The 256,972-nt window shown below is 45.2% G+C and overlaps 4 protein-coding genes and 2 non-coding genes across 11 annotated transcripts; 3 read left to right on the top strand and 3 right to left on the bottom strand.

Annotated features, from left to right (window-relative positions):
• Positions 1–6,742: 6,742 nt before the first annotated feature.
• Positions 6,743–28,086, bottom strand: mkxa (mohawk homeobox a). Its single transcript, XM_071896953.2, has 7 exons — positions 27,911–28,086; positions 24,646–24,805; positions 21,925–22,078; positions 19,141–19,536; positions 16,898–16,907; positions 12,110–12,132; positions 6,743–6,930 (listed from the first exon to the last, which is right to left on the bottom strand). Exons 1-7 carry the CDS (start codon positions 28,084–28,086, stop codon positions 6,743–6,745), a joined length of 1,107 nt encoding a protein of 368 aa, XP_071753054.2.
• A 10,294-nt stretch (positions 28,087–38,380) lies between these two features.
• odad2 (outer dynein arm docking complex subunit 2) lies at positions 38,381–74,499 on the bottom strand. 2 transcript variants are annotated; one of them, XM_071896952.2, is made up of 21 exons: positions 74,276–74,499; positions 73,750–73,907; positions 73,000–73,201; positions 72,679–72,785; positions 71,920–72,056; positions 70,840–70,956; positions 68,178–68,180; positions 66,985–67,166; positions 66,262–66,405; positions 65,071–65,224; positions 59,017–59,163; positions 58,416–58,625; positions 56,888–57,121; positions 56,320–56,430; positions 55,983–56,137; positions 51,436–51,616; positions 51,280–51,341; positions 48,663–48,777; positions 45,227–45,415; positions 44,740–44,961; positions 38,381–38,592 (listed from the first exon to the last, which is right to left on the bottom strand). In XM_071896952.2, the coding sequence occupies exons 1-21, from the start codon at positions 74,497–74,499 to the stop codon at positions 38,479–38,481; spliced, it is 3,168 nt and encodes a 1,055-aa protein (XP_071753053.1). In that variant the 3' UTR covers positions 38,381–38,478. The 2 variants fall into 2 exon arrangements, with proteins under 2 accessions (XP_071753053.1, XP_071753052.1); XM_071896951.2 differs by lacking the exon at positions 68,178–68,180 and having other exon boundaries at positions 66,985–67,205.
• Positions 74,500–79,598: 5,099 nt separating this feature from the next.
• On the top strand, positions 79,599–79,672 carry trnai-aau (transfer RNA isoleucine (anticodon AAU)). Its single transcript has one exon. It is a non-coding gene; the product is annotated as a tRNA-Ile (tRNA).
• A 5,977-nt stretch (positions 79,673–85,649) lies between these two features.
• Positions 85,650–85,721, top strand: trnaw-cca (transfer RNA tryptophan (anticodon CCA)). The gene has a single exon. It is a non-coding gene; the product is annotated as a tRNA-Trp (tRNA).
• Positions 85,722–92,509: 6,788 nt separating this feature from the next.
• On the bottom strand, positions 92,510–224,361 carry mpp7a (MAGUK p55 scaffold protein 7a). 3 transcript variants are annotated; one of them, XM_071896907.2, is made up of 18 exons: positions 224,197–224,361; positions 194,020–194,107; positions 186,761–186,929; positions 173,620–173,738; positions 162,507–162,584; positions 155,497–155,577; positions 149,458–149,589; positions 134,071–134,152; positions 133,329–133,414; positions 132,530–132,604; positions 130,641–130,837; positions 129,771–129,835; positions 114,597–114,767; positions 108,813–108,893; positions 105,132–105,225; positions 102,947–103,055; positions 101,252–101,395; positions 92,510–95,509 (listed from the first exon to the last, which is right to left on the bottom strand). In XM_071896907.2, the coding sequence occupies exons 3-18, from the start codon at positions 186,795–186,797 to the stop codon at positions 95,330–95,332; spliced, it is 1,731 nt and encodes a 576-aa protein (XP_071753008.2). In that variant the 5' UTR covers positions 186,798–186,929; positions 194,020–194,107; positions 224,197–224,361; the 3' UTR covers positions 92,510–95,329. The 3 variants fall into 3 exon arrangements, with proteins under 3 accessions (XP_071753008.2, XP_078147512.1, XP_078147513.1); XM_078291386.1 differs by lacking the exon at positions 194,020–194,107; XM_078291387.1 differs by lacking the exons at positions 194,020–194,107; positions 224,197–224,361 and adding an exon at positions 193,886–193,913.
• A 2,627-nt stretch (positions 224,362–226,988) lies between these two features.
• waca (WW domain containing adaptor with coiled-coil a) lies at positions 226,989–256,708 on the top strand. 3 transcript variants are annotated; one of them, XM_071896921.2, is made up of 13 exons: positions 226,989–227,201; positions 227,397–227,427; positions 228,302–228,494; positions 237,838–237,929; positions 239,595–239,710; positions 239,821–239,936; positions 243,274–243,519; positions 252,313–252,435; positions 252,766–252,914; positions 253,021–253,145; positions 254,592–254,781; positions 255,026–255,153; positions 255,258–256,708. In XM_071896921.2, exons 1-13 carry the CDS (start codon positions 227,161–227,163, stop codon positions 255,325–255,327), a joined length of 1,620 nt encoding a protein of 539 aa, XP_071753022.1. In that variant the 5' UTR covers positions 226,989–227,160; the 3' UTR covers positions 255,328–256,708. The 3 variants fall into 3 exon arrangements, with proteins under 3 accessions (XP_071753022.1, XP_071753023.1, XP_071753021.1); XM_071896922.2 differs by having other exon boundaries at positions 252,763–252,914; positions 254,595–254,781; XM_071896920.2 differs by having other exon boundaries at positions 252,763–252,914.
• Positions 256,709–256,972: the final 264 nt, after the last annotated feature.

Raw genomic sequence — 256,972 nt, 5'->3', positions numbered from 1 at the left:
GCTCGTCCACCACGTGTGTTTGTGTGTGTATGACTCTTGGATGGACCGAGACATGGGATCCAGGGAGGAAATTCACAGGCATTATCCTCCAATAAACAAGCAGGGAGATGTGGCCGTGCATACTGGGCCTGTTTAGACGTCGGAGGCGAATGGAAAAAGCGTTCGACTCGGCTAACCCCTGTATGACCGAGCCGTAGATGAGGCCTGTTGTATTGCAGGGCTTTGTGGTGAGATTGTAGCTGGGATTATGTCAGTTTATGGCAGAGAGGAAGAAATGTTATGCGTGGTTGGAGTCTGTGTACGCGTTGTCTCACCAAGAACACGAGTACGAGAAAACGCGGTCGTCGAACTCGCGTAAATGAAAGTGAAAACTTAAGACCGGGTATCAAAGCAGATATTTCCTACATTGTCTTTCCCCTTCCACCCATCCTTGTTCCACTACATGAAAAGCGGTTCTCCCTTTCTGCGAGAAGAGTTTACTCTGGCAGCTTGTCTGAATGGAGTGTTTCTGATCCTTCCACATTCATCCATCTCCCAATTCTCTCAAGTAAGAACAATGTGCATGCCTCCACAGTCTGTTCTTACAAGTGCAATTGACCCTTTTTGTTTAAAACTGGCATGTGTCACATGTTTCCCCCCCGTTTCAGACCCAGGCCTTTCACAAAACAAAATGGAGATGATGTCCACCTGGAATAACAGCCGACATGTCCTCATTTGGCCAAAACGCAGCATTTACTTGTGGTTTCTTGTAAGCACAGCTTTCCCCTGTCCGTTTCTGGTGGTTTCTAAAGAAGTTTATTATGAGAAATGAAGACAGGAAATATTTTTCAACTGCTTTAGGTTAGCTCAATAAGGAGTAGACTCAGAAACCGCCTCGCAACAGAACTGGATCCAGGAGAAGAGTTGAACAAATGTGGCTTTAATACAATAATGGAATCAAGAAGACAATGCCAGAATTCATCCCTCCCTTTAGAATGAATGATTTTGAGGAAATAATACATTAAGAAGTGGAATATAAGAAAACAAACCTGTCCTGTCTGACACTAACAATCGTGGTCTAGTCAAAGAAATTAGTTAAAATGTTCTTCTTTGGATGGAAATGGCTTGTATCAATAGGTTTTCTTATTTCTGGACATGTATAACCCATTCAAAGAAAATGAGATGTTTTAGTATTCCTTTCAGGAAGTTCAGAAATCAAGTCTAACGCTGAAATAACACTTTGTCCACAATGCCCAACTACTACTAAGTAATTAATTTGTTCAATAATCTCTATAAGCAAAGTGTAATTCCTCAGTGTTAGCCAAAGTTTCCTAGTCTCCTCCAATGAAAGTTCCCAGTGCAAACTCCAGTTGTACTCCTCTATGGACGTGCCTGCTGGGGGAATATGCTAATTCGGGGGTGTAATTTGTCTGCGCAATGTAATAACACTTCTTTGACCCTTCGTCTTCCATGTGATTAGCTTTGGTCCGCAACAATGTCCGTGATCTGAGAAGTGGCCTGCACACATCACCTCCTCAACTCAAACACCCATGAAGTTACAGCTGATCCAAAACAGCCCCGGTCCTGAAATGATTGCAAGGCCGGACCAAGTTTTTAATCAGTCAATTCTTTCAGGAATCTAACAATTAGGCCCAGCTATTTCTCTCATATTTGTGTCCAAGGGCAGGAATAAGCAGAAGACAAAGTCCTGGCTCTAATGAACGGGGCTCTTTGGAGCATCCTTCACGGCAAGGTAACTAATTACTTCAGCATGCCACAGGAGTCATATTTCCTCATCAAATGGGAAATGATTTTCAGAGCGTCTGTGTTCTTGGATTTCATTCCGTGTGGTTTCGCCCGCTGACGGTAAAGCTGAGTCTCTGGCGGACTAAATAGCCAAGGTGAAGTCTGGAGTCTGTCAAGCCACGGGCCGCGCCAAGCGAGAATCTCCACTTGTCCGTCTCCCGCGCCGAGATAACCGTGCAGTTCCACGACTCCTTTCAAATCTTTCAGCGTAACAGAGCGGAGGCATAGATGAAGAGGAGAAAAAAATGAAGCGAGAGGCTAGACAGCATGGAATATCACTTAGTTTTTCAATGGAAAATGTGGCTCAGCGAAGGTGGGGGCTTGGCCGGCTCAGCGCTGTGAGGGATGAGAGGAGAGAGTTCGGGTCAAACCACCTGATAGGATTATTTCAGGAAGTGTCGGGGTGAGCTATCTCGCAGGGCCGAGCTGAGGTCCAGTTGGCCGCAGAACCGGCGGATCCGCAGGAACCCCAGTGGGCATCCCATTGGGTGTTTGGCCACTCGGCAAGCTGCGTCCTGATTGGTTCTGACTGACACATGGAACCGCAGGGCCCGGGTCCTTCCAGCGCTGGGCAGCACCCGCAGTTTGCGGTGTTCGCTGCTTATTGGCCGGGGAACGGCTGCTGTCTCCTTCTCTGTCGCGCTCACTCTATCTTTCTTCCCGTTCTTAGTTTCTCTCTCTCTCTCTCTCTCTCTCTCTCTCTCTCTCTCTCTCTCTCTCTCTCACTCTCTCTCTCTCTCTCTCTCGTCCATGGCGTGAGAGGGGTCTTGGCCTGGGCTCTGTGGCAGAGCTCAGGTTCGGGACGAGCGGTGGCATGGTAGAGCCATTAATACCGGCGAAGAGAAGGGAGTGGGCCACGGACGCTGAGTCCGAGCCCCGAGGACAAGGACACACCTAGAAAGTGTGAACCATAAATTCAGTGTTCCCCCGGCCTCACCGACATTCAGACACACTCAGACACACTGCACAATGGCTCGGTTGTCTTTCGACCGTATCGCACAGGATCCGCAATACCACAAGTGTTCAACTTATATATATAGACTTCCTTGGTATCTGCGTGTCCACATCAGGCCAGCGGATATAGAAAACCCAAATCCAAATCTTTTTTTTCAAACCCATACCCTCTTCGACAAGGAGGCTCTTGAAAAGAGATGTCTATCTCATCCCAGATAAATACAGGTCAAACAAAGTGAAATACCCAACATCCTTATGAAGGTAGCAAAAATACACAAGATAGCAAACGCTGGGGCCCAAACCACTAATGTGTGGTACGCGGTTGAGGCAGCTCCACTACTGTATACATTCAGCTGTTCCAAGGGTTTGTCATGATTAGTTTGTTTGGCTCTCAGAAACCACCCCGCCTTGTGTACCGTAAACAAACATCTCCTATATTGCGATCAATGTCGACTGGTGGCCCATGGTTAGAATTAAGACCTTAGCCTGGTGACATAAACACTCAGAGGAAAGCTAAAATTCACTAAAATGGCCATTTACAGGCTAGAATTAGTGTTTGCTCCAGGATTTCTCCTCTCCACAAAGGGAACAAGACAATAGTGTTAACTGGACAATTAATGGCTTTTGAAGTCACTAAACACTATACAGACATTGATACCCATGAACTGAACCTGACCCCAATCAGAGAGAAGTTAGGAGATTATCTGAAGTGTTTCCTTTCAAAGTGAGATGTCCAACATTTCATAAAAAAGTTAAGTAAAGCACATTATGGATATGGATTACTATTAAAAGTTCTGAGTCATCTTAAGACCTTTGGACACTAGAAAGTTATGTTTTTGATGATAGAGTCATCTGTGTTTTTGAAATATGAATGAACATGAATTTCAGGCTGCAGTGATTTTATGTATATAGTGTTATTATATTATACTTAGATATATGTATATGTACTCTTTTGGAATTAACCCCTTCCACAATGGGAAAACTTTTAATGTACTTTTAGCAGATAAGGGAACACACAATGTTGCATTGTCATGCAAAAACATCTTTTAACTAAACTACTGTTGAAAGATTTTGAAATAAACCTAAAAAAAAAGCTAAATTCATAATAACAAATTGAAGATTGAAGCTTGTGAAATTAGAGAGTATAAAATAAGATTAATATTAACAAATGAACCAAAACAAGATGCCGTCTATTTCATTCAAAGGTTTATTCATTGTTTTGACGAAGTAACAATGGTTTTTAAAAAAAGGAAATTTTACATGAGAGCAAATCAGACAATACAAGGAGATATGCATTTGGTCATTGGATTAAAAATCCAGTCTCTATCAAAAAAGAAAAAGAAAAAAAAAATTCTGAATTCATATAACTTAACAATAAAAAAACAAACTACGGTCACCACTTTCTTTGTTTTTACAGTCCTTAATAATTTATAGGCCTTAATACATATCATGTCAAAAAAGTAAATTGCTTTTCCATTTGTCAGCATTGTTGCGAAAGCAGGGTTTGTGCTGGAGAAAAGTCGTGTACAGTACCAAAGTCTTGGCCATAGAAACACTGTTAGTACTTGTGTAGCTGTTGGTGACCGGCTGATGCTGCGAGGCTGCAGGTAGGAGCAACAATGGGCGCTCTGTTGTTTCCGAAGCCTCCTTCCCTCCTTCCCTCTCTCCTTCTCTCCTCGGCGAGCGGGTATCGTGTGAGGTGCGAGGGCTGCGAGCGGTCCAGAGGTTCAGAGGTGCTATTAGAAACACAAGGAGCGGGCCTGGCTCTACCCTGCAGCTACCCTGCCTGGATCAGGTGTATAAAAAACACATGTGGAAGCCCATCGTCCCCCCGCCCCTCCCCCCCCACTGCATAAGCAAATAGTGCCTGGGGATTGGCTAGTGCGATTCCTTTTATTATGCTTCCATAGGCACGCTAACAGGAATAATATAGGATTTTCCTTCATTTTTTTTTTCTCTTCTGTTCACCTTTATGTAAAATCAACACATTGTGTTTTAACATCCCCCCTTCATCCCATAAGTTCTCAATGGAGGCTGTGTGTATTTTCTGACCGAGAACCAAGAACTGTAAGTGCAGCTTTTTTTTTTAACAGTTTGCACATTCAAGACAATAAAAAAGGCCAAAAAGTCACTTTGTGCAGCTTGTCTTCGTAAGTCCTCGACCACAAGCACAGTCTGGGTTGTCAAACAAAAAAAAGGCTAAACTGCACATTTTATAAGGAAGTGTACATTTTGACACACACAAACAGTACCTTGAAGATATACATGAAATTAAAGAGTCGGCAGAGAGCACCAACTTCAGTTACTCCCAAAAGTCCAACTTGATTTCTCCTGTTTGTGTACTTGGCATTGGTCGCTGCAATGTAAATAACATGTGCACCGTACATAAGTACTTTCTGAAAAAGAGATTCTTTCCACTGGATGACAAAAGAAGCTCTTAATGCGGTACGGTGAAGTGAAACCAAGTACAAACTTTGATTAAAAACAAAACGACCGCACATATACAAACTGACAATAACAAACACTTTGAACACTTGCTTGGCCGACAAAGAGATAATACTGAAATGCAATTTTGAAAAAGAAAGGAGAAAAAAAAAGAAGGCGGCGGCGAGGGAGAGAAAGTCAAACTTTTAAGTCTGTCCTCTGGCTTCTTGTAAACAGCAATTTGAATGTAATGCTAAACAGCTGAGAGGACTGAGGATCAAAAGACCGGGGGAGCTGGTGGTGGTGGTGGTGGTGGTGGGGGGGTGGGGTGGCTTTTTTTTTTTACTCCGGACTACCTTGTTCTGAGCAGAAACATGTGAAAAGGCAACGCTGTCCGCATAAAACAACATTGATAACGCAAAACAAAAACATCCCTTTTAGGTCATGGCCCTCTTTGTTTAAAACACATACTGTACCGAGCCTTAAAGCGTGTGTGCGTGCGTGTGTGTGTCTGATATGTGTGTCTTTGAATGGGTGAGCGTGACTTCACCCGGGTCCCAGCTGAGCGTTTTGCGCACGTTCCGCCGACTAAAAGCCCCGATAAGAAAGGAATCCTTCGCTGGAAAATGAAATCCAAGGCCTTAGTAGTGGAAAAGTCTGCTGAAGGTGGAGAGCGTTGGCTGCTTATCGATCCGCTGCTCACGTTAGAGCGAGCGCTGGCCGGGCTCAACTTATCTACGTATCCAACGGTTACTGTCGCCCTGCCAGCAGCGAGCGTCTGACCGAGACAAAACAGCATTCAATTTACAGTCAAAATGAAGACTTCAGACAAAACAAGCACGACGCCATCGGGGGATTTGCTCCTGGGCATTTTCAGAGCGTGCCTGTGTGCGTGTGTGTGTGTGGGGGTGTACAGCACGCTATTGGAGTTTATCAGTGCCTCAGATGGTGAGCTCATTCAGTCCATAAGGCACGTAATATTGTGGGGAGTTGTCATTCACAAAACGCATCCTGAATAATGACCATGACCCTCTGTATCTAACCTTAGTAAAATAATCCTTCAGAGGCACCTTAGTATCTGTACTTTGACCGCAGTCGGTGTGTTGTTTGCTTGAAAAAACAAAAGGCACTTTGGCAAAATACAAATTGCGTAGCGTTAAAAAAAAAAAAAAAAAAAGAAATCCAAAAATCAAGACTCATCAAAATAAGTTAACATTACAAAAAAGTGTCTCGTTTTAGGAAATACTGCAGTGAAACGATCATCAACACTTGTCTGTCGCGGGCGCAGGCAAACACGTCAACCCACCGAAGAAAAGGATGCTCAAGGCCTCTTTTGCACTTTTTTTTTAGACACGGATAACAACAACCCCAAAAAAGACAAAGAGTTCTCTTTTTGTTCCACTCTTCCTCGCTTCAAACCCCCCCCCCCCCCCAAATAGAACAGTTCATTCGACTCTTGAGGGAGAGTTATTTTTTGTTTTTTGGACTCTGGCGAGGTTGCTGCAACAGGAATGTTTGCTGTTTTTGCATAGACAGAAGGGGAGGATGACGTTAGCGCAGAGGGGGCGGGGGGGGGGGGCTAATATTTCTGCACCAATGGCACTTTGACAGTCTTAATCTCTGCTATATGGGAGGACTTCTGGATGATACAGCTGGTGGTCCCGGAGGGGCTGTCCTTTCCCTGCGCCAAGTTGGTCAAGGCCATGGCGGCGTTGATCTCCTTCCAGTACGTCTCGTCTTTGCCCTTCACCTTCTCCTTCTGCGCACCTCCGACGCCACCGCTGCCACTAGCAATCAGCGAAACACGCAAACACACGAAAGAACAAAAACAGAAGGAACAGAGTGTTAGAGGACGAGTTCAGTGCGTAATGAATGAGCTGAGTGGATCTGAGCTGCAGTGCGAGCAACGAGAAAGGCCATAGAAGACTCACTTGTCACATTTACTTGATCCATGGTCTGTGGTTTCTGAAAGTACAAGAGGAAAAAAAAGGTTAATTTTGCAATGTTCTCTAGGGTCAATGAGGATTAATTGAGATCCAGCTGAACCGAGGGGCTCGGGAGGCGTACGTGTGTGTGTGCGTGCATGTTTGTGCATGGATAAATACTTGTGTGAGGTCTGTATCTGTACACCCTCTGCTGCGCAAACATGTGCTGCTCTGCTTTCTCTCCTCATTCAGATGCCGGACAAATAGGACGTTTTGCAAGAAGCCGTCAAGAAACAAGGTGACTAATAGGATAGAGCTGAAAGATGTTTCTTATGACTCATAAACTCCATTCTCTAATATTTTGTTCGAAAACAAATGGGGCCCGGCCAACATAATTGAGTTGTCTGAGGAAATCAGATTGAAAATGACTGAGCGTAAAAGATTTGAGTGGGAAAGAAAGGGCAGCAAGTGAGTCAGTGAGAGAAAGATCGATGGCTGCTCTGTTTTTTCTGTTCAAATGGGAGCAATCTCTATCTCATATGTAAAACATTAGCGGGGAATAGCAAAGTCATTAAACAATGAAACCAAACTTCTCTTCGGGCCAAGCAGTGTGTTTACTTCAGCATACTGTTCGCTCTGAGAGAAAGACCATGTGCACGTGCGTGAGTATGTGTGTGTGCGTGCGGTGAACCTGTCTTCTGTCTTGGGTCCAGCTCTAGGTGAGTTTTACCCAACAGTGAATATGATGACACAGGCTTGGCGTTTCATGAGGCATTAAAAGAGACCAGAGCATCTGGATTTCCTAGCCATACGGCCTTCAGGCACACTCTTTAAGTTAACTAAACACACAGCTAAGGCCCTGTGAGCCTTTAAGAAGACAGTCTTATCCGGGTATAAAAGACCTGCTGACCTGAGGACATTCAAACGAGGGCAAGTTCTCTTGAAAGTTCCATAACTACCATCAGTACCAAGGTACCGAAGGGAATATGACTAGTTCATCTTACCCGATGTTCTTTGCTCAGGTAAAAGAATGAATTGCCCCTTTCCCCCATGTCTAGTGATTGGTCAGAACGTTAGTCCTGGTGTGGCATGAGTGCTGATTGTGTTCTTTTAGTCCGATCTCCCTCCCAGACGTCCCACCATCGCCCAGGGACACCCACTCTCTCGCCCGCCCCACACCGCATTCCCCCGTAAAGCAAATGTCTCGACGCGAACCGCTGTTTTAACGAGGCCCTTACTCGCACCACCGTCGCCGCAGGACAACGGCCGACAGGCGTTTCTCGAGGCTGCTAACGAAACTGAACTCTCACCCTTCAGTTTCGCTGGAATGTCATTCCCACGATTGTTCTAAGGGACTGGAAAGGTCGTGCGGGGACGTTTCCCCAGCTGCGGAAAAGCCAAAACGCCAAACTCCTCCGGCAACGGAGCAAGGACAGACGGATCTTACCGCCATACTCCGTCACCTCTAACCTCGCCTAACGCCTCCCTAGACTTTCCAAAGACCTGGATCCGGTGTTCAGACTTTCGCAAGGCGCCATAAGCACCTAATTATTTCCAACGCCTCCTTCCATTCCTGCCTTGTTGTCCAAAAACTTTCCCATGTAGCGTGACCCTGTACTGACAGTACCGAGTTTGCAAGGCCTCGGGCTAATGTGGGTCTGATTATGAAATTTCCTGTAGTTTCCCGTTCATTCTGTAATAGGTGTATCCCGCAGAGAGATGGACTTCACTCTCCCCAATTTTCTTCTGTTGATCATTCTTAGACAGAAGAAGAGAAAGAATGTGCGCATATGTGTGTGTGTGTGTGTGTGCACGTGCGAGAGGGAGATGAGGACATGATAACCAAGAAGTACAAACCACAGTTTGAGATTTCAGGTTTTAGTTTGCCAAAGCATTCCAAGAAAATCCTCACACACTCTTGTCTGGCCACAACTCCCTGCTCTCCTATCTTTCCGTCAGTCTTTATCTTGCTTCATCTATGGGTCCTTTCCTTTCTCCATTTTCCCCCGTCTCTTTATCGGGTCCCTCATCCTCCGTCCCCCACTCTTTCACCTCTCGCCTGAGCGATTTGCGGTAATACCCCGTGATCCAGGTACTCGAGACTGACCGTTATCATGCGGTCCAGCCAAAACAAATGCAATGTTTCCCGTCTATGTTTTAATAAAGGGAAACTCTGTTCAATGTCAGGAATAAGCATTTCTTCCACGACTTCAAAAGCCTTTTCTGAAAGCCCTTGACATTATCCGTCTTTTTCTTCTCCCTCCAACCTCCTTTTCTGTTTTAGCTTTTTTTTTTTCCAAATCTGACATTCTGGCCTGGACTATGAATATCAGGTGAAAAATGTTCATGCATTTCACAAAGACATTGGCGATACTTGACCAGGGTGCACAGCCAGTGGAGCCTGTGCAGGCAAGCTCCATGCATCTCCATCTAGTCTCTTGATTAATGCCAGCGCTGGGGAGCAGATTGGTCCTGATTAAAAATATGCTCCATTCTCGATAATCACGGCACTGTAATTACAGGCCAATTACATTGTTTTCATGTGTTGCGCTGTTGTTTATGTTCCCCCGAGATATATTAGCTCAGTGTTTACTGCTGTGGCGCTCGGCGTGTGGATGGGTTGGCGATGGCAACACAAGGACAACAGCAGCGACATCAAAGACAAACAACAAGGAGAAAAAGACGGGGTACACGATCATCCGAAACTGTCCTCTTTTGTGTTGTGAAGTCACTGTGGGCTGTGAAGTACGACAAGACAGCACAGTGTGTGTGAGTCTTTCCGTCCACAGCTTAAGTGTTTCCAGCGTGTGAGGCAGCCACTGTCCAGATGCTCCGTTCAAGCCTGTAAAACAGTGTTTTCTGAGGCCTCCAGCAGGTGGAGAAGGTGGGGCTGCATGCATGGCGGACCCAAGCCCCCAAACCCCCCCCCCAAAAAACCTCTGGACACCCCCGCGGCCAGAACAACCCCCCTCCCCCCTTGCCTTGGGGAACTATGGACCCCAGGACCTGGAAATGGACCACTGCACGCAAAAACTCTATTTCCAAAGCCCTGTGCCTAAAACATCTAAAACTCAGATTTTTTAAAACAAGGGCCATGCCAAAGACTCCATAAATCGTCAATAAATCACGGAGGGCCTTTTATTATTTTCTCATTCTTTTTCCCCCCTGTTTTTTTTTTTTACTTTACTACTTTGCTACTGAAAAGTCAGTCCACTTTGCTGTTGCCTTTGGGCTACACTGACAGTGGGGTTTCACGGACCGCCAAAGGGGAAAGCTAAGAAGTCTGATGGTTTCTGGCGTCGTGCTGAAAGTCCAAAAATACTAGCTCACTTAACATCACCGCGGGGTAATGAAGGGAGAGCAAAAAGAGGCAAAAAAAAAAAAAAAAAAAACCCTGACTGGCTTAAACAAAACTTGGTGAAAAACAGGGGAAAACAAGCGGGGGCTGACAAATGAGAGAGGGAATGGGGTTACACCTGTTCAGAGGAGTGGTGGGGAGGGAGGAGAAGAGCGGTTGACTATCATCATTACCATCTGGTGCTGTTGTTAGCAACACACAACAATAAACAAGGCAGGCCCTGTTGCACAAACCGAGGGCTGGGCTGAATTAGGGAGGCAAATAAACACACACACACATTTTATATGACATTTACATTGCAGGCTTTTAGCTGTCGGTCTTATCCAAAGCGACTTACAATGTGTGGAGCAGCAGAAGAGGCTTCAATTCCAAGATCACCAAAAATTACAAGCAACCAAAACTAAGAAGTGCAAAGGTCCTTAGTAAGCTTTTAATATTCCTGTGACCATAAATGATCATATTAGAGCAAAGTGCTGGGAAAAGGAACACAGTAAGAGCTAAGGAGAGCGGTAGAAGGGATTTTTTTTTTGAGGGCAATTAGAATGAGTAAAGCAGAGGGGATGTGATTCATTCTACGACAGAAAATGGGGATTGACTCTGCAATTCTGACTGGAATGGGACGGTCGTTCCAGCATTGGCGAGTCGAGAAACACACACACATACACACACACACACACACACAAATCCAAACCAAAAAGAGGTAAGGAGATGAGCTAAACTTATTTCCCCGTTCAGCACCTGAGGCGAAAGTGGTGTTGCAGACATGACGATCCGTTCGCCGCTGACCTGCGTGACGGCAGTGCAGGTCATCCGAACATCATCGTGTGATCATGTGGCCTTCGTTCCCCGTGAGCAGCCAATCAGGGTCTGAGGATGACTCAGGCGTTACTGTCGAGTCAGAATGCTGATTTGGACAGAAAATCTTGTCATTCTGCAGCAAAATCTAACCTCCAGCAAAACCTGTGTCATGAGGCATGGCTTTCCGGATATAAAGTCACGTTCAAGTAGCTGAACGGGCAGACATGGCCAGGTTACTTCATGCTAAATCTTTTCGTTTCCAACCAGAGGGGAAATGACTAATGCCTCCAGCGGTATACTACGACGCCTATTGATGTTATCTTTGATCTGAGACCGGTCCAAGCCGTGGTCTCGAGCGCGGGGTGAGAGCCGGGCTGACACACAACGATCACTCACGCTCCCGGGCTTGGCTCTGCTCTCCGATTCTATTTTTCATATATTTCGTTTAACGATCTGTGCTTTTTATAATGTCAAGGAGAGTCTGTAAATGAAGTTAGAGATGCCTTGGCACACTTCTAGCCTGCGCTCTGCCAACCCTGCTTTAGACGGCCCCTCCCAGCCATTTCTCTCTCTCTCTCTCTCTCTCGCTCTCCCTCTCCCTCTCTCTCTCTATGGGTGGTGAGTAAGTCTGAGTCTGAGGCTCCAAAGGACCAAACTGTCAATTCCACTCAGCCGGCCAAAGACACCATACGCGGCATGAATTTAACGCCTTCTCCATTTGCCCTGACAACACTTTCATCGCTTAAATATTGGAGGGCAAAAAGAATAATTAGCTACAACACTGTATTAAATAGCACACACAGTCACACATACACACAGCCAGGCACATACACAGCCGTTGCCCAACAGCGACCGAATGCTTCACCCTCTCCCCTATCCGCCGCGTTTCTTTTCCTGTGTTTCTTTTTCCACGTCTGCCCGGCAGATGACACAGTGGTGTGGCTGCGGCGAGGAAAGATAACCAAGGATCCAGTCGTGAGGATTACGCTCCGTGTCTTGGTAGATGAAGAAATAATAACAGCGTTTCAGATGTTTAAACATTGCCGGGTTGTCATTGTGTTTACGAGTGCCAGTAAACAGAGTGTAATCAGGGCCCCCGTAAATCAGCCAAAATGAGAGGAGCGTCTCGGCGAAGACGTAAATACGTTGTCAGGGCTCGGTGTCCCCTTGTCTGCGAGTGTTCTGCGTGCGTGTGGGTGTGTGCGCGTACTGCCAGGGTGTCATTGGGCAAAAAAAAGCAACTGTCCTCATCATGGGTGAAGACTGGGCTTTGAGAATGGCGTGACACGCCGAAGCCGCAGACGGTTTGCACGGAAATAATCATGAAAGAAAGAGATTGAAAAAGAGGCCGTGATGGTATCTGAGGATCAGCGGGCGCGTACTTCAAACGGTGACTTCATGACAACAGAAAGGCCCGGGACGTATTACTAGAGTAACGATACCCTTGATGAGGCGAGGCGGGCTTCGCACAGCGACTCACGGCCAAACTATTCCAACAGATGCCTTATCGTCCCGTTATCCCTGCTTTGATAGGACAGGTACGAAAGAGACAAAACAAGGGGGGAGAGTTTTCTCCGCTGGGGCCAATTCCGTCACGGGCTTCTCGGCAACGTCCTCCGGGATGAACGACTGTTGTTTGCGGCGTGCGAAACACACACATTCGGGGAAAAAAGAGTGGAAACCACAAGTAAACATTATTCGGATTTTTAAGTGTTTTCTTGTTCCCAAAAATATCCCTTTTCTGGAGTTGGAGGCCAAATGATATGTTTGCGCTGCACTCACTGCATCATTATGTTGCAATTCTTCACAGTGGTAGGTTGAATTGCCCTCTCACACACTTGGTGGGGTTCTCTTTCTCTCTCTGTGTGTGTGTGCATGTGTGTGTGTGTGTGTGTGTGAGGCCCTTGACTGCCCTTGCTCGGTCACACCTCTGGTCTCTCATTAAGCCTCTCTCTCTCTCCCTGCCCTCCCGCCCTGCTCCGTCCCGTGGGAACACAATGGCAGCCTATTGTTCTAGACGCGGCTCGGTTTTTTAAAATGGAAACAATTTGTGTTTTATACAGACCAGGGCAGAGCAGCTCGGTTTCCCTGACTAGGCAGGCAGCTGTGTTCTCTGAATCCGATGAGCTGATTGTGTGTGTGTGTGTGTGTGTCCCAAAAACCCTTGGCGTGCTGATGATTTAAAAACGATCAGGTTGAGAGAGCGGCCCCGCTCATTATTCCGCACTCTTCCAGTTCTATGTTAGGGAGTCGTGCGTAAACAGCGCCTGTGCTGATGTTTGTCTGTTAACACTTCTCCGCAGGATGACGGCTAGAATGAACGCTGTCTGGTTCTGCTGCTGTCTTCTCCGCTCGCCTCGCACCCAGCCTCTGTTTAGTGGTCGGAAGCCAATATCCCATCTTCGAATGAGAGAGGTTCACCATCGGGGTTTTTCTCTTCCCCTCTGTGTCTTTTTATCCACCTTTCCATTCGCATGAAGCTGCACCACAGCTTGATGCCAGGATTATACCTCACCTCTGCCAACTCCCGGTCGTTCCCACCATTGTACCAGCCACACCCAAAGGGACACATGCGGAGTTCTGCGTATACATCGCCGAAGACTCTGCTTTATGGAGACGGAGTGCAAAAAAAAAAAAGACCTTTACGTAAAGCCCTGTGTCAGAATGTGTTTGTTGACACCTGTAGACATGCATGCCTGCTGTGTGTGTGTGTGTGTGTGTGTGTGTTGTAGAAAGACACACTTTCACGCAGGGATTTATATTACAAAACATATTCCACAGTCATGTTTGCACTCTGTTTCAATAAAGCAGAGTCTACAGTGATGCCATCATCACATCCAAGCACACACACACACACACACACCCACACACTTGTATTACTATTGTATTACTATACTTCACTGACTACATTCATTCCCTAATGCCTAACCTTAACGTTAACCCTAACTCTAATATTAACCCTACACCCAAGTCTTAATCCTAAACTAATTTTAACCTTTACCCTAACCGTAATCAAATCCTACTTCCCTCATCTCTCTATCTTTGGAGGAGAAAGACAAGCACACACACACACAGACACACAAAAACACTCATTTCTTCCAACCACGCTCCCTCTGTCTCTTAGTCATTGCCACCACGCTCCCTTTCTTCTCCCAACAGGCCCCCCTCCACCGCTGGGGAAACTCAGCTCTTGATCTGGATGGAACGACTCCCTCCCTCCCTCCTTCCCTCCCCCTCTCATCCCTTCCACACTGATTCCTAAAGCCCAACCTGAACCCGATGAGTCTTGGCAAAAAAGCGTCGCCTTGGAACAGCCTCTCTCCCCCTCTCTCCCCTTTCTCCTTTCCTATGAAACTGTGGAAAGAGCGGATCGCGGCCAGTCTATCCGGAGCTCTGGATTCCTGAGACGAGGAGTCCTCATCCATCACTGTCTGGGAGTGGCTCATTGTCACCGAGCGGGGCCCCGAGTCGAGCATTGTCTTTCCCGCAGGTCTGTGGCCTGCCGTAAATTACACCGCCGCTCATCGCTCGCCGTGCGTCGCCGCGACACCGGCGTCTTAAATCAGACACCGGGGTTCCCGTCCCTCAACAGCGCTGCGGCATAAATCACCACAGTTGAGTTTCTCTTCGGAGAGGAAACGGGAGAGGCAATAATGGTACAGGAAATCCAGTTAAGTGTAGCTTGTTAGTCAAAAATATGAAAACAGCCATGATAGTAATTTGTATCATAAACAACATCGGATCTTTCCACCTGTCTCGGAGCCCGATCAAACCTACGGGGAGGAAGCCACCGAAGACAAGAAATCCAAACATTCTCATTTTCCGTATTAAGATGACTTTTCTGGTACGAAAACCTCCTCCGTTTGCCGGGACGACTCCAGCGCTCCTTTTAAGTGCCACAAAACTCTCCAGGACTCAATAACTGTCTGGCGCGCGCTGTGACCTAATTTGAAAGGCCCTTAGGAGCTCAGCGGCCGCCGTCTAACACTACTGTTTTCATTGAACATATTTCTGACAGAACTATGTGTTAAATGTCGCCCGCCTCGGTAACAAGTCACTCCGACGCTGTAAAATAAAGGTGAGCGCTGCTGCTTCGCGCGGCCAAGAACATCTTGTGTAATGGAACCGGCTCAGATACTGGTTGATGAGGAACACAATGTGTGCTGGAAGTCACAGACAAAAATACAAAATTAGGCCATTTTGGCCGTTTACAATATTACAAACACATAAACTGCATTTTAGTTTAACGGCGACTGGAAAATGTTTGAGGGGGTAATATGTAGCAAACAATGGAAAATAAACAGAAAACAATAAGAATGCTTTCTAAATTGGGGTTTTCATCAGAAAGTAATGCGTTCATTATCTTGATTTACTAGATGCACTTTAGAAAAAGGCATATAAAAATTGAATCTTTCGACACTGACTGCTATGGAAATGAGACTTTCAGTTATCAGTACTTTTGATATGAAAGCTGAGACCAGTCCAGATGGATGGAAACACTGGAAACATCTCTGTAACTCATGCACCAGCAGCCTGCTGCACTCAGCTGCTGCTACCACAGTCCGTAAAGGAGAGAACCTGAGAGAATGAACCACTGTCAACCCAGTGTAAAACGTCTGACCGAGATCTCTCAGTCCCCGTCCGCAGAAACGTTGGGAGTTATTTGGCGTATAATGATCTATATCATATCGGACGGGGCGAAATCTGGTACCGAGCAAGAAGAAAAACATTCGGCCAGATTCCTGCCATTTAATATCCCATTAAAGGGTAATTTGGCATGAAACCCCTGGCATGTGTGATGGAATTCTACTGTTCCTTGTGTTCAATGAAATTCCCCACGGAGTTTTGACTGTGCGTGTGTGGGTGTTTGCACTGTCTGCATGGGTGGACGTGTGTGCCTTTATGTGTGCGCGTGTGTGTCACAGCGGTTGCGAACACTTGTGTGACGCATGTGTAGTACATGAGTGTGTGTGTGTGTGTGTGTTTGAAGCCAGCAGAAGTTTAGTTTTCCACCGTGCGGACGGGGTAAATCTACACTCACCATCTCCTGCCACGTCTGACTGCCCTCTGTAGTCAGAGATAACACTGGGGTTCGGGCCGCTGCCAGAACAGCCATCGCCAACTGTCCCATTAATGGACGTTTAGCCAATGGGACGACGGTTGCCAGGCACGCCACTTCTACTTTGGCCAATCACAATTGAGGTAAAAAAAAACGTGCCAAGAACTCAAGAGATACCATTCGTCCTCTTGCCTCTCTTTCCCTCTCGCATTCTCCGTCCCTCTCTCTCTCGGCCAACGAAGGCCCAAAATTTCAGACACTGTAATTGTAAAAAAAAAAAAAAAAAAAAAAGAAAGAATCCTGAGGAATTTGTTCACTACAAAAATATCTGGAATGTGCTGCAGACAGGAGAGAGAAGCAGAGAGGAAATGATGCAAACCCGAGCTTAAAAATGTTCTCTGTTTCTCTCCCCTCTCTCTCTCGGTCCGCCTCGACGAGATCAGACGTGGAATTAAAATTTCATTTTCTCCACTTTTCTTCGTTCAATTTTTTTTTTTTTTTTTGGGTGATCGGATGATCGGGGGGCCCTAGCAGCTGTTCGCGTGAACGTTCCCATGAGTCAACACTGCCTCGGAGAACTTTCCGTTCGTCGACTCAAGTGCTTCTCTCGCATGTAAGAGAGTAACAGTCCTCCGAAGGTGCCAGAGCACAAGAAATCCAAGAGGGAGACGCCAGCGCCAAGAAATTATATTAACCATAGAGATAAAATAGTTACTCTCTATTATAAACGGCAGGCGAGCCAGGTAAATGAATCCTTTTTTGGAGGGGGTTTCTCTTATTAAAATCTGTTAGAGTCTCTCTTGGTCTATCCATCTCTTTCTCTCTCTCTCCCTCGGCGAGGCCCAGCAGGTGCTTCAGCGTGAAAAACCCTGACATTCGTTCGGGTCACAGGGTTTTAAGATTTTCGATCAGGCGGATTGTAACCGTCGCGATCGGTGATGCGTTTCACACCGCAGCCCCCCACCCCCCACCCCCCCAAACACACACACACCACCACCATCCGGCTGGGACGACTTCAGATAATATGAAACACATTTGTCCATAAGAGGAGGCTTGAATGAAATACAATAAAACCCCCTCTTCCACCCACAAAAAAAAAAAAACCTCATCCTCAATCACTCCGTCACCTACACCTTGAAATCTGCACCACCCCCCCCCCCCCCCCCCCCCCCCACCCCCGAGGGCGTCTCCATGCGGGTAGAAAGCGAAAACATTACTATCGGATATGAAGTCCGCCTGAACAAAGGCCCAGTGTTCTCAGCTGAGGAGGAACTTGGAGAGAGAGATCGGGCCTTGATTGTTCACAGCGGCGGCGAGTTGCGAGCTGAAACGCTGTGAAAGCCTTCATAGCATGCAGCGCTCTGCGGTCAGAGATGACCTGGCCAAATGGCTCCAACCAGCAAAGTTATAGGAGAACACTAGAGTTAGAGCCCATTCACTTCTGTCTACATCTAGTTAACATTTCCCCAAAATATTTGGCAATGCATGATGTATGTAATTAGTTTTTTTAACATTTACTTGTGTTTTGTTGTTTTTAAAATACAAACTTTATGGTGCCAAACTTAGCTTCAAATTAACTGCTGTGCTGGAAAGACGCCCTAAATAAAAAGACATGGATGTGACAATAAAGTTAAGGCGACATGTTTTTGAGGGATTAGTTCCAGGAGTGGGTGTCAGGTGATTGACAGTAAGCGGTAACGTAATGCAGCGCAGATATGAAAACACTCAACTCAGCGCAATGAAATAACAATAAAACAGACACTGACAAAACCAAATTAAAGCGTCATGTTTACGGTGAAGCTTGGGCAACATTTAAGTCTGTGGAAGTTGTTTTTCATACTGTGCGAGAATTAATAGCTTCTTCTGAAGGCAGGAAGACGAGAACTGAAATCTCCAACTATGCTGACTGTGTGCAGACAAACCAGGAATAATGTGAAGGAGAGGGGCAACCTGGATAATTGGCACAAACTTAAAGAAACAATAGTATTATCCTTTAAGGGATAGTACCATAACACCACAGGCGATTCACACATACACTCATATTATTGTATCTAATAGATTGAACATTATTTTGTATGACTTTGGGTCTGTCTTGTTTTAATTCAGAGGTGAAACTCACTCTTTCTGAAGGGAAATGCATGATTTTCCATATCTGAGAACACACACACACACATGTACACACACAGCCTGTTTGCCTTGCCCCTGCTCCCTCAGTAAGACCTCATGGCAGGATCAAAGGCATGCCAAACAGTAGTCTGAGAGAGAGCATGTTACACATGGCCTTGTTGTGTCTGGCCTCTTAAACCCTGGTCAGAGGAGCAGGCTGGGGGGAATTCCTCTGCGTGTGCTTGGTTGGAGAGGGTGAGAGACCGCTAGGCAGAGTGTGTGTGTGTGTGTGTGTGTGTGTGTAGTGATTGTACATGTGCTCATGGGGTGGGTGCGTATGAATGTGTGTCAGTGTGTTTGTGCAGAAACACAGGGGTCTGGCTTAAATCTAATATAATGCTCATTTTAAGGTTTGGGGCCCTCTTCGCTGCATCTCCATTTCAGCAGCCACAAGTATCACATTAAGCAGCACAGATACCGTATAAAATGAAAGGAGGGAGAGAGAGGAGAGCAGTGGGAGACGGCAGCAGAGGAAGTGGAATACACAGACAGGCAGATAGACAGGGAGAGAGGCAGACAGTGCCGAGGATAATGGGCCAGATGCAGGAATTAAAACAAAATGTGCAGATGGAGGGGACCAAAAAAAAAAAAAAAAAGAAGAAAGTGAAGGATGTCGTGTGTGCGAGGGGAGACTCTGGAAGGGAAAGAATGCGAGAAATGTGGCTCCTTACCAGCCCGATAAACAAAGTTCGCCTCGGCCTCGGAGGACGAGGGCGAGAGCAGCTCGTCGTCGTACTCGTTGGAGCTGAAGGAGCCGGAGTGGTTCCTCTTGCGGGCGTCCATGACGGCGTTGGCCACCATCACGTGGCGCAGCGAGTCGTTCAGGTAGCGGTGCAGCAGGCTGCTCTTGTACTTGGGCGGAGACACGTAGTCCTCGGCCAACGAGGCGACTTCGGCGGCCGACCGCAGCCCCGCGCCCATGCCCATGCCCATGCCCATACCCATACCCATGCCCATGCCCATGGCCATGCCCACCATGGAGGAGCCCTCCTTCTTGATGACGCTCTGGTACATGGGCTTGCTGAACTCGCCCGGGCTGCTCTGTGTCCTCTGGGGGTTGTCTCCGTCTGAGGCATCGAGGGGGGAGAAGAAGAGAGAATATTATTGTTAATACAATTTAAAAAATGCAGTCTGTTTTGAAAGAAAACTACATGTAGATCTAGATTTTTTTTTCTACGATGCAATGCAGAAATACATTTTCCAAAGCAAAAGGCAAATTTCCCAGCATTTTTTATATTGTTTTCAAACTGATATGTAGACAGCCTTGTGTGTTCGTCCCTAGTGACTCAATTAAAGTTCTAGTTCTCTACTTTGAGCTAATCTTGGACCTGAATGCCAGGGCAGGGAAACTTCAACCTGCAGCTCCGCTCCTCTGCCCTCCAGTTGGCACCGCCTCAAGAGCAGCAAGCCCCAGCAAAGACTTAAGACGCATTACCAAACCATAACGGATGGTAGTCTATTTCCTCTCCATGAAAAGCACATTGCCCCGCTATTCCTCCGCAGAAATAAATAATTTCCAGGGAGCTCTGCGGCCGAACAGATTGAATTAAAGCACGGGTCCCTACCTGATGAAAGAAACTGGAGGAAAGATAAAACACGGTGCTGAAAAACCAGATATCCTCTGGCGGGAGGGAAATCAGGGGGAACTTCACTCTAGATACTGTCCCTGCCAAGACTGTAATTGGGTAATTTGGGCAGGTCGGACTTTTGATTCAGTCTGGGCCAAATTATAATTATAGCTTCCACATATCAGAACCACATGGAGGGACAGTATTTGCTTTCCTTCCCCCTGCGCTGTCTGAGGTAGATATTCGAGGAGCGCTATGTCCATCTCCTCTCAAAACACAACCGATCCCCCTCCGGCGACGTGTAAGAGCAACAATAAATTCGACCCGTCGTTAAAATCCACCGACAGTGTTTTGCTTCGCGTCTTTCACGAGCGCCGTCGCATCCGGGCCTGCGACCTCTCTCTCCGAGCGCAGCCTCTCCCTCTGCAACGGCGCGGCTTCTCTCCCGGACCCCGTCCAGCGAACAGCGGGCGTTCTTGGATTCTCTAAAACAAGCTGGCCGCGGGACCATTTCAGGACAGTAAGAGGAATGCTCTCTGGGTCAGTGGGGTCAGGTTTGGCCCCCGTAAATAGCCTCTGGGACAAAAGCACAGGCTTACAAACATAATGGAGGGCCTTTAGCGCAAGGGTCAGGAGAGGGAGCAGGCTGCGGATAGCTTCATAACCATAATGTGACAGGGAGAAGAGTCGGGAAGATATACAGAGCCTCCGGTGGTACAGTTGGCCAGCGGCGGACACAATGCAAACACCATGCGCGCATTCCTGTCCCGGCCGCACTCTCTGTCTCTCCTCCTAAAAACTTAATTAGGGATCATCGAGTGACACCACAGCGCTCTTCTCCTCTGCTCATTCTTCCTCTATGACTTGAGTATATATGGTTTTTTTTTATTATTCCCGCCCGTGTTTTTTGTGCTGTCAGAGGGAAGAAAAAGGCAGTTCCTCCCCGGAAGATCGGCGTGTCTGTGTGTGTGCGCAATAAATACACGGCTGACAAGAGAGCCACTCATTTCCAATTGCAGGCTGGGAGACAGAGGTCGGCCCAGCGGGGTGTCTTAATGACAGCGTGTCACAGCCCGCGGGCCTCGGCGTCTCTCGGCTGGGTCACACACTCACCATTTATAAACCCAGAGCGTGGCGCTGCATAGCGGCCGCCTGCTTTGGGACGGGCAGAGAGGGAGATAGGGAGAAGGCCGGGCATTCCGCCTCGGTTCCACTGATAATGCTAGATGTGTGATGTAAGGAGTTTTTCCCGGTCATACTGTATAAATAGTCCGCTAGCCTCCAGTTCACGTCAGGGTGTGCGACCAATTCAACTTGGAAGCCGGAGCCATTTTGATGTTGTGAAATCTGCGGCGTGATCATCAATCAGACGTCGAGATTTACATGAGCTGTTAAGCAGATGGAAGGGTTTTCCACTGTGCTTTGACAACATAATACCTGTGTTAACGCCTGCCAATAAGACTCTTCAAACTTACATTAAAGGCTTTAAGCTGATGCTTTCAATCACAGCAACTTACACTGACTCCAACCTCAATGGAATAACCTCACATTCCTAGATCAATATTAGAAGCAACCGTTACTAAGGAGGTCAAGGGTCAGAGCCACAAGGCATTGACATTGGCTGTAACAAATATTCCTGTTGTTGAGTGATCGTGTTTGACAGAGAAGTGCTGGATACAGCAATAAGAGCTGGGCAGAAACTCTAGAATCCATTTTAATGAGACAAAAGCAGTGCGAGGAGAGGAGGATGATAAGAGAGAGGGGAAATGGGAATCAGAATCAGAGTTTTCCACTGTGCTTTCACAACAAGAAGTCGTGTTGAATCATGCCAGCAGAGCTCCTTGAACCGAGAGCGGACATTAAGCGGTTAAGATGTTGAAGCCGTACCTTCTGAGCAGCTGTCGTCGCTGCTGACGCTCAGCCTCTCGGCGTTGCCCTGGACGTATTTGTTGTACAGCTTGATCCGCAGCGCCCAGCTCAGGTCTGGCTGCCTCACTGTGTTCTTCAGTCGCCTCCTGGCATTGGCAAACCAGTTGGAGACCTGAGACAGAGACAGAGAGAGAGGGAAAGAGAGAGAGAGAGAGAGAGAGAGAGAGAGAGAAATAGAAGGAAGCACACAGCAAATAGAGACATCTGTTATTGTTTTGATTCCAAACACCTCCACATCCATGGCAAAACAAAGACTATCCTTTGTGAAAACGTCTGCTCTCTGTCTTCCATCAGTCTCGTTCAGAGAGAGAGAGAGAGAGAGAGAGAGGCAGAGAGAGAGAGAGACCAAAGCAAAGACGGAGACAGAGTCAAGTTGCAGAGCAGCGAGTTACCCAGCTCTCTGAACCTGAGCGTCGAGAAACATCCCAGACGCTCCGGGGAATAGCGGCCCCTACCCAAAGAGACACAGCAGCATTTCATCTAGTCTGTATCAAAGCCATTCAGAAACATTTAACACCCTCTGAGCGCCGGATGGCCAGCGAGCGCAACGTTTCATTAACTAATGTTCCGACCGAGATGTACGTCCCCCGTGCTTATTCTGGACTCGCCGAGCCTCCCTCCAATAATACATTTTTTCCAAACACTGTCTTCGAGATGCAATAAAAAGGACACTCGAGCCGGCGCTCTCCCTTTCACTGGGAAGGGAGACCATTAGATGTTATACTAGAATAACTTTTCATGCTCAATAGACTTCAAGCGGCTTATGAAGGGGCTGGGACAGGGGCCTTATGCTAGAGTACTTATTTTTCTGATCCCGCGCTCTCTCTTTCGGTATCGTGTTTCTCGTTAACTAAGACCGTGCCACATCCCTTTGTCTCGGGGCCCGGGGGCTGCGGCGCACCGGCGGGGAGAGAGGCGGCCGAGGCGTCTAGTACATGTGGCTTGGACGGAGGAGAGGCGAGGCGAGGCGAGGTGCACGGCGGCTCGCTAATGAGGACTGGCGGAAAGACGGCTGTCAATGGGGTGAGAGAAAGAGAGAGAGAGAGAGAGAGAGGGGAGAGGGAGAAGGATGGCACGCCTGCCCAGATGACACCCGGAGAGATGAAATGGGCGAGGCGGCGGCCAAACCGGCTCGCTCACCCGTGGCTTGTCTGCACTGTGTGTACCGTAGAGGAGACGGCAGACGGATGAGCATGACCAGGACATCATTTCAGAGGTGATGAAGGGAGATGGCTTCACCTTATTGGCTCAAACTCTGAAGTACCGACCCACGACATTTTCATGTAAATAGACGTCCGTTTTGCTATAACAACCTGTATCCAGTTCATGAAAGCTTTCACATTTGCTGCTCTGAACAGCCGGTGTCTGGTAGGTCTTTCCAGAGAAAAGTCCTCTGGCGCACAGGAAGTGATGCGTTTTATGTTTCCAGTTTGTTTGGGATAAATAGAAGAAGAACTGGGCAGTGAGCATGAGCAGTGATAGCCACCATGGCTGAACAGACAAAGAAAAGAGAAACTCAAACTGCATCAACAGAAAATCCAAGGAGAAAGACGTCACAGTGCTGGACACACTGTTTGATTGACAGCTGATCTCTGGGAAGAGCAGTGCGGAAACACCACAGCGATGAGCACCATAATAAAACAAAAAGGAGAAACTCATGGATTATCACTTTAAATCCCTCCATATTAGGGAAAATGTGTTGGAAAAGAGTTTACCTGCCTGTCATCGCCTTTGTTCAATTTGAAGAAATCTTCCACTCAGTGAGACCTTTGACACGGTTACTGGAATTAGGGTGTCAGCTTAAATGCATGTGTGTGAGTTTAGGTTTGTGTGTATGTGTGTGTGTGCGCGCGTGCAGCACAGCACCCCAGTGTCCAACACAAAGCATTCCTCTGCACTCTGCTCCCCCTCACCAAAACAAACAGCTTCATCAGGCCCAAAATGAGAACCAGATTAGGCATCGTGGCCGGCGTCCTGAAATAGCCGGCGCAGACTTCTAGGCCGTATCAGTGACCTTGTCAGCCAGATGATACTGTACATACGTCGCTGCACGTGCCAGACAGAACACACACACACACACACACACACACACACACACACAAGGTCCATCTCTGTGGCCATTTTGTCAGTTGCTGAAATCCGGCCAGTAATCTCCTCCTGTTAATATTGTGCTGTTGTACTTGCAATAGATGGTGCAATAAATCTGAAGGCGGTACAAGAAAAGTGCATTCATATTAACTACTGACTGACCGACTCCAGATTTTACTTATGAATTCAACTATGTTTCTGCATTACTGTGAAATAACAAAAAAGGATGAATGCAACTGTCAGGTAGCATTTGGAAAAACATAGAAATATCAATATTCACCAATACACAGGTACTTTAACATAAACCTACAACTCAAAAACAAGTGTTTTTAGGTATAAGATGTTAAAAAAAATCTACTAATTGCAACTGCAGTTACAATGTAACATTGCAGACTAGATTAGACAGACACTCAACACCTCAGAAATCAAATTTCAGTTTTCCCTGCTGGTTTACACTCATGTTTGCATCAATACAAGATGAATCCTCTCACTTTGATTTGCTCAGCTTCATTTTTCCTTCTTCACTGGACCAACACTTATTGACCACAGCCTGTAACAGATACAGAGGGGAGGGGTTATAGAGGACTTTACCTGCACCAGGGTCATCTGCGAGCCGAGGGCCAGCAGGATCTTCTCCGTCTTGGTGGGGTAGGGGTTGTCTCTGTGCTTGTAGAGCCACTGCTTCAGCGGCCGCGCCATGTCCTGCAGGGCCTGGCGCTTGTGTCGCACCTTACCCCCGTTGGGACGACCCCTGCACCAGAGGAACAGGCACTGTGTGTCAGCCAAAATACCAGGCTGCAACTGCAACACGCTCCATTAAGCTTATTAACAGGCTATCATGTAAAGCTGATGAATTTCACATGCATACCGCTATAAGAAATAACTTTCCCCTGACAAAAATGAGCTATAGTACTCTATAGTACACTAGAATAAACCTTCTATGCAAATATCGCTATAATATTCCTCAAATCCCTGGAGGAATATTATAGGAATATTATGCTGAAACCATACCAAATACCATAAGGGATGATAAGGTCATTATAAACTCACTATTGAATACCACAGACACACTATAAGCCCCAATAGGAATATAATAGGAATATTGTGATTATTCGTTAGGGTACAATAAGGGGTAGATCTAGGAAAACAGCCAAAACCTTTTTAGATTTTCCTAGCTCTGCTGCCATAAAATCAGACCTTACAGATGATATAATACACGCATAATATTCAATGTAGCTGTAATAAAGTGTGTTAATTCAGCTGTAGGCTAGGACACACACCTAGATAGTCCTGGCATACGTTGACATGCGATGAAGTATGGGATACATTTTTGGCTTTTGGTACTGTTTTCTTAATCTGAACCAGGGCCATTCATTTTTTAACTTAATTGTAATCTAGGTATAAATAGACAATTTTAAGGTTTGACACATTGCATCCTAAAATTCTCCGCATGACAGTAGCCCAAGATGTCAGAACACAGCCTTGATTTAAATGACTTTGCCCCCTTTTTTAAATTTGAAGGAAATTCTGGGCCCAAACTTGTAAAAGACAATTAAGACAACGCTGTTTACTGAAGCAGACCAAACAGTGTCATGCAGCAGCAAGTGAACTCCTAAGTGCACTGGGATGCTGTCTGAATTCTTTAGAGCCCGTGACACATAAAGTGAACATTCTATAGTGTGCAATTTTCTCACCCAAAGGCACTGCAATTAAGCTGAGGGAGGGCGAGAAAGAGAGAGAGAGACATAGACAGGACATGGAGGGAGAGGGAGAGAGACGGAGACAGACAGAGACAGAGAGGGAACGGCACACTCGCACTTTATTTTTCATTGCGTGTGCCGCAAACCACCAACACGTTGCAACGAAGCAAACAAAAACATTTCGCTCGGGCCAGCGCTTCTGCTAGATTAACATTTCACACCCAGGAGGAACGCCTCAAGAACAATGTAGCGGGATTGCAATCACATCCAAGGACAGCATGGAAATTAAAGCTGTATTTATGGTTTTCCCTTACAAAAGTGAATTATACATCCTCTCCTATAACACATTTCAGAGGGATGCTATAAAAATATCACAGCGAGGCCCTAAAGATATCTCATTTGAATATTCTAGTGAGGCCACAGAAAGTAAAAAAATACCATAAAGTACAATAATCTCTCTGTTGAATACCTCAGCCACTCTATAAGTCCTCATAGGAATATTATAGTGATATTATAGGAGATAAAAACACCACAAAGTATGATAAAGTCACTATAAACTCACTATTGAGAACCACAGACACACTTCAAGTCCCTATAGGGATATTATAATGATTCATCATTAGGGTTATTAGCCGATCTATAAGTCTATTGGTTCTGGTGAGCTGTAGGCTGTAAGGGATTCAGCCTCACCTGCAGCTTCAGGTTTTTTGAACCTGTAGATGTCAGTATGGCGCTGTGCTCCGTTCCTGCCTTTATCTCAGCGGAAAAAAAAGCTCCACTGCAGATGTAACATATTTTCTTCTAACCTCAAGTCTGCCTGAGCTTCATGTTCTACAAATATTTTCCTTGTAATCTAGACCAGTATGAACATCCTAAAGGACATTTTAGACCTGCTCCGTGTTCTGAATTTCGGTTTGGCACACACACACACACACACACACACACACCTCTACTGAATTATTTGATGTTCTTCATTAGTGCTGATACTTCCCTTGAGGTGGCACCTTACAGTCACACACACACACACACACACACACACACACACACACACACACGTAAGTTCACTGACTCCTAATACTCTTGATTAGTGCTGATACTTCCCCCTTGATGAGGCTCCTTAAGGTCACCCCCCCAAACACACACACACACACACACACACATAAAGACACTGCTACTGTCTCTAATAAGCAGGTTATAATAAATATTACAACAGCATGACATGATCTTCTCTTACTCTGGCTCCCTGTCACAGAAAAATAAAATAAAATGAAAATAAAAAAATATATCTGGGGCCCCTGTGTGATTGACTAGACCACACAGGGAGTTGAAGGGCACATTTATTTATTGGGAACAGATGTAGGCGTCTTTTAAAACACGCTACCTAACACGGATGACCTACTTATTAATTTTAAGATTAGCTGTGAACATCAGCACGTAAATGGAGACCAGGTTGGGGAACGGTAAATATTAATTTCCTGCCGTTTTGGAAGCATCAGATCATGTTGCATGAGATGGGAAAACTACATGCGCAATGATAAGTTGGTGAATATGTTATTTTCCTAATTTGATTGTGACCATTAAACTGCATTTCCTTGTGGATATTGATCCGAATTTAAATCATTTTGGATGACGTTATTAGCCTCTTTTGGATAGCTTTTGTGCGTAAATGTGTCATGACGCACAGGTTACCCGTTACAAAGGACAATTTTATCAAACAATTTCATAAATTAAGTTATATATTAATTCTTAGACCAAGGGTTCACAAACTTTTTCAAGTCAAGGATCCCCAAATAAATCAGCAATTGATCACCGACATTAATTGGATAGAATTTTGTCCCAAGAAGCCCCCTCTGATCTGAGAAGATTTTTGTCATTAGACATAACTTGGTGCAGAATCATATAACTGTCTATACTGTAGGTGCGATGACAGCAGTAGGGGGACTGAAACCTCTGATAACAAAACACACACTCTTACACACTCTCTCATTGCACAAACGTCTAATGAGTGAAATAATAGTGAAATGAAACTATTCCTCGAGGCCTCAATCAAGAACCCCTGGAGGTCCCCGGCCTCCAGTCAACACGAGCCACACACACACACACACACACACACACGGTCCACCCAGCGTTAAATAACAGCAGAGCGCTCCACATACCCCGTCCTCCTGTGCCTGATGGCCTGGTTGTCTCTGATGGCCTGGTTGCTGGAGAGGAGGTCTGGATGTTGCCCGTCGATGACTTCTAGATAGTTTCTGCTGCTCATTTCCACCTCCTTCGCCTTCTCCTCGAACAGGACCTGGCTGCTCAGCTTGTTAAACACTATTGTGTTCATCTTTGGCCAACGATATTCCAACGATTTCTCTGTGGCGAACTAAAAAAAAAAAAAAAAAAAGTCTCCTCGGATGTGTCACAGTATCCCCGCGTCTCTCCTGTGGAACAAGTGGGAGCGTGGATATTTTACAAAAGGGGTAGACTACAGGTAGACTTCATAAGCAGTGACACAGCGGTAAATAAAACTATCAGCTGATCATCACAAGGAAAACAACCACTAATATAAGCAAAAATCATTTTCACAAAAGCATGAAATTATTATTCCCTCCGAATTATCGTATAACAGTCTACAGTTTGATACCGCTTACTAAAATGTGTACTGTGATCACACTATCATAAAGATTTATGTCTGATTTATGGTAAACTGTATTCCGCAAATAAAAAGTGGGTGAACTGTATCTCTGTATCCCTCTATATCCCTGTTCATAAAACAGATCGCCTTGCGCAAAATCGGGCCATGTGTAATAGCGCTGTTGTGATGCATGCTCATTATAAGGTCGAGCTCTTCCCTAAAACATTTACAGCAGCAATTTGCAATTCAAATTCATGGAGGTGACAAATATTTGCTCAAACTAATGCACTCAAAAAAAAATCCAAAGAGTTGCCATCAATTCAAAACACGAAGGGTCTAAATATTTTTGGAAACGAGAAAAGAAAAAACCAAGGTTGCATAATATGAGAATAAAGCTAAACTTGCAGTCATAAGCAGTGGAGATGAGTAATATGGGTGCATAAAGTTGAATTTAGTCGTGCGTAATGGTGCCACACTGCAAAAAATGCCCATTTTAACAAATCATTCAGTCACGTATTCGATCTCAGATCTAATTTCATTAAACAAGTGGAACAAATCTGCCACCTGCGTCAGATAACTCCACTCTTTTCCAATGCGGTTTCACTTGTTTCAGGATTTTATTTTTTCCAGAAGCAAGTGTCAGTATCTTCAAACAGGGCAGAATAAGACAAATCACCACACTACAATCACATTGATTTGACTTGAAAACTTGTTTTGACAAAAAAAAACAAAAAAACAACTAACTTTAAGACTGAATACTGGATCAAACGACCTGTTAACACGAATATTTTTTGCAGTGCACGCTTTGCCTGAAGGTGAACCGACAACGCATTCCATACGGTCGCATGTTTGCTATGAAATCCACTTTGGTTTATTTTGGTTAGTAGGTTACTCATCCTGTTGTTTTAAAACGACCAGCCTGCGCTTCCAACATGTGCACCTTTTTTATTTCCTTCAGCTCATGTGATTTAGAATTCCTCTGTGTAGGGTGAGAGCTTACATCCAGTCACGGGATAAGGCGCACTGTGATACGGTGCCATCAGCATATGGGACAATGTTGCCAAATACAGTGAATACCACGCAGTGATGTAGTGGTAAATATAAAGGTGGAGAAACTGTGAATTCCAGTCGGTGATCATCATAAGACAAACAACCACCAATAGAAACACAAATCAATTATATTTTCAGAAAAGCATTATTTTATGTTTTTTCTCCTTTAAGATCACATTCTCTTAAAACACGTTAAATGCTACTTACTCTGCTATGAAGACTTGTATCTGCCTAACAGTGTGTGTTAACTCTATTCTGTAACTTTAACGCTGGGTAAACTGGGTTTAGGTGGGTTTACCCTCCACTACATCCCTGGTCCCATGCCCAGGATAACTTGGGTGCCCTATCAAAGTTGAACCGAGTCAGTCCATCAGTCAAAACAAAAGAGAAGTATATCAGTGGATGTTGCTCAGTTACCTGCCCGGGGCCCCTCCTGCGTCTCTCTGCTGCGTATAATAACAATAATCCCGTTTCCAGTCGCCCATTCCCCGCTCACATGTTCCCGTCCTGAGATCCTGAGCTGAAACCACACGGACCGCCGTCGCCTCCTCCGCTTTATCCAGCGGCCTGCGACGCCGCGCCCGGGACTCTGAATATCTCACCCTTCTCATGTTTCCTAGCACAGGCGCCGAGCCTGCGAACATACAGTCAATGGGTTATGCCGGTTCCCGGGCCGACGCCAGCGAAGGAGAGGGAGAGGGAGGGAGGCATCACGCTGCAAAAAGTAAGATCTCCAAAGTTGTTCAGCGTTTTGAAATCTTACTTTTCTTTAAAAAAAAAAAAGTGGAAAAAATCTGTCAAACTGAGGTGGAATCATTTCTCTTGTTTCCATTGCTAATCAACTGGTTTCTGGATTTATTTATTTTTATTTATTTATTTATTTTTTATCAAGTGTAATTTTCTCGATCTGCCTCATTCTGTCTTGTTTCAACATATTGGCATTTGTTTCTGGGAAATTCCTGAAAAAAGTTGAAACTGCATTGGAACCAAGCGGAATTATCTCACCCCAATGGCGGATTTTATTTGTTTGGAGAAAATAAAATTTTAATATTGAATCTTAATCTAAATGGCTTGTTAAGATGGACATTTTTTGCAGTGCAGACAGCCCCTGCGCTGTATATGGATACACCGAGTCTGGACTATTACCATCTGTCTAGCATTCAACCAGACATATTTTAGTGTAGTTTAAGTTTGTTTTGGATGCTGATGCACTTGGAAAAAGCTTTATTATGTGAATCCACATATTTCTTGACTACGAAATCACACCTTGTCCCAAACGGCATACATTTCCCTGCTGATACAGTCTGCAGTCTGCAGTCTTATGGTTGCTGCATTAGTTCTTACAACCCCCTTCAGTGCAATTTCTTTTCTATTCTCCATCTGAATGAAACGGCTCATCTTCTCTTCCTCAGTGTCAGGCCGTCCTGAGCAACAGCAACCTGCCTGGGCCTAAAGCTGCTATCAGATATAAGCCCACTGAGGAGAATCAATCCATTAGAAGCAAACCGAGCATAATCTGAGGTGGTTTGGTGACATTCAGAGAAAAAAGGGGGAGTCTTATATAGCCGCGCCACTGCTGATTACTCCTGATGAACCCTCTCATTGGCTGTAATTATAAAAGCTGTCACATTATGGGCCCGTGAGTCACAGATTCTGAGGCCCTCAGCTGCCTGCTCTTTTGGGGTTTATCCAAGGTAGTGATTCGAAGGACGTGACTAAGCAGCAAGACCCATATGAAGGGTTAGGGATCCGTGTAATTATTGTTTATTTGTGCTTATTTTCATTTAACGGGGGAAGTAACTTTTACTAACAGCTTGTGCAAACACGCCATGAATGGCCCAGTCATGTAATCACTTTAATTAAGGCTGGGGAGAGTTTATTTGCTCAAGTTATATGCAATATCTAAGTTTGCCTTCTCCCCTGAAGTGAACTTCTGTTACCTGCCTTGACCTTGTAGCTGTTATCTGAACCTGTGGGACGGCACAGTCATTCCTCAGAGTTTATAGAGGCCAATCAGTAGCATCTCTTTAATCTTAAATCTACCAATTATACCTCTCTAAAGCCTCTGCTCTGACCCACTTCTGTATCTCTGTTTCAGCCTCCTGCCTGCTGTCCAGTGTGGGCGTACCAGAGCGATTCAACAGGTAGAAGAACAACATTAATCATGAGCGTCCTGCTTTGTGAGGGTTTGGCTGTAGGGATGTGGGACTCTCTGCTGCACACCGCATGTAAAGGCAATAGCCTGAACACAGCGCTGTCTCATCTCAAGCTGGGGTTTGTGCATTGCACTGACACCGCAGTTCTTTGTTGTCCAATCCTTGTAGTTGTACTGGTCAGTAGCTTTAGACCGATATGGGCTTTTGAAGGCTACCGATACTGATGTTTTTAGTCTGAAGTTGCCGATATTTAGCCGATATTTTGTGTCGATATTCAAAATATCTTTAAATTTGACCATTTTCCAAAAAGTTATATATTCTTTACAAAAATTGTATTCTTGTCAAGGTGGAAAAGTCTCTGTAACAGGATTTAGACCATCATGTGACACTAAAACTCTCCACCACACCTATCTAATGGGGAAGGAAACTCTGGGATGCATTTGGCCTTTAAATGAAGAATGAATTTACAGAAAACAGAATTGATTGAACTATTAAATGAAAAAAAAACAGAACATCACTGAATGATTTTGACCATCTGACATTCAGTATCCCAACATTTGAAGCCTCACTTTCATCCCTCTCCGTCTCCACAATGCAGTAATGGAAACCTCAGTTTTATGTCCTGAAATGTCAGCTGCTTGACTTCCATCCCCGAGACTATTTGATTTTAACGTTGTACATCAGTGTAATTTAAGGAGCACATAACGCTCTCCTTGCACGTAATCTACACTCTTTGCATGTGAGCCTAACTGCGTTCCCTGTATTGGCCGGTTTATCCGTCACTCACTCTTCCCCTCCACATCTATCAGAGTTAATCTGCCTGTGGGTTTGGCCTGGTCTGCCAGAGGGGTGTTTGTCATTAAGGTTTTATTTCTTTGCATTCATTACATTTGATTTATCCTGGAAAATCTAAACCTTTGTAACTCTGATCCCTTTACAGAACAGACTTATGTAGACAATTACGCTTATTAAATAAAGCGTGCTTGTAGTACAGAGGCAGAGAAAGGTTTTGGAGGAGCAAAATGAAGATCCGCGTTGTACCTTTGCACAGCGTAAGACATAAATGTAGGACTCTAGGTCTCTTTTGAGGCAGTTAATATCAACGTGAAAAGCAGACATGCAGTTGACATCACAAAATCAGCGGGGAACACCCTACTTTTTCCCTAGGGACACAATCAAAACATTCATCATTCAGCGTGTATTAGAAAATTTGGCCAGAAAGGTGGCCATTAGTTGAAATCAGTATTACGTCAACACCTCATGCCATTACAATCCAAATTAATTCTTAAACCCCAGCCTCTGCAACCATAATCTGCCCCTCATTTAAACCGACATTTTCACACCAGAGTTGGATTTAATTTTTGCCATGTAAACCGAGTTGGAATTACATAGTGTAGCGGGGACTACTTGTAAAGCCACAGACATATTTGTTCAATAGTTTGCCAGCTTTGGTGGAAAATGTGACTGTTAGCAGAGGAGAAAATTCTCAGGTTGTTTAAAATGACCCAATTACTGTTTTCAGAAAGGTTTTAAACATTTGGGACACTAATCAGAAAGTTTAAACGCACACTGTCTGTCCACGCCTACTGAAAGCAATCAAGAGTCAAACCCAAATGCCATTAGAAGCCGTTAGGATTGCTCCTTGAAATTACAGTGGGGAATAATTGTAACTTGGAACACCCAATACTATTTTAACCCTCCCACCCTCTGTTGTCTCTCTAAATATGGCTTTCCAAGAATACACAAATGGCTACTAAATAGGCACATACTGCCTCACTGGGAGGAGATGCCAGTTCAGTATCCAGTCTGCATGGGCTTGATGGATACAGCTGTCAAAGAACATGCTTTCATTGTGAACTGGACGTTACATTCTCTTGCATTGTCGATCCAAGTCAGACAAAGTGTGCTTTTTGCGCACATAGGCACTGCCAAAAGTACTCACTCATGTAAGAATAACAAAGAGGCATATTTGAATTGGTCATTTATAATGCCAGTGTGAAAACTTCAGTGAAATGATTCAGTTACTCATGTGTCATCGCCTCTATAATTCTGCTCCTACTATCTTTGCTCGCTGAGTCTCCAGGTATTTTTCTTTGTGAGCAGACAGTTGCAAACCTCTGAAGTATTTGGGAGTGCTTGGGCAAACTGACAGACGGCAGTGAGCTGGACTGGAACTGGGGGTTATTTATGCATCGCACAGAGGGAAAGGACATTTATTCATGTCAGATTTACAGCTGGAGAAAAACGTCAGAGTTGAGGGGTCAAAGAGAGCAGAATGTGACAAAAAAAAAAAGGAGATGCGATGCCACGCAAGAGCCGAAAAATGCACCTTTGAACGATTGCCTAATTGACCGATTTTACATGTATTACTCTAATTCTGTGAAGTAACTCAACCCTGCAGCGTCTACCGCAGATTTGTACTTTGTGCTCATGTCTCAAAGCGCACAATCAGTTACAGATTTAAATAGGATGTTCTTTAATGCCTTGCTGATGATTTGTTGATTTGGTGCTATTCCCCTCAGTTGCATGTCTTCCCCTCAGGTCCAGAGTTGTGATAGCTTGATGAAAAGATCCTGATGAAAACTCTGGGATAATATAATTTTTGGTGGGGTGCCACGAGGAGCTCTCAGGTTGGTTCACAATCCAGCGAGGGAAACCTGGCCGGGCTTATGGTTCACAGCTGTGCTGCTAGGAGCGTGTGCCAATTCATCACTGTCTGCTGTGTGAGGAACTCTGCATTTTTGAGCATCTTTACTAGACATTTGCCTCTGTCTGCAAATGCATAATAGTGCTTATTGGCTATCAGCATCCCCTCCCAGTCTGGTGTAAAGAAGAGCAAGAAAGGTCCAGGAAGGTTTTAGGTCAATCAAAAAAAAAACAATCTGTGTACAAAATGCTTAAAAAGTACATTAAACATAACTACTTTACATTACAGATTAAGAAGGAGGCAAAACAAGGCAGCAGCAAACATGTTCCTCACAAATGATGCTGTCACCTTTTGGGCCAATCAGTGGTGAGATGCATCATTCCCCTCCAAGGTTCATCAAAATGAGACCGGTGGTCTCTGAGATTTAAGTGACCAATCCAAACAATCCCTACAGTCACTCCTCTGTACGTTTTAAAGCCTTGTGAAAACCTCTCCTAAGACTTTGGCTACTGTTTGCTCCGCAACATTGCAGGTACGTTTCCTCCCGAAGAAGCCCAGTAAGCTCTGTGAGTAATGCACATGACCAAAAGCCACAGCTGTCACGACCAATATAGGTATTATTAATATTGTTGAGACCTTTATGGAGACGTTACTCTTGCGGCCCCGAAACCCGACCCAGACGTTGTGGTATTTGCCCCACTCATTTCTCTGTTTATTTATTGTCATGCCAGCTTGTTATTTACACTTTATGGAAGGGTACGTCAGGATTCATTAGGGCCGCGAAAGCCTTTTAAAAACGTCTCCAAAAAACCGCCGAGCAACGCGAGGGGATTACAAGACGGCGCTTTAACCTTTTCGAGGCGCGGCGAATTGTGAGATCATGTGAGCCGCCGCGGGAAGGAAGCTGACGCAGAGAGGCCGGCCGCAGAGCAAACAGCGGGAGGGGACGACACGCGAGGCGCACGCCGACAGGCCCGGCGGTGCGAGCGGCCCGTAACGATATAAAACCTAATTTACAGACGGAGAACAGGAGCCGTGTTCACCCCCGGCCCTCGGCGAGCAGCCCCGGCCCCGCTCTCTGTTTGGATGGGACTCTGAGAGGCCCTTGTGTACACGCATGTTTTTAATGGCAGCGTCGCAGGCAAACCACGCTGCCGCTGCCGCCGCCGTGCAGCAGTTTGCGATTTTATATTAAAAAATGGCCCTTAGACACTGGAGGGGACAGAAAGCCACTTCTAATATTTGGAAGGAACTTTTACTGTTCATTAGTTCCTTTTTATGAAATATTGCTGCAGAGCGCCCGGGGAGATGTGGGATCTTTAAAAAACTTCAAAAGAGCAGTTCCATTTTGAAACAATTGAGCTAGTATCACAATATTTCAGCCCATTCTTTAAAGTGCTGCCTGCCCATAAAAATCAGTGATATAAATTTATTACTCTGTCCACCCAACTGTGGACAAACACATTTCATGACTGTAGAAGCAGTATTTCCACACATAACTCTGGAGTAATGAAGTCCTTCAGTGTGGTTGTGTCCATCAGCCTGACCGATGGAGAACCGTCCACTGGAGCCTGGACAGGGTGAAGGTCAGGCCAATGGTGAGAAACACCAGTTGAGATACAGGGGTGGGGCAGATGCCAGGGGCTACATGCTCCCTCCAAACAGGAGCCACAACATCAGGGATATCCCTCCACTATTTCCATCCCTTCCGTGAATCCATGAGAAGCACGGGATCTCGAACGGCGACCAGAAAGGCCAGAGCCGGACGTAATTGCTGCCTCTGCCGAGGCGTGGAGGCACAACCTCTAATTTCCCGTGAATAATGTCCCTGTGTCGGACGGCAAGCCAAAGAAAGTGGCAGTTTCCTTTCTCAGAGGGATTGTGGCTCAACTAATACACTCAACTGTGGCTTTATGACCAATGGGCCTGCGGGACAGGCTCCCGAAACCGACTTGCTACTTCCGCTCGGCCTCTCCCCTGCGCTCAAAGTGCTACACAGGGTTCAGAAAGTGAAGCGAAGGAGTATTTCTTTACGACAACAGCAAGAGGAAGGCTTTAAAATAGTACATCAAGGCTCATCCAGGTCTGAGGACACAGTGGGAAGCCGCTGTGGAGAGGAAGAATATATCTTTCTCTTTTTAAGCTCTGTGGATAATGCTAAGCATCTTGAACTCCCAGACAGAGCCTCTGGCCCGTCCCGCCGATGGCTAAAACATGAAGTGGGGTTGCACATCTCATAAATTCCTGCCCTTCAGTGGAACATGCAACATTTGTTTAATGATGTTAGTTATGCATATCCTTCCAGTCAGCGACCTCTGTATCAAAATACAAAAACAGGGTGAGAAAGAAAGTGAGGAAAAAAAGAGAAGGGAAGATTAAGCAGCCACACGAGAGAACAATAACAATAACGGCTTCCGTCTTTGCTTGTTTAGGTTACTAAATGCTTTTCCTTTAAACATTTCCTAAAAATCTGTTTTGACGTACGGCATGATTTGGAGGCCATAAAGCTTGTTGCATGGAATTAAAGAGCCATTAATCATCGTGAATTTATTCGCTTCGAATGGTTTGGAGACAGTGGCTCACTTCAAGTTCCAGCTCCTAGTTGTGTTTTTGGAGGGAGTTGCTTCTTTGGAGTAATCAAGTTAGAGTTCACTCATCCACCCTCCTCCACCCGCGCTCTCCCCGCGACCCCCGATAACAGCTGCTAGTGCTTAGACTTCAAAGAGTGATGAAGATTTTCGACCACATATTTTCGATGTTTTGCTAATTTTCTATATTAGCACGTGGCTGATATTAATGATGAAAGTCCCTTGAGCTTTTGTGGCAGTCTCTGCGGTGGTGTGCTGAGCATCAACGCTAATTGAGACCAGGACAATGGGATCAGAAAGACACAGAGGCAGACAGACATGCGAGAGGCTGGCGGTGGTCGAGGCCAACAGCCTGTACCGAGATCCGCTGTGCAACAGTTGATCCTGACATGGCCCGCTTAGACTAAACAAGAACACAGGACAAAAGACGAGGGCCAGACAAACTCAGCTCAGCTGCAAGGAGTAGCACTCGCACACCATCACTATGACAATGTGCAAATATGCAGAGAGACAGGACTCGACGGCATCTAAGGAAATGTCCATAATCTGTAAACAAGCTATTAAACAACAGCTATAAAAACTGGCGTCTCAGTGTATGGAAACCTCTGATTTTATTAAAAAAGAAAAGCAAAACCTAGAACAATGTTATTACTTTTGAAAAAACAAAACAAATAGCAGTTTATGTTCCCCAAAAATCCTCCAATGGATTGTTTTATAGTTAGTGTTGAGCAAATGCCATGTTAGTGTTTTGGTGCAGACGTGGTCCCAGTTGGCCACAAATACCTACAATGTTTTTCTTTTTACTGACAAAAATAATGAGGACATTTAGAAAACATATTCTATTATTTATAATGAATACCTCTACCCATAGTGCAACAGAGACGTAAAATGAAGTCAATTGTATCTAATATGGAAAATGCCTCTATCAATCATGGTTTAAATTCATACTTATAGGTAATATTTGCAGTGGATAAAGGACATGCTATCATATTGTGTTTACAAGAACATTTGTGCAGACTCCCTGTTTTGCACAGCGCTGTAACAACTGATAATGAGTTATTCGGTTTATCCAAATGTCTCTCTGCAGGTTGTGTGTTTTCTGCATTTGGATATGGTACATATATTAACCATCGCACAGCTATGGAGTATATGTATAAGAGGAGGTTGAACAACGCAACCAGATGTGGCTCTTGTTTAGATATCGTGGTCTCGTGTGAATTACGCAAGGAATGCGACTGCAGAGAACACGCTCCGAACCGCTTTCCTCGCAGGAACGCGCAGGGGCATTTGGCGTCGGAACAAACATGAAGAACGAAGCATTTACTTTTATCATCAAAATTTCCAAGCCGAGACAGGGAGAGAAGGAGAAGAGGGCTTCCTAAAATGTTTGCATGAACTCCTGATGAGATAATTGATGTAAATGCGGAGCTCGGGATGAAAGCCTCCTGCTAGAACGGAAGCGGGACGGCAAATAAATATACACTCATCACTCGAGATGCAATATTTTATTTGAAACACTCTTATTGTGGCGTTGGAGTAGGATGGGGAAAAGAAGAGGGTGGTACACTAGGATGGATGGGAGTGTAAATATTTGCCGTGGCTGTCCAAACCTGCCCCTCAGCACCGGTAAGAGCAGGGGCGCTGCGAACGGTGGTAACCGCTAACCGTATCGGGCCTTGTCATTGGCCAGGGCCAGTCGTCGGATGTTGGCCACGCAGCCGGCGGCAGCTTCCTGCAGGATCTCATCAGTGGAACCCATCATTCCTATCAGGAGCTGTAGGAGTAGAGGAGGCAGCAGTTAGAGTTGGCAGGGCGAGATGTACAGCAGGAACAGATTCTTGAGGAATAACAGTTATCCAAGGGAGGGCTAATACAGTCTGCAGTAGGTATGTTTGAAAGCATCCAGTAGCCATGTCAGGCAGTCACTGCACGCTGCCACCGACGATGGCTGCAAAGATATACAGTGGCTGTGCTGTGACAGTCCCAAGCTGCAGTGGCACGTGTCCCTCTGTGCGTGTGTGTGTGTGTGTACTCTGTGTGTGTCCCATTTTAACCTTCCAAACCATGCCTCAGCAAAGGGGTTACAGCTGCGAGCACACATGCTTCTGTAAGTTTGTTCAGATGAAAGTCGAGCGGGGCAGGCTCGACATTAAAAACCTGAGCACGAACCACACCACTCGACAGCCTTTCCACCGCTCCAAAGGTCACATTATATCCGACTATTACTGGCTTGTATAAAGGATCCGTTTGATCTCGTTGCAGAACAGGGTTTTTCGCTCTCCAGAAATCTCTAGCTTTGGAGGTGCATTTTTCGGTTACATAAAATTATACATTAAAAAGTTTTTATTGCGTTCAAAGAGTTGGTAGCCTATACAAAGAAGCGAAAAGAAACAAACTGGCTATGGTATACCGCTGCATGACTTTTTTTTTGTTTGTTTTTTTTATTGCTTTTTTATCTTGAGCAAAATGACTACATTATGTCTGTGGGCGGCTGCAGGGCTGAATCAAAATAAAAGTAAATGTAGGCACAAACACTCTGGCGCAAAGTATGAATCTAAATTTGTTCAATGTGTGCTCCTTCGTGAAATCACAATGGTGTGCCATTGAGCCTTCCTAAGCCACACTGGCAATTATTTTGGCTACTCTTGTTTACATCAATAATGAACCAAAGGCAACATCAAATCCCCAAACTAAGCACTTAAGAACTCCCTAGTCTTAAACATAATGAAGTCTTGATAAATGCATTAATTGTTGAGCCATTTGAGCCACTTTTGAGCCTCATATATCAAGGCCTCTTTCTCCACTGAATGAAAAAATCTTTTCAGAAAGACTTGTTTAACAAGAGTGTGTTGTAGCAGGCTTAGAAGTGGTGTTTGAACGCCCTCCGGATTGTTTCCCCTGGTTTCACTGCTGCCATGTCACATCCTTGGTGATCCTATGAGCAGCACAGCAGACAATATCTAGACTGTCACTGTGGAAGGAAATGAACCGAGGACTGAGCCTCTTTAAAACTTAAATCCGTCCACTGAATTATAGTTTAAGCAAGCAGAATGATTCTCAAAAGTCCTGCCTGCCTCAGTCTCTCTCCCCACTTGTCTCCCTCTCACACTAAACCTCCGCTGACACCAGATGTCGAGATAGGAAGTGCTGCAATTCCTTTGTCTGTGTCACGCTAACAAAATGTCACTGTCATCCTTTCTAGGAATAATCATCTCTGCTAACAGCCTGCGCGTAGACATCCGCTAATCCCCATCATGTGTTGCCTTGTCTTATCTCCTTCCATATGAAACTGCTCGGCCCGCGTCTTGAACTCATCCGATCGCTGCTCGGGCAAACCGGAGTCTGTTTTCGTCCCGTGTTATCATTGCGTTCATAATGCATGTCAGAGTCGGGCTGCGGCTGAACCCTGACCCCGCTCCATGTTACATGCAAACTTAAAAGGCTGCGCCGCACATTTGTGCGGTTAGCGCTGAGCCAAGGAAGTGGAGAGGAGACATTCCCAGAATTTTCTGCACAAAGATAAATAGTGAAAAGAAAACAGATGAAAGATGAGGCGAACCGTCCTCTGTGTATGAGCACGGACGGGCTGTGGACCTAAAATACAGTACAACCCGCTAAAAGCTGAGAAAATAATACCATTCCTCTTGATTATAATCATATCATTTGGTGGAAAAGGGCGCACTGCGGGCCGAGGTGTCAGCTCCTCTCAATGCGCTAGTGTCAGGGAGTGTATGTGAAGCGTTTGCCCTCGGTTTTTATATGATTTTTAAATAGCATCCAAAACACCTCCGAAAGCAAACTTACATCCACAGGCTCCAGAAAACATGCAGCTCGCTCAAACAAGCCTCTTTTGTGAAAAGAGAGGATGCCTGAGAAGTGCCAGAGGCAGCGTTTATGCCAACCTCATAGCATGTTATTCAGACGTCGCCAAATAAGGTCTCCCGAAGCGCACAGCTAGGCTAAGATAAGCGTGTCTCTCTATGCTGCCCTCTTTTTTCCTGCCTTGCTCTTTCCCTCCCAGCTGGGATCTCAAAGAATATAATACGCCACTTGTTGGATATTCCCTGACCGTGGTAACATGAACACTTGCCCCACGTTTGAAAAATGAATCGTGAGTCTGAGGTTTTTGCACTTCAGAGAGCTCCAGTGAGTCCTGACCTCCAAGAAGGGAGCCGGGGAACACGCTTCTCTGGCTGCTGTGGAAGGAGCGGGGTGGGGGGGGTTGGGGAGCGGGGGGGGGGGGGGGGGGGGGGGGGAGCGGGAGAGGAGCAAGGCGTGCGGTGTGGGAGGGCTGCACACATTGTTGCATGTGCACGCACACATCCCATCACACATGGAGGTGTCACGGTGTTAAGTGCACGTTGTTGGACCGCCAACTCCCTGCCAACTCCCTGCAGGAGTTCAGGTTGAAATTCCCCTGTGCCCCGGGTCTGACAGCCATTATGGCTCCAGCAGCCTCCCGCCCCCCCCCCCCCCCCCCCCCCCCCCCCCCCCCCGCCCCCCCACCAGCCCCGCCGTTCCCATGTTTCAGGCTCCCCTGTGTAGGCAAACAGCACAAACAGACAGCAGTGTTTAGCCGGGCCGAGGGGAAGTTAGTGAGGAAAGTCAAGGTAAACAACATTCCCTACAGCCTCCAGTGAGCCAAAGACTGTTAAGCTGGCTTCTCCCTGTCTCTCAAGGAGAAGAGGAAAAGGAGGGAAGGCAGCATTAAAATCAATGACTTTGAGCGGAAAGTTTGATTGCGAGACATTCAGTCTGAACCCAAAGCCTCTTCAACCTGAAGGACACCACTTGGCATTCCGGATCGGGCGTGCGGGGGAGAGGCTTATGTCGGCGGGACTGAAGCATTACACTCCATGGATCTCAAAAACACGGTAGTCAAAACAGAGCAGGTAGCATGCGGCGCCTGTGTCATCTGCTCACCACACCCCACGACCTGAAATCCTGTTAGACACAAAGCATGACCGAGAGGAAACCTCAAAAATAAATCTGCGACGCTTTGTTTAAATTCTGACGCTGCTTGTTTTCCTCTCCTTCCCTCTCATTTGGTGTAGTCTTTGCCCCCCACAGCCTCACACTTTCACTCCTGAAGCCTGAGTTTGTCAGAGAGAAGAAAAAAATTAAAACAAACACTAACCGCGCCGGGGCAGAAGTGTGCTCATGGCAACAAAAGTGCAAACGTTTTTCTCATTTAGATTAGTAAAAGCCTAAAATACATACCAGGACCTGGCAAAAGCTATGCTCTGGAATACCTTCAGTTGAAAATTACCAATAATTACCATCGGCATTTTGTAATTTTCATCAATTTACTTCACAAAGCTTTTCTTATGAAAGAGACTCTTTAATACAAAAAGCTGGCTAAAGCTGTCTACTAGGATTTATGGTTTCGGCAAACAATCCCCAGTCCTCTGGAAGCAATGTAAAGCGCAGGGGAGGGCGTGTTGATTTTGTACATGGGACAAAATAAAGCACATCCTTATAAAACTGTGAGATACCAAGTGTAGATGTCAAATCAAACGGGGAGGGCAATTCATCTCTCAGGCTAAAATTCTCTTTTCCCTGGTAGACATTTCCTCTGGGAAAGCGTGCTCCTGGATCCTGAACAAGACTTGTTTCTGAGGGGGCAACAGATTTCCTTGACAAGACCAAGGAAAACCGGAGCAACATCACACAATGAAACAAAGGGCAAGATGATGCTGAGTCCAAAATGGAACAGACAAAACAAGAGTTTCAAAGAGTTTCAAAACATGAAATTAAACACTTATGTAAAGATGTTATATATTATTCTAATTGTATTATATTTATATATACCACAAAGGCCCATGTGTGATTTATGAAAGTGAAGAACTGGAATTGAATGGATTCGGGATTTTTAACACTGTGGAAGGGACAGAGAAAAAAGAAAAGTGAGACGGGTCACTAATGTGTTTTCCAGTGTGAAATACTTTCTTTTCAATGCTTAATTTCCTCCGTGATTCTTGGGGGACCGGGCTATACACCATTAAGTGTGCTGGGGAGGAAAGTTACTTACTGAACCGAATTTGCAGGGAGAGAGGCCTTCGCTGCGAGAAATCATTGGAAATCGTATACTACACGTGGGTGAACATGTTTTGAGAGCTTCTCAGTGGCACAGAAACGCTCTTTTGAAATACGGTTGCAATAATACAAGAGGCAGTCGAGAGTTTTACGCCGGGCCGTAAATTAGACGCGCCGCGCGGACCGGACCCGGCATCGCTCCTCGCTAAAACCCTCTCCGACCCATTCAGAACTATTGAGAGATATTGTTTTAGCACATTCTCTGCGGTAGTGGCCTGTATATCACCAAGCAGAGCGTTACAGTGCAGGCTGAGCGGCTCCCTCACTGGAGATTGACAAGCTCTCATGCCATAATGTTTCCTCGGGGGTCAGGCAGGTAAACATCAGCCTCCCTCCCCAGACTGGCCGAGACTGGAGGCCAGACTGAACAATGAGCCTGCCTGTGTTGTGTTTCCACGTCTGAGATTAAGAACAAATGAAACAGTTACGTGGCCTTTGGTAATTAAGCTCTTTAAAAGTCCAAAAATACATTATGGAGTAGTGTTGCAACTCTGAACTGGTACATTAATAAGGGCAAACAGAGAGACAGATTAAAAAGGGTGGTATGCAGTGTATTTGCACACATACACACACAGACGCGCGCCCGTGCATACACACAAACACATACACAGAGCTTTCAAATATACAGACACGTGCAACTACACACACACACACAGTGAGAGCAAGAAAGAGGGCTTGTCCAGTTTTTGTCGTGGCTCGAACTACAAAAAACATTCAGCTTAACGACTTTTGCAAATTGGACATAACTCTTTCGGAACACCCAATGTTCAGTCCAGCTACCAATTATGGCTAGTGTTGAACCACATACACTGTAACAGCAGATCAAGCTAAAGTACACCATTAAATGAACATGGGAAAAAATATTTGGCTGCAATTGGATAACCACTTCATAATTTATATCGCAGTTGTTATTGAGAAAAAAAAAGGAACAATTTTAACTCTCTGTGGCCACAAAAAGATTTCTCATGTGAAAGTGTTTCTCCGCCAAACATGATGGAATTAGAGAATAAGCTAGAAATGTTTTCCCAAACATTGAATTACGGCTACATGATCATCTGTGACAAGACATCAATTACAGGGCAATCTTAACATAAAATCTCTACATCACTGTCAGAGACAAACATAAACACTTTCTGGAGTGGAGCATGGAAATAGCCCGATAGGCTAAAATGCACTGACAAAACAATGCTTGTTCCCTTTTGGAATTACACTGCATAACTCATCATGATGAAGAAAACGATGAAAAAAAACAGCGGATGTAGCTTTACAGAGAAGAAAACCCTTGACCGTACCAAAACATTGTTCTCTTTTAGCCTTGAGCAGCTCTGACCCTATTCCTTGGCCTGAACCATATCATTGCTGCATTCTGCCCTGATGTCCAGGAACAGCCCTTAGCAACTGTTACCCCCAGCTACAGCCCTTTGACTTGTGCTGTAATGGCATCTAGGGTCTACCGGGGAAATGGCACTTCGCACACACTGAGCTGTTTGCTTTTCTGAATTCCCATGACGGCTAGAAAGTGGAGTCATGTTTCCGCCGCCGAATAAAACCCACTTTGTTTCTGCTCCATCGGTCAAAGGCTCTGAAAATAGTCACAGCTTTTCAAAGTTTATTACTCAGTGTTTTTCACACATCGCTAAAACAAGGGTGGTGGGAGACCAAGGCACATTTTCCTCAATGCAATTATGCCGGATTTAGTCTCAGAATACCAAACTAAATCAAAAGAAATAACTACTTTGTAAATGATCAAAGAAAGCAAAAAATAGGGAGTCTGTATGATATCTGCTGGGGGAAGAAAACCAACTGCAACAGTAGTGCGACTGACCTTGACCACTCCGTTCTCGTGCATGGTGATGCAATTGTTGGGGTCCTTGGACAGCTGGAGCAGGGCCTGGGCCGTGGCCTGGTGGACCGAGCTGTCTTTGGACTTGAGGTAGCGCACCAGGGGGGCCACGGCCCCGGCCTCCCCGAAAGACACCCTGTTGCTTCCCCACATGCAGCAGCGGGCGACGGCCTCGGCCAGGTGGCGACGGAGCCTGTCGTCGGTCTGTGTGGAGGAGAACGGGATGCTATTGGGCCCCAGAGACCAGTCTGCACACTGTACAGTACAACAAGCACCAGTTCTACTATATCTCTGCAAGAAACTCTGGGCAACATCTATCAACGTTCTCATTAGCTGGATTTATGCTGCAATGACTAAGAAAATGGCGTCGTAAATCCATTGTAAAGACAGTTAAGTCGTATATCGGCAGTAAATACAGTGTTGTTGAATAGGAAAATCTTGTTTGTCTCCAGTGCGGAGGTATACTTACTGTGTTAGTCAGCTTGGCCAGCATCGGGACAACCCCGTGATCGGTGATGACTGCCAGATTCTCCTTGTCTTTGGCTATTTTGGCGATGGCGGCGCAAACGCTCGCCAGTACCTCTTTGTTTGTTGACTTCAGCAAATTAACAATCAGTTCCAATCCACCGACGAAGGAGCGCACCATTTCCCCTGCATCCTAAAGTCAAAGGGCCTGTTATTAGCTGGTGCTCTCGCTCTGTGCAAATGAAGGGGGAGGCTGATGAAGGGGGGGAGGCTGCAGTGGGTGAGCAAAGAGGGGAGGCAGGCAGGGGCATTTGAGCAAGGCAGAGAAAACAAAAGACACACAAAAATAAGGAAAAACAAAGTCTTTTCATCAGCCTAGGCAACAATCAAAGTCCCATCAGTGTAACCCAATCAGAGGTGGAATACATAGCCCTGGCTCTACGCTGCATTACACTGAGTGGAAAAAGGATGTCGTCAATGTGCGACCTGACTGCACCAATCTATATACTTTATCATCATCGTCATGTCTATCTTCATCTGCGTAGAACAGGATAATGTTATCAAAAATGAAAACGCCTCAACAGCATCTGCTATATTGTCTATGGCAGAACTGTCATTTGGATCTGTCTGAATAGGCAATAAGACATTTGACATCTTTGTCAGCCTCTCCTCCTCTCGCCCGAACTTGTCAGTGAGGAAGAAACATAGCATTTAGAGCTTAGAAGTGACATTTAAAGCCTTTGCCCCGGGCTGACACAGTGTAGACTAGAGGCTTCATGGTTTGAGTTCATGGCACCAGCGGGTACCACAGGACTCTCAGCCACTTATGGGGCGATGCCTACCAAGCCAAGAGGCTGGTGGCGAGTGCCGAGGGAACCACAGCGGAAGAGCTGGCATGGGCACTGACTTCAGTATGGCTTGGCACACCAGGCCGCTGTTTAAAATCACAACTCACCATATCGCCAGCCACCAAAGGGACGAATACATCAAGGTGGCTGAGTCTGTAATGTTCAATGCTATGAAAATAGAACAGAAATTTCCCCAAAAGCATACAATTATGGATGGACTGGATGCAAATCACAAAGCACGCTTAATTTGAGTCCATTTCAACATCAATCTAAATGTCCACTACTGATGTATGGCACAGACCTGCGGAGTACAATAAACACAGAATTCAATATGTAGGCTATACTGTACGTTTGCTCCTCACTCTTTAAACTAGGCAGCAGACGTCTACAGGGATTTCATCAAATTCGGCACTGACAAAAAGCAGGTCCTGATGTGCGGTTTTAGTGTACAGCTACTTTGGGAGAGCTGGATGTACTGTTGTGATTATTCATCAGTTGCCCTCTCTAACAGAGAGCTCATAGCTGAGATCTGACCAGGGCGTGGTCGCTGTCTATGGGTCCTGTGATGCCGTGCCAGAGGATGAGCCGTGTGCGCTGCGCAGGGCGGGGGGGCCGGGGCCAGGAGCTGACCCCCCGACGCACACAGGAAGCCCTTCCTCAGGAATACTGATGACGGCCGGCCGGGAGTCCCTGTGACACAGGAAGCTCTCTCAAGCCACCAGCTGCGACAGACTAGCCAGGATCTCTTTCAAGGCCTGGACGGGCCCCCAGATCTGAAAACCGCAGCATTATGAGGCTGCACACGGAAAGGCCTCTCTCGCTATCCCCTCTCTCCCCTCCTCTTACCCAGGATGAAATGAAATAGAAAACACATTATCTGCTGTGCGTGATTTCGAGCCGAGGGGAGGAAGCCAAGCTCAGAATGGCAGAAGCTGCCCTGACCCGTTCTCTGAAGCAATCAGGCTTCTATAACATACATGGCTACTATGTAAAGGAAAAATAAATCAAGCGTCCAAAGTTGCCTCCATGTCCAGGCAAATTAATGATACACCTCATTAGGTGCGACCGGGCAGGTTCTACTTCCTTGATTGAGGAACAAAGCTAACTGACTGATTCACTACTAAGCCTTTACAGCACTTGTATGATAATAAGTGTGCTGAAGTCGTGGACCTGGCAGGCAAGTGCTAGTGGGGTGTGCTGTATGTGTCTGTCTGTGTCTGAGGAGGGGCAGCAGCATGGAGCATCCAGCAGATGCATTTATACCATGGCTCTCTCATAAATCCTCTATGGAACTGCTAACTCAAACCACATGGGGGTTTTTATCTAAATAACTACTGCACTGAAGCAGCTGTATCAGGTTCCCCGGCTCGACGGGCAAAAAGCACTATTTAGCTCTTGTCGTTGCCCCCGTCTCCGAAAAATCACCCAAAGAGCATGTACATGCATTTCCCTCAAAATTGGCACGGTGACGTCCAGACAAACATTGTCAAACTTTGTTAGCGCTCAATAGCGGGTCCGCGGAACCTCCTCTCCCTCCATATGGTTGCCATGCATCATTTTCGCCACACTTCTGGGCCAGAGAAATTCCAGCCAGCAAAAAAGGCTTCACCCCCAAGACACCTGTCTGGGCCCAATATATCTGTTTAAACTTAACCAGATTGTCCCACTGACAAGCTGTTTACCTTAATCACGGCGATAATCTAATAGAACAACGTTACGTTTGTATTTGGAAATTATACAAGCACTCAGGGGATCAAAGACCTGCTGACGTCTAACTGAAATAAGAGTTGATTGACACCAGTGCTGTGTAATACTAGGCTGCAGGCTTGGAAGGAGGGCATAAAGGAGCTCATAATATTTTAAGGAAAACATGATAATATTACACACATGTTTATGGAACTCCAAAATATCTATTTTCATTCCTCGAATAGTTTTATCTCAAAAACAAAACAGATTTAAAGTTTTAAAGCAGACCAATCTGCCTGTTGCACGTTCCTGATGAAAGCAGCATTTAAGCCATGTGCTGGCTGCTTTTGCAAGCCTTTGTTTTCTTCATGTTGAGTAATGTTTGTATTATAGAAGTGGGTTCACCGGAGACACCGTCTAGCACTTTGTGCCGCATGCAAGTCTGCTGCCTGGATTGTGTGCCTCTGTAACTAGTAGCATGTTGAGGGAAGATTTTCAGCTGGGGAATCAGAAGCCATGCCACAGGATATTACTCAGTCTTTCTCCCTGCCTGCTTCCCAGTTCGCCAATCCCAGTGTGCCAAGGAGGCTTCTCTGCTTCATATTAGCCCAGGGTTCATGTAAGCCTCGGCTGACACTGCTCTGCCCCTGCAAACCTCCCAACAGCAGGTTGGAAGGAGAGCTTTGGAGACAAGCATGGGTGATATAAGCAGGCTTCTGTGCGGTGAGAGGGATCTAACCCTGATAACCCTTTATTCTGGAACAACACGCACCCTGCAGACCTCTTTGATTTATAGTCTATCTATGTGCCTTTGGTCTTTTTCACCCGCACAGACACGGAGCAGAGGCAATTACGGGAGACAAATGTACTTTAGGTCGTGGAGGAGTGAAAAATGCTCTCTTGTACCTTCGCATTCTCAATGCATGGACAAATGGCCCATGCGGCGCTGGCTTGAACATCTGCATTGGGGTTTTTCAACAAGGACCAGAGCAGGCGCACTCCATCAAGGCGGTCAATGATTCTGTAGAGAGAGGAAGAGAGGGAGAATACGAGTGGGGGTAAGGAGTGGGGAAAAAGGGGAAGAAGGAGAAAAAGAATACAAGAATGAGCATGACAGATAAAAGTAGGCACATTGTGATTTCATATACTCTGAGTTAAGAGTGCAACTTTTTTTTTCTGATCATGTTTGCTTCTCAAAGCTCTGACCATGTCACCCCAGCCAGGAGCAGGCAACGCATAACTATTGCCAAGCAGGATCAAAGGAGGGATCAATTTAAGCATGGGCTTCCCATCACAGCCCGCCTTCAGTCCTGCACAGTTCCTCAACCAGACCTGAAACCCACCCACTGTCTGCTCACTCAAATCGCTCTCCATGGGAAAGCTCAGCGATGCTAGGGCCAGAGGTTAACTCGTATACATCTGTGTGTAGCGCTTCATACATGGATTTATAAATAGCAACTGAGACAAAGTTACGCTGTATGTTGGTGGCTTGTTTTTCAACCCTGGCCAAAAGGAGGACCTCTTTCCAAATCAAACAGAGCCACAGACAGGTCTCTCTATATTTCATAGGGTCTGAGTGAAGTTTACTTAAGCATGAGCCGTATTTCATGCCGCATACATGACTGTAGTCAAAACTGCAGTCAGGGTCTGGGAACCCAAAGAATTACGCCACAGTGCACCCGTTGTCTGGTATAAATAACATGTAACGTGTTCCCCATGTGTGCTTCCACCAACAAGGCCGACATTGAATGCTGTCATAATTACTTAAACACTCCCTAATCACAGTATCTCCGTGACTGGCAACGAGCGAACACTCATCAGGGACGTCCCCTGCGCCATCTGTCTTCCGTTTGCACATAAATCAGTCTGGGGGGATCATAACACAAGATTCCAGTCCGCGGGGCCTCTTAAATCCGGACCGAAAACAAAAACGAAGCGTCATATCGTCCGCCAAAACAGCTCCGTCCTCCCAAGAAGCAGGTATGAAACAGATTAGCAATGAAGATGCAGCTGACAGTGATGGATTAGAGGAGGAGACCGCAAACCCTGGAGGCATTAAACAACGTGTGTTCCTCCTTGTAGCTACACAGGATTCATCGGAGGAAGTGCTATGTCATTAACCGCACACTGCCTACTGGTTGAGAATGAAAACAAACATAAGAGTATTTCATGGAAAATTTCAAAGTGATCAGCGTTTGTTTTTGGTTTTCGGTAGTTATGGATGACCTGCACCAGAATGATGATGAGAGAATGATCGTGCCGAACAGCATAAGGTGCTACTTGAGCAATAGCTTTTGTTGGCAAAGTGAAGTGATGCATAACAGACAGGGATTTTGTAGCTGACTGTGTGGCAACACCGGAGATATGCACACATCACATCATCATGTTTGTTAGTTAGCCAAACAGCGAGAGTCTAATCACTGGGAATCTGAAAAACAGCGCTGGCCTTGTCAGTTTGGAGCAGGAAACAATCAAATGTGAGTTATGTTAATTGCTCAGCAAACTACTGTACACATACGTCTCAAAATAAGCCACCACCACAGGACATACAAAAAGCGCCTGTGGAAATAACGACTTTCTGTTTACAGCTAAGTGTGAACGCTAAAAGATTACAAGGTCTGGCCTAAATATACATACCGTGAGAAAACATGGAGAACATGTCTGCTGGATGACCGGCCTAGATGTAAAACACTCCTCTTCTTGTGTTGAATCTAGCACAGTTAGTGGCTTTATTTTGTCAAAACATGCTGCACTTTTTATTGCACCCGTGGGTTTTTGCTCAACCAACAAATGTAATACTCTCAAACAATAGCATTAACAGCTAACTAACAATGTGAACTCAAATATCAAGTTGCATTTGCGTCCAGTGTTAATTAAGAGGGATCTTGCAGTCCATAACAGCCTTGTAAAAGCAATGAGATTCAGATGGAGGCCACACAATGTTCTGCAGAGGTTAAATGAACACAGAATAAGAAGAACACAGACTGTTCTGGACTGTAGGTTCATTGTGTTTTCCCAGCCATGAAGTCTTGGACAGGGCCAGCCTTAGGTATGTATCTCTGACCAGCTCGAGTTCTGACAGTGACCACAGCGCTACAGTAAAACACTGGGAATTAAACCACAACCATATTTAACGCAGCAGGTACAATAAACAAAGCTTTTAACATCTGTCATTAAGCTGGGGATGAAAGAGAGAGCTACCTGTATAATTATACATTAAAAGAACATAGATTTCTTTAAACATTGGCCCATGACAGTGTAATGATACTGTCTTTGGATCCCGGAGTTTGTGTCAGTCCTTTGCCATAACATATGACATCATTCCACAGCCAAGAATATGTGTTTGGACCTAATTCAGTATGACAATGGGTAAGCCGCTGAGCCACTAACTTTTAAGAGACACCTCACATGGAACTGGTCTACCTTGTGAAAACACTGTGCTGTAAATGTGTTCTGCGGCAGGAGGCGAAACCTCAAAGGCCGTGTGACCTTGTCGGATGCATATGAAGTGAGAGAGACTTACGTCATGTTATCTATCTCTGTTGCACAGGCGCCCACCGCCTTGGTCACATTCACAAGCAGCGCCTAGATGAATGAGAGAAAGCACGTGCATGAATGTTTACATGAACAAATGAAAAATAAGCAGGTTTTCTGTGCAGACAGAGATGACTCAACATGCCTGGTTGGTTCCAGTGAGCAGGTTGACCAGCGGCTGGATGCCTCCACACTTGCGGATGGTGGCCCTGTTGGCGGGTATCTGGGCGCATTCCCCCAAGGCTCCCACCACATTGACCAGCACTTCCTCAGGCTGCTCAGTCAGCAGGCCAACCAGGGTCTCCAGGGCTTTGTACTCCTGAAACCTTCGGAGGAGAGAAGGAGAGGCTCGGCTTCATACAGCGGCTCAGTAATCATGTCACGGCATCATATTAGCTAAGTAATAAATTGTCATTGACATCAGTTGGCAAGGTGACATCTAGCAGCTACTGTGCAGGAATTGGGTGGCTTTGCCTTCGGGTGGCCTGGGTGCAGAACACAGTAGCAGAGGCAGTTTTCCCACGGCTCCTCACAGCTGCCCCACGCATGTACTTTGTATGACCGAAGGTTTGCTGTGGCTTGGAAGCGCTCACTCCCTGTTTTGCTGTGATTTAGCGTTGCTTGCCAGTGCTATAGAGTGGTAAACTATAGTAAACACTTAAAAAGGATATAATGCGGTCGCAGAAAGCCTCAACAATCCTCTGATGTACAGTTAAGTTCTACGACTGTTTTTATTCACAGTTACGGTTGCTGGCAACACAGTCCGTAGGCTATTGTAGATGGCCAAGGTCATTTGGTTTTGGTCAGGGTCCACCAAAACACAGCCTATTCTTGCAAGTGAAAACACTGCTAATGAACAGAGAAGCTGCCAAAAGTTAACTTCAGTCAAATTCACCAAAAAGAAAAACAAGGGTTTTCCTTTGCCATCACAGAAGTGTCATCGGCAGTGGACTACAGTAGAATTATCTTGTAATCACAGACATAACTTTTGATAAATGAACGGCAAGTCATGTCTATTTTTGTTAAACCAATCCCAACTCAACGTAATTACGTGATGGCAAGAGTAACATTACACAAAGCTGCCTGAAGCGGCTTCTACTGAAAACACTGGGCTCCACACAACTGGAAGCTTTATTAAAGCCTGTCAGAAGACACAAGAACCACAGTGGGGCTTCTGTGCAGCAGATTTCTATGATTGATTGTCTTCCTTTTCCTTCCCTCATTCATCTGCTGCAGCAACACATGCAACTGGTGGTGCAGAAAGCTTTAATGCTGCCTTTTATACCAACTAGGGTTTTTAGGAGGGCCCGAGTGAAAGAAAGACATCATTTCAGGGACTGTGAGAAGAGACCCTCCAAGAAGCTCAGCAGTGCCCATGAAGGGACACATTAGCAACCTGAAGTTTTACAGACAGATTGACTTATTTCATTTGAAAGGGAACAGCAGGGTACAACTGAATAACTCTCGGGTGAGCAAAGAGCTGTAGACAGGACGTGAGGTAAGGAGAAGTATCATTTGGATAGGCAATTATGGTCTGCTCATCATAGGGCTGGAACAGAGGGGATGGAGGGGTAGTCAGTAATTGGAAGCGAACCCCACAATCTTGACCCCAAACATTATTGTGCTGGCAAATACGGTCCACGACTTGGCAGTCATGACTTTCCATTGCAAAGTTATTCCCTCACTCTTTTGTTAAGGCTTTTTTTTTTATAACAGCATTTGTGTGTGTCCGTAACACCTCAGAATACAGGTTCAAGGGGCCATATATCAGTGCATCCATAAATCTGCTTTAAAATCTGCACAAAATAAGTTTCAGTGTTTCCTAGCAGGACTTTTCCCTAGTACATAACCATGGCCCAGGCACAGCCCTCTCTGTAATATTGTAAGTCTCATGAAAAACATAAGTTCTGGACGTTAAGATGATGCTTTAAACAAACACACTTAAGTTATGAATGTAATTATATTTCTGGGCATCAATCATCTCTCATTTTGATGCATCATTAATCAGGCAAATGGCTAACACATGCTGCTGCTGGTCTTGAGTGGAGGTCTCCCTCCCCACCTCTATACTGTCCAGACCATGCTAAACATCACTCACACAAAGAAGCATGCTGTTTGCAACGGGCCACAAGGTCTGTTTCAGTTGTCCATGCACTTAATGAAAAAAAGAAAAAAAAGTCCTGTCTCTCCCTCTCATTACTGTTGTAGTAAAATATATTCCAAAATGATTTTCATTTCGGCACAGCGCTCGGCCTATGATTGATTCTGAAATGAGCGCACGCCCCTGAAACTCTGTTACCATTAGCAGCCTTTCCCTTTTGACAGTAATGGCTCGGTCATTTCATTCCAAGCTTTCGCCTGACCTAGACATTTTTATAAGTGATTCAAATAACCCTAGGAGAGTACGAAAAAAACAGATCCACTTGCAAATTTAAGTGTGCATAAAAAACACTCGCTCCGCATCATGCTGGTTTCCTCCTGAAGAGGCGGCCAAATTTCACCTTCGTTCACACCCAAGTGCCCACGCCGTCCAAAAAGCAAAACAAAACACAACACACACAGGAAAAGAAACCGCTAAATGGGAACTCTGTATCCATGTTATGGCCCTTTGGTTCTCTCACTTAGATACCTTTGCTAAATATTACGTTAACCGTAATGAGAGTCAGGGCAACCTTGAAAGTCTTTTGATGTTTGTAAATGAAGTGTCACTAATTGTGGTTTACATGTGGTTAATGGTATCATTATCAGCATTCCTATTATTGTTATTATCATGATTATTATTACTGTTTTGCGTAGCAACAGTGTTATGAGTAATTACCCTAGGGCACAGAGCCCGTACTGGGAGCAAGTGTACTAAGGTGCCATATTACTCATGGCCAGTGCAGTTAACTTGTTTTATCACCACGCCAAGCTGCAGTCAGAAGGGTTCCCAGTCTGTGCCATTTTTGTTGTTTTTTTTAGAGGCTTTTTTTGTTCAAAACCGAGTTGGATATGCAAGCTTGTTTAGAAGCCAGCGGATGAGGAGTTTAAAAGGTTCATTTTGTACCCTTAAAATATAAGGAGATGAGTCTCTTTCAAGCTTAAATGTAATAAAGTGTTCATCTACTGATCCTATCCTTTCTGAACTTGGTCAAACAGAGAGCGATCTGTCCACCTTGTTTTAAAGAGAGGTTATTGGCATGCATCTGTAATGAAATCCTTACTTAATTGAATGTGGCAACAGACACTCAGTTCCAGTTGGGAGGACTTAACTTAGACTCTAAATGTAGGATATCATTCTGTCAGTTATGATATATGAAGTGCAGAAAGACCCGTGTGAGTGCTACTGCGCCTTTTTCTTGTTATTTTTAGAATTCCACTGCAATTTGAATTATATAGCGTTTCTGAGTGAGAAGCGAAACATTTCCATATAATCTTACCTCAACAGAAAACTTTAAAACTCCAAAAGCGCTCTTATCGTAAAAAATTATTAACAGACAATGTCTTATCAGTTTCTTGGCTCCATTGTGGAAAACAGGCCTTGAATTTATTATGAAGTTACCGTGGTATTAAATCAATGCATGTGGGTTATATCTTACGTCCCAAGCCTCACACTGAATAAGAAAATAAATACAGCTAAATCATTCTTTCATGGGAGCACCACTGGAAAGGTATGGGGCTGCCAGGGCACGGTCTCCGGGCATTATTTATTTTAGAGGGAAAATTACTGACTTAAAAAATCATCTGACACTAAAGTAAAAGCCAAGAACCATTCCAGAAATGTCACTGCTGAAGGAACTAGGCTAAATGACACTTAAATAAACGTCTGCCGTACATGACAAATGATTAAAGGCAATGTCAGCTCGCCTTTTCTGACATTACAAAATTGCCATCCCAAGGCTGATTCTTTCAGTATGCCTACTTGGTTCAATACGAGCGGGGCACTGCCTCGACTAACACATCACTGAAGTCTATAAAATCGACACTTATACTTCATCTTTTGTTAACAGTGGAAAAGCGCGCATTCGGCCGGCAAACACTCACATAAAAGATCACAGCTAATAGAATCCGTACAAAAACTTTACATTTTGCCCAAATAATCACTTCAACCAGACACAACGTAAAAGGAGAAGGAGATATGACAACAGCACGAGAGTGGAAAAAGTGACACAGCCGGCATGCGAATGAATGAGAGCCCCCATAAAAGCAGCACATGTGATGATTGCACGACGACCCTAATGCACTCGAGAGTCGGCTGAACCCCCGAAATGCTGTTGCAGGGCTTTACAGGCTGCGCCGTATCCACCTCTGCCATTATTGTATTCACATAAGACTGCTGGTAACCACATCAACTTAGCAAACATATTTTCCAAACGTTATGGGCACATGTGGGTGAAATGCTTAATTGCTATTAACCCCCCTCTAAATGGAGGCTCATTAGATGGCTGTTTCTATGTAAGTGATTTGTCAAAGTCAGACAAATCCGTTACCACTAATTACAAACACATAGTCATACATCTTAAAACATGGGGCTATTCCAATACCCCTGGTATGTTAAAAACAGCACCCCTCACTAGTAGTAGTCGACATGCTTTTGCTGCCTATTTCGCATGCGTTTGCGTGTGTGTGTGTGTTTGTGTGTTTACGCATGTGTGTATGTGTCCGTGTGCGTTAATGAGAGGTAATAAGGTGAGACCCTGAACCCAGGCGTACTTAGCCACATTCTCCATGCTGATGGAGCACTTCCAGATGGCCCCAGTGGTGGCGGCCAGGAGCTGCTTGTTGTCCGCCTTGCTCAGCAGCGAGACCAGGGGCTGCAGGCCCTCGTACTGACGCACCAGGTCACGGGTTCGCTTGTCCTCTGCACACTGCAGAGCACCGGAGAGAGTCAAGGTGTACATTAACTCCCTCTGCAGTCTGGATCTAATTATGAGACTGAGAAAGACTGTTTAATATCGTTTCTTCAATTTCCGCTAGTTTTTTTTCATATATAGAATACGTGCGGAGCCAGTGGAGATACTGTATGCAGAGGGGGGAAAAAAACAGCTACCTTGAAGATTGCACTAGCGCAGTGCATTTGAAGCTCATCGTTGTCACTGCTGAGGTTTTTGACCAAGTCCTCGATCATGCCCTCCGTCTGAATGGCAATCCTGTAGCTTCTCTGAGGCGGACAAAAAACAGCCCACATAAGAATTAATATAGGCAATAAATAGGCTATGCTGTATACATGCCACAAACTCGCATTTTGGTTATTTTTCATATTCTCATATTTGTCTCATCTGTTATATACTGCAAATATATGCTATTTTTATGATCTTGAATTTCACACAAGTTTTATATGTTTTTTGTGCATTTCTTTGCTCTACTGCTATTTTGCACTCATATATTTCATATATTTCATTCTACTTAAATGTCAGTTGTGTTATGTTTAATACCCCTCATTTGCTTCATTCTTATTCATACTCTTTTTTTCTTAGCTGTATCCTATTACTGTTACTGTTACTATTACATATAATCAGAGTTACAGGTACAATCCATGCGCCCCCACCCCCACTCCTCATCCCGCTTCAGCCCATCCGCTAGTGCCATGTCAAGTACTCATGAGCGGACCCCCTCACCTCGGAGGCACACTCCTGCAGGGTGCCCACCACGGGGATAAGCATGTTCTCGTGGGGGGATTTGAGCAGGCGTCCCAGCAGAGGGATGCCCCCGGCCTTGCGGATGGCCTCCTTGTTTCTGGTGCTCTTGCTGCAGCTCCACAGGGCCAGAGCGCCGCAGCGGGCCACCTCCACATCCCTCTCCTGCTCTGCAGTCAGCGTGGCCGAATCCGGAACGCAGTCCAGCAGCTCTACCTGATCGCAGAGATAGACGCACACGTGGATAAACACACCGATAAATACAAACACATACGCAAACACGCGTGCTGACAAACAGGCGGACCACACGCATGTGCACACAAGCGGTAACCCGGACGCCGGCACGGACGCCGGCACGCACGCATGTACGCAAACTCGATGAACTTGACTCAAATTCAAGGACTCTGAAAATTTCACTGGCTGAACTGGGGTGATAATGGACGATTCCAGATGAGAATAGCAAGTTGTTGGCTGTGATTGGGGGCGTAATTAAAATTCTATTACCGCTGGGTCTGAAAGAATTAAAAAGCCAGAGATGCTGGGAGTGGAAAAGCGTCAGGGCAGATGTTGATGTTAGGCCTGAAAAGCCCAGTGTGACGGTTTATGGCCATCATTCAGTGTTCTAATCCATAGTTCCTGGCCAGTGAGACAGAGCAGGCAAAGCTATTACACACTGCACAGTTCAAAGGTGGTCTCGTAGCATAGCGTGAAATTAATCTGCCTCCGCGAGTGACTTGCACATGAGAACATCCGATTTGGGGCTGAGGAAAATATACAAGGCATGGAGGCTTTAATCACAGGTCCCTCTGTCAATAAACATGAATGCAGGTCGGGGGATGTCAGGGACATTCTATCTGTTTTACCCCTGGACCCACTCTGGTGTTTTCAAACTAGGTGAAAAAGGGACAGATGGGCCACTATCTGGCAACTGCTATGCAGTGTGAAAAGGGCATGTATAGGTCAATGCTTTACCGTGCATTGAAATGCTTGGTTTAGCATAGTCTGGCTATGTCATCTACTATGTAGACAGAAAGCAAACAGTAATGGTGAAGAGTTCAGCCATGCCGTGCTAAGCTGCACTACACGCTATATCTTTCAGAAGACTAATCAATCAATAGTAAGAAAACGACCCGCTTTCTGGTCTGCAAAAGTGGGCGTCCTGCCCTACGCATAACGTCGTTACCGATCTGGTTCACACCTGAAAAAATGTTGTTTTTCTCAAAAGCTACTCATCACAAAAACATTCATTTCTCTGGAGGTTAACAGTACTTTCAGCTTGTGTGTAATTCAGTCCAAATAAGCTTTCAATGTTTTTAATGGAAAATATCTGCAACCGTATACCAAAATTTTCTCATTAATGCCAATACACTGAGAGCAGGGTCTGGTCTATAATTTTCTCTCCTGCTGCACTTCACAATGACGGTACACAGAAACACAGCCAGAGAGGGAAATCTCTGCTCTCTCCTTTATCGTCCTTTCATGTACCAACCTGGACTGTGCTTTGACTCACCAGTCTCTTGATACCTCCGTACTGCCTGACGGTCCTCCTTGCCCTGCGGAACTTGGCCACGTTGGCGATGGTCTCGGCAGCCAGGGCCTTGAGGTCCTTGACCGGCGAGTCCAGAATCTTCACCATGGTCTGCAGGCCACCCAGGTCAGCGATGGCCCGACGGATCTGAGAGTTGTGACTGATCTTCCTCAGGATCTTCAGAGACCCAATCTAATCACACAGACACACCAAACATCCTCACTCACTAATAAAACAATCAAAAAACGACAGGCATGTTTTGAGATGGAAGAGAAACTGTTGCGCCTAATGCCAACATGAGGTCTCCATCTGTATTGGGGTAGTACAGCAATAACTGGTAGCCAAACATTCGCCCACATTCTCACTAAAAATAGACAGAACAAAAAGCCTCAATAAAAGCAGGTTAAAAAGCACCCACACATGTCATTAGGTATATTGGAGAGTAATTGCTACCCTGTGTCTTTAAAGGCATGCTCTCTTCCCCGCACTAGTGCTTCTCTAGCTAAAACACAGGCTGGCACACAGGGCTGGCTCTGTTCGGGCCTGCGGGCCATCCAGGTCCAGCTCTGGCATGGCTACTCACTTTGCATTTGATTTCTTCTGTATCCAGCAAGTTAATGAGGACTTCAAGGCCACCTACATCCCGGATGGCCAGTTGGCACGTCTCCTGCACTAAATTAAAGTCCCTCATGGCGCACAGAGCAATCACAGTGGCCGTCTGGTTGCCTCCCTGAAATAATAATGCCAAGCACGAATGAATGAAAACGGCAGACAGAGAGAGAGAGAGAGAGAGAGAGAAAGGGAGAGAGGGAGAGAGAGAAAGAGAGAATTAAACATTAAACAGACATTTGGAAAAGGGAATGAGGAGGATACAGACCTCCCTCCATTCCTCTGCCGCCCCCTCCCTCCCTCCGTTGTTTCCCTCCATAATACCACTCCTGCTGGGGTTGTTTTGTTTATACCACAGCCTGGTAAGTGTTTAGCTTTGTGGTGGTAAACACTGATGGAAAGAAACTATTTGCTAACGGAGCACTGTGCTCCGACTGCGGAGCCAAGGCCAGAAACCATTAGACAATGACCTAAGATGAAAAAGAACACCATCAGCATCGAAACCCTGAAACTAATAATGAGTTAGCATTTCAAAAAAGAGAATCTGTTTTGACAGTTGCTATATACACACATGACATTTTAGATTCACGTCCGGACAATTAGCAACTTAGTAACTACAACATTACTAAGTCAACAAGTGGTTTTGGGGGGAAAACTCTGTTCTTTGATTTAAATTCAAGCCTCTCCGTACACATGGGGCAGGAAATTGAACCGATTAGGTTTTATTACCTCTTAACTACAATGTGTTTGCTAAAAAAAATAAAGAAACAATACATTAAAAATAGGGCATGTGTGGTCAAACCCTGACATGTGCTGCGGTGGCACTGATCCTGACTCTACTTTGTTCTTTTGTGCTAAATTTAGTGCGCAAATGCATGCTGTCCTTTTTTCGGATTCCCCTCACACTGCATAGATCCACATAATGTCCTGGTTGTGGGGGATGTTGACAGCGTTATGGCACAGAACATAACAATCTACGGGTTAGGTCATGGAGGTATTCAAAGTACTGCTGGGTCAGCAATAGCTTTTTTTATATCACTATATTTAGTTTGTATCATATCTAGTGTAGATGCATAACAAAGTTTGTTGACATGCGACGGTTTTGATCACGAAAGGGGGAAAAAAATCAGTAGTCGGATGGAAACAGAAGTTCATGGCAGTAGGTAGAAAATACAACAGTAAGCTGCTGTAATACTAGACGTGCTACATGGCTTTGATATGTGACACTGAAAGTCCAGTCCAAAATCTCCTGGCAAGTGAACAATCAAATATTATTCCTTTTTTTTTTTGCAGCGGTTTAAATGTGCCACAGATAGACTTTTCATTGGGTGGATTCAAGGCCGCCTCAACCGTTCTGAGCTTTATAAGCCTTTATTAGTTGCACACTTCATAAACATTTCAGACTGCAGGACTGTGCTAAACAGGCGATTTCAACCAAACATAAGAATGTAACATGTCCTGCTATCAGCTATCATTATATAAGTAGAAAATAGCCCATCAATATATAGGAGGCTGGTGGGATAAACTGTTTCATGCAGCTGTTGGAGGGGCCAGCTCATCAGCGTAGGCCTATACCACAATCTCAAGTGGTGTTTGATCATATCTCCCCCAAAAAGAAGTGCTCTGACACACTGGGATACCGGGCACATGTGTTCCCCATATCACGACGCTAGCCTAAATGTGAACCATTTGCCCATTAACAGCACTGGATCTACTGCTTCCTTTGTCTCCTTGCGCTCTGACTCTTCAAAGGATTCGGCAGGCTCGGTTCGTACCTTGTAAAAACAAGCCCCGAAAAACGCTATGTTTAGGAGTGATAGCTGAGAGAACAGAAAACAGATCATATGCTTTCATTTTTGTTAGCTTTGGTCTTGAAGTATTGTAGACATTCTTTAAAACATTGACAACATCTGACAATCTTTTATGGCGGAGGATCTTTGACTCTCCCTGAGCGTGATAGGGGCAGATGCTCAAAGTGGAACGAATTCAACCACCATTCGACCTCAGTACGAGAGTTTCGAGAAGCAGTCTAATATATCTGCACGGTCTGTGTGGGGACGTATTAACTTGGATTAGATACTGCATACCGTGACCGCTTGGCTTGGTGTTTCAATAATCAACATGCAATAACAATACTCAGTTGATTTTTTATGTGTCAAATATGGGGATAGGGGGAGCTTGCAAAGCCTTTTAAAATCCAGGTGAAATCTTACTTATGATGGGGTCTGCTTCCTAAACCTGAGCGAGGTTCCACCGTTAAAGACATTTGCTACCAGCAGGGTTTAGCAATAACAATAGCAGTGATGAATGTCCACGTAAATTACACCCAATGGAAGAAAATACATTTAAATGACAGCACAAATTACTGAGGTAGGAAGGAAAGAGAGATTTGTAAAATGTATATGACAACAATTATTCCTAAACTGTTTTAGTACAAAAATGTAATGGCAACTGCCTCTACATTAACACATCCCATAAAGAGAATTTATATTATTATCATTGTGGCATTTACACCATACGATATAAGTAGATAATAATCATTAATCAGCAATTTAATGGTAATCCCTCTGCTGATGTTGTTTAAATGATTTATCTCCTCATCTGATGCAATTATGGAATTAAAAATGGATTTACAAGAGGTAAAGCACTATGAAGAATCAGATTTCATTCATGGTGTGAACTTGATATCCGCCACTTAAAGATGCTTTACGCATGTTGTCTCTTCCTTTACTGCAGGTGTCTCCGTCTTCACTACTAAATAGCTGAAGCCTTCGCACTACTGAATGGAGTTCTTATTCTAGTCTGGTTCCTCTGGAGCAGCAGACTGTATTCTGCAGACAGAGACTGCACTGCCTGAGCCACTCCAAGCCAATAAATCACAGCACTAACCATGTGGGAGCAGGGATGAGGTTAATAGGGCTGTCAATGATACCCTGTTGACCCCAGGCCCCTTCTTTAACGACGTAACTGTGTATGTGTGTGTGTGTTTGGGCTTGTGTCGTGCCAGCGGGGGTGAGCGCGCACGGCGAGTGTACGTGCCCACATGCATATGAGTGCATGTCTGTAACGCTGGACCGGTGACAGGTGGACTCGGGCCACTGCCTGTGCTTCACAGACCTCGGTGTAAGAGAGAAGTGCCGGGGCTTGGCAGAGGTCGAGTCCTGGAGGATGCATGAGGTTTCATACTTCTCTGCCGACTAGAGCAGACTCAGAGGGAAGGCTTCTAATGAAAAGAGCAAACCTGACCCCCTGCTCTATTATGGGCAAGGAAAAAGGAAAGAATGAATGATTAGCGGTTGTTTCTTACTTCATATTTGACATAAGAGCTCCAATAAAATAAAACTTGATCACTTAACTGGCCCCGCTGTCTTACAATTAGAGCAGTGCACGCTGAGCAAACGTCTAGTGATTTCTCTCCCTATGAAAAGTTGCTTAACTCATGCAAATGAAATTGTGCAATTATTCTTGATAGAAAATTCCAGATTAGACATGTTGTAAATGCATTACAAGGGTTTAAAATTTAAAGGTTTTAATTGAGTGTTATGTTTCTTGAAACAGCATCACTGATGCTTAACTACTTACAGTATAATTAGCTACAAATTCACCTCTGGTGAGAAAATTAGCTGATACTGGCTCCTTTGCACTGGAGGCAGGATTACTTTTAGTGGCGCAATTAGGAGAATGGTTCTCAGGAGAGAAGACCGAGGCAGTAGTACTGTGACTGCCCAGCAGAGGGGGAGCAACCTTAATAAGGGTTCAACACAACATCCATGTGAGTAAAGCTTGCTAATATACTTTTACACTTTGGTCTCACCAAGCTGTGCTTATACTCATACAAACACCATATTAAAGCTTTGGGGAAAGGTTTCTATCAACACTATTTAGTTAAAAAAGCTGTCTGATGAATCATTATTTTGTTGTGACTGTAAAAAATGAGATGGGAAAAGGCCATCTGCACAATAAAAAAGCAGAAAATTATAAATTCTGCGAATTTGTAAAGTACACAATATTTAAATTTTTATCTGATAACCAGTAAAATATATTAGACAAACCTCTTTCTCACCTGCCATTGATCTAAAACAGCTCAGCACAGCAGCCTAAATGGTAACAGCTTTGGTGAAATAATAAAATATGTGACATTGTTTAGCCTAGTTGCATGTTCTCACTAATGAGGCTTACTGTGCCTTGTTTCCACAAACACATACTGAATACTTTACTATATGGTATGTTAAAATGTTGTGGCAATTGTGGCATCGATGGCTTATATATTGGACTCAGGAGGGTGATTTATGTTAACACTTGTTTTGGATGTCACTATGCCTCTTTTATATAGACATGCACACACATGCTACACACACACACAGACTGACATCCACATGCCGGATTTTGGGGAAGCCCATATAATAATGTCACGGGCATAGACCTCCAGTCATACAGGTATATAAGCAAACACATTAGAACCTTAGGCAAATATCCACGTGTCGCTTTATGAAAGTCTTAAACTTCCTACAGTACAAACGTCTGTCTATAGTGTTGGAGGAAGAAAAAAAAAATCTCCTTCTAAAATAAGGCAGATATTTAACTTGGCCCATGGTAAGTTTCAGCTTCTGATGGTAATGATATTATAAAATGACTACTGGACAAACCCTATAAATAACTGCACTGTGTGGTTTTCAGACAGATAGAAGGCTGGGACATGTCGGTTACTGCAGTGCTGCATCTTGTTGAAGCAGCCACACACGCAACCCTAAAGCTCACACCACAATCCCGCTGAAAAGTATAACATATACAAGCCCAGTGAGGTTTCTTTATCTGAAATTGCCTCTTTCATATCATTTACATCTTCTCCTTCCTTTCTGGAAAGGAGTAGCAGCCTGCTTTTAGAATGGGAATTTCCTTCCATTATATTCTATTTTGTTAAGCTAAAAATATCTACCTTGAGTTCAACTTTGCAGCACTGTTTGCTATACAAGATTTACTTGGTTGCCCTGTGAATGATCTTATTAAGCACTAAGCCACAAAACTCAGCACACAAATCTTTTGGTAATGTCTAATAATCCTATTCATAAATTCATAAAAAATACGGTAATGTAGACTATTTTTCCACACTGAACTGATATTAACTCATTGAATTTTCTTCCTTTAAATTGAAAGCACTTGTGCTAGGGCTGCAGCATTTAAGCTCTTTATTATTGCTGAATGGGTAGGGACAGGTTTGCAATGTGTAGCTAAACAGAATCCTGTTAAAATAAAGTGAAGGCAGTCAGTTCTAACATGTTCTATCTAAATGATACTGCCCAGATGAATGGGTATCCGCTGAGGGAGGCGGGCCGATCTCCCAAGTCAAGTGGTCGGAGGCATTCCCAGTCAGTCTGGGTCATTGGCGTTTCTGTCCTCTTTTCTTTTCCTCCCATGTTTTGACACATTAATATTCACCATATGCCCTGTCAGACCTATCACAGGCGCGCTTCATTTTTATGCTTCTGCGGTGTGGGCAAACAGAGCGTACAGCTGCTGCCGTCAGACAGCTCTTTCCCCCTGTGCCTTGGCTCACATGTGCAACCAAACAGGCCTGTGTCAGAAACCAGGAATCCACGAGCCGGGCCAACCACTTCAATAAGCATCCTCCTATAAAGCACTGCTTTAAACGGGAGCACCCTATACTTTATTTCATCTGACGTCCCCTTTCTTAATGATTGGCAACTTTATATAATGTCACTAAGGCAAAACAGACAGGTGGAATTATTTTCAGCGAGATTGTGTGCTGTTATGCAGCCATCCTACGTTCTACAATCATGACTAAATCTTATCGAGAGGCACTTCAAGAAGTTTTTGAAGTCTGAATGTTGACCCAGGTCAGCATCAAAATTCCTGTACGGATCACAGGAAAAGAGCACGGATTTTACCGTTTCCTGACAGTTGCCGACCGCCTTTGCCTGCAGTAGTACAAGTCTCTCTACAAAGCACTATTTTGGGTCGAATTCCAGCCGAGGCAGCGTGCGGCGTGTGCAGGGTGGCTTTACTGTACCTTGAGGTACTTGACCAGTTTCTGGATCTGCCAGTACTCGGAGGGCAGGTCCGTGTTGCTCTCTGGACGGCGCTCTGGCTGCTCCTCGTCCTCCTCACTCTCCGATGAACTCTCGCTGAAATCCTCCACCGGCACGACTCCTGCTGGGGTCTTACTGAACACAAAGAGCAGATAACAGTGCACTTAAGGCAGCAGATAACAATCTGCAAAAGCGAGGGATAGAGTAACAACTAGACAGGGCACATTCAGACAAAGGGATGGAAAGTATAATATCGTGAAATCGTGAATATCAAAAACACAATTTGTTAATACCCCGGTTCCAAGTTCTCTTTTCCTGTGTTTTAAACGGAAAAACAGCTTGGTCATCCTACACAAGGAGAGCCATTAAAGCTTCTCACTGAAATTCAAGTGTCAAGTTTGAACTTCCTCACAATCTAAGCAGCAGGGAAATAAAGATTGGAATAAAGTAACGGGAGGACTGGAGTCGTCATCATACGCAGCGCAGGGACTCTCGCTGCAACCATACATGCAAACAGAAATGCAGATGGCTTTTGAAAGTCGCTCGGGCCACTTGGATAACTGCATCACGCAAACTGGGCACTGCGGAGCAATGAAATTTGGTATACGTTCAAATGGGGCCGCGGGGAGACGGTTCCCATGTACGTGCAGATAGCATTTCCAGGGGAGCCCATTATCAGAAGAAGCCAGCCGATGGGAGTGAGCGTTTTCCCGGCAGCGGCGCGATAAACACTGAACAAGGCCTTCATTAAGCAGCCAGGCCTACACACACCGTCCCGGGTGCTGGGCGCCGGGTGAACGCGCCCTCGGGTCCCTGTGACATGTGTGCCGACTGATGAGCAGCAAAAAACGCTATCGCAGAACGGTGGCTAGAATCAACCCGGTGAATTTATTATGCTAGTGGCCTGTATACATTGGCAGACGCAATTATGGAGACAGCTGGGGAGCTTTGGCTGCCAGGAGCCGGAGGCAGGAAAAGTGTACATCAGTCTATACATTGGCGCTTGTTCTATACAATGGTTTCCACTTTCCACTGCAAATATCACTAGTGGTGAAAGAGCATTTGGCTAATCTTTCTTTCTGTGATTAAATCTCATGTATGTTACTCCATCTGCAGAGGAAGAGACAGCCATTATAAGGTCTGACCAAAGTGAAGTCATTCAGGATTCTTACGTTTTCTGGGAGGACTGGCGCCCAGGTAAGGAGGACACCGAGAATTCGGCTTTTTTCTTGCTGTCCGACCTCAGCATCTTCTTCTGCACCTCACCAGACTTCTCCTTCCCGGAGCCCTTGCTGGCTTTCTTTTCCTCTGCTTTACTGTAATGACATGAAATAAGAGTCATTATGCCTGTTTCTATTTTGAAAATTGTTATTTTTCGAACATAATCATTATTTAATAATTCGAGACGAGGGTTCAGCAGGCTTTTTTAGCAATTTGGCTACTTTTATCCCGAGCCAGTTTCTCCTCAAATGGGTACAGTTATCACAAGGTACAGCTGCAACAGCTCAGCCCTTGCTAGATCTATTTATCAATCAAAGACCATATGTGATAGATCTTTTTGGGGATTTTTCTAAGGCTTCTCCCAAGTTTTCTGTCTGTAATTGGGCAGAAAGGGTTTCCACACTGTGAACGCATCTATTAACTTAGATCACTGTATAATCAAGAATATTTGCGCTTGCCCTAAAATTTATAAACCATATAACCATCTCTTTATAATGTGTGACTGCTGGCATGCAGCAGACACACTGCGCACATGTGGCTCAGGCTTGACTCCGGCATCACAACCCCCCCCATCTAAAGCTCATGTCTTGAAGCGGAGAGAGCCCCACCACGCACAGTACGTGGTAGCCTGACAATATTTCAAAACACATCTTACGAGCGGAATTATCACATACTCATAGGGAGACATGAGACCGAGATTCTTCCACCTCGGAGATGGTTCTAATTTCTTCTTGCCGCCTGGCTTGTTCGGTGTATGCTGTTGTCTCGCCCTCTCATGCACATTCTTTTCCTGATGCTCGTAAGACCTCTGGGGTTGGCCTTGTTCCTCCGCATCAACCGATTCCACATGTTGGATCTTTTGTGTTGATGGAAGTTCTTCTTGAACTGCGAAATCCTGTTGGTGAGGGGAAAAAAGACGGGGGTTGGAGAGTGAGGAAAAAGACCGCTCTCAATCTGCACCAAAATGCTAGCAGCGAGATATATACAATAAATTTGGGTCGTAAAATTATATGAACTTGGGCTGTTCTAAAAAGTTCTTCCTCTGAATGATTGTTCTTTAAACAAAGTAGCCATTCTGATTGTGATTCTTCTCAAGCTGTGAGCCGCATTTTCCACCCAACATCTGACATGATGCCTCTTTCTTCATTATTTGAGACACATAACATATTGATGTGTGAGAGGGTGCTGGCCACCGCAGTCCAAGAAGAGCCATATAAAAACTAATCAGGGTTCTGAAACAGTATCAGTGACACATAAAAACATAAAATTCACATAAAAACAGTCTCTCTCAACAATCCCCAGGCCTGGGTAACAATTCATCCTTTATTGAGCCATTGGAATAAAATAACACATTCCCAATGCTTCACACAGAAGAGGTCCCCCTCTGTTAATTGGCTGAACAATATCAAAAAGTTTATTGTTTCTGTACATTCCTTGACCTAAAACCTTGCAGCTTGGCACACACAAAGTAGAGCCTTTGTGTCACTGTTATTCAGCAATGATTTTTTGAAGTTTTGAAGGTCTTTTTGCCTAACTTTACAACCTACATAAGAATGCCAACAAGACACATATGAATGGTTTGCAGGCAGGAGAGTTTTTAATCACAGACACCTGCTATGCAGAAATAGCTCGGACTGTCATTGGTCGCTAGGAGCTCAACTGTTTCTGATTTTTTTACGGGCAGGGAAAAAAAGAATTGAGATGTATTTGTATGGGTTGTGTTCGCACACTAGCTGGAGCCAAGCATGCCCAGTCACTTTTCCAAAGAGTTGTTTTTCATAAAACACAAAGTGACCTGCTATTGGAAACATACAAGCCAATTCACTCCACAGCAGTGCCACAGTCTGATTTTATTAAGGTATCCGACCTTCTTTAATTCTATTATACGTGAAATGGACAAAGTCCATGTGCTACAGCAGGAGGAAACACTCCAAATTCTATGGCATGCCACAGTAAAGGGCCCTATTACAGGTGCCTTTCTGTATCAGAACACAGTAAAGGCCAGCAGACAAATGCCATGTTAAGCAGGACTGACGCCTGCAGCCCCAAATGTTTCTCAGCAAACATTTTTATAGCAGGCGACATTCAATCATTAGCACTTGACTTCTTTCTTCATTCGTCTTGTTTCTTCCAAGCCTGCATTTGGGTACTAAAACCTAAAACCCCAACTATTTACATATGTTTGGGGGTAGACTTGTATCTAATTACTTGATCCACAATGATGGAAAATCAGCAGGGCAGCAAATCTGCAGCCATTGGCCATAAAATATCTGTCAGTGGCGAGACTCAAGCAGCGTCTACTGAGCGATTATGACAGTGAAGCAGTCTATATTAATTTCAGGATCTGAATAACAAAAAAAATAAATAAATCTACAACCCAGAGAGTAGAGTTTGCTTTTCAGTGAGTGTGTCGTGCATGCAAATACGCAGCATGTCCAATTTCCAATCACGCTGTGATGTCAAAACGAATCCACAACACTGAACAGAGAAGTGGAGTCTGCTTCCTCCCTGTGTTGCAGCCCTCCTCTCCTTTGGCTGCCTCTGCGTATTTGATTGAAGCTGTCTAATCTAATACAACTGTTAAAAAAGATCTGCTTCCTCACATTGGAAGCGAGCAGATATGTTTGGAGATTAGGTGTTGTTATCTTTGGCTATCGCCTTCCAAGTTTGGGCTCTCCGCATTGCAATCAGAGAACTGGGCCGGAGCTGCGTGGGATCGTGTTTCTGACAGACGCCGCCGCTATAATTCCTCTCTCAAATTAAAACTGGAATGGATCTTGTCCTCAAGAGTGACTGCAATCACTTAATATCTTAGCATTTCATAATCGAAGATGTAGGATGCCTATTGCGCCGCCGTCTACTCATTTGAAATACCGTTGTCAGCAATCAATCAAATTAATTTCAAAAACTTTGTTAAGCTGAACCAATCGCACAAAGGCGATTAGCTCAAGTTAGGGCAGGGAGAAAAATATTCAATAATGGCAGCGAGTGAAACAAATGTTGCTGGACCGCGCGAGGCACACTTCAAAGGAGTTGAAGACACAAAGAGAAAAAGACCTTGACAATGATTTGTGCCTGCGCAAACTCATTCACAGCCCTTTTTTACTGCCGCTGTCTATCATTTTTAGATCGTTCAGGCTGAAGGCATCACTCTTCACACAGGAGTCATAAAACATAAAAGCCTGGATGTCTTTTTTTTTTTTACACAGCTCAGCCTGGCACTACTCATTGGTTTATTAAAGCCTTCACTTGCCCCAGCCCAGCTCTCTGTGGCACCCTGAGTTCTATCACCTACTGTAAAAAAGTCACACTGACCGACCACATTTTGACAGATATCAGGGAAGCTCTATTCTACTATGAACGCTATATGGGCCTAGTATAATGTTATTTCAAAATGGATGAACATTGATGGCTGTTAAAGGCCACTTACAGCAGTAAATGTCCCAGTAACATCCTGGCATTTACTATAAAGCGTATAGAAAATCCCTTAGGGCAATTAGAATTCGAAAAGCATTTTAGTTTTGGTAAAAGATTTCTTTTGTCTTGAGCTTTTGTCCCAAAGGCACTTCGCATGCAGAATAGTTCAGTGAAATCATTTGGCCCTTAACATGCAGAATAGTTCAGTGAAATCATTTGGCCCCTCACATGCAGAATAGTTTTGAGAAATCATTGGGAAAAATACATATCCATGTCAACCCTAGTTTACATCTGCAAATACTATTACTCTGATAGATGTACTTTTGATTCTTTCTTTGAGAGCGAGATTTGCACAGTGGGTAAATCATATGGTCCTTAATCATATTTACATTTTGTTTGGCTGAGAATAACATTAGCCACAAGTAACCACATAACTATACCAGAAGAGTAAAAAAAAAAAGATCATAGCGATCGCCTATTCTTCTCTTGCGAAACAGAGGAGACTTCCATATACGGCAGGCACCGTCTGTGCAGTCTGGATGTCTCTGATGAGCTTGTGATGATGCCACATTTTCCAACACACATCAGAGTGAGTGAGAAAAAAACATGTTCATATTTTTAAATGATTAACAGATTTCTGAGAGCAGCTGGTATCTATCATTGAGGCGATTTGTTATGTCATCAAATCACTTAAGCAGGAAACGGCACTACTGAATGAATCACGCGGATTTTGGTGTCTGCAAATGACTTTGTGCATGTGTTTGTGTGTGTGTGTGTGTGTGTGTGTGTGTGTGTGTGTGACTAACTGGGCTGTTTTGACGTTGGAACACGAAGGAGGTCGCATCAGAAATTTTTCAACACAGTGACAACCAGACACTAGCTCACTAGTGAGGAACAGCACAGACACTGATTACACAATCCTAACTCGCTCTATACACATGAGTCATATAGCATCCATGATCAAATCAGCGCTTTAGAGAGAAGGGCCTTGTTCACGGGACAAAGAGGCATTTCAACACCCCCACTTCTATGCTTTAGGAGCTAAAACCCAAGGCCATGAAGGAGGGCTTGATATGTTGATGTTAATCGCATCTGCCTAAATTCCACTGTACCTGCTTGTTTATGTTCTCAGCAAAATGGGGAGACCTGTTCCTCAGAAGTGTTACCAAGTCTTTGTGCATATCACTCGTTCGCTCGTAGGCATTCTCTTCCCCCTCCTGTTTTATGCCCTGTGAAAACAACGTTGAAAACAGCTTCATTAATACTAAAACCACAATTATAATGTGACCCACATGTCTGCTGGAATAGCTGAGGTTAGGGAGCTCAGAGTATCACCAGGCAGCCTAAAAAAGGGAAGTGTAAAACCGTGTAAACCACTAAATTATGTTTAAGACACTCCTGCTCTTTGAGGTTTTCGTTCGCATCAATGTCACCCATTTGGACACACTGGGTTTTTAGGGTGTAGTGTTTTTGACCTTAGCTGAACCATTTCCAGGTGAAGAAATAGAGACAGGAAACGTAGGGCTTGTCAGCAAAGTCGCTGAAAGAGTGAAAGATGCTGCGGCATGCAAAACCTTCTCTCAGGACTGATTGCACACACATTCACAGTGATTCCTAGCATTTGGAAAGCATTTGGAATCTTTCTATACAAGCTTGGAAAACAAGCTCTCTTCTTTTTAGGGACACTTACCTAATGTTTTGGAAATTCTCATCATCATTAGTATGAGATTAAAGAAGGAGCATTGTACTGTAATGAATATGATATTACGTTGCCTGTCGAATTTTGCAGTTGAGCGTAGCTACTTCAGTATCTTGTTAAACTTTAATTGAATGGGATGATTTAATCGAATAAGGTCTTCATTCAACCTTCCATTGTGTAACATGACGATTGGTAGAAGATTGGTAGCAGTTGTTTGGTGTCAGGATACATAAGTCAATTATAGTAAGTTGTAGTGCTTAAGCTAAATGTACGAATATGATTAAAGGGCAGTATGAGCTAGCACTGAAAATTACTGAACATACAAAAATTGCTGCCAATTAACTGATTGTACGATGGAAATTGGTCTGTCAACAAGCATATCTGTCCAAAAAAAGTTGGTCCTGACCATATTCTCACACAGAAAGAAGAATCTAAATTCTAGTCATTGTTATTGCCGATGTAGTCCACACTGGCTTTATCTTCTCAGTCTTACCCCATTTAGGAAGACTCCCGCTGTGCTGCAGGTGATGTAGAGGGTCTCAGTGTCACAAGGCTCAATCACAAGGTAACAAATCTCTCCATGCACCTGCCTCCACGGAGGGGTGTGACAGCCATTGCCAAATTCATAATCTAAAAAAAAGATAAGGAACAACGCTGCAGTAAAATTTATATTATGTAGTGCTGCCTGAAATCAGGTCACAGCATTATTGTCCCCAGTGGACGCAGGAAAATGTCACTGGTTCATAAGACTGGAGCGAAAGGAGAAATCATCGCGAGTGCCTGTGCTGCCAAGGAGGATGACATATCACTCTGCACAGCACAGGTCTGAGACATGAGCCCTGCCTGGTTAGAGCCATAGTTTCACTCCCTTTATAAATCATTCACCAAACAACAGCCACGTCGTGACACCGTCATTATTTTAAGGCTGCTTGGCATCACAATATTTGCATAGAAGGTTTCAATTTAACCTCAGCAAAAAAGGGACACATTTTTCAAAGGCTGCATTTATCACTTGGTGAGCATGGTGCATTTCCATGAACGGTTAGCTGTTATGCCACGGCGGATCTGCTGCACCGAGGCGAGTAAATAAATTGATTAATGTCTTGGTAAACTGAAATCTGACAGATATAATGACTTCCATGTTTTTTGTGGCGGACAGAACACAGACTTTTTATACTTTGGAATATCTAGTATTAGCCCTAATAGCAATCGCCTTTCTTGCAACCCAGTGAAATGTGGAGATAATTCAAACCTGATGTGTATCGAACCGACTTCAACACCCTCTTTTCCCCTTCACTGCAGAAGCGTTTCAACAGCTCCACTTCAGTCTTCACCACAGCGGGGTTGAGCCTGACTTCTCTGTAATGAAAACGCAGCAAAACAAAACAAAACAAACAGCCAATTTATCTGGTCCATTCGTGGTTCTGTCTCTTAACCGGCTGCCTATTCTAATCAGAAACAACCACATGTTGCAGCAAGTCTGCTTGGATCAGAGTGAAAGAGGATTGCCGTGGAAGATGGATAGATAGCTTGATTGAATGCAGAAAGAGTAGGAGATAAGAAAGGCACCCACTGGGAGATCTGTTTGAGGGAGTTGCTGAGGAGCTGGTTGTCCAGATGTTGGAGCAAGAGGAACAGCTTGACCTGGACCTCCGAGTCCGTAGCCTGGTCCCCCTGTTTCACTTTGTCCACCAGACGCAGCACAGAGGTGTCTTCCCCGTCCAGCACAGTGGCAAAGCTGGGGCCCAGAATCTTTACCACAGGGTCTCTATTTTCTGAATAAGGATAAAAAAAAGGTTAGCCTTACCAACTCTTCAAATGAAGCCCTTGTTTCATTGCTGTACAATGCTGTATACTTTACATCAGTGTTTCTGAAAATGTGGGTTGAGACTCAAAATGTGTCTAGTGGGTCCCTGCATAACAGCACTTGTGTGTTTTAAGTCTAGGTTAAAGAAAATCTAGGTCCATGACTAAATGTACCTGATTTGGAACCCAAACTGAAAATACAGCAAACTAAGTTAACACACCCTTTTCACAAAACATCCACTGGCAATGGAAATGGGCTATTTTATACCATCTTCATCATGTATTCCTCCTCCAGACAAATATATATCACCATAGCTGCTTTTGGCATTGGCCCAACAGTAAATATATATCTGTAAAGAATTACAAACATAATCTGATGGCAGTATAATTGGATGGAAGTAGAGGATAACAAGGAGGACAAACAAATTAAGTCTGTGGGTTATGGAAGTATGCTGGCGGCTGGACTGCTTAGGATGCAAATGGGATTCAAATCTCATCCTGTGGTCACCATGCTTACCTTCGAGACATGCTCGAACCTCCTTCAGCTTCTTATCGTCTGCCAGCTGAACTAGTTTAGAAAGCTGACTGAAGCTGTGCACAGAAATAGTAGGAGGGGAGAGCTGCAACAAGGGATGCCCTTCACTGTCTTTTTCCTGGGACTGTACAGTTGGACCACTGAAGGGAAAATAAAACAAAAACAAACATCACTCACAGCCTCATTTCTATTATCATTTTGCTGTGCAATACTTGTGTCGGGCTTAAACATGCTTATGCACTTTAGAGAAATCAGAGTCTGTATTAGCATTTTGCACTTCTCTGCCTCCAAGCTATCAAGTATAAAGCTAACCACAAATAGAAAGCAGAACAGAACATTCTGATGAGATGGGCTGGAATGGTGAAAAACAAATTAATTATAGCCTACTGCCATGAGTATTACTAAGATAAAATACATTTGGACACTTTTGGTGACAACATATCCTGCACAGACACATAATACTGAAAGCACTTGGCCAGTCGGCTGCCTGCCTCATGATTAGACCTACTTGATGTCATAGTCTGTTTTGAAATCAGAAGCCACTAAGGTGGTACTCCACTGCAGCGGCTCCTTGAACACATGCTTGGCCTCCTGTGGGTGTCTGGAGCTGAACTGCTCCACAAAGCGCAGGATCTCTTTCAACAGGGACTCATTGAGCGGCGTGATCTCCAGTTTGCCAGTAGCAGAGCTGGCCGTGGTCCACTGGGCTGCCCTGGTCAGTGATGCCCCCATAGCAGCAGCTGGGACCTTCTGAATCTTCAACATCAATAACAACACTATATTCCAGTATATGGCTTACTATGGGCGGGCCAGAGGCTCAGCATAAAGCCTTACTCTAATCATTAGCTCCACTTGTATAGTGTTTCTTCCAATAAAATGTGCAGAATCATCAGGGCCAGTGCAACACAGGGAGGTAGAAGACTCACCTCAGTTTTTAACTTTACTTTAATGTTAAAGCTTTAAGCAGCATTTCATCAAATAAACAAGACTAGGACTACTGAAACTACTGAAAACAATATCAATGTAGAGAGCTAAATCCGAGACAGATTTTACCATGCATTTAGTTACGTAATATGAATGTAAAATTGTTATAATGTTCCAATAGGGACTTAAAGTGTGTCTGTGGTACTCAATAGTGAGTTTATAGTGACCTTATGGTACTTTATGGTGTTTTTAACTCCTATGGTATTCTGTAATATTCCTATAGGGTCTTGTAATTTTGCTGCGATATTTGTAAAGTATCCCTCCAACATATATTATAGTATTCCCAGAGTTCTTTTCGTTAGCTAACTAACTAAGCTAGGTAGTGTGGCTAACTAGCTAGCTGAACTAATTTAAAACTTTCTAGCCAACGTTAACTTACGCCGTCAGGCTTATCAGCAAAGCTGATAACTTACAGCCCTTATAACCAGCTCACTTTCACGACTCTCAGCAGCTTTCCCTCATCAATGGAACATAGCTGCAGCATACATTTTTCTATAACGGACTATTTTCTTTCTATATATGAGCTTAATTGCAAACTTACCGTGTATTTCAAGCTTTTTTCCGAAGAAAAGGTTAGCTACAAAGCCTATGTCAGTTAGCCATCGAGGGTTTCTATGGAAACCATACGCTGTCTCCTCTGGTTGCTATGATACAGCCAAACACAACGGAAGGGGAGTTGGGTCAAAAGTCACTAAAACGCAAACGGTCAGTTACGAGTTAAACATTCAATGAGAGACTAGAGTACCCCGCTTTAGTTAGGGCTCTGTGACATACCGGCGCATTGCAATTTTTTACCTGTGTCAAATGTGTGTCTAACTTTGGATATGGTGGTGTGGAGACAACTTGCCTGGTCAGAGAAGCTCAAATATGTCAAGTCAAATGTTGTTATAATAACAGAATCACTCTATGCTTTCCTTTTAGAGTGTCCACACAACCGCATATTTGAGAGCCTATTTCCTCTCTGACTACTGGTTTGGCAGTGTTCTGGAGACAAACATTGGGTAGTGAAAACAGTCTATTTGGGTTTGGATTTTCTCTGTTTAGACACAGCAAATAAGTTCACTCAGTTCAAAGTTAATAACTCTGACGCCAATCAACATTTAATTTAAGTGACAAAGTTATGTTGAGCCTTATTCTTGACACAGAGAAGCAAATGTTAAAGTAAATCATAGTGGCATTCTACTTTTGAATGTGTAAATTGTCTATAGCCTACTGCTGTCTTTTCTGCAAACCTTTGTCAGAGAAAACTCTCCACAGGTAGTCATCAAGTCAAAGTGGAGGATGGGAAATACTTTGCATGCTATTTCATATGGTATGGTGAATTAGATGTACTGTAATGACACTGCCGTCATGTCAATTATCCTATTCAGGTTGCCTCCACTGAAGAAAACCATATGATTCCTGAGCCTTTTGATTGTCAACACTTACAGCCTCGCTCAGGAGTGATATGAGACAGCTGATGGGACGAACCTCCAACAGAAACCAAGTCAGACCCCACAGTATGAGGTCAGGTATGGTCCCAGACACATGATTTATAACTGAGGTGCAGACATGATTTCATTGAATAACCTCCCTCTTCCCTCTTCATCCTGAATTAAAGGACGGCAGTGCAATTTGTGCAAATCAACTCTGCTCCTTCCCTTATTGTTTGGCAGCGGCCCGGCCGCGGTGTCCTGTGACCGACTGGAATGACAACATGCGCAAGAGCAGGAGTATCCCGTGGGCCAATAAAACCACCGATTTCCTCCGGTGCTCGCCTTCGCTCAACTCGCCGCCCCTGCCAGGAGAGCCGGTGGCGCGGACTCCGATCCCTTCTCTGCCTGGCCCGTGCAGCAGCACAGCAGGTGGAACTATTTTGTCTCCTAAACCGTTGGGGCGGGTTGGACTGAGCCTGCAGTGTAAATCAATCACAAGGGATCCCTCAGGGTCGGGGGATAGGGGGGGTGGGGGGTGGGAGGGGGGAGGTAGTAGCTCATCTGCAGTATCAAGAGAGATCATTCTGGATGCTGTTGTTAGAGGGACTGGATTTATGAGTTTGCCTCCCCCTCCAGGTATTTTATTTGGAGCAAGGGAGGGCTGTCTAAATTAAGACGCATTGAGGATCCACGTCGCTGCAGCGGAGAGCGGGCAATGGAGCTCAGAGTCAGGAACATCAGTGAATGGGTGAACTCAGAGGGTTACAGTAGATATAGAATTTATATGTGTGTGTGTGTGTGTGAGAGAGAGAGAGGGGGAAAGAGAGACAGAGAGTCTGACTATATGTGGATGCGTGCAGTAAGGAGGAAAAAAAGAGAAATCAGGAAGGCAGAGTGGACCCAAAGAAAAAGAGAAGAAAGAACAGGATAAATGAGGGTCTTAATACGTCTAACCCAGGGTCTCATTAGCGAGCCTAATTGCTGTTCGTTAAAGGGGATTAAATGAAACAGCCTGCCCCGGCCTGGGTCTTTTACAAAGTAAAAACAAATAACGCTCTGTGGTCAGAAGCACCTGCTTAGGTCTTGGATGTTCCTTGGCTAAAACTTAATACGGCATAATAAACACAGGCCACGCCGTCTCTCCGATGCCTGAGTTGAGCCGCTGATTGAGCCGCACGGAAACACGCTGACGACACACACACACACACACACGGAGAGAGAGAGAGAAAGACCCTCTTAAAACATGGCCGTCGTGATTGCATCCGTTCGCGACGCGTCCAACCTCCACAGCGCTCCATTAACGCCCCAAACTAAACATTACACGAAGACGCTGCGTGAGGAACAAGAGCGATGAGGAGGAGGAGGAAGAGGAAGAGGACTACCGTTCCTGTAGCTTTTTTTCCTCTCAAGGGCGTAGATTCATGTCTATTGTTTTTGCAGGCCTCGTGTCAAACACAGTTCAGCGCGGCTCATGGTGGAGTGTGTGGTTAAAGCGGGGCGGGACGGGGCAAGGGGGGGGGGGGGGGACAGAGGTGACACCGGTCGTCGTAATGAGCACCTGCGAGATCTGTCGTGCACATTGGCGGACGGACTTCTAAAATAGAAAACAGTAAAAGGGATTCTAACAAGAGACTGTGACCACATCCCCTTGGTTGTAAAACGCTGTACTGCTGCCCCATAATCCTCTCTGGCCTTCCCCCCCCATAATCCTCTGTGTTCTTTTTAGGGACAGAGGGGCAAACGCTATTAAACGGTATCCAGCATGAGTGACTTATGGCGAACAAGAGGCAGCGGTGACCCGTCGTTTCACTTTCTTCCAGCGGAACGCTTTACGGCGCACATGTGCCGCTTTGTAGCCTGGCCCCGCCGCTAATAAGGTTATCTTGTTTTTACCCAAGTCTATTTCATCATCCGACAGACAACGGTGAGATCACTGGGTCGTTAGAAGTAATTGCCTGGTTTATTGACTGTTTGAATAGGCACTAGTACAAGTAGCTCATGGAAAATGCGTTAGGTCCTGCTCACTCCGCAACGAGCGATAACTGAGGCAGAGGCCGGCGGTGCCAAAGAAAACTGAACATAATTATCCCTCGCACAAGGCCAGCCTGAAGAGCATCTCCGCATTAACGGATCGTGGCGTGATGAGATCCACAGCTGATTGTCAATGAAATGAGCGCAAACTGACATCGGGCAATAAACAAACCTAATGCGGCTGCACTGTTCTGCCAATTCAAAGACGTTTCTTCCCGTAAAAATGAGCCAAATTCTCAGGATAAATCAATTTTGATGCACTGCGTTCATTACAGGCCCGATGGAAATCAATTATAGCGACCAATATATCGCTTCTAAACAAGTCTCAGCAAACAAAACCTGATACTGTTGAAAATATTTTTTTCCGTAACAATGAACATCATTGCTCGAGCTTCTTATGGATATAAACCTGCAATTGTGGTTTTCAAATACTGTGCATGTATTTCAAGTTGCGATCGCTTAGTGCCAATGCTTTCTTTGGAGCGGATGGGTGCTTGTCAAATATAGAAGTAAAACAAGATTTACGGTCATAAGGATTTATGGGAAAACCGATGACAAAGTCTGCATCTACATGACTTGAAACACATTTTGTTTATTTTGGTTGCCGCTCCGCATGGTGACACTTGGCTGCTATTGCTAAATCATCTAGAAACTTTACAACAGCTTTTATGCATTTCCAGAAAAGCTGAACAAGCACATGTAACCACAAAACATATCTTTTAGAAAATCATATCATCATAAACTTGAATATTCCCAACCCCTCTATATTGGTTGATATACACAGTCTTCGAAAAAGTGTTTTCTTTAAATCCACAGGTTGTCATTTAATGTAAAAATAGTAAAACAAATATGAAGCTATGTTAAAAACATGGATGTTATAAGTAGGTTTTGACATGGGTAAAAATGGCAGTGTACTGCAGAGCAGAACAGAACACATGCATGCATTTTGCTTTATGCAAACAACCTGAAAGGAACTGGGACTTTTCTTCTTCAATATAATATGAATATATTGTAGCAAAAGTGCAGAATTACCAAATATTTACTAATTTATGATTTTGTCAGTTATCTACAGCAGTCCATAGAGGACTTAGGCTACATACATTTTTTTTTCTTTTGTTATGTCGAGATAACGACTTAATTCTTTTCAAAAAAAGTTTGTGTATGTCCTCTATGGAGTCGCTGTAGTTACTATGCCTGAAAATGTCGTGATAATAAGAAAAAATAAGTGTTTATGATGAGAAAATGACTTGTTTTGTCGTGATAACGAGATAATTAAGTCGTTCTCTCAACATAACAAAATATATATTTTTTTTATGTATGTCCTCTATGGACTGCCGTAGTTACCTGACCTGTATTGTACTTCACCTAGAGTCAGTACCATATATTATTGAATACCAAGCAGGCCGGTTAGCTCAGTTGGTTAGAGCGTGGTGCTAATAACGCCAAGGTCGCAGGATCGACCCCTGCACTGGCCAGAGTCTCTCCACTCACTAGATCAACTTGCCACCAATGGCGGGCTAATCTAGTGAATGGAGAGACTTTCCTTCAGCCAAGCAAATATGAATATATATATATAAATATCTGTTGCCAAGCAGCTGGATAAGACTCCATGTCAGCAAGCCTGGTTACTGTTATGTTGTCCTACACTTTGAGCTCCCTGGAGGTGGGCAAAAGAAAAGAGTACCACATTATTAAAGTGGCAATCTGCGAGATCCTCATCCTTTTTTATTTTGTCTCCATCTTGCTCAGCGTTCATCACTGTGGTGTTTCTGCACTGCTCTTCCCAGAGATCACCTGTCAATCAAACTGTGTCCAGTCCTGTGACGTCTTTCTCCTTGGATTTTCTGTTGATGCAGTTTGAGTTTCTCTTTTCTCTGTCTGTTCAGCCATGGTGGATATCGCTGCTCATGCTAACTACCCAGTTCTTCTTCTGTTTATCCCAAACAAACTGGAAACATAAAACTATCCGCCACCGAGTGTTTAGAACAGAAAATGTAAAAGCTTTCATGAACTGGGAATAGTCTGAATCAGTATTTGTGTTAAATCAATCGGCGATAGAGAGTAGCAAAACGGATATTTATTTACATGAAAATGTCACAGATTATTAGGTTAATGTAACTCAACAGCGTTATATATGACATTAAATGGTATACCATGTGTCTCTGTCTAACGTCTGGTTCATGTGAGGTTACACCTTGACCTATTTACCAGATAAAGGCCTCTAACTGCCCTTGAGCTGGCAAGATCCGTTCTGCCAGACTGGTCGCGTTGCCCCCCGCCCTCCTCTCACTTTCCCCCTCTCCCCCTTTCTCCTCGCCCGAAGACACAGCAGCTGGTTCTACTCTTTTGAGACGTTCGGCGTGCTTAAATAAAAACACAGATCTTCCCTCTCTTTCTCCCTCCCTCCCTCTCCTCCCCCCCCCCTTTGCTCCTCTGTCTCCCTCGCTCCATCTCTAACAGCGTAATTATTATTTTGAAACTGCGGTCTGAGAGGCCGTCCGCATTTGGCACTGCCTCACTCGCTAACGCTCGGCGAGCTCTAATACAATTTGACTTTTGCTTTATAACCTCTCCAGGAAGACATCAGGGGCCCTTTTGTTCCCTTCCCCTTCGCCCGTCTCGGGACGACCGAACGGAGAGAGAGAGCCGAGGTAGCGGCGGAGGAGAGGAGAGGAGAGGAGAGGAGAGGGGAAGGGCCAGAGGAGAGAAGAGAGAAGAGAGTAGGGGAGCGAAAAGCGAAAAGGAAGGGAGGGGGAGCGCGGGGTGGAAGTGAGAGAGTGGTATAGGCCTGTTTTTGGAGAGGGGAGAGACGAAAGCCGAACACGTCGACAGAGAGGTCGACTGAGTTGAAGATAGACGTCGAGCGGAAGATGGGGACGACAGAAGTGGGGAAGGGAAGAGAGAGGGCGAGGACAGACGGAGAGGGGGAGTTGTTGAGCGGAGTGAGAGGTGAATGAGAGAGGACGGCCCCTCTCCTCCCATCATTAGAGGAGGTGCGGGTTGAGAGCTTTGTGTTGGTGCGGCTCCAGGCGCTGGCACCCACACACCGATCAGAGAGAGAGAGAGAGAGAGGGAGAGAGGAATATTGCTCTTTGGAAATAATGACACGTCGAAGCGAAAGGCAGAGAAAGCAAGTCTTCCCTGCAAACAGAGAAATATCATTTGCGAGGGACTTGAGACGATTCTGTTGTTCATCACATCATTCACTCTGTTACAGTACAGTGTGTCATTTCTGTGTATCATTGTCTTGGTCGTCCTTTTGTTGTCGGGTTAAACAGCCAGATTTAAGGCAACTTTCTTCTTCTTCTTCTTCTTCTTCTTCTTCTTCTTCATAGTAGTAGTAGTAGTAGTAGTAGTAGTAGTAGTAATAATGATAGTAATAATAGTAGAGGTAGTAGTGGTAGTAGTAGTAGTATTTACTATTTGGTTTTACTGTTATTATTATTTATTTGTTTATTTTTTTACTTATTAAGTTCTAAGACATTGATCTCGGGCAAATAACTTTTTCTATTGAGGACAATAATAAACCCTCAAGTTTCATCTATAAGGTTCCTTAGAATTATTTCTGATGAAAATTTCAGTTGGAGAGAAAAGAAAAAGAAACATCTTTATTATCTTGTAGCATTTGGTGCTGATTTACATGATATACTGTATATATGAATATATGTATATGAAGTCTTTTAGGAGATGCTAAGAAACCTGCCTAACAAGTTGTAACATGCTGAATTATGTAACATGCTTCGCCATCACTTGACCTTTTCCTGACCTGCACTGACCAGCCCCACACTGTGCGTTAATTGGCTGGCACAGCAGGAGCACAGCTGTGCAGCAGTGACATCACCTTCACATGGCTGCTTGGTGGCCTGCCTGCATTCTAAATCCTCGATGTTACCATACATGACTGATGGCAGTCAATAGGCCTTGGCTGACCCATAAGGCATTTATGGAAAGATAACTATGGGGTTGACCATGTTACTATGTAGGAAGAGTGTTTTACAAGGGAACAAAAAGTTACTGGCAATAACAGCCAATGGTAAAAAGCATCCAACTCCAAAATAGCCAAGGCTCTATATTTGAATTGTGAAAAGAAACAAAAAGCCTAATTAGTCAGCCACATCCCAGAAGTTAAATATAGACTGATGCAAGTCCACTGTGTGAGACAGTTTGGTTTGAGCTCTTGCCAAGTAGTTGCTGATTTCTGGATAATAACAATGTTGTTTCCATTTACTCACTTGCATACTTTCCTCAATTAATTATTATTATTAATATTATTATTATGATTTGTAGTAGTAGTAGTAGTAGTATAAGGAGTAGTGACCAGTCCTCATCCTACCGACTGGGGTACCCCCAGAGGTATACTTTTTGTCATATCTCACAGGTGCTTTATTCTATCATTCCAATTTTTCATGACTTTTTGACAATTTGTTCCTAATGACTCCATATCATTGTTTTCTGTTTCTGTTTTAATTAGTGCTTTTTAAAAATGCCAATGTCAAAAAAAAATGTCAAATGTCAAAAGCACCCAATTCCGCCTATGCAGTTTTAATAGATGGAACTATTTATTGAGTTCACGCTTGCCATGGGTCCAAGTATCACACACTATCAGGGGGGTAGGGGCACTCTGTCAGTCATTTTGAAGGAGACAGACACAGATGCAGCAGACAGATTTCCTCATGTGCTCTGTCGACGACCCTAAATACTGCTCTTCCTAAGGTAAGATGATGTTCAAAGTCAGAAATACAATACATCATTTAATTAATTGTAACTTTCCTAAAATAATAATAATCTGTTTGTTTGTTTTTTCAGATGACATTAATTACATAACTTATAATGTTTTGGGAAGAAATAAGTTAACATTTTGCTATGATGGTTGTTTCTTACAGTAGTTTATTCTTGGGGTCCCCAGGGACCCCAGTCGGTAGTCCTTGTATGTTAAATATGTTGGTAGGATGAGGGTTAAAAACATACACTATAAGTCACATAGTGTAATATCTCAGCACTATTTGTACATGCACACAATATTTTCAGGACCATTAAAAGCCTCATTTAATTGGACAAGTTGGCTAACACATTGCTTTTCAGGCCTACTAGGGGAGTCGCTGCAGCAGGAGGAGGGACTGTGTGTGACAGGCAGCTCGAGCATCAGGTAATCGTTATCACTTGTGAGCCAGTGACGAAAAAAAATGGGCCTATTGTTCCCAAACAGTAGTCTGCCCAGCGCTCAAACAAAAGGACAGCTGCACTCAGGGAGTATCCCACTGGCCACTTTGAAGTGAAAAAAGCTGGAAATACAATATGTTTCTCTACAAGTTCTCGACAAGCCAAGGAAAGGCAGTCGAAGTCCGCGCCGTTCCAACGCTAACAATGTAGTCTAATCACAAAGCACAGAGGACTAATCAGTCTGTCTGCAGACTGCGTGTGAGCTCCGCCGCCGCTCCCCGCTGCAGAGCCGGAGAGGCCGGGCCCGGCCTCGCGGCGGGGGCCTCCCCGGAGGCCCGCGGAGCGGTCAGAGTGCCAGCCGGCCAGACCTTGGACCGTGGGCATTTCCCTCCTTCCAGACGGCTCCGGTTAAAGCGGCCGCTCCGTCCTCTGAACCTCTGTCTGGCTGCGAACCAGCCCCTGTGGAGCATCACTCATTAGGGCCTGTTGTCCGCAGCCAAAACCTCAACTGCTCCCCAGACCGCTGCAGCACCACTCCCCGCCATCAACACCTGCTCACACATGACACACAGGCTCCGGCCGACTGCTGGGAAGAACTCCCTGCTGCCGCTCCCCCCGCCTCTGTTTTCTGACTAACAAGGCCCTAAGCATCTCTTTCTTTTCCTGACGCCTCGCTTGTCAGTTGCACGGCCCCGCTCTTTTTAGAACTCGTTGCCATTTCTTTTCGCTGCGTCTCCTCAAAAACACCTCAGAGTTCCGAAAGCCATCACACTCGAGTGTAAAACTAACTGTTATTAGCTGGCGAAGGTGAGCCGCTTTATGGTTTGTTTGTGTTAGGGCCCCGCCACATGGTTTCTTTCATGTGAGTCACGGCCAGTTTGACAGTTTAACGTGTTGCGCGGAGCAGACCTTTTCACAACCCTGTCCTCCTTGCACCAGGTAGCCTCGTCCCCGCGCATGCGCCGGCGTCCTCACCGGGCCCGTGGCTCTTTATTGGAAATTACATCACCTTGTAAAGGGACATGACCCATTACAAAATCACGCTGCTTCTTGTTATTCTTCCCTAGCGAAGGAGACAGGCTCTCTCTCTCTCTCATTTGGTCCCCCTGTTTCTTTTTACTCTTTCACTCTTGATTTTGTTGCCTCTCTTTGACACATCCCGTGGATCATGCGAGTTCCCATCATACCTCCCAGGCGGGCAGGCGGGCCATCAAGGCCGGAGGGAGCAGCTGATTAGAAATAATAACAACAGCGCACAGCGAGTGTGTATGTGGCCACCCGCTGCTCCTCCTCATACCTAGCCGTCCAAGAGAGGAACGACAGCGTGTCAAAACAAGGTCGGGGTGTGTAGGTTCAGGGGCCCGGCCTTGGCTTTTTGGGCTCTGGAAACAAACTGAGAGATACATGTGTGATTGTCATGACCAGGCGTGGCCCCTGTCAGCCGCGCACTGTGTTGATACAGAGATGCCAAGAGCTCCTAACATGTCACCATGTTTCCCAGAACATGGCAATAACAACGCGAGCCTACATGTCTGTTACAAGGCCTTTGCGTGCAGGAAAAAAACCCACATCATAGAAAAGATATGGGTTCTATCAATCTCCAAGGTTTTAGCGGGAAAGCTTGTTAGATTCATGAACAGTGAACAGCGGTAAGTGTGGCGATGTTTTCTTAAATGCAAAGTAAAGAGGATTCAGACTGTGATGATGTGCAGCCTTGTGGAGCTATATGAAATCCTGCGTATCTATTGTCTAAGTGTAGCCAAGCACTATAGTCGATTTTTTTTTCTACTGCAGTGCCTGACTATAATTTAATTTGGTCTGCTTCAGCCCAAAGCCTGATGTCATCAGGCTGCAGTATCTGTGATTCTGTTGAATATCAAAAGTATGTCTTCACATGACTATGGGGAATCTGACACGTTCCCCCTTTCAGATCACCCACATATGACCTCTAACTTCCAAGAAGACATACATTATGTTTTATTTGGTCAATGAGCCCACAGTGCAAAAAAAAACACATAAAGGCTGCATTCCAGCTTATAGGAGATTCAAAAACTCTGCAACTCTGCAATATGACCAGAGATTAGATATAGAATCTTAAAAGTAATCAGTAACTTAAAATGAATTAAAAAAAAAAAAAAAAAAAAGACTGACAGCCTCAGATCAATGATGCTACAACAATCTGACCAATAGTGTTCTTTACTCAAAGCTTTAGTAGCACTCCTTTTACGATTTTTATATTGTCTTTGGAATATTATAGTCTCAATTATCACAGATAATAACTATTAGACTCATGACCTCGTGGCGCAATGGTAGCGCGTCTGACTCCAGATCAGAAGGTTGCGTGTTCAAATCACGTCGGGGTCAAAGCTTTTCAGATATTGTACATCCAAAGCTAACTTCAGTATATGGGAATGGGAATACAATGGGAAACAGCTGTATACTTGGAGATAGAACTTAGTGAAATATCCTTGTCAATTGCAGAGAAAGAAACCAATTTGCTTCCATACAAACATGCAGAGTACTGTTACCCAGGCAGCAGCACAGTGACAGCTTAAGAGGTCCAAAGAAAGCATGAACGATGAACCAGATAAAAACCAAAGACTGATGATGACGCATTTAGCAGCAGGGAGGCCAACTGTCTCATAAGTCTGTCTCACAGAGTTGATCCTTGAGACAGCAGTGTGTCTAGTCAAAGGCTGTGTTCACACTGCCGCTGAAAGTGTCACACTTCTGGGAGGCCAAACCCTTTTTCCCTCACATATGACAATCTGATCGGATGTTTTCAAAACAGTGTGAACAGCAAGAAGCAGAAGCTGCATGGAGACACATTTTTTCAATTTCAATCTGGGCCACATGGATATGTGGTACAAAGTCAGATCCCGAGGCATGTGACCTACATGCAACTTGTACTGGAACGCTCAAATTGGAATTTGTCAGTGTTACCATGACAAGTACATCTTAAGCCATTCACTTGAGACACTTTAATTAAATGCAAGTCATCCATGGCACCTTGGCTGAGCCACAGTTAGCATGGATGACAACAAGACACAACAATGGAAAGAAAGCCAAATAGTTAATTTGACTGGGGAGACACCTCAATTCAGTCAAAACTCAAATGCACATGACAAACTGAAACTTTCGAAGAGTAGGTAAAAAAAATGGATGTGATGTCTTTTGTTATTGTTAGTCTGCACACACTTGTCTTTTCAACATCACTGTCAGTTCATATCAGTATGGTATAGGGGCTACATCCTAGAAGAGATATAAACAGTCACCCAGGCCTGCAGTGTAAATGCCTGCAGTGTAAATGCAGCCAAAGTGTCCTTGAGCCAGACACTTAGTCCCAGTAATTAACTGTAAATTGCTACATATAAACAGTGGCAGCTAAATGCCTAAAATGTAATAGCATATTCCTTCTTTATTTTTTTATGCAGTAATGACCTTCAATTATTACTCGATCATTGCCATAAAAATGAAAAATGAAACTTGGGTTTTAATTTAAATCCCATGTTTTGCAGTCTCATACTGCCAATTATAGCAAAAGCTTGGTTCATCAAGCTGAGTGTAAAAAATGCCACAAATCTAATGAAATAAACATAAAGTTGACAGTAGTGAGGTAACCTTGGCATCTCAGGTGATGCTGTGCTCCAATGCTGGATTGGGCCATAATCCAAAACCATTTTTTATTTATTTTTTATCTTTTTGAAGTCCTTTTCACCGGTCCCAGTCGCAGAGCTGTCAGCTCATCTGAGGCGCTGCATAGAGAAATGAGGTTCTCAGGTGTCTCGGAGGTCCTAGGCCCAGTCCCTGTGGTGTAGCTGCTGCCACATGGAGGTAACTCTAGCGGACTCAATATTAATGACCAGTGACCAGGGCCTCCTTGTAATCCACTTACCATCATTACACAGGGTCAGCATGGCTACTGCTGCTGGGCTCTCATACCCCAGCTGGACGCACCGCTACATTCCATTGGAGTGGTGTATGGCTGGAGGATGGAGAAACACTGTTTTGTTACTTACATTTGCATGTATTGGATTTTACAAAGTTGCACAAAGTTGTTCAAATGACAGCCCTACTGGAAGTAAATCAGGATAGTACTGGGTATTCAAAGAATGTTATATTGCAGTGAAAACAGACAGGAGAAATACATTTAAAGCTGCATTAAACAAAATGTTCTGACCACTAGGGGTGAAAGAGACTGCAACAACTTTGGAACTAAAGCCACTGCACTACGGAGGCCTATCAAGGACAAACATTGCAAAGCACCGTGCATAAATGCTACTAGCTAAGCTAACCGTACCTACGGAGAAGTCCCGCTTTGCCAGACCTTTCCCCCACTGAAGGTTACAAGAGGTAGGTAGCATGTTTACTATTTTACGAAGTTTACTCCCTCGCTTCATCGATTCCACCATTATGTGAAAATTTTCAGGAACGGGAGGGGGTGAGCGCCGCTTTTAAAAAGTGAGGGAGGAGCTTCATTCCTGAGCAAAATTTGACAACAAGCTTTAGAAAAGAGGTGAAAACAGCAACACAGATGGCCCGCGGGTGTGGTTTATATCATTTTGTCTCAATACAATGTCCACATAGCACACATTAGTTTCAGGATTGGTAATAAGGTCTGATATCGCTTATTGCAGGTTTAAAAACTGATTTTGGAAAGACGGTGACCGCTTTTAAGGCTTTCTCTCGGACTCCCTCGTGATAACTAGGGGAAGTCACAGCAATGTTGAGACTTGTGACTAATTTGTAGCGCACACAAGGAAGGTCCTGACCTCCTCAGCTCTCTAACTTTAAACATGACAGTTCAGAGACTGCGTAATTAAAACGGCTTCGATAGAGGCCAATGAGGCTCGGGGGAAGGCCGCAGCGAAAGTTTAAGAAAATACAGGTGGACAGCTCCGTATTCCCCTAACATAGTCAATGCCTTCGCGCAACCTCGGCCCCTGTACCCTGCTTTAGCTCCACACATGTCAGAGGAATTTCCAGCGCCGAGGACCCTCCGGCTGAACTTTTACCCCTCGGTCTCACTTTCAAACACGCACGCACACACTCGCGGAGCCAAGTTAACCTGCGCAGCCCCAGCAGGCGGTGTATTCATACGCCACCCTGCATTAATGACCAAGCGCGCTACGGCTATTAGAGCGAGCCTGTTGTTATGATTTCTACACATTCTCATCAGGGCGAAAACTCGCTCTCGGGCCGGGGAGGGATGAAGGGCATCCCCTGTTCGCTTCTCGCTCCCCACCCGGCGGTTCCCAAAGCCCTGTAATTGAGAAATACAGCTCAAGGTAACGTGCCCCGAAGACCTTTTGCCTACAGACATGAGGTAATGGTGAGGCTAATTAGGCCGAGGAGACAGGGTGGGCGGAAGCTGCCGGCCCGGAGCACCGTTAGTCTGCAGTACAGTCCCTTCTCCCTACGGTCAAGGGCATTTACCGAGGGATGAGGAAAACAGAGCGGCATCGCTGGCTGGCTCCTACGGCAAAAGCCTCGGTGACGGACTGGATCACCACATGAAAGGCTGGGCAAAGGCAGGACAGCAGAACGAGAGAGAGAGAGAGAGAGAGAGAGAGAAGTGAGGAGTCTTGAGAGACTTCAAGAAAGAAAGGCTCTTTCAAGAGGTGAAAGAAGATCAGATCGCAGCAGGAGCCTGGATGCCTCCCTCCTTCCCTCCCTCCCTCCGTCCCGCTCACCCTTCCTCCTCTCTTCTGATGCACATGATGTACAATTTGTCATGTTGCGAAGGCTGGACTTATCACGTCGAGCCCGGCGCAGGATATTGGCCCCGACGTCATAATTTTAGCGCAGTAAATCAAAATGATTGCGGCGTATATCATAACGCAAGACAGAGACATTTCGCTTTAATGGTTTCCGAAATGCATCAGGGGGACGTTGTAAGGAACCCCTATGACATGACGCTGGGCCCGGGACAGGATGGGCTGTCTGACTTTTCCACAACTTAATCCCCCTGTTCGTCTGCTCAGCACCCCACCCCACCCCCCCGCCCCTCCATCTCCCACTGCCCCTGCCCTGCTTGTCTGGCCCTGGCCCTCATCCCCAAAACAAAGGGCTCAGTTAATACATGGATTTATGGACATGAAAATAAATACATCAAAAGGGCAAGAAAGGGAGCGATTCATGAGAACTCGCTGCGGTCCAACAGGGGCAACATTAATCTCTGGGATCCCGAGATAAAAGCTGAACTTTTCTTACTATAAATCCTCGGATTCCGAATGCGCTCTGTTAAACTGTTATAGTTGTCGGAACGAAAGGGGAATATATGGAAAGCTGCTCTTTGATTTGGTGAGCTCTAATGTTCATGTCAGAGCTGGGGAAGCCATCGCCGGGCCTTTACTCACACGGCAGCTCACTCTTCAAGGGATGACGAAGAGAGAGGAAGAGGGAGATTTGTTATCTTAAATCAGTCAGGGGCTTGAGGCACTCGAGACTTTTATTGAACCATATGGAGATTTATGAGAACGGCTCTTTTTGTCCGCTACTTAGGGCAATGCCATTTACTGCAAGACATATTCCTGTTTCGTCTTCACATGCACAGATACATATAGACACAGACCTGAACGTACGCATGCACGCACCCCATTTGTCAGTGTTACATCATTCATCTGAACAACCTTGGTACGTTTGACTGATTCCTGGCTTCGGCGAAAGCGCCGCTCTCGCTCTTCCTCCGTCTTAGCCCTTCATTTTCCGTGGCACCGCCGGGGGAAAGCTAATCTGAGAACATGTGTTTCTATCCTCCTCAGTCGAGAGTGTGTGAAACACAGCATCCAGGCTGATGCAACACTCTCGCATCGGCCTGACACCGGCGCGGGCTCCTAAAGGGCGGGCCGGCGACGCGTCAAAGCATCGGGAAGCAAAACAGTATGTCCTTCACGGCCTCTGATGGCACCGTGTCAGGCGCTGGCCGTTTGTTACAGAAAGGTCTTTGGGGAGTCTCTCGGGGAGCGTCACTCCGTTGTAGCGCGTTTGGAGTGCTATCAAAACACAGCTGAACACTCGTGACGCTCCGTGGCAGACACAGTCAAATAAACACAGACGGAGAAGCTAGAGAGGCCCGCAGCGGATGAGATAGTGGGTGAACGGAGACACGGACTTCAATGTAATGGGGTGCGGGGAGGTGGAGGCGCGGAGTGAAAAGCGAGCTGTGCCTTCACCGCTCGGCGGGAGGACTTGAGGAGAGGTGGCACCAGCCATCTTGGCTCCTCCGAGTTCATTTTGGCTTGTCCACGTCTGAAGCAGGGACACCTTTACCCATGAGAGCCGGGGTGATAAGATCCTGAACGCTTGGCAGACTTGAACATTACGACGTGAGAGGAAATGGGGGCAAATTCGCACTCACTTAGAACCTTTTACCTGTCACTGCCCTAGCATTCCCACAACCACCAAACCTTCCCCATCCACCGCCCCCTTACTCTACGGGACAATGCTGGCGGGTGTTTTTCTTGTGTTAAACATGGATCATTGAGCTTGATGGCTTTTGGAAGGGGGAAAACCAAGTGGGGCTCTCGTCCTCGCTCACTCACCTACTCACTCACTCGAAAGTCCCGTCGGAGCTCAGAGGGCATGATGGGCCAGCGGCGCGTCCCTGTAGCTATTTACCGCGGAGCCGGGCCGCCTTGGAGTCTCCCCCCCCGTGTCACTCCGTAAGCCTAATTAGGAAGAAAGACGGAGTGAGAGAAAGACATAAAGAGAGAGGGAGCCATGGAAAACGACGGTTCCTCCCCTTCGGCCTGACTGAGTGCCATTACCTTTGCTTGACCTTCCCCCTGCCACCTCCACCTCCTCCTCCTCCTCCTCCTCCACGCCTGTAAACCCCCTTCCCCCTCCCCCTCCACACAGCCATCAAAGTGAGCACTGTGGAAGAGAGGAAATCTGAAGGTTAGGCGACCCGATCTGGACGGGTGGGGGATTTGTTTTGGAACGTCATCTGAGCGGGGGCCTGCTGAATCCCCCAGAGGGTCGCTGGTTGGAGGCAGGACTTCTTCTCCTGAGTCCCCCTCCCCTCCCCCCTTTCTACCACCACCCCCACACCCACTGCACCCCTCCACAGAGCCATTGTTTTTGAAGGCCCAGTGACATCTGACTTAGTAATTTGGCCCGCTGCTGTAGCAGGACGCTGGGGTTTAATTGGGCCGCGCCGCTCGAGATGTTTCAACATCCACTGGATTCAGGCCCTTTCCTTCCCTCGTCTCGGCCCAAGCACTCTTCAGTGTCTCTTTTAGGAACTCAGACTCCACCCAGTTGTCCAGACGGCAATTAAAACAAGGACACATTCGGTACAGTCCCACGGTGCATTCGTGGTGATGTCGTACAGTTTCTGAATATGATTACAGGATTGCACGAGTTGTGTGAAAATTTGCAGCTACGATGTGAAGTTAATTTTCAATATTTTTTTAAGGTTGTTTTTCTGGCATTTAAGCTTTTTTGGCCAGTTTTCAGTGAAGAGAGACAGGAAAGGTGGGAGAGGATGAAGGGGATGACATGCGACGAAGGTCCAAGGCCAGATTCAATCCCAGAATGTTGTGATTACATGCGTTGCGTCTTGGCCAACTGAGCTACATATGCCCAATAACACAGCTTTTTACTTCATTTTATTAATTACATACTGCTTAATAAAGAACAGATATGATTTGTAGAAAATGACTTTCTCAAGTGGAGTGAAGAGTCTGACGTCCCACTGACCTGAATTTTGCTCCTGATGCCCGCAGCACCGCGGCGATTGCGTCGTGGGAAAAACGTTCTCCGATTTTGTCAAAATCAAACTCAGCTGTAACGGCCCATAGGTGAGAAAAACAATCAGTGATTGACGTTTACTGCTCTCTAGCGCTGCCATATACAAGATGAAAGGTGTCAGCTCTATTTACACAACTGTGCACTCCGGAGCGAACCTCTGTGGGGTGGATGAAAGATGCTGTTTCTCCATCGGACTGAGCGAAAGTAGATGTGAACGGCACTCAAGGGCACAGATCCTAGACACATTAGTATATTTCTGACATACCGGAGAGTCTTATTTCACATGAACAGCCCCATTTCAACCATCATTGCTCTCGAGGCCTGCCGATCGCTGCCCTTTGGAATAAATGAATTATTTAAATTACTTTTCAAACTCAACACCTTGGAAATACAAGTTTAGTTTTTAATATAAAATGTAGCGTTATCAAGAATATGGGAACACATACAGCTTTGCCTCATATACAATATTTAATGTACAGTAAGAAGAGAAAAATATTTCTGCACAGACTGTAAACCTCTGATTTTGATCAATACTACAAATGGCAGAGGGGTAAGACATGAAGAAATTAACAATTAAGATGATGAACCAATAGGGAACCTAATGTAGAACTAAAATGAATACAAATATACTCTAGTGGCATAGTCATGAAAAAGACAAAACATATAGCCAGTGATTGAAATAGGCTTAAACTGTGTGGTATCATTAGCACATCTGGAGCATAAACAATCGTGTTACCCTTTTGATAATGAACACAAATTAAAAAAGTATTGTAGTGGGTGAGATGGATAAAATAGACAAAATAGATAGGGGAATATTTAGGGGCATTGCGACCTGAGCTGGAGATACACAGCTAGAGTGTATGAGAGAGCGAATATAAGAAGAGGGGAGTCTACATTGTCGACAATTTTAAAAAGGGGGATGGTGAGAGACTAAAATACTGCTTTTTATCAAGTTTTCCCTAAATTAAATGAGACGAGTGTGCTAACCAGCACTTATAATTACTCATCTATAAGCAGTGGTGTAGTCTAGTTTATTGTAGTGGGTATACTCCGGTGTTTCCGGAGGGGGTGGGGGGTGGGGGTTCGTTGGTAGGTGATGTCAGGTCTAGGTCACGGGCCACGGCCAAACTCAAAGCCCCTCCTATATGGGAAGTCACCACGTTCCGCGCTTCCTAACACAGACAGAGCGCACAGGGTGAATCTAACGATAAAGCAAGGAATCTCTGTCTCTCTGTGAGTCTGAGTGAGTGTGTGTGTGTGTGTGTGTGTGTCCTTCGCATATCTCGAGAACCGTTCGTCCGATCTACTTCACACTTGGCGGGTGTATTGCTGGGGACCCAAGGACGTGCAGTGTCAGATTTGGTGCAATTTGGACAGGCGACACGTTCAATATTAATAAACTTTGAATAAACAAGCGAACAGCGCTCTGTGCAGCAGCGGGGTGGGGCAAACAGCGCTCTGTGCAGCAGCGGGGCGGGGCGAGCGCTCTGTGCAGCAGCGGGGCGAACGGGCACTGCACTAGTTTTATGAATGGTAGTGTGAGTGGAGGAGATGCCTTCCCCTGCAAAACTTAGTTTATTGCAGTTATACTCTACCCGGTATTTGCGAAACAAAATCACTGAAGTGAAAGTTCTGTCAAAAAACTATATTGTTACGTATCCTTGCGCATTTTTAAGTGGGTATACGGAAATCCTGGAGCTTTCTTAGTGGGTATACGGCGTATACCTGCGTATCACGTAGACTACACCACTACACCACTGTAAGGGCTTTACAAAGGATACTGATATGGTAGAGGCAGGATTAACTTCTTAGCTAGTAGCTGCGTTGAAAATCAATGCTCCACAGTTCAATATTAAGTATCTCTATGATAGAAACTGAGAAACAGAGTAAAAGAACTGGGTAGAAAAATTTGTATAAGAGAGGGAGGGCGAGTCCGAATAGGAACGGGAGAGTCATCCAAATAACAATCAACTCCTAACGTCCATACAACATGACGCTCGTAAAGAAGTGGCTACTTCGCATTTCTCTTAGATATAAACCTGGACCCTCTATTAGGAGCCTCGCTGAAGCCATTTTTGTGTGAATAAAAATAAAGACTCCACCCTAATGAAACACGATTGAGAACATTTTCTTCCAGCAGACGGCCAAAAGTGTCTGGGACTGCAGGGAGTTTAAATGGCAGAGCTGTTATGCTGGGCACCTTCATATGAAGGGTGGCGGCTTTTCGAAAAGCTCCTAAATGGAATATAAAACACCTAAACAAAATGGCTCTCTATGTGCTTTGTAGGGGGAAAACTGGACTAGGTGATGAAATCAAAACACTGACACCATGAAGAGACGCCTCCAATGTCAAAGTTACTACTAGGTTGTATTGCGCTGCTCTAAACACTACGGTCATGATATGCTTATAAAAAGGTACGCAAAACAACAGCAGAAAAATATTAAAATATATTAATTTCTCTTAAATAAAGTTACACCTATTGCCCTTTATTGAGAGTGTACCTGACAATGTTTTGTTTGGAGTAACAGTCATGGAAGCATTTTAGAAGCATAAAAATATTTTAAGACAGAAGGCAAATCTTTTTCTCTTTTCTCTCCTCCACCCGTTCTCCTCAGAGGCCGTGTTCTTTTACAGACATATGCATGTAAACTGTCCACCAAGAAGAAAAATAATGTCAATCCCTTTGGTTTCTAATGAGCTAATGTTATAAACACACTAAGGAAGGAGTCCTGGTTGGCGGGATGGCTGATGTGCTGGCAGGACTGCTGGTGCTGTGTATTGGACGGTCCGGGCTGGCTCCACATACAGACTCTGGTTTGGACCAAAGAGCTCGCATCCAGGCCAAGGTTGTGACCCAAGCTAAGACCCAGATCAATGTCCTAGACTCGGGCCGCAGCCAAGGCCCATATCCTGGACAGAAGCCCTTAGCCTCGACCCGGAGTGACGGACGCTTGGCCAAGTCACATCTGGTCAGACCTGGAGATCCAGATCCAGACCGCAGCTCAAGTCTAAATCCAACCTGATCCCAGGCAAAGGAACCAGGTTCAGCGCCGTGCAGCTCAGATATGGTGACGCAGCAGTCCGGCGCCGTCTTGTCAGATCCCCCGTTATCCCCACCAACGCCAGCCGCAGCGGACATAAAAAGATAAAAACCTGCATATTTTTGTCAAAGCCCTTCCCTTTTTTCTCCGTGTACAGTCCGCCGCTTGTCTGGGTCTCAGGAGTGAGTCCAGCTGATGGGAACCCAGTGAGTCTCCGTCTCCACCTTCTTCAGCGCCAGCCGCAGCTCGCCGAAGGCCGCCGCCAGGTCGTCGTTGACAATGACCTTCTCGAACAGATGGCCGTGCTGACCCTCTATCACCTGGCCGGCTTTCACCATCTCCTGAAAGTCCTCCTCCTACAGCGTGGGAGGCGAAGGAGACAGAACAATGAGCATGGAGAAATGGACAAACCAATGACAGTAAATTTCACTGACCGCTTAAAAAAAAAAGAGCAGGCTCGCTATCTGCTGCAAAGAGAGAGTACTGGCCACAGTAAACAAGAGAGGAGATAAATTCCCATACTGTAAACACAAATTACATGGCCATAAACACACGAATAAACATAAAGTGGCCCATACAGAGCCCTTTATAACCTCCCAAAGACATGGTATCCACACATGAACCCTGGCACAGACCGCGAACTAAAACCTCCCCATACAAGAACCCGACCTCAAGGAATTTTCATAATTTCCTGCACTGAATACACACGGCTATCCGATTCACAAGGAAAATAAAATACGCTCAAAATAAGCATACGACAAAACATAACCATAACTGACAAAACACAGACAAGACATGTAAAACATACATAATTGATACATGCCAGTCTGGCTTTCATGTGCGTGTGACGAGGCAGTGACCGCTCGCGGACCATGCGAGGCCGTTTCAGTGTCGGAAATGGAAGCGTGGGTCATGCGGATCTGTTGTGCAAACCCCCTCTGGAGACCTGCAAATCTACTGTTGTTGCTGCTGCAGACAGAGGCCATAACGGACATCCAAATACATGTTGTCAGATTGGACTTTTAGAGACACATTTCTGTGGGCAGAGCTGCTCTGGAGGTAGAAATAGTCTTGCTGGTTGAGTTAAACCTCAATGGGCGGAGTCAAAGAAACACAGTTTTTCAGAGTTTTTCCATATTATTATTATTATTAAGATGACCTTCTAATAATAATGTGACATGGGTCCTTGGCCAGATATGAATCCAGGATGTCATGGCATGCACCGCAGCCAACTGAGCCATCAGGACGCTCAAAGGGCCTGTTTATGAAGGAGTTCCACATATAATAATAATCCGATCGCAGTTGGGAATTTCTCTCGGATGCTTGCCGACACGGAGGCTTGGAGGACGGTCTCGCTTCTCACTATGCGAACCAGCTGTCCAGTGGCAGCTACTAAGAATAGCCTACAAACATATTTTCATCAGGTCGAGGCTAAATGTTGCCTATCTGGGGCTGCCTGTATTCTTAGCTACTGTATCCTGAGGCGGCTTCGTGCCCAGGTACCCCTCTCTGGTGGTCTGTTCGGGGCATTCTGGTTGAGGCCGGTTCAGCTCTGTGGGCCCTGGTTGCTTCTGCCCTCAGCGACACATGGCAGGGCGAGAGCGGCTGTACTGATTTAGCCTTATGTTTTTACTGGGAACACTCAACTTTAGATCTCCGGATAGATATGGTTTTATATTGACTCCCGCTGCCAAACACACAATTATAAATACACACAAATGCACATTCATACACAGAAACTCAAACACACACACACACACGTGCACCCACACCCACACACATGCCCGGCCGAGCTGCGTGTGTGTGTGCATACAGTGTGTGCGCACATAAACATAGCCTCATTAAAATTTAAAACTCTTAAACGGCTTCGCTTTTTAGAGACGTTCCTCCCGGCCAGGAGTTACTTCAGAATGTTTCTGGTGGTTTTCCGCTTCATATTGGATTAGCTGCGCAGCTAAATATAAACACTCACTCGCTATGACACTTTCTAAAAGCCCCGTCTCCTTTTTTTTTCCGCCTGGCCGTCTAGCGCGTATCTACCTTACAGGCGGTAACAAAAACCCACCCACACCCATCTCACGCTCTATTGTCTTTTGTGAGGGAGATATGATGGTTTTATCAGCCTGCGTCTCGGAGGATGGGAGGAAGAGGATGGGATGAGATGAAAAGAGGGCTCAGGGAGGGCAGGGGGGGTTTGTTGGGCCGGGGAGGAAGCCGTTCCGCTGCAGGCCTATATTCTCCGTCATCTGGACCGAGCCCTCGCAGGGCTTTCCCCCTCCTTCCCTCCCTCCGCCCCCTCCGCCCCGCTTCAGATCAGCTGGACCAGGACTAACAGATGACCCACTGTGTCCAACGCCAAGAAGACAACCCCTCTGACCTGTCCTGGCGAGTAAGTGAACCCGGGAGACTACGCGCCGTTTTGTGTATGTGATGTTTCCATGTCCACCAGCGAGTGGCTGCGTCTCTGTCTCTGTCTCTAGTTAGGCCATGCCAGGTGAAAGAGCATTAATCACAGCGGGACGCCGGTTAGGGGACAGCAAGCTGGGGAGAGAGATGGAAAGAGAATCAGGCAAGGGAGCGAAAAAAAAGAGAAAAGAATAAGATAGAGGCAGATGTAGGATGAAGTAAAAGGGGCAGAGAGATGGATACAATGAAGGTGAAAGAGACAAATGGAAAGCAGGGCTAGTCAAGAGTGAGAGGAAATTCTTTGACATCCAAAAATCCATACTGGATCATCTCCTCAGAGGGCAGTTTGAGCCGATGCCGCTTGCCTAAACTCAAGACTAAAAGCACCCGGGACTCATCTATCCCGACTGCCATTACATTGCTTAATTTCCACATGAAATGAAATGATGTAGTGTCTTGTGCCTGTATAAGCACTTTGTTCTTTCACTGATGAGTGACTTTTCACTGAACTATATTAAGCTATTGACTTCCTGTCTGGTCTTATCATTGATGCTTGTCTGCATGGCATATGATGCAGCAGAGATTTAAATGCATTTTATGTGTTTTTGTTATATTGATTATGTGTTATGCGTTTTTATTTTTTATTGTTTTAATAGGTGTTTTTACTGTGCGTCTTTACTGTAACCCCTGTTTGCAAAGAAAATTCCCACAGTAGAGTTTTTTTTTATTATTATCTAAATTGAAATACCAACAGAAGCAGTAATACAGTGACAGCAAGACCAGCTGAAAGGCTTTGCATACTTTAGAGGCAGAAAACAGAGCAGAGAGTGTGTCGGCCTCAGCCCCATCCTCCCCCACCTCCACCCCACATACACACATATGTCAGGTCTTCAACGGAAAATCAGCTTTTATTGATCCCAATAAAATACACCTGCCCTCTGTAGTGAAATGATATACGTGTCAAAAAACCGAACAAATCTGGTTTGGCAAGAGGTCCGCAGCTTTTATTATTCTTGAGAAAAGAAATCGGGTCCCTGCTTGAGTTACGGGTGAGTCAGATTAATTTCAGTTCATCCTCTTGCATTGCCCAATATTCTATAATAAAGTGCCATTTTCTGTGGTTACCACATGCCAAATTCATAATGTATTACATCAGCCTGTTTTTGGTTGATTCTACAGAATGCCTCGACTCCTTTTGAAAACTTATTCTGAACGCTCTCCAGTTAAAACAATGGGCCTGAAGTCAGACTGCTCTGCTAAAACAATGAGAGAACTGTTCCTCTGCCTTTATCATTAAAGCAGACCTCTCTCTTTGAGAGAAATACAGCTGGCGCTGGATAAAATATGTCTGAGACATCCCACCAAACAAGGGCTTCTCTTTCAGCTCCTTTAATAGCAAATTGGTGGCTAAAGCCCTGTCAATGTACATGGAGTTTTACACAGAACCCGGTCAGTTACCTGTCAGAGAGCTGTACAGAGGTGCATCTGTACCTGAGGGAATACCAGGAGCCAATAAAGGGCCAATAACAGCAACAGCAACAGCAACCTCCCTGTTTGTGACAACTAAGCCAGAAATGAGGAGCAGAATGAGGGCAAAATATATTTCACTGTGGTTTCAGACATATTCAGCATTTAAATGTTTAAATGTCATAAGTGATTTAAGTGTGCTTCACTTATTTTGCCACACACTTAAATGGCTTAAAGTGGAGAAATTAAAATTACAAGGTGCTACGTGTACCATATAAAAACATCAATATATCACTGTCAAATTGTGTATAATCAAATGAGATGGTTGAGATGATTGGTAGCCTCTATCTCACGCCAGTAGTATCGTTATTGTTTCTCAAATTTAACACCACATTTCCCATAAACCCTGCTTCCTGTCACAAAGAGGATGCTGCTACTTGTTTGTTTATTGTAATTACACTACTGTCTCAAAAGGCACCTTTAATATTCCAATACTTAAAAAGTTTACATATTCAACCTTCCCAAGTTGCATTACGAGGACTTGAGCTTCTGTTCTACTAACCTACTGACCTTTGCCCTTTGACCCATCCCACTTTCAGCCTGAGAGACTTGTTGGCTTGCTGTCACTGTTTGAATATGCGAGTTGACTTTGTGACTGTCACGGTCTTAAAGGCTTGACAGTAAAGTAAAATATCTGAGGTATGTTCTGAGTTAGAGCTGACCTCCCAATACCGACCATGTCTGTTTCCTGGATGGTAACACCTCAGTGTGTGTGATTGAGCGGAGCAGACACATGGGGAGGAGGGGGGGGGGGTCTAAATACCGTTTCCACCCAGATTTACACCTGCAGACAACAGCCCCCCCTCCCGTCTCCCGTCAGTCTCCATCTCTTTGACAGCCCAGGCTCTTTCTCGTCTTCCCTCTCTCCTCACGTTTCTCACTTCATGGCGTCCCATCATGCCATGCCAAGGCATGTCGGTGACCCGGGATGTGGCCTGAACGCGGCCCCACGGCGAGAGAGACACACGAGCGAGCGAACGCTGGGCCCGGTGGGGCTGGGAAAACCATCATCCATACACCCCCCTCCCACACACACACACACACACACACCCAACACCCAACGGCATCTCAGCAGCCCCGAACACAGGCTAATTGGTTTCATCTGTGTCCCCGCTGGGCCGGCATAAAGGTGTGCAAGGGATGACCTCATCACACACACACACACACACACACACACACACACACACACACACACACACACAGGATAGGGTTTCTGTTATTTCTTGCTCTGTTAACCTGTTAGGAGTAAAGCCATGTGTTTCTATAACACCATCTCAGCATCTGACTCCAACTGTATTCACCATCCATGTCCTTCATGTCAAGTCAGTGACCTTCCTTCACGTTATAAAGGTCAACATATATACAGCCATGGAGTGTTGGTAAAAATGTCGATTGTACAAAAGAAAAAGAAAAAAAGCCCAAGGGAGCATTTCCAAGATCCAGATAATGGCTAATCCCATTTGAAATGAGAAATGAGATCCATTCCAACAGCAGCCTAATATTGAGTTCATGTCTAAACTTAATTTACAATACTAACGGCTAATCTGGTGGATTATTAAAGTACTTGGTGAATAGGGGCGAGTCTGATCAGATCTTGCTTAAACTTTGTTATATATTCCACTTATCTTTATATTTCCAATTCCATTTATTTTCATATCATGCATAACTTTCCTATCTTTCATTCATTCCTCTCTGTTTCTGTACGTTCTACTGCTGTTATTTTGCACACCCTGCATATGCTGTAAATTCATTTATTTTCAGATTTCAAGAATTCAAGTTCCTACTTTTTCTTTGCTGTATCCTATTATTTGCTGCTGCAATGCCCCAATTTCCCCACAGGGATCATTAAAGTTTCATCTAATCTAATCTAAATAGTATTTGCAAATAATTCTTAGTGTTTGTTTTAACCAGTTTGGGTACCAGGTAGGGTGTACTGCATCAGGACAATACAAATCATGTCAGTTAAACTGTCAGTCACTGAAAAGCATAATAAATAGATTTCCTGTGATTGTCTAAATCTTCTGGCAATCACAGTGTTCTCCTGTGTGCCAAACCCCACCCATCTGGTATTCCAGGCAGTTTAAAACACTAAAAAACATACTATGTTGATCTGATTGTTATTCCAAGTAAGAAATAAACTTTCTCCCCTCTGGGTGTAGTCTTACCGTGAATGGCTTGGCGGATCCCTTGTCGTCCTTGCCTGAGATGACTTTGGCGTTCTTCCTGGTCTCCCTCAACCTCTCAATCGTCGGAGGCTTCACGAACACTATGTAGGGTTTAAACTCTGCCGTCCGCAGGTGCTTTATCGTCTGAACGGAGACAAAAGGGAAGAAATATATATCTAAAAGTGCTGGAAGAGAAGTGGAAGTAGAAATTTGTTGAGGGCTTCAATAACAGAAACAAACAACGATACTCCCTGCCTGTCTAGAGCATGAGTAGGAGGGGAGTCAAGAGACATTTCTCTCCATATCTGCCTGGTCTTTCTGTCTCTGCTTTCTGGTGATGACAGCTTGACACTGTTGGCATGGTTCCCACAGTGGCACTAATGTAAAAGTCCATGACTTTCCATAACTAAGCTGAAGCGCCTCCAGGACCTAAAAAACGTCATTCCTTCCTGGTTTGTTAATGTTGTTTTTCTAGAGGAGTACACAGTCTGCTTTCCACTACAGTTGGGCTGAAAATCACCATGTAATGCAATGAATGTTTGAAACAAGTTGTAAAATACATTCCTGGAAAGTGACCCATTTGTAAACTTCCCTGATATTCCCTGACTTCCCCTGACAGCAATACAGCTCTCTAAACTCTAATGATATTCCAGAAATTCCATGGCCAGTGGGAAACCTGACTGATCCTCAACATGTGCCTGTGTACTGAAACATGGTATGGGAGAACCACAGATCCTGGTACCACGATCGGCACTCCTCGCTGTGCTAACTGGCAGCGGGTCCAAACCCACAACTGATAGAAGAGAGGATGAGAAGAGGGAGGAGAAGAACCATGGGAGGACCATCTGTCTCCATCAGGGAGGCTGCTTTCATCAGCTGCTCACCCAGTCAGCATGGGAGCAGACAACATCATTCAGCAACAACATGCTACTGACACTGCTGCTGAGCTGATCCATAAGTCATGCTGCAGAATAAGCCTGGACGGGGCTCACATTAGAGGTAGGGGAAGGGGGGGGGGGGGGGGGGGGGTTTGGCTCCCACAACAACACGAATGTACGCTAAACATAAATATGCACACGTAAGCATGCTCACGTCTCCCTCACATGTGCTCACACAGGCACATTTTCAAACACTGTAGCCGAGGGCTGTGGGGCTGACTCTCATTGCCGCTCGGGCCGGGGCGGTTTGAGAACATGCCAGGGTAATCTATATAATGGCGTATTTGTGCCTGTGTGTCATTATCCACTGAGCGAAAACAAACAGAGTAGAGCCTGTGGGGCTGAGGCTGGATGATACGGGCCTGGCCCTGGATAATGGGAATCGTGCTCCGGGGGTTTGTTGGGGCTCAGCGACATGCCGGCCACTTGCGTAGGGGCTGATCGCCACCACCCAAGACACATAAGCCAAAGAGGAAATCTTCAAATAGAGGAAATTAGTGGTAATTGCTCCCTCAAAATGCCCCCTTTAAAACCCGCTTTGGTAACCCAGTAAGCAGCCAAGGCCTCGGGAAAGCCAACGGCCTCTCCGACGAGGGAGATCTGCTTCCGAGATAGGTGGGGACGGAGGTGCCAAAGGACTAAAAATACAGGGGAAGCGGAGGATGGTGGGATGGCAAGGAAGGGATGGAGAGGAAGGGACGGAGGGAGAGAGAGAGGGAGGGAGGAAGGACGCGCTTTGCGGGCTGGTGTCACTCACATGAGGCTGGACGTCCAATAGGCACACTTTGTTCTTGGAGAGGACGGAGCGCACCGAGTCCAAACTCGTCCCATAGTAATTCCCTTTGTACTCGCCATGCTCGATGAACCTGAGCGAGAGGTGAGAGGGAAGGGAAAGAGTGAGAGAGAGAGAGAGAGAGAGAGAGAGAGAGAGAGAGAGACAGAGGGGAGATGGGAAGATGGAGACAGAGAGGGCAAATTAAAGCAACATAGCAACAAAAAAAGTTGCGTGAGGAAACACTTCTTTGATTAGTATTTAATGCGAGACTAACGACCCCAGGGAGTAACATTAGAATCCCGTCCTAATCTGGTATACTGTGTGCACACACTCCTGAGATTCAGCTTAGAAATAATGACATATAAAAGCCATACAGATCCACAGGGACAGGGGGATTACTCTTTCAACCGCTGACAGATCTGAAGATAGCGTTCTTCAGCAGAACGCAAAAACCAGACATTCTGGCAAAGCCGGTTTTTATATAATCTCCTATGTTACCCTTTCAATCAGTAACACCTGTTTGTTCCAGAGCGACCACAAAGCCCCCCGAACGCCAAAAACCTTCCCTCCCTAAGCCAGGGGGGTTTTAGCCCGGCGAGCGACGGGGCGCAAGCAAACAAACACTTTTCCACCAGATAATCTCCCCTCCTTCACACCAATCAGCTGTCATGACAAAAAAAAAAAAAAAAAAAAAAAGCCACCAGTGTATTTTTAGCGGAAAACAAGGAGGGGAAAAAAAAAAAGCCAGCGAGCAGAGTAACGACGTGGAAAGAATTTCAACCTAACAGGACGGCGTGGTATGCTCGCAGTCTGCTCATGACGAGTGACGGACAAAATGACTGCCTCACTGTGCCTGATGCCATGTAAAAAAAAATTTATAGTAATTGCCCATGTAAGAAAGTTTTACTCGGCTTTAGAAAAAAGGGAGGCTTTAAGTCTCCAACAAGCCTCATATTCGGTTATGGGAAATTCATTTAAGAGCGTACGACAGCCTGTGTTTAAAAAACTCACACCTTGCCGCATACTGTACTGTTTGTTGTGAGAGGAGATGGAATAAAGATTTGGGAGTTACAGTACTATAGGAAGGCATGCCAGTGGAGGTTTGGCTATATTGAGCATCAACTGTATGGATGCTTGCCATTTTTCCCATAGAACAGGGCTTCCCTTGGGAAAGCTGTTCACGCTGCGCACACGTTGCGACGGCCCCATTCCTGAGCGCCTTTTTATTTAGCCTTCCTGCAGGGAGCGCATTGTTTCTGCTGCATGCAACGAGGCATAACGCAAACAAGGCCATCTCACTCCTCGGCTCCTCGGCTGCCTTGTAATTTCGGCGTGGAGTGTCCCACGCATCGCCGCCACATCACAGCTCTGTCACTCACCCCTCCGACTCCCTGAAAAACATTGCATGCCTCGACCCGCACCGCAACACGGCCTAAATATACAAACCCCCTCTTCCCCCTTCCCTCTGCATGCTCTGACACTCTATACGCACTCGCCACCACAGGCTTCCTTTTGTGTTGTATGTATATGTGTGTTTGCGTGTATGCGCGCAAATTTGTTTGCTTTTTTTTTCTTCTCCCCCTCTGGCTCGTGTGAGACCGGCTGAAAGGCATCAATCACTCTTATGACGATTACAATTTGCGTTTCAATTTGTCGGCCGCAAATGTCAAGGCGGGCTACGGCGCGGCTGGATTCAGAGAGAGCGGCGGAGGGGAAGAGGGAAGCGGAGACGGGAGACCTCGGGGCCAGTGTCTGGAGATCTGTTACCGACACAGGGCCGGGCCCTGTCAACACCAGCTCACAGTCAGTTACACAGACACACGGTGGAGAGGAGAGAGGCCGTGTTAGTGCAGTGGCAGTGAATGTCAGTCAGCCGGCCGCTTTCACTGTTACACTGCCACACTGCCTCTAGTGGCTCAGAGCGGGGAGAGGAGCTCTGCTGTTGCCACCAGGGTGATGGGACTCAAATCTCAAATATGATTAATAGAGGTTTATTCACTTAGCAAGACAGATGCAATGAAGTTTCAGGGCCTTTTGTGTTTTAACCGCTGCAAATATTGTTCTTATTATGAACATCTGTACTGAATATCCACTGTAGAAAGTTAGAATCTGAATGTTTTGGATACCGTGACTTTTCTGTATTTGCAGTAGACACCGTTCTACCTACTTGTTGTTCTGGATGTCGGTCTCAAAGAGATGTTTGGAGATGAAGTGGTACTCCACGCCGTCGCTCTCCTGGCTCCTCTTGGCCCGACTGGTGTCTGAGAGAGAGAAGAGGGGAAGACGGAGAGAGGAGGAGCAATTACCTCAAACCCAGACTGTCTGACTCACTGTTGGGGCAGAACCCATCTGAACTGAGCCCCTTATTAACATCGCTGTAAGTCTGAAACAGCGCGCTGCGCCATGCCAACCCTTGTATATATGATTGTGTAACAGCGCTATAAAATACACAACCTGTAGCGCTCCAGCACTAAACTCAGACACTTAACTGACATTCAGTAGTGGTTTACTGGGCCTTATTAAATTTGTCTCCTGTAATGCAGCTGCAGTGGCTTCAGAAACAGAAGCCGTGGCATTAGCCACCAGAGTTAGCTGCTGTAAGGTAATTGAGTTTGGGAGCTCTCATTAACATCAAGTCCCTACATTTACTTGGCCATAAACCATAAACCCTTGCCGTTAAATAGGAGGGTGTGGGGGAGCGGGGGAGGGGTTGGTGGCACGTGGAGGGAATGCGAGCGGGCGACTCCAGCGGATTTGCAAGGGTCGCGGGGTCGACGAGCGCCGCGGCTCGTTTCAAGAGCACTGCGAAAGGTCGGAGGTGAGCGCCGTATGCCCCTCAGACAAATTGTCTGCACGCTCCGGCCAGCTCCAAAACAAACCATTAAACTTTTATCACCGCTCTTGCAACCAAAACTGCCAGGGTTTTTTTTTCCCCCTCTGACTTTTTCTATTTGTCAGCATGTGTTGCGGCAGTAGCCTCATAGGGACGCAAATGTCCTTTTTCAATACATAGCCTTCCTTTTTCTTGGGCAAAGGCTGATCGGCAGGGTTCATGGAAAACCAATGGTGTGATTTATACAATGTGTCACTCAGTCTGAGAAGGAAAGATGGTCATAAATCCAGCCGTAGTGCAGAAGACACTGAAGAAGATCAATTACTTTCTGTCAACAACCACCCGACAACAGTAGGAAAAACACTGAGAGAGGGCCAGAACAGCCTTGTCATAAGATAACATATATTTATGCCTCCCATTCAGAAATGTGTAACACACATTGCCAAACACAGCCTCCCAGTACTTAGACCAACAGCATCCACCATGCATTATTTTGGCATCTGTTTTGTGGCACAGAAAATAATTACAGTGCAACAAAAGAATGTGCATCCATTCATTCCCAAATCATGGAAAATATCAGTAAGGTTGGATTGGAATCAAAATGTTTAACCCCCTACTCTAATGGCTTATTGCAACGCTGCTTGTGTTACTTAGACGGCTGGTTTACATTTTACACCGACAAGCAGGGGGAGAAAAAAAAAGCCAAACCTTAACCGGGGCCACAAGCCGGTGGTCTCCCAAGCTCCGGTTTTCAAATTAACAAAAGGGGGTAACGCTTTCGGGCTTAATCTGAAACAACAGCAAGTGTTAAACACATCCATGTGTCCATTGGCAGTAATCAAACATAAAAAAGGGAGGGAGACGAGATACTTTCCGAGTCTCTTTCCTCTCAATGAGAGCCAGGACTTGTGCCATACATCTTCTATATGGGTCAGAATCCGACTGTCTGGGCTCTATTAAGCTCAGCATCACGGGTCACATTTGTGAGCAATTAACAGGCCTTATGGAAAAAAACAAGGCCCGGCCAATGGGATTTTAATACCAGGGACATTTCAAGTGTCAGACTTCGACTGGGACACATCCATTATGCCACACGGCATGTAACAAACATGGCAATTAATATCAACAGTCCGCATATTTCCTCCCACTCCTCGTCGCAGTTTCCTCCCAAGCCCCAGATGGTAACTATGCAATTACGAGTGCCATTGCCCCGCTTAAACATATAAATCAAACAGATTCATTTGTCCCAACATGTTGGCTTTGGGACATCTCAGAACTGCTAAAAACTTAGAAAAAAAAAAAAAAAAAACGGTTGGCAGTGCTGAGAGAGCCAGTCATAAGCGGGAGCGTTGGACGGCGTTCAGAATTATGGCAAGCTGTCATTTGGTCCTTAAAAGGAGAGAGAGGGAGGAGGCAGCGAGGGAGGGAGACAGAAAAGGAGAGAGAGAAAAAGAGAGAAAGAAAGAGAACTAGAAAGAAGGAGAGCGAGCGAGTAGCCTGGTGCCAAATCATGAGGCAGTGGAATGGCATGTCTTCAGGAGGTAGAAAAACGCCGTTTCCTCCATCATTCGGGGCTTGTCAGGCGGACTGTGAAAAGCTGACAATTACACAGGAGGAGAACCAACCGCCTGGGCCTTGAGCGGACCAGCCGCCCTGCCTGAAAGCTGCCCCGGGTGTTACTCACTGCCAGACAGTTCCCTCTGTGTGTGTGTGTGTGTGTGTGTGTGTGTGTGTCTCTCAGACTGGACCTTCATCGCTCAAACAGCACACGCACTCTCACACAGTGTGAAAACTAAACTGGCATGAGAAAGCTAAACATCCTTCACCCAAAGTGATTATTTTGATTTGTTGCTAAAGACTCACAGGGTGCACCGGGCCGCTGTGTAGCCGGAATTCGATCTGGCATCTCGCGCGCTTGCGTTTCTCTGCCAATGTGCTTCCAATGTGTTTTGTCTCGGTGCACAGATGTACAAGTGGCTTCTTGGGTGCAAATGGATACAGCAGAGTGCAGGGGTGGGGGGGGGAAGTAGCTTATCTCCATGACTGAAAGGCCGTAGTGTCAGTTATTTAATCTTTAAGGAGCTTCTTTCCTCCAAAGAAGGGGCATTCATCGAGGCCTAAGCACTTGACAACAGCCAGTCTGGGCTCCTGACCCCTTCTGCTTCTGTTCATTGTTTTCAATAGCAGCACGATGGTAAACTCCACCTACCGCACATGCAGACAGAGCTTGGCCATTTAAGTTTTTCCCAGTAATTTTATCTTCTACTGTGCCGGTGAAGACAAACCAGATCTTGAAAAGTCATATGTTTGTCCACCTGCTCTTGTTTCCCCATCCAATTAAGACAAAGTAGTGGATAAGTAAGAGCTTTCCTCTTCTGACTGACCATTTTGGATTAAGAGAAAAGAATGTACAGCCAAATTTTGGTTTGGCTGGGCTATTCCAATTCCCTGCTTGGCTCCCTATTCATTTACAGCAGGAACCAGATTCCTTTATATGCAGTACAATTTATGCAAAATATAACCTATTATACATTTTGAAATGAAATGAAATATTGAACAAGGATACTTACACAAAGCTATTTAATAGATTGTTTTTTTTTTATTGTCAGATCAAACCTCTTGTTTATCAAAATCACCATGTTTGCTGTTGACTGACATCCCGCAATGCAAAGTGGTATGGCTTTTTGTAGGCTACAGTGTGAATGCAGCATGAGCAGGAAGCCAAATGGTGTCTTCATTCCCTTTAAAAGCCATTTGCCAATAAATAGTGGAACTGAAACCATGGTCTGGTAGAAGGCTTATAGTGGACACAATGTATAAAACACACACACACACACACACAGATACGAAAGAAGAAACACATGTAGAGAGAGGCAAGATCGGAAGACAAATGGAGTCTACTGAAAGATGCTCAGCTAATGTTGGATGTGCGCGCACACGCACACACACACACACGCACACATACGCACATACACACACACACACACACACACACAGTGAGTGGAGAGGACTTACGTGGGATGGTCACACTGAAGTGCTGGGGGTCTGAGATCAACAGCTTCCTCTTCAGTTCGTTCAAGCCAACCCCCGTGGGACCTACACACACACACACAAACACACACGCAATTGCATCATTAAAATGACATAAGTCACAGCATCCATCACCGCCTCTCCCCAATCAGCACATTGAGAGAGAGAGACGCAGCCAAGCAGAATGGGCTTCCGTCGCGACCCATGCTGATAGATGGGGCCGAGGTCAAATTTCAATATCCGTGATGGTGCTTACTGACCGCATGGGGCACATACACACACACACCATCCATTTTTTGGATTGATGGTGGCAGAACTCACTGGCTGAGACCTATGCCCTGCCTAGCTGCTGTAAATAGGATGAGGTGTAGCGAGAAGTGAAAAAAAAAGAAAATAAAAAATGAGAGTGCGAAAGCAGCGACTGGCCCTGTCAAGAGAGCACTTTGTTGTGTTTTCCCTCCCAACAGGCTGAAAAATCAACAAGGCGCTGATCCCACCAGGCAGCTGGATTTTCCATCGCATCCCCGCTGGGGAAACTGGAGGCAGCGTGTGAGAGAGAGAGAGAGAGAGAGAGAGAGGAGAAGGGAAGAGAGAAGGGAAGGGGGAGTATTGACTATGATATTGATTTGTCTGCGTCTCCAGAAGCTTGCGCCTTTTCCAAAAACATAAACTCCACTAGCGTCCCTGAACTCTCGCTGCCGTTCCTCCCAACCTCCCCAAGCGAGCGTTTGACAGACGGCGACATGTAGGAGGGGGCCAAGTTCAACGTCGACCCATATGAGCAGAGGATTTTCACAATAAGATATTAAGGCACGGTGAAAATTCATATTAAAGTAGCTTTGGAGACTGTTTTGAACTGATATCAGAAAGATGTTTAGGTTCCAATTTCAGTGGACGACTGCAGACGTCTTTCTTTTGGAACTATATTAACAGGTTTTCAGTGTTGGTGGAGGCTGTCACATCAACATATATCACATATTCAAAATGTTTGTTGGACTCTCATATTTCTCTGCCTCCCTCTCCTCTTTTACTCTTCTCCCTCTCTCTCTACTCTCTCCCTCTCTGAAAGCCATATTCAACAATATTTTGGTGGTAGTTACCAGGGTGCTACATGATCCTAATTTGAGCCGACTCGTATCGATGTCTTCAAATAGTGCGGACAAGAAATCAGTTACGGAGGCACAAGTGCACGCCATGGCCTTTTTAGTGTTTTACCACAGCTTCCCTGTGCGTGGACGGCCAGAGACAGCGCTTGATCTGGGCTCCGGATTCCTCGCATGCCTGGCGTTCTGGGCAGGCGCTACAATCGCATCAAACCCCATTGGAAATTCATTTCTGCAGGCAAATGTGTTTAGCAGGCGGCTCCTCTAAAACAAACGGACAATGAGTTCACTCAGCGATGCGGATTAGGTGGAAAGAGAGCGAGAGGGGGGGGGGGGGGAGTAATGGTGGACAAGCTGAGAAAGACAAGCCCTGTACTGTTAGGGAGAGAAAGAGGGGTCCTGTTTCCTCTGGTGCTATCTGTGCTGTTCCCTTACATTTCATCTGGCCCCGAAGCAGGAAGGTTTTGGAGCGATCCACAACCTGATAAATAGGTGTGGACAACGAGGCTCTTTTAAGAATAATCTCCGGCCTCTCCGCAGACAGGAGATCTTTCTCTGAACACTGGCAGCCTTCACACACAGACAAATTCACACCCCGAGCTCTCCCTTTGCTTTTGCGCCCGGCAACACATGGTTTTGAGTCCTATTGTGCGACTGCTGTAAGTGATAAAAGCTGTTTCCTCAGCACGATCACTCACTCTGCTGCGGATTCAAAAAGAAAAGAAGAAAAAAAAAAAGAGAGAAAAATACCCCGACCCTCTTTGGACCGACGGCGCGAGGCATTCTGTGGTTACCGTCTCACATAAACAAGCACATGGCCAAGCGAAGACAGCAATCAATCTTAGCCGGAGAGAGAAGGAGTTTTTTTGGGGGGAGGAAAAAAAAGTCATAGTCGCAGAGCCTGGGGGTTGAGAGCGCGGGTGATTTATTAAAATGAGGAAATGGAGTTCATTTTGAATTTGTTTCGGGAGAGCGCGAGGAATGCGGCGGCGCTGTTTGAACAAGGTCGCGGACCGATGTTGTTGTAGGTGTTGAGGGTGGCAGAGCGTGGTAATAGAGGTCCTTTTATGAGCCCTATCAGCGGTGCAGACAGTCCGCCCCGCAGGCCGCAAAACCCTCCGCACGTGCTCATTTGCTCGGATCAGAGCGTGGATATCGGCGTCCGCGCGCGGCGGATTGACGGAGTCATCGGCGCTGCCCTCGATATGACAAACGGCCCCGCTTCTGCGCCCTCGTAAAGCCATTTTAACCTTGTACTGCCACTTTCGATATCAATGATGCGTGGCAGCAGGCCTTCTTCAGAATACCTCAGACAGCGATTAAAGCCTATTCCAGCCGCACCGCCGCCTGCCAAGGAGGCCCGACAGGCCCACCACCAGGTCTTTTACAAGCAGAGGCGGTGCACTGTGGTCCCGCTCCACCGTCTGACCTCAAACACGCCACCTCTTTGTGCATTGTTTGTTTTTAACAATGCCCCAATACAACGGCGAGCTTATAAATTGAAACACCACAATAAAAAAACAAAAGGCATATTTCTCCCCAACTCTTTTGGAGCAGGCAGCCGTATTTGCGTTGTGTTTATGTGTTTTTCTCTCTCTCTCTCTCTCTCTCTCTCTCTCCCCCTCTCCTCTCCTCTCCTCTCCTCTCCGAGACGAGCGCGGTGCTTCTGGCCCTGCAGGTTGCCGTGCCAGTAAAAGTGTCAGACTTCATTACCGCACTCATTAGAGAAGCAGCCTTTAATATCGCGCGCTTAATAACTTCCAGGCCAAACGCGGAGCACATCACATGCAGTTAGCGCCGAGAGGCCGAGGTCCAAGCCCCAGAGCCTCGACCCGGCCTCCGCCCTGCCAGCCTGCCTCACTTCGAGGACTGGGAATATTACAATGCTGCGCAGACAGCTGGCACGGGCGCTGCCGCGTTATACGGGATAACAATGGTGCAATGTAGTAACACAAATTATTTTATTTACAGTGCATTTCTAGGAAGTTTTCAACAGAGGAAAGACTTCAGGTAGTTTCATTTTAATGTATTTGGATTCCATATCAACACTCACTAAAGCATCAGTGTCTTTAAAATATGCTAGTGCTAAACCCCAAACGAAAAAGTTTCAATTCATCAAAATCTTGCTGTTGCTGTAAGTTCAGTGGGTCAGGTTACAATGAAACAGCGCTGACCTCACACCGCAGTAAAACAAAAAATGTGGATATCAACACATCATTTTGTCAGGTCAAATAATCAGATGTCTTTCAAAAACATCAGCGGTTTAGTCAAACTATGCATATGTAAAGATATATTTTCATTGGCGACTCCGATTTAAAATGTACAAAAACAGATAAGCATCTTGATTTGTCTTTGAAACCGATCCCCCCGTTCAAGTGCAGGAGGCGGGCGGCAGATCATTCATTATTAGCGGGTACCGTCGACCTGTGCGTCCACATTAATGAACGAGCGCCTTCGGGCATTCCCGAAAAGCTTCGGGAGAGGGGGGTGTTTGATATAAAAACAATGGGAGGAATGCGTTGTGTTTCGAGCGGAGTGGAAAGAGTGCAGGGCTGAGGCCAAGTCAAGCATGGGAGGTTTTGTCCTGTTTGGAAGACCTACAGTACACGCCTACTTTACCTCCTCTTTTCCTGGACTACTAGACGGCTTGGATTGAAAATGAACTGAGCGGAGGTGTGAACTGAGAAGGAGAAAGGAAGAGAGATGCAGAGAAAGAGAGAGAGAGAGAGAGAGAGAGAGAGAGAGAGAGAAAAAGACAAAGACACAAAGTTTATCTGAATGTGATCTCTGCTCTCTAGCTCCCTAGTTGATCAACTGCCTTAATCTCTTCTATAGAGAATACAGTAACATTAGTGTACTTGGTTTGCTAGTTAACATTCGCAAATGTAGGTTATACTCCATGCAAACAAATTACAATGAAGAACCTGTCTCTTCACCTGTCGTGCGACATCGTGAAGTTCATTTGCATACAGGCAGAGGATTGTGGGAGTTGTGTGAAAATTTGCAGTAAAGATGTGAAGATTCATAATCATAAGTTGAATTTTTGAACGATACATCCTTTCATTGATTAAATACTGCTCAATAAAGAACAGACACGATTTGTAGGAAGGGATTTTCTCAAGTGTTGTAAACCCGTGCCCAGATACAGAGTGAAGTGTCTCACCCCCTGACTAACTGACCTGAATTTGTCTCTTGAAAACCACACCACAGCGCTGTGGTAAAAAAAATGGGGGGAGAAGAAATGGAAAGAAAAGATTCCTAATAAGAAAAAGTGGAGAGACACCGGGGAGAAAGAAAAAAACACAGGAGAAGAGGAAGACGGAGAAACATAAAGCAGATCTTTCCTTGGCCCCTCCGCTTCGTTACGTGTGAAATTGTCCATAGGTTGTCCTCCAAATTATGGAAGTTAATTGAAAATATTTACATTAGCGTGACGGGACGGGCGGGGGGGGGAGGGGTTCGGCATCGTCTGTGTAAAGCGGTGACATGCTGGCAGGAAAATGGGCCCGCTAATTAGCAACATGCCTGATGAAGTCCATGCTCTGTGTGGCGCGTTGGAGCGAACCAAGGCCTGGTCAATCACGCTAGGAACACATCCATAGAGAGCATGAGTAAGAAGGGGAAGGAGCGAGGGCTTGTTGTTGCCAGCGGTGTTCCCGTCTAGCTGAATCCCACGCCTGTTTAAAACCTGCTGTCACATATCTAGGAAGAGTGCATCTCTTTCCTTGATGAATGGAAATTGATTGGAAGGAAACACGCTGGGAAAATGCCGGGAATGTGTTTTGTTCCATTTGTGTTCGGGACATTCTTGTCATTTTTTTTTGATACGAAAAATTAACCTAAAAAGGAAAAATGTGGAAAAGGCTTGAATTCGATGATGGCACGGTTGGTCCCCGGGAAAAGATTTAAGTCTTTACTGTTGCACCTGGCTAAGCGTATTGTTCCACCATTCACTGGCAATGCTCGTCTTCCAACCGCAAATACAGAATGAGAAACCGCTAAATTCATTTCAAGACCTTGGCACGCTATAAAGCTCTTTGGAGGGCTTTGTAACACCCGCTCCTCGAGGCAAGTGTTAACAATTCTGTCGGCTCGAAAAATGAGGAGATTGAAAGGACATTGAGAGCGAGGTGCCGTAAATGAAAGCACTAAATGTGACTGATTAATACGAGGTCTGCGCCTGCCGATTCCGCCGAGTGCTAAAAGCCGAAATTGAGGAGGCCCTGGATGATTGCGGGCGAGTCCCCGCAGCGGGGAGCTCATTTCTGGGCTGGGGGTGATGGGAGGGCAAGGCCAAGCCACCTGGGGCCTCTGGAGCTGCGGAGCTCTGAGTCACACAGTCGTTTCTGTGCGCTGCATGTGTCACCATGCTGGGAGGTGAGGCTTTATATTGAAATCTACGGCCTCCGCAGTGCCAAGTTTAGCAGCGCTGGAGCCTGCCCACACTTTAAAAGAGTGATGTGTGTGTGTGTGTGTGTGTGTGTGTGTGTGTCACGCACCCATTTGGACATCACCGCAATCAGCGCGGTGTGAGGTAAGCGGTGATGTTGAAAATTGAGAACAGTGGCATTTTTCCGTATGGTTGGTGGCCGAGTTTAACAGCCTTCGGAGCCCAGTTCTCTCCCTTGCACACACACACACACACACACACACTCTCTCTACTCACCTACTAGGACCACCAGCCGGTGTTTAGCTCCACTCTGCCTGCGGTAGGGGGTGACCTCCTCGTACGTGGGCACGTCCGCCGTGTCGTACATTTCGCTCTTCTTACACTCGTACATGGACTTGTTGGTCTTCTTGTCTCTCCTGCTGAGGCGGAAGCTTCTCCTGAACCCGGCTGGAGGTCAGGGTGAAAAGAGAGAGAGAGAGAGAGAGAGAGGAAGGGAGAGAAGGAGACAAGAGAGAAACACGTGAACCCACAAGACGAGAGATGTTTGTGCGAGCGTGTCTGTCTATGCGGGTGTGCGTGTGTTTTGTGTGTAAATTCCAACGCGAGTGTATGTACACATAAGCCCACAGCTGTGCACTTCAATTTATGGCCGTTTTCAGCGTCTTGGCAGGCGCGTCGATGGCTCCACGTCCAATACCTCATATGTATTGTGCAGCTCAGCTTTATGACAGCTATCTCTGCTGTAGGTGAAAGAGCTACAGCGCAGCGCTCGGCCAAACAGTTTCCCTGGATATCACGCTCAAACACTTCACTCATATTTTCCCCTGGCGACATGTAATGCATTTTAATTTTCTTCCCTCTCACGTACATACGTATGTCTTTAAGACCGTAGCACGGTTTTAGGGCTTTTACATCCGCGCGCGACTATAAAAAACCTTATTGCTACATCCTCGGACGTTTTCTCGCCAGCCACCACTTACGTTATATTGTCTTTTCCGTCAAGGTAGGAGTGACTCATCCTTGTTTTTGGAGATTTGTCTGGGACATTTGAAAGCGCGTGACCTCTGCCGCCCGCTCTCCGCGAAGAGGTCGCAGTGAGAAGCACAGGTTCTTTCCATGTAATTTACGGCTATGCGGATTTACTGCCAGTTGCTTCATGGTTGTCCACTTGACATAACCGTCGGGGTATGATTTGCCGTTCATTCAGGTCGCCTTTTTAGACGATGGCGAGGTATGTGTGTGTGTGTGCATGCATGTGTGTCATTTAGTGTTAATTTGTGTCCTTTGGCTGGCTGCGAAGGAACACTCGCCCGGTGTGTGTGTGTGTGTGTGTGTGCGCGGGTCGCTTTACAACAGCTGTCATTTCTGATTGGTTTATGGTGTGCGCCGTATCCTCAGACCGCCGTCACAAAGGCTTCTTAACATACCGATCCGGGAGAGCGCGCGCCTTGATCTGATGATCTCCGACAGTATCAAAAGGAGAAATTTACCCCTAATTTGAGGAGCAGTTTCATATTTATGACAGATGTTGGTTAACCCGAAAAAAAGAAGCAAATCTACAAAACCCAGGGCATCCAATATCCAATTTCTGCACACGGCTGTGGTTGTTTTCTGTCTTCTCTTTCCTTCTTTCATTTTTTCAACAGTGATTAATGAACTCAGGAATATGATGCAAGATGCCCAAGTAAGATTAAGGCAGCATGAAAATTATGGACTGAGAGGAGAGGGGGTGAAAAAAACTCTTGATCCCCGTCCCCTTAATACTTTCCACAACATTTTCAGACCGCTACGGCCGTGCAGACGTGCAGCGAGGAGCGCCTGCATTCTTCTCAACTCTCCAAACAGGACTTTAATAAGGGATGGAGCTATGGACCTATGCTGAGTTACAAATGAAACACACTGTAAGTCACTGGAGTAGAATAATAACATATATGTACAACAGTAATAGTGTGTTTGTATGTATGTGTGCTTGCGAATATGTGCATGTACGGGCCTGTGTGTATGTATGAGTACACACACGCGCCCAAGTACTGAATATAATGTTACATTGAACATTTAGGGCAGACTTTGTTCCATTGTGGGCAAGTTGTGGCTTAAGTTGTCTGTGCCATTTCTCCTGCGGTGAATCTACTCATTCAGCACCCCCCCCCCCCCTGTTCTGGCCTACCCCCACCTAGGGAGTATTACCCTCTGCCACACAGTGGAAAACATACACCGCTCGGCTGCAATTCTCCTGTAAAGGCATCAAAATGTACCATATGCTGTAACCAATATCCTCAAAGGTTGACATCATTATAATAAACAAATAGAGATACTATGCGAGTATATCGTTAATGGTGTCCCATTCAAAGTGAGCAGTCCATTTTGTGCAAAACCGGTGTAAATTCAACCCCAGAACAACACTATGGGTTGATGACTGGTCATTTATCATGATGCAAAAAAATCGGCTAATTAGGCATTAACTTATTGCTGTTAGTATGGATAGTTGTTCAGTTCTACTATCAGGGCAGTCTTGGAGTGTGAGGCGCCGGTGTTTCGAGGGGAATCTCTGGGTTTAGGCAGGTGCACAGTGTTTCATTACGGGGTCTCAACCACAGTCAGTCGATACAAACCGCCGTCCCTCAGTTGTCGGGGGCCCTTGGTAATCTGGGGCCCTTCACAGTCGCTTAAACCCATCTAGACAGCTCCATCCAAATAACGGGGAGAGCTCTCCTCCTACTCTCCCCACCAGCGCTGCCCGAGGGTAAATAAATCAAAGGCTCATGCAGCAGCGAGCAGCGCCCCCCTCCCTCACCGAACCCCCCCCCCCCACCCCCATCATCTCATCTCCATTACTGATGGAGACAGAATTAGACCGGGCCAGGGGGATGGAAATTAATTCGATCCAGAATTAAGGAATGATTCAGGCCCCGTTCGAAGGAGGGAAGCCTGCCTGTTTGTCATGAAAGCCTCAGCTATGTTGGAACAGCAGCATGTTTGCACAGTCTAGCCTGACACAAGGTGATCCAAGCAGAAGGGTTACGAGTGGAAAAGGAACGCATAATATGTGTGGGCACCAAGAGCCTAATACCTCTGCTAGTGGTGTGACAAGTCAAATCATGTTTGTTGACCATCCAGTTGTGATGTGAGAGTTTCCCTGAGAGCTGAGCAGTGGCAGAATACTGCAGTGCTTTGCTGCAGAGGAGTGTTGTGTATCTTGGGGTATGGAGTTAAAGTTTCCTTGCTGAAGTCCCACACACACACGCACCTCCTAATGGTGTGCACCAGGCCGTGACTGAGTAATTGCCAGAATTGCAACTGAAAACTCGTGCATACACACGCATACACTCCCACTTACTCCTTCACTTGCTCTCTCTCTCTCTCTCACACACACACACACACACATACACATTTCAATTCAAAGTCCTTTCAGTAAAACAGAAACATGAAAAAAAGAGAGGAGGGAAAAAAAAGATGAGCATATTTAACATAGTATAAACACAAGATGTGAATACACACACACACACATACACACACAATTGCTTGGAAGTCGCCAGTGCTCCTGCAAGCCCATTTTCCAGTGTGATAATATCTTACAGCCACGTAGGAAATTCAGCATGTGTGCAAAGAAAGCACCCGGAGGCCTCTGCAAACTGTGAATACAAACTGCCCACTCGGACACTAACATCCTGCGAAACGCTACTACTGCTGCTGTAAAATAAATGACGCTACAACTGTAACAAAAAAAAAAAGAGGCAAAAGACGAATGTTCATAAAATATAACAGATGCCTCTCGACAAAAAAAAAAAATGGACTCGAGGCACGCATCTGCCAATGGGCGTCTGAAAGCGGAGAAGCCTGAGAACAATACAGGGGTCAAGTCTTCCAGACGCCACGCGTAGGCGATCAGCGAGATGACAACGGAGAGAAGAATAAAAAATGACTGCCATTTTCCCTACAATCAAACTTCATTTTGCGCAGAGGGAGAGAGAGGATTGCGGTAAAGCGGAGAGGAAAAGGCTCATAGCGAAACCACCTGTTGCAAGGCCCCGGTGCAGCGAGGGCCGTCGTCTGAGGCCCGCGCCCTAACTGCAGGAGACCGCGCTGACAGCTCCAGTGCCATCCTGGCTCTCCCGGCGGGGGCCCTCTCCTCCTCGGGACTAATGGAGACGACATCTATGGAATTAAGCGGGCATGGCAGCCGGGGATTAAGTGAGCATTACGCTCTCGGCTCGGTGCCGCGCGCTGCGGTTTAACGCTGCAACACTTAGCCCCGTTCGTGGGCACCCAATGTGGGAAGCATTACCGGCTCTCTCGGCCTCATTATGCGTGCCCATTACTGGCTTGGTTGGAAGAGATGAGGAAGGCACATGGGTAGGAGGCCGGGGAGGAGGAGGAGGAGGACGCTTTCCACACTGTCAGCCATTATTACCACAACAGTGAATATAAGGGAGAGGAGCGTTGCTGCTCACAACAACAAAAACACAAAGCCTGAGGGGATAGACAACAGAACCTCTTAACTTGAATTTTCACCACTTCACTTTCCAATTCAAATAAACATATGTGCTGACATCAGTATGTCTCAATCAATCACCTCTTCTCTTCGTGTGTTGTATCTTTCCGTCCATCGTGAGCGCACAATACAGGAAAGCACACTAGACAATCAAGGCCAAATATGGCTGGATTCCGTGAGATTTGGCATTATTGTAAAGACAGAAGTCGAGCCATGTCACTGTGGGCCAACATACTGTACTGTAAAACTCCTCCGGAAAACCCTTTTTTCCCCTGAATCCCCTTTTCAACCTCTGGGAAGGTTCAAGGACTCAGCCTGTAGCATTGGAAGGGTGGAAGAGAAGAGAAGAGAAGAGAAGAGAAGAGAAGAGAAGAGAAGAGAAGAGAAGAGAAGAGAAGAGAGGAGAGGAGAGGAGAGGAGAGAGATGCTGGGAGGACAGCAAGTGAAAAGAAGGAAGTGGACATATCCAAACAGACAGACAGGCGTGTGTCCTTCAAATGCTCCCATCTCCAGAGTCCCTCCATATATAGCTGCTAACAGGCATCTGTGAAAAGGATTATGGGTAGTAAAGTGGCCTTTGGGGCCGTTCCTAGGAGATCCCCTGTATCAAGCATCAAACCCCCGTAACAAACCGACAGCTTCCGGACAAAATCGCGGCAGCGTGCACATACCTGGCCCGACGTGCGGACCACAGGGATGTTAACAAAGCAGAGCGTTTCTGCCAATGCAGGTGAAATCCTTCACTGCTCTACTTCAGAACTGCTCTTTACGAGAACTTGAGTTGGGATTTGAGAGAGGGGACAGGGAAGGAAAACGGAATGAGGAAAGACAAAGAGGAAAAATGAAAGCAAAAGAAAAAGTTCTTTCGCCGTGACGTTTGAAATATGTACGTGTAGCGGGCCACGGTGGTGAACTCATTAGAGTGTTATCTGGGGAGAACACATTCTGGGAGTAGTTTCCACGGCCCCCGCTCGGAGCATTTGGAAAGTGGTACCCGACCCAAGTGTTACAGGCTTATATGGTGGAATAGCGTTCTAGACCTTTGGCTGCAAGAGGTCCATTTGTGTCGAGCGCTATTTGTTTTTCCCCTCCGTCTTATCCCACAGCTCTTTGGGCTCAGGAATGTCTCGTCTCAAAACGCTGCCTGATGCCTAATGCCTTGGTGAAAAAAAAACAAAAAACACACACAAAAAGAAACACACACAAGCACTTCGCCTCAGGCCAGCTTCTACTGGAGTCCTTGCAGCCGGTATCAACGTGCCAAAAGAGGCCTGAGAGTGCCAAGAGCACTGGGCCTAAATGCCTGCTTTGCTGTTTGTCTCATCAATCTGATGTTCAGACGGAGAAGATGCTCTACAACAAAGCCGCTGCCAGCCAAATTCCAAGTCTCTTCTACTCTCTAAACCACTGGAATGGTTGGTGGCTGAAACCAATAAAAGAACACCTGTCAAGCTAGTGCATATACCTGCTCTGATCGTATCCAAATGTAGGGAATCCATTAAAGTGTGTATCGCTTCAATCTTATATAGTAAGGTTCATCGGTGTTTGGACTCAGATGGGGGGAAAAACTCAGTAATCCAGAGCTTATGCCCTATGTTTTGGCTCCCGCACATCCACAACTAGTGAACCTGCAGACAGATGAAATAAACTCGTTCTGGAAATGGAGCGTTTTTTATTTCAGTTTATAACACGTCTCCGTTTTTCCATAACTCGGCCGTAATTGGATTGTGAAGGGTTGATGGATTTCCCAGCCCCCTTCCTTCAGCTTTAACTGATTTGGAGTTTCTTGCTTGCCCTCCGTCCGTGTATCTATCTTTCCCTCCCGATGTTCGGTGTGGGGCTTTGTGCTTCCAGGATATTTGGGATTATGATAGCAATGTGAAATGTCACTGTGCCTACGCGTCCGTATCACAGCCCAGGTGTAGAATTTCTCTCGCTGGGATTCAAGCTACAATGTGTTGACGGATCGCAGGGAAAACATGTCTCTTAGTGTTTCTACCAGAGAAGAAATGGGCCCTGGGGCGTCAATGCTACTTCATGATCTCTTTAATTCTCTGGACCAAAATGGATGTCTCCGAGCACTGCTGTCTAGAAAGGCCTGATGGGAAGGCATCTCGGGACACAGTCTTGCTCCTCCTAAGCTGGGCTTCATTTTCTAGTATCCTGGCTCTAAAATCAAGCAGCATCTCTGAGCACAGGAATCTGCTCGCCCCCGAGTAGCACTCAAGGATCGTTCTTGGCAACGGACGTCACAGACGTTGCATCACTGAGAGAGGTATGGAGAGAAAACAAACTAAAAACTAAGAAAGACAACTGCCTACCCCCTCCCACCGCCTCCTTTATTTCCCTATGCAACCTCAGTAGCATTGAAAAAGCATCTGTAGGTTCTAGGATTTCAAACTATTAGGGACGGGCCAACTCTAAATCATACAACCACATCCAACAGGCTGAAAAGCCATGCAGCAACTACTCTCGTAGAGAAGATGTTATTATAACTCACAATTTTTTTCGTCTTCTCCTCCTCCCGAGGTTCTCTCATTTCAACTAAACCTCGTTCTGGACTGCTGGAGACGAGAAACGCCGCTAACCCGCTGGATGGTGTTTGGGTCCCGAGGAGGAAGAGGAGAGGCTGAGGTCATTGACCTCATGGAGAAGGCAGGGTGACGGCGAGGGCAAGCCTGAGGGCGACCGAGAGGAGTGGAAAAATGGAACGATGTTTGGCAAAATTACCCTTATGGAGTGACCCTGATTGAGCTTGGCAGACACAGCTCAAAGTCAGCATTTAGAAACTCACGCCTCCTGTGAAATCTGGAGTGTAAACGGTGTAGTGTGCACAGAAAGTTCTGAGGCCAGTACACATCATAAGACACAGATAGAGAGAGAGAGAGAGAGAGAGAGAGAGAGAGAGAGAGAGAGAGAGAGAGAGAGAGAGAGAGAGAGAGAGAGAGAGAGGGGGAGAGAGAGAGAGAGAGAGAGAGAGAGAGAGAGAGAGAGAGAGAGAGACGGAGAGAGAGATGGACAGACAGAGGGTTTTGTGTATGAGCCAGCCACGACGGCCTGTGGTCCTCCAGAGGGACGGTACCTTATGATTTGTCGGGAAAATGACAGTGGTAATAAAAACACGATGGGGAACATTTCTCTGCACAACACAGGGAATTGGAAGCAGCTCTCTGGAAAGGGCTACAGAACCAGAATGAGCCCTGGTAATTGCCATTAAGTCCGACCGGGACCACATCAACGTGGCCGGGCCTCGGCCGGACCTCCAGAACAAAGCGTGGAAAACAAGCCGTCTTTTTAACCCAAATCCATCCAGAGACATTCTCAGAGATGTCTTCAGACCCACAGCAGAGAGGCAGAACAGGATAACTACTACATTCTGCAAATCCATGACATGTTCTGCCAGTGCACTCATGCTGTCAGCGAGGGAACAGAAATAGCTCACTGTAAGCTCGCGTACCGCTACAGAACGACTCCTTGTGTTTTCACATGGGAGTCCAAGTCGAATCAATGGTACCATAAACACTGTGGGCTTTACAAAAATATGCCAAGTGTATTATGAAGAATCGTGTAACTATTTTTCAAATTTAATCATTTCTCTGTGTAACATGGCACAGACTACAAAAGGCTCGTCTATGTAGGAAAGGCTGCGGGATCAAGGAAGGGGTAACAGAGAGGACACATGTAAATCTAGCACAATCTCAACCACCGTCTTCACTGTTAATGCATCGAGGACACAACCACAGCAGGAGAGCGGAGGACAAATGGAAGAGAAGAAGACAGCATCTCTCACCTAGGTGGAATCCACTACTATAGTCAGCGTCCTCTGGTGATGAGAAGAGAGAGAAAGCAGAAGCCAGAAGAGAGGCACAATATAGTTAAAGAGCACAGTCAGAAAGCAATAGGCACCTATCCCTCTAACCACATACTGTAAAGCTAGAAAGGTTGAAAGCACAACTGTAAAAGGCAACATGACAAATCAGGAGAAACACACGTGGACAAACATACAGGTACAGAAAAGAGAAGACAGAAGTCAATACAACCTTTTTTTATTGTGTTAATAGATTTTTTTCGTCATGTTAATCATGTTTGTAAAGTATCAAGTTGATTGCTATGCGACTTTGTCCTGAGTCACAGCCAGTGATGTAGTGGTAATAAGAAGAAGTTGGGTAAACTATGACCTCCAGTCAGTGATCATCATAAGGCAAACAACCACCAACATAAACAAAAATTAACTATACTTAAAGAAAAGCATTAAATTATTCTATTTCCTCTTAAAATACCCTATCCACATGCAACTTATATCAGTTTGATGCCACTTGCTATGATGTATAATATGAATTTAGATGAAAAAGATGTGGGTAAACTACGGACAAACTAAATTTAGGTGGGTTTACCCTCCACTACATCCCTGGTCACTGCTTATGGATATGCTAGGAAGCCCATGAATAGTAAAGTATTATGGATGAGTTCGGCAGGCCTGAGGTTACTGGAGGCTTCTGTGTGCGTGTGAACTGATGATTCTCTATCCCAGGCTGGGTTAAACGATGTCCGCTCTAATGAAAGTGATAAGTTAGCTGATGAAAGATGAGGCTTTGGACAGTGCAATAGAGCCAATAACCTGCGTCTGTGGTTTCTCCAAGGTTTTTAGTGGAGAAATCGACAGTGACGCCTGATGTTCCCCTTTAACAAGCATTCGGTTTGACGTGAGAAGACGGGCCAAACGAAAACAGGAAGGACAGGGAGCAGAGGGTGAGATGAGGTAGAGGAGTGCTCCTCCGTCACTGACCTTCTGTGATACACAACAATTGTGAAGGGGAACCAATCAGAGATGGCTTTACTGTTTGCGTATTGCAGCGCTATCAGCCAATGACGTATCAGTACAGTTCTATCCAATGGGAGAAGTCAGACAAGTGTAGTACCTTCGATCTCCTCAGCTGTGAGTGCATCAGAAGCAAGGAATGGAAATGAATCAAAGTTAGAGAAAATGCCAGATTAAAAGAAGTTAAGAGAAGAGAAAAAGAGAAAGTCACCTACCAAACTCAATTGCCACATCATCTTAGAAAAGCAAAAGAACAAAAGACAAACAAATGACAAAACAGAAGAGTTAAAATCTTGACTGTATATGTGTCAGTCTAAATTGATCTACAGTCTAGTTAACTGTCTGTGTAATAAGGTAGAATACTATATTGTAGTAACAACACTGTATTCACATCTTGTTACTGAGTTGAGTCATTTCTCTTACAAAAATGAAATGTGGAATTTCTTTTTGTTATTTCTGTGAAAAATGCTCAGCTCCACTACCATATGATTATACCAATTACTGCTTGTACTGTATGTAGGTTTATTACTATTATCACTAGTACTAAAATGACTAGATTAGTGTTTCTACTGTTTCTATTTGGATAGAGGGAACCTTTATATGCATTGTTACCTAGTGACACACTGTCTGTGGTACATGCCTGTGGTGCATCCATGGTCACTTCATAGAGAGAAACACATTTAGATCCAATAGCCTCCATTGGGCTACTTAATATTGAAACATTGTTCTGGGTTTATCATGAGACCAATCAAGTGACCATTCAGATCCAGCATTCTTAAATGGGTTTGTGTTATACTGTGGTGCAGTTCACTTTAAGTTAGGAGATGTAAAGTAGCTTTTGAAATGATCCATCAGGTGATGGCTTCAGAATGGGCGCTGAGAAAGGGTTGTGTGTGTGTGTGTGAGAGACGCAGTGAACATTTGGAGGCACTTAAAGACGCTTCCTCCCCTTCATGTGTTCCCATTTCTGCATAACAGGGTTAAATAAAAACATACATAATGCCATCTACCAGAGCACGGGGCTCGCCTTACAGCACCACGCTCATTTCCCAGAGCGCACCTCAGCTCGGGGAGATGTTGCATCACAGCCGGAGGTAATGGTTAGCCATAACAGCAGTCAGGAACGATCACTGCAAAGAACGCCTTGCAGTGAGGTGGTTTCTTGCTAGAAGCTTCAGGCCTGAGAGTGGTGCTTTTTTTTTTTTTTTTTAAGTATGGAGCCAAATGTGAATCCCCCTGCCTTTATCTGACATCTTGTTTCACATGTTGGTGTGTGTTCACAGCAATGTTCCTTCTGATGCTGCCTCCTCCCGTTGTAATGTGCCATTTTAAGTAAAACCAGCTTGTGAACCACTCTGAGAAACAAGGGCAGAGGGCGAGCGACAGAGAAAGAGAAGGAGCGGGAGGAGGGAAGACAGGGGGAGACTTGAAAGAGGAAACAATAAGGACGACATGAGAGAAAGAAAATGTGTGTGATAGAGATATCTAAAATCCTTCAAAGCGCTGCCCTCATTACGCTGTGGAAGGCTTTCATCTGGCACCTATCTGCGCACAGGAACAGTTCACGTTGCCTAATGGCCTCGAAGCCTCGCTCATCAACATTCCCGGTCTAATGAAACACCATGCGATAACGCTGCAGAATGCAAATCTCTGAATGTCTGAGAACGCTGAAACGGTGGGAGCAAAACCTCGTCCGTTTCGCCCGCCTGACCGAACATTTTGAGAGCAGCTGGAACGAGCTGAAGTGATGCTGTTGTCGGCGCATGTGGACGGCCGGGCCTGCAGTGCTGGTGGCAGCCGAGCCTATCATTTAGCGAGCTGAGGAGCCACGGCCGCCCAGATTGTGGCTACGCAGCTTCACAGAGCTTCTCAGTGTGCAGTCGACCAGTCAGCCAACCAGGCTGTTACTGGATGCCTTATGGTCAACTCCCCCCCATAGAGAGGGTGATATACATTTATGGGTATATCACGTGTCGCCCGCATACGGAAGATTGACCACAGAGGATGACAGAAGGGGTGAGATGAGGTTAGGGGAAGGAGGGATGGCAAGGACAGAAAGATAAAGGGATGTATGTGTAGGATAAAAAGAGCAGATGGGGACATAGAGGGATGGAGAAGAGAAAGAAAGATAGTGGATACGATATATTTTGTGGTTAGGGACAGAAGTGATTAGGTTCTGGGCAAATGCTGGATGATGCTACCGCAGCAGGCCAACACATACAGTAGGTTTTCATCAAAGCTCGTCCTTGTTATCGTCCCTGTCATCATCACCACGACAGTGTATCTGCTTCTCCTGATTTGCCGACTCGAGGGGGCCAAGATCAGCATGTCCCAAAACTGCAGACGTCTCTGCGTCTCTTTCCATGCACTTCAGAGCTTTGTGGATTATGCCTGGCTCGCTCGGCCAGTCATCCAGCGGCATGCCGGCGCTGCACGGCTGCTAGCAAATCTCTCAGCTATCTCCCTCGGAGGGGGGGAAGAGGCATGGGATGACCCCTAGTCAACACCCTGTGAATGGGCCTGAGTTATGAGCTGATGTCACCCTCGCAGCCAGCCAGCATACAGATGGCCTTCCCCTTGAACAAACTGGACCCCTTCGCCTTTTTTTTTTTTTTTTTACTACCGAGATGAGACCGGTGGAATTTTCCAGATGACACGGAATGGGAACTTTGTCATGCATCTTTTGGCCTTCAAATGTAGAGCTGATTATTCAAAGTCTGGATGAGGAAACGAATGACGGAGAAAGAAAGAGCTGGTCCGCATTAGAAGGCCGCCCGTCTTTATGCAATGAGGATTTTATTTTGCAAAATGTTATGTGTGTGAGACATGCCGAAGTTTAAACACAAAGATTAGGGTTAGGGTTCCACTCAGTACTTCTGCGATACTAATATGCAGAGAGCGTTAACGTGAGGGGAAAAAATAACAACTTGATCTATAAAAGTTTAAGGGTGGTCTCTGCGGGGTTATCTGGGCCTAACCTTTAAGACTAAAATGGAACTTTTCTACCGAACCCATTGCGCTCCCAAATCTATTCCTTCTGTGTCTGTGAGCATTTAAGTTGAAAAATGAAATGGACGGATAAATTGGACACAGGTCCGGGTTCAGGGCCACTTAAGACCAATCTCGGGCGCCGTTTCGGAGCGGCTCGGTCTTTAGCTGGAAAGAGAAAGAGCGAGTGAGGAAGAGGGATAGCTTGGTAACTTACGGAGAGAGACAGAGAAGGACCCCAAGGTGAGCGGTAAGTGTGTCCACGTGTTTGGCAGGCTGCAAACCAAACCAAACAATCAGACAGTGGAGAGGTTTGCATGTCAGACGGAGGGCCAGACGCGCTGTAAGAAAGCCCAGAGAGCTGTCAGGATGTTCAGAGGGAGCAGATGGGGCAGCTGGAGGCGGGCCAGACGTCGATGGAAGGGAATTGGAGGGGGGTAAGGTGGGAGGAGGCAGATAGGCCAGTTTGATAAGTACAGACGTAAAATAGCCGATCTGACGCGCTGCGACCAATTATCAAGTAACTGGCTTCAACAAGGCAACTTTGATGATGGCGCTTTAAACATCAGTTTCATAACCGAGGAATGCATCTAGAAACGGGGCGAGAGCAACAGTGAGGAAAGCGATTATTTATATCTCGTAAATGTTAGGCGTAAATGGACATGGTTAAGCAATGCTCGCCGCAGCCCCTCGCCAAGACCAATATTGTTCCAGCCGACGGAGCTCCCGGGCTGGAAAGAGCAAGAGAGAGAGGGACCCTCCTCCTCTATCACCGCCTCGGCGCCCCCCCTTCGTAACAGCAGGGTCTCCACGGCATCCTTCAATTAGGTTATAGTTTATGGCCCCGGGGCCAAGCCAAGCCGGCCAGTGTGGCGGCCAGGACCCGAGCTCTCTCCCCTCCGTCTGTCTTGACCCAGCCACCGCCGCTCCACAGGGTCACATTTGCTACCGAATGTGACCCTCCGCTGCTTCTCTTTCCTTCTCTTCTTCCCTTCCTCCTTCACTCCCTCCATCCCCCAAATCCTTTTTATTTCACTTTGGATCTCTTCTTTTTGGTTTACACTTTCTTTTACTTCCCTTCACTTTTATTCCCACCACTCGCTTACACACAATCTGGATCCAACTTTTTTCTTTTGTACGCTGGGAAATGGACGTTAATGCTGTGTGTGTATGTGTGTGTGTGTGTGTGTGTCCCTGCACGAACAGAGAGTGGACTGTTATCACTCCCTGGTTATTCATCAAGTCCTGAGAGGGCCGTGTCAAGGGACTTCCTACTGCTGCTGCTGCACACATGGGCAAGTGTGCACACACACCTAATATTTACGGTATGCACTGCACATGACATGAGGGAGAAAGTATTGCTGAGCTCAAAAGGAGACTTATGTTCCTCTGGTAGGGGACGCTCTGGACTCTGCTACATTTTACACCTGCCCTCAGAGCATAGAGGGGGGGGCAGGGGTCCCATAACTCATAAGAGGAACTGGGCCATTAAAGTGAAATAGTGAGGGAACAGTGCAGCACTGTCTCCCTAAAACTTTTTAGCAGGCTATTTTTGGCCATCCTGCACCATGTATGCCACTATGCGGTTGAACATAACCAGGAAATGACAACATTCATAATTCACCCGAGGGCTGAATCTGAGGTAAAAGAGCCTAATGCTAAGTTTAGGGGTGGTCAGCTCAGCTTTGCTGGTTATTTCAGAGCTACATATTCAGAGACTCATATTACATTAAGGGCTCACCGCCATGTTGAGGGAAAAGGGTAGTCAAATGGACATTTCCGTCTGAAAGTGGCAAACTACAGTGAAAAATAGGCCAATAGGAACCGGGTTTTGCTCCAAGACGGTGCACCGTGCGACCAGACCAGGCCTAACCCAAACACATGTGTACTGTATTCTGCTGAAGGCTCTGCATATGTTTGGCAAATCCAGAGAGCAAGGAGGGGAAGCGGCTATACGCTACAGAAGAGAACCCGTCTGCTCTCATTAGGCCTGAATACGTGGTTGGATATGTGTCAGCCACAGTGATTGACAGGTCACAGAGAGAGAGAGATTGAGGGAAAATGAGGGAGGGAGGGAGGGAAGGAAAGGCTTGTTGACAGGATTCATGTAGAGAGGTTTTGCGAATAAGATTGTAGCCGATGAAAAAGTGGAGTGGGGCGACATAGGGCACGGATACACGTCTTCGCTGTTGAGAAGCGGTATATGTGCATGTTGAGGTTCAACCATCGTTACCGAGTCAAGCTTCTCGATGGAGCGGTCGCTGGCTGCTGCTGAGGAGAAAGTTATTATCCCTCCCTTTCCTGATCTCCTACAGCCAGGCTTGTTATAGGAGATGTCTGCTATGTTCTCCTGCTGTTGTGTTCTCCCTCGCTCTGTTCTGCTGAGACTAGATTGGCAAGGGTGTACTGCACAGGTTCACACAGTAAAACACGCTAATGTGCTCAGCAGAGCAGTGTTAGTAATTTATGATGCCGAGCCACTATCACGTCCTTGGGCCTGCTATCAGATCATTAATCCATCATTAGGCGTGCTGCGATGTGGAGAGGCAAGGTAGGTTGGCTGGATGGTGTAAGGCTGGGAGAGGTTTTCCAGAGGGCAACCCCCCCCACCACCACCCCCCCGCCCCTTTCCTCCCCTTACCTCCCCTTAAAGCCCTCGCCTGGCTTAGACCACATCAACACATAGAGAGACAGAGGGGGGGGGAGACGGACGGAGGGGTGGAGCAGAGAGGGAGGAATGGTAGGAGAAAGAGCAAGAGAGTCTGGCAAGAGAGAGAGAGAGACTGAGAAAGACTGAAACATGGAGCAGACGGTGAAAGTAAGACGGGAGGCGAAGCCAGACACAACACTTCCTCCGATGACAGGCGTGTAGCAGCGCAGACCGTACTGCGGGCTTCAGCGGTGGCCTCGGAGCGCACGGATGAGTGTGAATCAGTCAGGTGGGGCCCGTGTTAGAGAAATGAACACTGGCGTATCTCAACTCTCCTGACTCGCATCCCTGACTTCCACTCTTTCTTACTTCAGTTACTGTCCCTTCCTCTCCGCTGTCTCTCCTAAGCCCACCCACCTGTTGCAGTGCTATTGGAGGCGGGGTGCTGTGTTGTGCGCTGATTTGTTAGGCCCCCCGTCACACCGGATAATATATGCTTACATGATCGTCGGCTGGAGGCCCTCTGGACCTGGAGCGTCGCAGCAGGCCGCCGCAGTGCGAATCTCCTGGAGGAAGAGAGAAGGAGTGGATAGAGAGCGAAAGAGAAAGAGAGAGAGAGAGGCACAATAAAACCATCAGCTTTCACGACCGCACGGGGAATAATAAACACTCTCCGCTACGCTAGAGAGAATCTGTTCTTCAATATCCACCAGCTCCACTCTTTCAGCGGAGAGCGGTGAAAGGAGAGGGGGGAAAAGAGGGGAGATGAAGGAGCGAGGTGGCAGAGGAAAAAAAACACAACGCATGCTGTTGACAAAACTGCAGGGATAAATCTGAAGGGTTTGTGAAATGAGTGCTTTTTTCTCTCTTCTTTTGCTCTCTCCCTCCCTCCCTCTTTTTTTTTTTTTTCCCTCGTGTGCTCTCGGACGGTGCCAAGAAACTGCCCCGGCCCCCTGAGCTCTGTGTTGCACATCAGCGCGGCCGTCCGAGCGCGCCACTGATGTGCGATTTTCCATCCGCTTGCCGTCCAAAGTGGATCGGTACCAGCGCTATCATTTTCTGTCATTACTCATTTTGGGCCAGACATTGCGCGGAAATCCAGACTATTTTGGCAGGGTGAGGCAAGAAAAAAGAAGGGGGTGTGGAGTGGGGGTGGGTGGGGGGTTGTGCAGAGAGAGAGAGAGAAAGAGGGTGAAACTCCTTTGACTGTGACAGCAGAGAAGACAGCGGGGCCGGCCTTGTTAAGAGGCGATGGTAGACGGTAAACAGGACAAGGCTTGTCCTAGTTGGGGAATATGAATTACAAACAGCAGGAGTTGTGTGTGTTTGTATGTGTGTGTGTGTGTGTGTGTGTCCATCTTGGTGTCTTACCGCTCCTGGAACTGCTTGGAGGGGATGAGGCCGGCGCGGGGGTTGGCGTCCCCCTCATGTTTGGCCTGCCACCAGGTTGCATCATCCTGGCTCATGATCTGAAGGATGGAGCCCCTCTTGAAGGCCAGTCCGGCCTCCTTACACGGGATGGCTTTGTCCTCCTTGGGGTCGTAGTCAAAGAGCGCCTTCACGAACACCTGGACGCGCAGCAGAAGAGGGAGCGGGGAGACAAGGAAGAGATGGGTTGAGGGCAGCGGGGGGAAAAAGCGACGGTTTGTTGCAAATTACCTTTCCCTCTGTTGCGTGGATGTGAAGGTGAAGTTTAGGGGGACGTCGTCGCCGTGAACACAGGCGGCGCTTCACCGGCGCTTAGCGTGATTGGTCTAGAAAGGTCACTGCAATCAGAACTAGAACCCTGCACCCGTTGGCCAAGTTAGTCTGTCCATGTCGTTCAATCAACACTTGTGATGGACTAAGCCCTGTCAGCCTCTCCCAAGCGTGGCGAGACTTAACAACTCCTGAGTCAGAGGCTCCAGTTGGAAGTCTCGCGCTCTGTTCCGCCCTGTGACTTTCTCTGGTTCACAACGCAAATTAACATCAGTGATCTTTCCGTACCAAGGAACAAACCGATGAAAAAAAAAGGAGGGATTCTTTTTTTCTTTTTAAAACCGAGATGGTCTAATTCGCTTTGGCAGCGGGGGAGAGACACACCTCGTCAACACAAAGGAGGTCGGACCTGCGAGGGGAAAAATCTTTGACATCTTTCCCCGTTGCGGGCGGCAACTTGCAACCTGCAGCACCTCGCCATGTCCTCTGTCCAAATAAAGCGCTGTCATGATGAGTTATCACTCCTAAGACACCTCGGTACATGTGGAAAGCGAAGAGAGAGGGAAGGAAAGTGTGCGTGTGTGTGTGTGAGAGAGAGACGGAGACAGCGGGAGAAGGAGGGAGTCATTGACATGGGAGAGAGAGATTAAGTTTTTCGTTGTCCAACTGATTTAAGGAGCGCTTCGTGCCATGTAGTGAAATTATGTTTCAGACGGGGACGTTTTGTTTGGGTCAGAACAGGCGATTTGGCTGCTAAACCCCGCGGCAGAATACACTCATACATCTACATACCGAAAGATCCCGTTTTTCTTCCCCTGGCTTTTTTCACATCTCTTACTTATGCCTCTTTTTTTGGTTCGTTTTACATGTGTAGCCAGTTAGCTGCTCTTCGATGCATCAACGCTACCCGATGTAAGCATGCAGACTATTTCGTAAAGCAGCGGCTGAGGTTTTGGCACTCGCAGACAATTCTTAAGATGGATTTCTTAAACGGACAGACACACTAAAACCATTAAACGATGACAAAGGATGTAACTGGCCCACCCCGTCCCATACGCCCATATGCACAATCATGCATGCAGGGTGGGCTGCGTTGTGAATAATGGTACAGCGGCTTGTGCTTTGACCCTGGCGCTTAAGACTTAAGAGCAGATCCAGCCTCTGTCTGCTATTGATAGATGAGCGCATGAGAAATGGTACATCAACACCCCAGTGGGTGAGCATGATGGTATGACGAAGTTAAGAGTTAAACCGGCCACATAATGCACGGCTATAAGCTACTGTACACTGCGAAGCAATGCACACGCATGAGCACACAATCTTGCCATGTCCTACGAAGCGGCCTGGTTACTGTATTCCCTTCTCATTAGCATTTTACAGCTATCCCTTTCCCCATTTCTCCGATCTGTGTGTACACAGATCGTTTTCTCTCTGAGCTCGAGAAGAATGCCCGGCATCCAACGGAAAGGCAGTAAGCCGGAGCGGAGGAGCGCTCTTTCCTCTCTTTAAAGTCCACGAGTGTAACCCAATCAACATAACGACTAAGCCAGGACAGGACCTACCTTGGGCTCCTTGCTCGGCGCCTCCTCCTTGACGGCGGGGACGACTTTAAAGGTAATGGCCCCTTGCGACTGGGCCTGAGATGTTGGAGAAAGACAAGACAGATAGGTCAGGTAAAAGGGGGGGGGGGGGGGAGGAGGGGGGGTGCAGATGGAGGGGAAGGAAACACCAGTCATCCGGCCTGCAAATAATTCACAAAGCACCTAATCCAATGAGAGTCACATAATGCGAAGCACTGTTTGATTTTTCAACAATGGAAGGGTTATTAGGATTGGATGACTTGGTTTGGCGGGGAGAGAGTGTGTGTGTGAGTGAGTGTGTGTGTGTGTGTGTGTGGGGGGGATATTACGAGCTTTCATCTGCTCTTGAGGCCCGCTGTGTTTAAAAAGGTCTTCACTGTTTCAGAGACTCTCTCCTTCCCCTCCGCTCGCCCCCCCCCCCCCCGGCAGAGCCGAGGCCCATGACGGAGCTCATTTGAGGCCTGTGGCGGAGCTCACTTGGAGGGACTACATAGCGTCTCGCTCGCCCGGGGGGACCGTGTGGCTCTATGCATGTGGTCTAAAGGCCAGGAAAGACTCGTAGAGAAGGGCCAGTGTTTGGTTTTCAGCACCGGGATGAAGTCGCGGGCCGCTGGATGAGTTAGGAGAGAGCTGTGCCATCACAAACAAGCGATGTTAGTTTCTCCAAGGGAGTGGAGCTGAAACAGGACAGATCCGTGGAGAGAACACACACAGGCGCACGCACACACACCAGTACACACACACACACACACACACACACACACACACAGATGAGGCCTACCAGAATACGAATGATTTCCTCCGGTTTCTTGTCGTCCACAGGAATTCCGTTGACCTCCTTCAGCTCATCCCCAACATGAATCAGTCCTACCACACACACACACACACACACACACAGTTGGCATCACTCTGATAAGTTAGAAATTCTCATGTCCTACTGAAGCTTGATACTCTATTATAGGAAAATACAAGTGAGCTGCTGTGTAGAAGTCCAGTGCTCACAAAGCTTGGGGATATGTGCAATATTCCAGGGTAATGTTTATTGTCATGGTGGCATTTGTGATTGGAATAGAATCGAAACTTTATTGTCAACACATGTGGAAATTTGCCTTTGGCTTCACTGGGGTAGAGTTGAAAAACAGACAAGACACGATAAATCCAAAATCAAACGCAAGACATGCGTGCATGCATGCAAGACATACCCAATTTCCCCTCGGGGATCAATAAAGTATTTCTGATTCTGATTCTGATTCTGATGTGGACAACACAGCATCGCTTCACAGTACACGTTCAAGTTCATATTTACAAAAACAGTGGAGAAAATGCAATTTGTGGTGCAGAATTGGTAGATTCAAGTGAAAAATTCAATAAGGTAATTACATATGGGATAGAAGACTTCTTAAATACATTCCTTGTGGTTTGCATCCTGGAAGTAATCCAGCTGTAAATCACTTTCACACTTAACTCCAGACTAACACACAAACACACACACACACACAAAAGGACAACACTGAAGAACTGACCACTTCTGTCGGCTGCCCCTCCTCTCATGATCCGGGCGACGAGGACGGCTCCTGTGTGTTCGTCACGCCTTATCGTTGCTCCCTACGAAGAAATTGAAGAAGAGAGTGAGCTATGGGTGAAATTACGGGTGCCTGCTTGTAAACTCCGCTCTCTTTAGCACTGTATATGCGTTCTACTTAAAGTTGCACCATTTAATTTTCACTTGTTACCAGCCCTAAATGGCAGCAAGAGGCAACTGTTTGAATTTGTGACACTAAACCTTTACAAATAGGCACTTTATGTGTTTTTTTACTGCACAAACTTCAAAGTAACACAAAGGCAGAGTAAAAGCATGCAAAGCACCAGTCATATTGGATGAAAACTGTCCATAAAATGCCACACTGAGTGATACGAAAGCGTTGGTAGATCATTTGTTACTGACAGTCTGACTCATTCTGTCATCACAGTAGTGGCAGAAGACACTAATCTCTTTGGAAAAAGGGCCAGCCCTGACGGAGAGGGGTGAGGGCCCGGCAGGTATGAGGTAGTAGACTCCACACACACACACACACACACACACACACACACACACACACACACACACACACACACACACACACACAGACACACACACACACACACACACACACACAGCTTTCCTTGTCCTCCTTTATGGGCTTGGTGGTCAGCCAGAGAGACACATGGGGAAGAGGATAGTGTTTCCACTTATTTCAAATGACAGTGTTCAGCAGTGATGCATTTACCAGCGAACCCAGTTTTTTTTTTTTTTTTTTGCTTTACAGTGAAACAATGGGCCTTATGGGTGCCAACCTGTCCCAGCTCTCCCACAAACACCCTGTAGGCACCAGGCTGGCTGGGATTTAGGATTGGACTGGATAGCGCATCGCGACCCAACATGCGGCATCATCCTCGCTTGGGCTGGCCGACCTGAGCCAGACAGATGTGTCGTCTAGTCGACACATAGTTTGTCGCGGCTGCAACTCATCCTTCCTCCCAGTCCTACCTGCTATTCCCATCATCCCTAAAGAGTGTTTTTGTTTCTGGTTAAAAAATAAAAAGGGAAGAGGCTTGGAGCCTTCCTCGCGGCACTCAGTAGCCGTGCTTTATTTCAACTGTCCTAACTCATCACTGCTCAAGTCGACCAGGGGGCGTCCGACAACAGCTCGCCATGCCTCATGCCGCTCCGGTTTGTGTTATTTCCCCGGTTGCCTTCCTTCGACAGGCCCGAAGTAGCTGCCGCCACCGATGGGAAGCGCAGGAGAAGATCTCAAAGACCCCAGCTCCCCAAAGACCAAAAGGAGCCTCTGGTTTGTACCACTTCGCCGCCGCTATTAGCCCGTCATCCCGGCTGTTTTCACGACCTGTTCACACCTAATGGTTTTCCTCCTAAATAATGGTTTCCTCAAGGTCTTTGGGGGTGGGTGTGGAGCTGGGAGATGGAAAGAGAGAAAGACACCGGGATAAGACGGTGGTAGAGGCCGGAGTGTCTGCAGAGAGCTGCTGGCTTAATAGAATAATTGGGCCGATTAGAGAAACCCGAGAGGTTGCAGTAGGAGGGAAATCAGAGGAGGGGGTCAGCAAGAGGGGAAGGCACTGTCACACCCCGGTGTCAGGGTCACGCATTACCCTCACTGTGACTTAAAGCAGCTGTCTGTGATGCAATGGCCCCCAGACGGACAGAAAAACTTTGTGTGTGTGTATGTGTCTGAAGGAATAGAGAGCTACAGGGAAAGAGACAGAATGTGAAAGACAACAGGACGCGATACAGGAAATCTCGCAGGAGCATTCAGACATGTGGTCATGAAGTTTCTCTCCGTCTCTTTCTCTAGCTGGCTGGTGGCCAGTGGTGTGATGGATGTTTTTATTGTGTCCCCCGGGGTCCCTGGTGGCTGGTGGCAGTCTAAAGGCTAACTAAACAGCAGAGAGCCAGCCTTGGACCCCTGCTATGTGTCATCTACTGTAACGACAAGGGGCTGTCTGCACAAACCCGACAGACGCACCACAGCTATCTGTGGGATCCTGCTCACATATGGTGCGTAGATATAAATCATTGTTGTTTTGACACGTACGCCTTAAATCGCATGTTGAAATGCCTATGCCATTCAGACACCACTTTTACTGCTTTTATTGTAAGTGGCAATGGGGAGTATATAGCTGCACTTTAAGCAGGCGGAAACGATCAGATCGGGCCGTGAACCCAACTCTATGGGCAGCGAGTAAACCAGTTTATCCCCACTCAAACCGCTGTGCTGTATGTGCTTCTACACTAGTAGAGTAACAAACACTGGAATCAATGGACGAAAGCAGCAATTGTAAAAAGTCAATTTGGCCACGCTCATTTTCCTTTTACACCTCGTTGACTTTCTCCTAGCAGCTATTTGAGGCTGCAGGCATTTTAAAGCCTTTATACTTTGTGATTCTCATCTGACCCACTGCCCTCCAATGTGACGGGCCCATGCGGGCCAGCCAAGCCAGCAGCTAGGGAGTTGGGGAGGGAGGGGGAGGGAGAGAGCGTATCCTGGCCAGCCCCACTCTGAACTCAGCACTGGTACAGTAGCCAAATGAGCTCTGTCTGATAAGAGAAGCAGACAGAGAGGCCAAAAAGCCCCAGCAGCAGCGCAAGCTAGCCAGACCGGAGGGTAAGTGGAAGACCAGAGGAGAGTCAGGAGTGACAAGTTGACTGGGAGGGAGGCAAGGGAGTGGGTGAGTGAGTGGGGGGGCGTTTGAGAGTGAGTGTGTGTGTGAGTGAGTGAATGAGTGAGAGGAAAAGAAAAAATATGGGGGAAGAGAGACGAAGACAGAGAGAGAGAAAGAAATAGAGGATGTGAGACAGAGTGTGAGAGACAAAGAGAGCAACAGAGTGTGAGAGAGATAAAAAGAGAGAGAGAGAGGAAGAGAGAGAGAGAGGTAGTGATGAAGAAAGCAGAACTGAGGTGCTTTCTGGCAGGAGGCGTTAAGGGCTCAATCTGGCCAGACAAGATGAAGGTTTGCAGACAGAGATCTTCACTGCAACAAATCTTAACATCAGCCTCATATTCATATTAAAATCTTGTTTTTCCTAAAACAAGTGAAAAATTCTGCCGATCAGGCCGAGCTAATTCCACTTGTTTCCAATGCAGTGTCACTTGTTTCAGGAACTTCAAGAGTGAGTGTGTGAGTGGGTAAGTGGGTGAATGAGTTGGTGAATGAGTGGGTGGGTCACTCACTTCAGGAATTTCCTAGAAACACCCTTCAATATCTTGAAAGCAGGCAGGAAAAGGCAGATTGCTCAAGAGAGAGCCACTTGATTCAAGAAAATTCAAGTGAAACTGCACTGAAGACAAGTGAATTATGTCAGCCCATTGGCAGATGTATTCACTTGTTTAAAGAAAAATGAGATTGTAAGACTCAATACTAGATGAAATGACTTAAGATGATTAAGATGGATATTTTTTGTAGCGCTGCAGTTCTTCAATCTTAATAACAGACAGACAGTAGTGATAGGAAGGTAGAAAAGAGTGCAAGACTGACAGTAGAAAGACAAAGAGAAAGAAAGACCTCCAGTCTTAAAGCCAATAGGCTGAGGAAAAGGAGGGGCCAGTTTACAACAGTGGCTCCAGGCCCTCATTATCTCCAGGTAGTAAATATTAGGTGGCGAAAAGTGGCCGAGGAAAGAAGTATAACTCATATCGACTGCAAACTGTTGGAATAATCCAACACCTCACATATTCCTGTTTCTCCCTCGCCATTCCCGCGTCCAGCTCGACTCCCATTCTTCCTGATCCTTGATTATTTCCTAACAGTTCTCTCAGAGCGCTCTACACTTCCCCCTTCACCTCATTACAACCTACAGCCAGCCTTCATTCTCTTAATCCTCCAGGGTCACATCAGCCTCTCCTGGAGGCCTGACGGATGCCTTGGAAGCACTGAGAGGCAGTGGGGAGGTGTGTGTGTGTGTGTGTGTGTGTGTGTGTGTGGGGGGGGGGGGGGGGGGGGGGGGGGGGGGCACATCCAACCTCCTGAACTCAGCATCACCTTCCCCCTGTGCCTTGATACCCTATGGGTGCTATCATCAGCACCCAGCCATGCATGGCCACTAATGAGAGAAGCCCTCGCTCTGTTAAGCAAATACATAAACAGCTAGGCTAGAAGCTAAATAAGCCTCTAGATGAGTGGGGGTGGTGCTGGTGGATGGGTGGGGGGGTTAGGTAGCGAAGGTACAAGGTAGGGAAACACCCACAAGCACCAAGATGGGCTTCCTGGTGCTGCAGCTGAGAGTTAGCACGAACGGATGGCTAGGTTTACACCGAGCCATCAGCACCCGCTGGCACATGGAAGCCATTTCAGACCCTTCCTTGTGCACAGAAACAGTGTGGGAAGTCAGCAGGGGAATGTGTGTGTGTGTGCGTTTCTGTCAGAGTGCATACATGCATGAGTGGCAGCGTGTGTAGGTGTGTTTGTGTGCGCACGCATGCGTGTCTGCCTGTGTGTTTCAAAGAGTGCATGGCTCTACCTGAAGTGAGGCCAGACAGGCCCAGAGAAAGCTCAAAAGACTGGATGATTGATGCTGGACAATCACTAAGCCTGATGAATGGGCTACGCTATGTTAGTAATTAGAGACAAGGCGCCACTTAACCATCAAGTGGCTCAACTCCGCCATTCTCACGGAAAGGATAGCTTAGCAAGGGAGGACGAAAACACAATTTTTGATTTTGTTTAGGGATGTTCTCTCCTCTCCTCTGCTCTGCTCAACCATTTTGCTGGAGTTTGCCCTCCAAATTAGCCTAAAAATAGACATTACTCAAAAGAGCGAGCCTTCCCAAAAATTCTATGTTGGATGGCAGAAAGAGCAGGAGAAACACACAGAATGAAAGTAAGAGAGAGACAGAGAGAGGCATAGAAAGAGAGAAGAAGTAGACAGGAGGGGGGTCATCTTGGACTGAGGAGGGCCTTCTAGCTGTGGTCAATTAGTCATCAGTAAGGCGATCCGAAGCCTCCACTCCTAACGTGATCAGCTCCATATGCAGCGGCTGCTCGCAGCTCAATTCCTCCATTTCTAACACATAAATGCCTCTGATTGTTATTGTTGGGCTGGCCCGAACGCAACAGCTTCGCCTCCACTGTGTGATGAGGAGAACTGGAGCGATGCGCGTCCATATCAAGCCATTACCCCTCCCGGCGCATGCATTGGAGCACACATGCCGACATGGCAGCCACATTAAGTATGTGATGACAAATGGCTCACACCTCATATAGCCGCTGTATGCAAAAAAAAGAGAATGGGGATTGAAATCTGGATTCCCTCATGTAAATGAGTGTGTGTTTATGAGAGGGAATGGAATGGAGGCAAGACTATCCAGGGAACTGTCAGCACACAGTAGTGCCATGAAACTTCAGCAGATAAGAGTGGTACACGCTGAACGTTGGGAGTGTCTCATCACGTTAGCCTGGCTGGGATTGGCCGCAGCGCCGGGGCCTTCTGTTTGCTTGGCAGGCTAAGTCTTCATGGGGCAATTACAGAGCCCTTTGGCTGATGGAGTGGATGGATGGCTGGATGACATGATGGAAGCTGGCTGGCTGGTACGCCGGTTGGATGGATGACTGGAGGTTCTGGCTGGTCGTCTGCTGGCCTGGCTCGTCAGAAGTCTGGGGGTCTAGGGCAGGGTATGTGTGGCCTGGACGTGGCCATAGTGGAACGGAGGGACGCTAGGATCCCCTTACCTCAGCCGTAGCCTCAACCGAAGCCACTCCGCAAGCCCGAACCCGCCAGGGAAAACAAGCACGGGGCTCCATTTCAAACACGCGGCCCGCGGCCCGTAACGACCACTCAAAACATCGTCCCGTGAACCGCGCCGAGCGCCGTGGCATTTGACAAACATTATTTCTCCCACCAAATTGAGAGCGACAAGGGAAAACAAACGCCAGCAGCCGGGGCCGAGCGGCCGACGTGTTTTGACATGATGTCACTTAACAGCAAAGTGTAACGGCGACAATAAACTCCTGCCGACTGCTGTGTTGACTGCTGTGTTTAGAGGTATAAATACAAGTGTAGTGGAAACACATGCTGGCGTTCTTCACACCAGATGTTGACCATGGAAAAACCAAATACAACGGAGTGGGAAAGGGCCTCCTGGACATTAAAATACAATTACCTCCAATCATATCTGGTGTTGGAGTGTGTCATTTCATCTTACCTCACTCAGATGGCATATCACCCCCATATAACACACATGACCGTTCCTCACACTGAGCCAGGCATATTTACGAGTGCTTACACATTTCCTCAAAAGCTATATACTGTAGCATTGCTAAAAAACTGTGTACACTCAAGTAATATTTAGTACATTCGCTCATGATCGGAAAATCCACTTAGTGTTATGGTCATCTATAAAGCTTAGTACAGTGCTGTAAAGAATTAGCAGGAGCCTAGATGAAAGTCTAAATTATCAGTGTAAAAAGAGAGGGAGAGAGGGAGAGAGGGAGAGAGGGAGAGAGAGAGAGAGAGAGAGAGAGAGAGAGAGAGAGAGAGAGAGAGAGAGAGAGAGAAATGAAAAGCCAGAGCAATGAAAGGTACTCAAGGTTTTATGTCAAATGGTTTTTGTAGCTCATGCAACAGACCCGCTTGCTGCAGTCCAATCCCCTCTGGGTGACCTGTTGCATGCCTTTCCACCTGTTTTATTAAATCACTTGTGATTGCAACTAATAAAAGCTACGCCCCCCCCCCCCACCCTCCGCCTTCTTCATTCCTACTCTCACTAACCCGGGCTCCGGTTTCCCGTTTTATTTCCTTAACCCCGGTCTTGACCCCCGGTCGTAATTAACAAGTATACTGAGAAAAAGGAAAATTGCGGGTCATTATCATGATAATTATGGGGGGAGGGGGAGTGAAGAGGGAGGGGGAGAATTCCAGGAGAAGCTGCCAGATACTGGTAATGTAATGCAGAAGGCCCTGCGACGGGACGGCTTACCTTCATTTATCTTCCTCCACCCCCTCTTTCCTCCGCCTCTTTAAACCTTAATGTTAGAGCAAGTCATTACCCACTCGCTATGAAAACACACTTAGCAGCCCACCTTAGCACTTCAGACAGGTGCCTCTGCATGTGAATGTGGGTGAAATCTGCATGTGTGTATGTGTGTGTATATGTGTGTGTGTGCATGTCTCAGCAAATGCCATTGTGTGTGTTTGTTTCCACACCGTCTGTGTGAGTCACCATGTAGACTGAGTGGAATCGCCGTCTCTTTGCTCTACGCTGGACAGTGCCAGATAGTTAATCATTATGTACTGTATGTGTGTGTGTGTGTGTGTGTGTGTGTGTGTCTTGTCTGGGACCTCTGTACAGTATGAGTGTGTGCTGTATGAGCGCACACAAAGAGACAGTTGTGTCACGGAGAGAGGTCTATCTCTCGGCTCTGGGATTGTTTAGTGTTTTCCCTGTCGTTATCCCGGCTAAAGAAAACAGCACTTTCACATGTCACTTCTCATTTCCATAAGTGGGCTGGGAAGCAAGGCCGCTGAGGAGCGCCCGGCCCAGCCGGCAACAATGGCGGCATTCACCCTCCGAGCTCTCCGGCTCTCGGAACGCCGAGCGGAAAAGACTAGGAATGCTGCGATGTGTGTCCGCGTTTATGATTACGCATGATGGGAGGAAGACGTTTTATTTGAGAGGGCCGTGAGATTAGGATCTGAGAATGCCTCAGATGTGGTTCTGGGAGCTGTGTATGTTTTCACGTTCGCAACTCAACAGGCCGCAGGGGTGGTGTAACAGCGGCTGGATCGCTTTTTGTACACACACACACTCACGTATGCTCTTCCACGTGCATGCACACGTGTGTGCATAGAAACACACACTCACACAAACTCCTGTACAAACACAAAGATGGTCCAGGGAGAGGGGCAGGCAGTTGGACTTACCACACACACACATATCACATGTTAAAGCTGCATCTATTATAGTATCAAACCTGCACACAGATGAAATGCACAAAAACACACACAGATGAAACACTCACACATGCACACACAAAACATAAAAAGCACACATAAACACACACACACTCAAACATACAAAGCATGCACTCCGACACTCATTCACACACACACACACACACACACACACACACTCAGTTGCACTTACAGTTTCACACATGCGCACAGACATAGACATAGACACCGACACACCCTCACACACACACAGACAAAACACACACAAAATCCCCTACAAAAACACAAACAGCAGGGCATGGAAAAAGGCAAGGGCAGGCAGTTGCACACACACACACTCTCTCTCTCTCTCTCTCTCTCTCACACACACACACACAATACGTAATAGTGAGCCGGTCCAACACCACCAGCGCTCTCCACTTGTCCTCATGTTTTAGAGTGTGGTGCTCCATCTTCCTTTGCAGCACTCCCAAAACACTGCGGCCTAATCCATCAAGTGAAAGATGTATTGCTTTTAAAGCACACAGCACTATCTGCAAAACACTAACATGTGTGCTGTCTGCTCTAATCTCATTAGCTGCTCCATTAATCCCCAGCCAGTGTCATTACTTTCTCTTTGCTTTCCACATTCTGATGTAAACAGACAATAGAGGACTATCGTTTTTAAACCACGCAGATCTGTCAAGGCTCTTCCTTTGATAACTGTCTCAATCAAAAGCTTCTTGCCATGCTGTTCGGCATACTTTATTCATCGTGTGCATACGCATGTGTGTACACTTACACCAGCGCAACATAAACCGACATAACAAAGCGAATGGTATTTAGATTCCGCGATGAAGCAAAGCGACTGCGATGTGTGCTATCTGACTGAATGCGTGTCTGAAGGCTTCCAGACAAATGAGATCAGAGCAGCCGTGATCCAGCCGCCCTAATTGTGTCAGAGAGGAGAGGAGGTCCGCCTGCCGCAGATGGGAAACGCATGGCATGTCAAATTGCCAATAACTCATTCCATTGACTGCCATTCATGGAAAAACTACATCTGATGGGCGGTTCTGGTGAATGACAAGGAGAAGACGTCAGAAACCGAATCGATTAGACTTTCCTGTCTCGTCGCAATTATCAACTCACTTATTAAGTAAAAAAAATCAACCAAAAATCACTCATGCAGTTGGAGATTTTACAGTAATAATGTTGGACATGTCATCTAAATTTGTACATGGAGAAACTACTATAGCCCTAAAGTCAAACCAGTACTATTTGTGGGTCTTTAATGAGAAGTCCAGCCGAGCCGCTGGTATCCAGTGGCTGGGGAGGCTGGGTGGCCGTGCCCAGTAGTGGCATAGCTGTATTGATTGGTGCGAGGCGGTGCCAGGCAGGACGCTAGGTTGGCACTGCCAGCTGGATGGCATGGGCCCCCGCCGCCTACAGTTTTCCATTCAGTTGCACCCGATGGCACCCAGTCGTAATGGGAAAACCAATCCACTGTGTGCATCAACAGGGAGGGAGAGGGAGGAAGAGAGGAGGGGGCCTGACATCGATCCTGTCACATTCCTGGCAGCAGGGATTTTTATGGCTGCTAATGATGCCTAACAACCTGGGATGGAAGGATGGGGGAAGAGAGGGATGGATGGAGTGTCAGGTTTTCACCGGGGATGGCATTCCATGACCAAATGCATGATGGGAACGTGGCAAGGTGCACTAGTGTCAAAACAAACAAACGAACAAAAGGTAATCCTTTACTTGAAGGACATGGTGATGCATTACAATCAGATTATAAGTCCATTAGAAGCACAGATAATAAAGCACAATATAATAATCAGACAACCATCAGCAGACAAGTTGCCTGATAAAGTATTCAACCCCTTAAATCGCTTGCATATTGTTTATTATGCTCTGATTATAATAATAATCATGCACTCACAGTGGGCTTACAATGCACTTATGATGCCTTATAAGGTCTTATGAGCACCACTTCAAATAAAACGTTACCGAAACAAATACATAAGAGAGACAAGAGAACGAGGGACAAGCAGGCCTGATGGTAAAAACAGAGCAAAAGAAATAAATTAGAGAGTGTGAGAAAGAGAGAGATGGCACGCTATAGCAGGAGGACAGCGAGAGATGAACTGAGCGGGAGGAGTGAATGAGCGCTCCTCCGACAGCGACGGGGGCAGGCACCGACCGAGTGGCACCGAGCGAGCCGACAAGTGATCTGTGAAGCGAACATAATAGCAGCGGGGCGCGCGCGGCGAGCATCTCCAGTCTGCTATTTACATCTGCGTCACAGGGCCGCGAGAACATCCAAATGAGAGGAGCAGAGCGCGCCACAGCAGGCATGTCGGCCTCAAATGTTCTCACACCATACCGATGGTCACCCTGAGCCGTTGCGGTGTACCCTTCTGCGGGCTTTCTCAGTCGTCCTTTACTACTTAAGGTATTTTAAGAGAGGATTTTTTCATTTCCAGGATACTCTGGGACGATGCTGTGGCTTGTGCGCTGCAAAAAAGGTCCCTCTTAACAAGGATACAAATATAAACAAACATAAACAAATGTAACAAGTTATCACATTTTCAGTTTTACAGTCTTATGCTAGTCGGGTGCGGTAATTCGACTTGTTTTCAGTGCAGTTTCACTTGTTTCAAGAACTTTCTATCTTGAAATGAGGCAGAATATGGCAGATCACTACACAAGTATGAAGAAAATGACACTTGAATCCATTAGAAACAATTGAAGTTATCTCACCCCATTGGCAAATTTAAGTTTGAAGAACAATAAGACTTTAAGACTCATTAAGTGACTTGTTAAGATGGACATTTTTTGCAGTGGGTGTTTGGGCCTCTCTCTCCTTGCTCCGAGCTCCTGGCTTTTGGCTCCCTGGCTGGGGGAGTTGAATTGGGTAACACCAGTTCATTCTGGCACGCTCCAGCCTTTGTCTACAGCTCTCCTATTAGTCAGTCTGCACTCACCCTTTATCACCACAGGCAAAACGCACCAGTATATCTGCTACACCGCCACATACCCAAGTCGGCCCTGACGCAACCCCCTCCACGCTCCGCTCAAATTTAGACCCCCCCCCCCCCCCCCCCCTCCCATCCCCTCCCGAAACCTTATCCAAAATAACACATTCTTTCAATAAAAAGACACGGCTGGGCTTACGTTTTTTTATGCGCCCACATGTTTATGCCGCTGTCCAAACCCAATTATTTCATTGTCCCGACATTTGAGCTAATAAATCAGCCGGTTTGGGTTTCAGCGGGAGAGCAGGGAGTACAAGAGAAAAGGGGGAAGAAGAGGGAGGCTGTCCTGGAAGGTTGAGTTTTTACGGTTTTGCTGAAATACGGCATGAAGTCACGGTCTGAAAAATGATAGCAATTAATCACAGCTACTGAATACAATCCACTCAACTAATCACAATTAACTTAATGGATGAGTCACTAGGAATGGGGCCTGCGTGCTAACTACAGCACAGTCCCCAAAACTTCCAGAAGTGCAGCATGAGAAAGGCGGAGAGAGGAAGAGAAGAAGAGAGACAGAGAGAAAGAATGAGAGAGACAGAGAGAAAATGAAAGAGAGAAAAGGCGGGAGAGGGCAAGGAAATTAGCCCGATATTGTACAGCCCTCTTGTTATGATGTCAAGTTTGAGAATTTCAGGCTGATTATGTGGAATTGCGAGTTAAAGGGCACATCCAAATCAATTTGGTGCGGCAGTGAATTGAGGACCCTACACAATTAGAAGACTTTTATTGGTGAGTGTAATGGCTGTGACTTCACCATGAACATCTGACCTGCTGGCTGCTTCCTTAATGGACTGTTCATTATGGCCCGTTTCCCCTTCAGAGTCACACAGGATGACAATGCCCGCCATGTCCAAGGGCCAGAGGTAGATGGGCTAAACGCAGAACCTTAAAATTTACTGTCAAATTAGATCGTCTAGAAAACAGAGTAACTTCATCGCTGTGGGTGACAGAGTAACATGAGTTTTCAGTAAGGACTATTAGTCATAGGGCTATACAGACGCAGCCATTGTAGAAGTCCCACTTTTTTCCTGCATGCCTGCTGAGCTATTGCTGCACCATTTCCAAAGGGAACTGTTGGATAAAGTCATGCTTTGCTCTCTGAGGAAAGTTACATGGAATGGTCTGGTAACTAGCCAACTGAGAAACAACAGAAATCAGAAAGGTCATAAGATGGAAAAGATCAAACTGTTCTCAAATACATCCTTTTGGTTAAGACACTGGCATTATGGAAACAAGTGATTTGTGTTGCAAGATTCTGAATTTCTCTGTAATTGATACAATGTAAGAATGTGAATAACATGCAGATATGTTTTCAGTGAGGTTACAAGTGCCATCGTCATGAGGTTTTAGCACACAGTGGAATGCCTCAAGGCCAACCATATTGCTCAGTCAGTAATAACTTGTATAATTTAAAATATACTAATTTGGGTCTACATCCAAGAAAGAAAGATGTAAAGTATTAATACAGGATTGATGCAAGACAAATGCACGGAGGAGGACTTCTACAATAGCTATCACTGTAGTAGAAAATGTTTACAAGGCTGCAATCCAACACATATGTCAATGGACCAAGTGCACAAAGATGGTGGCCTCCTGGATTAACACACTCAATATGCGTTCTTGTGTCCTCCATGACACAGTTGACATAATATCTAATGGCCGATATACATATATATTTTCAAACAAAAGAAGGCGAGGACAGAAGACTAAGATTAAGATCCTGGAAGTTTAATTGCCAAACAAAGATGTATCGGATGGTGACTTGACTCACGTCCAAACAGAGCTATAGTCAATAGTACAGAGCCAGTTGAATCAGCTGGGAAAGCACCTGTGCGTCTTGATTGATTGTGCGATCTCAAGCATGCAGTCCATCTCAAACTTTAGATTCATTTGAGAGAGGTTTGTTTTCCTCATGTTGACATTTGCACTGCATGGGTATAAAAAAAGTGATGACATCCAACTGCGCCTTCACACCATGCAGGCTCTGACCAAAGGCATGCGACTGCAGACGGGACAGTGGGAGATGCAGGCATCGAGTCTGTCTTTGAGGTAACCACAGCTCCGAGCCTACCAGACCACAGAGAGGCCAGTGTGTAGCCTCTCCCTCTAATCATCTAAGGTGCTTCAACTCACGCTTCTCTTTGTGCCCGCAATACAAATATAGCGCCATCAGACGTGACATTTCTGAGATGGCTCGCGGCCATAATGGCAGTCCTTTGGTATTTATTGTTTTGTTTTCATAAAAAACCCGCAGAGTGTAACCCCGGAATCCCCAGGAATCCTGCTGTTGTCCACACAGCCGTCAGGTCTCAATTAGAGAGAGGAGGCCGCTGTGCCCATTGGGTCCTTCAGGCAGTGGAAGGGCAGCTACAGAGCACTAGGATAAATTCACTCCTCAGTAATGGATTGGGATTATCTTTCTAAGACTCTAACTTGTAAGATGCTACATGTAGATTTTGATTTTCTCATTCATATATTGTTGTGGAATTAGTTACAATAACATATTCAGTGGCTGTTACTATTACTTTTATGAATTAAAGTTCAAATTATGAGATTTGTGGGTTCATTTGGTGCAATTTGGGAGTTATCATGACTTGATTTCCTGCTATAAAGTTGTGCATCAAAACCTGTGGGGAAGGGAAATGATTAAATATGCTGGTAGAAAGCAGTTTACATGAGCTGTCATTACAACTCATTTGATGATATTGATGATATACTGTATTTAGAGAAAAACATAAAATGGATACCTATTGGCATTAGAGGAGTAATTACAAAATTGAACCCATATTGACCCCTAGCAGAAGACTGGACACAGCATCTTCTCCTTTTAGACACAATTACTTTAAGACACACAACAATCACAGTTTGCACCCGTAACCTATAAACTAAAACCGAGCCACTACAGCACAACCAAAATAGATTCTACATAATTAACACCTTCAATATTGTGCAATAATACACAACATCACACATCGTAAACGTGTGTTTCAAATGTTGTTGGGAGCCAAATCACTTGGACAGAAAAGAATCAAGTCGCGTAATGGAATAACTCAGCCAGATGATTAGGCTGACCGGGGCTGGGTGTAAATCACATTATGGTTTCAGGGAACGTGATCCAGCATCAGGCCCGGGAGGGGCCAGAGCAGGAAGGGCCTGCGACAATGTGTGTTGTGAGAGAGAGCGAGAATTCCTCCAAGCCACATTATTACACTCACCAGCTCCACGGAACATGCAGGAGAGGCAGGAACCCAAAAATGGCTTAGGTGTGTTCTGGTTTCCCCGGGGCGTGGTGAGAGGAGCGCGCCGGCCCGGAGCCAAGACGGTGGTCGGGGTGAAAACCGCAAAAGTGAAAATAGAGGCAGCCAGGGCCGGGACATGGCCAGAACAGATCAAAGGTGGGCGGGGCCTCAGCACACAACAAAGTGCTATGATGACAGAGGTCTCTGACAGGCCATCAAGGACTTGACTGGAGTGTTTGTTGTGTTTGTGTGTTGCAGGACACTGAGGTCAGACCAGAGTGCCTGGGATACAAGAGTAGAGGAATAAAAGAAACACAAAAACAGAGGTGATCACGCTGAAAAAGTAGGGGTAGGCGGGGTGATAAAAGCCAGCACCTAGTAGGGTTGGTGGGGATACAGAGGCCCAGTCCCGCTGCCCAGATGTGGGAAGGCCCGACTGCTCGACAGGGCCAGGGGAATGCGTGGTATGGCAGTCGGCAGACGATGCAGACAGACGCCCAGGATGTCGAGGGGAAGAGCGAAAAAGAGAGCGCGCGCCAAGATGCCGCTGCCGTACGGTTGGGCCCCGAGGCCGAGACAGACGGGGGCTGGCACCGGGGCGGTTGTTGACGTCTGGGGCAACGGTCTGAAGAGCACGGACGTGAGAAGCGTGTTACAATGAGAGAGCAACACTGACCAGGGATAGAAAGGAAGCCGTTCGCAGACACCAAGCCTAGACTGGCTGAAAATACACATGGCCAAGTGCAGGGTAATTGTGGTTGGTTTTGCTGTGCTTACAACTTCAAGGTTGTGGGTTAGATTCCCACAAGCATCAGAAAGTACCTCAAATGCATGTACAGTGTTGGCTCGCTGGTGTTGTGGATAACAGGGTCAGATGTCACACAGAATGTGACGTATCAGTGAAGTGCTGCTTGGATATGTGGAATATCCAGATTAAAGTGATGGGTGATAAGTGGTTCTCAACCTCTGTGGTTCACAATCCCAAAAACAAATTGATGCCTACTTCTTACCCAGTTTCAACTGCAAACACTCCTGGCCTAGATAACACAAATATTCATTTATCAGAAATATAAAAAACATGAAAAATGTCATTTAGAAATCATTTTTCCAATCATCTCAGGACCACCCAAAGTTAAGAGAGTTAGTCTATGTAAAAACCCTGAAATCAAATTCACATCAATTTCACAAGCCGACTGATGAGGGACTTACGAGAGGCTCCTTGTTTTTAACCAGCCTTATGATCTTCACCGAATCCTCGTCGTCGTCGATGTCGTCGGGCAGTGGAGGTAGTTCCGGGTCGTAATTCTTCTGGGCGACCGTGTCATGGACCGACAGCAGGCTCTGGAGGGAGGGGAGGGATAGAAGGATAGAGGGATGGAGGGGAGGAGAGAAACACCGGACAAGGGTTATCACTCACACCGAAAGGCCTTTACCTTACCTCGCACTAATTAGCGATATAAAGCATATAGCAATACATGCTATTATGAGTTCAATCTGTCATTCCGTTTCTTTGAGCAGGACAGAGGGAGAAAAGGCAGAGACTGCAGGGAGGATGGTTATGAATTGGGGTGTCTGCCTCAATGGCCGCGTGATGGATTTGAAAGCGTTCAGGGCCAGTTCTCCTAGCTACATGCGTTAATTGTCATTAGGCCCATGCTCTCCCTCCATACATCTCTCTGATTAAAGGCAAGCAGCACCCGCCCCGGACCATCGCTCACCAGGGATTACGGGTGGAGGGGTTGGGGGGGGGGCAACCTTGGCCACTGTTTCCAACGGCGATGCTTTCCGGGGGGGGGGGGGGGGAGGCGGAGAACACTCGGGGTCTCGCGAGGGGAGAAGCGATGTTCGGCGGCGGAGTCAAAGTAATGAAGTTCTCAGCCGCCTCAGATATTTCACACGTTCACAAGCAGACATAAAAAAAAAAAAAGAGAGACGGGACGCAGACAAGAATGATGCCATTGAGACGTTCATTTTTCAAACTATTTAACGACTCCGTGTCCGGACCAAGATGCAGCTGGACGCGTGCTGCTTTTTCCGTGGTTGAGGAGGAGAGAGAGAGAAGTGAGAAAAACATCTTCCACCCCACGTGCCAAGACAAAAGGAGAGAAGAGGGGGAGGGAGGGAGAGAGAGAGAGAGAGAGAGAGAGGAGGATATGGAGAGAAGAGGAGCAGTGTGTTTTATGACATGGGAGCACGCTGCAGTACAGTGTTCAAGATGTTGCTAACTGGGAGCAGATGAGAGGAGGAGACACAACTGGAGCTCTGTGGCCAGGATCCACTGGGAGACAAGCTGACCAGCGTGTACACACACACACACACACACACACACACACGTCTTACTATACTAGTGAGGACCTTCACTGACTACATTCATTCCCTAACTTCTAACTCTAACCCCACTACATGCCTAAACTTAACCTTTACCTTATATTAAACCCAAGTTCTAACTCTAAATTAGCCCACTGAAGAAGTGAGGACCAGCCAATTACTTGAAAATAAATCTCAAAGAAGTACAAGAACACACACACACTTCTCTGCATTTGTCTCTTCTCTCCTCAATCTCTCTTCTTGTCTCGGTCCTCCTATCCAAATTTCTCTTTTCTTTAATCCCATTAATCCTCTCTCTCTTCTTATTTGCTCTTCTTTAGTCTTATCTTCCATGTATCTCCTTGCCAGCATCAGCCGGCGTGTTTCTCAGTCCAGGCCTATAGTGTGCAACAGTTCCTGGGTTTCATCTGCACAGAATATAAATACACTGTGTGTTGTATTGTATGTCTGGGGATGCTGTCTTTTTATGGCATCAAACTATCTCTTGGAAGGCTGGAAACCAAAACTGTTTGCAGATGAGGACGATAAAAGCAAACTGGATTGGAACGGGATCCCAAAGTCGTGCTGGATATAACATATAATATAAATTGTGTTTATAGCATTGTGTCAAGGCACGGATGGAGAGTTCACAGTTGCACAGAGGTTCTACAATGTTGTGATGGGATCAATAATGTTACGATCTAAGTCTCTCAGCACCACACGCACACACACACAAATTTATAACAGAGCTGCTCTCCTAGCCAGTGAATGAAAGCGGCGCACATCAGACTGCGTTCCATTCACAGCCGAATAAAATATTACAGTGCAAATATTTACAAAGGAACGCTTCTGATTTTGCGGCCGCCATCTCTTTTTCTGTTTTTCTTCGCCGCCGCCTTCTCTGCTTTTTCTTCCTAGGGGGGGGGAATGAGAAAACCGTTTTTAATGTGGCGTTGTATCGAATTCCCGGAGCTTTGCGAAAACAACGTCGGTGGAAGCCGGCCCGCGCCGCGCCGGTGATCCCGGACGGGAGGGAAGGGCCTTTGGGTCTGAGGTTGGATACATGTGGTGTTGTGGCCCTCTTAATGCTGTTTCACTGTCAGTCACAGCACCTGATCCGGTGGGCGACAACATGCGGGTCAACCAGGTGTCGATCACACTCTCAGCAGGGTGGGACACCCATCTAGGCCTGCTGCCCGAGAAGAACAGCGCTTTACTACAGCTAGGCAGCTTCCAAATAGTCCTCACCTAAACATCCTTAGTCCCTAAAATGAGACCTGGAATTCTTGTTTTCAAAGGCATACATGTACTTGCACACACACAAGCACACACAGTACTCGTACATGATTAGATTAGATGAAACTTGAGGAAACATGAGGAAACTGGGTTGTTATAACAGCAAATTATAGGCTGCAGCACAGAAAAATAGAAACAAATAAGATTATAGCTGATGGGGGATAATAAACATGACACAACCAACAATTTGAACACTAGAACATACTAAGTAAAAATATTGAAAATATAAAAAATTGAAAAATCTTAATTTACAACACAGACACACAACCAGAATAACATTGTCCTGTGCTCTTTCCCTCGCTCACATTCCCCTCCCATACACACCTCAACCTTTCCTCCACTGACCTGCCATTTGCCGTTTCCTCTGATCCCCATCCATCAAGCCTAATATCCTGACCTGCGAGTGTCCTCTCATCGATGGCCGCCCGCCACTTCCTCAAATCTGACGTCGCCCCCGCTGCCACATCCTCCCCTATGGCCATGCCTAACAACCCGTAACAGGGCCGCGGCTAATGCCTTGTAAAAACTCCCTCCGAAGTAGCAATAACAGCTGCAAGCTAATAGGTAGCACATGGCACAAGCCCTGGCTGGTGACCGTTGACATGGGGGAACAACACAGGTACGTATACGTCCACACACACACACACACACACACACACACACAGAGGTCTCCGTATGGAAGCCTTCTTCCTGGGTCGACATGAGTCAACAGGTCTTGTTATGCCTCAGTGTTGGTGGCTTAGCTCCCTAATCAAATCTAGAGCTATATCCTTATAGAGGCTCAGCCCTGCAGCTGGGGCATGGGGTGGAGGGAGGGGGGGAAATAGAGAGAAAGAAGCAAGGAGAGATGGAGAGAGAGAGAGAAGGAAAGAAAGGCGAAGAGAAAGACGAAGGGAAGCGAAACCGCCCTTGTTTTCCAGGCGTCCCGTCCTCTCTCGGTCCGTGTGTTTGTGTTCATTAGGCATAATAGGGATCCTAGAAAAACAGATCACTGAGCTTGTCCAAATAAACCTGCCCGTACATTCCTGGCGTTGGCCTCTCATTAAAGCCGCGGGCCCTGTCACTGGCCCGCTCGGTTTTCAGCCGGCGGGCGGCGCTGGATCGGCGCAGGGTAACCGGTTCCCCCAGGCGGGAGGGACCCTGCTGAGCGCTCTGCCTCAGAGGCACTGCGGTAGGCCAGCTGGGACACAACGCTCATGTCCACCCCCCTCTGAGCCTTGAATCTCAGCATGAATCGAAAACACACACACACACACACACACACACACACTCGCAAGCATGCCTACACACACCTACACACCGGCGGAAACAGCCGGCCATCATAATTGGCACTTTCATCACTGTCAATATTAGTCTTTCTGAGGGGGGCTAATATGGGTGAAAGTTGTTTTTTCATGTGCAAATCGTAAAAGAGAGAGAGTTGGAGGCGGAGAGGGACGGCAAGAAAGAAAGAGAACGAGAGAGAGAAAGAGAGAGGGGTGCTTTAAAGAGCCTGATTTATATCCCCACCCTAGGAATGGATCATTTCAGCCATAATTAAGAGTGATACAGTTACTATCGCACAGAGACGCCATTCAAAGGCAGCAGCCATCTGCTTGTGTTTTACACCCCCGGCCCTGTGATTTACATGGGGGCTGGCTGGTACGGTATCAAGTGCCCTAGAGGACAGATGGAGAGGGGGAGAAAACTTTTAATACTTGGTTCTTAAAGCCCGCAGGCCGCCCATGCTTTGAGGCGCGATGTCGAGAGAAAGCCAGGAGCGCCCAGGGCCTCGGTGTGTTACAGTCAAAACTCTCCCCTCCCCACCGGGGCGCTGGAACTAATCCACTGTTGACCGAGTGTTCCTGCTGGCGTTTAGCCGGGGAGCGGTTTAAGGCCCAGGCGCTCGAAAGCTGGCGGTGGACTTGAACCGGCATGCGAGAGTGGAGGTCATGAAGTTGAGGGGCGGAGATAAAGGAGGTGGGAAATAGTGTGTACGTTAACGCAAATGCAGATGTGAATCGCTCGACCTGACACCAAAAGGCGCGACCCTTCCGCCCCAAAACCTGATGGTACGGTTTTGATATGCCACTGCCCCGTTGCAGCTCCACTTCATGTCGTATAAGTGTAAAATCTTCCATAAAATCTGGCATAGTGCAACTTTAAAAGAACCTTTGTTCATAAAGCTAACTCAGTTTGATACTACTTACTATGATGTATAATATGAATCTAAGTGAAGACTTATCTCAGGCTAAAAAGGTGAGTAAACTCATTTTCGGTGGCTCTAACCAAATGTATGAGAGCGCAGGATATTATGTTAGTGTGTGTGTGCGTGTCAGTGTGTATAAGCTTGGACCACAACCCTGTCTCCTGTCTTCAACTTTTTTCGCCTCTTCCGTTGAAGTTGCCGAGCCCTCTGATCGATGACTTTCTCGAGCTCTCTATTTTGACGGATTGACACTTTGCCACGCCAAATACCTCCGCTGTAAATGTTATGAAAACACAATAAAGGCAGGCTTGCTGACAGAGGCGCGCTTGCCATTGTTTGCCGGGGCATTTCGCCTCGGGGTTGACGAAGACAGAGGAGGTCGCGACGTCCCTACGTAGCGAAGTAGGAGAGCGAGGCTGTGATGGATTCCACTGGTCTCCATTCGTCTTCAGGGGAAGAGTGTCTGAGTGTGTGCATGTGCAACTCTTCATGCATATGTGTCTCTCTCTCCCTGTGTGTCTATGTGGGTCTGTGTGTGTGAACGCATATCTGTTTAACCTCTTTTTCACACACCTGTCTGTGTGCATGTGTATGTCTATCTGTCTATCTCCCTGCATGCGTGTGTGTGTGTGTGTGTGTGACTGCAGAGCGATTTATCTCTCTGCTTCCACATAAGTGTCTATCTGTGCATGTGTGTGTCTGTCTACCTAACAGTGGATGAGTAAGTGTGTGTGTGTGTTGTGTATGAGCACTTATATGTCTAGTATATTATTTGCATGTGTTGTGGGTTGGAGTTGATCTGACTTCTAAGTCTTATCCTGTCTCCTCACCCCCCTGCTGTTTGACATGAGAGAGAAAGAGGTATTGTGTGTGTGCCTGTGTGTGCGTGTGTGTGTGCGTGCGTGTGTGTTGGGTGTGGGGGAGATCCTCATACTGAGCTGTTGTTTCTGGCAGAGCCCAAATAAGCGTGACTGCAGTGCATTAAAGAGGAGCCTGTCCAACTCTCCCTCCATCCCTCCATCATGAAGACAGTGCTGTCTCACAGACACCTGGAGGCCCTGACGGACGGCCAGAGTTATGCATTTGAAAATAAAAACGTGTAAATTTATATTTTAACTGTCTGCGTTTGGCTAACAAGGCCGGCAGCCACCGCCAAGAGAGCGAGGAAAAGGGGGGGGGGGGGCGGGGGGTGGATCTAACTGAGGTATTTTGTGTACAGCATGATAATGGGATCACTAGGCCAGCTTTGTATAAACAGCGAAGCTACACACTGTTTGTGTAATGACATGAGCGAGAATGCGAGCCAAAATGTGTGTTTGTTTCATTTGCTTAATAGCCAAGACTGCTTAATGGTTTCCCAAGATAATCATGTGATCCTGTACAAAGAGAATACAAGGTTGTACTTACCTAACATTTACTTAATGAATAAAATATTTTTGGATGCCGATAAAACTCACCTTCACATGGGGTTTGGCCAGTAGTTTGAGCAGCTCTCTGATCTCTCCATTGGCCGATTTCCCTTGTAGCTCCTCAGACAACTAAACAGAGAGACAGAGAGAGTTCACAATGTGTGTCAAATTCATTCACAGTTAGATACTTCCAACGAGGCTACACACACGGTACACAAGGCACTGATAATAAAAAGCAGGGGAGAAGATGATCCCACTGTCTTTTATAGGCGATCTGTCCAAATGATGGCAACAGTAACAAGCCAAATAGATATCATCCACCTTCTCTCTTTATCCACTCTGCAAAAACTATCCATCTTACGTCATTTACCTAGTATCGAGTCTCAACATCTTATTTTTCTCAAAGTGGAAGAAATCTGCCAATGGAGTGAGATAATTTCACTTCTTTCCAAAGCAATTCAACCTGTAATTTTCCTGAATCAAGTGTCATTATCTTGATAGTAGTGAGGTGATCTACCTTATTCTGCTTTGTTTCAAGTATTGACATAATGACATTTGTTCCTGAAACAAGTGAAACTGCATTATCCAACACCACTGGGCGTTTTTTCACTTGTTTTTAAGAAAGAAAGGATTTTATTACAGAAAACAAAATGACTTGTGAAGATTAACATTTTTGCAAGTTACTGTACTCTAAGAGCAAGATCTAGTACTGTAACCAGTAAGGGAGTATGTGTGTAAGAGTAGAGTAACCGTCCAATAGATAATATGTAAAAAACACTACTTCACTGTCTACCCACTACAGACTACACTACCCAGGGTCAATGGCGGTGGGGGTGCTTTCAGAGGGCCCCAAGCAGGCCCTTCAAACAGGACAGGTGATAGGTGATACAGAAGAAACAGTCAGGTCCCCTTGGAAATAAATGGGAGTTGTGAGTGCATCCCTGAGCACTGGGATCTTGACTGTGGACTGCATTAATGATCGATTGCCTGGTGGCTCTGAGTGGGGTGACTCCGCTCCACAAGCCCAGGCCACGCTCCTCTCCCTGGGCTATGATTTACGGGTGATCCTCCTGGATGTGGTGGCAGTGTGGTGACAGAATTGGGATCAGGAGTTGGCACAGCGAGGGCCAGTGAAAAATCACAGGTGGGGGTGTGCATGTGTGTGGGTGGGTGGAGGTAGAGAGCTGATAGTGGTGGAGAAGGTCAAACACACACGTGCACACTCATGTTTCTTTTCTTTATGTGGGTGTATGTGCAGTATCTGTGTACATAAGGACATACATGACTGTATGTGTATGTGAATTTGACCCACGGGAGGGAAGGCAACCCTGGGTCGAACAGTTCAACCCTCGACCACACTTAAAGGAATACACCAAGTTTTTAGGAGATTGGCCCGTTGGTCAACTTCTCTGTTAACTGATGAGAGCATGCTCACACTTTAGCATATACTATGTTGAGTGATCCTCGGCGACCAGCATTATCTCAAGAGTGAGAAAATGAGAACTTGTAACAGTTCTAAAGCTAAATGCTAAGTAATCTTAAATGACATTAACCCGGCAGTTTTGTGTAGGAGATTGGTTAAATTGACACAAAATATGATATAAAAGTAAGTAAGAATATTTTCCCTGTTTCCACAGGACATGAACATGATTAGCAATGGGAGACGGTGTACAGCTAAAAATCTGAACAATGGGCCAATCTCCCAAAAACTTGGTGTACTCCTTTAAGTGTGACGCTCACACAGATGACAGCAGACATTGGCATTGGAAAAACCTACTGTTTGTTTGACTAATGACCCCTGCAGTGAGGGAAGAAGGCAAGAGAGGTGAGGGAGAGGTAAACTGGGGGCCTAGGGGTTACAACTGGGTTAGGGAAGGGGGGGATGTCACTTTACCCAGTGATAGGAGCATGTGCCTTGGCTGTGGGGGTCTTTCCATTACTCCTGACCCCCCCAGGGAGAGAGAGACCACACTAATGAATAGTCATAGTGGTCAAGGTTACTCCCGCTGAACCCCATTCAACCCCACAGTACTTTATCAACCAACCTGAAGAACTCTGCAGGGTCAGAAAGAAAGCAGAGAGCGAGAGAGAGAAAGGGAAAGAAGGACATGGAGAGGGGTGAGGAGAGATAATGCGGGAGACTGGGAGAGGGAGAGGGAGAGGGAGAGAGGAGGGAGGGGAGGAAGAGAGAGACAGAGAGACAGACGGTACATGCAGACGAAGCACAACCATCTTCCACTCAAAGATGAAGTGGAACTATGAACAAAAATATAATAACCGGTAGAATATGTGAGCCGGCTTTTTGCCTGAAGGTGACTGGTTCTCGCACTATAACTGTTGTGCTCATTTGCATTATTTTAAACTTTTTAAACATTTTAAACTTTTCTCGTCACATGGCGGGACTGCTATCCCATCATGCCATGCGTACGAGGTTACTTGCTTCTCATAGACAATGAATGGAAGCAACCTGCTGGCCTCGCCAAAATCGCATCTGGTGTGCAACTACCGAGAGACGGACAGAGAGTTAGAGGGAGAGCCAAAGACGTAAAGTGAGAGGAAGAGAGAAAAGTGAGTGAGAGGGAGTCCAGAGAGAGGGAGAGTGAAAGAGAGAGGGAGAACGAGTGGGGGGAGGAGAGATGGGAGAGAGACGGGAAGAAAGACAAGGACAGAGAAAAGAAAGAGAAAGCACAGGGGATCAAAAGAGAGAGACAAAGAAAACAGAGAATGTGAGAGATGAGGCGCGGAGGAGAGGGAGGTGGAGATGGAGGGGAGTTAGGGTCACGGTGTTTAGCGAGGGAACATCTCCTAATCTGATAGAGCATCCATCATCTCCTTGCCAAGCTGTTAACAGCCAGGGAGGGAGGGAGGGAGGGAGAGAAAGACGGAGAACCGTAAATTTCCAGTCTCTCATATTGTCCTATTAAGGCACCTTGTCCCATAACTCAGCGGGGAGGAAAGATGAGGCATGTTTGACAACATACTCCACTCTCTACCTTCATGCGTCCGTGTTAGAATCACATTTTCCATCCTTGGACCCTCACAGAGAGCGAGAGAGAGGGAGGGAGGGAGGGGGGAGAAAATGATGCTGGTCTGCTCGGAGGCTGTGTGTGTTTCATTTGTGAAACGTCACGGCAGGCACTCCTGTGTGTTTATTTAAGTTTGATCCCAGCCCATCAGTTTACAGCTCTCCCTCGACCCTGAACGGCCGAGGGCCCACTACGTTATTTCAGACTAGGGCTAGACTGATATATTGGTTTGCCGATATATCGAGCTGACGCTGGTGTCAGGTAACAGACAGTGGACATGGATAAGATGCGGTTTGATTGATTAAGTATCTATTGCATAATTGATCAATAATACATTGATTGCCACTGGAAAGCCCTTGAGCTGACTTTATTCTACTGCAACATTTTGATCAGATTCCATACAAGCATGCATGAAGATTTCAATGGGTTTCAATGGAGAGTTTTAAAGTCCCATGGTCTAAATGCTGTTTCAGAGGCTTTTCCACCCTGACATGAATACATTTCTGGGTAATCATTATGCGTTTTGGCTTGAAAATGATCAAATGTAAAGATACTGAATATCATCGCAAAATACGGTATTTTGGAAGTTGGAAGTTGCATTTCAGACGCAAATCAAAAACCTGTGTTCCTCCAATGCACACGTTCAGTTTAAATGGTAAGACCATTTTGCCTGATATTATATATCATAGTTTACCCTGTAAAAATGACATACAAGTACAGATGCGCACGTACATCTGAGCTTACTCAAACACACACACTTGAATGGTGTGTATATACAACGTACATCGTAAACTGTGTGTGAGGTCTATGGAAAGCATGATAAAAATACTACCTCTTAAACTGCAACATAAAAACATGGTGGATGAGAACATGAAATTGAAGATAGACACTGAGAGAAACAAGGGTCACAAAGGGAGTCTAAAGCATCAGTCAACGAGATATTATGTTTGTGTGCTTTGGTTGCAGGTGCGTTTATGTATCTTGGAAAGCGCGTCTCAATACAAAGCCTATTCTTTATTGTTTGAAATTCTTAGGTTCTTACATTCATGGCTATATCCAACAGTGACCATGTCAAATTATGATGGTCCCCGGTCTGATGACACTTGTTGAATCTCTCTCTCTTTCTCTCTCTCTCTCAGTGTTATAAGTCTGGGCTGTAGACCAGTGCTCTTTGACTCCACCTGCTGGTCTTCTCAGGTAACTTCAGGTCTTTGGGCCAGTATGAAAGTGTTGGGAAGGTGGCCAGAGGAGGAAAGGGGTGGTTTTTGGGGGAGAGGGGCAGGAGTCAGCCGCTAGGGTAAACGGTCTAAGTTCAACCGATGGACACTGATTTGGAACGAGGGACCGGAGCTCAGTACACTGTTGATGTGGCTTGTTTGGCTTTCTACAAGTTTTGACAGGATTGACAGAAACTGATTAGATCGACAGACTGTGACTTATGCCGAGCTGGTTCAAGTCTGAGGCCGATTTGCCCCTTTTGATTAATGTAATGCGGCACTTTACATTCCACAATGAGGCAAGAGTGTGTCTGCTTGTGTTTCAGGCTTAATGAGGGCCGGGGAGGAACTGCGTGTGCGTGTAGGAATGAATGTGTGTGTGCATCTGTGTGTGCGTGTGTGCAGTCACCCACCAGCGTGTCTTTATATGTATGTAATACGGTAACGTTTCCCAAAGCCACGTATCGATCGTGTTTCAGGCGGCGTTGGCGGTGCTCGAGCAGTGGCAGTCACCTGCTGTGTGTGCGCTAGACAGTGCAGCCGGGGGCAGACAGGGGTTGAAGTGTCATTTTATGTTAGGCAATAAATTAAGCCTCCATTACCCGAAACCCAAGCCCGAAATGAATTTCATCTAACTGTAGATCTCTCCCCTCGCACTTCAATACCCCGCCACCACTTCAATGGGTTTCATTTGGAGCGGCGACGTGGGTGAAAAACGATCCGTTTTAAAAATACACTGCAACGCTCCGGGTCGGTTTTTTTTGGGTAGCCGGGGAAGGGGGACTCGGGATCGCGGTGCACGGTGGGACGCTTTGATACACCATCTCTGGGCTTTATCCCGATACCTGATAATCCCAGGGAGACGCTTCGTGGAGCATTTACCAGGAAGCATAAATTTGAAAGTCTGTAATTTGACAAAAAGAATGAGAGAGAAAGTATGTGAAGGGGGGGTGGGGGGGTGGATGGAGGCTGATAGTTGGGGGTCTCTTGAACATTTAATGGCCTCTCGCCACGACTTGGGGAGGGAGGGGAAAGACTAAGGAAAGAGAAACAGAAGCGGTCCTTCCCGCTCTCCGTTGGCCGTTTCAGAGGAATGCGGTGGAAGTCTTGTTCTGGTATTGGGTGGTTTGTGCTGTTTCCTTGGGCCCGAGGTAAGAGTAGGGTTGGACACGGAGAGAAAAGGGCCGATAAAGTTTCTATTTGAAGTTGTCGTCCCTGCAGAGTTAGGCTGGGCGGTCCCAGTGTGGTTTAGGGGGTCTGGGGTGGTTTGGGTGACCCTGGGGTTCCTGTCATCTGTATTGGTGGGTCTGAACTGTCCACAATGGAACGTGCTGGCTCCCATACTGGATTTTGCTGCCAGTCAGGTCATGAAAAAGACCACAGGACTGACTTTGTTTCGTGACTCTCTCTCTCAGGACACTCTGGACTCTCTCTCTCTCTCTCTCTCTCGCTCTCTCTCTCTGTCTCTACCCTCCTTGCCTTGACTGTAAGAATTTCAGCCCCTCTTTCTCTCGTCTTTCCCTTGACTCAGTACTAATTAGGATGATGTATGGCTGCGGGCTCTTTAGAAGGGGTGGAATAGTCAAAGGCACTTTGATTACAATAAACAGAGCTGGGAATTTCAAACAAAACCACACACCAGTAAAAGGGCTTTTCCTCCCCTCCGCTCACCATGCCAGGCTGGTCCTTGGGTTTACACAGGTGTGTGTGTGTGTGTGTGTGTGTGTGTGCGTGCGTGTGTGTGTGTGTGAGCGCAAGCACGTGCATGCTTATGTGCACACGTGCGTTTCAATGAACAATGTCAACGAACGACACTGGAACAAATGTCGGGACGCTGACCAACATCAATGGATGTTTAGTTAATAAGCAGACTAAATGCTTTTCACAGCTTGAGGAGAGCAGCAGGGCCAATGGAAGGAAACGGCGGCCATGTTTGTACTCTGTTATTGTCGGTGTGGTGACAGAAGTGGCATTTCGGGGACATGCTAAAAAATGAGTAGGGGCTGCACGCCACGGGCGATGCTGCAGTGATGCCGCTTCTCCCTCTTTATATTTCTCTTGCTCTCTCTTTCTCTACGACTCTTCCGTTTATGTGGTGCAGTTCGGTCTCTCCTCGATCATCTGCAGTTTGTCTGCTGCAGTCGCCCGTCATGACGTGCCCATCCATCTTTGGCTTTCCTTTGAATCAGTGCCCTCTCTCTCTCTCTCTCTCTCTCTCTGGTTTCTGCTCTGAGAAAATGATCGGTCTGTCGCTGTGGAGCTGGATTTTCTATTTCGTAGCGTATGGCGAGACATGTGGGCAGAGAGGGGGCAGCAGGGTTAGGCGGTGGGTGTAGAGACAGTGTTACTGGAACAAACAAGTCATCTAAAGCCAGTGCAGACTGAACCAGAGGTAGGTCAGAGGTCACCCCAGAGGGAGAGAAGGAACAGGACAAATGTTGTTAAGGCTACCACAGGCTAGTGGGGTGAGGGGCGTTTGTGTGAGGCAGTAGAACGAGAAAAAGAAAGAGAGAAGACAGGGTGTGGTTGTGTCCTGTCGAAGTGTCCTTGAGCAACACACCAAACTACCTACCTGCTTACTCAATGCAAGTCTCTCTTTAATATCAGCTAAAATGCCTTAATTGTAAATTGACAGAGAGACACAGATGGAGAATCTGTGATTGACCATGATTGCTTGTTTTTCAAAGAGAGACAGAAAGAGAGGGCATAAGAGAGAGAACATGTGTGTGTCATATGTGTGTGTGTGTGTGTGTGTGTGTGTGTGTGTGCAACCACAAGCAAGCAGAAAGGGTTCTTCCTCCCCAAATGGACTTACGTCATGGGCCAGAGTCCCGGCGCTGTCCAGGACGGGGGCGGGGCTGCTCTCTTCGTAGTGCTGCAGCCGCTCATGGATCTGAAAGGAGAGACAGAGAGAGAGAGAGAGCAAGAGAGAGAGAGAGAGAGAGAAAGAAAGAGAAAGAGAGAGAGGGTCAACCTGGGGCTGGGCCAGGGCAAGGCCTCTCTGAGCAAACACACACGTGTAAGTAAGCACACACACATGTCCACATGCACAACTGCAAACACACATGTATGAAAACATGTACATCCCTCTCCATCCACACCATCTCATACACACATACACACTACTCACAGTACATCAAACAGATGAACAATCTTTCTCACACACACACACACAAATCTCTCACAAAAGACTCTCTGAAATGACTGAGCATAACAAAGTGCTTTTAAGCATTTCAGCTCACATTGCCACTGTACATTAAATCCAGTTTTCTACCATGCATTTGATATGCCCTGGTGGCCAGGTGGGAATTCCGAATCATTTCAACAGCTTGGTTAAATTGGCTAAATATTTCCTTATCAGCCTCAACACGGCAACTCCAGAATGCTGGAGACAAAGCTGTTTCTCTGGGGAGTTACTAAAATGGAAAGTAGGCCGGACTCGTGTATCACTCTTACTCATTTACACACACAAAAACACTTCAATCATCACTCAAGAACTGATATGTGGAGCAGACAGAGATGGAATAATTTACATATACACGCAGCCACACGCTTGCACCCACATACACACAGTCATACACACAGTTGCACACTCTCGCACGCACACACACACACACACACAAGCCACAAAAACCATCCCATTTGTGATTTAAGAGCAGCTGTGCAGGAATGCGTCGACAGCCTACAGACTGCTGTCAGGTCCCATCAGCTAACAGACAGGGACGACTATCCTCCTAACACCCACTCCTCTGTCTCTCCTTAGCCCAGCAGGGTGAAGGGGAGTTGGGCCACGGGCCTGACTGATAGCTGGGCCCTGGGCCTGGATCTCCAGATGGATGTCCTAGCAAGCATTCCAGCACAAGGCTGCAATAGAGGGCCCTCTGGCCAGGGAGACAGCGACAGAGAAGCCCCTGGACCAGCTGGGTGTCTGCAGGGCCAAGTCAACAGATGTGGGCGCACACACATGCAAACACACACACACACGCACGCACACACACACACAGATGGAGCGGTGACAAATTGCGACACGCGAGAATCACTCACCAAGACAGAAAGCGAGAAGAAAAGCAGTTTGTTTGCTGTCACATTGTTAACAGCTACAGATGCTTTGTGCAATTAAAACATCTGTTTCAAGATTGTTCACCATCATTTTTCCTCCCCTCAAACCATGTTTATTACCTAGACAACATCCTAGCAGCGCTGTGGATACAGTGGAATGCTGCTTAGAATAAAGTGAATGATGTGAAATGACAGTCACAGGACGGGATCTGTCCCTGCTAATGACATTCCCATTGGAAATGTTTTTTCAATATTTTCTGCCCCTGGGTGGAAATATCGGGGATGTTTTGATTAGGAAAAAGACATGTAACATGTGTAGATGAGTTCATTTGAATCTTTCTGGTCATCATCTGTCTTTCATAACCACAAGAGAAAACTAAGTGCTGAAACCCAAAGGATGATGTCATTTACAATGTGATACAAATATCACCATCCAAGGAATTTTATGACTTTCTGGTGAGAAAAATGCAGCAGAACTATGCATTAAATGTCTTTACATATTTACGCCCCTCTCCGCCGATAATAACTCCTGTTCAACTGTTGGCCTTAAACTGGTGCAACCGTGTCAGCTCGACTTATCCACACAGTCTCCCATGATAAATCATGGCCTGTTAGGGCTATGTGTTAGCCAAGAGAGCAGCCATGTTTCAGGGTCAGCTTAGAGGTTCAAATCCCTGTGTAAAGCCCACATTACTCGGCTATAAAACACAGCGCATTAGGCGTGCCTCGGAGGTAATCTGCTGAAGGCCTCGGGGAGGCAGATGGTTGCTCGGCTCAGCTGTAGAACGCAGAAATCTGGGACCTAGGGACCCCGGGACTAGAGGACTGAGCTGTGAGGTTAGATAGATGGTGACAGGAAGAGCTCTGAGAAAGCAATGGGCCCGCAATGGCCTGGAGAGGCATGGGAATCTACGTGAGAGTAGAGATAAGGCTAGTCAATGTTAGGGGAGGAGAGAAAATGCAAAATGTGCTAACAACTTATCACAGCATGTTCTTTGGAGCTGTGCCTTAAGTGCAACTAACATAAGCCTGAGTAGACTCTATCCAACTTTTATGCAGAGTTGAGTTAAACCGCTGTCAGTGTGTTCCTTGTTTTATGGCATCAAATTTAAGACTGCCACTCTGGGGCAATTCCTGGAAACTTTTATCCTGATCTGTTGAATTTCATGTAGCCACGTCATATTTGAATAGTTGCTCTCTACTGTTCATAAGCGGCCAAAAACTCCACCCTCTGCTCTGACTCCTCTCTCTGTTCCTCTACCAAGCCGTAAAAGGACAGGGAAGCAGCTCCAGTTACTTCATCTGTCCTGAGCATCTCTGTAAGAAAACAGATGAAATGGAGAAGAGAGGTTGCCAGTGTCTACGGCTCCCTAACATACCACAGTCCCAGTGACATCTGCTTAGGTAGTTGCTGCTCCACCACCTCGGCTTACTTAGTTACTGTGGAATTTTTGCTCTGCTCAGTGAGCGAATGCGAGATTGAAATGCTTTTATTTACAGCTCAGGACGCTGTCCAAGCGCCTGTCCGTGACGCAGTAACGTATTTTAAAGTCATTACCCCGCTTTTTACATAGCGCGTTCTCTGTCCCCCCGGTGAGCCAGCGCTGCTCCTGGCAAGCGGCAGAAGTGGCCTGGTGGAATAAAAAAAAAAAACGTTGGTAGGACACAGTGAAAGACAGTGTGCTACAGCCAAGGAAGGCTTAGCTCGAACCAGAGCGCAACTCCAGGACACACAGCCGAATCAAAGACTGGGATTCTGAGGCTGCTCGGATGAGAAACGCAGTGTTGCTTCTATGTAAAATAAGGTCGAGGAGTCAGCCTCAGAACACTCAAAACTCAGAGAGGAAAGCTCCCTGAAGTGCAGGCTTAGAAAAGATGAATGAATGTGTACCTTCACTGAATGCTTCAAAAAAACATGCTACAATGGAGCAGTGTGTGTCCCGTCCCCACGGAGGCCTCAGACCAAGTTGTGTTTGCTTCCAGAAATACCCCACGGGCTTAAAATACACACGGCAACACACACTGGGAGAAAAAAAATCTGTAGAAAAACACTAACACGGATAAGAATCGTCAATATGAATCGGAGGTGATGTTAATGTTTGAAATGGGAGAACATTTGCAGAGAGGATGGACTGGAGCAAAAACACAACATCAATCTTCATCATCATCATCAGACACTCGCGCTCTCCACTGCTAAGGATCACCATTATGGTTGCGGGGTCAAAGGTCACATATTAGACTCTTCGGTTGCCATGACACCTAATAGACCTTTTAAGAAACCACTGGTAACCAAATTCACTTATGAGTAAATTCCATGGCATGATCATAGCACATGCAACAGCAATGACAGTCTCAGGACCGGGTCGGCACTGTGGAGGCATAGACCAGGAAAAAAGCATGCCTTACAAACAGTAATCCAGACACACTACAGCAACCAAAGTCTGGCACAGAGAGAAGGAGAGAGCGTGCGAGAGAGTGAAAGCTTGAAAGATGGAGAGGTGCGCTGATGGAGGGAGAAGGAGAGGTCTGGAGATCATGGGGCTGGATAGTGTTTCTGTTTCTGAGGCCTGCAAGGCGGCTCAAGGCCTCTGGTTAACGTCCGCTGCCCAGAAAACCTCATGTCGGACAGGTTAGGGTTGACGATCTTTCTCCCGCTCCTGTTTCCACATCCACCCACCGGCGCAGATCCAGTATCAGGCCTCCGTTAATCCACCCGGGTCCGATCTTTTGGTCCGATCCAGAACACCTTGTCAAGGCGCCGCGGCCCGGTAGACTAGACCGAGTTGGGGGGATGGGGAGGAGGGTGGGGGTTGCAGACAGGCGTGCAGGGTTGCAACTGAAATAACTGTCAGTTGGCGTGTTTACTCAAGGTGCAGCAGGAGAAAGGTTGAGATCGGCTCTTCTCTCCTTTCACAAAGCAGGTCGGTTTACAGAGCAGAACTTCGGCTTTGGCCCTGGCACAGTGGCATCGGGTCCTGGACAGTGTGGTGCGGTTTTAGCCCCAGCCTAGAGACGACAGCACCATCCTCCATCAGTCTGCCAAGGGAACAACTGGCCGACCCTGCTGGCTTAAGTTACGCTGACCAGAATTAGACTCAACCAGGTATCGTCGAGGAGCAGAGAGCAAGAATGATGGGATACACAATGCCTCTAGTGGTTACGAAGTGAACTTAGGCTACACTAGGGAAGACAATTTTTCAACTTTTTCTCAGGGAAATACATAAATAAATAAATAAATGGGACTTGTCAAGATTTGAGCCAATTTTTCGATACCAATTTCGATACCAATTTCTCCAGAGTAAGACTAGGCTTTTGGTTCTGGTTCCGGTGGCATCCAATGACCGTTGCTACACCTCACCTCCCTTTGACTAAAACAAAGTTATTAATGCCCAGATCCAGAGTCATATTCTGAGCTATTTCAATGTCTCCATGTCCTGGCTTGGGGGTCCTGACCCACAACAGTGCATTAATTAGTAACTAAAGCCCAAACCCAAATCTGTGTAAAACCTGAAAAAGCGTGCTACTGAAATTGCCATCTGCTATTGGCTGATCTTTGGTGCCAGGTGACATCACCTTCTATAGTATGCAACAGTGCCAATAGACGTCAAGTTTTACACAGATTTGGGTTTGGGCTTTAGGTACTCTTTAAAGGACCTTGTAGGCAGAAGTTAGAGCTTGAGATTCATACAATGCACCATCAACTGATCAAAGGAACAATCCCAAATAAGTTGTTTCATGTATTCTTACGCCTGTAGACCAGAGGATTCCCACATATGCACACACACACACACACACACACACACACAGAGACACACACAGGGAGCACCTTGCCTTGACCATGACCCTATACTGGGGGGTCATGCGCCCAAGCTCGGATTTTTTGTGGGACACACTCGTCTCTCGTTTGTCGTGGAAAAGGCCTGGAGAATGTGACAGCTAATTAAGAACTGGCAGCAGATGCAGTGGATGAGAGACTAAAAGAAAGAGAGGGAGAGAGAGACAAAGAAAGAAAGGAGGGCAACAGGCCAAGCATCCATGACAGCCAAATCATTAATACAGGGGATAGATTTCCTCTCGGAGCTCTTGAAAAGGGAGCAGAGGAGCCCCTGACGCACCCCTATGTAGACCCCGTTTATTCTGTACGGCGGGGACAGTGCTGGACTATGGGACACAGACACACACACACTCTTGACACACAGACAGTCAGCAAATACTGCCATTGCAGGTTTTCTGCTTGTGTTTCAGTACTATAATATCCCCTTTCATTATGCACACAGAATAAAAATATCAGCGGCAAAATACGAGGCAAGTGGCATATATTAATCAAGCAACTCATTCAAGTGATTTATAGATGCTATTTGGTTAGAAAACAATATTATGAATGGTTGGGGGCATAATGCCAGGACAAATGCACATGAGTCACTGAGTCAGATTGATTTGACTACTTTCAAGGTCAATTCAACATATAAATTTGCACGGACTATCTTTAAAAACTCCAGGTGAGCAGTGGGCCAGCCCCATGATGTCTTCAGGCAGTTTTGGTCCACAAGGGAGCCATAAATACAATATATGGCACCATGAACCTTATTTTCCATATTTTCTGCACTGCTCTTATTCTCCATGTCCTATTAAGATTGGCTTCATATCGTATAGACCTTCTGGTTTCACTTTGGGTCCTTTTTTTTCCTAAGGAATACAAAAATGGAAATCGGGGTCGACCAAAGTGACCTGGAATAATGGTTGTGGGATCACTCAAGAGAGTTCCCTTGATTACCAATACAGACATTTCACTGATAGAATGGGGATTGGTGGATCTGTAGACCTCTCCTCATTTTCCCGCTCCCTCCTGTGCCCTAGACACGGTTCAAGTCAATGAGTTTTAAGGCTATTCAGTAGTCAACGGGCCATACTGTTGCCTGTCTGCTCCAGGAGGGAGTCTCCCTCCTCCTCTCCCCCTGTCCCTATCACAACCCTGCCTTTGGCCTCATCCATCGTCTGTTCGTCTGGCTCTTCTGGCTCAGTTCAGAGGCGCTTGTTTGTGGACATTGAGCATGATCTTCCGACTTCATGCTGCACTCGTCCATTAAACACTTATGAAAATATTTGGAAGGTAGCCTAAGCGCCGAGTATAACGTTGCGAGGAGGGAGATTGATTTTGGATGCAACGGAGGTTTTCAAACCGTAAATAACCACCCGGCTTGTGTCAGAAAGTACATTTTCTAGGAACAAATGGCAAGTTGAATCACTATAGCCAAAGGCTGCGCTATCCATAATGTTCTTTAATTTTGTATCACAACAGTACCAAAGCCCCAAACTTTTTTGAGAATACAAGGCTCTAAATGGGTACATTGAGTAGACTAACTGAGCCAGTCAGTAGGGTGGATGGCTATGAAGGTCACATCTCCCTAAGGATGGAGGTTCCCTTCTGCAAAGCAGCCTGCAGGTGTTTGCTCAGCTCCCCACGAGGGCTCCTGTTCCCCCGAAATAATAAATACAGACCTCAGAGGCGACCGGTGCACAGGACGTGCTAACCACAGACAGTACGAGTGAATCTCTAAGGTGGTGTAGGCTTACAGGCCGAGCCCTGCACCACAGACGATTAGCCAGTTTTTATTGCTGCATGCAGGGTGTGGAGCTTAAAGGGCTCAGAGAGAGGAATTGCTGCAGGGCAAGAGGTTTGTAACAATTTCCTTATTGGGGATCTCCCTTGGTACCGGAGACCGGGGGCAAAGTAAGGAGATGTTCTGAGGTGTGGAGAGGTTAAGATAAGCCCACAAAGCCAAGACTCACAAAGAGTGAGTCTATGGTTGTTGATCATGGGTACAGTTGATGAACATAATAGGCTGAGTCACAAAACTTGGAGGGCTACCTACAACTCAGTCCAGTAATTCATGGGATTCTGAGTCTGGTATTCAAGGAATACTGTCCAGTTTGTCTCAAAATGAGCCCATTCATCAAAAACAGTGGAAACTTTCCATTTGGGTACAAGCGTCAGCTAAGGCACCTTTACATGTCATTAAAGGCCTGTAGCATTGAAGAACAAACCGCCAAGCCCACATAAATAGTGCTGGGTAACAAGGAGGCAACGCCAAGCCTATTAGCATCTAACTAGAGCAGAATTAAAGGGAAAACTGACTGACCACAAAACGAGAGAGCTCAGGGCCTGGCTGAAGGCCTGCTGACAGAAACTTGGTCTTAGAGGAGTGCCACACCTGAGGCAGGTGGAAATTGAACGTTGTATTATATTTCCTGTGGCTTTTTGCGGAGCGGGAACTTGGCAGCAGAACAGTGAGTGTGGTGGAATTTATAGAAAGCACACTTGAGTAACTCCCTTTAATTGAAAGGAGGGGAACTGTCTGTCTCGGTTTAGCTGCGATAGCTATACGCGCCGCCGCTCGCATTTCATGTCAGCCCCGATGCCGCGCCGATGACAAGTCTGCAAAGCGAGGCGATCTTGCGAGCCCGGGGCCCCGCTGAAAGACGATATTAGAAAATATTTGTTTCATCTCCGTGACATAATCGGATTAGGAGGGACGCGAGAGGCTGTCCCGACCATCTAATGAGGGTAGGTGAGGAGAGACAGAGAGGAGAAAAGTCTGGTTTAAGTCTTCAGTGGGCCTGATTTCTCTCTTTCTCTTTCTTCACCCTCTTTCTGTCTCTGACACCTCCTCCTCTGGTCCTTTTCTCTCCCTCCAGACAGACTGACCAGCAACTGATGCTCCATAATTACCCAGGTGAGGCCTGAGCGTTTCCATATGAGCGACCTGGGCTGCCGAGCATGTCAGATTAACATGATGTGTGTGTTTTCTCTCTGCTGTTTAGCCTTTCCCAAAGTATCCACTTCACAGCCTTGTGGAATAAAAGGTGGAATCTGCGGAGGTTTGGTGGTGGGGCTTTGGAGGAAGGGGACAATTAAGGTTTTATTAATGGTGTGCCACTGACGTTAGCCATGTTCACCTGAACGCTCCCGTCTGACTGCTGGGCTCTGCTGTAAGTCGAGATGGTTGTTCTGTACTTCTGTGTGTCTCCGAGTCGGCCTGTCTCTCCATTTGGCTCACCAGCTGACAGGCTGGCTCACGTCTCGGTACCAAGCAGAAAGCAGAGGAAACATACAGTTCTGCGTGTCTGGAGTGGGACGGTCTCCACTTACGGCTCCGCGCTAACGATAAGAGACGCTAAAAGCGGCTCGGTTTCTCTCGATTGAAGAAAGAGGGAGAATGAGAAAATAGGTAGAATTAACAGCCTCGTCTTGGCGGAGAAAGAAAGTGGTGCTTTGATGTCACACTGACGTATTTGATCGTTTCATGCCTGCGAGGACCTGGTTTTCCCACAATTTTATTGGGGGTATATATTCCGCTACAGTAGCGACAGTGAGTTGGGTCACATTAGCTTAGAGGCCTTGGCTGATATTTATTGAATTGCAGTTGACGTGGGCCCCAGTCTGAGAGCCACCCAGTATCTGACTGGCACATTATCAAAGTGGAATTCACATCTTGCACTGATGACAGTTCATTTCGGGAGTTGAATTCAACTATCTTTGCATGCATACACGCAAACACACAGACACACACACACACATCTGAAATGTCAGCCTTCGACAATCACTGAGCTCATTAATCGGTTGGCTCCCCTTTGCAGACGGTCTGAAAAAAGGACAGAGTATAGAGAAGGGGAAAATTACATCCAAGCTCTCCTGGCCCTCTTCCCACATGTACAGCTGGTATCACAGAGGCATTCGATTCCAGGACATGTCTTTGCAAATTTTCTGCCCATTCAAAGTTCCAAGAATCGACTTGCCATCTCTATCACAAACTTTCCAGCCAGTTGCTCCGATACATCTCAATTAATTGGGTATTGGGTAGTAATGATATAACTTGTTGCAGAGGCATGATATCAACTTCAACTGTCGTCAAGATGAAAATTGAAGGAAAATCTCTTCCAGCCATTGGAACAAAGCTTTTTTGGGCAAGCACGCTCCAGATAAAGAGCCTGTGAGGGCATGGCGCTGAAACTGTCTTCCCTCTTTTAAAGGTTTGATGCCAAACACACTCAACTCTGAACAGTACTGAAACAACCTATCCTCTTCTAAGTTCTCTCTTAAAAAAACATTACTAATCATGCTAAATACTGAACAACACTGACATTGTCTATCCCCTTTGAGCTCCTCTGGAAAGATCACTGTGGATTAGCTATAATCAGGGGTGGTTAGAAGGCCAGGTGAAGTCTGGGAGCTCCACCCATATGCCTGGCTAAATATCACAGAAACATAATGCCACCTTCATTAGCATCATTCTATCTGCCCCACACTCTGCCGTGTTTTCTTTGGGGCCGACGAGAACGAGAGCCTGAACATGCGCAGGCCCTGCCCATCATTATCTGTGTTATAGACGCCTTATTCTTTGGCCATCCATAACAATCCAGGCATCAAATGAAACCCTTCTGGTTTCCACAAGTCCCGACCTCCAGTTTTTACTTCAGCGTCTGAGGTATGCCATAATTCAGCCGCTTTTACACGCTCACGTTGGCGCATTACAACCCTGGACCCTGAAAAAACACGCTTACACAGAAAAGATTTCTTTAGAGGGAGGGGGAAGAAAATTATGTCGATTTTTCTCTCTCAATCGTCTCTGTGACATAATGATTCTGGCTGGAGAGGGAGAGACCACCAACGGGGGAAATATATCATGCCAGCACATGAAAACAGGCTTAGGCATTCTTTCAAAATGTGGAGACAGACCAGATATAAAGGATACAATCAAATATTGCTTTAACCATTAGACAAGTTTACTTAGTAAATTGACTTAAAAAGCATTCTCATTTGATAAACTGGAGATAGAGTTGAAGCAGTTGGCACATACTGTATATTCATCATTCTGGTTGAATAACGGATGACAAACAAGGCGATAAAAACGTCTTGTGACAAAAAACGCCTCTTGTTCATTGAGAAGGAGATGGGCTGCAGACTGCAGACAGGATCCCAAGTGAAGATGAGGTTAGGGCAGAGGGCAGACAGACAGCATGTGGTTCATTCATTAGCTCCGTCTGTCTGCTAGAGTATAAAGATATCAAGTGTGCTCATCTTCTCCCCAAACCGCTGTTTAACAGGCAGGAACGAGGCCACAGACCCGGCCTGCATGTAGAACTCACATTCGCACTGGCAGAGAGCGAGACAGAAGATATGGGTGGGTAGACAGTCTTGGAATGACAATAAACTCAGTAATGTATGAATGAGATGGGGAGGAAGGGAGGAAAAGGAGGTGGAATGAGGAGAGTAAAGCGATGTTGGGCAAAAGTGCAAGTGTGTATTTGTATGTGAACCAGAGAAAGGGAGGGAGAGAAAGCAAGAAGTACAGATTCTGTCCAGTTCCACAGTGCTTATAGAGAAATGGAGGGGAAGGACGCACAGCGGGAAAGAAGGGGAAAGAAGGGGAAAGGGGAAGGTAGACAACATTTAAGGAGGCTCCCCATTAATACCAATGTTCCGTCTGAGGCAGTCATAACTTTTCCTGTATTCTGACAATAAATATGACATATTTGTCTTGTCCTATGCCATATACTGTATTTTGTTGCTACTTTTGAGAAACCACTGCATGACTACAAAAATCCACTTGTGTTAACACACTAAAATGACTCTTCCCTTTGCTTCCAGGTTGTAAAAGCAAGATGAAGTTTGATAGCACCTAGAGAACTGAAGTGCCTCAACCCTGACTGACTGATCTGAATTTGCTTCTTGACAACCACAGTAACTTGGCAATAGCACCGTGGGAATAAAAAACAGACAAATGCCTTTAAAAACAAATCATCACACACTCCATAACACTTCAAAGGGTAACTCTAAAAGGAAGAGATGGCTTTTTTGTTTTTTTTACCTTGACCAGCGAGTGGAGGCTCCTCTCGCCGAACATGTCCTGGAGGAAGGTTCTGTCCTCGGGGTGGCTGACATGCGGCTGGAGCTGCGAGGGCAGAGCTGCCAGCAGCTCGTACAGACCTGGAGAGGAGGAAGAGGAAACAGAGGGTCGGCATGGCGATGGGAGCACACGCACACACACACACAAATGCATACATGGACATAAATGCACACGTATATTTACACTGTAAATGCAGTGCATATATGTATAAATACAGACGTGTGTGTGCATGCATACATACTGTGCACACCCAAACACACACAGACAGAGACATAACACAAGACATGCATGTGCAAACACAAATACACATAGACAAATGTATATACTGCAGGCTCATATAGGCTTAGACATACACACAAACTCCCATTTTTACCTATGGATGCTCTCTTTCTCTGTCTCTCTCACACCCACCCATCCACACACACACACAAGTACATAAACACACACCTCAAAGTGCCACAGGCTACAGTAAAACCAGGTTATATGCCTGTTGCTGTTCTCTGGAGCCAACAGGAAAGCCGGGAGGCAATAAGCCATTTCCCCTCACAGCCTCTAGTTCCTGCTATTGTCCCGGCCTTTCCTGTTGTTCGAGGAACGTTGCTGTCCGAAATCAGGAACAAATCCAAAAACTCAATGTCAGGCTACGCCAAAAAAAAATTCCAGCTTTAGATCAATCCAAAAGCCCAGTTCGAAGCTACTTTTCTTGCAATTTTCTTTTTTTTGCTACACAGATGGCACACACGCCTTGGAAGGCTTTCCATCCACACATCGCCCCTGCCTGTAAACAAGCAATTTCGGAGTAAAGGGCACGTGTGTTTGCTAAACAGAAGTTTTGGAAGAGGTAGTCAGGATAAATTGTCTGTGTGGCTGCTGTGTTGGGCATGTCAGTGTTTTTCCTACTGAAAAATCAAACTAAATGGAATTGAGCTGTTCTGAAATGACCCAGTGTACTGAAATGAACTGAAATTGAGTTAAGTGAAGTGAACGGACCTGGCTATATACCAACTGTGGCTCATGAGCTCACAAGGACAGTGGACTTTTGGTCATCACCAAAGCATGAGCAAAGTTTGCGGGTGACAGTGAGTGAAACATGGTGCACCGATCGGTAGTCCCACGGCCCCATCTGAATCCCCTCAGAACAACACATGGTGAAATCCGCAAGGCCTCCGGAGGCTTACTAACCCGGCTTAAAAAAGGAATGAATATTTCAAATTCAATTTAAAGAGAACCAGACTGGGGAGCTGATGGTTTCAAGATTAAGCAGAGGGGAGGTGGAGTACTCAGAGAGAGAGCACAAAACCAGCAAGTGACCGAGGCTCCTTCCAAGTACAACAAGAGTCCTGGAGCGCGACTGACAGAGAGTGGTAGCAGATACTTGTTTGTTGCTCTGTTCTGGCCCTTAGGCTTGGCCATGAGCCACTCAACCAGGGGGTAGGTTAAAGGTCAAGCTCATACGGAGTCCAGTCAAGCTAGGCTACGTGGATCAAAGACCCCCCCTCCCTTTACTAATGCACCAGAAAAGGCCCCCCAGATTCAAAATCCTCAAACACAACCACACAGTGCTTGAAACCCTTTGAACTAGCCCTGATCATGCGAAGAAACTCTAAACACATTCACGGCGGAGCCATTGAAACGTCAAAACAAACTCGAGCCACTTGGCTACCTCTCTGAGAGTGTCTTTCATCGAAGGAGAGAGAGAGAGAAGGGCAGAAAGAGAGGGAGGAGGGAAGCAGAAGCACAAGACGGAGAAACTGGGATAATTCATAGCTGAATATGATCGATTGAAAACAATAGTTGACGTTGTTGGCTGGATGAATGACTGACTGAGTGACTTGGCAGGCTGGCTGGCTGGGTTAGAGCAAGTGTGTACTGGCAGCTATGGCTGGCTGGCGGAGCAGCCATGGCTGACGAGATGAGTTCATGTCAGGAGCTCGCCCTGCTGCCGCTGCCGGACAGTCAGATAGATGAAGTGTCATCTGCCACCCTCAGCCCTCTGCTTTCCATTTAGAGGCGATTTGGGTTTTGGGGAACTTTGAACAGACACACGGGATGTAGGAAGACGATATCCTGCCCTGTTTTTCAGCACAGAACACTGTTTCTGTGTAGTGTTAGCGCCTCACGCCTCCTTGTTACTAAAGTCCTGCAGTATGGAGAGAGGAGGCGGGGGCGGAGAGCAAAAAAGAGACACAAAGCCACTGAACAAGAGAGTTTTACACGCATCACATGTGCGCCAGTCTTATTACAGAAACTCCGGGGGTTTTACTCAGGCTCGGGGTGCGATATTGCCTCCATGCCGCAGAGTGAAGGCCCCCGGTATGTGATCATCTCATGCCTGGTTCTGTGGTCTTCATCACCAGAAACCCTCCGGTCCAGCTAACACAGGCCTGCCTGAGGGCAGCTGCTCCCCTCAATCATTTACAACTTGGAACTCCCAACAGAACATCTCACATTATATTAAAAAAAAGAGGGAGAAAGATTTAAAGGGACATTGGATGAGGTGAGAGAAGGGAGAGATGTGGAAAAGTCATCACTATTGGCAGGGCTAAGATACTGGTGGGGAGGGAGGGAAGGAGGAAAAGAGAGAAAGAGAAAGTCCCAAAGCACTCTTCTCCCCAGGTGTGAAGACTCCCTTCTCGTCTACAATATCAATACTTTTCAATTCTTTATTCCTCCTGCCACCAATTCCTCAATTCCCTCCCCATCCAGGTGTTCACACTGGGAAAACCTGCACAGGCTGTGCTGTGTGTGTCAACGTTGCTGTATGGGAGACAGATAAATTCTTATAGCTCCATAACAGCATAACAACATTATGGATAAATAGATAAAAGCTGCCACTGCGCTCGCCCTGTGGGGTCAGTGTGTCAGGCTGAACCCGTTGAACCCGATGACCCAGAGAAAACCCAGTTTCAGACAACAACAGAAAGAGCTGTCTAGGAGCCAAGAGCTAAACAAGGGCCCTGCAAAGCTGAAATTAAATGTAAGAATGTATGGGTGGACGAGCAAGGAGGAAGAACGGAGAGAGAGAAAAACGAGCCAAAAAAACCCACAATGGCGGTAAAGTCGCTGTGTGTGGACACAACCAGAGAGTGGAGAGAGAAAGAAACAGAGAGATCCAGTCATCCATGTATAGAGCTGTAATATCAGACACTGTGTCCAGCAGAGAGAGTGAGAGAGAAAGAGAGAGAAAGGGAGAGAAGAAGAAGAAGAAAGGAAGCAAGATTGCGCCAACCCTCCACCGCTAAAGGGTGGACCAGCTTGTTTCTTGCGGCCCTGGTCTGGCTTCATTTGGTTTGTTTTGGCCCGACTATTCTGGACCCTCTCGTGCGGCGGGTGTGTATAGCGAACCTGGCAGCGTGTTCCAGTGGACCACTAGGTTCTGTTGTGGCTACGGTCGTGGACCGGCCCAGCCCAGAGGTCCCGAAGACCAGCGTGATGTTGTGCAGGACGGCCGAAACCGTCTTCAGAGAAATCAGAGAGGCCAGGGCCTCCAAAGCTTCCCGTCCAGGGGAAGTGACCGCTTTAACTGCCAAACAGCACTTCCCCTCTCACGCCCACACCTCCACAGCGGTTAAAGAAAATAACAGTGTTTTTCACATATCCCTTTTATGTAAAAACACAAAAAATCCCAGACAATGAAATGCATTAAACATGATACTCATCACATTGCTAGTCGCAGAGGTCAAAGACCTTAGGGGTTTTTCTGGAGCAGAGCAAGACGAGGAAATTACAGGGGCTAATCTAACAGCGTCGAGTTCGCATAGTTGTAAAATATGACCCCCGCCATTACATTGTAACCTCTCTGGCGCTGTTTACTTACACACCACACCAGGGGAACTGGACTGCTGGGAGACGAATTTATCAGTCTGTCCATAATTTGAGGAATTTCTTTTTTATTTAACGCTACCTTGTACAGTACAGCATGGACTCTGAGGGATCCCCCCCACCCCCCTTGAACCTGAAATACATCCAGAAAGACAAAGTGTGTGTCTGGTGAAAATGAACTTGTTCGTCTGAAATGAATAGAGGAAATGAACGCGGGGTTTCGGCTCGGTTTCTTCCTCCCCCCCGCTCTCTCTCCCAGGTGCTGAATGAGTTATTAACCTTCCTCATATATCTATCAGGGACATATTGAGAGCAAAATGTGCGCAAGGCTCAATGGACTTCGGGGGGTGGGAATTTTGACAACATTTGGGAGCTCTCTCAGCAGGTCAGTATTTCAAACATTGCTCGGAGAACATGTTTGAGGGCCGTCTTTGGAGAATAATGGTGGCAGACAGGGGAGGCAGCAGGAGAAGCAGCTGCAGACTGTGTAGCCTAATCCACTCAAGCCTTGATTTACCTCCTCATTCTCCATCCACAGGGAGAGAAGAGGAGGCCGCCTCAGGCACAGCAAAGCACAGGGAGAACGAGAGAAACGCAGAGAGGGAAAAGGGAGATGGATTGACAATGGCTATAATCAGTCAAGCCACAACAACATCCGAGATAGAGGTATAAGCAGAGACAGAGGAGTGATGACGACACTAAAGACAAAGATGAGAAGAGGCACCATGAAAATAATGGAGACTGATGGCTTTCCGCAACGGTCAGAAATAACAATTACAGTGATGACGATTCCTGCACTTATGCAAACACTTTTTTCGTCTGAAGGGAGAAACTCGAGACAGAGGGTGGGTGGAAAGAGGGATTTGGCCTGAGTTAGGGGCCAAGGGAAGGAGAAGTGTTTAAGGCCCCTTGTTCACAGCCAAGGCAGGACAGGACATAATATGTCATCAGCCCACCGGCCCCCATACAGCTTCTGTTCTGTTCAGGAGACTACCTGTCCCGATGACCCCTTTTAAAGCTCGTCCACGCCATCCTGTCTCTCGCAGCTGCTTTTACTGCCGTGCCTTTCGCGATCCGGTTCACTCCATGCTGAAACAATGACTTTTCTGATACTTTCTTTTCTTCTATTGAAGCTGCAGGAGCATGGAATAGCAGGGGGGCTTTTGCTTGTCTGGATTAAGTGACCATTTGACTGGTGCGGCATCACTTACCAGACATAAAATTATATAGTATTACATGATGTATTTGCTGAGCAGACGCTGTGATCCTTAAGCATAACTTACAATGAGTCCAGCAGTGTTTAACTCGGAGTGGACTGTGGAACGGTGGGGAGAGAGGTAATATAGAAGGCTTGGCCCAGGGGCCTAGCAGCAGGGGTCCACACGCCATTCAAACCCACAAGCCTCCCATTACCAGCTCCAAAGACCTAACCGCTTCTCCACATTAAAAAAAGGTCAAGGGACTGAGCCCTCCAATATCATCCTCAATGATATTTCAATGTCACGGTTTCTGAATAACTCCATCGTTGGGGGAAAAAAAAAAGAGCGAGTGGCTTTCGCAAGATGTTAGTTAGGGCTCCCCGGCATGGAAAAATTACTTCAGCAAGTACCGTGGGCCGGTCCAGGTGCAATCAACCGTCACTCCAATCATATATCGACTGTTTCACTACCGCAAGCTGAACTCTGGATGTATGTCTCAGGGCCGAGAAAGAATCCTTGGCCCTTGTTGAGATCGTGCCTTCTTCAGGGGAGCAAAGAGATTCCAGGTTGCAGGACCTTATCAAAGTTGAATTTCGGAGCCAGGATAGGCCAAGCTTTTCAAAAAGGATTTATTTTATTTCATTCTATGTTTGACATGCCATTGAATATCACGTAGTAACTGCCTCGCCCCGTCTTCTGCTCCACGCTTCGTCACACCTTTACTCTTCAAAGGGCTGTCAGCACATTGAAAACGGAGCTCAGGACAAAAGTACACGTCTAATCAACATAATTGAATACATATAGTCTGCCGGATCTATCCACCACCTGAAGAGTCAATGGTGTTTTGCAGTTTCAACATTCACACTGCAGAGCATTGAGACTTGCGTAGGGCCAGAATGAAGCAACATAAAGGAAAGGTATCTTGTCTGAGAAGTTTTACCTTTTCATAAACTGTCCTCCTTCCCCTTTTCCCCAAAAACGTGGGAGCAAATGATATATAATGCAAGGAGAGATATAGACGAAGAAAGATGAAATGGGGAGGAAAAAAAGACAGATTGGGAATATCTGGGCAGAGAAAGAAACGATGACAGAGGCAGTATCATGGATGAAGACAGATATATGAGATGTGGAGGATGGAAGAATACAGCACAGTGCCAGTCTAGTGTTTGCTGGATGTTGGGATGGAAGGTCCTGAAGGCTGTGGGAAGGCTGAGCTTGGCGGTGGCTTTCCAGAACTTCTCTTTCCCCCAGATGGAGATGAAAGGCTGCCGTTTGGCCCCGTCCGGGCCGGCTAAGCTTAGATTCTCCGTAACATGGTAGACAAAACACAGAAGCCACAATAAGCCGGCCAGATCCAAATGACCTGCCACCTCTGCTTACTGTGGCGATGGAACAGCAGCAAACCTTCTGGACATGCCTCAAGAACTCCTGCACGTTCTGTCCAAAGCCGTGGCCAGCTCCTTATTTCTAGAAACTCTTCCAGAGAAATCAAACAGAGGCACACATGCCAATACCACCTGAAAAGGTTTCATCTTGATCAGACACTAATAACAGCACTTATGAAAATTTGTATGGTCTAAATCTCTCTTTCTCTGTCTCTCTCACTCTCAAAGTGGATGGCTATTATTCAATATCCCATTGCCTGATGGCCAAACAATGCACACGGTCTGTAAAGCCGTTTTCAGGCTCTTTCTAATGCAAGTGAGCATGTCCTATACCCGCCAATGACCAATTTAGTGCTCTGTGTGCTTTGGAAGGGGACAGTTGGGGATATCGTCCTACCGCAACAAAAAGGGAGAGAATTCTACGTATTCAAACAAATAAAAGTCCTCCTTCCTCTCTCTCGCTCTTACTCGCTAGTCGCTTTCTTTCTTTTACATCTGCAACCTTTTGCTGTTTTTTTTCCTCGCTAAAACGATGTGGAAATTTTTGTTCTGATGTAACTGGAAACAGGGAGCTCTTCCAGTGGCAACAAATCCTTGTGTTTCGGTACTGTATGGCCGCGGCAGAGCCCCGGCCACCGGCCAGGGACCACGACAAACGGCTGGAAGCTCCTGGAGGGAACGCCACCCCCGCCACCGGCAAAGCCCCCCTCTCCCCCAACGCTCGCTCCACCGACTCCAGCCCAGCCAAGGCCAGATGCTCAGCATTCTTGACATCAGGACGGAAAAATTTAGTGTTCACCTCGAAAAAAAGGTACTATGGCCCCATTCTTGTCATATCGCTCATAGCACTGTTATAAAGAGCGTTGTGTGTGTATGGATGTATGTACATATGTACATATTTTTGTGGTTTGTGTGTCTGTGGGAAGCCATGAGGCAGTGGAGTTGCTGAGTGCTACACAATAGATATCTGCATCTCATTACCCAGCATCATTATACACCCATCACCTTGACAGAGGGTGGTCAGGTGGGGGAAGGATGGCTGGAATCGCTCACGCACAAACACGCACACACAGTCGAATTCATTAGAGTATCTGGTAAAAGCGTTGTCTCATCGAAAGATTTCCATGTGTAGCTTTTCATGCGAGCGTCGCCCACCTCCTCCACAGCTGTGCAGGGCTAAACCGCCCTTATCTTTTAATGCTGTGCAGGGGCCGTAAACCTTGATAGAACATGCAGGTACGGCTCGGAATAACACAGTAAACTTTAATAGGGTTAATAAAAGGGCATCGGGGTCTTCAGAAGTGCCTGTCGGAGAGTGTGTGCGCACGGTCGCGGGCCGGTCTCGGGCGCGCGGTAAAAGGGGCAACGTGCGGTGATGGTAATGCCACATGGGGGATGACTTGTCAGCAAATCGTTGACTTGAGCAGCAGTATTGGGAAGGGCAGTCAGTTAACAGCCACTGATTTCTGTAGCACACCACACGACCGCTATATCTTTTTATCACACCAATGAGCGTCTCGTTCACTGAATCGCCAGTTAAGCAGATGTAACACGAGCAATGAGGGCCACGTCGTTGCATCCCTAATTTATTTGACAACCTGAATGTCTGGTATACTCAAATATGCTCTTGAAGAGTTTGGCTCTTTAAAATGAAAATAAGCGTTTTAGCACTTGATTAGCTCATCATAACTGGAAACCACTCTGTTTTGTCAAATACTGACAGTACTTGTATCAGAAGCCCAGACAATGAATTTCAGAGTGGATAAAATCTCTTCCTTCTGCTAAATCACTATGTAAATTAAGTTAGGAATGGGGCTACAGAATTTCATGCATTCATGTATCTATTAATCCATCTACTTTGACCACATACTTACCTACCTTGGATCAAAATGAATCCTGTGACTCATACAAAAGCTAGGGGTAGCAAGGTCTCATTACTATCTGAGGGAGATTTAAGTCCAGCTGTCCATCCTGATGTCTCCAGCTCTTAAATCGGCGATATGAACCCATTCTCCTTCTCCCCCACAACAGCGTTGTGCTTCACCCTGACCTTGCAATCACATAACTACAAAAGCAGGGAGGAAATGGGGCTACGAGGAGTAAACACCCACACTCGCTCCAGGAGACTGACTGACCTCTGTATGGCATAAACCAGATGCTGTACTTCCAGGGTCTGCGAGGGGACATAGGGGAGGTTAGGGGAGAATGAGGCTTAGATAGAGTGAGCTGCCTTTACTATATGCCTTCTGCCTTCTATACCCCGTCCCCAAGCAGTAGGGCAAGTTATTACTGAACTGAAATTGACACGTCGCTGCAGACAGAAAGGCAGACAGACAGACAACCTACATTCACTTTGTGGCGGTAGCGGAAAATGGTAAACCGGATGTTCATTGTTTTCAATAGAACGATGATAAATTTTGCAAAGTGCAGCCTACTGCACCTGTAGTCCATTTTGGTTCCCTGCTAGGCTTCCTATTCATTTACAGTGGGACTCATATTTAATTATTTCTTCAAAATATAACTATTAGGCATTTCTAAATTAAATCACATTGAAATTGCCACGCAATACTTGGAAGATCAGTTTTTATTGTGTCAGAGTACATGTTTATGAATATACACGGCCGTTTGCCATTGAGGTTGAGTGATATCCTGCGCTACTGTAGGGACCAGTAAAGCTTTTTCTTTGGCCACAATATAAATGCAGCAACAAACCCACACACAATGTGTAAACAGACTCCTCTCAATGAATCTTGAAGCTTGATCTGGCAGCTTATGGAGTTCAGCGGGGAGATGAACGGTGTGCAGCAGACAGAGCGGTGGGCTTGGTTTGACCGTCTGAGGATCCCTGAGTGGGACGGAGCTGTGATGAGCTGAGCTGAACTGAGCGGAGGCGTAACAGTTATCTGTCCCTGAGCTGGGCTCGCAATAAAACTCCATCATGGTTGAGCCGAAGGAGAAATGACTAGACAGCAGCTGTCTGGAGGAGAGGCGAGACCTGGAGAGCAGCTGCATAGCTTTGTTAGTGGGGGGGGTTGCAGTGTGTTCAAGTCAACCTGAGCGGAGATTTAACATATCGCCTGGACGTCCCTGTGGCGCAGGATCGCCCTGATCAGCCTCGCGAAGTGTTTGCACAATTAAAAGCAAATTTCCTGCTGCTTCGTGGCTGACTTGTTAGAATGTAAATTAATGTGCGTTTGTGTATGAGATCCCAAGAACAGCGGCCAACAAAATGTCAGAAAGCAGCGATGCAATTCCATCCGAAGGCAGGACGCGGGGATCTCTGGATGTCGGGGGATGGAGAGTGGGGGCTGAATACCGTTAGACAAAATGTTTTGAACACCGAGCGCGGGGCCAGCATCATCAGCTAACCTCCTGCCATTAATCTGCTTCCAAAGTATTTATGAAAAACGCTGAAAGTCACATGCTGAAAAGAGCCTGCCGTAACCTAATCACGGGGACGGTGTATCCAGCGCTCCCCGCGGTCACATTTACAGGCCAGTTTTCCAACATTTTATTGTTTTTCAGGTTTATTTTTTCACTATTTGGTTTCATTTATTAGATCTTAATTCACGGAGAGGCCCGTTGTTTATTTGGGCCTGAGTCTGAGCGAGAGAGGGAGGGAAAGAGAGAGAGAGATGGTGTGATCTTACACCGCGCACTATGTGCCCTCCATTTGTCTGCCCATGTATTTACTCTCCAAACACTCCGATAATGAGCATTTTAATAAGATCCACACACACACACACACTCAGACACAAATACTGAAGATAAAGTGCTGCGCTCAGGCTTTTAATATAATGGGAAAAATATTATCATTAATATATCTATTCTGTAGTAGCAGTTCTCCTATTTCATCACCAGATTTGGGCAGGAGAATGTGTGTGTGTGAGTGTATATGTGGCTACGTGTGCACACATACACATGTAAGGTATCTGTGTGAGTTCTGTGTGTGGGAGCATTTAAGTGGGTGTGTGTGTGCATCCATGTCTGTGCGAGCACCACTGCGTGTGTGTGTGTGTTTGTGTGTATGTGTGTATGTGTGTGTGTGATATATGGTGTTTCTGAGCCAGTGCGGGACAGAAGGCCCCAGGAGCCCCTGCTGGCGGGCAATCAGGTTTTCTGATAGTGTGAATAAATGTGTCAGTCACCTGCTGCTCACCTCCTGCAGCCAAAACAGCTCACTGTGCTGCATGATGCAGCTTCCTATCTGTACAGCAGGGATACAAATGACTAGGCATTGCTACAGTGTGTACATTTCAATATACTCATATATAGAACCATTTTGGAAATAAATTGCTACCAGATGTTCATTGTTTGAGATTTAAAGTGGTAATCCTCGAGTTCCTCGTTTTTTATTTTTTTATTTTTTGGTCAACATCTTTGTGTTCCAAACAAACTGGAAACGCATCACTTCTTGTGCGGAAGAGGATAGTTGGACCTTTATTTATAAGAATATGTTGATTTTTACTTTAAGCTAACATAGATGATTACATTACTTCTAAGATGTTACTGTTTTGTAAGTAAAATGTTCAACATAGCTAATAATCAGGGCTCCTTGACTTTGGATTGACCTGCCTGAGGACATTAGTATAGCTAAATCTGTATCATCTTTTATATCACTTCTTATAATTCAGTTTAATAGATTTCCTTTAATGTAATGATCTGTTATTAATTCCTGTCCTTGACCTCCTTTTTTATGTTTAACTTTAAGGTATCTTGCTTTACCTACTTTGCTTTTTACATTTACTGTTGATTTCATTACTCCTTTGAAATGTATTATAATTTATATAAAAAATAGTATTACAATAGTACTAATTAGCAGTATTAGTATTAAGTATAATATTAAAAAAATATTAGTAATAGTAGCAGTAGAAGGAGAAGTGGTTATTCAATGGTGAATATTACTTTCATGTTATCACTTTGTCACATTCATATTTTTGTCACATTTTTGAAATGGTGTACTTCTCAGTTTGGAATAAAACTGTTCACATTATTATACTGGTAGTACGCAATCTGGTAGTATTCTCTACTCTTTGGTAAGAGTCAGTCACAAGCATTTCTAGCCGACTTCACCAGGCCTGAAGATCAGTGACCTCCGGTTCATCCATAATGTTCATAATGTTTCACCTGCACACACAACTGCACAGGACCATCACGAAGGAAGCACAGGAGATGGGCCGGAGGAGTCTTTACGTGTTTTATTTGGAAACCCGAGCCCCGCCGGTAATTGCCCAAAATGACTCTAATCGTAATTGACGGTCTGGCTTTCTACTTTGTCTGTACGAATTTCCAGGACAACGGGGGCTACGTTAACTCTGTTAAAAGTCTGGATGCAGAGACGCACACACTCTTTATCCATCAGAGCAGGACTTTATGTCTGTCCTCCTTTTGTCCTTTTGCTACCCTCTGCTTGTTGGGTTGGGAAACACACACACACACATACGTGTGTGTGTGTGTGTGTGTGTGTGTGATGACGTAGCTGCCCATTAAGCCAGACTGTGAGGAGGACAGTGTTCCTGATGGGAGAGGTGGTGATCTCTGGCAGCTGTCTCAGTGTTGACAGGCCTGACATGTTCCTCACTCTGACATCACACACTTATCCACACACACACTCCTCATAACGGGGGGGAGAGAGGGAGTACAGGGGACATCTGTGTGCTACAGACATAAATCTTAACACTTTATTTTGCTCTCTTTTGTTAAATTGTAAATTTTCAAAGGCACAAAAAGGAGTGTATTGCAAGTGCTGACCAGGCCCAGGAAAGACAGTAGTCACTAGGAGACTGAAAAAGGGGACTGAGGTGTGTCTCTGTGTGTGTGTCTGTGTGTGTGTGTGTGTGTGTGTGTGTGTGTTCACTGTGTGAATGGGACAAGACACATGCAAAACTGGGTCAGTTATCATTGGAAAACCTTCCAGTGCCAGGGGAGTGTTTGCTTTCTTCTGCCTGCAGTAAAAATATACTTTTTTTTAACCACAATTCCAGTAGTTCCACTCAACCAGACCAATCAACTTCAGAACATTTAATAGTACACCAATTTCCAATCATAATTCAACTCAGGTGTGCAGAACTCAGACTGGTGGGGACAGATGCTATACTGGCATTTAAGGAGAGAGTGGTTAACTCTAAGGCCGGGATAGCACTTTGAATGCAGTACTCTCGAATGGAAGCTTATTTCAAATGAGAGTCCGTTACTGCTGCATCATTGCATTGCGACAAAGGTGCTGCATGGGTCATGCTTTATTTGGATAGTCTAATGTTGATATTCAACTTCCTATTAAGTGACTATAATGTGTCACTATAAAGTCTCCTGAGTTTCATAATTGTGTGAAAACTAGTCTATGCATATTCAATGTCTGGGTTAGGGTTAATCTTAGGGTTAGGGTTCATGTTAGAAATTGGTTCAGGTTAGGGTTAATGTTAGGTTTAAACATGGGGTCAGGGTTATGGGCAGGCTAAGGTCAGGGTTAGGGTTACATAGTCTGTGGAGATGCACCAAATAGGCAAGTGACACTTTGTTGAACATCTACTTTTTGTCACCTGACAGTTGAGTATCATATGTGATGGAAACTTTTCGGCTGTAGTTAGAGTTAGGGTTGGTAATCAGTGGCAACAATGTTTGTGTAAATCTTTGTTGAAATGCTACAATCGATAACCACGTTTCCATGGTTTCTTCGGAGTAAGTAAGGGTCCGTACCTGGCTCGTGGCCAGCTCCGGTGGCCAGGGCAGGCATGGCTCCTGCCGGCTGCTTCCTGGTTCCTCTCAGGCGGTGGAAAATGGCAACGGGGCGTCAGAGTAGCGAGCTCCTCAGCAGCTCTCCCCGGGGACAAGCTGAGTCTGAGGACAGGATTTATGCCATGGAGCCCTGCAAGAGAACAAGAATTTAGGCCCTACTTGTCAAATGGTAGAATGGCCACATGCACGTGTGCATCGGTCTGTGACTGTGTGTGTCTGTGTGTGTGTGTGTGTGTGTGTTATGGGATCTCAGTATACCCGTAGCCATGGATATGAAAATTTACCATACTAACAAATATATATGCGTGTGTAGGTGAGCCAGCGATTGAGAGTATGTTCTGTGTGTATGGGGCCTGTGTGTATGTCTGCATATGTGTGTGTGTTGACAGTTTGTTCACAGTTAATTCTAGGTGTTTACGACCCAACGCATTTTTTTCCTATGCTGCTGAACATCCTGCTTTCTACCTGATCCAACATCGCCTTGCCCAGCGCAAGCACATACACACACACACACACACCGCTTATTCCACGCTTTATTCAGCGTCCAGCGGAAACAAGGGAAACCTTATCCGCTGAGGAGAGAGTAAGCGAGCGAACGCAGCAGACCTGTGAAAAATCAAACAGGCGTGGAAAAGCATCGCTTCGTAAACACCGCCAGTCAACTGGAAAGCCAGATAGAGCAGGAGCAGCAAGGAGGGGGAAGTAAAATGCAAATAAAAAGCCCCTGGCTCACATTCATATCTCCCCCGCAGCGGATGCATGTGTGCACACGCAGTAACACACAATCGACTCCTAAAACGTGATAGGGGAAAAAACAGCTAATCTGTGCTAATGGGGACAAGATTGCCTGATAGATACGGGTGTGCATTATGTTTTGGAAGGACACACACACGGAAACAGACCACACAGCAGGTCACGTAATGGGGGCTTGTGCTGCAGGTGAGAATGTGTCTGAGCTTCAGCCACGACTGTGTGTGTGTGTGTGTGTGTGTGTGTGTGTGTCATCCTCCAAGGGGACCACCACCGGCCTTGTGTACACCAGCCAACCCTAACAGGTGCTGCTACTGTAGCGCAGCAGGCAGGCTAGAGTCCGTATGTAAGAGCGGTTGAAGGGGCCCCGGGGGACGCTCCCAGCCCCAGGTCCTCCACCCTTCCCTGGCCTTGACTCAGGCCCAGCCTCTCTTATTAAACCTTTAACTGCCCCAAACCCCCCCCTCCACCACCCCTTCCCCCGTCTATGCTCCATTTATATCTGGCCCCGTTTCAAAAGCCCCCCAGGACATCCCACCGTGTCCCTGAGTCCAGCTATGCCCTGCCACCAGCATGAAAGCCTTACTGTAAATACGGAGAGTGGAAAGCAATTAGGTTTTAGCCTTAGGTTCTTTACAACGCGCAGCTCAGTGACCCGTTGTATGTCGGCTCCCATGTGCCATGTGCCATGTCCCAATCAAACCCAGTTACCTAGAACTGCAGGGCCCGGGGCTGTTGTTAGCTATTGTTAACTCAGTTCAGCAAAGTAGCCTGAGGGGCGGTGTGTCTCCATTGGCAATGGTTGAGTGTTGTCAAAAATTGGCTCTGGATGGACAATGGTTCAGTGTGCTATGGCTACGCTGACTCAGGACCACTTGGCCAGAGATGGGGACAGCCAAGACACCTGCATCCTTCCAGCTCATTTGGACCCCCGTCGATGTGGTAAGGTGATGAAGACCACACACACACAAGAGGTCATACATTTTGATCGAGCTAAACTTCTAGCAGCCAGTGAAATAGTGTGACTTCACGTCTATCTCAGGGGTTTGAACACTGGACCGGAAACGCATTACAAATGTGTTTCGCAGTAAAGAATCTCGCACTCGGCCCCCACAGCGGCAGCTGCACAGGAGTGATTCTTTCCTGGCGATTTGCCCTGCATGCGTGTACAAACACACAGAGGTTGAGGCGTAGATCAGCCAAGACGACGGCCCACGTAGCAAAATGCTACCACGCCTGTCTGACACACTGTGTTGTGAACGCACCTCGGGGGCCAAGCAGACCCCAGGTGGAGGCTTGTGGAAAACACATCTAGACAACACAGTCCAGAAGCAGCCTGAGTGAGCAGGTAAGTAAGCTATCAGGAAAAGAATACTTTTTTCTGGATTAAGATGTAAAAAGAAATGGTGGATTCACAAAACAGCACTAGAAAGGATCCATTTTCCTATCAGAAGGGATTTGGGGGACAAATTCAAAACCCCGCTCCTGTGTCACGCCAGCACCAATTTGTAGGCCAGATTTGTCGGTCGTTTGAGCGTAGCTGTGCATGAGCGTAAAATGTACAGACCGAAAACCTCGACCTGGTGAAATCAAAGTTGAGTGGTGTTCAACCCTCCGTGTACATCCATAAAACGGGTTAAAGAGGCCAGCAGAGAGGGGCAGCGGCGCCTTGAGCCGCGACCGCAAAATCTCTCCAGCAGGCCCCGTTTGAACAGGGGACAGAACCCGGCGGCCACTGAGCTCACGTCAAAAGAATCGACCCATGCTAAATCAGTTCAGTGTTTCACAGAGAGGGCTACGGCACGGTTTTGTCATAAGACTTTGTGATCGGAACGACAGACTCGAGAAAGGACAAGGGGAGAAGGAATGGAGGAGGGGGGGACAGGATTACTCGGAAGGCATGCGGTGCTGTAATATTGGTCGTTTGGCCTTTCGTTGCATCCGAGGGGGAATGACCAAATATTCCCCGATCTAAGGAAGGATCCATCTTTCCGTTCGGGGAGCTTTCCGAGGGCCAGGAAGCGTGCCGCCGCTCCGAGAACACCTGAGACTTTTTACAGCGCCCAAAAGGATCGTAATGAAAAGACTTAAAGAAACATTCCCCGCTGTCAGAGTGCTCTAGCCGTGTCTGCTCAGATCACACAGTATCAGATGGTCATGCGGGAGTTGGGGACAGTTTGCCATGTGGACAAGAGATGGGATAGGCTTGAATGCAATGAGAGGTATGTCCTTTCCTCTGCTCATGTGCAGTTCATCTTCAAATGGTGCTGGCGCCATCTAGTGGGGACTTTCACCACTGCAGTGCGAATTCACACCACAAACCCAGCTGCGAGACAAACTGTAGCACCTCCTAACAATGACCCGTATGTCAGGAGGCCCCGTCTGTGTCTGCTTAGTCTTGTTCTGTGCGAGAAACCTGAAGTCAAACCAGTATTTAAAGAGAAAACAGCTCGGGGGGGCAGCGAGTGATGGATGGATGGAGAGATTCAAATAGAGAGGTGTAGAGGACTGTTATTCTTCCTTTCTTTTCAAAAACAGGCCCGTCGGTCCAGCCGGGGGGAAGCCCGGGTGGAGCCGTCAGACTCTCAGCTGGATGTTGATGAAGGTGCAGGGAGGAATAACAGACTCAGGAACTGAATGACTGGCAGTGAAAAACACTGGAAGACCTTTCGCACCTCTACACAGCAAGGGCATATCAATGATTAGAGAGAGTCTGCTCCGAGTTTAAACCATTGTATCAGTTTAAGTCTTCAATCTTTCGCTTCTTCCTTCCGGAAGGCTCATCTCCATTCTGGCTCATCCAAAAACAAGAGTCAGCGGCCTGTGGAAAGATCACTGTCCTATGGAACCAGCCCAGAGGCACCAAGGACCCCATCGGCAGGAAGAAAAACGGGAAGAAAAACATGCTACGCTCCCAAGTGTGATATAAGAAACTGACACCGTGTTCCTCGCAGGCTTGAATGGTTCTGCATTCATGCTGCCTCCATCTGGACCTGGATAGCAAGTGCTACAACAGGACACGGCAGAGGTCAGCCTTGCCAAGCGGGACCACTGACACCTCCCCAGGGTGCTGTTGGGGTGCTGGGGTTTCGTCCCAAATCGGGTGACAGGAAGGCTAACCACCGGCCGGGGATTTTATTGGGCCACCATGAATGACACTGGTCCTGTCCCTCGCATTACAGACGCGCATCCAGAGCCACCTCTGTCTCACCTGCTCTGGTTACAGCTCACAGGACTTGTTTGCTCCCAAGCTATCCGCCAGCTTCATCGTCTGCAGATCCGCTCCACTCTGTTGATTTTATCTACGCTGATGATTGGAGATCTATTTGACAGCCTATGTGACACCTGCTCTGATTACTAATCCTGTCCCGTCTGTCGCAACATTGTGCGGCTTTGTTACCGCACTTATCTCCAACTTTTGTAAATTGACGCAGATCTGGTTTTATCATCTGCTGCTATGCTGCTGCATTTGGTCTTCAGGGAGCATTTGAAAGTAGCACATGGATGCCCTCTGATCTTGACCTGTTACATGAGGCTACTTCACTGTTTCAATCTGTCATAAATCACACTTGGTGTCATACTGAAGTTAACCTCACCAAAAAACACTTACTGACCCGATTGCACCCTGCCAATCAATTAAAGGACCAATAACAGATTGAGAGAAAAGAAATTGACCTAAAAGGTTGTGTTATATGCGAATAGCCAGCAGGAAAAAACATTGTAAAATCATATTGAGATATCTGTATCTCCTGATCAAATGAGAACAACAAATGATCACCATTTTCAGCATAGGGTCCCACTGAAGGAAAGAAGATTTCAACATCCCGGGTGTCCTGGTGGCTTATTTGGCTAAGGCGCAAACCATGTACCCAAGATATCCTGGATTCAAATCCAGCTTAGGACATTTGCTGCATGCCTTCCCTCTTTCTCTCTTCAATCTTTCCCATCTCTCTCTACTGTGGATTGTCAAAGGCAAAAAATGCCTATAAGAAATCTTAAAGATTTCAACGTCTCGCATCCCTCTACCCCCAACTACCACCTAAATCCACCCCCAGACCCCCGTCTCTCTATCTGAGCCCTCTGCCCACCGCCGCGTAATCCTGTGCCATGGCGGCATCCAAGGCCTCAGACTGGCTGTGTTATTAAATGCATGGCGTGTCATTAACAGCCGCATGCGGTTTTAAGAGTACACTATCTTGTTTTCACATGTGCGCGCGTGCTCCCATAAAGCTCGGCAACGGTGACAGAAAGTGCACGCTCTTCCAGTCCATAAAAGAGACGTCCAAATACTTGTGCTGTGATGTTGGTCAGGAAGGGAGGGAAGAGAGAGGAAAAGTACGAGATAGTTGAAGAGACAGAAGCAGAGAAGAAGGGAGACATGCACTTTCATATAGATTTGAAGAAAATGAATAAAGTTGTTCCTTTTAAGGAAAACTATGTTCTTTTACTTCAAGCCCCATAAGTGAGTATCTGCTTTGGGATATTGGTATATGGTAGCTGTGAAGACAGATTGGATGTTAAATCAATTTGTATTTCAGCTACTCTACATCGTATTGGCTTGTAAGAACCACAAATTGCAAAGTCAGACAGACAGACGCAGATAGAGTTACAGCCGCATGCACACAACCATACATGACACAATCATAAGAGTATAATTGCAGCATATCCAACTGTGGTAAAGGGGAACATTCATTTACACACAGGCACACACTTATACTACGTTTCAAGGGGGCTGTGTATAATTGCAGTGTATTAAACTGTGGTCGAGGGGGAACGTTCATCCACATGACATTTTGAAATGGAAATACTGTTTGAAGAAAAAAAAACAAAAAGAAAGAAAATCAAAAATCCTCTGGACGCCAGCGCCGCCAAGGCAGCCCTTTGCCTTTCTCTGTTTGTGGAAAAACACATTGTTGAATAATGTCTTTCTCCTGCCTCTCCGCAGCGCTGCCAGAACGTCACCATGTCGGTTCCTATTAGGCGTGAGGCGCGTGACGCTGGCGGGACACGGCTGTGTTTTTCGGGGGGGGGTTTGCCAAACGACTGCTCGTTAATAGCCGTTAGCTTTACGAGGGATCGGGGCTGCTTAAATTAAGACCCAGCGGTACCTGGCATGGCTGATGTTCCTGGACTGACTGACAGGGGGAAGAGGGAAGAGGGGAGACAGCGGTTGGCGTTGGGGAAGGGGGGGGGGGGGGTTTGGAGGAGCAGGAATGAGGAAGAGCAATAGGAGGAAGTATGCGACAGGAATGCGGTGAGGAGCTTGGATACAACTAGAAAGGAAATGGAAACAGATTTGGGGAACAAATGTGGAATATCAATGAAGAGGCAAGCCCAGGAAGATGGAATACTGCATATCAATAAGAACGGCTAAACACAATGTGAAAGGTTAATAGAGAAGTGGAAAAAAGGAGATCTCTTTTCTTGCTCTCAGGTGGGAACTTTTTTTGACAGTTCAGAATCAGCGCTTTGCCATGTGTTGCTCATAAGAGCCCGGTCTTTCCACATAAAATACATCTGCTCGTGTGCACGTGCATGTGTGTTGTCGCCGCACACTCCGACGTATAGATCTGTGTCTAGGTGAACCTGTCTTTCCAGAGGCCCTAAAACATCTGAGGTCATTCTCCCCGCCCGGCAGCCTCCACACACTGCCAGATGGACCACTTCACTGCACTTGAAAAACTGCCTTCAAGAGAGATTCGATTGATTCATTCTAGAAAGAGAGAGAGATCAGCTCGAGAGGAAAGATGCGTTTCAGGAACCCATATGTTACTGATATGGAGGAATATGAGGCAGGGCACTCCAAGAAAGGTCAAAGGTCAGTTACCTTTTACGGCATCAGTAGAGCCGTCTCATGAACCTGTCAAGCAAGCGTGGCCTTAAGGCTTTACAGCTGCATTATCTTCTGACTCGCACTCTATTAGACTATTAGACTATCTGCTTTATGTAGCTGTATGCATGTAGATGAGCCAATAATACAATAGATTACTCAGCGATTATTTACATTTATGTTGTAGGCATGATGTTTTAAGCTGATGCTCTTATCCATAGCAACTTACAATGAATGCAACAGCAGAATAACCGTAAATTCCGTCAAAATTTCTAGCAACCAACAGTAAGAGTTCAAGGGTCAAAGCCTTTGTGTCCTTTAAGAGATTCCTGTAACCATAGAATGATCATGTAATAGAGAACTGCTAGGAAAATTAATATTATAAGAGCTAAGGAGAGAGATAGAAGGAATTTCTTTTTGAGAGCTAAATTAGAGTGAGTATAATGTAATCATGAAAACAAAACCATGAAAAAGGCACAATGTGACACAAATGCGTAGGGACTTACCAGATCTCCTTCTTTCTGCAACAAAAATACACTTTCATAGACAAGCAGAGGCACTCCCACTCAACTATTACAATGAACACAAACAAAATACTCCCATACAGGAAAACACACGCCCACGAGCTGCAACAACTCACCTGACCAGACCTGAAACTCTGGTTTCTTTCCTTGCCTAAAGGCTCATGGTGTCCCACCCTCTTTTACCTCACGCCACACACAGCTCACCTGTAAACAGAGACAGAGAGAGAAACAGAAAGAAAGAGCGTTAACTAGGATTCCCAACATGTCCCTGATATAAAATTCCATGATCTCTCCAAGTCAAAACACTTCCATGATCTAAAAGTTTTCTTCCGTCCTGGTTTGCTGTTTTTCAGCTCAGAGGAGTTCTAAAGGACTTAACAGTGTGGTTTCTACTACAGTTAGGCTGAAAACCACCATATAATACAATGAAAGAGTAAAACAAGTACAAAATATTCTGCTATATTCCTGTAATAGAGGGTTCAATAATGAAAAAACAAAAAATTGGAATGGACTCAAAAACAAGATATTATAATGTTGCCCACTGTATCCATTCAACAAGTGTTCCTAGACGTAGTGACAACAGTTGACCAGAAGATGGCAGGATCAGCCCACTAAAAAACTCCAGTCTGCACATTTTGCAGTCAATTCTTACAGCAGAGTCCCACAGCTCTGCCTCTCACCTAAATGGAAAGTAGCTGACAGTGCAAGGTCTGTATGGTTGCTCAGGTGTGTTTTTGTGTCTGTGTCGGAGCGTGCATGCATTTGTGTGTGTGTGTGTGTGTGTGTGTCCACATGTCCCCCAGGGCCTGTGCTAGTGACCTCACCAGGTGGCAGACAAGATGGGCACCAGTAATCTCATCCACTGCCTGCCAGGGCCCCATTGTTATTAAAACCAAGTAGGGGCCACACTGACTGGTACTGGGCTGCCTGATATACACACCACCCACTTTCATTTCTGTTAAGTCATTAGGGCTGCACGATGATGTATAAAATGATAATTCCAATTATCCAGATGATTTATTGCTTATTAATTATGATTATTAATCTTGATGATTTGAGGAACTTAATTATTTTGCTGCACTTTTCTGCCATGTCAACGCCTTGCCTGTTTAAATGTTTTAATTATGCACAATTGTGCAGCCTTGATGTTTTAACTGTGATAATGTAAGGATGATAATCATGATAATGTAATATAGAATATGACAACACTATTTGCCCCCCATGCAATCACCTGTCCTATTGACAACATATGATATAATAATGAAGATAAATGCTGAAAATCAACAATTGGGCTGTAATAGAGGCAGTAATAAATAGTGAGAAAAACAAGAACTCCAGTAAACAATAGATAGATTATATGTCCACCCCATGCAACATACATAAGAAAGATATTGCACAAATTTGTATCCGTATATCCTCATAAAGATACAGCACAAGTCCACATACTGTATTGACCATTTGAACAGTTCAGTTTGCATGCTGGTCCAGTTGACTCACAGTTGTTTATAAAACTTGTCTGTCTTTGTTTTGTTCCTCTTTCAACTGCACTCTCACATACATTTTGTTTAATGGGCATCACAGTGTTTTGATTAGATTAGAGATTAGAGCCCCTCACCTCCCAACCACCCCACCCTTCACCTACTCTTAACACCTCTTCCTCCTCCTCTGCCACCTCCCATCACCCTCCTCCCTTGTTCCCATGCAGACACAGCAGCTCTTTGTCTCCCTCTCCCCCATTAACAGGGAGAGGAGGCCACAGTCACTATCACTCGCCGACACATTCCACTGTCTCTCTCTCTCTATCTCTCTCACACACACACACACACTGTGTGAAGGGTCACCATGGCATTGGCAATAACTCAATTAATCCTGGACATGGCATGGGAGAACTATCATGTAAACTAGAATGGATGAGAAGAGAAAACAGTAGAGGGAGGGTGGATGGATGGATTGGTGGGGGGTGAATGGATGGGGTAAGGAAGAGTAAAACACACTTTGCTTAATTAGAAAAGCTCATTGATGAGAGAGCACTTTACTTAAGCCCCACGGGATCTGACATACTGCGGCTGAATCAAATTATATGTACAGAAACAGAGAGGGGGAGGCCAATGCATTTAGCCACTACATGTGTTTTCTATAACTCCACCTTCCACTGACAGTAATTGGATGATGTGGGATTCTGAAATGAGTGATTTGTGCAGGAGAGAGAGAGAGCGAGAGGGGGAGAGAGTAAAGAGAGACAGTAAGAACATCAGGTAGACATAAGCCTCACTAATCTGGTGGTCCTTCTAAATGCCAGTGTTGCTGGGCAACCTACATCCTCCTAGATATTACTGAAGTGAATTACTTTACCTGGGGGGGCTTGGGAGTGTGTGTGTGTGTGTGTGTGTGTGTGTGTGTTTGGGGGGGGGACAAAAATACATAAGAATGCAATTGATAGAAAGGGCGACAGAGATGGAGCCCTGCGGTAAAATCAGGTCTCCATCCTTCTTCTCCTTCTCGCACACACACACCCGCTGGGTGTGTTTACAGGACAACTTAACAGTGCTGCAGCAGGGAGTGGAAGTGAGCCCATTAACGGATACATAATTGATAGAGCTGCTTGACGGACAGAGAGAGAGAGAGAGATGGAAGGAGAGGAAGAATGAGAGATGGGGAATGACGGAAAGAAATGGAGACAGAGAATGAGAGAGAAAGACAATGAGAGAGAGAATGTCAGGTGGGTAGAGACAGACAGAGAAAGAGTGAGAGTGAGAGTGCGAGTGAGAGAGAGGGAGAGAGGGAGAGAGAGGGAGAGGGAGAGAGAGAGAGAGAGAGAGAGACACCCCCATCAGTCTGTAGTCATCTACATACCCTAAGCTGTACACCCAGCCACACACTCTAATGCTATTTAGGACTGGTTTGGCACAGAAATAACGCTATTTTAGCAATCACTCATCACCGCCGCTAAAAATAATCACTCATAATATCAACAACCACTCTTGCTAAGCCACTCTTGCTTGGAGACATGGAACAGGGTCAGGTCAGGTTAACTTCCAAGCCGAGGCCCCAGTCCTCTGTCATCTGCAAGGGGGCTAGGAGAACCCTGATGAAGGGGTGGGGGGGGGTGTCAATGGGAGCTCAGATGGCAGGGCTACTGCCCCAGGACAGCCAACTAGCAGACGGACAGGGTCAAAGTCGGACACCCGGTTCGGTTACACCACCGAGGACACAAATATACATGCAATCACGCTGAGGAGATGGAAAGATAGAGATATCGGTGGTAGGGATGCACAGCGACCGGTCAAGTCACTGATTTGAGACGTTTGCTGCTGCCGCAAACACTCACCACTCAGTCATAGTTTAAATTCATTTTGAAATAATCAGAATCGCTGCTGTTGCATGCAAACCTCACTTTTTGTTTTTCCTTAATATGAAGGGTTACATGGTTTGACCCAAGTGTCCATTCCAAATCCACTGTATAATTTAACAAATCCATGGACTTCAATCACTACGCCAACAAGGTGGTTAGAGAGACTTTTCCGCTACTGAAAAACCACAGGTTCAGCCCCAGCAACAGCCGCTGCATGTCCATCAACAGCCACATGTCCTGTTGAAGTGTCCTCTGAGTAGCTTTGGATAAAAGCATCAGCTAGAAGACTAAAATCTAACTGTGAAAGTGCGATCTGAAAATAGGGCTTTTGTTTTGATAATCCCCATGAAGGTGACTTTTTGGAAACGCAGGGTTTTCACCTCACAGTAGTGCTATCCTAGAATGCAAAAAAATACCCATTTTAAACTATTTAGTGTAGTCAAGTGTCATTTTCTTGATGCTAGTGGAGTGATCTGCCGAGTTGTTTCAGGACACTGAACTTGTCTGGAAAAGTCCTGAAACAAGTGAAACTGCATTGTAAACAAGTGAAATTATCTCAGCATATTGGCAGGACTTTTCAGACAAAAAGGCTTGTTAAAATGGACATTTTTGGCAGTGTAGACTGCACTTTTCAGCCAGATCTCATTCTGTTCTTCCATGTTGACTGTGATTCAGATCTGTGATGCCAACCTGTGGATCTGTCTCGCTCTCGCAGCTCTCACCTGCTACACACAGGTGTTTGAGCTGCACTGACAAAAGGCTCGCTTCTGTCCTTTTGTGTTCCCACCATTTATGTGACCGTGACAATACAGCCAACAGAGCCAAGCCCGGCGCTGACCGCAACGCAGGTGCTCTCCCCAGCTCCGATGGGGAGAACAGGTTTGAGAGGGAATAATGAGCAAACGTTGGTGTTTGGGCTTGGCAAATAACAAGATGCGAGGCGGTCAGCCACCCCTCTTGCCGTGCCACAAAAACATCACTTGTTCCAGCTGATAATCCTGGTGCTAAGCTGCTTATGACAGACAACAAACAATTACGAGCTGCCACCCAGCCGGGCGGTGTGGCATCGGTTTGGCCATAGACTGGGCTCTGAGGTGGTAGGTGGACGCCCTGAGTGACCCTGGCAGTCAAAAAGGGGCAGACAGACACTTGTTTCCTTTTTGGTTTCCTTTTGTTTGTTCAGTCAGCCAAGATAGAAAAAAAGACAGGAGAGGAGAGAGAGAATAGAGAGAGGGGGAGGAGACAGAGACAACAGGAGAGGAATGAGAGGAGGGATAGACAATCCATAGCCATGTTTACATGCACGTCAAAAATTTGATTACATTGCGATTAAGACAATAATGCATGCAAGGCATGTAAACACCATCCTGGTTATATTTAGCCTATGCGATTATGCTCTTAGTCAAAGTAAGCAGAATTGCAGTAACATATGTGGAGTACTCTGATTTTATCCTCATTAATAGGCACCAGTTAGGACATGGATACACCATGGTCGCATTTATTTATTATTATTATTTATGTGCCCAGCTCATCCTGTTATGTGGAAGTAGAAGTGAAGTGTAGTCTGTACTGGGCTAGACCAAGAGGGCGGGCCGCGGGAATCACACTTTTGGAGTTTGGAAGAGATGGAGTTTATGTTACTTCTGTTGCAAAACATGGATGTCATGTGGTTTTTAGACAGGCATAAGGGGGACATTTTTTGATGGGTTGAGGGTGGATTTGTCAGAACAACTGAAGAAGTTTGCCTCCTTTGAACAACACTGAAGTCTGTGACAAACAACATGCTGTGGCAGGGCAGAAGCATGGCTGTAACTGTTATGGTAAAATGTGAGAGTTGTGGGACACAATTCTCTCTGGATAATCAAAATAAGCACTTATCTCTAACTGGGTTATTATGGGGAGTTGTCAAATTATGGAATCATGTAAACGGCATCTGCGTTTTGCCTTACTTCCAGTATTAAGAGTAAGAATTATTGTGTGCATGTAAACGTAGCCAGTTATAGGAGGAAATAGGAGGAAAAAAGAAAAAATAAGTGAAGGGAATAGGCAAAGTTGCAAGTGATGCATATGACTCTGTGTTCACACATCAGTGGCTTTCCAGAGGGAAGTGGCTCTCCCCACACACACAAAAACAACAATTCACAGCCTTGTCCAAAACAGGAAGAAATAGATTTTCAGCCAAAACAAAAACACAATAACAACCACTTTAAACACCAAATGAATCATCCAGGAGTTGAATCCTTCCATTATCTCAGACTTGGGTCTCTCTAGGGGCCGCCGTGCCACCCACTGATGCCACTACGTCCTATAGGCCGTCATATATGGGGCGCAGTCCTGCCCCCTGCCCCCTGCCCAGGACACAAACACAGGTCTAAATCAGCCAGGCTGACGGCTCTACCATGCACAACATTATTCACTGTGGCAGGAGGATTCCAAACCACTGAGCATTCTCAATGCCGCCTCGTCCTCAATCACCCCCCGCCCTCCCACACACTGCCCAAAGACAATCTAGGCCTCTTAAGAAGCAGTTATGCAAGAGGCAGGTTTAAATGATGTCCGTGCCTGTGAATGAACGAGAAGTTACAGCGCATAGTGAGAAAGTTTTGCTGGACACCGATGTTGGCCCGGCGAATTCAACAAAGTGCAAAGCAGAGCCTGTTCTGTGCCTGCAAAACAGCCTTTACTGTTAAGTGTGAAACATGACTGTGAATTCCTAAGGGCGGACAAAGATACACTGTCTGGAGCAGATAGAAGCAGAGAATGGCTGCTTATTGTCACTGTTGCCATTTTAATCAATGACTGAATGGTCAAAGAAAGTCAAGGATACTCTTTTTCCCATAGATGCTACTTTGTTCTCTGTGACAGTGGTTCTCAACCTGGGCTCGGGACACCCGAGTTGGGCGCAACATGTGGCATATGTTTCAAAATACATATTTATTGTCATGTTTTCAATCTTGTGATGGATGCCAATTTTCTTGTGAAATAATATGAGTGGCCTCTAGGCTTCTTCTAATAATTAATCAAGTAAAATAAAGATAATAAAAGTTAGCGCTTGGTGTCAAAGTCCACTTTTCTGTATATTTACACCTGCAGAAGTGGGTCATAAGTTAGGCATCACTTCTGTAGGGGCTGTGAGCTGAAAGAGTTAAGAACCATTGATCTATAGTGTGAAGACAAACATGCAAACACAATTTGCATGCATATACGAGTGAGCATGTACACATATGCCCACAGAAACAAACACACACACCTTGTTAAGCAGCAATTTTTCCATTTTCAATTTTTTTCTTTCAATATACTGGCAGGGAGAAGGGGAAAATTGTTGAGGCCAGTGGTGAAGCTAGTGGTGGGTCCTGCAACTAACAAGCATTCTCACAAGACCCTTAAGACTACAAAATACTAGTTTATGCAGCAGAGAAATACCATGTCTAAGAACGAAGAAAAAAATATTTTACAGAAAGAAAGACAAATATGAGCACTACCTTTGTTTCCCAAGACAAATAATGGCACTACTTACAGCTGCCAGCCCTCAATTCAGTCTGTGTCATGTGTACTCAGATCCCTGGCAGCAGTGTGCTTCTCTGAAAACATCCTCCAAGTGCAGGAGAATCAGGCTAGATGTCTCTGTGTGTGTGTGTGTGTGTGTGTGTGTGTGTGTGTGTGTGTGTGTCTGTGACAGTGCATTGTTTTGGGAGTCCCACCCCTCGCCTCCCCTCTCCTCTCCTCCAGTCAGTCAGTCTGAAGCGGGCCTTGTGCACCTCGTACCTCGTGTCGGTGCTGTGGGTGACAGCGTAGGGCCGACTCTCAGACAAACCAGTGTATTCCCTGGGGTTTGAATCCTGGTACCTCCACAGTACAACCCCCCCCACCCCAAAAAAAACCCCACAAATCCTTCTTCATGGTATCCCCCCACCTTCACCCCCAGCAGCCTGAAGCCTCCACCGCCCCCCTCTCCATCCTTCACTACTCCATTTCCCTCCCTTATGCGGATATGTGATCCTCCAGGGAGTAATGAAGCAAGGCCCCATCAGACCCAGGCTGACCCGGGCCTGACCCTGGCCAAGAGATACAGACAGAAAGACAGATAGGCTGCAGCCACCAACAGCTGAGTCCCACACACGGCCTAATGACACACACAAACATCAAGTGTACATGTGTATGGAAGAGCGCCGTGCATGCAATGATATACACAGGCAGGCCTACAGAGTAAACAAAAACACACAGCAGATATTCAGTCATGTATTTAGGATATCCCGGTGAGATAGCCACTAGTTGAAAAAACTGACACTTATTCTTACAAGATGATTGCTGCCAGGAGAGTAGAACACATTATGGTATATTAGTGAAGTAATTAGCAATCCTGGGACCTTTAGCTTCAAAATGGCATCATATTAGAAAAGGTATTCATCTATATCTAAGATGATATAAGCTGAAACTTTAACAATTACCATAAGGAAATTGGGTCATTGTAGCAGCAAAAGAGTAGAATACAGATAAGAATATGACAACTAGAACAAATAGAATATATTACTGCAGCGAATGTACATTTTTTAAATATTGAGCAATACAGATCACATAGAATGGACTTCGAGTGGACTTCATATATTAGCTGTCATATGAACTTACAGTAGAGTACACCACTATACTTTAAAATGGGCAATGGCTACAGTTCTGCACAGGTTACTTTCTTAAAAATCTTAAAAGCCCTTCTCATGTTTGACACAGTAATGATGATGCAAATTGTTGTTTAAATTATTTACAAGAGCTTTGATATGATGAGCACTGGCATGGAACCTATTAGTTAGGCATGATGACCATTCGTGCTACGCAGGCCAAGCTCTGCTGTGCATACTATTGTTCACTGGGCATTACCTCATCAGATGAAACCCTATACTAGTCCACCAGCCTGAAGGGACACACGAGAGGGGGCTTTGGAGTGTGTGCGTGTGTGTGTAACAACATCATTAGCAATTTATAATGACAGCGCATGATGAGGGACAGCTTGCAAACAGCAGTCAGCTGAGAGAGATTGAGAGCATGACTGACAACCAGCGCTCTGGGTGTCATAGACTTTACTGTAGGAACTAGCCAAGATGGAGGTTATTTAGTGCAAGTATCATTTTATACTATCGGTGTGCTCACTATTATTGCTGTGAACATGTTACGTTTAGTTGTGTGAGTATGAGTTGTGAGTATGCATGTATAACTGACCAATCTGATCTATGAGACCAAAGCACAGTTCTGTTTTGCAGAAGGTGTTGAATGCCAGATGGTGGCGCTATAACAAGCAACTTTACATATTAGCCAATAACTCCTGAATCGTATAGCCTACAATCATTTTTTTCCTCAGATTCCTTCACTCAACATGAACCCATTGCACATACTGCTTTCATTTCTGCCTTTCTCGCTATTTCTCCCACAAAGTCGATCCAATCTCCATGAAATTTTGCCCACGGCATATTTGGGCTTCCTAGATTCTGGCTATTACACAGACTTCTGAAATTCCAAAGCGTTTGACTGTGACATCAAAGTTGACAGCAAAGACGTGCAAACAGGAAGGCAAACTTCACATATATATTTTGCGAAGAGGTTCCAAAGTGTCCGATCACATTTGGTTGTGCTCTATAATGTTGCTGTGAGGACAAAATTGTCAATTTTGCGGATTGCGATATCTCAGGCATCCATGTGTGTTTGGGCCAAAACTCCTAATGACCGTTTGTGGCTATAATCGTGAATGGAATTCTAGTAATAGGAAAGAAACATGCAGCCTTACTGTTTGATTGCTGACCATGCATTGAAAATTACACATCTTGTTTATCTGGGGTCAATAAACCTACTCAGCATATACTGTACAGTGTGTCAATTCAAGTACAAAAACAAAAGAAAAAACATAAACATCAGAATTGCACAGCTTTCATGAGAGAGCAGTGATCTTGTTGATGTTGTTTCCTACCAGACGGACAAAGTCAGGTGGTGAGACAGTGTGCAGGCAGCTCTGCGCGGGAAGCTGCGGGTGGCAGATGCTACACCGAATTTGCCCCTCTGGGCACCATGAGGCAACTGTCAGCCAAGCTGCCATGGCCAGCATGCTGCACCCACTGGCACCAGAGCCGGCAGCACCCATGGGCTCATATGACACAGTGGAGACAGAAATGTGGAGAGCTGATGCTCAGCATACTGTAGAAAGGCAATGCAGACACACGCACACACAGATACACACACAAATAAACAAGTGCAACTGTTGTATGTTAAGCACGGACACTAATGCACATATGCATGCACATACTGCACACACACACACACACACACACACACACACAGCAGCTATCAAACAGAATGACAACAAACCTCCGCTCTACCCTCCAACTGGCAGATGTCTTGTAGAGAGAGAGATTTTTATGACATGATAAAAGTGTGTGTGTGTGTGTGTACTTTTGATTAAACATTTCAGCACATGACGTTGTCAAGATTTTATTATTCCCCAGAGAGTGGACACACACACACAAAATTATGAGCAGGTGGGATTTATCTACAAAATCAATCGTGACAATTTGACATACACAGACAGGCAGCTTGACCTTGACTGCTGAACTGCAGCAGATCACATCTCCCACAACACACACACACACACACACACACACACACACACACCTACGAGCTGTCAGGACGGATCTTACAACACAGCCGTCCCCTGGCACAGTGGCAGCAGCCATAATGGGGTGTCAGGGATCAGCACCTCCCAAATTACCAACACACACACAGGTCAAGACGCAGCCTAATGCTCTGGATCTGCAGCTTAGCTCAGCAGGAGAGCAGTCTCAGTGCGTGTGTGCATTAGAGTGTGTGTGTGTGTGTGTGTGAGTGTGTGTGGGGTGGGGCAGGAAGGAACTGGTGAAGAGATATGAGAGAGTAGTGTGTGTGTGTGTGTGTGTGCGAAAGCCTATTGTGCCAACTTTGGTGAGTGTGCATGCATTTGTCTTTCTGTGTACACTCTGCACACTCATCCGTACATCGTTACCATAATAGCCTTCCCTCTTATCGCTGCTCTCTCACTCTGATCCCTCGCCCTGACTGGGACCCTCAAGGCAGCCATTACCAAATCATTAACCTCTCTGGCATTTCTCCTGCGATTACACATGCATTGTACTCACGCAGTCATACACAATTACCGTACGAAGCGATGCCAGCAGCAACAGGAGCTCGGGGCTAATCCGGTTTTGGCCCCCGTGTTGTGCCTCTCCTATTCCGACTGCCGCTCCACTCAAAGGCCTTGGGTATTTTTTGCTCAAATCACCTAATGGATTTAAAATAGCATTTTATCCCAGCCTTTTAACCCATTTAGGTTGAATTTTTTTAGCTCGGCGAAGGGAGAGAGAGAGAGAGGCTGAGCTCTAAATGCGTCCCGTCGTACAGCGTAATGAGTCCCAGGTTATCTCCCTCCAATTACAGGGGATCGACGAGGCGACGAGAAGGGCTCTGCGGTAAGACTCTGGGCTGTTTTTAGAATCATAGGGGGCTTTAGAGTCGGGTTGCAGGGTAAAGGGAGTAAGCTAAATGATGATGGGGCGGATAGTGGCGGTGTGACTGTATATGTGTTTTTGGCTGTGTGTGTGCGTGCTTGTGTCTGCCTGGCAAAAGATTCCTTCCTTCCTGGTTCTTGAACAGATAACCGTTGAGTAACTCTAGATGCCCGGGGGCTTGAGAGAGCCTGTCAGAGCAAGACAGAGGGATTACAATGCAATCTGAACATCGAGTTGGCTCTGGAGTACATACGATCCTCTTGGCCGATGCCGAGATTCCACACGTTCACTCGAGATCAAACGAGAGGCGTCGGTTGGTGCTGCGTCACATCGACGTGTCTGTATGCGTGTGTGTATGCATTGTGAGTTTGATACAATCAGTTAGTCAGCTTCGTTGGAAGAGGTACAGCAACATAGCTCAGGTAACGGCCTGTAAAAACAGGTCTGCTTGCAGCAGGCAATGCAACGGCCACAAAAATGTTTCATCTGTAACTTGCTGTGATTGGGCCCTTAACTGTCCATCCCTCATTCTGTAACACTAAATGAACCAAGACAGCTGACCATCATTCATGACTAAAGAAATTTACCACAGAGATGTACAAAATCGTAGTCAAAGAAGGCCATCGCTCAGTCTGTGGGGGACTTCAGCTGGACAGCAGCTGAGTTCAAGTCTAAGTTTGTGTACCTGAAGCCTCCCTGAGTTTTGAACACTGGAGCTGCAAATCCAAATTACTTTAATAAATCCACCTGCATAAAAGGGTGCTTTGAAGAGTGTGTATAATTACTTGCTACCTTTTTGGACCACAAAGACCCCTTATTCATCTTACAAACTGTAAAACAACACTTTTGCATGAATCATCATAAGTCTTTCTTCCGGTGTTTACACTGAGTCAGTTGCTGCTGGTAATTCAGAACTTATCAGAATGAACAAAAACAGCACAGGCCTAGTAATTACATGCAATTAGCAGATCGCCCCACTGAGGCTATTTAAGTTCATGGGAAGTTTAGGGAGAAAGATAAACAAGTTCCCACAAAGAAAACCAGTAGATCTGTATCCAAAGTAGCTCAGCGGCTTTCGGCTGCTGGGAAAGTGGTGAGGAGGAGGGGGCAGAAATCACCTGAGGCGGAGAATGGGGAACACAGAGCAGGATGATCCAGCAACAAAAGGCAGGAAATGAACTACATTCTCTGTCTGCTGAGTGTCTCTCTGTGTCAGAAGGCCTCCTCCTTTATCTCCCGCCTAGCTCCACCAATTATCACATTCCTCCTCATTGCTACGCAGTGCCGAGCGGACACATCATTAGATTGATAGTGGGAAAAAAAAGATTGTGTTTCTTTGTGTGTAACCCCATTTCTCAGCACCCCAAGTTACTTTGCATTGGCTGTGGTTGCGATGACAAGAGTGGGGGGGGGGCAGGAAGAACAAAGGCTCAATTGAGTGGCCCCAGGGAGGGGTATTAGGGAGGCATCACAGATTGGCACCCCTATGTGACTCACCTCATTTAAATACCACAACTCTCTTAGTGACTAAGGTCCAGCAATGCTTTGAAAAGGGACATCAAGGGACTTTCCACACCAGCGGATGGATGTGTCACTAATGTGTGCGATTCTACCCAAATTAAAGATTTAGACTCGCTATTCAGTGTTCCAGTAAATAAGTTAATTGCCTGTAGTTCCTTTCTGTTGCGGTCCTGCCTCTGTCACATCAATCAAAGGAGGTTGTGTTAGTTTTGGTGAGTGTGTTGCCTAAGCAGACAGACAGTGTGTCCGTCCAATAACGATCTCCATTGTCTATGAGAACCATTCTAAGTGGCTAAGCGGCACCTGTCAGCAGCCTGCTAATCACACACACACACACAACACACATACAAACTGCCCTACTAATCACTACGGCCATCCCAAATGAGCCAGGCAAGCGGAAAGAGATTCCAACACACACAATTCACAGTCCTACACACAAATATGCACATGCACGCAACACTTGCGCGCATACATGCGTGCACAAAAACACGCAATCACGCAAACGCTACTCACCTCTCCACTAATTCTCTCCTCCTCCCTCCCCACCCTTCTCCCTCCAGCTCATTCACTCCCAAGCGCTCTCATCTCTACTCTCCTCCACATTCCACACACACAATAATATACAGCTGCCACTTCCTCCTCCGCTCTAGAGGAGTAGTATCGCTTTCTACCACAGCCTGCCTCTCATCTCGTCGCTGCTTTGTCGGTGAAATCTGAGCCACAGGGAGGCGGTTTGACAAGCCTGAAGAAAAAAAAAACGCAGTCTCTATAAAATACAGCCATAAAGAGGCAAGTGTTTAAAAAGTAAACCTGATTTATGTCCCAGGTTGAATGTAAAAACACAGTGAGTAAGGAGAGAATGGTGCAGGTTAAGTGTGGGTTAATTCCACCTTTTAAGGGCTTCAAAGATAATTTTCATCACACTGACCTTGTCAACCCACCACAAGCCATCCAGCCCCCATCAAGATTGACCCCCCCCTTCCCCCTGCAATTTTGCCTCAGGCAGAAATGGCATAGTATAGCCACACCTTCACCACAGCGACTGATCTGGTACAGGCCTAGCCTGAATGGCCTCAAGATGTCACTGCAATTAATTTACTTGCATCTTAAGCCTGAACGCTTAAAACCTTGGAGGAAATCTTGGCCACATACCCTGCGGCAACAAGCAGCTGGTCGAAGACGGGATCTAATGTGATGGCTTCCCCTCCTTGACGATGCATGAAACAGATGTGAAAAATAAACACTCAAAAGACTGATTTTGTTGTTGAACATCTCCGAAATGGAAAACTCCTGAAAGTCCACCATTCACCCAACTGCGTCCTGCGTCCAAATAAACGGAACAAATCTGCAACAGCAGGCTAAATCAGTCATCTTTTCCCATTAATGCCAATACACACAGCAGACTCTGGTCTACATTTTTCTCCCACCAGGCCTCAAGATGTTGTTTGTGGTACCCAGAAATAGGGGCTGAGTGGCAGCTCTCTAAGCGGACAGTGGTTTGAGCTGAATATTAGGAGGTTAAGTTCTGCAGAAGGGAACAACTCAAGGAAATAAATGGGACCAGCATGGTGGAACACCCAAACCGACTACGTCCCGCTTTCTTTCTTGGATTTTAGTATAATAACAATCCAGCTGGTTGCAGCAAAAAGAATGCTGGTCTTGGCACCAGTCCCACAGCCACTGAACTTTGTCTGGCTTGGTTTTACTGTCAATGAAACGTCACGGCTCTAAAGTGCAACCATTTGTCACAAATGCAGTCTAAACTTTGTTCAACTTTGTTTTTGCGTCACTGTTGCCTTGTTATTCAGTGCAGAGGCCTCAAATTGTGCTCTTTTGGACCCAACTGGAAAAAGTAGTGGCTGCAGAAACCCGGAGGCTCGGTTTATGAACTTTGCAGATGCTAAATAAATAACTACAACACCTCCAGACTGAAACTCCCATCAGCTCTCTAACAAAATGTAATGAACAGAGGACAAGCTCTTGATCACGATCAAGCTTTATTACCCAGTGAATAGCTACAGCTTCAGGAATAAAAACACTAAATTCTAGGCACTTTGCCCTCGCATTACTCATTTTCAGTGAATTTCCAATCCATATTTCCCACATCTGCAAGTGCAACACAGGGAGTAGCCATCACTGTAACTCACTGGTACTCCATGACTCGGCTAGATAACACCTTCTTGGAATTCACCTCCTCTTTCAGCTGGCAAAATCCAGATAAGTGTTAGTGAGTGAGTGAAGGAGTGTCTGGATCCTATCTTCTGTGTGTGTGTGAGATAGTGCCTGTGGTGAGAAACCACATTCAGGCAGTGAGCGCATAGGAAAACTTCATCGTGACCAATTGAGGCAGATTGGTTCCACTGTCAACAGGGAAACCAAGGGGTTATAGGATTCAGCTGTACGGCACTCTAGCACATGTACACACACACACACACACACACACACACACACACACACACACACACACACACACACAGGAGCATACAGATGCACACACACACACAAATGCAGGCTGCTCGATTATGGCTAAAATGATAACCCCAGTTATTTTGCCAGATACTGTGATCATGATTAATCAAGATTATTAGTCTTGATGATTTGAGGAAAAAAAATCATTAACTGTACTTTTTGCATTAAAATTGTGATATGCAATTACACACTATTAATTGTGCAGCCCATATACACACGCATGCACACACACACACATATATATACAAACAGGACTCTGTGGACTGGTGTGACTGGGCTGGCTGGCCCTACTAGTGATAATCCTTATTTCTGTGAACGGTGCCCACTCTGAAACGCTGTAATACCTCATTACGCAACAACTCATTCATTTCCAAACTTCACACTTGCAGCTGTCTAAATCGCTCAGCAGTGATCCACTAATGCATTTTCCAGGCCTTGTTAGGTCTAATTGACCTTAAAACAACTGTTAGGGATGAATAAGAATGTGTATGTTATGAACTCATATTGCAATTACGTCTCAGTGTTTAAGCAATCATGAATATAACTGTCAAATACTCGACGGTGTGAGAAAAAAAACCCGCGCACAGTCGCCAACTTGCAATTAATGTGATTTATTGATCCCTGAAGGGGAAATTCTTGCTCAGATGAAGGTCTTAGGGTGGATGAATGAACAGAATATATGAAGGAAATGAACAGATGAAGAGATGAAGATATAAGAAAAAGAGGAAGAAGACTTTAGTGAGGCCTCGAGGGAAACTGTCCTTTCTCTTGCCAGCTTCCACAGGGAGGTCAGAGGTCAGGGAATGTTTATCGTTTGAAAATAATGGATGATGAAAGATTTGAAACCATCCTTGACATTTAGGGAGATATCCTCTTAATGTTCTACTTGCTGTGCACATGCAATGTTTCATCAAATGAGATAAGTGCTAAAAAAAATAATCTACATTGCTATATAGAGTTACATAATTATCTCCAAGGTTAAATTCTCAGCCAGTGATGTGACAGGCAAGAGACAGCAAACTGAGGAGTGACATTAAACAGACACTCTGTCCAAATACACCCAGGTGTGCACGACACACACAGAGACGTACATACACGCCCACACCCGCATCAGCAGCGGGCATTTGCACCACCGTTGCTTAGACACCTCCATCAGTTTAGAGCTTTTGTGTTTGCTAACTTTCCTCCACCGTCTAAATGTCAGAAACCCTGCAGAAGCTCTGAGGGGACATACGGGGGAAAGAAAAGTGGAGAGGAAAAAAAAATTGTGGCTTTTGCATGACCTCTCAATTCAAAATTGAAATTAGAAAAACAAAGTTGAGTCCAGTGTTCTACAATGTTGAATGTTTGCCCCTTAGACTTATTTTCTTCCATTTTCAATTTTGTTTTTCATTTAAAAAAAGAATGAAAGTTGCTCTCAGACACTAAACTGAAGTGTTTTTCATTTCAAAACTTGAAATTGTACAAAATTGGACTCAATTTTCTGATTTTCTATTTTGGATTTTGAATTAGACGATTGAAGATTGAAGTGTCACATGGGCTTTTTTTTTGTATTACCTGTCAATAGCTATGATAGACCAAACACAACCTTGAATTTTATTTTACTGTACCTTATATAAAAGTCAAACACTGTGTGTTTCATATTAACATGCAAACACATGATTTCATGTACCATTTTGGAAAATTTCATTTTGCAAAACATTTCTCAGGGGAATGCAAAGTTATTGCAAAAGTTATCTTCTCCCCCCCCCCCCTTTTCCCCACTTCCCTCAGGGCTTCTGTAGAAATGTACTCTGGACTGCTACAGTGTGCAAACTTCTGTTGTAGCCTCAGGATGAACACAGCAGATGGAATAACAATGAAACGTATTCAGTACTTGTTCATATCTCTTCAGTTTCGTCTGTGAAAAAGCAGTGTTAACTTTGTCATCGCACACTCACCTGTGCGAGGCGAGGCCGGCGGGATTACATGTGCTGATTGACAGGGACATGAAGGAGTGATTAGTGAGGACCACCCACCACGACCCGCCCTCCCCACCACCAACCCCGGTCCCTCCCAGCACCTGTGCTGCAGCCCTGCTGACAGTCCCTCTGCCGCTGCCCTCCTCTGTCACCACCTCCATCGACCCCACCTCGCCCCGTTTAGCCACTGAATCATTTGCGATACAAGCAGGTGGGTGCAACCGCAGCACAGCACTGCCAACTTCGCTTTGAAGCCCGAACACTTGCGGAAATGTTTCACTAAGGATTGGCCCAGTCGATTCAAAGTATGCTGCCTCTGTTCTCAGAGGAACGTGTAAGAGTAGACAATGTAACCTGAGGACTCGGAGCGTTGGGATTCACTTGGAAGAGCATTATTCCCACACTTGAACGCGTGTAAGTGCTGGTGCAGCGAGCTGAACTTGTGACTGCATAATTGTGAAAGTATTTAAAGTAATAATCTGTGACATATACAAATAAAACATGTGTGTTACTGCCATTTTATAAAAGCTTTGTGTCGAGCTGAACAGTTAAGCTATTCTACGGGCTATTATAAAATCACTGTAAACCATGGCTGCTTGTGGTTTAGTTTCACTGTCGTGGCAGTATAAGAGGTTGTCCACAACGCAGAAATTTTGTCTTGGACAGCCCAAAGTTGGCAAAAATCGCACAGTGCATGCAGCTTTAGGCGTTGACAGCATCCATAGACTTCAGGCTGCATCCTCTCAGGGTGTTGTGTAAGGTGATCTGAAGCTGTGTGCCTGCAGTGACTTTGCTGACTCTTTGCTGTTCAGCAGCAGATATAAACACAGTGTGCGCTGAGCAGAGACACCACAGCCATTAGCATGGTTCACTGACCTCCAACCTTGGCTCTCTAACAGTAAATGGAACCTGTGGAGAGTGCTGTAGATGCAGGTTTGTACATCTCTACTCTGTCAAAGTTTTCCTTTGTTTTTTTCTTTTACACACGCACAGAGCTGCTGTTGCAACTGTTGTAATCACTTTGCCCTCAACACTTAACCTAACTAGCTTACCTCAACCCAAGTCAAATCAATGCAATCAAAGAGCTGCAGTATTATAACCACTGGAGACTTGCTCAAGAAGCTGAAAAATTAGTGCCAGAAGTGAAGGTAACTTGACCTCTCAATATTTCTATTTGCTCCACTCTAAGCTACCTAAGTACACCTCTCCTTAGCGACAGTTAGACTGTGAATGTGTGGCCAATTTAATCAGTGCAAGGCACATTTCCCATTAAGCTAATCTCGCTTTGGATCAGGTCTTTAACAAGTAATGTGTTAAGGGATATTACAAGAAGAGGATTAGCATGGTGGAAGAACTTATTTTACTGCCTCTATCACACAGACTGAAGGACGGACATGGAAGGTTTACTTATTCACTATGACCGACAAGCCCCATAAGAAAGAGATGCTCAAAGCAACTAAGGCAGCAAACACTGTCTTTGCCCTGCAAAAGGTTGATATCACCAATTTTGCCATTTTAATACACAGGTAACATTGCCTTACTATGCATTAAATAATGCTTTCATGACTTTGGAACCATGCCCAATCCATTTTAAAATATCAAAAGTACAAATACTCATCATAGGGAAAATTAACCAATGATCCCCATGTGTGAAAAGTTTACCATTTAGCGATACAGGTTTTCTCCAGAGCACGGGCCATATGGCAGCACTAATATGCACTGCCGGTGGCATGCTCAGCTGTAATGGCAGTCTATCCTGCCATTTAAGCTGCCCGACAGTCGACTGAATCAGGAAAAGGGCTTTGGCACTACTGGCATTTAAGACAGCTGGTTCAGATAGGGATAATGGTTTGAATGGGGAGGAGATGGGGGATCTTCTAACTCATATAGAGAAGCCCTAAGAACAAAATTCCACATAGAAGGAACTTGTCAATTGTCATTTGGTTTGGCTGGTTTTACAGGCCAGGCTATGTCCTGTCCTGTCAGGCTACTCTCGCCCCTATGTGTGTGTACCTCACCCCACACCACTCTCATCCAATGAAAAACAAGAGGAAAGTGGAGAGGCATTTAGACCAATCTGGTTACAGAGTTTACCCACATATGCACTGCACTCAAACAAGCCTCGCATCAGCGTGAGCATTACGCTCAAGTCCTTGCAGTGCTGATAAAAGAGCAGATTTACACCAAACAACCTGAGGTATCACTGGGACCGTTCTTTCCACCAATTCTACTCTCTCAGGTTGGCTCTTCTCCCTAGGAGGAGATGTCCCGTCTTACCTGGCTGCTGGCTGGTTGTGTTGATTGGATTAACCCAGGCAGATAAAAGGCTAGACTCTACTGGTGATGGATCACTGCTCCAAGTAGAGCACCACACTACGAGACAGTACAAGCCCTACAGGAAGGCCAGTTTTTCAAATCTTGATATTAACCTATGACATACTGCAGAGTCCTAACTATTCACACTACACTAAACGACAGACAATGAAGCTCAGCGGACTACAGTGTAAACTGCTGTAGGTCAGGATTTCTCAACAATGAGGCCATCATGACTGAAGAGTCTGCAGGTTTTCATTCCAAACACTACAGCAGCTGACTTCATTGATTAGCACATCTTTAACCAAAGAAGAGGAACTAATGAGTGAAATCTGCTGCTGTGTGTTGTTGGAAAAGGAAAATAGAAAATGTGCAGTCTTAGGTCATGATGGTTTAGAACCTAAACTGTAGGCACTGCCCCAAGTCTAAGATAGCCATCTCTTGGCTCGACCTTTGACCCCTCTTTGACTCATGACAGTACAGAGGTGAAGTGTCTCTGTCTATCAGGGTTCGCGCTCTGTCAGCTGATGAGGCAAACTGAGATGTCCTGTGACTGTGTAGCGTCTTTCAACCGTGTGGAAGAACACCAGCAGAGTTCAATAATTACACCCACATCCAACGACTTCATCATCGCCTGTTATCTGAAGGACTCACGTAGAGCTATTGCAAAATTAAAGCAATATGTAGCAATATTCCTGCTGAGAGAATGTGGAACTACCTCCTTGGTGAAAAACAACTATCACATGCATATTTAATGAAACTGCCGAAGAATGAAGAGTTCTGTGCAAGCTGGTGCAGACAATCTGATGTTTATGCTGTCATGCAATTTTTCATCTCCGGGCTGTTTTTGACATTTGTGAGATTTATATTCCACACAGACCCATCTGATTCCATAACACCACTTCTCTCTCTGGTAAAGGTAACTTTGGGTGTACACGCTTTTCCACAAACAACATAACATTTTCTGCCAACAGTAACTTCTAAGTCAAGCAGGTAAAGAGAGGACTTTCAGTTATCTTTTATTACGCTGTATTTTGAATGTTCAAACACAGGCCAGGTCATTTGTGTTTGATAAACAAATAGCAGGTTGGATCTACTTGCTCTTCTGCTGCAAGCTTGACATGCATACTGTTGTATTAGGCACTCTAATAATGGGAATGAGAAAGACTTCCTGGATCTGACTGGGGATTAGTAAGCCTGAATAATTTCCAGGACACAGAAAAAGAAGGAGGAGTTTGTAGGAACACAGTACTGGTTCATTAGAGCTCAAGAGTTTCATTCCAAAATGCAATCCATCCATTCAGGAATAAAATTATTACTTGATATTTGTTAGTGAAAGCTTCAAAAATGCAATTGTGTCCTTAAACATGTCACTGTTTATAGGCTGATGGGATCAAGGTGACAGTTAAAGTTTTTGCACATTTTTGCACAATGACCACTTTTTGATTTCTCAACACGTATGACAGTAATCCTTACTCATGAAATATGTAGTCCTCCTTCTGGAGGATGAATCTTTTCCTCCTGATACTGTCCTTGAATCCTTGACCCTTCATGACCTTTTGACAGACGTTGCTGTTTTAAGCCGGAGAGCAGCTCACAGCACAGACTAGGACTAGGCTCATGATGCAACCTCAAATCAGACCAGTGTTTCCTCTACAGTTTCCTATTGGATCCACTCAGGCCTCTATAGTTAGAAAAGTGTATAGCTTAATTTGGTTCATATAGGTTCATTTGCTGTGTTTAATATCCAAAACAGAATAAACGTGCCTCATGCAACCATCTCAAACTGAATAGATTAGCTCATTTCGAATAAAATTTTGTTCAACACTAAAGAGGGGTAATTACCCGTTGATAATCAATTCAATAAGAGAATATTAGTGACCAAACTGCATTCTTTGGTTGGAATATACAGTATATTAATAAAATTTCCTTTCACCACATGAACATCCACTTGGACTAAGCTAAATGAGAAGTTTCTAGAAAACCTAAAACAGGGTGGACCGTGAAAAGAAAAATACAACATACTTGTTGGAAACTTTAAAAGATTTAATTGTTGAAAGCTTCAATGGGCAAAAGGCTTGAAAGAGTGTGTACCACTGTGGCCCGACGACACACAATACCCCTCTGTTCACTGGACGCCGAATGGTCCAGTCATCAGCCTCCATGCACCCCCCCTTCTCCCTAACCATCTCAGCCTTTTCCCTTTTCTCTCTGTATCTATCTATGACCATGACAAAGGCTACTGATGGTCAGTCAGATTAGCAGCCAGCCGCTGAAGGAACAACTTCAAAATGGACTAAGAAAGAGCCGCTTTGTCTCTATCCGAGGCCGACGACCCCGGAAACAGAGAGGAAGCCGGATGGACGGAAAGTGCAAAGAGCCGTTATAGTGACCAATTGTGTGCACTTGAGTTTGAGACTGGAAGAAACTGGTAGCACCTTGTGTGGGCACTGCTGTGACGTCTTTTTCCTTGGACTTTCTGTTGATGAAGTCTGATTTTCTGTAGCTAGCGCTGTTTTCTGTCTCTTGTCTGTTCAGCCATAGTGGCTATCACTGCTCATGCTAACTACCCAGTTCTTCTTCTATTTATTTCAAACAAACCTGCTGCTGGAAACGTAAAATGCATCACTTCCTGTGCGTTGGAAATTTTTTGCCGGGAAAAACCTACCAGACACCAGGTGTTTAGAACAGTAAATGCAAAAGCTGTCATCAACTGGGTACGATTTGAATCATTAATGTGTTATATTAAAATGGTGATAGAGGGTAGCAAAACGGACATTTCTTTATATGAAAATGATGACTTCTGGTTTACAACGGAGTTTAGTCGATCTTAGGTTCCCAGGTTCTTTGGAAAATTCAAATCACTGGTGTACAAGTTACGTCAGTTCGGCTGTCTGTGTGCCTTACCATTCATCTGCCCACGTTTTCCCCACACCCACGCCACCGTCTCCCACTGTGCATCAAGGAGTCCTGCGGGCTGAGAACGGGATGAAGAACTGCAGGGCTGTCCCGTAGATGCATCTGAACACCACCTCCCCACCCCCACAGGAGCCTCAATACCAAGCGTGCTTCATCATTTAACTCCGTCCACCCCCCATCTATTGAACCCAGCATGCTGAAAACACAGGCATTGTAGGAGAGGGAAAACAAATACCATTCAGCTTGAGCCTCTACCCCTCTGCCGACCCTCTTCAAACGGGTCGGCAGATGTCTAAAAGTCTTGACAACCAATGCCACCAAACCAAAACTTAACTGGATCCAGGATGATCAAGTGCAAATCCCTGTCAACTGTTACAGCTACATTAAGTTATGCTTTATTGAATTAATGCATTGTTATAGTCCGATATTATAGTAAGCTAACAGAAACAATGTTCAAAGGAAGTCATTGCATCACAAATACAGCCGGGTTGAATAATCCAGTAATGTATCCATCCAGAGAAGCCATAGTCCTTTCACATGAAGTAGGTTAGATGCACCATAAACAAACCCACTGACCCAGTGAACCTGGAAACCAAATCCGCCCCACCCTGCAGAGTGAATTCTATTCAAACTCTATTCAAATCCAAACTGAATCATGTCTAACAACTGTGTGATGACTCGGTCACCATCACTACTGACTGTGTAAGCTACTCCACACAGACACATACATACACACACACACAGCTGTAGGAACACCAGATGCCTCCTGATATCAAGGCTCAACAATTCAAAGCACTATATATATATATCACATTTTAATTGCACCAGAGCCAAAACCTGTACTAAAGAAGGTCTTTCCACAAGGTTGCTCAGCAATTAGTGGTGAGCTAAGAGCTAACTTCTGTCCTTTGATATGTGGGCAACATATGTTTGTCAGCAGAGACTGATTGCGGCTGTTTGGATTTGAGGATGCTTCTAACATAAAGGGCAAATGCCAAGTAACATCTGTGGTCAGTAACGCTCTAGGCTCAAATTATAGCAGGCGCTGACATTGGTTTTGCATTGTTTACACTGAAGGCAGTTGTGGAATGTGGATACTTTACCTCCAAAGGGGCAAAGTCAATGCCTCTAATTTACTGGCAGTGTACATGGAAGCATGTTCTGGAATAACAATATGAGTGCAATTGGCCTCATACTCCACATATCCCAAGCTAAATATCAGCTAGGCTGCTAACTAGGCAAATAACTGTAGTTAGCAGCAGTCTCTAGTAAGCAGAAATGATGAGGCTTACGCTTTCCACCAGATCTGACAAAGCCCTATTACTCAGTCAACTGTAATGCTTGGCTAATAGGCCTAGGATTACAACTGAATTACTTAGACACTAGGCCTGCCTGTTCGTGGACAGTGTGTAGGCAACATGGCATGGGGGAGGGTAATGGGCACAAGAAACTTACTTACATGATATACAGGGCACAGAGTGGAGCACACTGAGTCTGATTGGTTTAGATGCCTTATAATAGTATCCCCTTGTCTGCCATCATCCAAATTAAATTGCTTTAATCAGATATAGGTCAGGCTATCAGAGAGAGGAGAGAGCATATTGGTTCTTTGGTTCCAATAGGCTGTTGTGAAGGGGTATTTGGAGTTAAATTGCTCTAATTGCACTCAATGAGCAACTAGGGAATAGAGAGAGATAGAGAGAGAGTGAGAGTGGGTATACTGGTCTAAACATGAATGAATGCCTGTCCAACACACTCGCACGGAAGCTAGCATACTTTCAAGTAATCACGGACAAAAGCATGTATTCACACACACAAGCACACACACCCCTCCTTTTGCCAATCAAACATTGCTGTGTTTTGGAGTGTGCTGGAGGGGCAAATAAAGGCGCCGAGATGTTAACAGGCAAAAAGAATGGGCAGCCTCGGGGGCCTTCAGCCAGATGGAGGTGGCAGGAGACACAGCAACAAGTGTACAGAGCTACAGCTGACACCACTTGAGACGCCCCGCACACAAAGAGGGGATTTAGCCTGTGAAAACCAGTGCTGCTGTCTGGAACAGGGACCTGCCAACTGACAGAAACCAGGCAGCTAGAGAAAACCCACCCACCCTAATCAGCACTATTCTGAGGGGCTCAAGGCCTCCACAACACCCCACCCACCCTCACAAAGACACCAGCATAGCAAACCACCCATTCTTCCCTGTTTCTTTTTCCCCTGCCTGCTGCCAGTCATCAAAATCAATGCTTACACTCCAGCAAGGTCGAGAGTGGAATAGATATCTTGAGTGACAACAGGAAATGAAAGGTGGTTTTATTGAACACGGCCCCTCCATTAAGCCTGTACAGCAAGACCTTTCCAGGAAGGAAAATTTCATTTGATCTGGGTAAATAGCATAAGCTTTACAGGGAGATTATGAAACATCAGGAGAGGTAAGCAACACCGGGCCCTCTGTGTTTTCTCTCCTTATCGCGTCGGGATGTCGATTGACGAGCTGCCGTGCAAATGTCTTTTACTACGGAGTCAACAGGAACAGCATATATGGCTGTTGGAGGAATTGAACCTGTGGCCATTTGGCACCTAAATAGACTTTTCAAATTGTGCGGTATCTGTGAGAGAAAGGGGTAAGTGGGAGAGAAAGATGACACAGCAGTGAATGCTCGCCTCTGTCATTTGATATAAGCAAAAGGCTGTCGCAGTGACAAACTATGAGAAGAGGAGGGGGGGGTTGACCTCAGTGTGTTACTGTGCGTGTTACAAGTTACAACATAGCTGTATTCTCATTACCCTTAGGGTTTAATTACAGTCTCCATATCTTATTCGACACGGTCAAGTCAACTGTTACAGTCGGCCTCAGAGATCGCCGCGGCCAGGAAGGACAAGCATCAGTCACAGGATTGGGGTTCGGTAACCAAGCACCCCAGGGCGCACAGAATATCAACACAAGCTAAATGAAGATGCCAACCTCATGGCCCATTAATACAGCACTTGATACTCACCACTGACAGGTCGCAATGTAAAACCCTTGTATGGCTGATCTGCGAACAATAAACATAGACGTCTCGTATGCTGACTGCGCAGATTTGAGGCAGCGGGGTCAAGCGGCAAAGGTGGCGAGCTCAATCAATGTCTTTCTTTGTTCAGTGTCTTGTCTTCCAATCTGCTGCATTTGTGCACATACTTGACATTATTCTGGATGCTTTTTTTTGTTTTTTTTTATTCGTTTCTCCATCAACAAGATCCTACATTACCAACATAAATATTGACCAGGCCTACATGAATCCTCTGTGGTTGCTGTGATTTGTCAGACAGAGCCACAAAAAATACACAGTTTGGCCTATTTTGGTTCTGTTTGCTCCAAGTACATTGAATTATTCACGGTGTAGCCACAAGGGGAATGGTCGTAGTAATGCAATGCAGGGACCATCCATGGAAAACCCTCATAAATAAACCAGCATGTGACAAATAAGCTTCACGTCAGTCAGGTGAACCCACTGCCTCGCTGTGTAAGACTATAGCCTATACTGACTACACTGACAAATTGGCTACAAGCTGTTACAAGCGTATGTCTGACTGGAACCAAGTGTGCTACAATTCCATAGCTTCAAACAAGGCATTTTGTGCATATTCCTAGAGCAATACCTATGGGTAAAGGATCCTGTTAGTCCAAAGGTTAAATGCCAACCGAGTTACATGAGTAGTGGAATAAGAGGACCACAACTGTACTTTGCAACTGGAGCTTTGGGCTTCTGAATGTAACAGTGTATGCCTCAAGAAGGAATGAAACACTGTCCCATATAATAAAACACCTCACTTTAGGACCGCACATGCGTCTAGACCTATATGCCATAACACTTTATAGCTTAACCTTCTCCCTGACTTTACCGCTCCCATTGCTTTTATGCCAGCGCCGTTCAATCTGTCCCTCTGCTTTCTCCATCAGAAGTCGGCCCGTAATGAGTCAGGAGGGCAGCATGCCTGCGTGCTGAGCGCAGCGTCTTATGTACGCTAGTCGGAATCTAATGAAGCCGGTGTCGGTGTCTGATGGCTGGCATCTGCTGGGTGGGCTCATTCCAGCCCAGCACCGCAGGGTCCAGAGGGAAACCCTACACTTCTGTAGGGCAGGCAGAGGGGAAACAAGACAGCATCACTAATGGTGATCCTCATCAACTGTGACCCTGCCAACCGACGTCACTTTAATCTCTCCGTCTGGGATCAGCACAATGGCAGTAGGCTCACGAGTCCATCGCAGACTCGCAACGGAGATTAGTGATACCATGGAGTGAGAGGGTGATTATGCATAGATGGATGGATATGTGGATGTATGGATCTATGGATGAATAGAAGAGTGGATGGATGGATGGGTGGTTGGGGGGCTGAAAGAATGAAAGGAAGGATAGATGGATGGATGGAAGACAGATGGATTAGTGTATGGATGGTTGGGTGGACAGATGGATGTCATGGCCTCTCTGTGCATGCTGCTCAATTCAACATCTGTACGAGTTCCTCAGATAGCTATAAGCCAAGGCAGATTGACTCAAAGGATGATCTCGTCCATTGACAGCAGATTTGTTCTTCCAGTTCATTTAAGATGCTTTCATAATCTTGTCACCTTTTAGCTGGCAATTTTGCAATATGCATCTGTGCACAAATGTAATCACGTCCTGGAAATATACCTATAAAACAAAACGATTTGGAGATTGTATACAAAAATATGCCTTGTCTTTACTGTATAATAAGAATTAAGCTACTGCAACAACATGCTTGTATTCATATTTCATATGTTACTAAGTTTAGCTATGGCTGGTAGTAAAGTAAGTTCACCTAAATATGTCAGCAGTCAGCACTCATGCAGCACCAGATCTGTGGGTAGCTGAGGGAACACTCCTGGTGAAGAGGCAGAGAACTCAGTAGAAGCTAATGCTGTTGAAACACAGCATTTAAGAGGCCAGGACACTCTGACAACCTCTCCTTACACGCCTTGGCTGCTTTAGTGTTTTTTTACACTTCAACACCAGAATGACTGACTTCCTGCCTTGGTGGGCGTCTATATTTGATGACATCATACAGAGCACATTTGCTGTCCATCGCAGTGAAATCAGGAACAGAAATTAGCCTCTTGTCCGCAGTGACGTCCAAGGCGATCATAATGGGGTGAGACATTGCTTATTGCTTGGCCTTGTGCATGCCTAGACCTTGGATTTCTGGCTACTTTTTGCTCCCCTTGACATTTTCAAGCTAAATGAGCCATGGGTGTGTTTTAGGGGATGGGCAGGAAAGAAGGTGAAATTTCCTGTGATTCTGAGCAAGCTGTCATACAAAGTGATGCTGGTTAGAGTCTCAAAGCCCTGTATTCTCCCCACCCCTAAGCCGCTGGAAAGCCCTTAACATAGAATAGCCTTGCTGTTGATAAGCAGTTATGGAGGCCAACACAGGGTATTGTCCCCGGCCATGAACAGCGCAATAGGCTGCCGACAGGTTTCTCATAAATGCAAGTCAAGCCGTTGCCATGACAGGAAGCGTTTTGTCTCAATCAGCAGGTTGCTCAGATGAATTCTGGGAGTTGAGCCTTGCACGCATAGCATTCCCAGTTCCCAGACCTCCCTCCCCCCTACTCGGTGACCCGCCACTCCAGAAACAAAACCCTGGGAATGTGAACTATGCGGGGCTGCGGCTCGGGGACACCTGTTCAGACACCCACGCAGGGCAAACCCTCTAACACTGGGCCTTGTGTGGGCCGCTGCATCCGACCCCACCCTGACCTTGGCTGCCTCCACATACAGACTCAAGCCCTGCACACAAACCAAACAGCCATGTTAACATCTGTATGCATGCAGGGTCACGTGGTTACACATGTTTATAGGGTACACACATGCCAGTCCAGCCCAGCCAAGACAAAGTCCAGGTGACAACTCTATTCTGCTCTCCTTTCATTACGAGAGTCTTATTATTAAGAGTCTATGAAAGCCCACTTGTCATGTAAAGTGAGAGTATTTTGCAGGCGTGATAATGAAGCCATCTCACACTCACCATGGTGCTAAGGCTGTTGACCTAACACTGGTACAAGCCAAAGTAATGAACTAGACTAATTCACTTATAATCAAAATCCCCCGAGAGAGACTCCATGCCCATTTGGAATGCAGAATGAAGGCCTCCCACCTTTTTCTAGTCGAGATGTAAAAGAAGAACTAGGCTATTCCCACTGAGAGTGAAGGAGCTGGCCAAAACTGCTGAGAACCCATTGAGGTTTCGCCAGAGTCGACAAAGGGCATTGTGCCTGCTCTCCAGAGATTCCCCTCCTTGACATTCAAATATAGGCGAAAGAAGGTCATCCTCTCTCTGTCTGTGTCTCTTTCTCACAGCCAGAGCACCAGAACAGTGCAGAAAGAGACCAAGGAGCCCCAGGGAAACATAGCTAATGACAGTGTACCTGGCAAGCAAGCAGTCACGCTCCAAATTTATAAGGCCACCTTCAACATTAGCCAACAGATTCAAACAAATCTGGAGTGAGCAGTGAGACAACAATATATTGTGCAGCTATCAGTGAAATGTAGTTTTGCAGTGTCCTGGGCTGGCTGACTAGTCTGATCTGCAACAGAGCAATGGTGAAATCGCTGGAGATTCTCCTCTGACACCATACTTGTGCAAACAATCTCCCAACTAAGTGACCCTTTGACCCAGTGCCCAAACATCATACACTGCAGTTCATCTGCTAAACGATGTTCAAGTACACCTGCATTCAGTAAGTATGCAGTCTGTGATTTTCAAGGGAAACAAATGAGTCTGTGAAAAGCAAAGTAATGGCATTTTCAAGCAATTAACTACTATTGACATCTTCAGTCTGAATTTTAGAACTTTTGCTTGATCACGAAACTGGTGATATAATGGCTGTCAAGAGGGTTGTTAAGCGTGGTTACGACAAACACATTAAGGATTACAGCTTTACACATGTTCTTAACCACATCCTGAGACAGAGGGCTCCTTTATATCAGGTCTTATCTCGCAATAAGAGATCTGGAGGAAGTAAAATACATAATGTTCTGTATCATTACAATATACACACACAAGGTAATAAGTGAGCAAACAAATGAAGCTGGGATAGGTTGGGATCTAACAGAAGCCGACCAAATGCTGAGTGTCCCAGTGAGCTGCCAGCTCAGAGGCTTGGCGCCGTCAGCCAGTGACAAGCTCCGTGTCACCATACTTGACTTTGCAGGGCACAAGGGCTCTGTATTCCCTCTGGCCACGCAAGATGGCACAGTGTAGTTCCTGGACAGCACAGTTCAATGTATGACAATAAGGCGCTTGGTTGGCTTCAACATGTCTTACATGAGTTATTATGAAGTTTTGGAATCATTCCTGGATTATTCTGGTAGAAGGCTCAGGGCGAGCATGTTCTACCAGCACATGGTGGTTATCCAGGTAAAATGGGAAGAGATGCAGCAGTGGCTGCCAGCAGCAACTTTGCTTTGTGGGTGGGTGTGTGTTTTGTGGAAGTTCAGGTTGTTCCACAAGGAAATTCTGTCATTATGGTATGTAGATGTGGTGGCCTAACCTTACAGGTACTTCGTTATTATTTGCTTTTCAAGTCTATACTTCTAGGTTATTAGAGGTCGTCGTTTCACTGTCGCCTCTACACTATTACTATGATAACTTATTGAAATCAAAAAGCATCCTCGACATTACATTGTAGTCTCGCAGTTACGGTGCAGCCACTTTCCCACGCAAGGCTGAATGTAAGAGCTGCGTCAAGTCAGGCAGAAACAGCCGGGAGAAGACCGGAAGTGATGCGGATTCGCATTCAAAATAAAAGCGTTAAAGTTGTCACTTGGGACAATAAAAAGAAGAATGAAGCACTGGGGTTCACATAACAAATATACCACAGAAAATGCAATGCCATAGGGGATAAAGAAAATTAAGTACGATAAAGTCACTATAAACTCTCTATTGAGTGGCACAGACAACAGTTTCCATAAGAATATTATTGGAATGATACATGGTGCATGGTATTTCCCGACGAAAGTGTCCCTCATGGACGGGTTAATGGTGGCAGTAAGGCTTGGGGCTACTCTTGATTAAGATAGCATACATTTTTTAACCCCAAAAAAAAGTTCCAACATATTCTCGTCAATACAGGTTTTATCTTGAAAATTCACACCGGAAATTTTATTTTTGATTCTCGCTAGCTTGCCAATGGTAAAGATAAGTTAGTAGATACAATGTGTTGATACTACTCACTATCGCTTCGGAGCTCGGTGCTGAATCGCCTCTTGTTGGTCACAATTTACTCCAAAGGTCCCTTCGGAAAGAAAACTTTTCACTTGCTTTATTTTCCACTTCCAAACAGTGATTTCTTGTCTAGTGTCTCCGTCAGTTAACTCATCCCCGCTCTCTGACTATCTGCTGAACACAACCTTTCAAAACGATACGCCTCGTCGGTGCCACACTCCGGGAGATAAAGTTGTCTGCCTAGGCGCTGTACTGGGGTCAGTTTGTGTATGTAGCCACAACGGTCATGTTCTGTTATGTGAAGAGACAAAGCTGTTCTGAGATCCGTGCCGGAGAGGCCCTCCTCTACACGGGCCGCCCTACCTTTCCTTTCATTGGTCGGTTTTCTGTTAAGGCGTGCACAGTGGTTGAGGTCTATATTTTCATTGGCTACTCACGTTGTCAATCACGCGCTGATGCCTCCGCAGTAGCCCCGCCTCTCCACCAATAAGAAAACATGACACTTGCACTTGGACCGTACAATAACCTTTTTTGGGGTGGAAATTAATATTTGCAAATGTACTATATTGCAATTTATAAAACACACAAATCAACACTGTGATACTTTTTCATAAGGATAGATTAATTACTTTCCGATCAATATGAAGGTAGGCTAATTAATTCCAACATGCACAGACTAATGTCAATTTAATCTGATTTACTGTAACTGCCAGGCCATACAGACAGCACCAAGTCTCAATCAAAACTCACTCATTTGCACATATGCCTGCTACAATATATCAAACATTAGCCGACAATAAGACTTATTCTCCTTTGCCAAACTGTTGTCATCTACAATTTTTTTATGAACTTCTTCTTTTGTTTTGTTTTTATTAATTGCCTCACTTATGAGCAGTCAGGTAATGCATGTAGTTGAAGCAGTTGTGTATCGGACAGGTGAATTTTGTTGCTTTGGCAGATCTGTCACAGAAAAGTGGTTCGATACCGCCCCCTACAGGTCATGTTAGAGTAAGAAAGCAACAAGTAGTAGGCGAGGCCCAAAACTATTGAGGCACTTCACACAGGAATCAGACAAGGTGAGTTGATCCTGCGTCATGGTTCTTATACTGTACAAAATGTGTCTTAAAATAGTGATCCCCCTGACCACTGACTCTGTTCTGAGAAGGCAGATCTCCCACTGAATGCAGTCTTGTCATCGAACAAATAACTGGAAGCACAAATGCAGAGGTCATATTAGGCTACATATATTTTGGGACTAATCGTGTGTGTGTGTGTGTGTGTGTGTGTGTGTGTGTGTGTGTGTGTGTGTGTGTGTCCAACCTGCTTGTTCCAGAAATGTACTAACAATAGAAGCAGCCCCATTAGTGCCCCCTTGTCCCCACATTAAAGTGCATTGTGTGCCAAAACGCTGAACTGCAGCTTCTTTTGTCCGCAGCCTGGGATATGATCTGGGATTTATTGTATGGGAACAATGGGAACCAGCGGCCCTGTCCTGACAGACACTCTCTCTGAAGCATCAGTATGACCTGGTCAAGGCAACAAATGAGGAGAGACTGCTTTGCATGTAGTATCTTTTTCATTTCTAAGGCCTAAGTGCAACCTAAAAAATCACTATAATATTCCTAGAATATTTCCATAATCCTTAGTAGTCCATAGTAATAATAAATAGATAAATATTAAAGTGTGTCTGTGGTACTCAGTAATGAGTTTATAGTGACCTTATCATACTGTTTTGTGTTTTTTTTATTTTTTTTATCTCTTACTATATTACTATTACTATAATATTACTATAATATTTCTCTAAGGACTTATAGTTTGTTGTCATATTTGTATAGTAACACTTATAGAATTAATGTTGTTCTTATTCTATTCTTCTAAGTTTCAAAGTGGAAGAGTTCTCTTACCTATGAACATTTGGCTGCATTGCTGTAATTTATATAAAATGTCATAATGCAAATTGTACCCTTAATACAAAGAACTATAGTAATCCTATAATACATTTATTACTAATTTACTAATATATAGGAATATTTTAGGGATTTTTCTTTAGGGTGCATCTATGGAAAAACTTTGCCTGCGATTTCAAAGTATAACCACTAGATGTCAGGAGAGAACAAGTCATAGCCTATGCTTGATGGACCTAGTTATAAAACCTATCGTTGTTTATAACGCGTGAGCGTAAAACTAATGCTTGTTTCACTTGTTTTTAAATTAAAATCATATAAGAGTATGCATGGAAAAATAATAACATATCCCCCTACAACAGTATTGTGCATAGGTAATATTTATGAGTTGACTACTTGACTCCAGCCAGCAGCCAGTGTGTGTCCCGGATGTTGCCGTCGGAAGGGGGAGGTGGAGAATGGGGGGGTGTTGCAGGCAAGGTTGCCAGTTTTGGCAAATACCCACCTTTTTCAATCGCAGTTCTGGGGTGTTTAGCTCTACAAAATACTCAGTCTCATAGAATCGCTCTCGCCAAAATCATAATCCGTAAAATCCATAAAGTTTTTGTTTCTCTAATCCTTACCAATTGTGCGTGACACATTCAACATTGAGAATATTTGATAATGGATTTAATAGTACAGCTGAAAATTATTCACGTGTGTATCATATGTGCACCTATACGTAAACCACAACAGCTCATGTTGGTGTTATTATATGATTTCATGACATTTCTCTTCGTTGCTATTGACTTTACCAAGGTTTTCCCATATTGGGGAATGCATCATACCTGGCAACCCTGTACGCAGCTTCAGTGCTACGTTTTTCGGTAGATAGAGACACAGTTGGTGTGTGTGTGAGTGGGAGATGGACTGAGTGAGGGCGCTCTTTCGACTAGCGAAGCCGAAAGCACTGAAATACCCACAGGCTAGGTTGAAATAATTGACGATTTCAGGTTGCTGAATCAACAAGAAAATATATTACCGTTGTCAGTCTTTCACATCCCACTCCAAACACACTAACACGGCATTGATGGTAATGTATGCAAGGAAACAACCGAGACTCGGCGATGGGTAAACATCTCTTCTAACGTTACTTATTCAGATTTTCCTTTTCCTCGTAGCTACGCTTTGACAATCCGCCATTTTTATTGAAACCAAAATAAGTGGCTAGAAACTTGCACGTTCAGCTGTTGCAGTACTTTCGACTATTTCCCAGCGTTGACACTTGAAGCCTTGTAATCACAACCGTTTTCTTTATATTTGCAGGTGCGACCGAAGAGATTCTCAGCCCTATCAGGTACTTGTTAGCTAACGTTAGCTAGCTAACTGGCTAGCAACAAATAAGATTAAAATGGACACTCTAGTTCAGGCTTCTGGAGAGCACAACAGGCCACAGTCAGTGCGGAAAATAAACCGAAAAGTAACGGATTTTCTTTGAAATGTGGACCTGAGAGCTGCAAATATTGGTGTACACAAACATTGATAGCTAAAGGTAATGTAGAGTGAATATAACCGTCGAAGTCTACGGTTTTGGAATTGATACTGGCGAGTTTTATTGGAGCTCCAAGCTAACGTTAGCTTGCTTGCTAGCCAGTCCGATTAGGGCCTGACCGCAATCTGTCATTTTAAGGATATAGCCAAGCTCTCCAAACATCAAAGTATACGAGACATATTTGATAAACCAGTTGATTTAGCTATCTCTCAATTTAATTTATTTACATTTAAAAAGCCAAAATGTTGTGTAGAATTCGTTCGTCTGATCTAAGGTTAATTCACTTAGTTCCCTAGCTACTGAGATCAGAAATGTTAAATTTGTCAATATATAATGGTAATGAGCGAATGAGTTATCTAATTTATTATTAGTTTTAGTTGGCATTAGCATAGCATCTATGTCCAGTAACGTTGTAGAAATAACAATTTACAGCGTTAAACCTGCTACCCACAAATCATAACACATTAAGATATGCATGGGGATTAGCCCAGCACATTCATTCCTGTGATATTAAACTTTGATGTATAGGTAATTTGACATTACAAAACTGTAGACAGCCAGACTTGGTATTTCACTGGAAGAGGACATTGTTTTGGTAGAACAGCTGATCATGATTAATAGGTGAAATCTTTGTACAGAGATGCTAGAATCTAGTGAGGCGTTTGATTTGTGTCTGCAGACTCTCAAATACTCGTCCAAGAGCCATCCAGGAGGGGACCACCGTCATGAGAAGATGCGAGACTCCTCAGACGTCACTCCTCCCTGCAAAATGCTCAGGAGGTCTGACAGCCCTGAAAACAAACACATCGACAGCACCGGGCACAGTAGAGCGAAGGCTGTCCACACACACCGGGCCAGAGACAGGGATGGAGGTGAGAGACACACTGGTCGCTGAGAATCAAATGTGTTTTACATTAAAAAGAAATCACTGACTTGAATGGCTATAGATAATTGCTGTCAGAGGAAATTGTCTCTTCCTAAGAAGTTTACCATCTTTACAATGTAAAGCCTTATTACTCAAAATTCACCTGCTCTGCACAGTCTGTGCTAATTTATGTTATAAAGATATGAAGCCATAGGTAGCTTAGCTGTTGTAATTTTGGAGCAAGCAAACATAATACAGGTGCAGTGATCAATATAAGTAGTAAGAAATTGAATTTCCATTGAACCAAGATGCATTTTTGACCAGTTGTGTCTAGCTCAGCTGTTGGTTGCCGATCGGAAATACATTGTGGTTTCCAGAATAATTCAATGTTGTTTTTGTTTTGTTTGTTTGAATTCAACTACTGCGGTGAACAATAAGAGCCACATACTTGGAAGTTGTCTGTACATTGTCCAATCAGTCAGATATTGAAGGGAAAAATCAGATATGACTGACAGTCTCGAATTCGGTTGTACAGTAAGATTCTCAATGTTATTGTTCTCTCCAAGATAACATAGACGTAAGGAAAGAAAAACATCCCAGTATTTCATGCATAGCCAGCTAAGCAATTTCACCCATGCATGCAGCATCAATGTGGTGAATGAGAATGCCTCAGCGCTCTATTTTAGCTTTTCTTTTTAAATGAAAACATTGTGTTGAGAAAGCAGCTTGTTCCTAGGATTAAGCAGCATATTTCGTATAAGTGTTGTAGCATCACTGTACAAGATAATAATACATTTATGAAACATATTTTATAGCATCTGCATCGAATCGCAGCAGTCACTGCTCTGTGTGCATCCTATCAACAAAGGCCAATCAAAACAGTTGTCCCTGAGTTATTGTTTTTGAAAAGTGGACGTTTTTGAATAAATTTGGGGGTGAACATCTCCTGGTAATAGCTTTGTATTAAATGATATCTAGGTAAAAGGTAATAATCTTATCTAAGTCTTTAAGGTTTTATTAATATTGTACTTATCTGAGGTGTTAGTATTACTACTCTGTCTATAAACAATGGAGTACAGAATACTACAGAAAGTACCAAATGACTGAAGGTGTACAAGATTTTCCCTGACTAATAGAGAGGCCAGGTGTTAATGCTGCCAGCGGGATGAGTTACTGTGGAGATTGAGAGTTGATGAACACATAACCTTGAGGAATGAGCATAAGGTTGTTGGAACCTGTTCAGAATCCCTAATTAATGAAAAACATTATCAGAAGTCTTTCAGGAGCTTACAGATTTTGAGATACAAAATTGATTTGTATCTCAAAATCTGTGGATATTTTTTGATATTTCAGATTTCACTGGTGTCTAAGAAAAGCCATGTAATGGCAGTTTTGGTGCTTTTCTTTTTCTTTATTTACTCTTTTACTCTTTATTTATTATTACAAAAGCTTATTTTTTGCAGACATAGTGATTCATACTTTAGATGGTCGGAAAAAACACTTAGCGGAACGCCTAAGAGTTGAATAGCAGGGCAAACCATGGGTATAGTGACCGTATTAACACAATTCTTGCTAAATGCAGTGTTTCTCATTGATAGGGTCGGTATTGCTAGGATATTATAAATACTGATGCTATTATCAGTACTGTTTATTGATACTCCACTGATGTAATGGAGTGTGACTGTAAGGTAGTGATTCTGTGTAATGCTTGTCCACCCATCACTAGTTATTGCTACCTTTGATACATTTGTGGTTTCAGATGGTTTCCGTATCAACTTCATTCAAAGATGTTTGTTAATGTGTCCCTGGAACGGGGTCGAAATTGGGGTTTAGGTTCATGGTCATCTCCCTACAGTTGAAGAAATTTAACCTGAATTGGGTTTTATACGCAACTAGTTCTCTCTGGTTGTCATGTCAGTATAGGACAACAGATAGAGAGTTTAATTCCAAAATGAGATGGCCCCTATTGAAAATGTGACTCTCACTCTTACAAAATGATGCTGGCATCAATGTTTAATTTACTATGGATTATTATTATTAGCTTATTTAAGACTGTTGCTTACAAAAAGTAACACATTTCATGGTATAATCAGTTGTATTTGTAAATATTGAGCATTGAACATCAGGTAACATTTTTTCCCAAAAGGGATAGGCTTATAGTGTTTTAGAATGAAACTGTTTACAGGTTGTTAAAGGGATTGGCAGTGTAATACAACTAGCTAACACACGCTGTGCTGTACTGCAGCTTGACTAGTGTATATGAACAAAAATTAAGAGCGATTTTTAGAATCTGCTGCTGGGCAAGGAATCACATCACTATTTCATGTATTTACTCAAGTTCACACTGTTAGACTCCTTTATTTTGATAAGACGTTGTAACCTTGACTCGACGAGGATGTTTTTAATGCAGGATTTTGAGGAATCACATCTAGCAGAAATTTTGCTGAAACGCTATGCCGCTTCAAGTTAACCTCATGCTGGAGTTGCGAGTGTTTCATAAGATTGTTGCTATTGCCCCCTTGCATGCAACATCTTTTAACATAAATTGCAGCTAGCTGTATGTCTGTCTGATTTAGTGAAGTTGACCTACACTTTCGAACGCTTTAACCTCTTGCCATGATTGAAATGCACAGAACGTAATTGGACAATTTCAATGTCATTGCTAGGCGCCTGCTAGAAAGTGTCATTACGCTGGGCTATAAAAGAAATGAGAAGTTATGTGTGAACGAATTAAAATCTTTTAGATGGTTAAGAACCGATAGCAGTACCGTTTGTCCAGGAGCTTATCTGTGTTTAGATTCTGACCAATCAGGAACCAGTACCCAATTCAGCAGCGCTTCTCGATACCCAGCCCAACTCACAGACAAATTAATATGTGGCGGCACACCACAAGATCAGACTGGCCCCCAAAAATAGATTTCCCAGACTGATGCAATGATGTATTATTGTTTTTGTGTTGCGTGTACAGGCTTTTCCACTGCTCAATTTTTGGGTACCTTGGCTGCCCCGGCTTGCTGCCACCACAGATAACCTGAAAACCTGTGAAAATCACAAAGATGTTGGCTCTCTCTCACTCATTAACAAACTCTGATAAAGATTGACAGATTAATCACAGCATGTCATCAGTTCCTCACCTCAGATCTTGAAAATAAATTGGAGGACATTTAAGGAGCACAATTGGAGACGGGACATGAGAAATCATGAAAAGACTGTAGTCAAGTCTCTATTGTCTATTTCATGCACACTGGCTCCAAACTAATCTTCAGGGTTGCGGCTTTGGTCAAACTCAATACAATCATCACCTGTTTTTTAAAAAAATAAAAAAAAATCAATGCTTAGAGAGCTCTTCTAACCAATTGTTTAACCTTAATGTATTTTATAAAATGTATGGTAGGTAATGGTAAAAAAAAAAGATCAATGTTTCATTTTTAACTGACATATCTTGTACTGTATACTGATTTTGGGGCAAATGACATGCGGCAGGTTAGATTTGGATAGTTAAACCACATTATGTGCAAGTGAAATTATTAGTCAAAGTCGTCTTTTTCATTAGAAATCTTCCTCTGTAGCGTCATTAGTCAAAGATTGTGACTAGCTGTCAGTATTGAGGGAAGAAGATTTGTTGTTTCCTTTGTTGAATTTTTTTCAGCAAAACATCTACATCCTTAGTGTTAGTTTAATCTCATTCACTTGACAAGTACTTTAAAAACTGTTATCACTGCAGAGTATTTGGAAGGTTTTGTTGCACAGTGGTCCTTTCTCAAAGTGATGTGAAGGTAGTGTTGAATGCCCATTTACTTCCAAAAAAGAAGTCTATGGATTCATGACCTATCTGATAGTCCTGACTTAATGTTCATGATCCAAAGTTGTCTGTTATTTGAATATGTGGAAAAGAAAAAGTTGAGGCTTCTTTCTGTGCAACTACATTGTTACAACATGGTGTTCAACTACTGTTAATGTAGCCCGAATCTGCAATCCAGTAATACTCACCGTTTCACAGCTCAAGTCTGAAAGTAGTGCAGGCTTGCAAAACGTTCCTTTTTTTTTTTTTTTTTTCTACCAGCCTTTGCAGTTTGTCCCTTACTACAATTTATACTACATAGATTAACACCAATGTCAAGAAAAATTGAGATTGATATATTGAAATTTGACTTAAAATGAATATCCCTAAATGCCAGGAGTCAAGCATAGCATTATTTTAGATCGTCATATAATTCTGCAACACTGAGGTAGAGTCAGAGTATCAGGTTGTAAGACAGTAGGGTGTTATGGAGTGAACTTAAAAAGTGTCCAATAAAGATTATACTAATTTTCTCAGATTTAATGCAGTACAGACACTGTTCAACTCTCTGTATTTGCTGTCTTTATTGAATAATCATAACAGGTTTGGTGTGATATTTACTTAAGTGTGCACAGGGCGCTGGGAAGTTGGGAAATTAGAATGATTTGGATACTTTTGGTACTGATGCCAAACAAAACTTTTTCAAAACTTTGCATGAATGAAAGCATATAAACGTGTTTGCTTTGCATAAAGCCGGCTATTGTTTCTGCCAATGAATACATGCCAATGTATTTCCTTCAAAGAAATTCTTGGTAAAAATGATTTACCATGTGAATGAGAAATAATGCCACATGCCATCTAATTTATCAACCCTGCTGTTGAAGGTACCAAGAGTAAAAGGGATCAGATGGGAGAGAGGCTATAGTTATGGTAGCAGGGACTGGCACCGCCCCTTCTGGCTTCAAAATAGTTATGTTTACATCTGTTAGCTGTTTTTGTTAACACAGTTCTGAAACGGTGAAGCAGTTGGAAAGATGGGTCTGGCTGCTGGAGACTAAACTCACTAATGTTTTGGTGTTGGCTAAGAATTGAGCACAGTCTGAAACACGTTAATAGTAGCAAGAATTTGAATAGCGTAAGTCTGGAGTACCCACATGGCCATTGCCGGCTGTAGTAGAGTTTGACTCTTTGAATATTGCGTCTAATTGGTTGTATTTACTGTGGAAGAGTCTGTTAGCACATCTTGAACCTTTTTTCTTTTCAGCACTTGTTGTCAAAAAATCATTCCAAGGCACATGGCACACTGAGGCAGAGTTGGTCTTTCTGAGCTAGGTCTTTTCTCTCCCTGACTAAAGCTTATGTGTCAGGCATGTAGTCAGTAGCTTCGCTTGTGAACGAACTACGTGTTGTTTCTCTGACAGTCACTGCTAAAGCTGAATACAACAATACTGACTGCAATTGGCTGCGGAAAGCGCAACAATAACATGGATTTCTCCGGTGGTATTGATTTTTTTCCTAAAAGTGCAGTATTGAAACTTGGCATTGAGCATTTCTGTACTCTGTTGTATTGATATAATTTGGTTGGTTGCAAAAAAGCACTGAATTTCAGTACAAAGTCCTATTTTTTTTTATTATAGCAAGAAAATTGTTAAACTATATTTGAATAACTAGCATTATATTTCTGCGCCAGTGTGTTTTTGCAACAAGTGCTTACAGGGCAATACCACAATTTCAAATGCTGCTGCAGTCTTAATTTTGTACTGACCGAGACAGACCAAATGCATTCACTCCAACATTTTGTGAGCCAAGTACACTGAGTTGTTATACTATAACTCATATATGGGAATGCCACAGTTTTGACAAAAGAGATTTATGTTTCCTCTCTTTGACACGACTAATTAAAAAAAAAAATGGAGGAGCCAAACGAGACACGAAGCAGGGATGATGAACAATTTCAGAATGTCATTAACCGGCGCAGGCAATGCCACGCCTCCTTAGTGTGTGCACACTGAGGAAACTGAGCTAGTACCTGGGCAGCCATGCCTGTTGTGCCCAGAGAAAATCTGGGAAGTCAGGAAGAAATGTGTATTTATTATTACCTCCGCCAAGGAGGTTATGTTTTCGGAAGGGTGTAGCATGGGCCAAGGAAGAACCCATTAAATTTTGGAGCGGATCCGGATCCGACTCACGAACAAGCAATAATAGCACAAACCTTGGCGGAGGTCTGCGCTCTCAGAGTGCCCTTCTAGTTTGTTTTGAAATCAAGTACATGTTTATGCTCTATAGCACCATATTAATGTCATGTTGTCGTTTGTTAATCTTAGAAAGTGGTAGCACACTGGTGGTGTTTTGCGAATGCAATAGATGTTGGCTAACATAGCAAATCACCAGCTTAGCATTAATTTACAGGTGACAAGTGCCCAATATATAATATATCATAGGCCATGTTAAACCCTGTGGTGATGATGCAGGAGTTATTTATTTTGCATTTTGTTATTTCTTGTTGGTTACAGTTTCCTCATATCGGGCTACCACCTCTGGGTTTAACCTGACCACTGAGAAATTATCACCTGAATACTGTCAGTTAATAGTCATTACTTGCCCAGACTTCTTTTTGTAGGGTATATCGCATGCCTGCTGCTTTCTTATCATTGATCTGATGACAGTGTAAAAAAACATCACGTGTCTAGGTTACTGAGTTTACCATAGCATCTTTTTCAAATGTGATAACATTTTTTTCGTGAGTCGAAAGATTCTTAGATAGTTCAGTCTAGAACCTATAAAACTAGAATCTAGAGAGGTAAGTCTCTTATCTGTTATGTCATCAAAAGTAAGTTTTGCGATCAGGAAAGATGTTCTGAGGTGAAACTGATTAGAGGTTGTCAGTTGTAGTATTGGAACATTAGTCTTCATTGCAACTCTGATCACTGACTAAATGTTTTTATCAGTAAAACTTCATGGAGGTAGCAAAAATGGGACAAGACAGCATTCATTTTAGTTTACACTTACATTATCACAGCACAAGTAGAATAAAGTGCATGTAACACCATCTCAATGTAATGTGACAGGATGTTGCAGTATTAGCTGACTCCGCCATTTGAAATGAATGAACTTCCATTGGAGAGTAATGAATTCAGTGCATTAAGGGTGCTCCAAGCCTAAAGCGTTAATCACAGTTTGCATAGTGAGACACGGTACTGGTACCAATTCCGATTACTTCAGTATGTTATACACGACCTACCGTTGAATTGCCGTCTTGTCGCAATGTTTTGTGTTGTCTGTGCTGCTCTTGTTTGGAAATTGTCGTGACCTCAAGAAAGGTTTTGCATCACTGTGCAGTTTTGTCAAGTAAAATGTTGAGTTGTCAAGTGTGTGCTAGGAATGCAGCAATTAACCAATGTCACTATTACCCATGCCTTAAAACGCCAGGGTTTTCTGTCAGAATTTTAGAAGGTACAGTATCTCTGTGTACGGTTCTATGCTCTTTGAATGCGGCCTCGCGTTCCCACGAGATTGCAGCTGTCAAAACTTCTTATGAGAGTGAATCACTTTGTTTTTGTGTGGTCATGTGGGGCTACATTAGCTAACATCCCAGCCTTACATCCACCAAAAAATGCCTTAAATCAGCATTGTGGGAGAATTTTAGATGCTTCAAAAATGACCAGGGAGTTGTTGAAGAATGGTGTCCAATTTGCACAACATGCAGATGAAAAGTGGCTGCCAACCGGTCAGACATGTAACTTGCTACAGCGTGTTTGAGATCACCATCCATCCTTGCATGCTCAAGTCAAGGTAATAAGTTGAAACGTGTAGCTTGGTGGCAAGTTGGTTAATGAAATGTTAAGCTGGTAGGGGATCAACGAAGTAGCAGCAAGAGTTATTTATGTTATGGAATGAAAACAAAAAATGATCACAAAAGAGTTTGACTTTCAATGTAACATAAGCCCACGTGAACAAATCAGGAATGGGAGAATTGCAGCGTCCATCAGCTGTAATCTAGTCAAAGCAAAGTTAAAGTATTCCACAGTTTCTTCTCATTAACATGTCATTACGGGGCTGTCTGTTGTGAGAAGTCGTTCAGTGTGCTCATTTACCTCCGTTTGTTTATTCCCATTTGTATTGATTAAACGGTCAATTCTATTATTTTTTTGTTTTTAAAAGGCTGTTACTGTATTAGTAGTTTTAGTAAGGCAGGGCTAGGATTAGATTTTCCCACCATATTTAAATGTTTTCAATATACAGAACCAGTTCTTTACAGAACCACAAGGAATGTTGTGGAAAAATACAATAACAGATTTTATTCTAAAATGCTCATTTGGTTTTCCCTGTCGTTTAGTGTAGTAGAATGAAATTAGCGCTTCATAATCGCGATAATAATAATTTCCCCAGCTGCAGGTAGGTTATAGTAGACTTCTCTGTATAATGCTATAGTTTATGAACTGAAGTTTTCTTCTGCAGTGCTTATTTTTCACCATTGGCCTTGCCAAAGACTGGCGTTGATGCTATATGTGTACAGAATGCCATAGACGGCTCCTTACGGCCACAGATGCCCTTTTGCCTGTGACAGTGCCGTTCAGTGCATCCTTCCTCCCACCTGCTGTATGTGAGAATGCCTTGTCACCAGAGGCCTTTCATTTGAGTCTGCCTTCCCCACTGTGTCCTCCCTTACTCGCATACTATTATACTCCTCCAGCCATTGGAAAAAAAAAAAAATGTTACCTGTAGCGCTTGCATTTCTAATACCTAAGTGTAGTTTGGCAGATCTGAGAATACTGGATGAGCAAATGCAGGCTCAATCTTGCTATCAGTTTACGAGACTTGGCCCATTACCTGTGTTAATGCCTATTATCATGTTTTCAGATCATTGTAATTGCCAAGAAGGCAGCTGAGTATTTGTACAGAGATTCTTAGACCTGGGATCCTTTGTGATGCTAATAGGTGTAGCAACATTTTTTATTACCTTACTCACTGTTGTTACACTCATTGACAAGTTGTGAATTTGTCTTAACATGGTATTCGTCATGGCTTTGCCACAGGTTATGTTGGCCATATTACATATACTATGCCTAGAAATTGAAGAAACAGTCATCAAGGGCCCCAGTTTTGCTTTAGTAAAGAATGAGTAGACCCAACAGCAAGTGTACTGTCAATAAAATTAACTAGGGGTTAAATTGTCCTTGTCATTTGTCTTATCTTTGTCTTTGAGTTTTCCTGTGCACATAGGTGTAGATTTATGGACAAATCATCCCACAGAACACTGGCACTTTTTAACTACAGGAATATTTGTTGCTATTGAACATAAGTCTAAATGTTAATTGAATCCAATATTTCTTATTTTTTTATTTACCACCTTGTACCACCTGTTGTATCAGAGACAGGTATGTGTGAAGATGGCCTCAGCCTAATGCGTGGCACATAATTTTATTTTATTAAGATTGTGACTCAAAACTACTTCCTTGGTTCTCTATTAAGCTTTTTACAGTAATGTCCTTGAATCTGACATGTTATTGCTATTGGCCGAGACTGATGGCTCTGTTTTGTTTTGTTTTCTCCTTGTGCTCCGTTACAGGGACCAGTTATTCTCCACAAGAAAATTCTCACAACCACAGTTCCCTTCATAGCTCCAACTCACATTCTAACCCCAGCAAGACCTCAGACACAGTAAGTATACAACTCCCGTCTGTTTTGCCACTGCCTTAGCATGGGGGCAGACGGTTGATTGAACATCAGTTTTTCAGTACAATAGCCTTGAATCATTTCTTGGCGGTGGGCTGTTGTACAGTAATTTCACAGCTCTTCTCACATCCAACTATGATGTAAGGTTTAGTAGTGCCCTCTAATTGGGAACTGATGAAAAAATATTCCCACTTCTCTTTGATAGCAATGACCTTAACATAGTTTTTCAGACAGGGCATTGAGTTGTAGAATTTTTACATTAGAAAAACCTGGGTGCACAGATTAAGGCCTGTTGTATTTATTGGCTGGCCTTATCAAGGATAATAAATTCAGCTGAACATGTTGGCACGTACTGCTTCCCAAAACCTGAAAATCTATTCATGTTTTCTCAAACTGAGCATATTTTTCAGTGACATTTCCTTTGCCCACATGCCCTTTTTCACCTAGGTTGAAGGACCATTCAAATGTGATTTTTGCTCATTTATGTTTTCCATTCATTTAATTTTAATTTTGTTTTTACATACATATGACACAATTAACAGTATTGTTAAATTAGTTTTGCCATACCTCTCAGGCTCATTTGCTCCCACTCAGTTTTAAACGGCAAAGAAAATGACTCAAAAGACTTCTAATTCGGTCAGTAAATGTTATCACTGTAAATGAGAAGCCAACAATTGTGTTTTGTAAATGTGGAACGCTAATAAAAGGGCTATAAACTTTTAAATTTTTAAATATGTTCTGTTTACTGTAAGATGGCTGTTTAATATTAATGCGCACATTCGGGAACACATCAAAAATAGACAGGAATGGGTGTCTTGCTTCCGGTTTCTGCTTGTAAACAAGAAGAGAGAAGATACCGGGAGAAATTTCCGCTATTTCCTCTCCAAAATAAATCTTTAAACCAGCAGCTAACATTCTCTGGATATGTTAGGGCCGCCTTCTGTCACTCACAGCCTAATCAACCAAATGTACAAACCAAAGCAAGATGCTTCTGCCAGCTATAGTCCATTAAATGATACAGAATTTAAATCTAGATTTTACAAGTGCAGCTTTAATTTGTGGCCTTCTTATTTACTAAGAGTAATTTGTAATATTTAGATGCCGCTTGTTTCAAAATATTTACTTTGAAAAACAACCAAAATAAAGGAAAAAAGCACATATTGCATAACATGATAAAAGCACTCTAAAACAATCTATAGTGATGTACAACAGCAAGGGAATGCAGGAAATGAGCACAAAAAACTCCAATCACGCTGCAGTGGTCCTTTTAAAGGGTAAACTCAGCCCCAGTTCGGTAACCTCAGCAAGCCCTAGCTGTCACTTAAATAAGCTGTTCCTCCACTCAGAAAGCTTCTCTGACAACAGCCAAGCTTCACGGGCAGATATATAGCTAGCTACCCTTAACACCGATATCTCTTTCACATCTTAAATTGCAAGCTCTTGCATCAGATTCCCCTCCCCCAACACACACACACACACACACACACACACACACACACACACACACTTTCTGTCTCTGTAGCTTTTTCACACACCTTTTTTCTCTCACTCTCACATTCACCTCTCATTTTCATCTCTTGTATTCATGCCAGCGTGGAATGGTACTGATTCGCCCCGATGTTCCTAAATGTTTACTCCTTTCTCCCTCAGCCTTATGAGCCTGGGGACGACTGGTCAGAGCACATCAGCTCCTCTGGGAAGAAATACTATTACAACTGCAGGACAGAGGTCTCCCAGTGGGAGAAGCCCAAAGAATGGCTGGAGAGGTAGCTATGGTTCCTTTACCCAAATTAGGTGATTGTCGACAGAATATTTTAATCTGTGTTAAGCAATGTTTGGATGCATGGTTGAATTTTGTTGTGTGTGTGTCCTGCAGAGAGCAGAGGCAGAAAGAGGCCACTAAGACAGCGGTTGTCAACAGTTTCCCCAAAGACAGGGACTACAGAAGGGAGGCCATGCAAGCGTCAGCAGCCTCTGGCTTTACTGGTGCTAGTAAGTATTGCGTAAATTAACCACAACACACATTTTCCTCACCAGTCTGCCATGACTAATTTGAGTGAACCACATATGCTTTGTTAACATCTCTGTATACACTTTCTCAATTTCCCATCTGACTATAGATTATTGGCTTGGACTAGGCTTAGATGTCATCGGGAATGCCCGAAAGTTCTTGACTTAGGCATTGATTAGTCAGTGATGACTGTTGTGAAGCTGATCTGTGGCTGATGCTAAAGATTACCAAAAGACTGAGACTAAAAATGGCTGAACCACGCATGCTAATGTGGTACTAAGCAAGGCACTTTGGTTGTGCACAGTTAAGAAAATCAGATTTAGAAGTCCATTCGCTCTCATCCGAAATTCTTTGAATGGCTGTTGTCGTGTCTCTGGTTTCGTCGGTTGTATCCACACATATTGCTAATTCAGGAATAAATTCTGGCAAGGAAATTCACCAGCTGCCCAGAGATGGTTGAGTAGTTAGGTTCCCCACCTCGAACCAGATTTGTACCTCCACAGGCCAAGGATCAAACCCCGTCATAGCTTTACACTCCTATGTCTCCCCCACTCTGCCTCGTCACTATTTTCCCACTGTATAAATAAAAAATATATATTTAAGGTCAGTGGGCCGCATACTTCTTTACAAAAATATATCTATTCATCAGTAATAGACATTCAGTCTAGACAAAATATTTGTGAACTTATTCTATCCCAACACTGCTACATTTCAGTGACATAATATAAATGCTGATAAACTTCATACTTGTGTATAACAGCTACTAGTCAGCAAGCACTCTGTATTGTATCACAGGTAGCCACCTGATATTACAGATTCTGTTAAGTAAAAAAAATGTTTTCGCGTTGTTCAGGGATTAACCCAAACATCGAGTAAAGCAAAAATCACAAAATATGTCCACTATAAATTGGCACTCCACTATGAAGTGAGATGAATATTCACAGTGCACTGCAGGATGTAACTTTGATGCACCAGGGATTAATTTCCAAAGTAGCAGAAAACCTGCACAGAATTCAGTTCATTCATCTTCATTGGTGATAAGCTGTGACCAGCGTGGCGGTCACGTCACATTTTGTTGTTTCAGTCCATGGCTTCAATAAGGAAACTGAATTCCTGGCACAATGAAGTTGCTTTAGGCTATATATTCATTTATAGTCACAGAGCTGACAAGATGGATAACAAACTAGGCTACAGAGCAATCAAACCCACAGTAAAAAGGACAGGCTAAAATACAGCCTAAAAACACAAATTGAAAAACCGCTATAATATTCTTATAGTGTTACTGTAGAGACTTGGCGTGTCTATGGTAGTCTATAGTGAGCTAGTGAGTGGGAATCATCATTCATTCATGGGTTTCAGTCAATAAGTTAAACCCTTGATTAAAATGGTTGTAACACAAATAAGACTTTTTTTTTTCTTTTTTTTTTTTAACAAAACTACAATCAAATAAAACATAAACTGGATGCCTTACAATAGATGTTGTACTACTGTCCTGCATTGCTGGATGGATGATCTGCTGAAGGTCTTTGTGATTGTGGTATACTGAAACACTGCAGGCAAACTCATCCCTGGATTATGCAGGAGTGCAGACTTTTGAGGCGCTCTATAACTCGGGTAGATGAGCAGCAGGGGAACATGGGCAGTCACAAGGCCTGATGAATGTTCTCTTTTCTGGGAAGGACTGTGCCACAGCAAAGCCTCTTTCCTGTGTCTCTCTTATTCTGTCAGACAGCCAGTGAGACGGCCTCCACCCCAGCCGAGCACAGCCTGTCTTGCCGTAGAGCATTTACACATTTTCACTGGGACTGTGCCAAGGTCGGCAGTTTGTTGATTTTCTCAGTCTCCTCTTATGCAGTCTTACAGGTCACAGAGGTGACAAAGCTGAAATAGACTGAGATTAGTTTGTTAGGCTCTAGGTGGAAACATGGCCTGCCATTGTTGGTTTGGTGCAGGCATAGTACTTAGTATAACACAGTGGTAAAGGTAGGGTTATAGAGAGGACAGGGAAAATTGAATTGAAAGTTGATGAGGCATGGGTAGATATTGTGGGAATAGTTAGCCAGCAGTGGGTAAAAAAGCCAATGGAAACCTTCACATTATCTAGTGTTCTCAGTAAGCCAGCTAATTAGCCGTTTAGTGCCACGTCAGCCGGCTACATTTTTTCTCTCAGTTGTGGAGTGTTAAATTGTTAAATTTGTGACGCATCATAATAAATTGATATTTCATGTTCGGACCATTACCATTCTTTTCAATCTTGCGCCAATTACAGACACTGTACTATGAGACACTTGTTGGTCCCTCCTCTTGTGTGTTTAAGACTGATTAACAGCACATTGAGTGCCAGTTACCAAGTCCAATAACTGAGTGGTAGTTTACACACACAATTCTGCCAAAGAGTACCGTAACTAAGCTGGTTTAGAATAAAATAATGTGTCCTGCGGCAAATCTCTGTGGCTTTCCAGCAAGCCCTTACTTACACTTTTGTGTGATTTATTTATCCGCTTTTTGGTGTAGAATATATTTGCACTGTCATTGTGGGATATTTTTTGTAGGTGTGTGACAAAAAATCACCACAAATTGCGGGAAAAGTTAAGAATGCTTTTTGATGCCAGTATATGATCACCTTTAGTGACAGCATTTAGTGGCTGTCGTACTGGGAGAAACCTGTGACACATAGTTGTGGCAGAAGCGTGGCATCCAATGGCTATAAAAAGCCACTAGCCAGAATTTCACACACCAATCCTAATTATGAGCCAAAGGAATGCTTCCTTCTAGTGACCCATCAGACATTTGACTCCAAAGCATGTCTGTGTCACTTTTACTTTCTACCTCTGTGATGTGTAGTTGGCGCAAGAAGTGTGCAGGTCTGTAACAGTAGTTGGCATACTGAACTATTGTTCTAGACAAGGTGAACTGGGCAGCAAGCGCTCCAGTATGACTAGTAGTGAGTTATTGGCTTCTTTCAACCTTGGGACTGAGTATTTAATGTTTGGACCTTACACTTTGGAAATATTGTAGGCCTGTATGTTAGCTGGAAGTACCAAATATTTGGAAATGCTGAATGCGTGATGCATTCTGTGATGTTACAGGAAGAATGCATGACGAGGCTGGCATATTTCTGCACATGGTCCATTTTAAATACAAACATAAAGGCATTATGGATTAAGTGTGATCTCGGCATTAGCAACCTGATCAAAAAGGGGGAAAAAATCCCATTATGGCAGTGTCTTCATTTAAAATTTCCATATCTGGGGATAATGGAATTGTGAGGATGTCCCCGTTGACCAGTTGGCGTCGTCCTTTCTGCTGCCCTCACAGAGACAGCCCAGGTGGAGAAGCCCACGGCGACCCAGTCCCAGTCGTCATCCTCAGGCTCAGGGGGCCTGAACCCCTCATCGGGGCCTCCCGGATCCTCGGCCTCCACGGTGCCCGTGTCCCCAGTCCTGCAGTCCCCTGCCCCCCCGCTGCTCCAGGATCCCACCCTGCTTCGCCAGCTCCTCCCAGCACTTCAGACTGCCCTGCAGCTCAACAATGCCAGTGTGGACATGGCGAAGATCAACGAAGGTGAGGAGACATGCAGATTACAGATAAACATGATGTATTCATTAAGCCAGTGTTTATATTCACTCACGGACAATTGTGGCTTAAATAATCTATATACACACTGAGGCCATCTTGCTTACAATTGAATCCTCTTAGAGCTATAGGCTGGTTTAATTTTCAGTGGAGATCTCCATTGGTGTAAAGTTTTTAGTCTAAGATTAGGCTTAATCCATGTCTGAGCAACCAGCCCTATATGTGCCAAGGGTAAATTGCACTGAAATTGTTTCAATCTTGGTTCGGAATGGATCAGTACTAGCCCATAGATTAGAGCTATCCAAGAACTCATGACTTGATAACAAGAACCTGGACGACTGAACACGGCTAGCTAAAACTACCTCTGGATTGGCTATCTAGCTGGGTGTTAACGTGCATGAGCACTAGTTGCAAGAAGTCTTGCTGAAATTGTATGCTGTAATGCTATTGGCTGCTGATCTGAACGCCTAGTTAAAGCCTTTGACATGACTTGTGATAACCTCTCCACACATCTGAAGCTGCCCGCAGTTGCACTGAGCATTTTTATCATGTCCTGTCCGACTTGACATTCACACAGTATTCTGTTCGTATCACAGTCTGGATGTCTGGACTGAGTGTGCCTCAGACCCACGTTCTACCCCATGCTGGCTGCAGTGAGTCCCCTGAACTCACCAGCCATATGAGTGACTAGCCTAACAGATGGTGCTGTGCCAACACTGGGCAGACCTCTTGCACACACTCAATACCTCCTGATTCTTATCCCTCTCTCTTGTCAATCCTTGTTTTTACCTGCATACCCTACATGCTTCTGCATTCTGTTGCTCTTGTTTCCTTGTGCCTGTATTGCCGTGCATTGTGTTGGTGCAGTCAGATCTCTAGTGTACTGTTCTGGTGCTGCATCTGTGTGTCTTGCTGTTGGTGTTAAAATGTCTGTGCTCACAGGAACTGTGCACACAGGCACAGCCCCCAGCCACCTCAGTCCTGCTTCAATATGCACCAACAGTGTTTTCAATAAACTCTGACTGCCAGCTAATTAGATGTTTAGTGTCACAACATCAGCCAGCTACTTTATTTCTCTCAGTTGCGGAGTGTAAAATCATGTTAAGTTGCAACATTTTAAGTCGTAACAAATTGATATTTTTTTATGTTTGCACCATTACCATTCTGTTGAATCTTGCTCCAATCACACAGTGTACTATGACAGACACCTGTTGGTCCCTCCTCTTGTGTGTTAGACTGGGTAACAGCACATTGAGCACCAATTGTCAAGTCCCATATTCAACAGCTAGGTTACACACAAACTGCCAAAGAGTACCTAAGCTGGTTGAGGATAACAGATCTATAGACTTACTTGAAAATTTCTCCTGCAGCAAATCTCCTTGGCTCAGAGGCTTTGAAATCCAACAGTGAACTGCAGTGTCCTTTTTTTTTAAGACACTTTTTTTGGACATCCATAGCTTTCAGTGGATACCTTGGTCGAGTCGGTAGACCAATCCGAAGCTGGGTTATTGAGTAGTAAAACTGTGCTCATCACAACTGATGCACAGTTGCACAACATGGGGAAAAAATTCTCATGTTTACCACCATCACGGTCTATGCTGATTGTTTGTAGATTTATGTCATGGTTGTGCAGCAACAATCAGAACAGAAATATTGTGTAGAATAGCGTAATAATATGGAGATTCCTCTTTTTATAAATCTAAAGACATGCAGGCTTCCCAAACTTTTCATGTGAGGGACACCCAAATTAGCTAACATTACCCCATAGGCCCCCATTTGTTGTCAAATATTATTTAGTAGGTAATTTTATCATTCTAAAGTTAAAGTGAAACTTCACACAATAGCCACTCTCATACTTTTTGTCATTGCGCTGACGGAATAACAGTGAAATTACATCATTCCTCATTTTGCTTGGAACCCTTCGATCCTATTCAAGGACTCAAAGTTGGGAAACACTAGTCTAAGATACTGCCATAATCATAATTTCAACAATTTCATAATGTCATCCGTTCTTTTAAGGTTGGCCTTATCTTGAGTTTTGCTTAGCCTTTAAATAATTTAATGCAAAATATTTCTTCAATTGATTGTTTTCAGTCTATTATTGATATTGACCAAAATTTTCATATCCATGCAAGACTATGCCTTCACAACTTAGCTACACATTTTGTATAGTACAAAACTGTTCAGAGTGTGTTACTAAATACTAAATTGGACTCCCCCCTAGCTGGCTACTCTTCTCATATAGCTAGCTACTGCAAAACTTATTGACAACACTGCACCAAGTGGCAGACCAAGCAGAAAACCCGTCTGGCATTGTAGGGGACACCTCAGTCATCCTGTCTGTCTGATGGTCTGCTTTATGATCCATCCCTGGGAGCGGTACCATCTCTGCAGCCTGGGTGGGTAGGAGGACAATGAGAAGTTATTGGCTCTGGCTCAGAGAGATTGAAACTGTGAAAATGGCTTTGCAGCTTAACAGGTACTGCATCATCAGGCAGTGTTTCAGACTTGTGATTTTTAGTTTATCTCACACATTGCTTGTTTGTGAGTAGGTCATATCTCACTTGGCAGACTTTTTACAGCACACCTTTCAGTGCTGAGGTTTGATTGTAGAGGTCATTTTCTGGTAGGTTCTAATTGGTGCGTTATTTGCTGAAGTCTGATTGCCATAAAACCTTTTCCGTCTATATTCCTGAGTTTGACAGCTCACCTAGCTGAGTGCTGACAGCTGAAGTATAATTGCTGGCTTGCGGGTGTGTAAAGAAGTGGGTCAGTGTTCCTCTGCTGCTGTTGCTGGTATTTCCCAGAGATTTCCCTTACTCAGCACACATGTAAACTTTAGCAGAAATTACTAAATCATTACAGTTCTCAGAGGCTAATTGAGGGAGAAGTGGTGTTATGGTAACTTAGTTTGAGTGTAGCGGGGCCTGAAATTAACTGTTTGAGCAACCAGACACAGTCAGGATTTTCATTGGATAATTTTGTTGCCCCATACACCAAAAAAACGGATAAAAAGGGATTCACAGTGACTGACATGATCATATGACTAAGAAAAAGGGTCTCACCATCACTTGGAAGTATTTTTACGCTATAGCTATGTTTCATTTTACAGTCTTTAAAATCTATCTTATTTGATGTACCATAAAGGAAATGTAAGAAATTTGAAAGGGAAATTTGGCCACTACTGACTAATATGTGGCCAGCACACCTTGAAGAGTTTTTAAGGTTGTCATTGGTATATAAATGTGTTTTTACTTTGATATTTTACTTTGATACCTACTTTATCCTAAAAGTCCTCATCTGTGCAGGCATGAGTTTTTGTTTTGTGTACTAGCGGCTGTATGCCTGTATATGTGTGAGACAAAGAGCAGGAAACCATTTAATTAATTCTGGTCTTGTAATCTAGGCTATTTTTATAAACTAAACATTGAACAGTTTGCTGAAAAACAAATATGGGAAAAGCACATTGTAGACTAGGATATAAAAAAACAACAACTTGTCATTCTTAATGAGTGCTGCACTGAAATGTAGTGCGTAAGAGATTTGTTTTTCCAGAAGGTTTTTTTTTTCCCCAGTAGAGTACTGTTAGGTTATGGCGTTAGAGGGTGAACACTAGCCAACTGCTCGAAAATTTGTGTAGTCTACCAGACACTTTGGCAAATAGCCAACCATCATTTACAGCTCCTGTTCTAAAAAATGTAGTTGTGTGTTAAAATATTGTGCCTAACAGGGGTGTAACCGGTAGGACAGTAAACCACGGTGTCAACACTCCACGGTATGATAACTGAGAAGTTTTGGAGCGCAAGGTAACCAGACCCAACGGTTATGATGCCAAAATTTTTGCCCCAAGGGGATGCTAGCAGGCTAGATTTGGACGTGCCACTACTTGCAATCCCAAAGACTAATATATAAAACGACTTACTAAGCCCTTCATTTTGTTGGCAGTTTCCAACCGGCTGCTCCATGGTGCCTCAAACTTTCACCCTTCCTCCTAGGCATTAGTATCCTGTTAGCGGTTCCAATAAAGTTCCAATAAAGTCTTTATTTTCCTAAAACAAAGCTTTCAGCAGCTGGGAGCGAAAGCTAATGCTAGCTCACTGACATTGACTCCACGCTCCCACATGCGCAGCCCGTCACAATAAAAGTCCCTCGGCAATCTACCAAAGTGTGTGAGGATAGAGGTGCACACGATACTTTGCGGGTGAAGAAGCGAGTTTTGGATGACACTAAAGATTATATTCTGTGTAAAACACTTTTTAATTGCGGAGTATTGTGCACACCCCTTCTCTCTCACACGTTTTCGTAGATTGCCGAGGGACTTTAATTATGAATTTTTGATATGAAGTATCAAACTTTCTGCAACTGCGAGGACTTGAATTTTTCAAGATGAACATTATAAATATAAAGTTATTTGCTTTTGGATGTTGAATGAGTTTTATAACGGTGCACTGAAAATGTGACCAGAATCTAAAATACTAGCACAGGTGCAATAAAAAATAAAGGCACTTAAGCATTTCAACACCTATACTACATCTTTTTTTCTCTAAATCCTTGAATGTTTAGGCTAATATAGAATTAGTTATCGTGAAATCGTGAAATAAAAACATGATATCGTTACACCCCTAGTGTCTAATTTTGAGATTTACCAGCCTCTGTGGCTGACTGGACTAAAAATTCGTTTCTGCTTTGAGGGTAAATGAAATGACAATGTAATAACTTTCTTTGAATCGGCGTGATCACCTTCATAAAGCTTCCTGTAACGCTGACATCAGTAGATGTCACAAGCAAGCTCCAGTACATGAGATTTGCAAGTGCAGAAGGTTACTGCGTTCACTGACTGGCTAATATAAACTAACTTTTGTCAGTTTCTCATCTGTAGTGCTTGCTGGCTTGGTAACAAAGACAACTGGATAATTTTTGAGCTATACTGCTGCCGCCTTTATTGTCCTTCGTTTCTGATATGAAACTATGTTTATATGATGCTCATCTTGGCAGGAATGCTCAGCAAGGAAGTCAATTTGTTAATGCAATCGAAGCACGGTCAAATGGCAGAAACTAGAGTTCACTGTTTGCTTTGCATACCAGTGCCTGGGGACTTGGTTGGATGAAAGCTTGCGGTTTGACCCGGCAAACTTGACCCAGAGTGTTATTATAATAATATGATAACAAATGTAATACTTTTTGGATCCTCATCAGAAAATTCTCTTTACACTTGCCTTGTCCACAGGGAGGTCAGGCTCAGCTACAGAGCAGCCGCCCTGGAGCTGGTAGGGATTCAGTGTCTTGCTCAAGGACACTTCAGCAGGGGGGATACAAGCAAACAAGAGGGATTGAACCCCGGTCCTTCAGTTGAAGGACGGTCTCTGTACTCACTACGTCACCCTGCTGTCCCCTGTCATGAGATACTTTGACAATGTGAGACTACTGTTCTCTTTTCACAGACCACTTTTGGACTTATAAGACTTAAGTTGCATTGTGGCTCTTTGTTCATCTGCACAGAGGTAAAATATTTGCCCACAAATGTAGCAGGAAAATCTTCACAATCACCTGTGAAAGTTGAATTTAGCACGTCTTTGACAGATGGTCAGATTATTTTCATGCTGTGGTATATTAATGTGTTGAACTGAGAATATTTCCCTATAAATTTGTTTTTGTTTTAGTTAATGGGAAGTAGGACATCGGTCAAACCAAGAATGTGTGCAGAAAGTGGGATAGCACACAGCCTTAAGATTCTGGCCAGGTTGCCATAACATGCATTGTTCTGGTTAGGGGTGCACAGTCCATGAAGCTTAACTCTGTAACCAAGTGGCAGAAAACAAGTGCATCAAATAATTATTAATAATTATATTATTATAATTATTATCATAATAATTAAAACCTTTATCAGAACATCTGACTGTCCATGACAGACATGGGCATATTAGAGCAGGATGATGGGCATAATTTGATCTCTGTGGAGGAATGGAGGAGAGACTTCAGGCAAGTTTCTCCCAGGTTGTAAAAGTTGGCCAGTAAGATTTTCCTGCAGTCCTATCAGGACTATATTCAGGGATTGAAAAGTGTTAAAAACACTGCATTTTGCTGAGATGCTTACCATTCTTATTGGCTTCAAATGTGTCTGTTCACAACTGAAAATAAGTTCTCCTTACAGAAGCTGATAGTGGGGATTTGTGAAGGATCATGTCCAACTTAAAACAAATTCCAAATCTGTTGGATTCAGAATCTAATTGATAAGGCTGAGACTAACAATTTCTCCTATTGACGCTGGAGTGTCATGAATATACATGTCATGAATACATTGTATCATGAATGAATTCAAAACAATGTGTTGCTTATCCAGGCTGTCTAAAAATCAGGTAGATTGTTTTTCACTAGGGTTTGCTTTGTATGCATAATGTTTGTAACTCCCGGTTATTTTGATTTGATGCATATTCATGATGATCTAGATAGAACAGAGAGTCAAACCACGAGGTCTGATAAATTCCCCTGCTGACACAATACAGATGATCTCTGCCCCTTCCAACAGGCAAAAGACAAAAGCATCAGAAATATTTAATAGTTCCAGCATTGGATTACCTCGTCATTGCAGAGATTTTGCAATGGATTTGGGACAACTGCAATACTTGTAAATTAGACTTCTAACTTATTGCTTATTCAGATGCATAATGTGCTATCTAATCAGAAATACAGAGTATAAATGAACAACTAGGCCAGTATTGTACCTTGTGAAAAATAGCTTTGAAATTAACTTGAGTAAAGCTCTGTATATTTAATCAGTTGGAGTATGCTATTGGCTTTTTAGTTGAGCACCTTCGATTTTCAGTTTTTTCTTGCTATGCTACCTGAAATGTGTTTGGCTGCCGTTATGCTACCAGATTTTAAAATATTAGAATTGTTGGGAGGCTTATGGATGAGATGAGGAACTTTAAATGGCATTGGTATTGATATAGTAAGGATAGGAAACAGACGTTTTTTGTTTGTCAGCCGCAGGCTAAAAAGTTTCACCCGCCAGCTAAATTTTTAGAATAGAGAACCATCAAATCATGGTTTGTTACCTGCCAAAGTGACAGGTAGAATAGATGTGAGGTGATTTTACATTTGCCATCACCCGTTTATCTGTCAGATGGTGCTTGTCCAAATGATTTGAAGAAGCTGTAGAGTCAGATTCCACTGAGTAGGCGAAAAGAAATGGTCTGAATTAAGGGGCAGCAATCAGGGATCTAGACCTACTTTGCAGTCTGTTGCCTGGACTCACACATTTGACCCGCTCCAGTATCATACGGACACTTGGGCATTTAGTACTTTACTTTTTTTATTTTTTACTTTTGTTGATTGGGCTTTCTCTCACCATTCACTTGGATAGCTCTTCTAAGCAGTATACTAAAGAAAATTAATTTCTGAAAATACATTTATTAGTTGACCATGATCAGAACCAGAAAGAGCCCAGTTTTATTAGAAATGCCTACATTCCTTCCATTGTTCAGTCAAGGTGGTTTTGTGGCTGTTTTAGTGCATATTTCTGTCCCCCGTTTAGCATTCAAAATGCTTTGTTCAAAATATTGATTTGGGCATTTTTGCTGTGCTTTTATGAAAAGAAGTTACCTGGATTTGTCCATTTTTGTTTCAAGGTTAGTCCTGGTCTGGACCAAAAATTCATGATGTGGATTGTGATCTTGGTAATAAATTGTCTAGGCCTTGTCTTTGTTCTCGAATCTCCTCTTTAGTACAAATTGACTTTGTATGATCATTCTTTAGCCAAATTTGACTTATCTTGTGGCACAATTTATTTTCTATCAAGTATTGCTAAGGACAATACATTAATCAAAGTAGCCGTCAAAGAGGGCAGTGTAGCCTGTTTCACATGCTACCAATGACATGCAGGCTGTGGCTGCATTGCATTACAGTCTATTGAGGCTAGAATTTCTCCCTCTGATTGTTGAACAAAAAATGTTTGCTCTAGCAAGAAACTTGCTCTTTGATGCTGAAGGTCTGACACCAAAACCAGATGTTTACTGATTATGTTTGAGATGGCAGGAAAAAATTCTACTATCAAATTCCATTTTCCCTGCACTGGAAATTCTTGATATGATGTTATGTCATCTACGTTTGGCCAGTTACCTGCGGGAATAGAACTGTACACCACCAAAATGCAGGGTACATCGCCAATAGCTGTTGTAACGTGTTTTAGGGTGGTGTTTTTGTTTGTCTGAGAATATTTGAGTCTATCTTAGTGACTAGTGATTCAACGATTAACCAATGTCACTATTAACCACACTTTAAAATGCTAGGGTTTTCTAACTTTAAGTATTTCAGAAGCTACGGTATCTGTCTACGGTTCTGTGCTGTTCTTTGCGTTCCCACAAGATTGCAGCTGTCAAAGCTTCTTATGAGAGTTAATCGCATTGTTTTTGTGTGTTCAAGTGGGACTACATTTGCTAACAGAGAGTAGACAACATCCCAGCCTTGTATCCACCAAAAAGTGCCTTAAATCTGCAGTGTGTGAGCTTTTTTTTTGTTTTCTCAGACTAGAATCGCACCATCAAAATCTCACACCACTGTATCCCTGATGGAAAAATGGGTGCTGAGTCTGTTCTCACCATAGCCAGTTCAAGCAGCATTAGTGCAATTCCTACACCCTCACTGAACACCTGTCTTATGAGCCACATCACAGAATTTGGCTGGCAACTACACTTCAGTGCAATGCAGAAACCAGTGTTGCACCAGAACTGCTCCATCTCAACAGCGCAAAGACTAATAGTTTCTCTGTCTCCCTCTCCATAGTTCTCACAGCTGCTGTCACACAAGCTTCATTACAGTCGATGCTCCATAAGATCCTCACAGCTGGACCATCGGCTTTCAATATCACTACTCTGCTCTCTCAAGCTGCTCAACTCTCCAACCAAGGTAAGTGAAGCCCATGCAAAACCATGTCCATGTCACCACTGTTGTGCTGGTGCAGTGTAGGCTGTATGCCTACTTTGCCCTTGAAAGGAGCAACTAGTCTTCTGGATTTGCTGTACATTTCCATCAATTTTCCATACTTTGACTACTAGTATATTGTTTGTCATGTTTTGTTTTCTCTCTCTTTTGTGGGGGGGGGGATGTGTTTATGAGCTGCTGAGTTTGTTCTTTTTTGTCCCAGCATCATTTGTGCACCTGAACATGTCGCCTGTATGATTGTAGACTGTCATCATCTTGTTTATGTTTTTTTGTGTGTATGTGTACCTCTAGCAGCTCAGCAGTCAAATCAGTCGCCAATGTCGTTAACATCGGACGCCTCATCGCCCCGGTCCTACGTGTCACCCAGGATCAGCACCCCACAGACCAACGCTGGTCCTCTTAAACCCCTCCTCAGCACGCCCCCTGTCATCTCCCAGCCAAAAGTAAGATGACAATCACCTGACATTTGAAATGGTAACAAATTAATCTTTGTATCACAGCGACAGGCGGTGTTTTCTGTTGTTTTGATGAACTTTGTGTGTGCTGTAGGTGAGCACGCCAGCGGTGAAGCAGGCGTCTCTTCCCCAGCCCATGCCCCAGCAGCCCCTCTCCAGCGATAAGCAGCACGGTCACGATGCCACCACCGCCTCCCCACGCACCCTCCAGCGCCAAGGGTAGGTTTGCTAACAGCATTGTCCTCTTTAGCTGACACTGGTCACAACCTCGCAACCCCGCCAAGGTACAAATCACAGTGACATGACAAAAAGTGGTTTTGGCAGCCCTTGATTGATGATAGTGTTTCGTGTGTTTTGGTTTTTGTGGGTTTTTTTGTGTTAATATTGGTGTAAATTGGTCTATGGGTTCTGAGGTGGCCATCTTGGGTGTGATGGAATATATTTATTGTTGACTGCATGCAGTTCTGTAACCATGCTAAATGTTTTTTACAGCCAGCATGTCTTGGTTTTTAACTTCATCTGTTGCTCTCCATGAACTGAATTATTTCACTCTTTGGCCAATCCATGCAGAGTGGGGAGCTTTTCCCATCCTCTGTTTTTAAGTAGTGAAGAACATGACTTATCCAGACCTTATCCAAACTAACTGGTAATTAATAATAAAAAAAAAAGATGTGATCTGAAATTTTTTTAAGACTTAGAATTTCTTATTGGTACGTGCAAGTGTTTCAACAGCAATTTTTAACTACAGAGGGCTTGGCGGATATGTGTGTATGCATGCTTTCTATTTTGTGAAGCTCTTAACTCACTATTTGAATGTATTTTAGTTATTCAGATTGTTCACCGCCTACTTCCCCGTGGGTTTGGATTAGCAAGGTGCAGGTCTTGCTAACCCTCATTTTGTAGAGGTGGCATAAATTGCAACTACCCTGTGTGCGTACGTTTGCTTTTCTGTCAAATAAGCTATACAAGTAGTCAAAGAAATAGGGTGGAAATGTCTCCTAGCCTAAATTTAGGGCAGTCCATTGCCATCTGCCTATGAATGAGGAGGGAGCCTTTACTGCCACAAACAAGCTAATCCCTGACTGTGTAGACAGTGTAGTGTTGTGGCGCCATCTGCTGGTGAATGGTGGAATAATATTGTGAGTACCTACTGATTCATTCAGTTGTCTCCGCTCAGTTGTTTGTTCAGTCATTTCTATTTATCTGTTTATTTGTTAAATACAGTTTCCAAAGGGGGAACATGTTGGTCCATTTTGTCAGTGATAGCCATTACTTCAGATGAAGATGTGTACTTTGTAAGTCAGTGCACACATGCTAATGAATATTTGTCTTTGAGCATAGCTTTCCAAGATGCAGACACATGTAGTCCTCTACATAGGTATTTCATCAAAGAAGTCAGAGTGCATAGTTGCTTGCAGTGCATTGCCAGCTCACAGGCAGAACCTGTCAGTTTCCCCAGCACTGTTCCAGTAATTAGTCAGCCCCTCTCTGTCTAAGCCAAACCCAAATCTTAAGGTTTTATTCAGTTAACACCCCATAAAGCATAGACTTCCAAACTTAAGGGAATTCTATACACAGCAGTGCGGTCCTCAAAGTCCCGCTCTCTATCTTTTTGAGGAAACAATCAAAATGCTTATATACTCCCTCGACCTGTGTTTATTCCAGCAGTCAGAGGAGTCCCTCCCCCAGTCCCAACCACGTCGCCTCCAGCAGCAGCAATGCCCCCAACTCCGCTCCCCCCAGTTCCTCAGCGGCCCGGCCCTCCTGCTCCTTCACCCCCACCCTCGCTGCCCACTTCAATGAAAATCTTATCAAACATGTCCAGGGTTGGCCTGCCGACCACGCAGAGAAACAGGTTTGTACTACTACTTACTATTTTCACCATCATCCCAGTTAGTACCACGGAAAATTTTCGGCGATTTCCCAGTGTTTGGTCATGGAGGGTTCTTTTTTTGGCTACTTTATGGCAACTTTGGCAGCTTTAAAACTAATCTGATATAAAATCTGCTGATTTGCACTTTATGGAAGAAGATAATGGAACTAAAATCATCAGTACATTGTTTTTGTTCTCTGGTTTAAACAAATTGATTGTCTTCAAGGCATCGAGACTACGTGAAGAGGCCCACACCATGGGGAGCATATGCATGTCTGAGAATTGCACCGAGCTCAAAAATCTCCGATCCCTGGTCAGAGTCTGTGAAATACAAGCGACATTGCGTGAGCAGAGGTGAGAAAACATTTTTACTAGAGGAGCATGCACTTGTTGACATGAGAGTAAACCTTACCGATAATGAATACGACTGATGCTCGGTCTCTCTTTCTTTCCCACAGGATACTATTTTTGAGACAGCAAATCAAAGAACTTGAAAAGTTGAAGAATCAGAATTCTTTCATGGTCTGAGAACTTCTGGTTGAGAGTTAAAGAGAGCTGGGAAAAGGGGGAAGACCCATTGCACATAGCTGGAAGCCGGAGGGAGAACAGTTGTTCAATTCTTCTTGCCCCCAGTCTTAACACACAGGAGCTACAGTTGGGTTGGCTTTGGACCGTTGGGCTGGGCGAGCCTAGAGGGGAAAAGGTGAAGAGTTGTTGTGGGAGGGGAGCGGGAGGGGGTGATTTACAAGACTCCGTTTTGTAAAAACCCTGGCGGAAAAAAAATGTAGATTTCTTGTAGATGTTATCTATGTTGTAAATATGTTTTGTAGATTGAAGCCATGGAAAGCCATGCCTATCAAAGCTTTTGACATCCAAACTAATCAACGCCTAGGCGGCTACATTCATTAGCTAGCCTTTCCTTCATGTTAACTTGTCTGCAGACTTAAAGCTTCATTTTGTCAATAGATCGTTGAACCATTGCCTTGAGCATGTGTGTGTGACCTGCATGGAAACGGAGGAAGATGTTTTAAGCCATTCATTTCCAGAAAAGCCTAGCGTAAAGCTTAACACACTGGTGTCAATATCCTCAAATAACGGTAAACTGATTATTAGTCTGTCTAGATTCTCTTCCCTCTGCCCTCCGGGGTTGAACTGTAATGCATACTCAGGCACGGTAAACATCCCCCTTTTTGGCAGGTCCGTCACGACGGCTCACAATGGTTCAGTGATCTATTTGCAGCTTCCAGTGGCCCTGCATTTCCCAATCTGAAAATAACAGTGCCTGGTGGTGTGTTGGAGTGAGTGATTGATTTAAACGAAAAAAGAAAAAAAAAAAGGAGAGATGCGATGGCGTGCTGCTTTGGACCATTCCCACTGCGAGCCCCTCCCCCCGGCCTCGGCCCTGCCCGGTTACAGCCCAACTGCACATCAACACTCGTCACTTCAAACCCTCCTTGTAGGTTTCTTTTTGTTGTTTTTGTTCCCAAAACTTTCCAACTTTTCTTTTTTTGTTCCTCTCCCCCCCCCCCCGTTCAATTTTGGGACAGAACTGTACTTTTTAAAGGCGAGGTGGCACCGCACGTTCATTCCTTTGTACAGTTGCTAAAGTAACAGTGCCGTTTTTAAGAAGAGGACAAAGAATAAAATGGTTTTATTAAAAGTTGCAGTGATGACTGGTATATCACAATATGTTGTACTCAAACGATTACCCCACGTTTTCCTTTGCACCCGGTTGGGAAGGAGCGGTATCCGTGCTGCTGGGAAGCAAGCAGCGGGTTTGGGCACTGGCGAGGGGCGGAGGGATGCGGATCACTAACTAGTCCCGCACACTCGAGTCAGAGCAGGGCAACGAAGAGGTCACAAGGTCAAATGTGAAATGTATGTATTGTAATAAACATGCTAAACTAAAGTGAGCACTGGTTATTATTTTATTGGAGTATTATGTTAGGTTTCGTTTCTACGCTAGTGCCTTGTTGAAAGTCTTAAGTCTCACAACCTCATTTACCTGAATATACCACACCTGTTAAGTTTTTTTATCCTCTATTTGACCAACAGAAAAAAAAAAAGATCTTCAACAAGCATGTCATGCATAGGGTTGTTTTTCTAGCACGCCCCATCCCTCTTATTTGTTTGTTCCCCACTGTTGAAGAGCAGGGTCCTAAGCTGCAAAGGC

Source organism: Centroberyx gerrardi, chromosome 22 (genome assembly GCF_048128805.1).
Source record: "Centroberyx gerrardi isolate f3 chromosome 22, fCenGer3.hap1.cur.20231027, whole genome shotgun sequence".
Taxonomy (NCBI): Eukaryota; Metazoa; Chordata; class Actinopteri; order Beryciformes; family Berycidae; genus Centroberyx; species Centroberyx gerrardi.
This window is presented reverse-complemented; position numbering and strand designations above follow the sequence as displayed.

Bases quoted from the DNA above. Each gene is read 5' to 3' on its own strand.
- mkxa (XM_071896953.2), bottom strand. From the start codon at position 28,086: ATGAACACAATAGTGTTTAACAAGCTGAGCAGCCAGGTCCTGTTCGAG. The intron at 22,079-24,645 runs GTAAAGTCCTCT...TCTCTGTCTCAG, and splicing joins CGCAGATGACCCTGGTGCAG to GTCTCCAACTGGTTTGCCAA. The intron at 6,931-12,109 runs GTGAAGCATTCG...GTGGCGTCGGAG, and splicing joins CGCGGCGGATAGGGGAGAGG to GTGCGCAGAAGGAGAAGGTG.
- odad2 (XM_071896951.2), bottom strand. From the start codon at position 74,499: ATGGGGGCATCACTGACCAGGGCAGCCCAGTGGACCACGGCCAGCTCT. The intron at 72,057-72,678 runs GTTTGAATTATC...TCTTTTTTTTAG, and splicing joins GTCGGTTCGATACACATCAG to ATTATGAATTTGGCAATGGC. The intron at 45,416-48,662 runs GTACAAGAGAGC...CTTTGACTTTAG, and splicing joins CATGCATTGAGAATGCGAAG to GATGCAGGGGAAATGGTGCG.
- mpp7a (XM_071896907.2), bottom strand. From the start codon at position 186,797: ATGCCTGCCCTGGCCACCGGAGCTGGCCACGAGCCAG. The intron at 133,415-134,070 runs GTCAGTTCTTCA...TGTGTGTGGTAG, and splicing joins AGGGGCAGCCGACAGAAGTG to GACTGATTCATGTTGGGGAT. The intron at 132,605-133,328 runs GTAGGCCTCATC...CCAACATCTCAG, and splicing joins AGGAAATCATTCGTATTCTG to GCCCAGTCGCAAGGGGCCAT.
- waca (XM_071896920.2), top strand. From the start codon at position 227,161: ATGGTAATGTATGCAAGGAAACAACCGAGACTCGGCGATGG. The intron at 243,520-252,312 runs GTGAGGAGACAT...CCCTCTCCATAG, and splicing joins CATGGCGAAGATCAACGAAG to TTCTCACAGCTGCTGTCACA. The intron at 253,146-254,591 runs GTAGGTTTGCTA...TGTTTATTCCAG, and splicing joins CGCACCCTCCAGCGCCAAGG to CAGTCAGAGGAGTCCCTCCC.